Source organism: Pieris napi, chromosome 1 (genome assembly GCF_905475465.1).
Source record: "Pieris napi chromosome 1, ilPieNapi1.2, whole genome shotgun sequence".
NCBI classification, from domain to species: domain Eukaryota; kingdom Metazoa; phylum Arthropoda; class Insecta; order Lepidoptera; family Pieridae; genus Pieris; species Pieris napi.
Genome location: NC_062234.1, coordinates 28,968 through 276,215, shown reverse-complemented (window position 1 = coordinate 276,215; position 247,248 = coordinate 28,968). Strand labels below are relative to the sequence as shown.

The following is a 247,248-nucleotide window of genomic DNA, read 5'->3' as shown; positions in this document are numbered from 1 at the left end:
GTCGCTACTTGTGCAGCAGTGTGACCAGATTTAGTAGATTTCTACTTTTTTGGTAGATTTTGAGGTACTGTCAACAGAATTTAGTATGTAAAAATTATTTGGTATATTTTAGTAGAATTCATGCTTTTCAGTTATTCTAGTACTTTTTTTGGCATATCGAATAAAAGCGAGGTATTCCTCTTTCATCGATTGGATTATAACTATTTAATGTTTATTCTTTTCATTACCATTCGTGCCGTGAGCATAGAGTGTGATATCGCAATGAATAGGAGCAAGATCCCTTATTTAAAGTTGGTTATGTAAATCTACAAAATTTTACGTTATTTTTCAAAGTGATCAGACCCTTATTCATAAAATTGAAACAGACATACAAAACATGATGAGTTCCATTTTGAGTTGCTTTTTGAAGATAAATTATATAAAAACTACTCCTCTTCAGTCAATAGATCTGACAGAAGTATGTTCAAGTTAATGGACTCAAAATTGCTTTATGACAATGTTACTCAACATAAAGACGAAAAATCTTTACTTTAAGTATCATTTTATACATTTTGTTTAATTATATTTTTATTAGGAATTTAATTTTAAAAAAAACTTGTTTTCTTTTAAATTAAATTCTTATTTTTATTATTCTATCGTTTTATCAAGAAAACATTCATGTTTTACGTTGTAACACAACAGCAAAAAAAAATATAATAGATTTTCTTGTTCCTTTCGGTAGAATTCAGTAGTTTTTAACCTCCACAAGCAGTAGATTCGTCAATTAAAATCTGGTCACACTGTTGTGCAGTGTGCACTCCAGTTTAGACTTTACTTACAAGCTGTAAGTAAGACAAAGTAGTCGTATTCTGGCTATTCTAAGAAATCTCTGCATAATAGTAGTAATAATTTGTTACAAGTAAAAAAAGAAAATAACTGAAAATGGAAGATAGTACAGCGAATTCTACTGATTATTTTAACCTTAAGAACATGAAACACATCGTTGATGCATTGTAAGTAAGAGGAATATATTATTATGTTTTTAAAATACATACCTGTAAAATAATTGTAGATTAAATTTAAATATATATTATACGTCTTCTACGGTTTAAGTGATATTTATTTGGGATAACATCAACACTTAGCACATGTTTAGTTTAAAAATAGAAAGTTTTGCCACTCTTGTAATTATAACATTTTTTTAAACATTCTCATTAATATATATATAGGGAACTACTTTTAAAAAAAATTCATACATCATATTTAATTTTTTCCTTGATATTTATCTAGGGATAGAAATCAAAAGGTATTTCCTAATATTCTACATTGTATTGGAAACACTCCTCTAGTGAAGCTTTCAAATATACCAAAAGAGGAAGGATTAGAATGTGACCTTTGTAAGTACTTTCTTAAATGTAATAATTCATGTATATTTTGAAAATTATTATTCTTGTTAATATTCATTTTTATTGTAAATATCATATCATATTCTGCATTTTAGATGTGAAGTGTGAATTTCTAAATCCTGGTGGATCTGTAAAGGATAGAATTGCCTATAGAATGGTGTTAGATGCTGAGGAAAAGGGAGTTTTAAAACCAGGGAAGTCAGTGATTATTGAACCCACTTCAGGAAATACGGGAATTGGCTTAGCACTTGCCTCTGCAGTAAGAGGTAAATAATACAAAAAGTACATTATTTTTGTTAAATATAAAATTACACAAGAATGGAAGTTTTATTTGTATATATTTTATTATATTACATTTGTATATTATGAAATATGTAGGTTTTATTTTTATGTGTGTATGTATAACAGGTTACAGATGTATAATAGTACTGCCAGAGAAGATGTCAGATGAAAAAGTGAATACTCTTATGGCCCTGGGTGCAGAAATTATTAGGACTCCTACTGAGGCACCCAGTGAATCACCGGAAAGTAACATCAATGTTGCCAAACGACTTGTTACTGAAATCCCCGATGCTGTTCTGCTTGATCAGGTAACCCATACAAGAATTATATGATTTAATTGAAAACAGTATAACCTACTAACATTTATTATATGCGTTGTTTGAATAATTCTGAGAGTTTTCTAACCAAATATCAGGGCATTAACCATAACTATTGGTCTGTACTGGCAAACCTTGTATTCATGTGATTGATTTGCGCGCTATTTTAACTCAGCCTTCACACAACTAAACATAAGTAATAATTGATTATGGTGACATATATTTTTTTAATTCATTTATTTTACAGAATCATATAATAAATTATTAAATGCTACATAAAAAAACCACCATGATTTGTATTAATGTAACCATAGTAGTATTCTTTAGGTGTCCGGCAAATACATATAAAATTTTTTTTTTTTCAATTTTTCTTGCTTAACATTGGTTATGAAATCTTTTAAGACTTAAGAATAGTATGTTAAATTGCAATATATATTTATAAACCTACCTACTATACGGCTGTCATAGCTTTTGAATGTTTTGTCTTGTGTATATGTTACTTATAAGACAATCAGTGTACACGACTGCATGAGGTTAGAATACATATAACCCATACGGTAATATATTTCCCATCTGCAGTACAACAATGTGTGCAATCCCCTGGCTCACTATGACACAACGGCAGAGGAAATCCTTTGGTCCTTGGATGACGATATTGACATGGTTGTTATAACGACAGGCACTTGCGGTACCGTGTCAGGAGTGGCACATAAAATAAAAGAAAGATGTCCTAAGTGTATCATAGTAGGAGTTGATCCTTACGGCTCTATTTTGGCCCAGCCAGAAGAACTCAATACAAGTGATGTCCAACTGTATGAGGTATGTATATTTACAGAATCTGAATTTTGCATACCCCAGATTCAAAGTTGTAGAAAGAGACTTTATAATGCACAAATCTTAAATACCACTTTAGTGGTTTTTTTTTTTCTTTATATTTAATAACTATTAAGTGTGATTAAAGGTCAATTGCCCTTTTTTTGTCTAAGACGTTTTGCGTCAATGTATAGATATTACTAGAACTAGCTTTAGGAATACATTATACAGAATGTCAAATACCTATACAAAACATAGATATAAAATCGAAAAATTGGTATTTCTTAATCTGGTGTCGAAATAAGAGCAAAGTGCAAAATATTTAAGAGAGTATATTGATTATATCTTTTAAGATTGTTTCCTGTTTGTCTGTTAGCAAATTATTATTAAATTCAACTCGTGTTGAAGTAAGCGATAAACTTCTGATAAACTATTTTGTTTAAACAACGGTTAGCGTAATAATATTATGGTTTGCGTAATTTTTCCAATATTACGTGAAATTGATATTGCTCTTATCGGAATGTGCAGATTTCAAATGTATACTTCTACAATTATATATTTGGTATTGTGAAGCTGATGAAGGTTGGTTAAACACGCTATTTCGGTCGAATGCAAAAGAAATTTGTGTCTCGGTCATATAGATAGATCGGAGCCTCAAAACGTTTTTTTTGATTAAACGGGTAAATTTATTTATTACCACGAGCTTCCGAGAGAAGAATGATAAAGGCAAAGTTGTGTCCCTTTGAAAGCCGTAGAAATAGGCTGCGACAGAATATATCTAAGGTAGACTCACCTTATTTACAGTAATCAACTTTCATCAAAAGCATAATTTTCGAGAGTATTTCTATAAACACGGTATGAAATGCTTCAACATTATCCTTGACATCATTTGGTTTTGATTAATATCGAAAGAGATATCAAAGCTTTAAAATAACAATCGAACAAAATAAGAATCGAGGTCCCGCCTTGATCGCTATCGCGTTGGGCTCTATGAATCAAAGTATTCAGACAATTTTTGAATGCAATACGATTTAGACAATAGTGTGAATTCTTTTTAACGACCAAATTAACGCGGGTGAAACCGCAGGACTACTTTATATCTACCTAACCTAACCTTGACCATAATCTCAAATTGCAATACATTTTCAATATTGACGTTGAAATATGTATGTAATAAAACTCTTGTCTGCTAAAATGTCTAAACGATTTAGTGGTAATTTTTAGGTGGAAGGTATCGGTTATGATTTCCTACCGCGTGTTCTGGACCGCTCGGTAGTGGACAGATGGGTCAAAACTGACGACTCAGGGTCCCTGCCAATGGCCCGAAAACTTATTCAAAAGGAGGGGCTTCTGTGTGGTATGTGTTTATTTATCATATCAGTTCTTACTCACTTTTATCCAAAGTTCACCTGTTACATAAAATTTACCTCTCAGTTCACCTATAGTCGGCATGGATGGCCTTTAGCTACAATAGATGACTAAATTACGTTAAATACGAATGAATTTTAAAGTACTTTTCAACGATAATTAATAATGATAATGGTTTTTACTCATTATGAAACATTCTCTATTAATTTCTTATCGTGTTCATTAAGACTATATTCTCAGTTCTCACAGTGATAAATGTTATTTAACTAGCACATTAAACCTTATCTAAATAGTAAGCTTTGTTATCCACGATAAAGTATTATTACATTTTTTCACACGATTTATTAGAGTCTATGGAGATTCATATTCACAAAAATGTTTTAATTATTACGATCATTACTGTCCAAATAACAGTGTTGTCAACATAACACACGGTTCTCTTTCCGCATGGCCTATAGACTGTAATACAATAGACGAGAAGAAAGATTTAGCAGTACTTTAAAAAAATAAAGCTACTTTTTCAATTTTTTTTTTAGATTTCCGTACCTTTTTCATGTTTTATTTGGCTTTTCAAATAGTGGGCATTTAGTTAAGATATTTATTGAGTCTGCAATTGAAGACGTATTTTATATTATTTCTATTGAATAACCGATGACTGATATATTATTAAGCATCGACCACTCCTACCAAGGAGAGAGTAGTTTACGAGGATCCCAGTTGTACATATTACGTACAATTTTAGAAAACTTGTTAATGATAATTGCGTCTCTTTCGCCATTAAAGGTGGATAAATTACCAAATGTATTTAGGTGGCAGTAGCGGTGCCGCCGTATCCGGTGCCGTGCAGGCAGCTAAAACCCTAGGGAGAGGTCAACGTTGTGTAGTCCTGTTGCCCGACAGCATTCGCAATTACATGACCAAGTTCATCTCCGACCAGTGGATGGAGGCCCGCGGTTTTCAAGCCACGCCTAGGAAAGAACATTTGTGGTGAGCCAACGACGACATTCCGACTTGAACGGTCTATCTTGGATCGTAAGACAGATATAACAATAAGTAGACCGTGCCCAAATAGGTATGGGGAAATGAACTTTTGTTTTTTTTCTTTTGTTGACTATTAGGTGGTGGGACAAGCCTATAAATGCTGAAATACTTCAAGAGCCAACATCGATATCAATCACCACTACGCCCAGCGAAGCTCTTGCGACCTTACGAACGACCGGCAAGGCGCTACTGACCGTCGTAGACGATAAAGGGTAATTTTTTAATTGACAAGTATTGTTTTTTCGTTATCCTAAACTGCCCCAATCTTATTCTGTTCTCCAATTCATTGTCTCTCATACACGTACTTAAATCCCGGGTAACAATTTAATGAGTTCCCACTCTATTATTAAAAACAATGTGGAAAAGTATATCGTCGTTTGCAGATTTATGGGGACGTAAACAAGAAAACAAAACTTGTAGTAGATAAAAATATACTAGTACAGACTAACAACAAAAAAAACTCGTAAAAATAGTTGGAAATGTTTATAAGTCTCCGGTCACTTCCGTCTGACATAACTAGCACGTTAATCAAAAGTATACAATTCACGAGTGATATAATTTTGACTTCAAAAATGGACTATCAACTGTCATCGTGATAATTTAAAGCCAAAAATGAATACCTAAATCCGTTTGAAATATTATGAATTCCGTCCGCTAATGATTTTCCTGCTCATCGTTCTATTAATTTACATATACGTCGTAATAGAATTCGTCCTTCATTACATGTGATGCGATGACAATCTCCGGAGGATGCGTTCAACACATTTCCAATACTTATTCGTACGCTTTAGTCGATGGCTTTTCTAATATACTTTATTATCTCATTTTGTAAAATATTAAAACGATACGTGCACTGTGCCATCTAAAAGTTCTCGCGACGTTACAGGTCGATACGAGGCGTTTTCACCGCAGACGATGCTCGACGAAGACTGGCCAATTTCGCAGGTTCCCCTGCAGAAGAACTGGCAAAGTTTATCGTGAAGAAGTATTATAAAGTCAACTTGAGTGACGAGCCGTCGCTGGGCTCCATCTCGAGACTCCTCGACATTTCTCCGTATGTCGTTGTCGTGAAGACAGGTAGGTGATGTAGTTTTGCACTCGGCGATCCGTCAACTTTCGTATCGATAAATGTTGATATTCGTTTCAGAGTCGAGAGATACTCTGACCGTAGTCGGGCTCGTTTCGATTCAGTCTGTTTATTTAAAATTGAATGCTCATAGTAACGTACGCAAAGTCGTAACGTACGAATAGCCACCGAGACAAAATCGACATTTGCCAACGGAACCTCAGACTTGTAAATTTGATAATAATTTCCAAATGAGTGAATTCAAAGTCAATATCTTTAAATTCACAGAAAGTACTATTGAACGAGCGGTGGGAGTGGTGACTTCAGAGGATATCCTTCGTTTTATAGCAATTGATGGGAAGCAGATTATAATGGAAACTAGAACATGACAAAATTATTATATTTTAACAACAGATGGATGACCTGAAAATAATAAATAACTAATTACTGAAAATTAATATGCTTCATTACTGAAAGGTCAACAGTAGACTTCTACCGATCACTACCTCTTTATACAAAGGTAGATGTTATAAACCAGTGTAGTAAAACATTATATGAAGAAACTGTTATTTCCTGTATAATGTTGCATTTAATGACAATATTGAATTTCATTATTTAAAAAAAAATTATTTTATTTTATGAAATAAATATATCTGACTATTTTTTTTATTTTACACTCCCCAGTGTATAGTTTATCTTTACATCACACCACTAGGAACTTAAGCTAGGTATTAACTTAGTAAATAGATAAAAATGATAGAATAGGACTTGATGTATATAATAAAGCTATTATTTTGGGGTGCAAGGATGGCTCCAATGTCGAAGGTCGAAAAGTTGTATATTATATACTCGCATATCCTAATAGATAGGCTAATAGCGGGGAATCCTTTGCGCGTATTTTGTTATCATTGTTGAGCCATCGCAGTGATTGTAGGTTTTAGCGCTAAGTGTGCCTCCAGTAGGTATGTCATCCTGTTAAAGGCAGTTATGCTATAAGCGAACCCCAGTATCAATTTGTATTGGTGTGTCCTACAAGTGCTTAAAAAAATTCGGTTTACGGACGATAATTTTACGATGTCACTTTTTCGAATTTAATTGAATTATCACTAAATTATCATTATTTAGCATAATACAAAGACGGAGTTAATTGAAAATTACATTTTTTTTCGATAAATTAACATATATTTGCGTTAAATGAAACATTTTTTTGCTCAAAAGATTAATTACTAGTAACAATGTGCGATTAACAACTCAAGGTAAATGCGTCACAAGCTGGCTCGGGCGGGGCGGTAGCTCCCCAGTAGAAGCTCCTTGAATATATCACATACATAATATGATGATCCTGCTCTTCATTCGGCTTGATCCATCGGCTTTGCGTGGAGGTTTTGGTTCCCACTGCATCGTTTACCGAATATATCATGGGGAGTCAAATTTCTGAAGAATTATTAGGCCTGCGGCTGAATTCCATAAAAAGTAAAATATCATTTATTCATGTAGGTAACACACACTTATGAACGTCAAAAAAGAAATATACATTAAATGCTTCCAACTTTACATTTACTGCCAGTTCTCAAATCAAGGGCGTAGAACGGAAGAGAGAACAGCCTTGCGATTCTGTAACTCACAGTTCGAAAAGTGAGACAGAATCGCAAGGCTGGCATTTTTTTTTTATAGAACGGGGGACAAACGGGCAGGAAGCTCACCTGATGTTAAGTGATACCGCCGCCCATGGACACTTTCAATGCCAGAGGGCTCGCGAGTGCGTTGCCGGCCTTTTAAGAATTAATTACCTCTCCGCCACTCTTTTTTTTTACCAAGTTTTTTGTTTTACACGACGTTTGTAAGGAGCTGCAGCCATTACACCATGTTCCACATGACATCTAAAGCCCCATCCACACGCTTGCCAAACAATGGCAAACAGCAAACACGGACGTGTGGATGGGTGTTTGTCGTTGTTTGCCTGTTTGTGTTTGTGTTGGGCAGTGTTCGGCATCGGTGTCGGTTTATCTTGCCAGATCAAAGGATGTTTGGCAAACAGTTTGCTACGTATCCACACGTTTGGCTGCGATCAGTATGCGCGCGAGCTTGCGGGAGGCGGACGTATTTACTTGATACACTTTTTCGTAGGCGCGCAAAGCGTAAAAAATGTCTGATTGGTCAGCACCTACGATTTTGACATTTTGGAGGCTTATCAAAATGAGCTCATTAAATTTTTCTTCTATAAATTGTCTGAAACGAATAAAAACTTTTAAGTAAAATTAAAATAGGTCTAAAGCAGTACCTTGTACGATTTCTATGTATTTTAATCATCAACCATCGTCTTTACTTTCTTCTTTTTTTCCTTTTTTCTTTCTCTTGCTTTAATTTATAATAAAAATATGTCAACCCGAAAGTAATAGCTGCCACAAGCTCGTCGTCCGCCATGTTTGCCGATTCGGAATGTTATGAACGTTCGCCAAGCATGTGGATGGCTGTTTGTGTTGGGTGATTGTGGTTGGTGTTTGGTACTTCGTTTGCTGTTTGCGGTGTTTGTGACAAACAGCCAGCGTGTGGATGCCCCATTAAGTAATAAATAATAATAGAATAAATTAAAAACAAAGATTTGTCCTCTATCAGCAGGAGGCATGGTGAAATAGGAGCACGCACTTACATTCTCGTGAGAACAACACGCAAATACATAGTCAAAACAACTAACATCACCGCATACACCACACCACATCACTGATCACACATTCAAGTACGACCAGTCACTACAAGTAGCCGTTCACGAGTATGACGCATGGCCACCCATCGGTCCCCTCGCCATATTTTAGGGAGAGAGACAACCCGACGCATGGTCGCCGCCACAAGCAATGACATTTAAGCGTCAATCAACGAAAAAGACAGAATGTAAAATTCTATCCTTTTCACCTCGATGCCTGTCGTGCCATATCATAGCAGTTTTTAAGGTCCTTTCTGCTGCGCACCACATCTTTGTGGATCCAGCTGCCAGTAGTGGTTTTTCTGAACCCCTTCGACTTAGGCCTTCAAGAAAAGAGCGTACCTTTCCCTCAGAGATTGGCCACATATCCCGGCGTAGTAGTCCTGCTCGCTTGCCTCCTGTGCCATATAAAGTTCTTTAAGCGAATTAAGTTCGGTGGCGGTTGTTAGGTATATGAATATGTTCAAATCAAATACTTTGTTTGAAGCTCGGTAACAACTAATTGTTTAAAACATGAGCTTATAACTAAGATAACATTAGGGGTAGTGGGGTTGCGAGGCTAACAAAAACTAACTTGACTTATTGAAGAGTTCGTAAATCTAAGTGACACTTATGTTATTGGACATTATCGGAAACGAGAATGTTAAATTACAATTTATGAGTGTGGTAAAAACTAAAGGGTTCATCTTGGCTTCAAGTGTGAGATGATTGTTTACGCTTTTAAATATTAATATTTTATATATATATCGGCTTAATTAGGCGTTCAATTAACAGCCTAGCCGTTTAACTAGCGGCCTGAAAGATGTACAGCCAGTTGATAAGACAGCTAGGCAAATGACTTGGATCGATCACGTTTCATTACTTGCATAGCCTGTTGTCTGTTAATTTAAATTTAATTCCACTTTCTCAAACTTGAAACGAAACCTTTCAAACTGTCAATATGGCGTCGGCAAACCATAACTTTAATGGTGTTTTCCTAAATTTAATGAAAAACAACAAGTACAACGGAAAACAATAATAATAATGTGAATTTGACTCAAGCAATTTCATTCTAAAAGAATATATTTTCTATGTCATAAGTATGTTTATCTTGTATTTCTGCCAAATAATGACTCTATCGTACCAATGGCCTAAGCATTATCCAGCCAGTTTATGAAATGTTGTAACAAACGCTACGGCTGAATATCTTTCAGGCCGTTAGTTAAACGGCGCCGTTTAGTTAAAATTAAAGGCTGTTAATTAGTAGAATGTATATACACCTATATGATACTTAACTAATGTTAGGTTACATAACTAGCTCTAGCGACTAGCGTATTCAATAATTTGATAAATAAATCGATATAAAATTACTTTTTAATATATATAAAATGGTTAGTAGGTTAATGGTTTTAATTAATAAAAACATTCATGTCGTTTGAAATGCAAATTTAATCAGAATAAATAAAAATTATAAGACGTGACCGTTGGACGGCGGTATGCGACTGGAAGGTTAACGCATGTATCGAATTAAGTAAATTTTGTTACTATACTAAAATTGTTACAACATTTATTAAATATGGTATTAAATTTTTTTAAATATTGGCTAATGAAACTATGTATAGGTGAAATTAGTAGATTATATTATTCATATACTGGCTGTTCCACGTATTTTACTCGCATTCATTTGGTTGATCATTATTTTACTGCGGCATTATTTGATATTGATAATACTCGTTGAAACCAAAGATTTCAAGGTCGAGTTAGTACTAAATTAAATCCTTTTTTAATATAATTAGCATATTTATTTGGACAATGATTAATACCATGTTAAAAACCCTAAGACACCCACGATTGTTTATATTAAGCTGGGTATCCACTAGGTATGTTCGCAAACCTCTTGCGCTCCGCGCTCCTGCAACCACTCTGATGGAGATGGTACGCGTTCAGAATTCTCATTTATTCTTTTCATATTTGCCCCAATATGTCCAATATCTCTTCCGATTTCCACCCAGGCGTCTTCTTTTAATTTTTTTTATTTTTGAAATTCTCGTCCTGGGATCCCACAGCACAGTATAATTTCGGTACAACTCGATTAGAGTCAAACCTTTTTCTTCGGACCACTCCGTAATAACCGAGCACGGAGCGTGATATACGATACGTACGCACTTGACGTGATATCTTGCTCGCGTGCACGAACATGCTGCTCCCCTTTGTGTTCGCCCAAAAACCGTCAGCGTGCGGAGCGCGAAGGTATCTACTATGTGGAGCCGTTGCAGGAGCGCAAGAGGTTCGCGAACATAGTGGATAACCAGCTTTATGATTGTAGGTACAGCAAACGGACATGTTTTGGGTTACACGAGGAGGTGTAACACCCTTCCTATGTTCCATACTCGGAGAAACTTGTAAGCCCTGCCAATATCAAAATAAATTATAAAAAAGCCTGAATATAAAAATGATGTCCAAGAAATGACATTCATTCTCTGAAGTTATAATGATATTTTACCAAAAGATTTGGGCGATTAAAGCCAGGTACAAGGCGAAAAGCTTCGCAAGATACAAAAGAGATGGAAAGAAGGCCAAAAGGCCGTTGGTGTGATGAAATAAAATGTCTCAAAGAAAAATTGATATAAATCTTAGAAAAGCATTACAAAAACGTGTTTTTTAATTTTATAGAATTTTCGAATTGCCCCAGGAACTTCGGTATTGTGTCCATATGTGGTAGTTATAGATACTTATTGATACAGTTTCACAGCCACTACAGGTAACGTAAAGCAAATTCGTCACCTTATATATCAGCAAGTTGTCTGTGGAATAGGCCTACTAGGAATAACAATAAGTAAAATTGTAGGAATAAAAAAAAAATTATTTAGAAAATTTGTTTAAAATAAACGAGAGATCTTAAAAGTAAGGTAAAACTGCTGTTTTGATCGGCTTGTCATGAGCATTGACGCACCTAGTCAACTTTAGAAATAGGAAATATGTTCACTTTTTTACTTATAACTTTTTGAATTTTGGATTTATGATAAAAAGTTACATAGACATAATTGTAGGCACAGCGATTTGCTACAAAATGTGTCTTTACAAGTTTTATGTACGATGGATAGTTTAGAAGATATAGCCAAAAACGTGGTTTTTGGACCCCTTTTTCCAAGATGGCGGCCGGGGGACAAGCACGCCAACCCCACAAACTTGAGGTTAAGCTTGTATTGACCCCCCCCTACAGGTCCCATAAATAAAATTGCGTCCTCTAACAAATGTTAAGTTTGGCCCTCAAATTGTAACATTTCAATGGACTAATAGGCAAGTAGGTGATCAGCCTCCAGTGCCTGACACGTCACGCCATCGACTTTTTGGGTCTAAGATGTGTCGGTTTCCTCACGATGTTTTCCTTCACCGTTCGAGCAAATGTTAAATGCGCACATAGAAAGAACGTCCATTGGTGCGCAGCCGTGGATCGAACCTACGACCTCAGGTATGAGAGTCGCACGCTGAAGCCACTAGGCCAACACTGCTCGTGTATTATAAACAGGTATAAATAAGTTTCCACATACGTTATTCATCACAAGTATTTGTATAGTTCAATGAAATAAGAATATTTTGGAGGATGTTGAGAGAGAGGAGGATTCAATCAAGTACGCATTTCGCTTTGCAACACAAGCCACAAATTAAAGTGAGTGAATACGCTGTGACTACCACAGCTTGTTGTATGTATATGAAATTTGGTTAACTAATTAATTTTATCACTATCATAATTATGAGGTTGAAATATTAATTTTTATCATTCTTTTAATAAATTTGTGTTAATTAATTTGAAAATGTGTCATTATTTTCAAAATATGTAATTATTCTAATAATAAGCTACTAACTATTTTATTTTTTTATTTTTCTCACAAAAACTTAAACTTAGAACATAGGCAAGTGACAGTTATATTCTCACTTCTGTTAATGGAAAAAGCAAGTCTGTGTGAGACTGATGCCTGACAAAGGTAAGAACTAAGAGTACCTGTGTTACAGGTCATCAGGCCTCCACTACTTCGGATTGACAGAAGATACAATACAATACATTACAATATATGCTATATAGAGGAAACCAGATGGGGTATGTGTGTATGTGTAAATTATGTGTATGTGTGTGTGTCTGTGTATGTTTTATATTTTATTACTTAAGTGTTAGTCTATTAAAGCTAAAACTATTATACTAAAAATCAACTCTAAACTCAACTATTTAATTATTGTCAGCATTTTTTCTGTTTCCTCATAGTTGAGGTCCAATAGCCACAGTGCAACCGTCCTCTTGCACTCATGTTTAGTTAGGGGATATGTGGAAACGGAACGGAACTAACTACTCGGTAAAGAGTAATGAGTTGCTCAAAGAACAACAAAAACCTTGCTGTAATAACTTAACACATTCATTTGAAACAATTTGCTAATTCATCAAGATTTATAACTTGATGAAAGACTTTTACCAATTTTAGCAGTTTCATTGTACTCTCCTGGATGCTGAAAAACATGTACAAAGAAACTGTTACTATTAATTTCTCTATACTGTATGTTGCATTTAATAACAATATTAAATTCTGCATACTTTGTGGCTATAAGATATTAATAAGAAAGATTGTTTTTTTTGTAAATAAAATATATCAATGACTTCTTGTTTTATTTTACATTGTGCAAACATAAAAATTTATATTTTTAGTTATTAAGTGTAGGTAACCACAACTACATACATTATATATTAACAGTTTATGAAATTTAAATTCTTTAATTGTAAGTTGGGGAAGGTAAACTTTTTTGAGCATTTGCAGCAAGTATAGCACCAGGTGCTGGATAGGGCCTCATTTGATATAAGCAACCAGAAGCTGTGGTGTCGACTCCGGTCTTAGCATGAGCATCCAATCCAGCAGTCCAGTTTCCACGGGGGATGTCAGAGTAAGCCGCAGGATCCATTGGATCCAAATCGTTATCTTTAACTCTATGTTTTTTCTTATCTCTATGATGAACAATATTGCGCTCCTGTTCTTTTCTATTAATCTTTCTTTCCTTTTTGAGTTTTTGGGGCACTTCTTGATCTGACGTGTCACTGCTGTCGTCACTTTCATCACCTTCTTTCAACAATCTTTCTTCTCTTAAATGGGCTGCACTCTCACTAGGAAAAGCTCGAGGATGAGAAGGTGGTAACCATGACACCAAATTATTATGTAAATTCCAGAAATAGTAATATCCTGTTCCTTCATCATAAATTTCCTCCCATCCTACTGGCAGAGGCCACAGTTCTAAGAGTTTACGCTTGTTTTCTAAATAATTTTCACTTGGCGTAACTTTACCTTGTTTCCAGGTTTTAACACAGAACTTTGAACATTCATGGTAAATATTACTCTTATTGGGACAACCTTTGTGCCCTTTAATTGGATCAACGTTAACTCCTTCAATGCCTTCCCAGTAGTTTTCTTTTAGCGTTGACTCTTCCGGTCTGTTATCATAATCTTCGGCTATGATCTCTTCACTAGCATGTATTGTGTGTTGATCAGTCTTATTTGCACTTAAAATTCCACGCTTAGCGAGACGAGCTGCTAAAGCGGGTGGCAACGGCATTTTGATTAACCGTTTAAAGTCTAAACACAGGTTTTCTAAATCACCAGGTGTTTTATTATTGTTCAGTATTTCTAACTTATTCGTGTGACCCACTAACGTGAACAATTAGAATTTGTAAACGTGAAGAATTTGTAATTTCAATTTGTACGTTTTGTAAGAGTATGGGAATTAGGAATCGAGCAGGGATGAGGGAATGCACATTGCACAGTTGCCAGTGTGACCAGATTTTAATTGACGAATCTACTGCTTGTGGAGGTTAAAAACTACTGAATTCTACCGAAAGGAATGAGTAAATCTATTATACTTTTTTGCTGTTGTGTTACAACGTAAAACATGAATGTTTTCTTGATAAAACGATAGAATAATAAAAATAAGAATTTAATTTAAAAGAAACCAAGTTTTTTTTTTTTAATTAAATTCTTAATAAAAATATAATTAAACAAAAATGTATAAAATGATACTTAAAGTAAAGATTTTTCGTCTTTATGTTGGGTAACATTGTCATAAAGCAATTTTGAGTCCATTAACTTGAACATACTTCTGTCAGATCTATTGACTGCAGCGGAGTAGTTTTTATATAATTTATCTTCATAAAGCAACTCAAAATGGAACTCATCATATTTTGTATGTCAGTTTCAATTTTATGAATAAGGGTCTGATCACTTTGAAAAATAACGTAAAATTTTGTAGATTTACATAACCAACTTTAAATAAGGGATCTTGCTACTATTCATTGCGATATCCTTGTGTATAGGTATTTATGTTTCATTTTAAACTCGATTATTTAAATTCTCAATAAAGGAATTCCCACATCACACTCTATGCTCACGGCACGAATGGTAACGAAAAGAATGAACATTAAATAGTTATAATCCAATCGATGAAAGAGGAATACCTCGCTTTTATTCGATATACCAAAAAAAAGTACTAGAATAACTGAAAAGCGTGAATTCTACTCAAATATACCAAATAATTTTTACATACTAAATTCTGTTGACAGTACCTCAAAATCTACCAAAAAAGTAGAAATCTACTAAATCTGGTCACACTGACAGTTGCACACATTGTTTGACTAATTAACATTTATGATTTTACTGCCAACTGCCAAGTGTCAATTGCGCCAACTGCCGTCTGCCACCAAGCATAGAATAAAAAAAAAAAGAAAAAAAAAGAATGCATTATATAATATAGGATAAAGATTCAAGACTCGACAATGTAGAGCACTAGCGCTACCTGGATATCGTTGTACTAACTAATATACTACCAAAACGTATACGATCGCCCTTTTTCGTGTTTAGATTGTTAGATTTATACATTAAGTAATAAGTATAACATATTTTTTTCTTAGTATATGAATATGCAGAAATATAATAATGGAAGTAAATGAAATTAATACAATACTATTTATTACTTTTTATTGTTTTTAGGGTCATGCATATTTGACTAAAATTAGTCTAAATTAGTTTTTGCACATGAGGTTTGACATCAACAATTTTGATATGAGGGTTTTAGGCTAAAACCCTAAACCCTAAAACTAAAACAGCTAAAACTTTTAGCTGACACAATTTAACTCCAAATTGTAATTGGGAGCGGCCTCTATTCCTAGGTCTACCCTTGCAATGGTGGGAAAATTATAACTACCTAAGATCAAGAACAAACTAAGTTAAATCACTTGATGTGTGTGAATGAGACAGCTCACAAAGAACACGTTTAACGATTTTTCTTGAGATATATTATTATAATTACTATTGCTATAGCACATATTTAAAAACCGCAGTCATAACTTTGTCATTAATAAAAACAATGAAAAACGTAGTCATTTTTTGCTAACGAAAAATATTTACTGGTTAGGTAGGGGTAATGTCTCAACATAAATACTTAACCTATGTTTGCTACCGGAACCCTTCATTTATTTATTTATTAACAGCTCAATGGCCAAACTTAGACTAAAAACAATAAAATACAATTAAGATTTACAAAATTTACAGTACAGGGTAGCATTACCCTCTTATCCCCTCCAGGTACACTCTGAAAGCACAGTATACCACCCCCATAAGCTTCCCAAACAGGTCGCTCTCCGGTGAAGAGTCGAGAAACCCATTAAGCAGTGAGAGTAACCGGGGAATGGGCGCTTTTTGTCGCTGGACAGTGCGAGCCGAACACACAGCGAAAAGGTTATGTTTCCGGCAGCGGCAATATTTGTCCGGAACGTATAGCCTCATGATCTCTCCCAGCAAGTATGCGCTTTCCGTTTCATTCTTAATTACACTCAAACCAAACCTGACCACCGAAAAATCCCTACGAAGCTCTAATGAATTATACCCTAACACCCCCATCAAGAACTTAGTAGGGTAGAGGAAAGGAAAGAAATTGTATCTTCTTTTATACAGATTTCTCAGGAACTTCTTTTGAACTCGTTCAATCATATCCCCATAATACCTTTCATAAGGGGACCATATGACGCAGCTGGTTTCAAGAATGGGCCTTACTAATGATGAATATAGCACCCTAGTGGCAGTGTCCGTCAGACCAACCGAATTTCGCAGGACAAACCCTAATCTCCTAAAAGCAGCATCCGTAATCGTCCGAATATGCTCCGCAAATGAAAGATCGGGTACAAACAGGACACCCAAGTCGCGGACTCTGTCTACGCGCCTAATAACTTTCGATCCTATGCTATAGTCGCAGAGTATTTTATTCGGAGAGGCACTAAAGGTCATCACTTCACATTTGTCATAGTTGAATTGGAGTTTATTTAATTCACTCCAATGCAGCAGTTCATCCAAATCAAGTTGCATACACAGACGATCATTGTCAGTCTCAACTATTTTAAAGACCTTAACGTCGTCAGCAAATAATAGTATTTTGGAATATTTGATAACGCTTGGAAGGTCGTTAATCATTATTAAAAATAGCAACGGTCCCAGGTTTGAACCCTGGCTAATACCAGAAATTGTTGGATAAGGCTGCGAGATATATTGTCCATATTTAACATATTGGTTACGATTTGATAGGTAACTAGAGAAAAACTTAAGCAGAACAGGTCCACACCCAATTGCGGCCAACTTTTGGAGAAGAATGTCGTTGTCTACTCGATCAAACGCTTTGTGAAAATCCAAATATACTACATCCACCTGACACCGCCTATCAATTTCACGCGATACCATGTCAGCCAAAGTCAATAGATTAGAATTAACTGATCTGCGTGGAAGAAAAGCGTGCTGGCAAGGAGTGATGTGGGGAATGCATTTAGGCAACATTAGCGAGTGTAAGGACATTTCAAACACCTTCGCCAGCGTACACAGAATCGCGATAGGCCTGTAGTTTTCAGCTCTGCTTCTACAATCAGCTTTAGGAACTGGGGTCACGCGGGATGTCTTCCATAACGTTGGGTAGACCCCTGAATATAAAATAATATTGAAAATGTGCGATATAGGCAATATTAAATATTCTGCCAGTCCTTTAATTATATAAGCCGGAATCATATCTGGACCCGGAGGTGTATTAGATTTTAGTTTATTTACACTACGCATAATAATTTCTGTTTCGAAATTTTTGATATCAAAATGATAAGAGTAGGTATGCTTTTGGGTTACGATTGGCAGTTTCTGGAATAAGTTTCGGGTGATCTGCCAGAAATACAGATTTAAAGTGACTAGCAAATGCCTCTGCCGCGTCACAACCATAATATTCAACATCATTATAAGAAATTGCAGACTCTTTAGCTTTTGGGTTTCTAAGAGAACGAATATATTGCCAAAATTGCGTAGGTTTATTAACCAAATTTAATGAGATGGTATGTAAATAGTTAATGTTAGCTTTGCGAATGTCGTTCTTAATGATTGACCTAAGACGTTTAAATTCTAAACACGCGTTATTATCATTAAGAAATTTCCACTGCCAATGGAGCTGCGCTTTAGTTCTTAATTTAGCGATGATTTCATTATTAAAATATACAGGGTAGACCCTTTGTTTAGTTAACTTTCGAAATTTTCTAGGAAAACATTGATCAAAAGAGCTATATAGAATGCTATTAAAGTGTTCCACCGCTTCATCGACATCATCAATAGCAAGTAATTCTCTCCAGTCTACGTCCTCTAGAATATAAAATAATGACAAAAAATTTCCTTTATAGAAGTTCCATTCATTTACGTTAGTAATATTCGATGGTTCACGGGTTTGCGCAGGCTGGTAAAATTTGTAATTAAGAGTTACTTTTAAGGGTGGATGATGAGCGTCAATTCGGGATAACTCATCACCTGAATCTACCCCTACCACATTCACACTGCTGTAACTCGACTATTCACCGGTAAGGACTGCATCTAATACCCTGCCGTTCTTATTCAATATTTTATTGAACTGAGTTAAGCCCATTTCAGCAAGGAAACAGTTAAAATTCACTATACAACTTTCACTACAGCTATAAAAATTGAAATCTCCTAATATTAAAATCTTATTGCTATTACTAACTACCTTTACAATATTACTTACATGATCAAACCAGTTTATATACAATTTTTCAGAAGTTGAAGGTGGTAAATAGACAACACAAACGTATACGTACTGGCCCATAAAATTAAACCTAGCCCAAATATCTTCAACATCGCTGCTTTCATATTCAGGTAAACGCGTCAATTGTAAGGGTGATTTTGACAAAATTCATGGGTAAGGGCGACTTACTTTGCCACTTTTTTTGTTATACATACATATGTGAAGCCAGATAAAGTTTTCATTCCAAAAACAAAAATGAAACACTATTAAATTATAATAATTATATAATTACATTACTTATAATTTGTCACGTACCACATCTAATTTAAAAACTCTACATAATCAGTAAAATCACAAATAATGTTTACGTGTAGGTATAGAATTAATTACTTTAATTAATAATTTAATATTTTTAAAAAATGCCGAGAGCAAATCAAATGAAATGGTGTATTGGTTGGACAAAAAATTGTCATCTTGTTGACTGACTTTAGAACGATCTCATAGCACTTATTAAATTACAGTAAAATGAACGATTAGTTTTTTCGCTTTTACATGTTTTTATCTTGAAACCTAAATCAGTTTACAGGTAGGATTCTGAAACGAGAATTTAAGAGACGGTGCTAATTTTGACTCCCGTTTGCCAACGTACTGGATATTTTGATATACGAAATTTATGATTCGCGCTAAGTAGGTATTGTTTCTGAATATCACCCTTAGTCACTTTGCTTTTATTTTATGCAACATTCAAATCAGTGCTAAGCTTTTCTTGAGAACCATATTTTTCATTTATATTTGCAACTACCGTTTCATCACTACCAGGCAGACCGTCTTCTATATTAAGCTGCCGCTCTACAGCATTCTCCAATACTTCGTTCGACATTGCTTCCTGTGCATAATCTTGAATATAAATATTCTCTATATTTCCTACATTTTCTTCATATACCGAATTTTCATCAATTTGCTGTTCAGTCCCCAAAGGAGTATCTGCTTGTTGTTGACCATAATTTTCGTAGAATTGCTGTTGTTGATAATCTACGCCTTCATTTTGGGCATAGTCTTCAGTATATTGAGTTTGTATTGGATTGTCTTGATATGTACTGAATTGTTGTTCGTAATGGGGATCGTACTGTTCTGTTGACTCTTCGTGTTCATTAACGTTTGTAACATATTGATTTGGATCTTCTTTAGTAGCCTCATAATATGAATACTGTTCATTGTTTTCGTAAATATCACCTGCGACCTGTTCTTCATTGTAAGGATAATTAACATTTTGGTCTTCAGAATAAAATAAGTCTTTTTGTTCTGTTTCAAATTCTTCTATCTGAGATTGGTCCTCTACATTTCTTTCAATAGTTTGAGGTGTCATAACTTCGATTTCAAGTGAAGGTTTAGAAATTATTCCCAATTCACCAACATCTGAAGAATGTTCCTCGATATTAATTTTTTCATGATGTATATCCTTATTTTCTTCTATTTGGTGATCAATAGGTAAATTAATGCACTCTGTGACTTCTTTTCTTTCTGGAGAGTCAATAGATGACGAGTTGTAATCTTGTGATACATTATTAATTATTGGTTGAGCTGTTACGTTTTGTGATATCAATTCATTGTTCATGGTATTGTAATCAGCTTTTGTTACATGTAATGGTATGCACTTGTTATCGCTATTATCCTTTAGAGATTCATCATATTTTTGGGTTTCACTATTTGAGTTTCTTATCTCATGGTCTTTTAGTGGTTCAACCTGAGTTTCTTGCATATCAAATTTTTCACTACAGATATTTTTTTCTAAACAATCACGCACTATTTTTTTTTCTTGTGGGACACATTTTATGTTGAATTCATTAGTATTTGTAAGCGTGTCTGTCTTACACAAACCATTTTTCTCATCCAATTTATATTGAATATCTTGTTTTGAATGAGTTTCACTAGTAGGCATCTCATTTATATTTTCATTACATAAAATTTCTTCAACTGGTTCGCTTTCCCTATTCAAATCAAATGAAAAATTCTGATTAGTAAGCAACACGTCTTTTGTTGGTAAATCATTGTAAGTATCATCTTTAGCAATATATTCTGTATAATGACTAGATTTTTGTTCTTTTTTTAATTCATCTAATATGTTATATTTACGTTTCCAATCAGAGTCATTCTCTATCGGTGAAATGGTTTTTTCTTTGTATTCGTTGCAATATTTAGATTGTTCTGGCGAAATTTTAGGTATCAATATGTACTTTTGGCTAACTGCCTTTAGTATTGCAGACTCTTCAAAGTTTTCGGCCAAAGGATGCTTGATATTTGGTGAGCATGAAATATTTTGGTTTTTTTGGTCATATTCGGGTCGCTGAAGAAGTCGTATTTGATGACAACTGGTTGCACATTCCTTTGAAAAAACAACCCTCCATTTTTAGTGGTCTAATGATACTCTAATTTTTACAAAAACTGTTACTACGTAGGCTACACAATTACAAAAAAAAAACATTATTAAAACAGAGTCTAATTACAGGGGTTCGATACTTGGAATTTTGTAATGTGCACTTCGAGGAGTTATATAACAATATCGGAAGAATTTTGGCAAAATTCATAATATCTTAAAGATTGAGTGCGTTATTTTCTACCATTTTAAAAGCCTAAGGGAAAGCCACTTGAGTAATGCCGCGAGCATTAGATATTATTTCTTTTACCTGAAATCGTACTGACGAAACTGTTGAGGATGTCTGGAATTTATCCAGCCATCCCATTATGTAATCATTACGACCTTTGCGTTTTCTATCTTCTTCGAGGAATGCATCATATTGTTTTCTTAATGCATTTATACGTTCTGATTTAGCCCTATAACACATTGTTATATTAACATTAGCATTATTATCTAATATGTATTTAAATTAACTCGTTAAAACCATACACTAACTTTTTGGATTTTCCCATTTTTAAAAACGAGGCTGACAGTCAATATTGTGAACATTAGCTGTGTGGTTGCACACGGCAATGCCGCGTTTTCAATTATTTTATGAACGAACGAATTGTACCAGTACAGACAAGAATAATAAAGTGACTGAACTAAAAAAAATATACATCGTGTTGCATATCTGTTGATTTATATTTCAATATTAATAACGTGAAAACTTCGGACCTAGATGGATACACTTTCGGTAACTAACACATTCCTGTGATCTTTCATTATTACTATGTTTTTCGTTCTTAAATGCCGTCGTGAGTCACATCAATGAGATCTATCTCTCTACTCTATATCTAGTGTGCAACCGTTAAAAAGACTAGGACTTTGGTGGTATTAGTAATGAGTAAAAAATAAATTTGCAAAACAAAATACCTAACAGGACTAATCTAATCTGTCTAAATCATATTAGTATGTACGCTGATTTTCGTACCAGATACCTATTGATACCGAATTTCACGAGCATGCATGATAAAGGTCACAGCGACCTTTGAAATTTGACCTTCCACAATGCCTTTGAGATATTATGTAGGTAGGTACCGAATAAATAACTTTTAAAGTGTACGAATATATCCAAGTACGAATATTATCGAAATTGGTATTTAGTGTTAGAATTCAGTTTTCGTTTTATACTGTGTTGTGATTTTAATGTTGGTGTATGTATATACTTACTTTGAAAGTTTAATATCCGTAAACCTTAGTGTTTTTACCGCACTTAAAAACTTTATCAACATTTTTGAGGCCGTGGACTTTTTTATATTTTCTATGTTATTTCATGAATCATATGTGACTTTTTGATTCGTTCAAGATCTTTCAAATAGGTACTCACAAAATACCAAAGATAATGCAGCGCATTGAGACAGTTTGAATATTACTAGATAAAACTAATAATGAAACAGGTCTTTAAGAAAAGTTTACAATGTTTATAAAATTTGAGTTCAGCTTTAAAATATAAATACCTCTTAATCTATACGTATATTATACGTATATAATTTATTGTGAATTTAGTTGTTTATTTGTCAGTGAAACTTATTAGGAGAAAATGTAATACTAATACCATGTCTTTTTTATGGCATATCAATCAATAAATTTTGTCTTCGCCTAACATTTACCGGATATTAATAATAAACACCTTAAAAGTTAGATTTCCATATAGCTTACAACTACCTAGAATTTTATGGATAAATTCTTGATTATTTACAGTTTACTTTTACATTACTTCTTAAAGCTTTTTAAAATCATGTTACCTATATACTAATTACTCAATAACATTTTATTTAAGGTACTTTATATATATTTTTTTAACTATAATTTATTTAAAAAATAAAAACATGGTTTTTGTTTAGGGCTTGAACTTGAAAGCGCGTGACGTCTAAAGGCCGATTTACATTATCTTAGTGTTTAGGAGAGTGCTTTAGGATAGTACTTTAGTTGAAACATGTAAACGCTACTTGCTTTAGTAAACGCTACGCTAAAGAACTTGCCTTTCAAGTTGTACTAAAGCACTCTCCTAAACACTAAGATAATGTAAATCGGCCTTAACGCTAAGGACGCGTTTGTGTATAACTGCATATTATCATTTATCATAATAATGCACAAATGCGTCACTTAAGGCCGATTTACATTATCTTAGTGTTTAGGAGAGTGCTTTAATACAACTTGAAAGGCAAGTTCTTTAGCGTAGCGTTTACTAAAGCAAGTAGCGTTTACATGTTTCAACTAAAGTACTATCCTAAAGCACTCTCCTAAACACTAAGATAATGTAAATCGGCCTTTAGTGAGGCCTTAAGTCAAGACTCGAGAGAAGTTATACTCGTTACTCTGTTATAACCTTGACTGTCAGTTTCATAATTCATAGTCTGTGGCGTACTTTCATTGACATGATTATATTATATTTATCTGACATCTGAATTGTAAAATAAACCTTGTAAGGTAATGAAAAAGAATATTTTAGGATGTTATATTTTTTTTAAATTATAATATTTTGAAATCACGATGATATCACGCAAAGGTCAGAAAACGATTAATGAAGGTGTCGTTGGTAAATATATCAAGAAGGATACTCCTCCAGACTTGCCAAGTAAGTATTTTAAATATTTGTTACTTTTAGCCAGGATTCGAGGAAATAACATATTATAATATTGTTTTAGTTATCAATGTATGGACTACTGGTAATAACTGTAGAAGACCTCGCAGTCAACCTTTTAGTACTAATGATAGCAGTCAAAGTATTGAAAATAAGTTTGGTAAAGCGCAAACTATAAGTGGCCATGCTGGGAAATATACACCCAGTGAATCATCTCCAAACTTAACACACAGGTCTGTAAAAGATTACATTGAGTTAAATTATTTAAAAAAAAAAATATGTATATTCATGACAAAATATATTGTAGTTATAGTAAAAACATTAACAATTACTTTATTAAATATATAATAATTAACACAATTACTACTACTACATTTTAGTTAATGTTAAAGTTAGTTAGTTAGTAAACATTTAAAGTTAAAATTTCTACATTTTAGTACTATAATACAGGAATTTTGAGGATACTAACAAAGCTAAATGATGTTAAATACTTTACTAGAATAAGTGCTTACAGTTTTAATTTTCATTTTTAATCTAAAAAATGCTACACCAATTTTTGTAGTTGTCAGGCAAGAAATATAAAAACTTACAATTTACCATTAGCCCTTGCTTGGCATTGTATTACCATTGCATAACATTTGACATAAGCATACATACATTGTATAAATTAGAAATATAATTTTTTGTTTGTATATCCAGTATATTATTATCAATTACTTGAGCTTTTATGAATTTTAGAAGGTCTCGTTTGCTAAGAATCCTTTTTGATCTACAACCTTTGTTTTAATCAGTTGCTCCATTTAAATGATAATGAGAAAATGATTACAAGTTATGTATTAAGATTTTTTGAAGGTACAAGGTAAAATTGAAAAAAATATAAGTATTTTTTATAAATTATAAGTAGTTAGTTGTTGGTTGATGGTTGCCCATTTTGTGACCACCTGAGATATTTTCCTCTGCAGTTTGGATTAGTTCTTCTGCAGAAAACTTTGTGGCTGCAATGTCACTTACAGATAAGGTAAATCTTAGCAATAAGAATAAAAAAAAATTATTTTTTCCAAATTTCCGAAAGTATAGTAGCTATATAGATCCCTGTAAGTACTTTGGTATTGATCCCTGTAATGTAGACATAAATATTATGACCTGATGTTTTTACCAATATTGGCAACGGTTTATTTGACTGTCCTGACTTATTGCCACTTTTAACATTTCACACCCCTTTTTCATACAATATGAGGCAAACCCAACTATTTTAAATTCCTTGGTCTAATCCAAACTATTTACGTAACTCATTCATCTATAGTATCCCTTCAGATTATAACACAAATTTAACCAGCAAATAGATATATTTAATATAACTAAAAAAATGGTTAAAAAATTATATAAAAACCTCTGATATCCTTTAGTAGACATAATAGCTTTGTTATTATAGTATAAGATCCCGCTATACAACGACCTTCACCGAGATGCTTATTTAATGAAACTTATTTTATATATAATTTAATATGTCAATAAATATAATCCATATGGGTTGCCTAGCAAATTTTAGTCCAGAGTATGTTTAATTAATATTTAAAAAAATTTTTTTTTTTATAATTTGCAAATTTTTTGAACTTTTTTCAATCAATATTTTTAATCAGGGTAGTATTATATATGTATCACTATAACCTTCTTTTATACTAAAGATGTATATATACTTTAGTGTCATATAAAAAATATACACATAAATAATTAATTGATTAAAAACAACCTAACGTTTGCATATTCTATGGGCTTCATACGTTCGTTTGGTATAGAATTTATCTAATAATCATACCGGTGAAATGTTTAAAAAAAATTTTTTTTTTTAATTAATTAAACATACTCTGGACTGAAATTTGCTAGGCAACCCATATGGATTATATTTATTGACATATTAAATTATATATAAAATAAGTTTCATTAAATAAGCATCTCGGTGAAGGTGGTTGTATAGAGGGATCTTAGACCATTATATTAAATATATTATAATGATCAATGCATCTTACAATAATTTATCTAATATATAAAATTCTCGTGTCGCGGTCTGAGAATCCACCCCTAGGGTTAGGGGGGTTAGGGTAGAAGGACTCCTTTCTCCGCAATTAGACTCGAGGTTGGTCCGTTGTGCGTACAACTCGTGTCGCGGTGTTAAACTAGTTAAACTCCTCCGAAACGGCTTGACCGATTCTCATGAAATTTTGTGTGCATATTGGGTATGTCTGAGAATCGGACAACATCTATTTTTCATCTCCCTAAACGTTAAGGGTAGTCCACCTAAATTATAATTTTTTAATTTTTAGATAAAAAAAATTTTTTTATTTTTTTATGATACAGCATTAAGAAAATACATAAAACGCCTAATTTTAACCCCTTTACGATCAACCCCTATTTTTTATTATAAATTATATACATGGCAAAACGACGTTTGCCGGATCAGCTAGTTATATATAAAATTGTTTTTTTTTTGTATAAGTAGGTAATAATTGTTAACTGTGGTTTATGTTTGAATGTCTATTCCATTTTTGGCTTTTGTGTATAATGTAATTGTTTAGATATTGTATAATAAGTAGCTGTAGGAATACTGATAAGCAAATAAAAAAATATCTCATATCTGGGCTATGCCTATTTATTTTATTAATGAATGAAGAATGTATTGCATTATTACTATTTTTTGAACGTCCCTTGTATGAGTCTCTGTTATATTTAACACAGAAATGTTACAGTTAGGGTTTTTTTTAATCACATCTCATCATATAATGTGTTTTCAGGTTTGCTAATATGTCTACAGGAAGTGAAGTTGGTAGTGTAGCCAGCAATTATAATTCCCAACTTTATTTAGATCCTACTTTGGTAATTGGTATAGAAAATATTTTTGTTAACATTATGACTCACAGATTCTAATAATTAAGAGATTGTAATGAATTCTAGGCTTCACATTCAACACTAAATGATATTGATGATTCATTTAGCCGTCAGAGCAGCTACAGATATTACAAGCAAACTCAGGAGGATCCTATATATCAGAATCAACAACAAGTAATTAATGACAAATTATTTTATCTTTGTATATAGTAAACAATCCCATGGTATCATTTCATACAAGTGCCCATGAAGGCAGGCGTGTAAAAACCAGTATATTTTACATAAGGGAATAATAAATCTTTTACATATTTTCTCTATATATATATAATATAATTACCAAGTTCATTTAAGGTAATAGATTAGAATAGAATTTTGTATCTTTGTAACTTAAATTTAATAAAATCTGGTAAAATCATTCTTATTTCAATCAGGTTCAACAACAAAAACAGCAACAGTATTCATCAAGAGAGACAAGCATGCAAAGAATATCATCAAATTTGAGTCTGGCTTCTAGACATCATCCACCGTCACCACACTCTATCCGACTTCATGCTACTGAGTGTAAGTATTCTGTGCAAAGTATTTTAGTATAATTACAAGATATTGTACCTACAATTAATAAAGCATTGTCTTTTGCTTTAAGCGTATAATGCAACAAATCAAGGATCTCCAATATATACAAACTATGTAAACCCTTTACCACTACCATATCATAACAAAAGTCATGGTGGTAATTTGATTTCATCCAGTCAAGGTTAGTAAACCATTCGACCTTATAATATATTCCATTATTCGTATTTTGCAATATCTTCTATTCTATCAATATGTTGGTTGAATAGGGAATTTTCTTTCTATGAAAAATATTTTGTGTTTAAAAATATACAAAAGTAATTTTTAATCTGTTACAACTGTGTCATCAAATTATGTTGTTGTTTTTCTCCAAAGTAGTAGACATGGAACATTTAAATGATTACATTTTAAGACCTTTCACATTTTTAAAATAAAAAAAAACAAACAAAATTTATAGACATGATGCAAGTAAGTCATTTTTAAAAAAAATCAATATTAAATTGAAAATAGATAAAATAAATTATATTTTAATTTTCTATAACCCATATGGTAGCATCGGATGAGTGTGACCTACCTTTGCCACCTGGATGGTCTGCTGACAGGACACTCCGTGGCCGACGTTATTATATGGACCACAATACTCAAACAACACATTGGACACATCCATTAGAAAGTGTGCCTCGACCCTGGCAACGTGTTTCAACACCACAACATGGAGTTTACTATTTTAAGTATGAGACTCAATGATAATTTTGAATATTTAGATATTAAATGTTAAACTTGCTCCCAATAGTAATTTGTGATTTTTTAGTGAAATCACACAGCAGACTACATACGCACATCCATGTTTAGTGGGAGGCTGCTATTTAGTAAGCCCACTAGTCCCTACTCTGGTACCACCATATCTTTTAGAAGAGATACCTCACTGGCTTGTTGTTTATTCAAAAGGTAAGAAAACAATTACTATCCTCTTTATAGAACTTGTCCCCCTCCGATTATTTTAGTATTCTTTTTCGAAAGTATATTATACTAAAATATATCTTCAACCTCTAATGTCAATTGTCTACCCTTCCCTTGCCTTAGAAATATATTTTAAATACAGTTATTGTTTACAGCTGATCAAGAGTTGGATCATAAACTGCATTGGAACATGTTTAGACTGAGTGAATTAGATTGCTATTCAGATATGTTGACACGTCTTTACAAGCAAGAATTGCAGTTGATTGTAATGAAATATGAACAGTATAGGTAAGCCAAATATTTTTTATAAAATGTTATTACTACTTTAATAAATGTTGGAAAACTAATGAAAGATATGTTATTATATATTTGGTGAATAATTTTAGTTCAATGTGTAATATAAATACAATCACTTTTCCTGCTCAGTATAATAAATACATTTACAGTATAAAAACATTTCAGGTCTGCATTGTTGCAAGAATTTGAAAGAAGAAGACGAGCTAAATCATACAGTACACATTCTAATTAAATTTTGAAATAATATTTAAACTGTGATTAAACTAAATAAACTAAACAATTTTACCTAATAGGTAAAATTTGAGATATGAAGAAAGTGCCTTAAATGCTGTCCACAAATTGGAAAAAAATTAAATAAAAATATATTTTTATACAAACCCCTTATTTTAATTGTATTATAACCGGACAATAAATTATTGCTTACAAAATTATTATATACACTGTTCTATTTTATTAATTATTGCCCTTGTTAGATCTAACTTCTTTTCCATCAACAATATCATATTCATCTACTTTTGATATTCCAGAAATTCTTATAACTTTGGCATTTTTAATACCTAGAGTATTTGCCCAAGAATGGCCTGTAAAAGAAAGCACTCATAAGATGTTTATAAAAACACTCATAATTAAAATAATGTATAGTTGCAAAACTATTGTTACTTCAATGTGAATTTTAAGAAAAGCTCTAAAGATTTTTTTTTTCATTTGTTAAATTTCATGTTAGTTTGGTTATTATTAATCAGGAATGTTTCAGGTCTATTAAGTGTCCTAGAGACTAAAAAGAATATAATTTACGTACCAGGGGACATGTTTTTATCTTCGTCAGATTTTAATCCGTAATAATGAGCCCAGTCTGATTTGCCTTGATAAATGGAATAAACTACTAAACCAAATGCATTCCAAGCAAGAAATCCGTAAACTAAACTCAGTCGTTTTTTCCATAGTACTGCAAAGTCTTCAGGAATTGGTTTTGTTCTTTTTCTTATAAATGAATGCCACCATTTATAAATCATTTCTAAACCTTCAATATAAATAAGATAATATTATGTAAGTGAGGTAAAAAATTATATCATCTAAAACTACAATTGAATGCGAAATACTTGGTAAAGCATTACTTAATCTATAAAAGCGTTTACACTTTACTATCAGTTATCACTAATATGTAGTAGTTAGTACTTAGTATACACAACACGGCAAGTATATTTCTATACTATTAATAATAATTAAATATTAATTATCTCTAATCTTTCGTGTCACAGACTACTATCAAAAAAGACAATCATTATTATGACACTTTTGACGAATATTTTCGTCAAAACTAAAGAGATGTAGAATATTATAGTCTATGATTTACGATTTAGGTTATTTTCAAATTTCATTATAAATTGAGAAAACATTGCGGATACTGCATATTAGATAGATATATCATATCATATATATATAAGCTAGGTGATTTTATAAACTCTGAAGTCTGAATTAAAAACAGTTTTAAAAGTATGTTTTATTTAATTGGACTTGGCCTAGGTAATGCTAAAGATATAACAGTTAAAGGGCTAGAAATTGTAAAAAAATGTGACAAAGTACTTTTGGAGGGATACACATCAATATTAACTGTTGGTCACAATGTTTTGGTAAGTTGTAATTCACTAGTTTCTTAATGCCCATTGCGCGATTACTTCCCTTTGTTATAAACGTAGTATGCAGAATTGTTTAAAAGTTATAAAATACAATGAAAACCAAGGCAAATATTTTTTACAACTTTGATATCAAATAACACTATGCATGTCTTAAATGATATTGAATATTTTAGTTTGCAACTTAGAAAATTATTGTTTATATTTTGGAGACCACAACTGCATTCTGTGCAGTTATATTGTATCATTTATTTATTATATATCTATAGTTGACATGTACTCAAATTAGAACATAATATTAATTACTAACTGGTTACCATTATTTACTAGTTCCTAGGGACTGAACTATAAGGGTTGCCCTGCCCTTTTTCTTTACTTTTAAATTGAGATTTTTATAGGAAGAATTTTATGGAAGACCTATCATAATTGCTGACCGTGAACTTTGTGAAAGTCACATTGACAGTTTTTTAATGGAAGCCCGAGATAATGACATAGCTCTTCTTGTGGTTGGTGATCCTTTAGGAGCCACAACGCATACAGATATGTTACTACGTGCCAAGCAGCTAGGTGTTAGAACTGAGGTAAAGTATAATTTATAAATCTATCAAATCAATTTAGTTAGTGTTGTTTGTATCTAAATATAATATTATCTCGGAAACTTCCTATAAGAAAATATTATTTTAAGGCAATACCAAATTTTTTTTATCTTATCCATTATTATTCCTTTCCTCCCCAGATTATACATAATGCATCTATAATGAATGCTGTTAGCTGTTGTGGCTTACAATTATATAATTTTGGTGAAACTATTTCAATACCTTATTGGACCGAAACATGGAAACCAGACAGCTTTTATGAAAAAATTATTGGGAATTATACAAGAAATTTGCACACTTTATGTCTATTAGGTACTTTAGAATATAATAGCAGTAGCATATAGTTACATGATTGATATATTATACCAGTAATGATGATAAAAATATAAATGATTACTTGTTTGAATATTAATTTCAGTAAACAATTTCTTTTTAGATATAAAAGTTAAGGAGCCAACTGAAGAGTCACTAACAAAAAAAGTAAGGCAATACATGAAACCAAAGTTCATGACCGTTAGTGAGGCATCAACACAACTTTTACATATAATAAGGGAGAAGCTAAACTCAGGTTAACTGAAATCTATAACATAAATCTTATTATCTACGTCCAATACTAAAATTACTATAAAAATATTCTTTTATCGAAGGTTTCTTTTAAGTGCGCTACCTATAAATGATGTATGACAGTATAGTTTAATAATATTAAAGACTATTTTATTGCAACAAAATTGACACATTTTAATATCAACAAATATCTTAGAAGATATCATGGTTTTAAAATAACTCAAAAAACAGTGAGTAGTTAGTACACGCGCTTATTTATGTACAAGACGGGTATAAACGTACTCATTAAAGGATGTCAATATTTTTCATCAGGGTTGACCGAGGATACATTAGCGGTGGGCCTGTCTAGAGTCGGTGCACCAGATCAAAGAATAACCGTGCGGAGCTTGAAGGAGATGCAAAACCATGAGTTAGGACCCCCTCTACACAGTTTAGTGATTCCAAGTCCAAATCTTCATCCACTTGAATTAGATTATTTAGCTCAGTTTCGATAATATTCACAAAGACGATTTATTTTTAAATACTTTATTACATGATATGAAAATATTTGAAGATGAATCATAATGTTAAATATTAAATTATGGCTATGTAAATAAATATTTAATAAAGAACGTCGTTTACTTTTATTATTTACATTATGAAAATTATAACCGTTGCTATTATAACGTTATACATATATCGCTACAATAGAAAAGGAGAAAATACTTTCAAATTAAAATTGGTCCACAAAGCTACCAAGAAATCTAGTAAAACGAAAGGATGATATGCCACAATAATTATACATTAAACGTTATTACGTTAAAATGTGATAACTGTATGCGTACAGCTGGTACATAATTTAAAGAATGGTCACCTACTACAGAAACGTCAATCAATAATTATTATACCTTCACCGTTTTACGCGTTCCGTTTGAACCACTATTATAAAAGGTACGTTAATTATTATTTGGTCTAAGTTGCGCGTTACATTACGAATTATTAAAAAATATACACAAACAACGGAATGTAAAATACATCCTTAAGGTGCATTAGGGCATGCCCGAAAAGAACATTTCTAGTTCTAATATTTCTAGTCATAACTGGAACATGGTGGGTCGCGATATCTATAATATTAATAATATATAAAGGCATGGCTACTATGTAATATTACAATAAACACTAAAATAATTAAATAAGACAGTCTTTAACCTTACACATAAGGAATATAAACATGAACTACATTTTAGTATAATATATTAAACGTTTTATGTCATGCTTCTACTCGAGTGAGATTACTAAAATATAAATTTTTGGAAATGGAGTATTGAGAACTTTACACGGCAGAAACTTGTTGATCGTCGTCTTCGTCATCTGGCGTGTCGTGATAGTAATCGTAAGAACGAGTGACACCTTCGTGCGAATGAGCTCGGTTCAGGCGATCGATGCGAGCCACCTGAGCGGCGAGCGTGTAAGGCATTCGCGGAGGAGGGATCGGCCGAACGCAGTTCGCCGTCGCGCACGAGCCGTGCCCGCTGTCGCTCGACGTGGCCGATCCCGTTTTTCTTAATGGCAAGTTTATCAAAGACGTCACACTGCTACTTTCCGCCGATAAATCCACGGGCAGCGGCGTGGGCGTGTCCGAGTGCGATCTCTCGTGTGCGGCGCGGGAACAACAAATTCCCGCCACGGTTCCGTCTCTTCTATGAGAGCACGGGGAAGGTCCGGGGGGTGGCGGAGGTCTCGGCTGGTGTGGACGGGTTTTGGCAGGTTCGGATAGAGCCAATAACTTTCTCACGGCTTGAGGTGAGGCTGCTCCAAATTTATTTCCTGCGAAGCCTTTTTTACTTTCGCTGGCCGACGACGCACTGCTCGTAGTAGAGAGAGATGGTGATGGATGTCGACGGCGCGGCAGGGAAGGTGCCGGACCTGAACCTTCACATTCTAAAGACAGAGCGTGAAGTCTTTCCTCGTCAGTTTCCACGTGCATGCGATTTAAGTATGCTTTCACCCGGCGAACCATTTGCGCTTCCTCAAACATCTTTTTTGGATTTGGCACATTGGAGGACTTCTTTCTTCTTTTTACAGTGACTTGGCCTTGTTGAACTCCAGTTGTTAATTGGTTCAATGCCACCATAGCATTGGAAGGAGGTTGTTTACCGGATTCCAGTAACGTCAGCAAGTCGTATGGAGCACTACACATATTAGTGAGTGTCTTTACCTCTTTGGCAATCATGCGCAATTTTTCAAAATTTACCATACCTTCCACTTTCGTGTCATTTCCGAGATGAATAAATGTCAGATCTTTCCTGACTACAGGATAAAAGGGAATGACAGGTGATCTGCCTTGTTCAGCTGTAATTAATTGCCTGTACTTGGACATATTCCTGGAGGGGTCCATAAATGATTGTAAATCAGTAAACAGTTTAATGTATTTTGTAGGTAATTTGTCCCAGGTCATTCTAAGTCTAGAAACTGCACCGTGACCTAATCCTGAAATTATAGCAAACATAGAATTGTAGTTTTTACACTCTTTGCAATGCCTTGCAACTTTTATAAATTGTTTTATGATTCTAGACCTTCTGACGAGATTTTGCTCATTGACCACTTCTGTTACGACCCAAAACATTTCTTTATTTACCAAACCTGCAAATTGTGATAGCATGGGTGTACCGTATCTACTTTTTAGTTCAAACAAATCGTCCACATACTCAGTACTCTCTATTTGTCGAAATATGTAGAAATCTTGTAATGTCAATTGGACAGCGACTTCCACAGCATTCAGTTGCAAGAAGTGTACAACACTCTCTCTGAGTAATTCCGGAGCCATTTCATCAGGTACCAAAGTTTCACTAACACCATTTGTTTTCAAATAATATCTAGAGCTTAATCCGATTCTTTCTGCAAGATTTTGTAACTGATCAGGTAGCCTATGCTGTTTAATTATTCCTCCTTGTGCAACAGAAACTTCACAGAGGGAGAAATTTGAACTTGGCTCTGTAATACCAAATTCTCGCAAGGCAAGCATTACTACTTCTCTGGCAGTAGTTTCTTTATGAGCTGGTAAATATTTACAAGTTTGATCAGCTCTATACACCTTTAGCACATGTTCAGGGTAATCAGATGACTGATAATCATCATAACAAATTGAAATAAGATCTGGATTACTGTGGGAACTGTAAAATGAAGTGCTTGTGTTTGCTTTGTTTAAAGCATCTGTATTCGAAAGTATACTGTCGTCATTGTGAAATCCATCAGTGATGGTATTTTTTGGCAGAATATTCATTTTCATTAAAGCCTTATGAAGTCTTTTTGGACCCAGTGTCATAAATCCTTTTTGTGGTTCTTTTTTAACATTTATTTCTGGTTGTGATTTCTTTATTGGAGATTGGAAAATCGGAGTCAGGGTGATGGGATCATCGCTAAGTAATTCTGCTGTTGAAAGTCTTGCTCTTGGATCCGTTTGCCATCTGACCATATTTGTACCTCCCCTCTGTCTAGGAGAATTTTCTGGCATGAGTAACATTTGTTTGAAAGCTAAGAAATTACTTTTTACTGTTATACTTAGATGTGTAGATCCTGTAATAATTTCCATGGCTTTTGCATGACTCACATGTTGAAAAGATTGACTGTTAACTTCTAGTATCTGATCACCTCTTTTCAAGCCCACTTCCTCAGCCTTAGAATGTTTTTCAACTTTTAATACAAATATACCATAACCCCTTTCATATCCACCTAGAATAGTAAAATTAAGCGGCTCATCTCTTGTGGGGCGTGACAAAGTAACACTTCTTGTTCTGGCTTTAGCTGAACAAGCTATATTTAACAGTCTCAGTTGGCTTTCCATTTTCTCATGCTCCAAAGCCAATTCAAAATTCTCAAGGAATTCCATCATATTTGGATCAGTTTCAAAATCAGTAAAATGGTTGTTCACCCAATACAGAACTACCCTTGTGACCTTATCACGTACAGATGGTTCTGAGAACCAGGCAAGTAATTGCTTGGCAACTACTAAATGATTTTCAATGAATGTTCTGTGAGTCAATAGAAAATCTTCTACATATGTAGAGTCACGTGAATTATCTTCAATAAGTTGTAACATCAAATGTTCAGGGGTTCCCCTTATTACTACATGTCCATCTTGATGACCAGATTCACCTGCAGCACCCCTGTACTCTGTTACCAATACCACAACTCCATTTTCGTTTTCATGACGTTTTATATTTTCTTCTCCCTGGTGTAAAATACGGTAGTAATCTGTTTGAGTAACACACACAAATTGGCAATCATTGCATCTAGTAGTCATAACACCCCGATGGTACAACCTTTCAAGGGTAGCCTCAGCCATCCCAAAACTGTCACCAACATTCAGATATTCAACTTCTCCATTTTGATGTTCAATACCAACATGTCCATTAATTAATACTGACCAGGAGTCATGTTCCTCTCCATCTTGCATTACAATTGTCTCTGCCTTCTCTACAACTGCAAATACCATTACAGCACATAATGCTCTTCGTACAGTAAGTGTCATATTTGTAAATGCTTTTAAATGTTGAGTAAATTCTAAAAGAATCTCTATATCTTCTTCAGTTCTTTCACTGGGATCTTTTTCGAGACATTCTCTGACTGGATCACGAACAGTGAGACTGTCCATAGTTTCTTCTAAATCTTCTTCTTCATCAGAGTCCACTATAGACTCAAGGAGACCAGACAGATCTACCTCCATATCCATGTCTAAGGAGCTATGAACAGATGTCATAGTGTCACTACCGCTATATGCTGAGCTGGTGTCACTTGCGTTGGAACACTTCAGAGTATGAGGATACAGCTCTGGACTGTGGCGGCCACCACGCCCACCTCTCAACATTGTGAAGCTTCTTCTTTTATACTTGTACACTTCCAGCCCCTAAAATACAAACAAAAGTTAATGCCTCTAAATCAATTAGATCAGTCTTCATGTAAACAGTTACCTACATATTATCTTATTTTGAAACAAACATTTTAATAACATTAGTTTGTTTAATGTAATATGGGAAATATTTTGTGATCATCTATTTTTATTAAGTACACAGCCAGTAGAATATTTTGTTTTTTATGTTCATGTACATATGTTCCTTAAATACACGAATGACGAACATAATTTTCTCTTATAAATAGTAATAAGGTGTCTTCCGTAGCGTCGCGTTGATGGACGTTTTTGACGCTATTTACACATTAATTTCTTAAATTATTAAGTTACAGTTCGGTACTACGACACTGTTATTTAAATTTATTAGATTAAGTTAATAGTAGTATTTAAACAAACCTGTACAGTACAGTATATAATTTGTATTTATTTTGCATTCATGGCGGAACTGTCAGAAATACCAAGATCCATGTTGGAAACCAGCTACAGTTAGTATCGACACAACACATAAAAAGAAAGAAATCGTAATTATGTCCACTGTATGATTACTCGGTTTTAAGAGTTTTGATTTAATTCGAAAGCAACTATGGCTACGACTTTAGAAAGCAACTTTCCCAAACCCAAACGCAGTTGGTAGTTGGTACTCGTATTTCCAAGTTTTGTATCACAGACTAGGAAGACTTTTTTGGATAGATTATAAATACTCATAGAGATTCAAACAGGTAAGAAATAAGCATGGGCCACAGAGTAGTGTAAAAGTAGATACGTATTATTTATATATTTTAGATAACTACTTACAAATATAATTTCGTATTAAAAGTATTTAAAATGAGAATTATTTTTTTTTGATATAGTTCATTAAAATAACAAGGACACTTAAATTATTTTTATAATAATTACATAAGCGCTTGTCTCAGAGACATATTTTATTATCCATCATTTTTAAAGAAATAGGGTTCTGGGATAGCGCTCTACTTTACTCTACTTAGCCCAGAATCCAGATATTAAGTGCTATCTAGCAGCCGGCAGTATCAAATTCTAAACCTTGAGTGTGGTGCAGAAAGCCAGGGGGAAGACAAAACTACGCAATGAGGTGCCGTAAAAAATATAAGACCAACATACCGATTCTTTTGCTGGCTACTTTAATACGTTTTCTATGCGTATTTTTCTAATATGAGTTTGAAACCGTGAATCGGAGTAAAAAGGTTTTACCCATAATATAAATATTATTTATTTGTTTCCTTCACATTTTCTGTAACATGAAATAAGTTTGAAGAAATAACAGCATTGACACAGTAACCGGTTTCTTGAAAATTTTCGGTCAATCTTGGAACGCATCCATATGTTGTCTCTAAACACAAATAGATTTTGTCTTCCGCCATTTCCTTTTTAAAATATTCTGTCTTACCAATCGTTTTGGTGGATTATTTGTAATCGATTGTTACGTTAAAATATAAAAATAATTTTAAATGTCAAATTTAAGTCCTATTAGTATTAATACGTGAAATTCATTAAAAAGAATCTCTATTGATTATCTGAACATTTTTATATCTCCATCTATTTTCAGAAATAGGTACTTTTGAGTGCTGGCGTTTTCGCAGCAAAACCAGTGATGATAATCTTTTAACTTGGTAGTTTTTTGTAAATTCATCGTTTTACGTTGCTCTCATAATCGAAATATAAATATTTTGTTCTTGTAGAAGTGCGATAGATCGAAATAAATTTGTGGTTGGCGATAAAATGCATCTTGTGTCACTGTCGGAATAGAAACGGATGGTGAGCGATGGCGAGAATACGGTGATAGATTTTTGGTGTTAAAAATTGCTCTGTGTCATTGCCATATAAGTTTTCCAATAGTTAAGATCAAAAAATAATAATTTATTTTTGCTTAATAGTGTTTTGTTTAGTTAATCTTGAACAAAATTGACGATTAGTGAGTGAAATTAAATTGTCATCGAGTGACCGGCTGATATTACACGAGGCTTCTATGTATACTATCTGACTTCTAGCTTTTGCTATTTGTGACACGCCTCATATTATAAATCTGTTTTTGAGACAGGACCTATTTTGATTTATATTAGTGATATTTTTGTGATAAAGACTTTCTAAAATTACGTAACTTTTGTGGAAACATAAAAAGTATCAAAAAGATGGCTTGAGTGTGATCACTCCATTACCGTCATGAGTGACGAAGGAATGTTTATTTAGGCTCAATTATTTTGGTTTGACTTAACGAGGAGTGCTCGTTCGTCTTATTGAATTGGCTGGAACATGCATCTTTTAGAATTCCGCAAAGTTTTAAATTGATCGTTCTCGGCTTGTCGTCACTACGGACTCTTTTATATTAGAAACATGTCTTCGGCACCGTTTGTTGATAGAATTGACCCTTTTGCTAAACGGTCTCTTAAGAAAAAGACCAAGAAGAGTCAAGGGTCATCCCGTTATCGTAACTCACAAGATGTAGAACTCTTGGCACTACCCTTACTGAAAGGTAAATTTAATCTAGTTTTTTTATATTATTAGGCAAATAATGTGAATTACATGTATGCATAAAATAAATGTAATGTGATCTGATGTCATTAAATTTATTAGTACATTGTGTAATAACAAATCATTAGGTTTAGAAATAAATAATTATATATTGAGGAACTTTAGCAAGTAATAAAAAAATGTTCAAAAAAAAAATAATATGACTGGTATAGCCCATGATTTCTATATAATATTAATAATAATTAGGTCAACAAATTCTTAAAGTTAACTTTTCATCTTTGGATTTAACATTTTATTATCTCTGTTTAAGTTAATATAACATAATGAATATAAGGAATATTAGTTTGATAAGAGACAATTATTTTCTAAATAATATGTAATTTAATTTACTCTAATAACCAAAATAATTAACCTTTGCAACAAGCCACTAGTATTGATTTGTTGGTTGGATTTGCTCACTCTATAATTATGTTAGATTTCTTGAACAGTTAAAAAAATTCTTAAATATATGTTTCTATTTGAAATACTTAATGAGCAGCGCTGTTGTATTTTTATTATACCTATACTATAAGAGTAAACCACTATTATTAGATCATTGCAATAAGGTTTGGCAATTTTTCTTAACTTCATATAACATAGGCACACCTATAGAAATTGCCTTTCTACTTCTGAATAATTTTCTCTTACAGATGTGCCAGCTACTGAACAAGAAGACTTGTTCATTCGTAAGCTGCGTCAGTGTTGTGTTGCATTTGACTTCATGGACCCTCTTGCTGACTTAAAAGGAAAGGAGATCAAACGTGCCACATTGAATGAACTTGTTGGGTATATTACTGTTGGACGTGATGTACTCACTGAACCGGTTTATCCAGAAATCATTAAAATGGTAAGTTAATTAGCATTAGCGTATATTGTACATATCTAGGATTTTTTAAAGTAAAAAATTCATTAACTGCATCTGCATTGTTGTCTATTGAGAAATGTGAAAATCAAATAACTATTAAAGTTGCTTTTTTATTGCTTGTTAATTTAAACCTCATAGCTAAATGTCAATGCATACTAATATTATTAACCCAAATAGTTAATTTGGTTAAACAAGTATAAACAATATCATGTTATGAACAAAAAATTTAGGCACAACATCGGGACACTGCTAGTATTTATATTATAAAAGAAATAAAAGACATAAATTCTTATTCAAACTTATTATTGTGTATAAAGTTGGCCTTTTAAAATATATATTATTAGCTTTAAAGTAATTAGCATACCATTGTTTAAAATATGTATTTTTCCCAGATTTCGTCCAACTTGTTCCGCACTCTACCACCAAGTGATAATCCTGACTATGACCCGGAGGAGGACGATCCGACTCTAGAGGCCTCTTGGCCGCATCTCCAACTAGTCTATGAGTTTTTTTTGCGCTTCCTTGAATCAGTGAACTTTCAGCCAACCATTGGCAAGAAAGTCATCGACCAGAAATTTGTATTGCAGGTAATACACAATATATGTGCATGATATCATCGAATGACTTAATTTTGTATATCCCATTACATTAATAAATACTTTTAAATTGACATTTCAACAATTTGGTAGTAGGTTTTAGAAGTTTCTTCTACTTTACATAATACAAATTTTACATATACAATACATATACAAATAAATAAATTATTTACAAATGTACAAAAACAATCTGTTTTGGGGTAAGGATGAATAATGCATTTGTCTCCAATATTTTTATTTGTATTTATAATATACCGAGTGAGAAGTTCTAAAATTTGGGCAAATATTGTGTCTAATATTTCACAATATGTCTAACATAACTCAATTAGACGTGCCTCCAAACGAACACTTCAGGTAAGGTTCGAGCGGTGTCTTTCTGTATTAATAAGTTTCAACTAACGGTAGATGAAATTAAATATTTTCTTGAAAAGCTTTTAGATCTGTTCGATTCCGAAGACCCTCGCGAGCGCGATTTTCTGAAAACGGTGCTGCATCGTATCTACGGAAAGTTTCTGGGTCTCCGAGCGTTCATACGAAAGCAGATCAACAATATATTCCTGCGATTCGTCTACGAAACCGAGCACTTCAACGGCGTCGGTGAGCTCCTGGAGATCTTGGGAAGGTATCTATTCGGTCTCGACCGGGTCATCGCTCCCCATTCACGGCCAACATTCACGGTGCCGCCGTGCGTTGCAGCATAATCAACGGGTTCGCGCTGCCGCTGAAGAGCGAGCACAAGCAGTTCCTGGTGAAGGTGCTCCTGCCGCTGCACAAGGTGAAGAGCCTGTCCATGTACCACGCGCAGCTGGCCTACTGCGTGGTGCAGTTCCTCGAGAAGGACGCCACGCTCACCGAGCCCGTCGTGCGCGGCCTGCTCAAGTTCTGGCCCAAGACCTGTTCCCAGAAGGAGGTATTGTTATCGCGCGTGGAATTAAAAGCTAAGTAAAGTGGAAAGGTAGGTAACGGAGATGTCTGTCTTTTCCCGAACAGGTGATGTTCCTGGGCGAGATCGAGGAGATCTTGGACGTCATCGAGCCGGCTCAGTTCGTCAAGATACAGGAGCCGCTGTTCAAGCAAATAGCCAAGTGCGTGTCCAGCCCCCACTTCCAGGTACGAGAACTTCCGACCCCCCACTCCGGTCGATTTCCGTCCGAGCGTTCTCAAACGCGCCCGTTCCGTCCGCAGGTGGCCGAGAGGGCGCTGTACTACTGGAACAACGAGTACATCGTGTCCCTGATCGAGGAGAACAATCAGGTGATCATGCCCATCATGTTCCCGGCGCTGTACCGCATGAGCAAGGAGCACTGGAACCAGTCCATCGTGACCTTCATCTACAACGTGCTCAAGACCTTCATGGAGATGAACTCGAAGCTGTTCGACGAGCTCACCGCCAGCTATAAGGCGGAGCGACAGAAGTGAGTGGGCGATCTTTTTCTTGTCGTTTTCCTCTCGTTTCGTGCGAGAGCATCGTCTCACGCGTCCGTCTTCCGCTTCCAGAGAGAAGAAGCGCGAGAAGGAGCGCGACGAGCTGTGGAAGCGGCTGGGCGAGCTGCAGCTCGGCGCCAAGCGCGCCAAGTGATGCGCCCGCTGCCCCGCCTCGCTTCGCCCCGCCGCGGGAGCCCTTTTATATTCGACCCTAGGATACTAGACTACTTTAGGATTTTTAATATTGTTAAATTGTTTAATTAAGTTAAAGTTGTATCGCGTCTGTGCCGATTCGTTCGATTCGTGCGATTCGTTCGATTCGTTCGATTCGTTCGATTCGTTCGATTGTACAAAAATGATAAAAATAGCGCTCTCGACCTTCGCGTCGTGTTAGATGCCGAATGCTGAATTCAAATGTAATTTCGTCGTCCTATCGTTTTGTATAGATACATAGTGTAAATAGGCATAAATAGGCATTTATTTATTATGAATCGATGGCGCGGCGAGTACAGAGGTGCGCGTGCGTCGCGTCGGAGTAGAACAATGCTACGGTAGATCCGATAATTTGTAAGGGAATAGTCATTAATTTGTATGATATCGCTGTAGCCGTTAATTTTCTATCGTCGCTCGCGTCGGCGCCTCTGTACGTCCGGCACGCGCCCGGCCGCCCGGCGAGCGACCGCGTATGTATGTATGTACACTATGGAGATGTCTGTTATGTAAAATGTATTAACATTGCAAAAATTATATGATCTTATATATAAATTACTATTATAGTACACAGTATGGAAATAAAAAAGTTGACTCACACAAATGGGATTCTTTGAGCGCGTACGCGGGCCGCGCTTCGACTCGCCTCACGCCTCCGCCGACCTCTTATTGTTTCCCTTCGCCAAATACACGAGAAATTTTCACCAAACTTAGTTTTTTATTTTTCGAAACGTTCAGCTCGAACCTAATCGGGCGGGAATGAGATATTCAGTGGACCTACGTTCGTTTACAATCGTATGTTTCGTATTACGACCTGTTCGGGGCCGAAGATCTGGTCCTTCGTCGGCCTCCGGTTCTCGACCTTCACGAGACGTCGTGTGTTGACCTAACGATCAGGAAAATCGATATCGGGGCATCGTCGTGCGAGCGGGTCACGTCGCCTAGACTACCGAAGGCAAACACCGCCCTCGCGCGTAGGCCCCGCTCGTATTTCGAGACTGGAACTGGAGTTGTTAAATGATTCCTTGTCTCTGCGTTTGTGCAAAATGAATAACCGCAGATCTCGAGTGTACGCGGCTCCCGTCCCGAAAATGCCACCCGGCCTGCTGGAATTAATGGAGGGGCTGAGCGAGGACGTTTTGAGAAATAACCCGTCCGATATTTATGAGTTTTGTGCGGACCACGTGAAGAGACTGCTGCAGATCCGCGACGACACACGTGAGTGCCGCCGTATTATAATGTTTTAAATATAATTTACTTTATGACCTTTGAAGTTACTGTATCTTTTTAGAGCGAAAAAAACCCACGTCTTTGCAACAGAAAATTTTAAAAGCTCAGAATATAATAAGGGAAAGAGCTATACGACGGCGCAAATGTTATGAAAAAAATTATCAAGCATTTCTAGAAGATAAGGAGACGCGACCCGCACATTACGATGTAAATAACGCGGAAGATGCGTCGGCTGAGAAATGCGAGATAGTTCAACATAATCTTCCCGCAGAAACGTCTCGTCTACGAGAAGAAATAACTCAAGAACTATTTGATAATAATATAACATATCCGAACATTGTCTCTGGCGAATGTCGCGAGCGCCAACTTGAAAATGGTAATTCTAAAAAAAATACAATTAATGAACTTGAAAATGAAAGTACGTCAGATGTCTCCGGAATCCAATTTACCAAAGGTGATGAGGTAGTTGAAAGCCCCACCGTTATTGAAAACCCCACGGTTATTGAAAACACAAACTTTTTCGATGAAGAATTGTGTTCACCAGACGTAAAAATTCTTCATAACTTGACGAGTCGAGATGATAGCGTGTCGTCAGTAACCATTGAAAATATTGACTTGGAACAAAAAATACCTAAAGAAGGAACGGACGACGCTGGACTCGCTAGAGATGGAAAATTCGAAAGCGTTAACTTCTCTGAGAAAGCGGAAAAGATGAGGGTATGTGATGAACAAGATTCCGTGTCTAGTGTCGGAGAAGCTCATCACCAGATGGATCTGGAAACGGCAGCTATAACGATTCAGAAAGTTTTTCGAACTTTCCTTTTTAAAAGTAAAACTACCAGCTTAGATGATGCCACAAACGTTGACATCAATCTTTTTATTGAAGAAAACGATTTGGAGGTAAAAGAAACTAGTTATTTAACGCTGACTTGTCTGTTTTTTTACATTTTGTTTTCTTAGAAAAAAGGTTTCTAAGGTTTACTTACCGCCAATGTATTAGTTTAAGGGTCTGTTTCACAATGTACAGATAAGTTCTACATAAGTTCCAAATTAGCTATTTATTACTTATTGGTAGGATAAACACTATTGTTGCGTTTCACGACTGTCAGATAGCGCTATTTGTCACATAAAGTCCATCATAAGCTATGAGTCCAATGAAGTGACAGATAGCACAATTTATCTTCCAAATAATTTATGCAACACATAGCTATTTCTTACTTTATCCATACATTGTGAAACAGACCCTAAATGTTGTATTTTACTTGCCTCTTTAAGTTTAATTAGTTAATACTGTAGTAGTATCTGTGAACCTGCAATAGGGGCTGCTCTTAATAACGTTTTTTCTGATTGAAATCTGATAAGAACTCTTTCGTGTATTGTAAATATACCTACTCTATTTTCAGAATGATATTAATATGACTAATAAAGAACGTCGGGGAATCAGCAGAATGGACACCGTACTTCAAACTGTGAACGAGGAGAAATCGTTATCATTATCCACCGATGACTCTTCTACTTTGTCAAGTGCAGCGACAATTATTCAGGCGCATATAAGGGGGTTTCTAGTAAGAAATAAACTAAACGTTAACAAAACCCCTTCTTCTACAGAATCTATGATAGATTCTAAAGAGTTTTCTTGTACATCTTTGGAGAAAAATAACGATCCCCAAAAGACGAAAACTGTTTTAAACATTCACATAGTGCCCGACAAAGATAATTTCACTGGGAGAGATGAGAGTTTGACGACTTCCATGGATTTATCTATGGACGATAGCCCGCATTTACTGTCTTCTCCCGCTAGTTACGATATCGTCGAACGCCGAAAACAATTAAAGCGTGAAGATGCCATTCAATCCGTTACCCCGCCGAGCAATACCAGTAGCAGTAAACTCAGCGAAGATATGGACTCCGTCAGGGACGTTGCCTGTGACGACACTAAAGAGCCGTCCGTGCGTAGTTCTTCAGGGGATGTCATTCAAAATCAAAGCAATGGAGAGGCTCACGAAGGTCGAACCGCAGTACAAATAGAAAATAACCCGATCCTACATTCCCTGGAAAAAGATGATGAAACTGTGAACGATCAAGGTCGTCGGAGCCCATTAAATATTGACAGCGTTCATAACATTCAACGTGAATGTACTAAAACTGCCAGTTTAAAGCATTCCAGTGAGTTTCATGAAGTGATATTACCCACAAAAGTTACCAGAAGTGACACGTCCGTCGTCCGTGGTGAGTGAAGACATCTTTTGTCAGGTGATAAATCATAACATATTATTGAGGCCATTGCATGATGCTTATTGCCAGTTCTGGTAGTTAGCATTTGGGTTATAGGCAATTAGTACTCACTTTAGTTTTAAAAACTTTTATATATTTTATACAACAAGAAAAACCGCCCAAAAAGGGCTGTTATCGCAGCCTGTGGACACCCATTTTTAGTGGGTGCGGTGCCAGTCTTTGAGGAAGGAGTACACTCTTACTTTGAACAATTTTAGGTCTCAGGGAAAACTCCCACTGGGAGTCGATTCCACAGTTCGCTAATATGCAAAAGAAAGTGTCTTGTAAATCGGACTGTGCAAGATTTCCAGTCATCAAGGTGATCCTGATTTAATTTTGAATTGATACGGCTCGTACGGTGTAGAAACGAGGCAGGAGGGATCCACCCAAACAATTCTTCAGAACGCTCACCATAGTACACTTAGAGAGAATCAAGCCGATCTGTAATACTTTGGAGATTGACAATTCGACAAACCCTTCGCTGAATTTGGTCAAAAGGAAGAAGAGCTGGTATTTGGGAGCACCGGCCTAGAGTTGTGAGCAGTATGCCATGAGGTCGTACTAGAGCCTTGTAGAGCCGCAAACGTTGTACCTCAGTGAAATATTGCTTAGCCCTACCCAAAAAACCCAGCTTTTTGGAAGCCAGTTTGGCTTTTCTTCCAGATGACTGCGGAATTGGATCCTCTTTCGATTTGTCAACCCCAAGCATACTGAGGCTGTGTGAAGTACTAAGGAGAGCGCCTTGTAATTGAGGAGACAAAAGGATTTTTCTTGGCAGAAAACGAACAAACCTTAGTCTTTGTAGAGTTTAACTTCACAAGGTTGCTTCACAGAAACTTTTCAGTATCGTTTCAATTTTGGAAACAATTTTGTTATGGCCGGAATATAATGTTTCGATAGTGCTGTCGTCTGCATAGAAATGCATGTTGTCGATGTTCAACAGGTCATTGATATGCAGAACGAACAGGGTGGGCGAGAGAACACAACCTTGCGGAACGTCTGCATTGATGGGTCTAGGATTGGAGCACGCTCCGTCAACTAGGACTGTAGTGCTACGTCCTACAAGAAAATTGCCAGCCATCGGCCAACCCGGTAGTTTCGACAGAAGTGCGCCATGAAGAACTCAATCGAAGGCTTTATCTTATCTTAATAGCTCTATCCATGCTAGCGGCCAATGCCTCTCCCTTGCTTTTCACAGCTCCGATCCACCTACGAGTCGGATAGGCAACACCACCAGCCGAGCGACCTCGACGAAAGTTTATTATATTTTAAATGTTCCATTTTTTGCGATTCTTTTACTGTATTTTTTTAGGTATCTACTGACAATCTGATTACCTACTGTAGATTTGAGATTATGAATAAAAAATATGACAATTTTAACTTGATTTAGTCAAAGCAAAGCAAATAGAAGGTTATTTGCACCGAGTAGATGCAAAAACCCTCCAGCCCCCATTTTCGTTCACAACTTCAGAATGTAAATTTCACTTATTATGGCATACCTACCTCAAAACAATATGAAAATGGTGGAAATTTAATGATATCTAAACTACACCCATATACAGACAGTTCAACCCGAGATAGTATACGAAAACCTTTTCTGGACTTAATTTATTTGAATGTTGTAGCTATTAAATAATTTGCCTTGGTAAATTTTGAGTTTGTAGTTATACAAGTATTGAATTTTGACGTTAAAAATCTTGTAAATTAATTGGTTTTTTTAAAGAAATTTCTAATTAATTCAAGAAAATCGAATTTACATATAAAAATTGTTCTTAGGGCTAGAATGAGGGACTTTTATATTTTTCGAAAAAGAATTCGAACCTGAAACTCCACAGCATTCGCCAACTCACTGCTGTTATGGGTTGCCTCCTGTGCGCCTACAAGCTAATTTCTACTTCTCATGCTATTTTACAAATTAAATCCACGAAAACCCCGAGGCTCAGTACAGTTAATTTACTCGCATTTGAGAACCTAGTGCTAACTAGGCTTCAGGTACCAGGTAAAACATATATTCATTTACGGTTTATTTTTTTTTCAGAATTTAATAATGTCTTGGCATACCTTCTTCTCTGGGATTTCACATAAATAGGAAGAGTTTGAGATTTACTTATGCACGCTGCTAAACTGTTCTTTTCATTACAAACAATTATACTATTAGCATTATCTAAGATGTTTCTTATTTTGTTCCATTTCTTTTAAGCTTAAGTAAACAGTAACCCTAATACTTAACGTTTACCAGCTTCAAGTTTTCATGCTAAAAAGAAACAAACAAAATATTTCAATAATTTATGACCTATAAAAAACCCTAATGGTTCAATAACCTCATTCAGGTAGAGTCATTTTTGCTAAAATTTCAGCTTGTTCTGGAAAAAGAGCCTCTAAAGGCTTTTTCCAATGAAACTCTTCCCAAGGCAGCCTCTCTAAACCTGTAGCCCAATGGTGGATGCGGCATCTTACATTTACTTCTTCTTTATTATTTATCTGAAATATAATAATGTATAGATAGATTTTAATAAAGAGTAAAAATCTAATTAATGTCTAATGTCATATTCAGTCAATCTCACTTTAACTGTAATGAAAAACTCCTTTTCTTGTAAAGTTAAATCTGGTCCTGTGATTTCTTTTGGAGGCATTATAATAGCCCCTTCGGGTACTATATAACCAGCTTTTCGCAATGATGTTTTAATATGCCAAGTCTCAAGTTTCCATGGTGTAGTCTTATTCATAGTTATTTGTAAAACTATTCGCGATAAACAGTTAATTGTCTGAAATAAGTTTTTATATAAAATTTGGTTTAAGCGTAAGTATTATATAACAGATGTTAAGATGAATATAAAAAAAATTACTCTTTGGACATAAGGGGAACTAAAATCAGATGATTCCCTTGATTTATTTTCAGCAGCTTTGTACTTTTGTAAGTTGTCCGGTGTTGCATATACAGCAAGACCAGGAAGTAAAAATTCTTTATATGCAACATTAGGACGCAAACTTAATATATCTCCGACATTGCCAGCACCTGAAATTATATATTTAAATAAAAATTCTAAAATGTCAAGTAATTCTCTATAAATATATATAAAACTATAGTAAATTTGGTCTAAATGTAAGCATAAAGGTAATGGGTACATATTTGGTGGTGGTACAAGTAGTACTTTGTTCATTATGACAAGTGCCCACTGCTAAAATGTAATAACACTATATGTGGCAACAGAACAGATTATATAGTTAATTGCAAAGGATCAAGGACTGGGCAGGAAGGATTTTGGTACAACAATGCAACTACATCCCCATGTAAAAGATTCTAATCAATTGATTATTTATTACAATTGTCCTCATAATTATTACTTACCGTCAACAAATTGATTTAATATTACTTTTAAGTCAGGTTTTTTATTAACATTTGTATCTTCAATTAAATCATAAACAAAATGCCTTGCTTTTAATTTTGGTACTCTTCCATTCTTTTTGTGCAGTGGTGGTGGCCATCGTCTCTTAAGGATGAACGTATTCTGTCAAATATAAGAATAAGGGTAATATGTACATTAAGATGCATCACAATTATTAAAAAAAATTTGCTTACTCTAGTTTGTTGGAAGAATGAAGCTTGTTCTATGAAGGTACTTTTATTTAGTAAAGCACGTAATCCCAACATTTTTAAAAGTTAAAACGTCCACGACGGCGAGCCCACGTTTTTTCTGTCTAAGGTCCCTAATCCCTATTTAAGTTTTAAAAACGATTGAAATTTTAGGTAAGAAATTTAATTTGTGGTTAGTTAAATAGTTATAGGCTATAGCCAATAGTGTATGCCGGACTAGGGAGTATTGAGTAGTGACTAGTGACTAGGGATGGCGATCTGAGATCGATTAATCGAAGAATCGATTTTTCGAGCAGAAAATATCGATTTTTTAAATCGATATGAAGTACTGTGTCGATTCACTGAATCGATATATCACCCTTGAAAATCGACATTCGATTTTTTCTGTTTTGGTATAAACCATACAATTATTTGCATTTAGTTGAATGTGCCTGAATTATAAGAGTGCTGCCGGTTAAAGAGTTAACTACTCATAAACTCGCGAGATGGCTGTATGTTTAGTATCCTTTACTCGCCTCTCTTTAATAAAAAAGTTACGTTTGTAGTCTTTGACTTTATGTATTTATAATCTGTGACGATTGATATTGCATTATTCATTTGTTGTTGTCGTTTAATGAATACTGTTATTAGCGTAATATAAGTATTTTCATGATTGATTTTCATCAGATTTTCATGTAGTTTTTGTTGCGAAATAATAACTAATTCAGAGTAGGTAAGTAAATAAGTAAAGCGCTTCTTATTTTTTACTTTTTTGCAATCAATAAAAACATTCAGTATATAAATACTTATTTTTTTTTTATAGTTGATCTTATAGTTTGATACGGTAATAAAAATAATTGTTATTTTTGAATTCCCTGATTTTATTGATAAGATATCGTTAATTGCAATATTAATCTTGTTTTTAGTAAAATTGATACAAATTTACATTGTAAACGCAAACTTGAAAAAAAGATCGATTTTTTAAGAATCGATTTTGTAGGCCTCGATTTTTTCGTGAATCGATTCATTAGACTACGATTCGAATCGATTTAAAAATCGATCTTTTTCGTAAAGAATCGCCATCCCTACTAGTGACTAGTGAGTAGTGACTATTATAGTGGGATCAGCAGTGTTACCAACTCGAATTTTATCGAGTAGGTAGATACATTTCAAAACTTGGTAGTTTCCAACCATCTTCAATTCGAAAAGTAGGTAGATCTACCAACTATAAAGTAATCACTAATAGTATTTAAGGTAAAAAAATGAATATTAATGTTTAATATATATAACAATATTCATAAAAAATCAAAGCATGTTATAGATTGAAGAGATCAATATAACATAATTTACTTGACAATGGGGGCCGGAAACTGAAATGCTTAATCCAACCTGCATATTATGTTTCTTTTTCCCAGAATTTTAAATATTTTTGATCGTAATGAATTTTCCTCAATTTTCGTGGAGGAGAATTTTCTTCATTTTCACTTTCATTACTAATCATTTTATTTTTTAATGTTTAGATAGACCATTTAAAGTATTTTAAAATACTTTATTTAATAACATTCAACGCTGCGATTTACATACATAGTAAGTTCATGAGAGTCTTGATTCTTGAAGTTAGTCATTAGTCGAAACTCGCAATAAATAAGCCGAGGTTTCTTATTGTCTGATGTATATCGATATATTTTAACTATCAAGAACGCAAAAGCGCGCTGTTTTTAACTTATTGTGGGCATAAAAGAAAATAAAACAATTAAATTTATAAACAAAAAGTTGGTGGATTTTCTTTATAAGGTAGTAGATTTAATAAAAATCCTAAAAGTTGGTAGATCTACCTACAAGTTGCTAGATTTACCTAAAAAGTTGATAAGAATTGGTAACACTAGGGATCAGGGATGTAGCAACTAGCAACTTATAATCAATGAATAGTGATGCCATTGCCAAATGCCAATTGCCAACTCCTACAGAAGTCAGAGTGTCCCCCTAGGACCAACTTCAAATATTCCTACATATCGACTACAAACCTTGAGATTTCAAATACGAATTAAAGATACATTTAAGTAGGGATGTGACATTCTGCATAAAAAATCGATTTTTGAAGTTATACTTCTTTAGGCGCGTTATGAAAAATTGATGACAGTGAAATTTTACGATGCGCGCGCATCTGAGACACAACATTATCAGTGTGATTATAGCCGGCGCAAACGAGATGGGAATAAGACAATCTACAAGTAAAAAGAAATAGAATATGCGTGAAGTTAGCAGCTATGCCAAGAATTTTGAATGACTATAATGACATTTACCTTATAAACAAATAAAGGAGTTTTAATTATTTTTTCAAGTTAAAAGGTTATTACCTAGTTATTTTCATTATACAAGTGCGAATTTTATATGTGCGTCTGAACTATAATCAGAAGTGATTTAAATTGAATATTTAAATCAATACTAATTAATATTAGAAAATAAATGTGAAAAAACTGTGCTCATCAACCACCTTCCTGGCTCTCACTGCTGCTCCACGCAGTGTATTTTGAGATGAGGGCACTGTTGGTAGTGAGGTAGGTTCCTCTTTTAAATCAATGGCTATATTGTGCAATACTGCCAAAGCTACAACATACATCTTAGTGTTTGGTAAGATGTTCTAAATATATAATAATACATATATACTTTTAACTTAATAGAATTTATGTTACACTTAATGTAAGAGAATAATAATAAATATTTATTTATTTAATTTTTCTAATGTAAACTGAACTTTATTGACTATATTGACTCCTTTTCCAGTCTTTGATTAATTGTAATTAATTATTTGCATGCAATCAAAAACTATTTTTAATAACGCCAAAGAAGTATAACTTCTTACGCGCGTACATAAGTACACGGACCCTTTTTTTTATTAATCGATTGTTTTCTTAGCCTGAAAAATCGATTAAAAAATAATCGATGTTTCCTAAGTTTTGAATTCATTTCAAAATAAACACGTTACATATTTTATTTATCATGGTCTTATTCATTAAAAATAAACAATAGAAATTGACACAAAGTAAAGTTTGAGATTAATCAAAATCGAAATTAACCTAATCTCGTTTTGATAGATTTTGGTGAAATTTGATAGATGAGTTTATGCCTTTATACTTTTGTTGTCTTTTTTATTGTATGTAACATTTTACTTTTAAATTATAGTGTTCAATTCAAATTTAAGTTTTTATAAAATTAACTGGTTTTATCATCCTTTCGATGTTTTATAAAAACACATCAATGCATCGAGTATATTAATATATCTTCAAAGCATCGGATCTATTCAATGTATTGTAAACATCGATGTATATCGAATATCCCTAATAGTTCGGGGTCCGGGTTATAAAAGATCAGACATAATGTCTGGAGGTGGCAGATGAAAAATCGACAATGATTCAGTTTCAATTATAAAAAGAATCGATTATTTTATAACATTAAAATCGCAAACAAAAATTGATTTTAATCCATTATTTCCATAATCGATTATTTTTTCACATCCCTAATCAATACCTCACCAAAGCATCATATCTTTTCGATGTCTCGCATAGTAAACATCGATGTATATCAAATATCCCTAATAGTTTGAGCTTATAAAGGATCAGACAATGTCGAGAGGTGGCAGATTAAAAATCGACTATGATTGATTTTCAATTATAAAAATAATCGATTAATAATATTTTTTCACATCCCTACATTTAAGTAGTATAAAATAGCTGTAGTAGTTAGGTATGTGGGTGCATTTTACACATTTACATGTATTCACCAATTGTGCTAATATGTATAATTATTATATTTCTTAACTTGTCTTTCTTTAAATTTAGTTTATCTAACTTTAAAGAAAGACAAGTTCTTTCTTTCTTTCTTCTTTTCGTTTTCTTTTCATACATTATTTTTAGAGATTTTTATACTTTTCTAACCGTTGAGCTATTATTTCGATCTTGGGGCATTAGTTATAGCCTCGCTTGGATTTTATATTTAGTTAGGTTGATTCGAGGATATAAATTGTACAGAAACGTGCGTTTTTACACGCTTTATTTTTAAGATTTTAAAAGGACCACATAAAAATCCACCTAAATAAATATACTCCTTAAAATCCCCCTAGACATTAATTTGGGGGATTAACCCTTCATCACTGTTGGCATCACTGTTCTAGTTTAGACAATTGATAAATTAGTTACATTGTACTGACTAATGACTACTGTGAACTCAGAACTGTCTACTTATAACTTAAGTCTTAAGTCTTAACTGTACTTCAAGTTGAAAGTTCATTGGCAAATCTTACGCTTACGTTACAGGCAATAAAATTCGTACATAACTCGGATTTTAAAATTAATGTTTTGCAAACATTGTATATTAATATACGATAAACGCAGTAAAATACATTGAATCTACTGTAATTACAGTGTAACATTACCACTATCCCATTTCTTGTAGAATAGACTAGTAAAGAATTGATGATATACTCTTTGACTAATGACTAGCATCTCTGCATCTTATACATATCGATGACTGATGTATATATAGTACTAGTATATGTTAAAATTGAGTTTTTTCACAGATAATTTGTCTGTTTGTCAATAAGTTATTTTGTTAAAAAATTAACAAGGTTTAAGTGTGCTGGCTTAACTATAAAATAACAAGAGAAAAGCAAAATGGAAGACGACGCAAGTTCAGAATTACAGGTGTGTACATATTATTTTGAGGTTATAGAAATTTCTATTTAAAAGCTGTTTAAGTTGAGTATTGGCATTCATGGTCATTTGTTTGCAGAACTGTTTATCAGAAAACCCCATGGAAACAGATGAAAGTCCCTTGATAAATGAGAACTCGAACGGGCTCTCACATTTGCTCACAGATGGAGAATTTAGCGGCGTTGATGCTGCCGTTGACGAGTCGTCCGTATCAAACCAGGGTTTTCTTAACGCAGTTGAATTGTCTGCCGGTAGCGTAGGCGATTATCTAGAAAGCAACGCTGAAGGTTACAACACAGATTCTTTTGATGTAGGAGATATGGCAGTAAACTTTCCTACTGATTCTATGGATGCTGATTCCCGTTTGAGTGCTGCTTTTAAACTTAATGACTACAGTGAAAGTGATTCTAAGCAAAATGATAACGAAATGTCTAATGGTGAGTATCCAGTTCATGAGAGTATGGAAATAAATGATGTTGACAACAGTGAAGATAACTCTAAAGGTTGTAATAAAACTGAAAGTAGTAATCAGAATGCAAAAACTGTGTGTAGTACTTCTGAAGATGTCATCCCGGTCACGCCAAATGATATCCCAGAGTCTTATGATACTGATGTAGATGGATCGCAAACTAAGGTATTTGTAATTTTTTCTTGCATTGTTTCCTTTATAAGTGTAGGCCTTTAGCATGACTACTTTTACTCAGACTTACTTTTTTACTTTGCCTTTTGATTCTCTTTTTTGTACATATTCTTCTGTAATCTAGTCTTACTTAAGCTAATAAACGGTTATAGTCTTATGCCTTCCCATTGTTATTACTTAATTTTAAGTCCACTTACTAAAGTACATTTAATCACTTTTCACATTCAACTTAAAGTTGTTCAAAAGGTTGCTCCTGTATCGAGTCTACACACTAGCTAGAGAAGCTGGGTGACATGTTTCCTTATTTCTTTGTTGTCGCTTTCTGTTATTAAGGATACAGACCCTTACTAATACCCAATACCCTCGTTTGGAATTCTAGTGTAATTTCAACATTACCTTTGCTAGTGCCACCCCATTGATGGATACCATTAGTCAATATTGGTAAATTATGAGGTTTTCTTAGTATTCCATTACGATTCTGCAATTTTTATGTTATTTCTTATCATATTTTAGCAAGAAGCTGAATTTCATGAAACTGGTCCTGCTAGTAAAATGTGTGAGAATAGTTCTAAAGATAAACCAAAACCAGAAAAGTCTGCACAACCAGATGATGAAGCAAAACAAAAGGAAAAAGTTAAACAAGTCAAAACAGTTGAACAAGATGAGGACGGGAGTTCTAAAGTAATTGCACAAAATTCATTAATCCTTAACTTTACAGACCCCATTACTTATTAAAATCTGTGTGCTCATTTGCTTGTTTTCAAAAATTTACATTGCAGAGCAAACGAGCAAGGGTATATATTAATTAGATTGTCATTATTATAGATTGGTGGTGCAGAGGAAACAGAAGTGGTTTCAGAAGATGAATTACCAGTCGTGCAAAAGCCGAGCGTTAAAGATGCGGAAAATGTGTCCGACGATGAACTACCAGGCCCTAAGCCAGCTGAACTTCCCGCTGACACTGAAGTGACTATATATTCTTGATTATTACTTTGATACTAAATAAATTGATACTTTCTACCACACAGTATAATCTTCTCTCATGAACACTTTTCGAAATTTCCACTAATGTAGCAACAAATCTTTTCTTTCTCCGTAATGGTAATAGCGTTCCACTTTTATTTCAGGTGGTATCTGAAGATGAATTGCCAGCATCAAAAAAAGAAACAAATCGTAAGAGAAAGCCAGACGAAGGAGCGGATTATGATCCAGAATCTCCAACATCGGAAAAGAAACAAGCGGTCGCTAAGGTTTGTACATATTTTACAGATATCAGCCTAGAAAGCTGCACGTACTCGTCGACTGTTATATCATTTATTTTTAGAACGGGGAGAGCAAACCGATTCCTGCCGAAAAGAGATCTTCAATAGACGAAAAGCCCAAGAAGAAAGCGCTGCCGGAACTGGACAAGTATTGGAAAGTAGTCAACGATGATCCCACTGATTTCACCGGTTGGACTTATCTATTGCAGTATGTCGACCAAGAGGTGAGTTGCACATCGATACCTTTGGGTTCAGTCGTCTTATAAGTCTAAAACATACTTAGGAAGAAGAACGTATCGAATTTTGTCATACGGAAGTCCTCTATCGCGTTTCCACCAAAGTAAAATGTATTATCTACATTTTATTTTTATATACATATAATATATTATATACTACTCCATGCAAATTTTAGTGGAGTTTGAGTAATGCTACTTTCATTCTGAACTGAGAAGAACGCAGTGACGATGCCGATCGGCTCCATCTTTAATAAAGAAATATTGATGTCCACGATGAATTAATATTTATTATTTAATTAAAGTGGTATACTTTAATTAAATCTACCAGTGTAAAATATATGTGCGACATAATCGCAACTTGCAAACGTAAAACTTGTCATGACGGCGGCCATCGATCGCCGTCTTTGATCAAAAACGTGTCGATCGTACATCTGAGACGTCGGTTGTGCGTAAGTTATAAAGTACTTGTTCGGGTTTACAACATCAATTTAAAATTGACTTTGAACGATACGTTAAATGCGTCTCGGCGTAACGGTCTATTTGTAATTATATATTTTTTTTAATGCCGTTCCGATAAAGTTTAAAATGATGACCATTCTTGCTAATCTCTGTGCTTCGTGAAGCTACGAGAACCGAACGTCATGTGGATAGGCAAGGGCCAGCTGACGAACGACGTAGGTCCGAGGAGGCGCCGCGCGGACGGACCGGGCGATGACGAAATCGTGTTGTTTCAGAGCGACGTGGAGGCCGCCCGCGAGGCCTACGACGCGTTTCTGTCCCATTACCCTTATTGCTACGGGTACTGGAGGAAATACGCCGATTACGAAAAGCGTAAAGGAAGTAAAAAGAAATGCCTCGAGGTGAGTACCCGCGCCTGTCTCGCGTTCGTTTTGGTAAGGACAAAAATACTTAATAGAATTGATATGACTTAACAGTTTTTGTAATAATTTGAGTCGTAACACATGTGCAATTGCTTTTTTTTCCCAACAGTGCGACGAGGCCAAAGGCTACAGTACATCTAAACAGGAAGAGTTACCTAGGCGTAGATATAGTGACCGGTGTGTCGTGGTGCTGGTGGTGCTTTGATATTGTATTTACTGGTGTTTGTACGTTTATTTAAGTCGTGTACTCGATTGAAATACTGTACCGTGTCAAATATTTAAGTTTTGAACATGAATTGAATAACTTAAGTTAAGCTAATAATTGACGGCACTAGCGCGGAGCGACAGGTCCTAGATCGGGTCCGCCGCCGGTCGGCCTCTGAGGGAGACGGCGACGGGCAGCGACGGCCAGGTGCGATCAGGTGTCTTCACAATACAAAATTATATTGTCAATACGATTGAATGCTATTGAATAATCCCTTGCTTCTCGCGCGCTCTCGGCGCTCGGCCCCCCCGCCGCGTTCTGACGCCTTCTGCGCTTTCAGGTGTTGGAAAGGGGGCTCAGAGCCATCCCTCTGTCGGTGGACCTCTGGATACACTATCTCAATCATATCAAAAGCACTAGACCCGAGGAGCACGCCCACATCCGCTCGCAGTACGAACGCGCCGTAGGTGAGTTCGCCCGGCTCCGATCGAAACGCACGATCCGTAATGTGACGTCGTGACCGTAATCGAATCGAAACTCTTCCAGAGGCCTGCGGCTTAGAGTTCCGCTCCGACAGGCTCTGGGAGTCCTACATCAAGTGGGAAGCCGAAAACGGGTCGGCCCTCAACGTCACCGAGATCTACGATCGCCTGCTCTCGACCCCGACGCTCGGATACACCTCTCATTTTGACAAGTGAGTGGGAACTCCTTTCCCGAACGGGCCCCGCCGGTCGGGAGCCCGGTCCCGGCCTAACCTTAGTCCGTCAGCTTTCAGGAGCACGTGATGTCGGAGCCCGTGGCGGGCGTGGTGAGCCGCGAGGAGCTGGTGCGTCTGCGGGCCGAGGTGCGCGAGGGGGGCGGCCGGGCGCCGGCCGTGGACCTGCCTCCGGGGGAGGACGAGCCCGTGGACCACGTCGTACGTATTTATTTCTCGTTTCTTGTTCGATTTGTCAACCGAACCTGACGAACGCACTGACGTACGACTCGTGCCCGACAGGCATCCGAAGAAGAGGCGCAGGCGATCAAGGAGCGCGTGATCGCAGCTCGGAGGAAGGTGCACAAGAGCACCGGAGAAGAAGTGGCCGCTCGATGGACCTTCGAGGAGGGGGTGAGGGGTTTCTTTTAATCTTCGATACGGTCAGAAGAAAAGGATTAACGCGCCACTTTATTACCTAATTATCACAAATGTTCAGATAAAACGTCCATACTTCCACGTGAAGCCGCTGGAGCGGTGCCAGCTGAAGAACTGGAAGGCCTATCTGGAGTGGGAGAAGCAGCACGGCTCCTTCGAGAGGGCGCTGGTGCTACACGAGCGGTGTCTCATCGCCTGCGCTCTCTACGAAGAGTTTTGGATGAGGGTAGGTGCACCTTCGTGAGAGCGGCCGAAGCGCCTTTCGATAGACACGTCTGAAGCCGATCTCTCCGTCAGTTGATCAAGTTCCTGGAAGAGAAGTCGGAGGGCGCCCCCGAACTGGTGTCGCTGGAGCGCGAGGTCCTGGAGAGGGCCTGCACCGTGCACCACCACGACAAGCCCGAGCTGCATCTGCACTGGGCGCACTTCGAGGAGGCGCACGGCCACCCCGCCCGCGCCGCCGAGATCCTCGACCGCATCGAGAAGACCTGCCCGCAACTCGTGCAAATCCAGTACAGGTAGGCCGACGGACGGGCTTCGCCCTTCCCTCTCGCCCTTCGCTCTCGCGCCGAGCTGACGCTCCTCCTTCGGCAGGCGGATCAACCTGGAGCGGCGTCGAGGCGATCTCGACAAGTGCGTCCGCCTGTACGAGGGCTACATCGCCGCCGCCAAGACCAAGTCGGTGGCCTCGGCCCTCTCCGTGAAGTACGCCCGGTTCCTGACACACGTCAAGAGGGACCCGGCGGCCGCCCGGAAGGCGTTGGACGACGCCGTGGAACGCGATCCCCTCGACGCCAGGCTGCATCTGCAGAGGCTGGATCTCGCCGTGCACTGTCCGGACACGCCTTACGAACGACTGGAAGGTGAGCGACGGATTTCAGGTTCCTTCGGTGATAGAAATTTCCCGGCTGAAAAACTGAATCTCCCCGCAGAACTGGTGAGCTCCTACGAGAAGCGAGAGGGCGCCGACCCCGAGACGAGCGCCCGCTTCGCGTGGCGCCGGCGGGAGCTGGCCGAGGAGCTGGGGGGAGCCGTCGACGCCCGGGCCGCCCATCGGCACGCCAGGGCCCTCGACCGACACCTGCGCAAGAGAGCCCGCAAGGACAAGCACGAGGCGCCTCCCGCGCAGCAGACGTCGGCCGCGGCGGACGGCAAGAAGAAGGACGGCGCCGCGGCCGCGACGAGCGCGACCGCGACGAGCGGCGCCTACTACGGCGGCGCGGGCGCGGCGGGCCAGTACGACCAGTCCTACGCGCAGCCCTACCAGCCGCCCTGGGGCTACCAGCAGCCGCCGGCCGCCTACCAGCCCCACGCCCCTTGGCCCCAGTACCCCAACTACTACTAGCGACCGAGAGAACGCTTCCCTTTAGCCCGAGATGACTGACGAACTACAATTGAACATTTCACGTCGACGAAAGAAGTGCATTGCGTTTTCATCGCTACCGCGGTCTGGTCCGGCTCGAGCGGGTGTGCTCGGAATGTTTCTTCTTTCAGCGTGACGTACTCGAGTAATTGTAGCATTCAATATGCGAAAGACCACTGATGCGGTCCGCATATCGACGACGATCCGATGTCGTCTCGCGCTATCACGTTCCGTCTTTACGGACGGCGGTGACCCCCTCGTTTTGAAGTTTTCGTGGCTTTAATTAATAGCTAAATAAGAAACGGACGTTTTAATTATACTCTGACGATAAAAAACATAGAATACGTTCGTAATTTAGGTTTACGGATTAGTATTAAGATATGGAAATAGTTCCCTAAAATTATTGTAACATTTTTCAAGTTATTTCAATAAATAGGTGACATATACTGTATTGGTTTTATTTGGTTACAGTTGGGCGACAGCGCGATTTTATAAAAGGAGACAACGGTCGTATGACCTTTACGCTGAAAAGTCATACAATATAATGATGAATATACTCGTTATGTTCGAAATTATTCAAGATAGTTTGTTACGCGGCCAAGTCTTTAAATATCAAAAACAAGTTTGAAAATAGTACCAATAAAACTAAAATGAGTTGGACGATAATTTATAGTAAAACTGGAAGAGTCGAAGATCGCATTCAAGACATCCAACAATGTATGGATAAAACTATAATCAAATCTAACGAAGAGATAGCGATTGCTTTTGTTAATTCCTTTCCTACATTCCAATTTCGACTACTAAGTCTCTTCAATCATCTCCCGCCCTCGCTGAATCGCTGCTCAAAGATAATGTAAACGAGTGCAAGGTCAGTTTTACATTCCGACCCATTGGTGCTGACGATATAGTAAGGATATTTAGAACCATAGACATTAAGAACACTACCGATCTCTGGGGTATTTCTGTAAAAGTAATTAGTAGCATAATTTATTTATTGCAATTGTGTTGAAAGTGCTGAGGTTTTCCATCATGGAACATAGTAAAGTAATTCCATTATTTATAGCAGGTAGTATATATATATATATATATATATATATGTGTGTAAGGAAAACATGTTGTTTTATAATGGTATCAATCGCTTATATGAGTACTGGGGATAAATAAGGCGCAACTGCGTTTCTCTGTGAATACAAAAGAAACAACATTTAAAGCCTATATTCTAGGTTCTGCATCAAAGTAAAAAACTACTTTGAAATAAATATTTTAACCAAGTATGCAAGCTTTCTACACAGATTTAAATTGAAACGTGTAGATTGGTTCGTTAACTTTAAAACTGCGTAGGGTCATATCCTTAAGTTTCAGTTTGTGTACTGGAAAGGACCTTAAAGGTGGAAACATACTACTAAAACGCCACGCGACGCAACGTGTCGACACCCGATGTCCATCGTGCACATTACCAACACGCGACACCACGACTTAAATCCAATTCGTAGAAATTCCACACAGTATGCATTTTCAGTAAGAAACAAATTTAAGGAATATTTAGGTGGTGAAGGCGCCGTTCCGTGGCAGCTTGATATTGTGAGGAAAGGTAGACAAAATTAAAAACTTGCAACTCATACAAAAGTCTTGTAATATAATATTTTAATAAAACTTTCCGCTTGTATTCATTTGTTCGGCTATTTCTTCCCATACATTATTTCTCACAGTATGGTCGCTGTATTGAGCTAATCTCATGTCATATAGAACAGAATATTGTTTTACCAAATCAATTAATTGTTGGTCGTTCATTTCGCCAAATAAATAAATCCAAAAATATGTAAGTATATAAATTGACATTTGTGCCAAAAACTCGAACGTTTGACGCTTGGCGTCAACAACACGACAACACGCTGATCCATATCGATTGGATGTTACCGCGTGTGATCACATGGCGTGTTGTATATGTGCACCTGACCATATTAAATATATGGGATTGATAAGTACTGACATGCGTCGGATGGCGTGGTGTAGCGTCGCGTTTTAGTAGTATGTTTCCGCCTTTAAGGTCCTTTTTTTTGAAGAAAAACAGAAATTTAAAGAAAATTGGTTTTAACAATAGACGCTTTATGCAAGGGTTGTTTTATGTTTTAATAAGATGTATTACCTCCACGTGCCCTTATTATGGATTCTAATCGGTTCTGCATAGATTTGATTAGGGTTATTAAAACATCTTGCGGAATATTGTCCCATTCTTCTGAAAGTGCTGTTCTTAGTTGTGCCACTGTCGTAGGCACAGGATTTCTCGCATATACAGCTCTTTTTAAATTATCCCAAAGATGGGATGTGGAATGGGATTGAGATCCGGGCTGCGTGCTGGCCAATTCATTGTACGTATACCAACCTCTTCGCAATATTGTCGAACTTGTGCAGCAGCGTGCGGCCGAGCATTATCCTGCATTAAAGAAAAGTTTTCGCCTATAAATCCCATGTAAGGCACCACGTGATCTTCTAAGATCTCTGTTATGTAGCGATGTGCAGTTAAACCTCCTCTACTACCGTTTTGATGGACCATGTCTATGAACACAAGTTCTTTTCGCCCGTTCATCGATATGCCACCCAGACCATGCGCGAACCGCGTCCAAAAGGAACACGCTCCTCAATGCAACTTTGAGCATATCGCTCCCCACGTCGACGATAGACTCTTCTGCGACCATCTGCACCATATAAACATGTCTTACACTCGTCTGTGAACAAAACGGAGGCCCATTGCTCATCTGTCCAATTTAGGTGATCACGCGCAAATCTTAAGCGAGCTACAGACAACTTTGGACCATTTGCTGGTCTAAAAGGGGTGATATCCGCTTCCTTTAACCTTCTTCTTATTGTTCGTGCACTAACGTTTACTCCACGCACTTCATCAGCTTCAGCTCTGTTTTGATGTTAACTGACGTGAGGAAACGATTTCGCAGGAAAGTTGTAACAATAAATCGGTCATCACGACCGGGGTTACTCGAGTTCTGCCTGTACCACGTCTCCTTTTGTAAGAACTTGTCTCCACAAACCTTCTGTATATTCTAGAAACCGTATACTGGTTTAATTTAAATTTCTACCAATGGTTTTTTGATCCAAGCCCTCCCGCCCCAATGCTACAATTTTTAAGATTAAATGCCAGTCTCTCCATAATTCTATCCCCGCCCCGCATCGTAACGTTTTACAAAAGGAAAAAATTCGTTACGTAATACTTGAACGCTCCCTAAGTCATTTTAACGTAAACAAATTATTCCATCCTTTCCTCTTTCTTGTTTATATAAATAATCTACCTTTCATGGTAGAGAAAAAATATCAGATAGTATTGTTTGCTGATGATACATGATGATTTGACGTAGTGAAAAATGCTCTCTCTTCGATTGTCCATTGGTTTAGTATAAATAACCTTCTGCTTAATGCAAAAAAAAACGGAATGCATTAAATTTTGTGCAAAAAATGCAAGGGTTATGGATACTAGACCAATTATAAATGATGAGGAATTGAATCTGGATGATACAACTGTATTTCTTGGAATTACCATGGATTCAAAACTTCAGTGGTCCCCTCATATTAACGGATTGGCGAAGAGACTTAGTTCTGGAACTTACGCGGTTAAAAAGATTCGCTCACTAACTGATGTCGATACAGCTAGACTTGCTTATGTATGGCAATAGAATATGAGCGAAATAATGAAATGTTAATTATATGGAAATTTTATTCGTTTTTACAACAAACTCCCAAGCGAAATAAGAGAATTCTCACAATAAATTCAAAGCTCTCGTTAAACGTAAATTAATCAATAAAGCTTTTTATAAATTTGGCGAATATTTAAATGATCTCAATCTAACAATTTGTATGACTCAAAACATAGCAATGATAAAAAGGTTTCCCTTAGTTCATCTACTCGTCAGACAGTAGATTCACAAGTTAAGAATTACAAATTCTTAAAAATTTTAGGCGAAAGTTTTTTAAGTGTCGAATTTGAGTTCTAAAGCCGGAATTACATTACGAAATTAGTGGGATGCATGTGAAATCAGTTTTACGAAAGTAGTTTCGATATATATGCGAAATTAATTTCGTAAAATAATTAAGGGGCGTGAAATCGACAGCATCGCAGTAACCATGGCCCCATCAGCATCAAAGCTTTATTTTTCCAAATTCAATGTAGCTAAAAAGATGCTTCTGTATAAACTTAAAATTACTATTAAGAAATAAATACGTTGGTGGATTCGAGGCTGGTTAACAAGAAAGCATTTGGGTAGAATGAAGTTAGTCTCTGAATTAGCAGATGAAGATCCTGAGAGCTATAAAAACCATTTTGGAATGAGTCAAGATAATTTTAATAAGGAGCCTCTAAAAAAAAATCTTTATTCTGTGACAGGGAAGCCTCACTCTTCTTTAAATTAACAGAATTTCAAAAATAACCAACACAATTGGTTTTAAAACGAGGGTAGGTACTATAAAAAATATATATGATGAATGTGTTATGATGATATGAATGTGTAATTTTGTATGTGTAAATATGTGTGTGTGTGTGTGAAAGACGAAACAAATCTAAGTGAAAGTGTGCATGAAAAAAATGGATTAAGGAAAAAATTATAATGAAGGATTTATTTATTTATTAAGTGCCTTTATAAATATTAATTGTGGTTGTTTGTTGTGAAAAGTGTTGTTAAAGTCAGGAACTATCTCAGTCTTACGTTAAGTTTTACAACTATCACTTTAATAACTTTTGTATCACAAATTAAGATACCGTCACATAACTGACAAGCACAGACTACTGATAAGAGACGTACAAGATTACGTATTGTTGCCATCGAAACCATAGTGCACAAGCTTGCAGGGATATACTATTTCTCTTGGTAACGTTTTCCTTATTCAACAAGCTTGATAACGGGATGAAGTGCAAAGCTTGCAACAAAATCGTGAATCCAATTGAAGACAAAGTTTGTTCTCTTTGTTTTGGGCACTATCACTACCAATGCTTGGGTACTACGACGGAGAACTTTCACAAAGAATCTAAGCAAGCAGAAGCTAATTGGAAGTGTCCCAATTGTAAAAGTTTAGAAAAAAGGTGATAGCACCCCAGTAAGGCACGAAAATCTGCTGTAGTTTGTTCACCCTCAACGCTGAGCGGTTTAAGTGATTCTTACATGGAAGAGCTTAAACTGTACATAGAGGCCAAACTCCAATAGACAACTGCCACTATTCTAGCAGAAGTTAGGCAGCAGATAATAATGGAAAATAAGTCGATTCACGAGGATTTTGAGCAGCTGAAAGAAAAAATTACCAACTTTTCATCACAATTTGAAGGTTTATATAAGAAAGTAAGCGGGAACACAAAAGTCATAGAAACGCCTCAGGCAGAGACAAGGTTTTGTGGAGTCATCTTAATTCCCTGGATCAGCGATGAAGGTCCTGTAATATAGAAATTCAATGTTTTCCTGAATTCAAATCTGAAAAACTTCTGACCATCAAACAGCTTGGAAAAGTAACATCAAGAGAGATTAAAGACACAGAGATAGTAGATTTCCACAGGTTTCAAAAGCTGGACCAACCATATAGCAAGCCCCGTTCCATCGTTGTTAAACTCATCAGCCCACGAGTGCGAGACGAGATACTGGCATCCGTAAGACGTTTTAATCAGGCTTATCCCCAAGAAAAGCAGCATTCTGGACATCTGGGTATTGCCGTAAGCACGCACTCCGTATACGTTACACAACAGCTGTCATTCGCAAATAAGTACTGCATGCCACTGCTCGAGTAGCCGCAAGCGAGAAGGGATACGAGTTTCTGTGGATTCGTAACGGAAAAATATTTGTTCGGGAGAACGTTCTAATTGATAATGTGGAAAAATTGAAAAACTTGTAAATACTTAAGAAAATAATTTTCCCTTTAATTTTCATCACCTAAGTTTGTTTGTTGATAATATACCTAATGTTGTGCTAAAGAAATGTTCCGAAAATATTTCGATTCCCTTATGCATGATTTATAACGAGTCTTTGCGTCAAGGTGTGTTTCCTACCGTATGGAAAGCTACTCGGGTAACACCTATTCAGATAGAAACGTTGTTCAAAACTATAGACCAGTTTCAATATTACCAGCACCTGGAAAAGTGTTTGAGTCTCTTATTCAGCACAGATGTTTTTGGCATGTCAAACAAAATATACACCCAGAGCAACATGGTTTCAAGGATCGCACTTAGGGACTTAGCGTATAATTTAAAATGTACGCTGATGATTTAAAATTATACCGACATTGATTTTCTGCAGGAGCAACTTAACAGAGTTAACGTATTATGGTGTGGGCAGAATAGATTGATTTTAAATGAAGGAAAGTGCTGTTGCATAAAATATTCGAAAAAAAAAGAAAACTTTACCATTAACATACTGCATAAGGGGCCAAAAACTTCAAGAGGTTAAAAGCATAAGAGATTTGGGTGTCATTATGAACAGTTCACTAGTATTATAAAAAGATCCTCAAAGCTCTCTGGTTTTATCTCCAGAGTCTTACCGATCCCAGTGTCGCAGTTACTATTTTTACCAGCCTCGTTAGAAGCATATTGGAGTCCAATAGTTGTGTCTGGTCTCCAATGTATTTAACCCATTCAGTGAGGCTGGAGACGGTGAAAAGAAAGTTTTATACCATTTATCCTATAAAAATAATAAATGTGCAATTTTAAGTAAATATGAAGATCGGATAAATTTTTATAACTTGGAATCTCTGAGCGTTCGTAGGGCAAACAACTTGCTATACCTATTTAAAGTAATTAACGGATTTGTTGATTGCCCAGAAATGTTAGAACGTTTATTCATACAAGTTCCTCGGGTCGGGAGTCGTTTATACAATCGAAGATGTTTTCACATCCCACATTGTCGAACTAACGTTGGCAGAAACTCTCCAATTAATAGGTTATGTCGCTACCATAGTGATATTGCACAGAGTTTTGACATTCTTCACGGTTCTCTGGCCCCAACTAAGAGTACAATTAGGACACAGTATCGATAATTTCTTTTCTTGGTTCAAATAGTTTAATTCTATAACTATATAATAGTTTTTAATTTTATGGTTGTTTGTATTAACACTGTTTATTGTATTTAATAAACTTTAATAAAATTTATATCATGTGTTTGTCCTATTTTTGTGGTCAAAAAAAAAACAACAATCATTCTGTTTTGTCATAGTTCAGTGTACCGAGCCAATGGTTTAAAGTTCTTTTACATTTGTGGTATGTCCTTAGATTATGCAAGCTAAGGGTTTTATTTAAACTATTGTAGAGATAGACCGAGGAGAAGACAATATTGTGCAAACGCTTTATTAAGTAAAATTCTATAACATCGAGTCATACATAATTTTAACTTAACTATATACAATCACATACCATATATAGATTTAAAATACAACATTAACTTTAGACATACGAACGATCGAAATTCCGGTCGAGTCCGGCGCCGACGCACCCGCGAACGAAGGCCGCCCTACTCCACGAACGAGGCGGGCGGAGGACGCTCCCGTCACGAGCAGGCCGCCTTGGCGGCTTTCACGGCTGGAACGGCAAACGGAAATTGGTAGAGGGCGGCGACGCGAGAGGCCGCGAAAACGATCAACTCGAGAACTCACCCTCTCTCTCTTTGCGTCTCAACTTTTTTCTCCTGCGGTCGATGGCCGCCAACTCGGCCTAGGAAAATAATAATTCATTAGTTTGCGGAACGGGGCCGCTCGCGTCGGAGAGATTCGGTTCGAACGAGGGTCTACCTTGACGGAGTGGTACGCCTTGCGGAGATCCGACATCCTCGTCGTCAGCAGCTTGATGCGCGACCGGGAGTCCCAGGCGGGGTCTGCGGGAAGGAGGAAATCTTATCGACCGTCGGACGCCCGGCCGTCGGACCGACCGAGTCGGAAGGAAACTCACCGAGATCCACGTAGAAGTTGTACTTGAGCGGGTGGTGGTCGTCCGTGTCCCTGCGGGGACGCCGGCCCCTGCCGCGTCCGCCGCTCGAGCTCTCCGACGTCAGCCGCGCCCGGCCGCTCGCTGCGGACACGTCCCGATAGATTCGATTCGTTCGCTCGGTCGCGTCGAAGCGAGGGCACTCACCGGTCGGCCCGTCTCCGTCGGGCGGCGCCCGGCCCTCCTCCTCCTCGTCTTTGCGCTCCGCGGGGCTGTCTCGCTCCGACGTGCGACGCTCTCTGCGGGAAGGAAGGGACGCGTTAACGGCGACGAAGAGCCCCACTCGGGGTAGAGCGATTGCGCGCGTCGCGAAACGGGCGATACCTGGGCGGCGACAGGTCCAGACTGCTGTCGGGCGTGGTGGGCGGAGTGTTGTCGATCAGGGCGTGCCTCCTCGGCCACGCGTCGCCTCGGTCTTCGTCTCGAGCGGCGTCGACCTCGGCCCGCCGCGCTTCTCCGGAGTCGCGCCGCCGGTCGCCCGACGCGACCCGAGCCGCCCCGGCGAAGACGCCCGGGCCGCCGGGGGCGTCCCGGTGATGGTGCTGCGGCGCGCAGGCGAAGGGCGTGTGCGGCGCGGGGGTTCGCGAGGGCGCCGGCTCGGCGTCGGGGGCCGGCGAGCCCGGGATGGTCTCCTCGCACAGCAGCAGGGACAGGCTGCCGTCGTCCTCCGGCGCCGCGCCGCGGCCGCCGCCGGCCACCACCACGTTGGCGCCTGCGACGGAGAGCGAGAGGGTGAGCGGGGCGCGGTCGAGACGGGGCGACGGGATTCGGCCGTTCCTAGAGTGCCCACCGTGCTTGCGCTGGTTCTTGCAGGCGTCCTCCAGCATGAGCAGCGTCTGGCCGGCGCTCCACTCGCCCGCCGACTTGCCGGCGTGGGGCCCGGCCCGCTCGTCGGCCGCCCTGTCGATGATCAACCTGCGCGGGAAGAGTCCTTTAATGACGGTTCGCGCCGGCCGAGCGACGGACGGAGCGAAACGACGCTACAAACCTTCTGTCGGAGTCGTCCGAATCCGAGGAGTCGCTTCCGTCGTCTTCGGCCCGGAAGGGCTGCGGGGGCGGAGCGACCGCCGACGCCGATTGGTTGATTTGACTGGATAGTTTTTGGATCGTGTCGCTCAGCACCTTGTTGTTCTTCCCCGGGCCGAGCGGCAAATCGGCCACGCTCTTCCGCCTCTCGAGCGCGCTCGGGGGATTCTGCAGCGAGGGAAGCGAGGGAAGCGAGGGCGGCGAGAGAGGCGATTCTTTGGGCTTCACCTTTTTGATATCCGCAGCTTCACGTCTCGCGTCCGACGCGTCGGCCGGCTCGCCGAATATGGAGTCTTTCGTTTCCGCGGGACTCGATCTCTTGGCGACCTCGAGTCTGGCCGGGGGCTTGAGCGTTTCGAGTTTGGGGGCGAGCGGCCTCGGCTCGACGAGAACGGGCGACTCGTCTCCGTCTAACTTTTTGACGGAGGGACCGTCCCTCTCGGGAGCGGCGGGTCGGGCCTCCGCCGGAGGCGGAGACGTGGACAGGCGCTTGGCGCTGTTGATGGCTTTGAGTAATTTCTCGGCGATTTTGGGTCCCTCGGATTGCAACAGGAATCCGGGAGGAGGTTCCGGTAGGACGTCGATCCGCGCGGGACTGTCGGGTTCCGATTTGTCTTCCTCGGTGTCGATCGGGCTCGAAGGAGCGTCGAGCTCGGCCGGCGCGGGGTCGGGGTCGAGTTTCTCTATCTTTAGCCTGGGCGGTGTTCTCGGTTCGGCTTCGGGAAGCGGAATAGACGATAGGTTTACTTCTTCCGCTGTTATTTTCTCATCTTTCGTATCTTCAGTCGGTTCGACGTCTTCGTTCGGCGAGGCTCCGGGGATTTGGATCTCGATCTGCGGGGGCGGAGTGTCGGGAGGCATCGGAATAGACTCGAGAGGCGGCAATTCCTCCAGAAGGGTGATGGCATCCTTGACCTCCTCGCTTCGCTCGAGCTCTCCCTCGACGGATTCGGCCATTTTCTTGATGACGGGCGTCGAGATCGTCGGGCCGAGCGAACACTCCTCTTCCTTGACGGTGACTTCGCGCTCGTCGTCCGACGACCGTTCGTCATCGGCCGGACTCTCCGGGGAGTCGTCTACCATTTCTCGCATTTTAGGGACTTTATTTTTCTTGGAATACGTCTCTTGGTTCTTAGCGGGAGTGAACCCTTCGAAAACGGGCCCCGAACTTCCTTCGCCGGGTAGAGAGTCGTCGTCCAGGGAGAACGAGCCGTCTTTGGAGTCACCCTCGGGGCTCCGCCGCTCCGGTGCGTCGCGAGCGGGGGCGAACTCTCCGAACGACGAAGGCGAAGGCGACCCGAACGCCGGTCTGGGTCTCGAGGGATCTTCGGATATCTCTTCGCTGAGGGATTTGGACAGCGTCGAGGCGTACTTCGTGGGCGAAATGTCGTCGAAGATTCGATGCGTTCTCTTTTTCTTCTCATCATGCAGCTCGAGTTCGAACGGCTCGGGCTCTTTAAACTCGTAGACGTCTTCGGTCTGTCCGTCCGACCGGGGCCCCTCGGCGGAGGTCGTCGGCGCCGCGGCGGGATCCGCATCCGACGGGTCTGCCGGGACGGGCTCGCCGTCGATCGCCTCCTCCGGCTCCTGTTTCACGGTCTGAAGACCTTTGAGTTCGGAACGTATCTCGTTGAGGTCGTAATCTCTGCCTTGGCGTCCCTGGCTCGAATGAGGCGCGTCGAGGCGCGACCTCTTGGGCGGGGAGGAGGCCGACGGAGTGGACACCGCTCGGCCGGGCCTCTTCCGGGGCTTACCGGAGCAGTCGCCGCCGGCCTTGGCCTCCTTCGATTGCGTCGGAGCTAAAAGAGAGAACGTAAAATATAGACGTCGAATAGAAAGGATTGCGGGCGAGGACGCCGAAGCGACACGTACTCTTGGGGCTGGTTTTGCCGTCCGGCTTCTTCGCCGGCCCCTTCGAGTCCGCGTCCGTGTCCGAGTCGCTGTCGCTGTCCGACCGCCCGGCTTCGCCCGAAACCTCCGCCGCGGGACCTTCCGGCCGCTTGCTCCTCGCTCGCCTGCCGACGCTCGTCCCCTAAAACGGAAAACGGACGCTCGATGAGTTCCAGAAGAGGAGAAGAAACGAAAGAGAACGGAGATGCGACCTTCTCGGCCTCGAGCCGCGAGACGTTGAGCGCGATGCGTTGGGGCTTGATCCACTCGTCGTAGCGCGTGTTCCAGCCCGTGTAGTGCACCCGCAGGAGCCCGCCGCGGGACACCTCGATCACCTTCGCCTCGTAGGTCACCTGGTCGGAAGCGTCGATGGGAACATTGAATAATCGCCGGACAGAGGCGGCGGCGCGAGAGCGGCTCGCGGGCGTCGGCGTTACCTTGGATTCCGACTGGGCGGGGCCGTAGTACACTTTGAGCCTGTCGCCCACTTGCGCCTTGACGTTCGAAATCCCCGATCTCCCGACCGGTTCCCTCGCGGACGGCCTGAAACGACAACCCTCCGTGAGAAGCCGAGAGCCGCGCGCGGCGGGAACCGCCGGAGAGCGGTCGACGCGCACTGACTCGGTGGACTTCCTCTTGCGCGGCCGCTTGCCGCCGTCGGAGGCCACGGTGTTGCCGCTGCTCGCCGAGTTGGCGCTCTGGCTCCGCCGACTCGGCGTCTTCTTCCCGAGCCCGCACCTGCGACAAGAGCGCGTTCGTCATCGTCGCCGCCCGACGCTCACGGAGCACTGTCGGCGGAAGACATCATCACCTGGAAGCCCGGCCGGAGCTGTCGCTGTCGGTGGAGACGTGAGGTCTTCGCGAGCCTCGAGAGATGGAGCCGCCGCCCTCGTTCACTGTGGCCGACACGAACAGAGTTTAGGGTGGTATTTCGAAAGAGTGGGGCGTGGTGATTAGCATTAATAAAATGAGACGTCACGTACGCTTCGAGGATAGAGGCCTCCTCTTGGGGAGGCGCTTCTCGTGCGACTCGCTCTTGGCGGGAGGGAGGCTCCTCGTCTTCGAGAGGGATCTAGACTTGACGGGGACTCTCTCTTCGCTCGCGGGCCAACTCTTGTCTTTCTCCTTCTCCTTTTCCTTTTCAGACCTGAGTATTTCGAAGCGAATGATTAATGAGACGGGCCGGGGCGTCTCGTTCGTGCGATCGGTGAACTAACTAACTTGGGCGTGGCGCAGCGCGGAGCCAGCGGCTGGTTGTCGGCGCTGTCGTCCTCGTCGCTCGCCCGGGACTTCTCTATCTTCTCCTCCTTCTCGCTCTTCTCCGTTTCGCTCTTGTCCGAGTCCTTGTCTCTCCCGCGCTGTAATGTTCGGACGAAGAGTCATCGAAGGCGTCGAATCGTCATACGTGACGTCGTCGACTGGTTTTACTCACGGTGGAGGCGCACGAGACGGAGGTAGGCGTGGAGGCGGCGGACGAAGCGGTGGGCGTGGGCGTGGCGGGCGCGGCGGAAGCGGAGGCGGCGGCGGGCGGCTGCTTGTCGCGGTCTCGGATGAGCGAGCGCCCGGCGGGAGGCGTTCGAGCGCCGCGAGGGTGCGCCACGAGAGTCACGCCCAGTTTGCGATAAAAATCCTCGAAGCTGTGGAGGAACCTGGGGAGTGAACGGCGGAGGCTGCTGTATTCGCGTTCTGGGCGAGCGTGCACGTCGTATGTTTCGCGCGATACTCACTTCTTATACGCTTGCTTACACAAGTTGGTGATGCTCGGGGTGACAGGGAGAAAGCCCATCTTGTCGGCTATGGTCTTCCATTGATTTTGGTTGGTGACCCGATTGTAGCCTCCCACCTTCTGCACCACCTGCGAAACGGAAATAGAGTCGCACCTTCGCCCGAGGGTACGTCGCGGGTTCAAAATGGAAACCGATGACGCACTCGAAAGAGTCGGTACAGGTCGATGTCTCTGTTGGCGATGGTGGGATTGCGGTTGAGCGGAGTCCCGCGGTCGTCCATGAACTTGTAGAGCTGCGCCACGAAGTGGTCCTTCTCCTCGCGAGGTTCGTCGTCCGAGCTCTGAAACGGGAGATCGAGAAGAGGTCACCGGAGAAGAGGAGGAGCGGTCGCCGAAGAGGAACCGGTACGTACGTCGTCGGACGAGTTCCGGCGTTCGTCGAAGAGCGAATCGCGGTCCCAATGCGGCGGCAGCACTCCGTCGTCGAGGTACTGCAGCGCCGCCTCCACGCCGCTCCACTCCGGGGGGGCGCCCCCCTTGCGGAACTCGCGCGCCTCTTTCTTCGGCACGGTGTAGCTGAGGGAATCGTTCGTCATTCGGCGCCGGGGCTAAAACGCGCGAGGGCGTAGGGAACTTACTATCTGCCGTCTTTGAAGGACCTCACGAGGTAGTCCTCCTTGACCTTGATCTGAGCGGTCGGCGCGACCACGAGCGCCGGGAAGGCCGGCTGGTGGGGCCGCCTCCGCTCGGCGCCGCTGGCCGACTCCACGAGGACCACTTTGCCGACGTGAGGCTCCCTCTCGGCGCTGTCCGCCTTCGTCCGACGCGAGCTCCCTTCGCCTTCGCTCTCGTCGGATCTTTGAAGATTTGTGAAGTTTATAATTTACTACGTCCGTGAGATGACGACCGAAAGGCTCTCTACTCACTGGGCCCTCCCTCTCCGGCCGCGTCTGCCGGCTATCACGGGCGTGGAAAAGTGCTCCGGATGCGTGAGGGGCAGTTGATCCAGGGTCTCGCTCTCGTTGAAATGCCTCCCGCTCTTGAGACACAAAGCCGATCTACGTAATGTCGTGATGTCGCCATCGTCGAATACTGTAACGGGCCACTCCTCGTTATTTAAAATTCTCAAAAATCACAGAAACATTTCTCTGAGGTGGACGGTGCATCAGTTGATTCAAATAAATAATAACAACATACCGACAGTGTACTGGCTACAATCTTGTATTTTAGTAATTACAGCTTCGATAGGATCTTTCTTCGGATCCTGCTTTATTTCGACCGTACTGCCAACTCTCAAGGTTCCTTTTATTACATCGTCATTAAAGGTAGCGATTCCTCCAGCTTTAAGAGTTACCTATAATAACAAAAAATATTAGAAATGTTAATTTGAAAACAAGTTCTTTCACCTTATACTTTTAAGGATATCGACGAATGATTTACCTAATTTTGATGTTGTCTATAGCTTATAAATAAATCAATAAATAAATAGCTAATACTTTTTGTTTCAATTAAAGATAATCAGCCCAGCATTAATAAAAGTAACGGAATAAGTATTTTAACAAACGGGTTGCACAAAGCAATTTGATTGAAAGATTTTCAACATACCCGAGAAATACCACTCTCACTGAAAACCGGCGTGAGGTTTATCTTATTGTACTCGCGTGCAGATGGTAAGTCTACCGAAGCCTATCCTTCCTACCTTCATACTGTCCTACGTTTTTCCTATGCTTTCCCCCCTCAAAGAACACAAACAAACCACGATATGTAGCCAAGTCGTCATGTTCGCTTAAATGTCATTGCTTGTGGAGGCGTCCATGCGTCGGGTTGTCTCTCTCCCTAAAATATGGCGAGGGGGCCGATGGCTGGCCATGCGTCATACTCGTGAACGGGTGGTAACTGGTCGTACTTGAATTCGTGTATGCGGTGATGTTAGTTATTTCGACTATGTGTTTGCGCGTTGTTCCCACGAGAATGTAAGTCCGTGCTCCTATTTCACCATGCCTCCTGCTGATAGGGCTGTCCCCTTTGTTTTTAATTTATGTTATTATTATTAATTACTTAAGATGTCATGTGGAACATGGTGTAATGGTTGCAGCTCCTTACAAACGTTGTGTAAAAAAAATTGTAATTAAAAAGAGTGGAGGAGAGTTTATTGCCAGTTCTTCTCTTCCGTTCTACGCCCTTGATTTAAGAACTGGCACTAAATGTAAAGATAGAAGCATTTCAAATACATTTCTTTCTTTTGACGATCATAAGTGTACAATGTGTTACCAATACGTATATGATTAAATGATTTTTGATACATGTGCAAATTAAAGACAGAATGCCCCAGGGATCCACCACCGGACTAAAGAAAGGCAATCTTGAGTCAGCGAAAGTGGCTATTCCTTTCGGAGACTGGTGATGACCGTCCTCGTTTCTACGCTTGCCTGTATAGTCCCATAGCGGAAACATTGTAATCAATTGACTCATAGACTGAATTAAATCGGCAGCAGAATTCTGATGTTGACCAACATGGATCCTGCCTGTTAGACCTGCTGCTTTTAGGCTTATCGGACTAGTGTCTGGTTCGGAGTACTGTGCCGACTACAAGCCCCGCCTTGTTTGACACTATAGGTCTGCATGCATTCTTTCGTTGCCAGGAGACAAAGAAAGTCCATGGGGGCCAATTTGTTTTGACGCTGTTGCCAACTCTATCAGTGATGATGTTATACAGGGTATGAAGCTTTTTAATTGCTGTATGTTTGTACTTCCTTTGGTGTGTATTTTTGGTATATGCAAATATCTTCTCGCCATGCAAAGCATGAGTCTTATAATGCCTGAGTGGGCTGGATGGTTTCAAATTACACTCTAGAGTGGGCTCCCTATGTAATATGTAATTTCCTACATCCTTGAAGAATTGTGGTAACACCACTATTCATAGACACTCCCCTCCTTGGTTGATTATTATCTGCTGGGCCAGGCATCGGTTCTGATCTCTATTCTCACATCTGATAGGATTCAAGCAAGCAGAAAAGAAAAATGCTGTGGTCTTTCCTCACGATAATGCTGGATGCACCACTCAGCATGAAGCTTTATTGCCAACGCTACTAGTCTCATTATTTGATCAAAATACCCAAATATTTCTACAGGGATGGAATCACTTATAAGCCATCTAACTAAATGGCACATATATACTGTAATTAAATCAAAACTAAGTTGGGAAAAAAAAACATCTTGAGTTATAACATCAAGGAACTTTTCCCCAACATGATTTCGTTTTGGTTAAAATATCCTTACATATAAGCATATAATTTTTTTTTTTTAAAGAAATTTCAAAAAGGTTAGTCGACATCACAGGAGACCGAAGAACCTTGCCTAAAGGGACTCCTTTTAATGATATATTTTAGTTTATGTTAAGTTTAGTTATTTATTTCAATGTATATTATTTTATTATTAGTTTTATGAAACTAAAAATAATTTTCACTGACTACTTTCTAAATCATTCTTTCATCTGACATTGTTTCGTATATTAGCATATAATTATATGGTATGCCATGTACAAACTTACCTTGCACTTAATGTTCCGTACCACTTTCTTTACCTTTGCTTCACAAAAGGCACCTTTATACTTAGCACTAACATCAGTTCCCACTGGAAGGTAAGGTGGATCATCACCCTGCTGAAGTACACATAATAGTGAGATATTTTTTTTATAATATAAGAGATTCAAAGACATTCATAAAGAATACTTTAATGTTTACCATTTTTCTTGATATTGAAAATAAATATAACAAGACTTGAAACCATTAGACTGATTTTAAGAAACCAGGTTGCATTTAATATTTCTTAATATATATACAATATAAACTGCACATTAACAAACATAAAACGGATTATAACACAACCAGCACTTCAATGAAATGTAATAAACGAAACAGACATAAAGTAAAATTTGATTGCGCGGCAACAAGCTTAATATACTTTTGTAAATAAGTTTTGACTGTTTTTATTTTTCATAGCAAATGAATTATAAATTAAATTTGTCGTAACATTTATTTATCCTAATAGAATGTTACGATTATATAGTATTTAGACATTGCTGCTTCGTCTTTAACTGCTAGAACTAATAACTACTACAATCTACAGGATCCATCTTGATTGTGATTTTAAAATATTTGTATTTATTTCTGAGTTGTCAACTGTCATAGTCTGAAGCTTGACTACTTTTTTGTAATACACGTCTTTCGGCCGGGCGTCTTTAGACGGAGCCGTTTCGTCTTATGTATATTTATATTTAGCTGCCCCCGCGAACTTCGTTTCGCCTTAATATGATTTTTTATAGAACATTTTACTATGCTACCCCACAGGTGTCACATAGGTACCCCATAGTAGGTAGGTATAACGTCTCTGAGACTCAGGGTGAGATCTATAGTCCGCACTTGGACTTTACTCTGACTTAACTATCGAGCTAAGACACAGTCGGTATTTATAGAGCAAACTGCGAATCCCTCCCTAGTGTTGGCTTAGCTTAATCTCAGGGTGAGATCTATAGTCCGCACTTGGACTTTGCTCAGACTTACCTTACGAAAAACTTTGCTTAGTGTACACTAAGGTTAAACTATGATTTCGTATTTATAGACATTTTAACGGTTAGATTAAGCTAAGCCCAAGCTAAGACAGCAAATGTCAAAATACAAATTGATGTTTCATTTCATGCAATACTTTGTTTATTATCCTTTAAAAAAGTAAACAATAACAAATATTTAAACATCTAAAACGGTACACATATATCTTCAATTTATTGGTATTTATGTATTTATTTATTTTATTATTGCAATAACTAGAAATTTACGAGTAACCTTTAGAAAATGTATTTAAAGATGGCAATAATTTTGTTACGTAGAACGGATCGCATTGTTTTGGCAACAGCAACAGAGAACTTGTATCAACAATTCAAAAGTTTCAACCGCTTTTTCACTTCTCTGTTTCTGTTTGTTTGAGCATATAAATATTTATTAAAACAACGACTGGCTTTGTGACTTGGACCTGTACCGATCCCGTATACCTACTTAAGACCTACGCTTTCCTGAAGGACTGTGACGTTTTGTGTTTTGGCTTTGATACGAATTTTCAATATCGAAAGTGACAATGGAGAATATAGAGAGAGTTCTAACTTCAATAGAAAACATTGAAACGTTAGGAACTGCAGCCGATATGAATCCCCGTATGCCTAAGCTATATGTTCGGAACGAATACAACCAAAATCCTTTCGAGCTGTACAGTGAGAATGAATTTAAAAGAAGGTACCGTTTTTTTAAACACACGGTACTAAATGTGATCCTGCCACTCATAATTACAAACTTACAACCTTTTAATAACAGAGAATTGCCAATTCTACCGCAATTGCAAATACTTATTGCATTAAGGTTTTATGCAACTGGATGTTTTCAGGTAATATTGTGGTCATAAATATGTATTGTTTTTCGATTTGATATAGACAGTACTTTCAGATTGTCAGTCCAGTGGGCCAGAATGCGTCCCATGCTATTTTTGCTTGTTCTAGGTCACTATCGGACAAATTGTTATTGCCAGTTCACCTTACAGACAGCTATATTGGTATCCTTTGTTTTCTGACGGATCACCTCATTTCTAATTTGATCCTTCAGAGAAATACCAAGCATAGCTCTCCCCATTGCTCGCTTAACCAGTGTCAGTGATGTTTCTTCACCATGCATCATCATTGGCAGGACACACTGGTTGAAGACATTTGTCTTCTGACTTTCAGAAGCATAACATATATGTAACTAATAATTATTCCTTGAAATTACAGATGGTGTGTGGTGATTTGAACAGCATAAGCCAATCTTCAGTGTGCTTAATTGTAAATAAAGTTTCCGCAGAGTTGAGTAAATTACTTCCTAGATTTGTGAATTTTCCAAGAAATATGACCACAGTCAAAAGGAAGTTTGAAGAATTAGGAAAATCTAATACGCACCATGGCCTAAATAATATAATCGGAGCTATTGACTGTACCCACATTAAAATTAATAGACCCAGAGGTATCACCCACTCTGAAGCATACAGGAATAGAAAAGGGTATTTTTCTGTAAATGTGCAAGCTATAATAGGGCCCGATCTCGAAATATTTGATATAGTGACTAGGTGGCCTGGAAGTTCACACGACAGCAGGATATTTAGAAACAGCCAGGTATGCAAGACTGGTAAATGGTGAACTAGAAGGAGTTTTAGTAGGTGACAGCGGCTATCCAGCACTGAACTTCATGTTAACACCACTTTTGAATCCACAAACAAGAGCTGACAATAATTATAATTATTCTCAATTGAGAACTAGGAATATTGTTGAAAGGTTTTTCGGAGTGTGGAAAAAGAAATTTCCATGTTTGCAGAGAGGACTACGATCAAAATTGACAAATACCAGCAACATAATTATAGCTTGTGCTGTATTACATAATATAGGTATACAGAGAGGGGATGTTTATGACGATGGTGATCTTACTGATCAAACACCAGAAGTCGAACAACACAGAAACAATGAAAGATCTACTACAGGTCTAGCATTCCGGCAATCTGTGATTGCACAATTTAACTAGGTTGGTTTGGTAATAAAGAAAATTAAAACAAAAATTGTTTCATTTTAATCATTTATTTTCAGATTCTTTTTTAAACTGTAAAATTTCTAGTTCTAATTTATATTTATGTCGAAGAAATTCGATTTCTAACTGATTTTTTAGTTTCATGTGTTCCACTTCTATCTCAAATTTTTTTTTGTTGTTGTCTAACTCTTGCCACAGCAATTTTTTTTTAATATCCTCAAATGAAGTTTTATTTTTTCTGATCGCTGATGGTGTAGCTGATAGCTGAGAGGGTTCACTTTTAGTGGTGACCTCAACACTGGTTTCCGTTAACCCAGCTTCATCAGTCCAGTCCTGGCTTGTTCCCGGCTGAATTACAGATTCAAGTGTGGCCTCTATACTGGACACTCTTGCCCTCTTTGGTCTCCAGCTTTCACCGTCGTTGTCATAACCAGTACCAGCTATAAAAGTAAACAGTCAAATAAGTTATCATATAGGTATGTCTTTTATTGGTTAGAATAAGATAACATGCAGGTCAACTAATATACCTGTCCAGAAGTCTGGTAGGGGTGAGAACAGAGTGTTGTCACATACTTTGGGAGAGGCCTATGTTTAGCAGTGGATGTGAGTTGGTTGAAAATGATGAGGAATTATATCTTTGGGAAATGATCTTACCTTCTACTGTAGTTAATGTGTCACAGTCTATTGGCACATCTATTGATGGCATTATTTGTGGCATGACTGCAATCACTTGAGTGTCCATTGGCCCCATTTCAGGCGGTGCTGGTCCTCCTCCTGTCCTCTTCCTTTGGGCTTCAAGGGTTTTGGCATCCCTAGCTTTTGCCTTCATATTTTGCCACATCTTTTTTAATTGTTTAGAATCAGCCTAAAATCGAAAAAAAATTGTACTGAAATATAAAAGTTCATATGACAAACATGAAAATTTTATCAAACCAAAATTTACCACCAAGGTTACATTAGCATTGCTTTGGCTTTGGCTCATTCTATCCTTGTACCTAACTATACTCTAGTTATATATCTATCTTTGTAATTATCGTACAGCATATTGATATTTATAGATAGTGTATGTTGGTGGATTACTTACAGTATGTGACACGTTAGAGTTATTAAATTCTATTGCTAATTCTTCCCAAGCCTCGTGTTTCTTTTTTTGGGAAACGGCGTCCGTCTTCCTGTTCTCTAGAATGCCAATCTTTGACTGAACCAACTGTACAAGCAGTTGCCTCTCATATTCCGAGTAAGGCTTCTGTTTTTTTTTATCCATTTTTTGTGAGCGAGTCCGGTCCGAGTGAGAATAGCCGTGGTCAGTCGTTTAAGCAGGTACAAAATCCGTTGAGCAAGCAAGGTCGTCAGGTAATAAAAGGTAGAAGATTCAGGTAATCGAAAATAACGGTCAACGGATGTGAAGCGATTAGCGAGAGACGAAGTTGGTTTGCTTATATTATGTAGTTTGAATTTTGTTGTCAACATATGTCAGTGCTGCCAGATGACAGATACGATATCACACCAGTTATTTATAAGATCTCTCAAAAATGGGGTTGAACACTTATATAAATAATGTAAATAAACAACAATAGATACCATAATAATGTGTAATTATTTTATTTCATGCATTTCATAGGTATTTATCAAGATCATTTAAAATTTCTTTGAATTCAAATTCTATTTTTCCCAAAGTCTATGGAACTCTGATACCAAATGGCAACACCGTTCATTAAAAACCGACAAAAATAAAAAGTCCAGTAAAAGATATGATGGTAGAGCAAATTTTAGGCCATTATTTTTGTTAGGCTTATAGTCAAAGTTTTTGGTAAGTCGTCGATTTCGTGGACTTGAGATTAAGCTAAGCCAACACTAGGGAGGGATTCGCAGTTTGCTCTATAAATACCGACTGTGTCTTAGCTCGATAGTTAAGTCAGAGTAAAGTCCAAGTGCGGACTATAGATCTCACCCTCAAGTCCACGAAATCGACGACTTACCAAAAACTTTGACTATAAGCCTAACAAAAATAATGGCCTAAAATTTGCTCTACCATCATATCTTTTACTGGACTTTTTATTTTTGTCGGTTTTTAATGAACGGTGTTGCCATTTGGTATCAGAGTTCCATAGACTTTGGGAAAAATAGAATTTGAATTCAAAGAAATTTTAAATGATCTTGATAAATACCTATGAAATGCATGAAATAAAATAATTATACATTATTATGGTATCTATTGTTGTTTATTTACATTATTTATATAAGTGTTCAACCCCATTTTTGAGAGATCTTATAAATAACTGGTGTGATATCGTATCTGTCACCTGGCAGCCCTGGCATATTATAGTGACAACGAAATTCAAACTATAACCTAACCGATGACTCTCGCTTCACATCTGTTATTTTCGTTTCCCTGAATCTTCTACCATTTATTACCTGACTACCCTAAAAAATTTGAGATAGGAGTGGAACATATAAAATTAAAAAATCTTTTAGAAATAGAATTTCTTCAACAAAAATATAAATTAGTATTAGAAATATGTATTACACTCAAAAAAAGAATCAGAAAATAAATGTTTAAAATGAAACAAGTTTTGTTTTGATATTCTTTATTACCGAACAAATTACCTAGTTAAATTGTGCAATCACAGATTGCCGGAATGCTAGACCTGTAGGAGATCTTTCATTGTTTCTGTGTTACTCAACTTCTGTTGTCAGCAAGATCACCATCATCATAAGCATAGGGGATGCTTATGACTCTATATACCTATATTATGCAATACAGCACAAGCTATAATTATATATAACTAGTATATTTTGTCAATTTTGACTGTAGTCCTAGCTGTAAACATGGAAATTTCCTTTTCTACACTCCGAAAACCCTTTCAACAATATGCCTAGTTCTTATTTGAGAATAATTATAATTATTGTCAGCTCTTGTCGTTGGATATAAAAGTGTTGTTAACATGAAGTTAAGTGCCGGATAACCGCTGTCACCTACTAAAACTCCTTCTAGTTCACCATTTAGCAGCCTTGCATACGCCTGGCAGTTTCTAAATATCCTGCTGTCGTGTGAACTGCCAGGCCACCTGGTCACTATATCAAATATTTCCATATCAGGCCCTATTATTGCTTGCACATTTACAGAAAATTACCCTTTTTTATTTCTGTATGCTTCAGAGTGAGCGATACCTTTGGGTCTATTAATTTTTATATGGGTGCAGTCAATAGCTCTGATTATACTGTTTAGGTCATGGTGAGTATTAGATCTTATTAATTCTTCAAACTTCCTTTTGGCTGTGTTCATATTTCTTGGAAAATTTACAAATCTAGGAAGTAATTTACTCAACTCTGCAGAGACTTTATTTATAATTAAACAGACTGTAGATTGGCTTATTCTGTTCAGATCACCACACACCATCTGTAATGTCAATGAATTATTATTAGTTACATATATGTTATGTTTCTGAAAGTCAGAAGACAAATGTCTTCAACATATAATGTATTTAAAATCATTTGAGAATACATAGGTACCTATAATATTCAAATCGAAAAACCATACATATTTATGAACACAATATTACCTGAAAACATCCAGTTGCATTTTTATGCCTTAATGCAAAAAGTATTTGCAATTGCGGTAGGTTTGGCGATCCTCTGTTGTTATAAGGTTGCAAGTTTGTAATGATCAGTGGCAGGATCACATTTAATACCGTGTGTTTCAAAATACGGTTCCTTCTTTTGAATTCATTCTCACCGTACAGGATGGAAGGATTTTGGTTGTATTCGTTCCGAACATATACAACACTTTAGGCAAAATTTTCAATTGTTGATATTTGATACAAGTGCTCTGTTGCTGTTGTCAAAACAATGCGATCCGTTCTACGTAACAAAATTATTGTCATCTTTAAATAATTAATACATTTTCTAAAGGTTACTCGTAAATTTCTAGTTATTGCAATAATAAAATAAATGAATACATAAATAACAATAAATTGAAGATATATGTGTACCGTTTTAGATGTTTAAATATTTGTTATTGTTTACTTTTTGAAAGGATAATAAACAAAGTATTGCATGAACTGAAACATCAATTTGTATTTTGACATTTGCTGTCTTAGCTTGGGCTTAGCTTAATCTCACCGTTAAAATGTCTATAAATACGAAATCATAGTTTAACCTTAGTGTACACTAAGCAAAGTTTTTCGTAAGGTAAGTCTGAGCAAAGTCCAAGTGCGGACTATAGATCTCACCCTCAGAGTTCAAAGAATACTATAAAAGACTAGACTATCTAAAGTTAGTAATTCTTTTTTGGGAAAAGGAATACTCTTCTTTAATAAAATCTCAAAGGCCCTTTTATCTCTGCCTTTTAATACATTTAAAAATGTATTAAAGACAAGCTGTGTAAAAAGGCTTACTATAAATTTAACGATTATCTACTTGATAAAAGGGCCTGGGACGAGTGTGCTAGACAGGCTACTTCTAATTAATTTGCGATATTTGTTTTAAAATAAGTGTTGTTTGATGATTTTCTATTTTAAAAGAGTACTGAGAGTTTTTTACGCCGGCTTTTTCTCTCGGCCTACACCCTTTGTCTTCTTTGCCGATGAGTAGGGATGCCTGCAGTTTCAAATTCAATGACGTGGAATAAGTGATACCTGTATTCCATAATAAACATAGGTATTTTATTTTTATTTTACTCGAAAAAAATAAATATTCATTTTTATTTATTATTTAGTAACTGCCACAAGCTCGTGGCACTTGACTACTATAGTCGTATTTTTAATTAGACGAAGCCAACTGACAGTAGCTAATGTCACTTTGTAAAATAATGTTGCCACATTTAAAGTAATAATGATGCGTTCAGTTCTTGTTCAATCAGATGAATGAACAATGAGTGTGAATAGTCAATCATTTCAAACAATATAAGAATATTATTTCTATTTCAAAATTGTATAAAAGTGCTCTGATATAAGTTAGGTACTAGTACTATGTAACCACAATCAGTTTTTTGACGTCTTATTACGAAGCGCGGCGCGGCGACTAGTGCCATCACCGATCATTAATTCAGGGGTTTTTACTTTGTCACAACACTATTTTTATTTAATTAAAAACTGACAACACCGTAAACGTCAGTTGACTTCGTCTAATTAAAAATACGACTATAGGTATAGTGCTTTCCATGAAAGAAGTCCCGCGGTGATTTTTGGAACTAAATTTGACAGGTCGGCAATGTTGTCATTCGTCGATGTTATCAAGTTCGTTTGTTGTGGTAGATTTTTGTGAATTTTTAACTAGCTGAGTGCATTTTAAAGATTGATTACAATGCCAAAAGTTGTAAAAAGTTCGGCTCGAGAAATGATATTAAAGGTTAAAGGGTTCTGTGAAGCGGAACATAAGAATCAAGGTGTTTTAATACCACTAGACAATGTTCGGAAGAGAGTTGCCGCCATAACAGGTACTTTTTAGAGTTGCCATTTAATAATTTTTTGCTGTATTGATGGGACTTTTATGATATAAATTCGTTTTTGCGACAAAATTGAATAAATACATAACGTGATGAAACTAGGTAACTGAAATTAAAACATATATTACAAATAACATAAGCATTATAAACTTAAAGTTACTATTATTTTTAATTGTTCATAATTTAATTGCAGGTGTGTCAGAGAAAACTGTAACAAGAATTACAAACGAAGGTATAACAGCGGCGTGTACTTCGAAAAAAATTGTAACCCAACAATTATGCAATAAAACTCTGAATAAAAAATTGTATTGCTTTTCTCTACCCTATTTTCTCATCTTTTCCCTGTAATTAGGTAGAACACCGCTAATATAAGTAAATAAAAATATACTTTTTTATTTACTTATATTAGCATATATATAAGAGAAATATTGTTTCATCGAAGTATGCAGAAAATAATATTATTTGATAAATTACATCTGCTAAATGTAAATAAAATAGGTAAATTGTTTACTCATAAATGGCAACATTACGTCATGCGATTGCAGCGCCGCGTCTGGGGGTTTTCTTTCATGAAAAGGACTATAAGTTGTTTCCAATTTCAATTAAACTGACGTCTGACAGTAACCCAGAACACTCTTATTAAGTCGTATGTTAAATGAAAATTCTAATTTGAAATATAATTATATCGTTTAATAATTTATTTATTTTATTTTCATAGTATTACAGTTTATATATTAAATATAATAATGATGTAATCGAAGTTTGAGATTAGTAGGAACTAGGAGCTAACTTGGTACAGGTTTCCGATTATAAAATTATTCATTTCATCTACTTGTCACAAATAAAGATTGAACACGTCAAACGGTCAACATTATTATTTTTTTGTTGAAGTTATTGATACGAAACTATGTTTTGAAAATGAATTTGTTGAAAAAAATTAGATTTGGGAGTGCCTAGAATCTTCTCAAGACTTTCTTATGAAATTTTCTGTGTTAGAATCAAATAGATGTTTTAAATGACTGTTAAAATGAAGGCCTTAGTTGCAGCTGCTATCAGTCTTGCACTAACAACTATAGTTATCGGCAATGCATACTATCAGAAGAAACAGTTTTACCCTTCCGTTGTTTATCTCACTAACTCAAATCCTAGTATGGCTGTAAGTGCATTCAGAAATTTTGAATTTCATAAATATCCGTTATATTGTTATGTTTTCCTAATATCATCCTCACTGACTTTCTATTACAGGTCATGTATTTACAAGGGTTAATTCTTGTTCTTCTTGTTGGGAAAATTATTCGGAAAATTTTCTTTGGACAGCTGCGTCCTGCTGAACTTGAGGTATTCACAAATTATGTTCATTGTTCTTTTTTTCCCTTTATTTAGTTATCTTAGCATATCACATTTATTTCATGTGTTGTTACATTGTCAATTTAATGTGATAAGACTTTGAAGTTGAAGTTAAGGGAACCACTTATATATATATGCCTTATTATAATTTAATAAACACACTAGCAACATCAAGTTGATGCATTGTTCATTAAGGATAAGGAGTAACAGTTTTAGTGCATTACCTTGAAGATGCTTGTTTTAATTAAAGTAATCTCAATGTGTTGAACATTTTAATAGCTAGAAAGAATTTTGTACGTTTCTATTAGTTGTCTGTTGTAAAGCATTGTTCGGTTCGAAGGTCGGAAGAAATCAAAGCAAAGAATTCTTACTACTTTTGTTACACTTAATACATTTTCAATTAGTATGGTATCTTTCATTAAATATATTCCAACAGTGGCTTTATATAAGATTTAGTTTTATTTAAATTAGATTATGCAAGTAGTGATATAACTTTAAGGAGTACTTTTTCATGATTAAAGAATACCTTTAAGACATTATTGAACATTATGATCTAGCCTAACTTAAGGCTAATAATCCTCCTAAAATCCTAATTTCCCAATATTTAACATATAGAGGTGTCTAATTACACTACTTACAGTCTCTATAAATGGAAGTTTTTTTTTCTCATATGAAATGAAATAGTGGAACTCTCATCATTTTACTTAATGGACAAAAAATATGTCCTTTTTAGATGGCACATAAAGTAATGGCGGACAATGTAGCCTCCTAACATACTCATCAGGCACACTGTGACTAAGGCACTGTAGTTCTCTGCAAGCGCAAAATCTTGGTGTACTCTGAGCTTGTTACACACCATACCCACCAAGAAAAATGTGCCTTAAAAATTTGTTTTGTACCCACTCTATGGTGACCTTATACTAAGTTTCTTGTCACCAGTGCATCACATGACTTTCTCTATATAAAAATAATATTCGTGAAATTCTTTGTCTCAGTACAAATACAAGCTTCTTGTAAGATTTTAGACAAATCTGTCTAATGTGTTTCTGTTATAAGCCTGTAATCCAATTTGAGATCATATTACTTAGACAATTTGTTCTATAACTATTTAGGTGTCTAATATTTATAAATAAGGCAATAAATGTTGTATATACAATATACATGTGAATTGTGGCCTGATCTGTGTGATGATTGGGCCACATATACTTTAACCTCTTATTATAATTTTTATGTCTGTATTCCAGCATTTAATGGAAAGGTCCTGGTATGCAATCACAGAAACTTGTTTAGCTTTCACTGTGTTCAGGGACGATTTTAACCCTAAGTTTATAGCACTGTTTACTGTTTTATTATTCTTGAAAGCATTCCATTGGTTGGCTGAAGATCGAGTTGATTATGTGAGTTATTAAGATTGTCTAAAAATATATAATTTCTTTTTAATGATTGTCATACAACTATAATCCAAATTATTTATTAAACTGATTTTTATGTACTATTGGTATTTATGTAGTTTTTGAAACAAGTCTCTCGGGCAAATTTAGACCTAAAAACAATAATTTTTTTTAGATGGAAAGGAGTCCTGTCATAGGTTGGTTGTTTCATGTGCGGATTTTGACATTGCTCATGCTGTTGGCCCAAGCAGATTTCTTTTTCATCCATCACGCTTACCAGTTCACACTTCTTAAAGGACCATCAGTTCAACTTGTATTTGGATTTGAATACAGCATATTACTGGTGATGATAGTTAACATTTTGATAAAGGTAATTATGTTAAAGATTATTACTTCAGTAGTTATCTTATAATGGTAATGATAAAAACTATAGTAAGAAACTCAACTATGTTTTTATCACATCGCAGTTAGTCTGATTACTTAAATTTAATAAATTATTAGCTCCTTACGTCATATGAAATTGGCGTATTTCGTTGACCCAAGACCCAAGTTGATAATGAAGTATTGAAGGCTATTGTGGAAGCTGGCGGATCCATCGCAAACCACGTCCGAGTTAGCTGCAGGCTGCGGTGTCAGTGATAAAACTGTTTTAATTCACTTGAAGCAAATTGGGTAGATTAAAATTAGCTTGAAAGATGGGTACCTCACGAATTGACTGAAGCAAACCGGCAAACGCGCGTCGACTGCTGCGTTACATTACTGAACCGGCACAATAATAAGGGTATTTTAAACCGAATCATTACCTGTGATGAAAAATGGATTATTTACGATAATCGGAAGCGCTCAGCGCAACGGCTGGATCCTGGCCAGCCAGCCAAATCCTGCCCCAAGCGAAAATTAACCCCAAAAAAGTTACTTGTAAGCGTTTGGTGGACTAGTGCCGGTATTGTTCATTGCAGTTTTCTCAAATCTGGCCAGACTATTACGGCTGATGTCTATTGTCAGCAATTGCAAACCATGATGGAAAAGCTAGCGGCTAAACACCCTAGGCTGGTCAATCGCTCCACGCCACTGCTACTTCACGACAACGCTAGACCACACACTGCACAACAGACGGCTACCAAATTAGAAGAGCTTCAATTGGAATGTCTTAGATATCCTCCGTACTCCCCGGACCTCGCTCCAACAGATTACCATTTTTTTCGAAATTTGGACAACTTCTTGCAAGGGAAAAAATTTACTCTGATGGGGCAGTCCAAATCGCCTTCACAGATTTTATTGATTCCCGTCCGACTGTTTCTTTTAGTAAAGGGTTCAATGAACTATCTATGAGATGGCAAATCATATGGCATAGAAAACAATGGTTCATACTTTGATTAATGAAATATATTATATTTAAAAATATTCGACGTTTTGTTCATCCCATACAAAACGCCAATTTCATATGTAAGGACCTAATATATAGTTAGTATAATTATAAACTGCCTTTATTAAATTTTTCAGTATATTTTGCACGCAATCGACTCGCGTTGGGAAGCTCCATGGGAAAGTAAGGCCGCGGTGCTGCTTTACACTGAATTAGCGATTAACTTCTTCAAGGTCCTACTGTACATCGGCTTCGTAGTGATCATGGTTAGGATATTCACTCTGCCGCTCTTCGCCTTCCGACCCATGTACGAGACGATGAGGTGAGTCAATATACGATGCCGTTTCAGGTGCATAATGTTTTTAATAATATATGGAAACTAGCTAATTACTCGGGCCTTATTTTAAAATAAAATTATATGACAACATATAGATACTCAATATAACAATCGAGATGTAAAACCACACATTTTGTGTAGCGTGCGATCGATAGCCCTGGTCTTTCTTTATTTATTACAGCTAACAAGAATTATATATAACAACAAACAATTACATTAAAAATATAGCCAGAGATGGAATAAATACTATTTAACCACAAAAAGGTTCAAAACTTTACAAAAGGAAACAAACAATAAAAATTATTCAATACATTTAAAACTAAGTGGTACTAATTTGGCTGTGTCGTGTGATGGTGTAAAGATTAGGGTCTGTATGTGGGGTGTGCTCGAGGTGGAGTTTGATATATTCTTAATACTCATTTTAACCATAGCGATAGCTTAAACAAGTCGAGGCTTAAATTTTGGTCGTTAAAAATGTCTCTTAACGATCTACTTTTCTCTTTCAGGAGTTTCAAGCGAGCGTACAGCGACGTGGTGCTATCGCGTCGTGCCATACGAAACATGAACACCCTGTACCCTGACGCCACGGCCGAGGAGCTCGCGGCCGCGGACAACGAGTGCATCATCTGCCGCGAGGAGATGCACGGAGGTTCGTCTGACGGACGCGGCGAACGGGGGAAATGAATATTGACGTGAAAAATAACTTTGCCATCGCCAGGTGCCAAGAAGCTGCCGTGCAACCACATCTTCCACGCGGCCTGCCTCCGCCTGTGGTTCCAGCGGCAGCAGACGTGCCCCACCTGCCGCCTCAACGTGCTGCGAGCCCCCGCGCCCGACGCCGCGCCTCACGCCCCGCACGCCGCCCCCGCCCCCCACGCCCCGAACGCACCCCGCGCGCCCCCGCCGCCCTTCCCCAACGTTCCGCCGCCGCGTGAGTACGACGCCTTCGAACGTAACGTTATCGATGTGCGGGTCCAAAGACTGACGACGAAACCCTTCGCAGCCATGATGGCCTGGGGCGTGCCCCCCGCCCCGCCGCCCCGGCCCGCCTCGCTGGCCACGCTCTCCGCCGAGGAGCTGCGGAGGATGGAGGGCACCGAGAGGAGGAACGTCGAGGCCCGGCTGCACGTGCGTCGATTTCCCTTTCTCGAACCGATAAATTAATATTTCCGTTCAAACGATGTACGCGACGGCCCCGTTCCAGTTGCTGCACGAGATCCAGGCGATGCTGGACGCGTCGGTGCTGCTGATGCAGCAGTACTCGTCGGTGGTGGCCAACCTGCCGCTCGACCGCAACGACGTCGCCACGCAGACGGACGCCAAGTGAGTCGCTTCGGGTTTACGAATGTCTCTCCTCGCTGTCGCTTTTCGTGTTTGTCTGACGTGGGTCTGTCGCGCAGTCGCCCCGAGCCGTCCCCGGCGCCGAGTCCGGCCGGAGCGAGGGCGCAGGCCGACGCCGTCCCCGGCACCTCTTTCGAGGCGACTCCGGGGCCCTCCGGCTCCTCCGACGGCTTCGAAGACTTTGCTTTTGACGATGCGGACAAATTGACGAGCGACACTCTCAGGTAGGCGGGGCCTTCGTCTCCTCATTTGATGTTATGTGAATATCTAACCGATTGAAACTTTCCAGCGAGAGCTCGGCCGCCGACGCCGAAGAGCTGAGAAGACGTCGGCTGCAGAAGTTCACGTCAGAGAATTGAATATTCTTAATACATCTTTGTATCTATTCTTACTTTTATTGTACAAAGTGTTTTGGTATGTGTCGACTTGTGTATTCTAATCGATAACTAATGTGTTTATGTTCTTGTAAATATAATGAGATATATTATACATGAATACATTTAAATTTACTTTTTCTTCACCTACACCTTCTACATCTTCGGCTACAAAAAATAGACCCATCGCGTGAACTATATTTATTTATACTATTCTCAATACTTATTTACTTAACAATTGTAAAATGCATTGATGTAACCGTACACGGCAGGATTATAGTTCTCTAAGGCCGGCATCGCCCCGAGATATCTACTGGAGTCATATAATTTGACATCGTTTTTGCAAAACCAGACATTTTTAGTCCCATCCGTCCCGTCGACGTTTAAAGTGTTAAGTTCCAATACACCGAAGTGGTAGCGCTGGCCGTCGGTTTGAATACAGTTGACGTACACCGGCTCGGGCAAATCTTTAATGTCCTCCTGGAAGCACATCAAATTATAAAAATATATCTTATTAAATCTCGAGCAATGAATATTAATACATACTCCATATAATTGCTTTGCAAATGACGATGCAATAGCAAAAGTGTGTGTCAGCGATCGTCCGAGCACTTGTAATGGTGTCACGGGTTCCTCATACAAATTCTTGACTTCTGTTGCATTGTAGTGTAACCAAGTTGTGTGTGGATGTTTCAATAACATATTTGATGGAATTGCTGAAACAATATTCAAAAGTATTTTAACAAAGAACAGTTCTGAAAAGGGGTTTTATATATTTTATACCCAAATGTTTTAAAATATTAAATATTCATTTGTATTTCACAATCATTTACAATTAATATTAAATAGCAATAACAACTGATGTCGAACATTGTCACATTTTCTGATGAAAAAGGATTTATCAGAGAGTTAGTGAATGCAGCCTGCGTTAAGTTCTTCAATATCAAGATTTTAAGAGTAATAAGTTGATAATAAGGTGTAATAAGGAAGAAAGTCCACATTATGCTAAAGAAAACATTCAGTAATATAACTAAATGAAACATATTGTTTTGATACATTTATGTTTATTTCAAGGAACACTATTTATGAAAAAGTTAAATTACTTACGGTATTTACTAACTTCATCATAAAAGTGTTGTTTTGGTAAAGTAACAGTGTGCTTTATGGGATACAAGTCTGGTATTTCAATAAATGGTATATCTCTATCTTGGATTTCATGTTTCAAAGGTTTGTTGCTAGTCACCAAAATGTTAGAGACATCTTTAAATTGAATCAATTCATTTTCTTTATCAAACACTGTACGACACTCAATATCATTCAAGATATATTTACTTTGTGTAACATCAACATCACTGCTTTTTTCAATTAACTGCATTAACTTATTTGTTAATATTTGACTAAAAAAAACACGTTATTAAGAACCAAAAATTTAAATTTGAAACAACCAAGTGAAAATTTGAAATCAACTTACTTTCTCCGTCTATCTGTTATGCCTAAAATTCTTGTAAAATTGTAAGCTGGTCTCTCTGGATCCTTAATTTTAGGTAATTTTTTTTGTTCACAATCAAATACATTGGCACTTAAAACGGCTTTCTTAACACCTTCATGAACAGCCTTTGGTGCAGGTAATTGAGCTAGCTCTTCTATTCTTGGAGGCAATTTGTCTTCCGCAATTACAGTTTTAGTAAGCACTTGAGCTTGAGATATTCCCTCTAAGAGAACATTCATATTTGTAAGAGTATAGCATGGTCTTTCCTTATAGTTTGGATGATTTTCATCTAGTGGTAGAGCTCGTTCAAATGGACCTACTATATGAACTCTACAATCAAAAGACATTTTTAATCTCATTAATTAGGTATGAGTATTTTAGTGTTTGTTACAAAAACATCCTTACCTTTCATGAACTTCCGGCTCCTCAATAAAATCTAGGGCATCTTCAACTTTGATTCCTTTATCTTTCAGATATTGTTCTACTCCTGTATCGATTGGTACACGTTTGCCTTGAATCAACCAGTGTTTTTTGAACATAAAACCAATATGTTGAGCATACAACACTCTTGAGAGTTTCATGATTTACATAAATCTTAGTTTAAGCAAATTAATTGTAAATAAAAAATACACTTTTTAGGTTAGTTTTGTAAATTAGATGACAATTGTCAAGTGTCAACAGTCTAGTGCAAGCACCACAGCTTAGAGGAAGGATAGCTTTTTGATCTTTGAAGCAACACGGGACCAGAGTCACAGAGACGTAAAGCATCATCTTTAGTTCCTACGGTGGGTAAGATAAAACTTTAACTATACTAACAGAACTAACTGACTCCCGTATCGCGAATTAAAATACCCCTGTGTCAAAATTGTATCGGATTTAATTACTAATGTTTATAGTTCGCGCCAAGTCTCGTTTTTGAATCTTACCATTAATCCAGTTTCTATCAAGTTGTACTTTGTAGAGTTGATAATTGTATCTTGTGGCAAAAGTAAGATATTTACCAAAATGATATAATAATAAAAAAAGGGTGCGTGTACTTATGTACGCGCGTAAGAAGTTATACTTCATTGGCATTATTAAAAATAGTTTTTGATTGCATGCAAATAATTAATTACAATTAAATAATCAAAGACTGGAAAAGGAATCATTAAAGTCAATAAAGTTCAGTTTACATTTGAAAAATAAATTAAATAAATATTTATTATTATTCTCTTACATTAAACAAATAAAACACTATTTATCTTTAAAACATTTTTATTTCATTATACTATTTATTTTTAAGTGACTCTAATGTCTTCATCAGAATTTTGGTTTGTAATTTTAAATTAATCATTACTTGGTTGTGCATCTACGAGGCTTCTCCAAAACTAAAACTACTACTTGCTTCTGCAACAAATAAGAGAATATTAATTTAAGCTCTGTCCATGCAAAACTTAATTTTTTTTATAATTCATATTATAAAATTTTTAACACATTTATATTAATATAATTATATAATTGTGTTAATAATATAATTTGTAGCACATGCTACATACCTGGATAGCAACTTTCTTTTATTCTATTTAGAGATAGAGATAATTTAAATATAATACCGGTGTCTTCCTTGTAGGTTTCTTTGGAGTTGTTTGGGGATTCTTGTTGTTCAATTCGACATGATTTTCTTTAACCTTTTATTAATCCTACAAAATAATGAAATTGTTAAGTTATGTTGTCACTGTTGTGCACACCTTTGTTTGGCTTTTTTAGTATTCAAGTTATGTCAAAACTGAAAAAGGAATATATATGTTAGGAATTTAATGTACATATTTAATTGTCATTAAAATATTAAGTGTCGAATAATAAATAATATTTATAATAATAAATAATAAATAAAAACGTGACGATTTGCTACAAAATTTCTCCCATACGTCGATAAAGAAGTTTGACTTCAAAAAGCAACATGGCGCGTAACCTAAAAATGTGACGCGTAACGAAAAAATGTGACGCGTAACGAACAAATGTTACACTAAATTTTTTTCCAACCCCGATAAAGAAGTTTCACTTCAATAATTTATTCCAAGTATTTTAGTTAGTAAGTACAACTTAAAGACTAATTTTAGTACCAACATCAAAAACAAATAAAATTAAATAATAAATAGACAGCCTACGCGTAGGGAAAGCCCGGGCAAGAAGCATAACTATTTTTTCCATAAATCTAAAATTGATATCGCTTTGACAGTTTTTTTAGTCGTTTTACATGCAACCGGCGCGGTGATGCCATGCCAGTTTAACTAAAACAATACGCGAGTGAATTTGTTGTTAAAAAAATAAATATCTTTGTTTTGTTACGATTTTTGTGAAGGTTTGTACATTAAGTTTTTGTAGTCATTAGTTATCTTATGAAATGTTTTATTTAGCGTATTGCACGTTTATCTAAGTATTATTTGTAATCGTTACTTTTTGTTTACCTACTAAATGGTTTCAAGTCTTCAAGTTTTTTCTAATATTACCGTGTTGGGCAAAACGGATAGGTATTATTGTATAGAAATCAGAGGTGTAGAAGTCTAATCCCGTCAAAAATGAGCAAGCATTAAAATTTCAGAAGGAAAATAATAAGAAGTGCAAAATTTCAGAGTTAGCAGGCCACAGCAAGACTAAAACTAAAAAAACCCTCAGTCAAACAACCGAACAAATGTCCGCTGACAAATACACTGATTAAAAGTTATAAGTAAATCCAAGATTGGATTCAGTGTAATCGATGCAGAAGTTGGGCGCATGAAGACTGCACTTCTTATGTAGGAGTTGGCAGCTACTTCTATGATGAATACGAAGACTGATCTTAATTAATTCAACATTATCCTTTTTGCTCTTGAGGCGTATCCGTTTGCCCAGAAATCATTAGTATGAGCCAGAGCGAATATGCCCGTATGCGATTGGACACATGTACATCCTACTTTACTTCTAATAGTAGGTATTCCAAGCCGCCAATTAAAGATTAATTATTAGGCTGACATCAAACTGCTGAAACCACTTTCTTAATTAAAAACGTACGAAACTGCATACAAAGTAATTTGAACAATTTAACTGACTTCTAATATGTACCCGCAACTAAAAAAGACAGACAGAACTTTACCTGCTGTTGAGCTAGCCTTTGCCGTAGTCCGCCGGAACTATGGAATACTTAGAAGCCTGTGGCCGACACTGCATGAGCTGGCAATAGTTTGACTGAGATGTGTAGATCTCTAATCAATTTCGTTTACTTGGTGCGATGCTAAAAATGTGACTCTCTTTAAGCCAAAATTATTCTTATATCTAATACCTAATATTACCTATATTTTCACAGTTTCAAATATTTCTTACGCCATCCTATTGAATCAAGCACAATAAGGCTACTGAAATGAAATAATTTTATTAAGATTTAGCGTTTGTGACTTCCCACTGCAGCGACACCTACAATCTACTGCCTCAAACAGGACTATCGTAACATCATATCGGTCGGTTATCGAAAGCTGGCGCGTTCACAGTACTCACACTAATGCAATTTCACTATACAGTATGTTTAAAAATATGACTTTTTTGCCAAGCTATATATTTTAGTCTACTCTGGTTTTAGTAAGGTTTGGTGGGTTCTAAATAAATAAAAATGTGTCAAATACATATAAATATTATGTGCATACGTGATACGATGGTGGATCCCAAAGTTGTAAGCCCGACCAATAACGTAAAAGAATAGTTTGTGTAAATAATTTTTCATTTTTCGACATAAGCTCCATCTAGCTCAACACACTTCACTTTTACTTCACTAACTATTCTTTCAATACTCCTCTTAGAAACCCCAGTCGCATCTGATGTCAAATTAAATATAACATTTTTTCATTAAACTGTTTTTATTAAGATGTTTTTAATTATTTTAAGCATTAAAATAATTAAAAACATTGTGCATCATTTTACGAGATTGCCCTGGTAATGTTAAAAAAAAAGATCAACAAGTACATTGTACAGTAAAGATCAACATTTTAGTTTGACATCACGTCTCGCGCTTATTCACAGACACTACACAAGCACAAAGTGTAAATGTGTTGAAGCCCTGGCGGCTTAGATAACATACCTATACCCTATATCGCACTAACGAAGTTTTTGCCACCGTTAAGAATATATAGGGCTTTCGGCCCAGTGCTTAGATTGGATCCTCCTTTTAGATTGGAGGAAGAGCGCTAGTAACGATGACAATGGTAGGAATAATTTGAAAATTCGTAATCAAAAAAGGAAAGGACCTTAAGTATACAGTGTTGGAAGATTTAGGTATCAATGTTAAGATCAGCCGTTTGGTAAAATAGATGTAGCACACAAGGACACGATGTGGCAAATTTTTTTAAGTAGATAAGATGGTGTTAATATAAAATTTACTCGTAAGTGTCAATTAAGTCAAGTTTCTATATTCTTTCACCCCTGGACCGGAGTGAGGTAAAGGATAGGTATGTACCTATCTGTTAAGCCAGAGATTTTTTTTAAGAAAGGGGAGAATTTGACATTCCGCTGCTGCTTAGCCACTCGGTCACATATCTGCATGATTGCGTGTCTGATAGGCTAGGAGGTAGGGGTCCCTGTACATTTAAAAAAAAGCCAGAGATTATGTTTACAAACAATATGTCGTGTTGACTTTTCATCATTGATCTATTTCTGGACGTAGGCCTCCTCCGTCTTCCGCCAGTACGCCCTGCACTGGCCTCTCTGCATCTATTGGGAGCCAACCTCCTTGACGATATCGTCAATTGGTTCTTGTCCATGCGCGCTATGTGGTCTCCCCACTGCCACTTAGATGTTGCGACAGCCCTTACTCACGCCGGTCTTCTCATTTCGTACGCGATCGCGAAGGGAGATGCCAAGCAGTGCACGATTCATCGCCCGCTGGGCGACCCTCAGGCCCTCGATTGTGCGTGTCTTTTGAGTGCTATAGATAATAGAGGGAAACCCCTCATATATCCCCCACTCTTCATTCGCTCCAAAAGCTGCCCATGCCTGCGAAATACGTCTCTCGACTTCAGCTGGACTTAGTGCCCATATAACGGTCGACGATATCTAGCAGTAGTTGTTGTTTTCTGGTTCCTTCGTTGTTTTTAAAAGTTTTAGACTTGGAGTTTATCTTTAGGCCAGTTGAACTTTGCTGACTCGGATTAGGTCGCTGACCATGGTAGCCATATCCCAAGCGTCATTAACGAATCTCAAGTGTGCCTTTGGCCGTCTATGTCGACGCTTTCAAGAGCCGCAGAGAAAAGTTTCGCGGAGATAGTGTCTCCCTGTCTTACTTCTGTTTCCAGCCGATAGATCGTGTAACATAACACGTGTTGGTACTCAGTGCGAAGCTGAAATTTAGCATAGACTTAGGTTCAAGATGCTGTTTACACATAGAAGCTGATTAATAGGTTTTTTGTTTATTACGAAACCTAATCCACCCATGCTTGCCTTTCTTCCTTCTCGATAGTACAGCAAGTGACCTGGCTGATGGGTCATTGTGTGTTCCATTCTCGTCTTACCTAGCACGTTGAACATAATGTTGCCCAATTCATGCTCTAATTCGTGTAATTTGTCATCGTCCTGATATTGTGTTGACCACGTACAGAGAGAGACACGAGGCCCTGTCTCGCCCGGCCACGTCCACCCGACAAGACGCTAGGGCAGCACTTTATTGGCGGTTCTTACTCGCAATGTCGTACGTGAGCTACCAGATAATTCACCGTACTGCAGGACATTTTACTATCCGCCACCTGTGCCCGGCAGGTAGCTAAGGCTCGCCCCTACCGTGTTCGCTTTTATTGATACTTAACTTGATAATATTATATACAATAAGTATATGATATCGTCAATGGGAAATATCTATTAAATACATATTATTTGATTACCTCGTTTGAAAAGAAACAACAAACATTTCGTAAATATATATATTTTTAAATTCAAATCTTCCATCAATACATACATTAACTGATCGGTAGTTAGAACGTTTCATCGGGGTTTTAACGCACAATTTACAATAAAAGGGAAGACATCGCCAGAAAAAACAGCCACCTCACACACTCAGCACCTTCACATAAAAGTAAAAACATGGATAATTACGAATAAAAGCAATCACCTTCGGTATAATATTGATGGAGGAATAATACTTTACAAAATAAACTTATCGAAATATCTTCGGTTTACGCTAGGAGCTATAAAAATTGAAAATAATACAACTAATTAATTTCATAACTAGTAAGACATTACAATCCCTTACCACGAGATCAGGACAAGTGACGTCACCCGGCGATCGATCGTACGCCAGTCGGCGGCCGAAAGATACGCGCGGTCTTTGGACTCTTCGATAAGTAATAAAATTTAGTTATGTCCATCACATATCTTATCAGTTTAACCGCACATTGCAACAATTTGCGAATCAAACGTACAACACTTATCGTCTACTATAATATAAAAGCTAATTAATTTTTATAAAGTAACAAATTTAACTTATATTTACAGTATTGTTAATCGATAGCTGAATTTCACTATTTTATCTATTTATGTATAAATTTCACATTCGATAGAGATACGAGAAACGGATTTCGGCAGAGTCGACGACGATCGCGGGTTAAGGCACGGCGGTGAACGGACTTCGCGACGCGAATCTCCACGCGACATTCACGAATGAGATCAAATCCGACTTCGTCTGGGAAGAGAAACGTTTCATTAAACGACCGATCGCCTCGATCGAGTCCAAGGAATAAATAAGAAGCGATGCTGGCTATCGATGCGGGTCGGTTGTCGAATGTCAGGCGTCAGGCGTGCGACGGAGACGGGCTCAGTCGTCGTCCTTCTTCTCCATCTTGGGCTCGTACATCGCGTGCAGCTGCTCTGGCGAAATCCTGCGAAACGAACACGTCACGTTGGTCTCCGAACTCTTAGCGGGGGTAGCGAAAGAGGAACGAAGACTCACCCGAGCAGACTCTGCAGGTCGCACACGAAGCGGTAGACGTATCGCTTTCCCGCCGTCTTGTGGATGATGTTCTTGTCGTAGTAGTAGCGAAGGCCGCGGGATAACTTCTCGTAGTTCATCTTGGGCTTGTTCTTGCGGATGCCCCATCGCCGCGCCACCTGCCACGAGTCACCACATCACTCTCGGCTCGGTTAAGATATTAGACAGTTAAGATGTCGAGCGTACGCACCTCGTCGGGATCGGTGAGCTTGAACTCCCATCCGTCTCCGGTCCACGAGATGAATCCTTGACAGCTCTTGTCCGTGAGCAGCTCGAGCAGGAACTGCCACAACTGGATGGGACCTGACCCTGCACACGTGAACCGAACTTGCTTTACGATGTACCGCACGATTGTATCCGTCCGGGCTGAGCGAGCCCCGGACTTTTATTTTTATTGAGAGACGAGCGTTATAAATATTTACGGTTAAATGGGCATTTATTAGGATTCTTTACCGGTGAAACAAGGTCCGGCCGCGGGGTAGGTCAGCTTATCTTGGGGCAGCGGATGCTGCTCGTTCGGCCATTCGCCCCACTCTGCGCACGCGCCGCCGTACTCCGGATACGCCTCGCCATACACCTCGCCGTAACGCGCGCCAGTCGCTGTAATGGGGTTATTGTAAAGTTAAAAAATTTTAAAAACACCATCAACGTTTTTGTCGGTCCTCTGCTAGAGACTCGTAGTGGCTGGTGGATGTCGCCGCAGCCGTAGCGTTGCCGAACTCTTACTCACTTCTAGGATAGGGCTTGGTGTAGGAGTGTGGCTGGTATTTGTGTTCGTGCGCTATGAGGGGCTGCGTGTGCGCATGAGCGTGGTGATAGTAGTCGTCGAGGTAGGGCTGCGCGGGGGCCGCGGGGGGCGGGTACTCCGGGGGGTAGAACTCCTCGAGGGGTGACGACGCCGTGGGCGCCGGGGGTGGGCCGCCACTCTCGCCGTAGTAGCCGCCGCCATCGCGGGGGCCGCCCGTCGTGTAGCCTCCTGGAAAAGATAACGTTTTATCAGATAGGTCTCCGGGACGTATTCGCATACGGCCGACTCAAGGGCACGCGGTGAGAGATGCGGGTGTGGATGTGTTTGTGCGTGATGGTGTGCGTGAGTTAAATAGTGACGGTGTGCGCGGGTAGCGAGCCGCGACGGTCGCGGTTCACGGCGCGCCCTTTGTTCTGCGGACTGCGGCCGCGCGCTCAACAGAGCCTGCGCTGCCAGCCACGGGCCGCTTTACCGACACACACTGCGCAATAGCGATGCATAAGGAATATTGTCTAATATAAATAAATAGTAAAAATATTATTCCCTTTAACAGTTATAGAAATTCAACGATATTCCCCTCTACTTTGCGCCTCCTACTTTGACTAGAAACACCTCAAGTGGGATGTAGATTTGTATCTAAAGAATGTATCGGGTTGAGGACCGATGACGTATTTAATGCGAGTTAAGTAACTACTTAAAGTATTGAAATCCCAAAGAGCTGGTCGTAAAGACGAAATCCATTCGTAATTCAATTCAAATCATTGCGGCGTCGCGTGAACAGCCACTGATTGGATAATTGTATCAGCTCGGCCATATATTATTATACGGGGCCGGCCGGGTCACAGCTCACTACTCAAACGATCACCGTTCATACACAATCTATTTATCATCTGCCGACTGTCACTTGTAATCTAGACCTACCCGATGAACACGAACGCTACGAAGACCCAACTCATGATTGGGGGAATTCGTTCTGTTAATGGGTGCTTCATTTTGGGACAATAGCCTTTTGGTTAATATGAATAATTTAAATAAAATAACCCTAGGTATTTTTTTAAATCAGCGTACCTACTTTATCATTATAATGACTTAGGTGTCATTCCCACGGTCTCTGTGCGTGCTTTTGTTGTTGCCCATCGCAAGACTCGGGCAGCTCTATGGTACACCACTCAACTGACACGCAAACGCTCTGTAATCTATTGTTACGACAGTAGGCGATACACATAACTGTAGGTATAGAACATGAACGCGAAAGAGTTTCATCTAAATATATACAACATTTTGACAAGAATTATTAACAACTTAACTGTTCTTGTTATTATGACATTATAATACATAATTAATATGACATTTGTATGCCTATTTTATATGGCTTCTTGTATAATTTATCAATCAGAATTTATCTACCACTTTCTTTGCGAATAAACGATTCATTATTATTATTATTAAAAAGCAAGAACAGACAAACCTTGTACATTATTATTTTTAAATTTAACCTATCATGAAAAACCGTCCAAATATTTCACGCTCCAAGTAACATTCCTAACAAAGTTAAAAACACCCAATGTTCTTTCAACGCGTCATGAAAAGAGTGATTTAACGATCCAAAGAACAAAGACACGTAAACAAATCACTTTGCGGCGTCAAATCGACGAACGCGAGTATTTTAATGAAGCAGCGGCGGCTCATTACAATTCCCTGCAGTCGTCGCAGCGGCGTCCATAAATCTGCTCCAAAACATTAAGAATAGGCGAAGCACTCTCGCGGGACTCTTCACTGACCTCTGACCTGTCGTACGTCACCGCGAGACAAGAATAATATGGAGGTACGCTCCGGCGCATGTATATTATGGTGAGCGATATCTGACGTCGAAATCGTCGTGGACGAGAGATATTAGGCGGAATATAAAATAATTATGTCATAAATGAACGTTTTATCTAATATACCAGAGAGAGCAGCGGCGGTGGGGCGTGGCGGCGGGTGGCGCGGGGCGGGGCGGCCAATGAGGCGCGGCCACGCCCCGCGCGCCAGGTCGAAAGGTCGCGAGCTCGCCGGCTATTGGCGCGGAACGAGCAGTCCGTCTTTTGCGGCCCTAAAAGCTCTCAATACTCCGACCAGATGAGTCGTGACCCTCTCTCTAAGCTCATCTCAAGCTTCATCAACTTTGGCTTCAACATTATCTGTTAGATATCATTTCTGTCATCATCATAAACTACTTTCACGAGATTTTCCTCCCGTAAATATCGTTATTTATTATATCTAGGTCTTAATTTACTGCGAACGTGTCCTATTAGATACGTATAGGAAGGTGAATTGGTGTTAACAAACATCTTAAAATCATCTGCGTTTTAATTAATGGGGTTTGCGTAATTTACTCAGAAGGAATGAGTTCACTGCGCCAATTCCTAATCTGAAACGGATGTTGAATATGACTTTTAATTTAGAGCGCCGGCGCAGGTGAGCTCCCGACGATAGCTGGATGTCATCCGTGTGCCGCTATTTTGACAGAAGCTGCTCATTAACGATTATATTTTTTAATTAAGCATACATAACTTAATTGGAAGTTGTCTAAAATAAGTTTTGAATTTTGAAAACGTTCGTGGAGTCGCATACGTTGGCGATGTGAGGCCCAATTTGAAAGTGAGACGTGGGAAAGCGTCAAAATTCAATATTAAAGGAAATTGCTGTCATCGCGAGAGTTTAAATCAAACTTAAAAACTGGAGCATCATTCGACAGGAAATGTTAAATATATAAATGTCCAGCCGGATGCCATTCTTCGCCATTTCTATCAAACGTAATTATTGTTTTTTACTCGAAATCTGTCCGAACCGTACGTACCTACTTGCTGAATTTTAATTAAGCTTTTTAAATAATTGAAAGGCTAAAAAGTACGAATATTAAATAAATAATTTTCAATCAAAAACCCGTAACCGAGCTGTGACCTCAACTTGTTTTATAAATAAAGAACTCCGGCCGATTTTCCTGGACGAGATACATCGAAATCATAACGGCAGATCTCCAATATTTATTGCTAATAAAATGTGTGTTTACGCTCCTAATAATTAAATGAATACGTCGCTGTTTTCTGTCATAAAAGAACGTGCTAAGAGCAATTTCCACTGTGCAAGTTAAATTGTTTACTTAAAGTTAAAGTTAAGCGTTACTTGGCATGTACTGGGATATTTTATAAGAAATTATTTGTACATTTAAATGTTGCATTATTTTTGTTATTACCTCTAATGCTCCAGTTAATGCTCTTAGGTATGAATTGAAACAGAATGTAAATTCTGCGATAGTGCTATATGCTACGTAGCCTGAAATCGTTAGTTTGGCAGGTGTGTTGACACCTGCGCACGAGTCGGTCGTTACAAAAACAGCGCGGGACCTGCCGGACGGGGATCGCGGCGTATGACATGGGGAACCCATAAAACTTTGCCCTCCTCGAAACATATGCTGACAACATTTAAAGCTGGCGCTGTAATATTCAGTTTTTATAACCATACGTACTTATATTACATCGCGAGCTTATTACGGCTATATATTTAAAGAAGGAACTATAATTCTTGTGTGGAGGCAGGATGTCGTGGCGCTACGACAACGGAAGTAGCCCGGACGCATCAATGGCCAGACGTGACACCGTATTGTGACGTCAATAACATTTATTGCCATTCTAAAGCCATAAAAGCCACGCGGCAGATAGACACATAGGAGTATTCGTGTTAAATTATCAGTCACCTAACTGACGCCGCAACGCTTCTTAGTCTAATGCTAATGACAAAAAGTAAGCCAGCTTTGCCGTTCGACGCTGTTTATTGCAAGTTTCTATTAGAAGACGTGTGCAGTTTCTAGGAAAAAATAGTTACTACAGCGAAGTGCACAGGAAGGCGATTCCAAAGTTAATCTCGTCGGCTGGCGGAAGTGTATGCGAATGAGCGTCACGACGTCATTTCCAGAGCTGTGACGGAAGATGTTACGACGAATGCTTTTTATGGGTCGCATTGTCTCAAAGTTATTGTACGTAAATTGAGGTTATCTGAGCAGAGGTCAAAGTCATTCCGCGGCATACAGTCGTCCGCACCAGCTGCGTTAGACAGGTGGCCAACTAAATAATTTGCGCTAACTAACATCTTTTCAATATTCCGCGGCGTAAAGTCCTATATCTAGATATCGACTCCTAGGAGTCGGTCATTTTTATTCGATAATTATTTTCGCCACAAAATACTAAGCCGCGAATGCATTGAATTCTCACCGATATTATCATCTTAAGTGAATAGGAAAAGTTGTTAAAAGCAAAAGATGACATCGATTACCATATTTCATTGATATATTTATTCTGACCGGATTTCGTCGGCAATTAATTTATAGATTCGTGAGAATCGGTGAAACCAGAATTAACTATCAACTACTGAACCGTTATTATCACCGTGGGACACGAACTATATATATGTATGTTTAAATATAAGGAAAGATATTATATGTTAATACTCAATGTAATTGCTGAATAATGCAATAATGCAGCGGAATTATGTTCAGTATCAGTCATGAAGTCACCGATCTACCATAAATTATAAATGAATGCCTCTTTATTTGCAGAAACCTAACGGATTCGAAAAAGTAATTCGCGATTTCACGCACGTAAACTGATCGATTGAGATTTGCTTCTGTAAAAGGAAGGAAGTGATTACGTTCAGGTGATCGACCTGCACCGTTAAACACCTATGTGCTGCTAGCCGATTCCAGCTGTCATCAACATGGCACTGGCGACGCAACACTCCTCTGCTTTAACACTGGGTGTAATACATTTAAACGGTCGCGTTGAGGAAACGCTAATAATAATTGATTTATCGCAGCACAAGAGAAGGAAACATAACTCTGTTATGATTCAACTCATTGTAATATCGATAATGGTATGTAGATGAAGTGTTCACATTATTTTCACGTATTTTGTGTATGCAAATGTAAGCTATGGCTACGAGACAATACTCTACGAGCTTTTTATGCGTCTCACGCGGCGGAAGTTCGGCGAGGTGCGCCCGCGCCGGATCCAACATGGCCGTCTGAGTGCTTCCGGCCACGGCTCTCGATGAAGCTCGACTCTCACCTCGACGATATCATAACAAGTTGGCTTCTGTGCCTTCGCACAAATGGACTCGTCAACTTCAATACTCGAATGGGTAAAACTAACTAAAGCTAAAGCAGTGCTCTTAACCAAACTTAATTATAGGATTATGATTAACCAATTGTCTAACTTCTTTGAGTATTGTGATCACAAATCATAAGTTATTAATTGTCTACTTACTCGCTTTGACAAGCGATTAAAGTGCAATGCTTGCAGAATGTTTTCCGCAGTCCGTCATAATGTTAATATTGAGCGGAAAAGCAAACCTGCAGGTAATATGTAGGACGGGTCAGTGCAAACGCTCTCGACGGCGGGATCAAAGGAGAGCCTGCCCTGCTCGTACTTGTTGCAATTATTCACTGGTAGTTCGTAACCTAATCTGGCCGCGTTCGACGCTTGGTCGTAGTGCAACCTGCTGTCCGTTTCACTGTTTTCATAAGGTTTCACTTTAGCACTGTAGTCTGAGAAGTGAAGTTTTGCGGCAGTGGACATGGAGAGATGGATCGGTGCCGCGCAGGGAGGCCCGGCGGCTTCTCGCGGCTCTACTAGCAGCATGGCGGATGCGCACCGCCGTAACACTACGATTGCCTCATTTGATCGCAATTTATTAAAATAAAACTTAATTGAACCCACGAGAAAAAGTTGTCACCGTTCTAAATAGTAATTACGTTGAGCAATTCACGCGCTCCGTCACCGGTCGACCGAACCGCACCGCTTTGCGCTTAATCGTCGACTGAGCTTTCCGCCTCGGGCGGATCTAGAGAGGGCGGCCGCGTATCGTGCCACCCGAAGACGGCCGAGTTCGCCCGAGCGGCTGCAAGTGTGCGTCCCGAGTGGCGACCTGTCACGCCACCTGCTACGGAGACCAACTGTTGCACGACCGTTGATTTTTTGCTAATCGAGACTCGTGAAAATTAGCATACGCTCTAATGTTGATTATAACAATCGTGTCTTAATTGTTTACAATACAATTTAACGAATGTTTCGCGAGAGAAGTGTTTTTTCCTGTGCCTTATCATTCAAGGAAAATAACTCTTAATTAATAAACGTACTCACATTATTGTCACAATTAAAAGAATTCCAGAAGGGACAAAAATAATGTTGTAGTAGACGTTCGTTTAAGTGGATACACACAGTTTTTATTTACACAGGCTCAGTAGAAATTAAAGAAAATGGCGCAATATGTCCTATTAACAATATTACATACGAACATACGATTTTTTGCTGTTCTGAGAGCTGATAAAATATTTAACAAAATTATCCAATTCTTCTATTCGGACTCATCAGAGCTAATAGATCAAATAAACTCCAAAAATCGTTAATAACTAAACTTAGTCTTCATTATCATAATAAAAAACGATGTGGCCGCACAGTAGAGAATGGCTGTTGTCCAAAAACTAAGTTAAATATAAACTTGATGGTTAATTTAAAATGTATAAATAAATGTGAATGACAAAGTAAGCTGCAATCACAGTAATGATTATGACTTTGGACGCGAATGACCTTGACTCGCCTATTGTTTGAGTGATGACCGACGATCGAGGACCGACACTTGGGAACGACTCTTGGCTTAACATCGTTATAATATTTGCAGTGCGATGAAATATTTGTTATAATATCTACATTCCACGAAATAAGTCGTTTCTGCATATAATTCACATAGGTTATAAATGTAACCCAAATTTTCTCTCCCTAAAAATAAATACATACTTCAAATTGAAGGCAGGTAAAATTCGAGAGACAGATGTAAGATCGCAAATATCAATTTCTAATATTGTCATAGAATTATCGAATCGGATGAGACTGGGAGGGTTTGGAGAGGCGGTGCTGAAACCGGGTCAAGTTACCAGGGGTGGGTCTCTAAGGTCACAAAAGCGGGGACAAGGGAGCTCGGGATAATGCCCACCTGAGCACGTGTGCTGCCGACTGCTACCGGATATGGAACGCCATTGTCTAGCGGACGAAGACGGCTACGCGACGGAAGATACACATTTCGTTTCAACAAGATTTATAATGGGAACTCAATTAGGTTTTAAATATTTTTGGTAAATCGTTTCAAACATTTTTGCGTTTTAAAGGTTTTATAATAAAATTAACATAACAGCATTAAATTGTGAGTGCAAGTTTTGCAGAGCGACGTTGGAACGAGGCCGAGATTGAATTATTGAGGGAGGCTTGCGCGGGAAATGACGAGGGAAATGAGGTTTCTATACCTCAACAAACGTACGGCGGAAACAAACATATACGGGATATTGTCTTTTGAAGGAAATGGCCTCATTTGAAATACTTTATGTATAGTAAGATTAGTTACGTTCACAGGTATTTCATTTATCTATTCGTTAGATATTTCCTTAAGAATGCAGAGTCGGCAACAAAAAAGGGTGAATTACGTATGGCATATGCGTAATATGGATCGCGAAAGGCGTAGTAATATTAGCGGCGGCCGATCGCACAAAGTCCACTCGTATTCATTCCTTTGGCGTCGAAATTTAAAAATACTATTCACTTACATATGACCTGCTTCGAATATGAAGCAGCTATCCCTTGCCAGGCGGCGCAATGCACAACTACGTATATAGGTGAGGAATTACATACCCACGACAACGCTTAAACCATTCTAGGCTAAATTTATAGTTTTTTTTAAACAAATGCTATTATCTCTGTATTACCATTTAAAACGTTGTCCTTACTTTAAGTAAATTTATGGTATTAAAGAAACAAAAAGAAAAAATGTTACTAATACTTATAGTGATATTATGTAAATGTCATATGCTAATCGTCGAGTGCCTTAATAAATGGCCAAAGTTTTTTCATGACCTTTGTTTTAATTATAAGAACGCATCCGGTCTTCAAGAACAAACTTACAAAAGTGATTGAGTTCATTTCAAATGTCCCTTAGATTGGCTTCGACAACTTTGAGACGAACACTAAACCCACTAACAGTACGGCAGTGGCCTGTATTTTAAATTGGAGCGTGCTCGGGCCTGGGACGTCATTTCCCGTACCAATTATTATTTATTCCTCTTGGCTCTGGACGAGACGCTTCTACTAATTATTTAATATGTATATTCAATATAGAGTACGAACGGGGACTTACTTTACAAGTTATCATTAAATGTGAACAATTTTTTGTAGAAATCCTTTATCAGGGTTTAGCCGTATGACAATGTAGATAACAGCAGAAACAGTAGTCGCATGTCCTAACAGAGCAATGTTGTGACAGCGATATCTCAGCCCCCATGAAGGACAACGCCCACGCCGTCCGTCCCCGGCCGATAAGATATTAACATTTATTTAGTTTTACAAAAACTGGGACTTTGGCACAGAGCGCAAAAAAGCGTGCTCTTCTTTACGTGGCTTTTCAATGCTACATGAAATGGGTGAATATCATCACAATAATAAAAATAAAGCAGGGCGTAAAGAATACGTAAATAGTTTAACAAAAAAGGATTTGTGTTTTAAAAAGACATGCTCATAACAATGTATCGTTACTGATATCTCGGTAATTAGTTAATTGTTTCTTAGAATTCAAACGTACGTTTGCTATTGTTGAGTCCCCACTTCTCGGGAATATTCTACAATAGCGAGTGAACAAAATTCGACTTTACATCATAACGAATTATTCGTTATAAGTGTAATGTGCGCAACTCAATATCGGATAATGAAGTCTCGGCAAGTATTTGTTTTTGCGAGGGATTCCTTCAATGGGCAGAGCTCTGCAAATAGCGCAATTAATTGAATTCGGCACTTCAATCGGCCCGCCGTGGGCTTTGTGCGGCTGTAACCCGACACCAATATCGAACATCGCCTACTCTAAACTCCTTCACTCCACGTAATTCCCACACTTGCCGTGTGCGAACGTATTTAGGTGCGAGCTGAAACACCTGCGTAATTCGCGAACAATGAACGTTTCTTACATTTCAACGAAAGGCAGACTTGCGAGGATTAAGGACTTTATTCACATATTATAATATTAAGCCGGCAACGCAAAGTAAGCAGCGATTAGCATTCAGAGCGATGGCTTGTTACAACTGAAAACGTTAACTGTGGCAGCGATAACTTCTTATCTGGCCGACTGTATTTATTTGCAGACTTCCACGAACCACACTGACATTCTATTGTTCTAGCTAAATAATTGCAGTACGTAAACGGGGGCTTCACGCTCAAATAATGGTCCACGTAACGATTATGGATAATCTGAACGGCCGAATAAAACTCGTAGATAACTTTTCGATTAGTTAACTTTTACGGTTCGACGGTTGTTATTAAAAGGGAATAAAATTTTATTGATCCATCAAATGTTATCGCGACTGAACGTTTAATTTCGACGAAATAATAATATACGAACGATAGGGATCTTTTTTGAATATTCAAATCCTTTGTGACTCGGCTGACCCCGCGCAGCGCTTTATTTGAATTCTTGCATTATCCACAATCACTTTACAAATCGAATCAAGGCCACCTGAAAAAGGAATCTCACTTCGAGAGGGCTCTCGTTAAGAGCTCATTGAAGGGCTCCTGCCGGTGAGCACTATCAATACACGCAGCACCCTTGCTCTTTTCGTCAGCCAACCCTCGAGTTGCCCTTCTTGCCTTCGTGCCGGCCTTGCTAACAATGTATTATGTTTTTGGGCCCTTTTTTAACAATGGACCAACATGTTCCATTTACTTCATTATTAGATCGAGATGTCTCTTTTTATATAAAAGTAGAGCCTCAAAGGCTGTCATGTTAGAGTTATAGATAAGAAAGCAAAGAGAAATTCATTAACCTGTGTATTTTCAATTTGATTTTCTGTTCTAAATCATGCATTGTGCCGATTTACGTAATTTGAAAAGGTCCGCACGTGCGCAGGAGTGTATCGGGTTGCACCGGAAGCCAGTTGAAGCACAATGGTTCCCGGATGTGGCCGCTTCGAGTGACACGTATCTTTTTATTGATATCGAAGAAAGCTCAATATTTTCCTATCGACGGCTACGATTGACGCCCGAGTGACGCGTAACTTATATTAGATCATTGATATCACGTTACGGCCGCACGCGCACGCGCTTCGCCATTGTGCCATTCACGACAAACGGTTTACATCGATCGATAAATACATCTATTTACCGACTGAAATGAGATATATTTAAATACAGCCTAAACTTTTAGTCTTTTATAAAAGAAATATTCGTAGCGTGACAGGTGGAATGAAAATCCTTTCGGTTATTACCTTATACGCGGTTTTAGTTGCTAGTTTTGTGCTAATTGAATTAATGATCTAACATTTTTTTATTCTTCGTATAAATGGGAACCTTGATTGTTTTTTTCTTTTAATTGTATGAAAAAGTCTCTTAAGGTGCATTATAATTGAACAGGCCGTGGTCTGGGCGGAGCCGAGTGATATATCGTTGGCTAAAAGGGCACAAGGCGTTTCGCATCTTGCCTAACTTCGGTCTCTCTGCTAGCGCTGTCGCGTATGCTAATGCAATTTATCTCCATTGGTCAACGAGTTTCTGACTCACAATCTCTGAACTAAATATGGAGATCGCTCGGCTCGCGAAGACTTTAAACGTATGCAGAAATGGAGATTTCAATAAAATCGCAAATGTTACAAATATTTGTAAGTATGGTATTTCCTCGGAATCTTTTATTCTGTTTAAACGGCATTTCGCTTAGCAGCGGTTGGGCAATCGGCGGCGGCGGCGCACGTCCGGCGATTAGCGCTGCTTGTGCGCAAGCCGAGGATGCGCGGCTTGCGACAGCGCGGATGGACGTTGCACGAATCCTCGTACCGAGTTGCCTAATTTGGAGATTTTTTATATTGACCTTCGTGGCGTCGGCCCGATTGCATTATTGTTTAACGCTCGAGTTCCCGCACGATGTGCACCTGAGCCGTAGCGCACCCCGATATGTTTCTATGAGATATCAATCGTCCGTCGTCACTCACCCCGCCATATCAACAGTGGATCCAGATCGTTGGAGTCCCTCTGGCGGGAGCTCGGATGCAAGAACATAATATCTCAGCCGGAATCCAACTTTGCCATATTTAACACTGATCACTGTCGTATACACGCACTGAGCCGATTCCTCGACTTCGGTTCTCTATGAAACTAATTATTAGAAAATTTGTTTTCAACGCGAAGGTAAGCTGCGGCAAATGGTAACAACGCGTCCGAACAATTGCTGAAGACTGGCCCGTGCGGCTGTAAGCGGGCGGTGAAGGTGCGTGGAAGGGGTGCGTCACCTTGAGCGTCTTTATCATTCACGCAGGCTTCAATGCCGCCGCGAAAACTGCTCAAGCGAACGTGGCCTCACTTTGGAAATCAATAAAGCGATTTGCCAAAGATTTTTACAAGAAAGAAACAATTATTTAGACAAATTAATCAGGACATAATTAACACATGATACGGACTATACATCTGAGAATTTGTCACAAACATGATCCTAATGTTTCTAAATAAATATTAAAGATCAAAGGAACTTCAGATCTCACATCACCAGAGCAATAACGAGACAATATTTCAAAATATTACGCCATTAACATATTCTTTAATCTTATCTCTTTTAATTAAGACTTTTTTATTTAAAAAGATGAGTGAACATAATATAGATATTAGTAATTAGTACGGAGAGGACAACACCGCACGTCACGATAATTGAGCTTATAATTAAGCTTTTTTAGACTTTAAAATTATAATCAAAATCTCGAAAAATAATCAATTGTATGTTCTATATAGGGGAAACACAGAATCAGCCATGTACAAGCAACCATCAGTCACGCACGTGTGGTTCACCCAGTTATGAAATATCAAGATGACACATACATAAAGAGTAGGCGAACTGAAAGAGAGCGGAAAAACCGCGCCAAGGTCGCGTTGCGCTTCTCGGGGGTGGTACAAGGTGGTGCAACATCAAGCCACCATGGAAGCGGTGTGTGAAGTGAAATTGCAAAATGAGTTTTAATTTCTTTCTATGGGTGTATTTTAGAAACCTCACGTCGGACTGATACACGTATGCAGCGTTGAGACCACCCGTGGTAGCGATGTCAAGAAAGGCCCGTCTCTTAGTTAATTTATTATTTCAGTAGCTGTTCGTTCGCGGCCGCAGTCAAAACATCCCGCAGCGATGATTTACAACGTACTAAACTCCGCTTTATATCTCGTGGAAATGAGCTTTTATACGTGACACAGCGCAGCCACCGAGCGATGTGAATTTTTATTATCTGTGTAATTTTTCTAGACGGACGAGACCGGCCGAGTCGTTGAATAAATCTGACGATTACAATTAAATATGATGTTCAGAGTTAATTGCTAACAGTTGTTTATGGTTTTATCGGGTCGTAACTATTAAATAATTGTCGGGTTATCGTCAATGGAAGTTTAATGAGAGTAACTTTACGTAGATAAGAAGCGCATATCTTTATGAGCTCTACTGATTACAATTGAGGAGTGTCTACCCAAAAGGTTATATCTACATGTTAAGTAAAATTTCAGGAAACAATAGAATAGTGAAATAAAGAACCAAGCTATAAAAGTAATCGTTTTTTTTTCTCTATGTTTGAAGGAGGGAACTAAGTTACCCGTAGTACAATTTTTTACCCTCTACACACAGAATTTTAAGAGATAAAAAAAAAAGTATCTTGTATTTATTGTCTTTTGGTCAGACACCTAATAAAATATAACCTTATGGTTGGACTCAATTGTAAATATAACCTTATGATTGGACTCATTTGTAAATATAACTTTATGATTGGACTCATTTGTAAATATAGCTTAATTTAAGCTTAATAAGTATTTATTTCTCTTATCAAACGAAATTTACTTAAACATATTATAAACTAAGCCTAATTACTACTAAGTTGGTTACTTAATAAAGCCTTCTAAATTATTTTAATAGGTACAATGTATTCTTCTACAAATGAAAAAAAGCGAATCTGTGCAGGCAGCATACTTAAATCTACACCCTCAATTGTCCTATATCTTGTTCCAAACACTGACAAGATTCATTATCGTCATCCCTATGCTCACTATTTTCATTTACTTCTCTGACATTGCTTCTACTATCATTGATAAAACGATTATACCATTCTAATTCTGGTACAGTCACACAATCATCACCAAACTGTTTAGTTAAAATATTAGAGACATCTTTTTTTTTATTAGAATTAAGTATAGAATCACCGCCATTTAGTTTTTCTAGTGCGGTAGAATGTCTTTTAGCTTTCTTACACAATGACAAAAAGTTTTCATTACTCTCAAACCTATAGTGTTCATAAGGTTTTATTTTACAATCAAGAGTTCTTCCCTGGGATCTCTTAATTTTTTTTAATTGTATGCGTTTAAGAGACTGTATACCAGTTAGTTTTTTTATAATAACTCTCTAAACCTTTGAAATCATAGAGGAACCAGTTTTCTCCCAGGATCATGTGCTTTCCATGTTTTGCAAATATTTTATAGTATTCTTCTTTGTTTATGATGATGGTTATTTCTCTGATTTCTTTTTCTAACCTTCCAAAGACCCTATAAGCTGGAAGAAAACTGTGTCCCCTAACTGGAAAAACAATGACAATATCCTTTATGTTGTTATTACTATTCATGAGCCAGTACATTAAAAGATGAATTAAATGACTATTTTTGTTCTGGCCCCCACAGCCATCACAAAATAATCTGAGTGTTCTTACATGGTCAGGTATGTCTAGCTCAATCAGAAATGAGTACAAAAAACTCAAAAAAACGACCAAGAACCGTTATATAAATATTGTTTGAATGTGTTTTAGCAATACGTTTTTTTAGACAAATGTAACCTTTTGTACGGTTTTATTTGCGAGTTTATGAATTTGTATGTAAATTAAAAGCTTTTTGGTCAAAATTTAAATCTTTTGCAAAAAAGTTAAAAAATTACAGCGTTTTGGTCAGTCATGCTGTCTTTAAGTCACATTTTATATAAAAAAGAAAGCGTTTTAGATAATTTTATTTAGTCGGGATTGTACTTTTTAATGTACTGACCCAGAATCAAGAAAAAAAAAACATATTTCTATTTTTGTAGATATAACCTTTTGCGTGGACACTCCTCAATTATGGCATGTTAAAGCAATTTGAGAATGCTAACGAACAAAGCGGATTGCCATATTCCGTTCAAGTTAAGGGGTTAAATACGTACCGGTGTTGTTATTGTTGTTGTAGTGATGGGCAGGAGGCGGCACGTAGTCGGGCAGCTCGGGCAGGCACACGTTGCTCTCGTACATGTTGGGCGGCACGTTGGCTAGCAGCGACCGCTCCTTCTCCACGTCTGACATACAGATGAAGTATTTCTTAAACGTCCCCGACATTCGATGCGATGTAATATTGTAGTAAAAAAGTTTTACCTTTTTGAAGTATTTCTAAGTGTTCCCACAGGATGTCTCCCATGAAGGCCGGCGCTCGAGCCACGAATTCCTCTCTGCCCATGGCGCAGATGTCTTTGCCCTGCGCGCGCGCAAACTGCTGCAACGCGACGCCCTCCAAGGAGAACTCTCGCGCCGCCCAACGCAGCCACGCCGCCACCGCCGCCTCGCTCCATTGGCGAGGATCTGGTGACAGTGGCGGGCAATATAATTAAAGGAATTTTATAAAAACCGAAATCATTAATTTGCATTGCAGAACAAAGGAACAAAATAATTGAAGGGCAAATGGAAAAATAATGTGTATTCAATATGAGGCAAGAGGAACGATTAGCGAGGCGGGCTCCGTTACCCAACTCCGGAACTTGCCTCACGGCGCGCAGGAAGTCCGCGACCTTCGCGGCTCCACCGCTTAAGTGATTTCTATTATTGCTGAAGATGATCAAACTGTTTACCCAATCCCGAGGCTTTCCAAATCGAGCATGGCCGAGTTAAATATCACTCGAATATTTATCGAGCAGACTCTGAGAAAAGGTGGAAAGCTAGCCGATACAAATGCAGTTAAGTGGCAGTGGTATTTTGAGATTGCGGTGTGGGTCGCAGCTTCACTTTTTCCGAGCGAAAAGCGGGACGAGAGCGGACTAATAACAAATAATTACTTTAATTACGGCTCTCGACCGTCGGCCGCCGTTTATTGCTGCTTCTGCACTGCTGATGAGGTGACTAGGCGTTTTGAAACTTTTACTAATCATTGGATAAGTATTTTGCTATTTACTAACAATTGATAAATAACCGTCAAGATTTGTTCGATTTTATTAAAGATCTAAAGAAATAATGGAATCATTTATTTGAGGTTTTACGGACATTTTTATAGTGTTACTTAATCAAATTAAATTCAAATTCAAATTCAAAAATCATTTATTCACGTAGGTAACACAATGTACACTTGTGATTCGTCATTAAAGAAATAAATATTAATGCTTCTAATTTTACATTTACTGCAAGTTCTCAAATCAAGGGCGTAGAACGGAAGAGAAGAACTGGCAATAAACTCTCCGCCACTCTTTTTAATCGCCATGTTTTTTTTTTACACAACGTTTGTAAGGAGCTGCAACCATTACACCATGTTCCACATGACATTTTAAGGGATAGACATAATGTAAATATAAATAAAAAGAATAGTTTAAGACATAAAATCTTAAATCGCAAATGCTTTGTTGTTTTGACACGTGCGTCACAAAGAGTTCCAACTATAAAAGCAGAAAAACATGCGACTTGATTCTGCTAAATATTTATTTATTTCATTGTTTCGTTAATCGTGGTTATTTCCACTGGGGAATAATTGGGGATAATGCGATGGAAACGTTCTTTTGTTAAATGTAGTAGCAATCAGAAGAAGGAGTTCTTCGCGAATGACAACATGTGTTTCGGGCTCTAGCAAACCTTGGCCTGGCGTATCGAACATACTTAAGTTGTAAAAAAATCGCCTTTAAGCTAAGGAAGGTCGGTTTCTTATTAAGGTATGCAAATTATTTTCAATTTAAAAACAAGTGATACGTAACAATACAGCAATGAAATACATAATTAACTTTTATCATTCCGTTTTAATTGTCTACAAAACCGTGCTGTTGGTAATGAGTCTACGCGAGTTTTAAATTCTTTTTTTGTTATAAATCAGTTTTAGAGTTATTGAGATGGGCGGAAGCGCGAATAAACACGGAGCAGACTAGACATGCATTTCCGCCGATCCCGTACGACGACCCTCTGACCCACCTCATCGATCTATGCTCTATGGACTATGACCCACCGCAACTGGTGGTAAACGATAAAGAGTTTCAGTTGAAATCGACTCTATTCAGGCAGAATTCAAATCTATGCTAAATAAGGTACAAATTGTCTTAGTATAATAAATTATATAATAAATGAAAACAGGACCAAAACTAAAAAATGGGATTTAGAATGTTTCCTGCGTAAAGTATAATATAATATTATTATTTTGAATCAATCTCAGAAATCAATAAATAGACCTAATCTCTAATTATTTTATGTTTTAAAGAGATCTATTGTCGTCTTTATGTGATGCAAATACATAAACATATCGTCATAGTCGTAGAATAGTGACAGATCTGACAAATAGTAAACTTTACCGAGCATTTCAAAATAATATAATTTACTTCATATTCTCTTATTATGAAAATTGGCATACAAGCAAACAAAAGGTCAAAAATCACGTTTCTATCAAATCGGTCACTTTACCGACTGATTAATTTGAAGTTTAAAACACATGGATTTTTTTTATGTAGCCGTCATATTTAGTGAATGTAGTATCCAAATATGATAATCGATTTTAGATGTTTAAATGCGACATTGTTCTACGATCATGACGAAATGTCCTTAAGGCTTCAGTGGTGGTCGTCATGCGTTCATCGCTCACGATACTATTTACCAAAGTACATACACAGACCACTTTTCATATGTAAATGAATGACACTCACTGGCTGGTGGATGTCAATTTTATTCCGTGCTATGGCGAATGCAAATACTTATTTCGCTTTCATATACATAACATGTTATAGATGAAATGAATTGGCACGCAGTTCCACTACTGACATCGGCTTTTCTCGGAGTCCTCCCAAAATATTTTCTAATAGAAGATTAATAAAGTAAATGTAAAATTATGAAGCATTTAATGTATTTTTCTTTTTTGACGTTCATAAATGTACATGAATAAATGACTTTTAATAAGTACACACCTTTGGGTACCCCGAGGCGCAGTTGCTCCTTCTCCCAGGAGGCGAAGGTAGCCTTCAGCGCCTCGGCCATCTTCTTATTGGTGCCCGGCGTCAGGGGTGGCACCTGCGACGGGATGTCTGCAACAGAAACGAGTGTTTACCAATTATTTTACTTGTATTTTTCTCTATTCGGTGAACATTGTTTATTATTACATACTTCGCTTGAAACGGAACCTAATAGGTACTCGTAGCTATCAAAGAGAAACGAAAACGATTAGTGTACATAATGAATTCGGTATCTCAAAGCCCTCTTAACACACAAATGTGTGTCGTCGCGGCGTGTGTCGTTTAATCAGACGACAAACTCATCGACCGAAATGATTATCTGACATTTAATTACTTCATCCATGGTATTTCTCAACAACAAATTAATATTTGATTTTTAATATAAATCAATGATAAAGCGGCGGTCATGTGCCGGTTGGTACTTTGGTTCATTCATAAGTGCGTCTGGTTTGCGCGCGTGTGTGCGTGGGTGTGCGGCCGTGTGCGCTTGCACACCTGCCGACCAGTTCTGAGATGTAGAGATTTGTACTCTTCGAATCCCACGGTCGGTGCCCGCTCTCATCTAGGAGGATCGTTCGTTCTGATCAATTTAAATATATTTCAAAGTATATTTTATAATCGTCCGCGTAGTAGTACAGAGAAAGGTTCCAGCATACAAACTTATCGACTGTCCGGAGGCACGCGAAAGAGATTTCATGTTCCTTAATAAAGTTCCTCTTGTTAATTTATTACAAGTTAAAGGCGTCGTTATTATTTATTGAGCTGCCAAACAGGTTGTTTAAGCCAGAACGTTTGTTTTATAGCATTCAAATGTGAATTTTAAAATAATTTATTTCATACTTTGGCGATTCCTCCATTTTTTTAAGTAAATTGTACAGTAGTCATTTCGGTTTAGATAAAACAACTACTGAGGGATGTGAAAATATTTTTGAGTGTTTAATATAAGCGAATTATAGCAATTTAAATGTTCAATTAATGATACTACTATCCAGAATAAGTCTTTAGAGATAAATGATAACTTGAATATGGAAACGCATAAGGGAAACAGAAAAATTCTAATACCTATAAAGGATGACGTACTCGTATCGTGCAGCGCACACCTGGCAGATTAATGATGTAATTAATTAGATGTAGAGGAATTATCGCTTATAATACGTAGTATATATACTGTTGTTAAGTCACGTGCGAGCAACAATTTCGTTTCACTAAATGTCTTTGTTTTGTTTTTGATGGCATATGCTTCTTTCTGTAACAGTTAATCTGAATATGTTTGGACGTAGAGAGTTGCATATATTTTCCAACACAAAGTTAAGTTGTAATTTCATAGTAAATACACAGCAGTGTTATTTTTAAAATGCAATGTTCTCGCAAAAAACGTGTCAACATTTCCGCTTCCCTAATTATTATAGTTATGTGAACGGAGCGATTTGAGTTTAATTGTCGTATTTGTGATCGGAGCCATCCTTGGTGGCTCCAGGTGACTAGAGAAATGTAGAACCGAACGCGTATATTGCAGAAAATGCTTCCTAAAGAAATCATTGTATAAAATAATAAATGTTTTCCCACTTTTCTAATGCATTCATATTTGAAGCTGTTTCTCTCTTATACTGTACAATAACATAGCTTTTAAAGTAAATCCAACTAACTTTAAAAGCTAAATTATAATGTACCTACCTACACCAAAATTAGAATTTTTTTGTCAATGCACGATGGCTGAACGTTCATTGTTTTAGCATTGAATCGAATGCTAAATTGTGGTGCCACATCTGTGGTGTGGGCCGAATTGTGAATAGCGTAGATAACGGCACAATGGCCAGGAGATGCGGCCCGCTGCCCACCAAAATAATGCCCGCAACATTTAGCCTTCAAATGTGGATTGTACCTTCCAGTAGTTAACCAATCGAAACGTCTTAGAGGAACAGTGTGTTTTAGTGTCCATGCGGCTGCAACAGGTGTTGACGGAGGGTGGGTCACTTGTTGCTACGAATTGAGGCTTGTCACGAGACACCCACAACTAATATTATTATTCTGTAATTTTAGGCTTATTCTGTCAAATAAATATCGCATTATACTACACTGTCAAATATATACTGTTTAATAAAGTAACCTTTTGAATGTTTATATTAAGATTGAGGAAAATATGAGTTCAAACCGATGGTAGGTACAAGGAGGAAAAAAAAGCTCTTGCCATTTTTACCGAGCATTGTTTTCTGTTTGAACGTTGCATGACGTAAACGGCGCGTGCTCTGTATTCAATTCTAAACTCGGTTTTGTGTAATTAACTTTGATAACTGTTCCTCACACTCGTGTTATTAAAGTATATAATGTGTAAAAGACTAGGTGTTTGTAGTTCAAGGCTAACGTATTGTAATGAACACACTTTCATGAAAGTTTTAGAAAATTATGCGCAAATAACACTATTCTTTCCGATAAACCGATAGACAAGCGTAGAACGATCATGAATGTAGGCGAGAGACCTTAGCTCAACGACAGAGGCGGCTCAGGCGCATCATCTCATTGAGCGCGCACCGGATGGACCAATCAGCGGCGTGAATGGCCGCCCCCGCACTCCTCAACTCGCGGCAGCTAAACAATACATGGCGGAGCAAATCAGCCCAAACACCAATAATACTGTTCTCGCTTTTATTAGTATCGAGTTCCAAATGAAATTCAACGACATACTAATTGAACCACAATTTACGGAAGAGGAATGATGTTATGAGCCTATTCATGGTTTGAAATGCAGGCATTTCGCTTCTCCTTCGCCCTCGTCAAAGATAAACAATAAAACAAATTGGGAAGAATAAGCAAAATGCAATAAAGCATCAGAAAATAGCCCGTTTTACGCTACGCCGCAGTGTAAGTAAACAAACTCATATAATCACGGTCGTTGGCGAGGTGTTCGCTTTCAAGATCATCAGAGCAATACATCATAATTAGAGTAATGAGAGCGGCTTGCATAAACGACCCCATTTGATAAGGAAAAAACTTTACTTCGAGGTATATATAAAAATGCTACCAATTATTCCCATATGGGAATGAATTTGGAGCGACCGCCTTTATTGTTAATACGAGATTAATAAAACTCATATAATAAAGTGATACAAAAACAATACGTTTTCTGTTTTCATATATTGCTCAGTCACGGCGGGTTAGCATCTGGGACAAGTGCAGGCGAAACCAAGAGCGTTGCGTCTGCTTGCGTCACCGAGTATAGTAAAGTATCATCACTTGGATTTTCACAACCGGCACTCGTGTGTGGCTATGTGCAATACCTATACTTACCTTCGCTCGCTATTATTTTAAGTACGTACTATACAATGCTAACGTTGTTTGTTTCACTCACCTTTCGGCTTATTGAAAGCTTTCATCATGACTTTGATTCCCATGCCTGCGATGGCCGCCGTCGCCTCGAATGGGTCTGCCGCAGGTTCTTCTATTTCGTTTGAGCACTATTCACAACGTTCTTTCAGAGTTTTAGAACTAAATAAGATCCATAAATATCACTGTTTCTACTGGAGCGACTCAAAGTCGGGGCAAACACTCTTCACTGTTTTTCATTTTGGCGAACGGTCGCTCAGGTCACGGTTGAAAAGTTCTGGCTTCGCCGACTACTGTTCATTTCGCTTAGCGCCCGAATGACAACTAGAAGTACACGTTTCGTGAATTTTGCATTCGACTCCGCTCATGACACACTTAACGTTCTATCTTTTTCGATTAGGTTCGTGAATGGTTGCTATTAAATAAAACCGGTTCGCGTCTAACGAAACAACAATAATTAAAAGATAAGCGATGCGTTAAGTTACAAGGTGACGCTCTCTACGGTATCGAGTGAGTGTATTCAAATTGCGAGCAGAATTCCCACAGGTGCGTGGTGCGATCCGGCACAGGCGCTTCCGGCCCGCTTCCCTATTTCCCCACCGCCATCCCCCAACCCTCGCCGACTCCCGCCGCACTTGCGTTCTCACACGGCCCGTCGGGCCGGAACGGACTCTTTTGCTAACTTTTGTGCCCCGAATTTGACCATTGCCTGCTCGATGCAAAGTTAACTGTGGGTCTATGGGAGGTGGACGAGAAGCCTATTAACTGAACTCTAATCTAAATCAATTTGTATGGTTATTTTTAATCGACCCATTGACAGCCTCCATTCATCGCTGCATGATGAAAACACTTTGCATATTGAAAGGGCTTAATTCGAATCGGTTAAGTGGCTCTGAACGTATTAAACACCAGTTTAAATACTAATAATGGATGTGTAATGTAACAAATTGATAGTAATGGTGCAGAAGGCCATATAAAGGGTTCAAGGGTTAACGAGTAAACAACTTCATTACATTTTAATAACTGTCGAGGGTTCAATGTGGTGCAGTGGATAGATTTATGGTTAAGGACACTTCAGAGCTTGCAGCAGCTTCTCACGACTATTCAGTGTTATTAATTTCATTGTTAAGACATTATTAGCTATATGTTAAGACTTTAAATACTTGTTTTGACTATAAAATTAATGCGCATTAAAATTCCAAATCGTCGTATTAATAACAAATTAATGTCTAAAACTACTTGCCAAATATAAGATAACATGTTTGTTTTTACTATTTTATATCATATAGATTTGAATAAATTATACCTACTTGATACGTTTTTCATTATTTTTGCGTTTAGATATTATATTTGTTATGCGGCTGTGGGGGATTTAAATGTCTAGTTCACTTGTCCTATATCGGAAAACAATAGTACAATGTTCGATGCATCACTTCATACTACACTTGCATAAAGAATATTTAATGTAAATGCATGCTAATGTATTTCAATTAAAAACATATACACGCATCCATACTCATTTCTATAACAATTAGTGGTGATACTTTTTATTAAACGATAAATTTATACACTAAGAATAAGTTATACCAATAAAGACATTAAGACAGCAAACAAAAAACGTCGGCTACCAGTTTCCTACATGTAATAGGTCACACGCAGCAGGCAGGAGCTGTTTAAATGATTGATACAATTTGTAAGAATGACTTTGATTGAGGCCCTGCGTCGACACAATACGGCCGAGATGGTCGTGTAAAGCACTCGGGGTCAGCTAACTCGATTGTCGCGCCCAATTTGTCCCCTACGACCCTAAATTGGTCTTCATTGTCTCGTATCGAATAGGATTTTAGGTAACATCGTGAAAATATGATATTTTGGGATACAAAGTTGCAATCCCGAATGAGTAGACCTAAGTTAGGACACGGGCGTTAGAGCGGGTCAGAGACGTTAATTGTCGGCCATTCGTTAAAGCAAATAGTGAGCGCTGGGTGTCAATTGCAGTGCGGGATCAACCGGGGTCACGTCTATCTCATCTCCGACCCTCTTAATAGGAAAGTGGACACCCGCATATTCACGCACACTAACAATGTTAACTCGGATTTAACGCGCGCGTATCTCGTCAGAATTCGCTTTTGAAAACAAATCGCGTTCCCGTGGCTTTGTTTTGACGGTGCGTTCGCGAGATTTGCCCGGTTTTGCGAGGTTTGCGCGTGCATCAACAAACATTGCGACAATGGATGCTTCGACGAAACGTTTGACGCGGGCGGATCATACAAATGTAGAACAATGCTTGTGTAACATTTTGGTGGCATGTTGACGCTCGAACACATTGTACGGTATTGTTTGGACGCACCCGACGGAGCTTTTGCCCAAATTATACACGCTTGTTGCTACGTTCCTGGCCCGTCGAGAGCCGTCACAGTCTAAATAATAATAGTCCTACAAGTGATTTGACCTCAGAGTGCTCAATTAAAACGTTAGAACGCTCGCACGGTGATACATGCCGCACATACAATTATAGCTAAATTAAATAATCATGCAGATATATTGTTTACTAACGTTAACATGAAATAGGACGTTGTGCTCCGATCCATCTGTATTTACAAAACTATTGTGATAATATTTAAAACGTCCGTAATGAAATTGTTGTTGATTATTAGAACGGTGTTAGAGAAAAATTTAAGAGATTCGAATTTGAGTCGAAAGTGAAGTCTCGGGCGGACATTTTGCATTCATAAAGTGTAATGGTGTCCGCATTTAGTGATTTACAGTATATTTATTATATTTGAAGTTGGGTAAACGAGATTAAAAGGCGTGTACGGCGAGGCGGAGTTGCGAGGCTGGCGAACGCCTCCCGCCGCCCACGCGCATGCGCCGCGATTACCGCGGGACAATTTACACTAAAGAAAACTTTTCACGACTTTTAATTTTGATAATCGAGGTGGGCGGCGTTTTGGCTTCCAAAACGGTCGACGGATTCGCAATATATCCTCGACAAAAGTCTGTATTATTTCTCAGTTGGCAATTTAATTTTGTAAATAATACGCTTTGCCGTCGAGGGTCAAACGGAATCTATAGGAATAATGACAATCCCCGACGAGGGCATCGTTGACAAGGTTAATTTGATATTCAAATGGATATATTTTCAGAACATTTGTATGTAAATCGGAGAAGGAAAGGTGAAGTTCAGTGTCGCAGACGTGGGTCGTAAAGGTACGCCGTCCCGTATTTTAAGTCTACAAAACAATACATACATTAAATGTGTAATTATCGATTTTAGTATGGAGTTCGATACATTTGCATTTCGGGTGGGTTTGGCCGTCTTTTTGGAAACGCGCATTGCGACTCAAATGCCAGTATTTTAATCTCGAGTGTCAGATTGCGTTGCAAAATAAAAACATCCTTATTAACGAAAATATGACAAACGATAGGTCGTTAAGAGTAGTTTATAGGGCGGAGTCCCTGTGACATCAGCGGCTATTAACTGTGTGTTAACGGGCCGCTAAAAATATTCCCTACGCGCACCTACTGCATCGCAGCAAATTTATTGACGCATTTGTGGAAAGATTGAACATGTGTTTGGCTTAATACAATATATTTTAATACAATTACAAACCAGTCATTATCATTTAAACAAGCTAAGAGAGCTTTTTGCCTTTGTATGAAAACTTAAACATTAGAACTTTGTAATACGCCCAGCTTCGCGATTTATAGTTGGTATCGGGAATAAATGAAAATATTGATTTAGTTATACATTGCCTCAGTTAATCTATTTTGAAACAGAGCACATATTTATTTCTGATTCTCGTTGCGATACTCGGTTTCCGTTAGTTTCCGTTCGCAAACAGGCACATATACACTCTCGTTAATGTAAGATATGACACGGCATCAGCAAAGAGTAGCAGCACCTGTGTCCGTCGGGCTGGAGATGTGCATATAATATATACGGTAGTCAAGTCAAATTAGGTCACGAGAAAGACAGTACGTAATAAATATTATGCAATCGCACAAAAACAACAAAAGCGTTGCTAAGTTACCACGGAGTGAAAACATAGCGAAGTCCCCCAAATGGCTCCGACGATACTCTTATCTGTTTGCTATTGTTTAACATGCTTTTTTCATTCCCACGCTCGAAGAGCGAGCTCGCCTGATAAGCCATACCTGTCTAGTACCTGACACGTCTTAAGGACCATGCATAATACGAAAGGTATTTCGACTGAAACCCGATTCACATTTATAATATAAAAAATAAGTTTACTTTTGTTTCAATTTTTGTCGGAGGCACAAATTATTTTTTACGATACGTCATACGTTGTTTTATCTCTTGCGCACGCGAGGCGCATTGTTGAATTCAAACGGCATAAAACAAAGACAGTCGGGAGTCAAGTGCAAAATTCACGGGCTTACCGCGCGCACGGGCAGCGATATAATGCAGTGGGTATATGAACCGAACCCATTATCCAATGACGAACTGCAATTACCCATTTAATGTAATTTGGGCCATTACAATGTCCATTGCGGGTTCTCGTACATTCGCGGTGTCACTCACTCGAAAGCACCGATTAGCGAAATCACAACCGGGAGACCCGCTCTCTTATCTCGGCAGGTCGGTTTCGGGATAGGTCATTTCACTCGTCCGCCGTACGTCCGGATTCACCTACTCTATTACCGCGACAGGGTGTGGGGGCGCGCGCGCGCGTCTACGGCCGGTACGCGACTACCGCTCCGGCGCCGGCGGAGGGGCGACGCGAAGCTCACTCCCAGTTCGACTTACGAAAATTACCAATTGCGATTGTTCACTAATTCCACTGTTTTTCGTTTTAAGTCAAGCGCCGGCACACCCCGAACGCGACGCGACCGACTCGAGGCAGGATTTTCGTTCCGGACACCGAGTGACTTTTTTCGAGAGGAGCTTCCGATAATAAGCTCCGGTGCGGTGTCACGCATCCGGCGGCACCTGCTCGCACTCGAGAGGAAACTGCGCGTTAGAAGGAGATGAAGTGATCGACGAGAGCGCAGACCGGATGGCGGACTCGGTTATGAATGAATGCCGCGTCCCTTTCTGGCGCGTAGGCTCGTCCCGCTCTCGCACAGGTTGTCGCCGCGCCCGCGGAGGAAGTGAAAGGGACGAGAGGCGGCGTAGTAAATATTGCACGTCGTGAGCCCGCCGGGACTATCTCTATGGCTCACTCGTTATCTCCTTTGGCGATAATCATTCATCTTTCATTGATGGGTTCGCACTGCGGACAACGCAGGTTAACACTAGTTCAGAAAGGTCCGATAGGGTCTAACGTTTACCCAATAACTGCCAATAATGAAAACACAAAGGCCACTAAAACAGAGTATGCTCGTTTAGGTGCGGCATAAGTGCGTGACGTCAGCCGCAGCTCTACGCTGGCGAAGGCGAGGGCCGCATTGTTCACGAGAGGCGCGCCAGCAGCGAAGCATAGCGTCGTGGAATACGTGGAGCAGGGCTTTGTTGTACTAACACGAGACCTCACTCGGAGCCAGCGACCCAATGCGTCTGTTGTGTTTTCCCAAACCCTCTGCTGTCGCGTGGCTCACAGCCGCGACAAGGTTGAACCTTTTGCACGCAAGAGTTACCACTCGCCGATTTGATTTGAGAACAAACTTAGAAAGTTGTAAGCTCATTACGAGTCCTGTCCGGTTTGATTGGCCAATGAGCTTAGGACTTTGTAACGCAACAATTGACTTTCACTGAGACAAACAGAGGATGTGGCCCGTATTGTCATCAGCGGTCTCGGTACACCATTGGGTCAACGCTGCATTGTCTCACATTTACAAAAATTACATGCTTAGAATAATCATGCATTTATAACAAATAGTTGGATGGTAATGAGGTAAAAGGAATTGCTAAAATCGCTACAATATTACAACAATTTGTGGAGATTAAACCATAAAGACAATGAACAAAGAGCGAATCTGTACAGTGAAAACATATGATCACAAATCAAACGGATCGGGGTGAGGCTTGCTGTGCGCCAGGTGCTACGCGGGAAGTCACTCCTCCCCCTCGCGTGCTTCCCCTCACCCAGACGACACAACATATAGAGAACTCCTTCAAATACAAATAATTCGACTTGAAAAAATAAGTTATTTTATCACCTTCCTAGAAGTTATAGATCGCTGCCATGTAATGTTTTCAAGGGGAAGGTGATTAGGATTTTAAAGTCGAGGTGCTTTTATAGCGTGAGCGAGTATTTAGACCATAAGTTTAACAATTATAAATGACTTAACTTCTTATTATGACATTATGTTAATGTTCTTATTATATGACATTGCAAAAAATGTATATGACATTTGCATGCCTTATAAATTTTTGATCGATCTAATTGTACCACTATCCTGGCAAATAAACGATTTATTTATTTATTTAAAATTAGCCGCTCCCCAGTTGGCCATTTACTGCACTTAAGGTTGGGTCCCCTTTAATAGTTGCCTGCTGACCAGTGCTCGCTAGGCGCTAGCAAAGTTTGAAATTTTGAATGGAATTTGTTGCTACAGCCGACAAACTGCAGTATTCGGTATAGGTCTCAGATAGAATATACTACACGATAATTCAATGAGAGAATTTTTGAAACTATAATAAGACATACAAGTCTCGTAAACTGTGCGATCACATAAATGCCGCTAAAAAGACAAAGTTATAGACCGCAAGATAGCCGCTGATAAGGATATACATTGCATATCTGTAGCATACGTCAAAGTATCCAAAGAATGCTTTTAAATGGTGCTCTTTACATCCATAATTGTTCATGTATACAGTCCACAAAGAAAATTATCACCAGGTAGCGAGCCTATACAATGACTCCTTCCGGTTCAATCTACATTTTGTAACACAGGAAAATAAACTCTGCGTCTTACAGAATTGGAACTGATATCGAACAGTAGATAGATGCTTGGGATGTGTAGCATCGATTCTCATATTGTCAAGACATACTGAACTTTATCTCCGCGAGATTAAAGTTATAATCTAAAGAGGAAGGTTACGTTGGGATGCAGGCTTACCTAGCATCCGGTGTACGGCAGTGTAAGGCGATACCGTGGGGAAGTGCAGACAATTTTAGGCCTGATTTACGGTTTTCGAGTGAATTAATGATTTCGTCCAATACTGTATTTAAAGGACACTATATACATTGTTAAGATTTTAATACAATTTAGTAAATAAAGTGAGATATAATTTGATTGAAATGTAATGGATATCTAATAATAGAAATAAACCTTTCATTAGCCGGGACCGCGGTGCGCATTCGGGAGTCGTTGAATGAAAAGAAGGCCTCTATTCTGAGGAGGGGTACCATTCGCAAAGCATCATTATTCCTGCCGCAGTCTAGACTTGAATTACGGACAGTAAATGTCGAACGGAACTATAAAAAGTTGAGTAAAAGGCGTCGAAAGAAGGCAGCGAATTTAAGCCAAACCAGTTTAATGAGGGTCGTATTTAAATACGAAAATAAAGTTCCCACGGCGCGCGCGGGAACCGAAGGCTCCGCGATGTCGTCGTCGCCCGAGAGACGCCTCCTTAGCGGCCTTTCACCGACGTAACCTGGTCCCAGAGCGTTCACAGATTCCTTGAGCGGTGCGAGAGCATGAATGCGATGACCGATCCATTTAAATCAGTTTGCGGAGAAGGTGATCAAACAGGTCCGTGAAATAATTCCAATGAATATCATGTTTTGCGATTCGATCGCGGACAAGTTTCGTGGTAGGCCAGTAGCGTGAGAATATTTTTAAGTTTATCGTGCTCACTTTTATTTCCCAATGCGACACTCGCATTATCAATATTAATTTGGCAAACAGATTAACGACAAAGAAACAAAACACGTTTTATACATTCACTTGGTGATTTTGAAAGTTCGTAATGTATTTTGATTTTCATTTAGCCTCGTTGGAAAAGTTTTCTTGGTGTTTATGAAATATGAAGATGTTGGTCGTTTAAGGCGAGGCGGGATCTTTTGTCGCCGCTTTCGATAATGTCAACATGACCTTGCTCAGCGGAACTTGTGACACCTCTATTTGTACACTTTTACGAAGGCATTTTAAGTAAATCACCACGTTCCATATTTGTCTCTTCTTTCCAGGATTTCAACGCGTCGCTTTAGCTTTGTTTTTAAATAGTATTTCAAATATTGAAGGAGGTTGTAACTGACCTTGTATGAATGCTTTATTTTAGATTACAATCTTTTAATTATTCCGCGACCGGAGATAATACTTATGAAACGGTCGCCTGCATCTAATCTAACACATTAATTGAAACCAAACTGATTCACAGACCGTGTAATTTGAATTAATATTATACAAAATCGGTTTCCGGTTACGCAACGGATAGTAAAGAAACACCATACCTACAAGTGTTTATTTTAACATGTAAGTTGGTTCATTAAGTGCTGGCATGAATGGTGCTGGCCGGTGCGGGGCCGGAGGGGGACTGGTTTGATGAATGAACCTGTAGGTCTGCTTTCGTCGCTACATCCAAGGAGAAATTACTAGAACCAGTTAAATGTAATTTCATTCATTACCAACTATGATTCTTGTTTAGTCATACGTCATCCTACAACGGAAGACGATTTCCACGTGAAAAATGTTAGCAATTTTCAATGAATGTACACACTGATATTAATACACTGAAACGACATACGCGAAACATTATTAAAGTTAATCTGAAAAGGCTTTTGTGCACTGAGCTATGAGATGACGATTACGTGTGCATTGATTCATGTCGGTAAACGAGTAACGCAGCAGCCAAGTGTCAAAAAGGTTTACTCACTCTGTTTGTTCAGCCAACAGAGAGGCATAAAGGGTTAGGTGATTCGACATCCCAATATGGGCTTTCCTCTTATTAGATTACAGTTTTAAATGCTCGCGAATATATTAACTTATGAAATCAAAGTACCAGGTCTTCATGAGCTTTCAGAGGCACTTTTAAATAAAATAAAAGTTAATCGCTTCTTGAACCTGAGGTCAGATCGTCGGACCGGTCTCGAAGTAGGCTGTCGTAACAGTCATAATCTCCGGCGAGTGGTAGCGCCGTCGTGAGAACAAAACAACAATTTTATAAACTCCACAATTTATTCAAGGCATAACGACTCATTAACGCTCTCCTTTCTGCTTTTATAATTTTATCTGCGGGTTTTCATCGCTTTTGACAAATATTGTATAAAAAGTGTGTTCGTAATAAATAGCTCTGCGGTTTGGCTCTCGTGAATAAATTAGTGATGGCCTTGTTTATATCAGACGTGAGAACGTTTTTTGTCTAACAGGGCGAACATTTTATAGAATCGATTTGCATTTTTCGGTAAATTTATTTTTTACTTTCGATGACAAGGATCGAATGATGGTAAGGAACAAATTGATTTAAACCGAGCTCAATGTAAGCGGTTAATGCCTGCATTATAATTAATCAGCAACGACATTCGTCAAAAAACAGTAGTTAAAGCCTGCGGCGGCATCGGGAGCTAAATTGTGCAATTTGGCAAAAGTCATACGAGCACTCAAAAGCGAATTCGAGACAAAAAGTGGAGACGTGTGAAAATGCATGGCTTCGGTAATACCCCGAGCGATGCTGGCCCATCGATCGGACCCTTTAACGGCTTGCAAAGCTTAATTATGCTTTTTTTGTCGCTCGCTCATTAACATACGTCCGAACCGACAAATACTTTTAGGCAAAAATCAATTTAATTTGTCGGCTCAATCTTTATGGAATAGTTTCCTTTTTTCATATATAAAACGTAGAAACGTTAACAATATGGGCCTCCGAGTGAATGCGAATCAGAGAAGCCGTAGGGCGAGATCGAAGCGAGGCCCGTTAAGGCAGGAAATGTCCGGCTAAAAAACCAGAAAGTCGACATCTCCATAAGACACAGGAATATCGACTTCCGCTAATTATTTACGATATATTGCGTAACGGTGAAACGACGGGATGGAACTGAGAAAAACACCACACCACGCCTTGTCTCGTTCTAGATTTGACTTTACGCTGCATTAATAAAGTTTGTTTTTGGCCAGCAGATCTACTCGGTCGCTCGTTGTTACAGCGAGTTTCAACCATCTCGATATGAACGTTCGATCGATACAATATTTTGATCGGATTTTTCGCTTTATAACTAAACACTTAGAAGCCAAATTACAGTATACGCGACAGGTTAAAGGGCCCGTGTACGCCGGTGAGTAATTATACCGAAGCAGGAACCAGGAACAGCGTCGTACTATCTCAACAGTTAGCCGGAAGTCGCTCGATCTGTGAGTTCATTCATAAATGAGTTTGTCAGAGCGACAACGCCACGTGTCTCCTTCATCTTTTAAACAAAAATGGACCCTTTCCTTCTACAAATAAAATACAAATTAGTATGATAGCGACGCAGTTATAATTACGCTTGAATTAAACGAAGCATTTAATTGAGTAGAAATGGGAATAAACATCATTTGTGTTATTATTATTATTACCAGCTAGACGAAACGAATACATTTAAGTTATTGAATAGGCATAAGAAGAAAACGAGGATACTCTTTTAATTGTGAAAGTACGTTTACGGAAACTCCTGCGTGCTCACTAGAAACAGAGAGAGAGAGAGAAAACATTTAAAAAAAATGAAAAACTTGAATTGGCTAAAATAGGAAATAGCGGAAACGGCAATGAGCGCCGGTTGTAATTAGTGCGGTCCTCGCAGACGCCGGGGCGACACGGGTCAAAGAGCGTTTCTGATTGTCCTAATCGAGTTAAGGCGAGGACAACTAAACAAAAAGAGTAGCACAATTAAAGGGTGCGTGGGCGCAGGATGCTCCAACTAGCCCACTAAGCGACCAAATTCAATTATGCACGCTCTCATTTAAACAAACAGTGTGTGGTAAACGGTTATATTTATCTAGGACCCTTTCCATATGAATGGGGTTTTGTGGGTTTTAAATGTGTTTAATTATTGATTTCATCCAAACATTATTAACGGTATTTACAACGAACAAATGGTTGAACACCGATCCGCTGAGAATAGAAAAGTAATTGTAAATATTATTCCGTAAATAGGTAGCCGTTTCACAAACAAGTCTGAAAGGAAATTAATCTATTTCAATGCCAGTGTATCTCATTAATTATTTTGGAATTATCCGTCCGCATTCACTCGTCACAATTACATTCATTTCCATGTAAATGAAGAAAAAGTTTATCAGAGCAGCGAGGCGATTGAACGTAATTCACAAACTTCGACAGTCGATAATATCTCGTCCGCGGAACGGCTCCAGGGACAGGAAGCGGCCGCCGGATGTGCGTATCTAGCCGCAGTCTCTATCTCATTCATTTACTGCTTTGTCATATTCCACTCTTTCGTTTTAACGGCCCTCCGTCCCTCTTTAACCCGTGCCACGAGATATATATCTATCCCGCTCCTCGGTACTATTCCGATAGCGATTGCGTAATGAGGTAGTCGAATTTAATTTAATATTTTCCGACCGTTATAAATTATTACGTCGTCTGAGCTTACCGCTCGCTTATTATAAAGTTGGCCGTATAACTATATTTTTTATTTATTACTTTCGCGTCGTGCGAATCGGTGAGTGCGATAAGGTGAGGCCAAAATGTTGTACTCGTTCAATTGTCGCGGAACGGCACCGCACAGAACGCGAGGCGGCTAGAAATCATCTCTGCGGCCGCATCCGGTCACTCTGCTACTAGCGTTTTAATTATTAATGAAACTGCCCGTGCGGGAAAGGCGCACCGCGCCCGGCTTAGCTTCCGCTCACGATGCTGAGCTTCATTCATAAAATCAAACACTCATTCATAAACACGCAACTCCTCAAGCTGCGTAAACGAACTTGAGTCTTGTCTCATCCCGAGAAGGTGTATTATCAATTGTCACAACGGGCTTTTATTCTTCGTTCGTTTCGTTAGCTCGAGTATGGAATTGACTCGAAATAGACATTGAAAAAAGATGTAACTAATAAAAGGCCTAGGCGAAAGTGGTCGTTCGGGCCCAAGCGGAAAGCCGCTTTCCGTCTGTGGTAGCTTCACCGGTTGTGTCCCATTGCGGTGACTATATTCTCGGTTGATTTACTCGATTCTAGTGAATGGTATGCGTTTTGTGGTTGTTGAGGTGCGAAGCACTCGTAATGAATGAGTGGCCACTATCTCCTCGCTAAGCGTCTCAAGCTAGCCACGCGTTTCGCTCCCACCGAATAAATAGTTAGTTTCACGTTTCTTTAGGAAACTTCCACGCTATCCTGTATATTACTCTATCAGTGGCCTAACAGTAGGGTGGCAAGGCTGGCAAAATGCCACTGGCCCCGACCCAAGAGGGCCCCTGCCCAAGAGATATTATGTTCTATGGATGAATGTAAAGTCCCCCATTCGCATTGGGCTAGCGTGAGGACTATACGCAGCACATACAAGAACAAATCGCATCTTAAGTAACTGACTAGGTACACTTTATAGCGTAATTTATTTCATCGTAATTAAACGCTAAGGTGACCGAAGTTACGAACGGCCTCACATGGAAGGAAACACGAGCAATTTTGGCTTTACAATTTCGTGTAGATTTTTGGCACAAACAAAAAAAGTTCGGTGCCACACTGTCTGCGGCCACAAAAGGAGCATCTTTTTACAAATCGAACCTTACAAAGCTCCAAACGTGAACCTGCTCGGAACGAAAACCACCTTTATGATAACGATGTTTCCGTCTAATTTCACCTTCAGTTATTCTGCCATAATGAGCAGTTTTTGTATTTCGTCCGACTTTTGAGTTTTACCGGATATAGTTCGATTGTCCTCGCAGGGATTTACAAAAAACACACTTTGCGATTATGCACGAGCGATTTGTTCTGTCATTTGATACCTTGAGCGTATCCTGGGCGATTATTGTATCATCTTTCAATTATGAATGTAGTCTATCGACTTTGTATTGTGTTCATTGTTAAGCCTGTTATCATATTCTATTCGGATTACCTTCGTGTAACGTGTAGCTTTCAACAACGTGTTTTCTCTAATACCCTATACAACACGGCTATCTCTCTTACTTATGTTGAAAATGAATAAACTGTGAAAACCAAATAGAGATTTGAAACAAATTGGAGAGAGAATCAGTCAAAAACACTAAAAAACTGCAAATGTGTATAGATACATATAACAACTAATTATAATTAAGGCTGTTTAATAATTACAACGTTAGAGGTGGGAAGGCTGTAATAATAATTTTGGTGAAAGAGGAAAAATATGAATGCTAAAAGATCCTAATAACAAAGATGACAAGCTTGAACGTGTCAAATGAAACGATCGCGATATCTCACTCGATGAGACCAACAAATCAACACATCATGTTTTGGAAATATTTTGGCGGGAGAGCGCCCGCTTTCGAGAAATGATCCATCATAAGGCGCGAGGTGATTTTTCACGGGTTTTGTTTTTCCAATACACTAAATAACCGAGTTAATTTTAGCCCGCGATATGACAAAAATAAACGGTGTGCTGACAGCCGGCCTCTCTTACCTGTTCTGTTGATTCTATTGCGCCGTTCGCCATTACGAATTCATGTCTGCAATTTAAATTACTTTGGCATCAATGGTTAATCTTTAATCTTAGTCGACTTTAAAAAGTATATTTTGCCAGACAAAAGAACCAAGCTATTGCAGAATGAGGCTTCATTATAATATTTATATATAATATTTTTCCCTTATACGGATAGGTTATCAAATGGCAATTAATTATTAAAACTGTTATCTCAAATTTAGACTGCACTGAACTAAAAACTCAAGTTTTTATGAGTTGTTTTTTAAATTGAAAAGGAAACGTAAATTAAATAAGCACTTTAATATTAATTTATTAAATGTTGAAATGTATCTGCACCAATGAAACAACTTCAGTGATATTAATCACACACAAAAAATAACCTCTTGGATTTCCGTTTTATTCAAACGTTAAATTCAATAATATTACTGTTCTAGTTTTTTACTATTAAAATAGCCAACGATTTATTTTAAATTTGAATTCTCTAATTTAAAATAAAATATCACTTATGGCAACACTTTCGTTGTTTCGATGTTAATATGCTTAGAAATTATGATAGTGAACTTTATATAAACATTTTTTACGTAAAAATATTCGTAAGTTACATCCTTCGTAGAACATATAATATATCTCTAAAGTGAATCATTTACCATAAGAAAACGCGTCTTCAAATAGTTGATGCAAAAGTTGAATGTGTGAGGTTTAGATGACTTGTTGGGCGAGTCCGTTATGAATGAACCAGACCGGTTTAACATTACATGAAAAACCAGAAGCCTCTTGCTAAAACTAATTTAACAATTGAGAACATCCATTCACAATACGATGATGCAGACAAATCGTATCCTCGCTTTCTATGTTGCAAATTAAAGAATAATTCCATGATTCTTGCGTAAGAGACTTTTGGGAGATGGGAGAACGCTTCGACATTGGCTAAGTTTCATATTCAAAGAGCAGAGAGAAAAAAAAAAGTGCAACTTTAGAAAGTGTCTAGTCACGTGCAAGCTGTTAGGTTCAGGTTCTGGCTGATGTCTTAAAGTTAAGAGCTCATATAAGGCGATAAGAATTTTGCTATTCTCAGGCTGCTACGGGAGGATGTAAGTCTGCTGGTACGTAACCGGAAATTACGTACGGACCACAAAACATCCTGCATTAGACATGAATAATTTGGCATTTGACTTCGGATGACGCATTAACTGGACACATTATGAATATCAATATGTTATAATAGATGGTATTAATTAAGAAAAAACTATTTTAAATAAACACTTGTTTTAATAAATATTGTATTCGCTACCAAGCATAATCTCTAAAAGACGAAGGCAAGTATTAAATAAAGGTAACTCAAAAGAAGTAGATTGGTTACCCTTTAACCGTCAATCCGTTATAGATAAGGGGAGAGAGACATGTAACTGTCTTCTTTTTTAATTCAGGAAGAGGCGTGGTCATCCGGAGTCTTTCACTGGTAATTGAAATTTGATACTGATGTCTTTCTATCAAAACTGGTTCTATGTACCTACGGAGGACGTGTTCTGACATCAGGGGATAAGCGTAAGGGTGCATAACAGTAAATAACCTCGGCGAAGCACAATTTGCATATCCTCAGAAATGTTTTGTTCATATTTAAATATTTACTGAAATCGGGTGTAATTCTTTCACTAGTTTATGATGAAGATAATTCAATTGTATATATTTTAAATTACTAGTTATTAGGTTTGCAGAGCTGGCAATAATAACGTCAATAGGCTTAGGTATATTAGTTACGAAGCCCAGTTACTCCCGAACAGCTGCACAATATTATAGTCTAGACATTTGAGTCTGCTAATTTGTTATCTTTGATCGGCTATTAATTTGGACGCAAGTTGGTAAACACTTCACACGCCTATTTGCCATCGTGACGAGTGTCAGCCGCTGAGCTTCCGACCGTTTGGAAATTAAACTGTTTCCTAATTAAAAACTATTAAAAATCGAGCGTCACCCGCTTCCGTATTTATTTGTGGTTAACCCTTCAGCGGGCGTCAAAGGAGTTTCGCTCGAAGACATTTTTCAAAGCGGAGCCGATCGCCGACGGCTCTAATGAGATGTTGCCACGGGCTATTTTCAGATGTAAATACCCGACACCCCAACGAAAAGATTAATTCCCTTTAAGAGGGGCAAGATGACAATTTCACTTGATGAGATCCGACCGAGAGATCAAATTCGAAGGGTTAATGTTTCAGGTTAACGCTTTGGATCAGCAAATGGAGCATGCGATATGGACGTTCGCTCGAAACGAGCATTTGACAGGCTCCAGTGGTCACATCGTGATCTGTGTAACAGACTGGAACCGTCAGATGAACTCAACCTATCCGTGACACGCGACACAAACATATTTTTTCCATGAATTCAATATATTATAAAATAAATTTCAATAAAATTTTCATAATTTTATAAAAATATATATTTAAGCAAGGTGACAGCGCGTCAAAAATAATTTCCCACGAGTGTCAATCGCTGACAGTCCGAACGAGACCGGTATAATTAATTAAATACAATATTATTAAACCGTCCATTAAGAAACATAACGGAAAGAATGTTTTGAAAGGTTCTCGCGCTTCGAATCTTAATTTTATTTTTTAATTTATAATGCTCAGAGTTAGCGAAGAAAAAAACGTTGCAGCTCAAGAGGACGTCCAATTACACTGCTTTTTGTGCTCCAGCTCATCTCTTATCGCCATCAATGACGAGTCGATAACCGAACACAACTCGAAGGCGAAAACGGAGCAACGAAGGCAACGTATAAATTACGACACTACGAGTAGTTAAGTGACAGTAGGGCATGCAGCGTCGGTGGTATCAAACCCTTTCAAACGCCCGATGCCGTGACGCGGCGTGACGGTGGTGAAGCGGTGGTGGTGCGGCAGGAAACTGTCACCGAAGCACTAATTTAAGTGGCCGCGAGCCGTGGGCTTATCGCGACCAGTTTCGCACACCGTGGGAATTACACCTACATTCGCAACATTATTTATAGGGTTATGCATCGAGCTCGCGGGCGCCGGTAACGTTGCACACTTTCACCTTTACTGCCATAAATCTGTGTTTCCTTTCGGCGGAAGACCTACCTCTTCGTAATAACACAATCGTTTTAAAGCTGCCACTTTCGCAATCACTTTGTTTTGTTGTATCTTTGCAAATGAAGTCAATTAGAATAATCGTGAAAAGTATCGCCTACCAGTAAATAATAATACAGACATACCTATATACAGGTAGAAACATACAGGAGAAAAAGATGTTGCTGGTAGCCCTGCGACATGTCGGTTGCAGCATCCCATTCATAGTTGAATGAGGTACCTAATACCTATGTTAAATTAATCCGGCGTATGTGTGTGTGGCACGCACACGAGCGCGTTATAAAAACTACTGACAGTCCGACATCGAAGCTACTTACGAATAAATTGCTGGTACCGATTCGAATTACTGATTAAATAATAACTCCTTTGTCTCGACGCTGTAATCGAAAAAGATCTTTCAAATGCCTCTAGTGTTTGTCTAAGTGTTTCAGGGTTTAAAAAAATATAAAGCTCCGTTAGGTGAGTCGATTGCCGAATATCAGAAATAGAGTCCTTTATGGTTGTAATAGATCTATTTTCGTATAAATTAATGGAGGAGAGACACAGTCGTAAAACTCTTTCATAAAGAAAAACAGTTTGAAGAATGTGTGTTTTCGAAAGCGACACTGTGTCTTGGTTAAACGCAAATAAATTTTGAGTGCATTACGCACGGCGAGTGATGAATAACGTCCTCCCTCAACCCTTTTAACTGCTGCATCGCTTGTGTTTAGATCCAAAAGACGACGTTTATTTGATTGCTTTATTTATTTAGCAACTTAATTGTACAGCCATCCACTTACGGAGATGGAGCTTTTAAGATTATATTTGATTTTTTTTTAAGTTTAGTTACAAAATTCGTAACATAGACGACTCTTTTAAATAATTTCAACGATATCAGCCCAATTAAATGTGGCGTTTATTCGAATACACCTACGAATACCTAACACAGTTATCGAATCGGATTCTTCGATTTAATTACACTATTAATAGCGGGATCCAAACTTTATTGAAGACGGTAGCCGAGCCAATTACACGTTTAAAGAAAGATGGCTGTATCGAATCAACAATTAATTGGTCGCAAGAGGTGATACGATAAATAAACTATATTAACATAGTAACAGGAAATAGGATCAAAAATAACGCCCTCAAGTAGGTGATGGTGAGTAGAGTAATGAAAAGTGAAAAGAAAAGGCGACCCTTGGACTTAAGGCTGATAAGCCATGTGAAGAAGTTCAACGCGCTTTGTCCCTCGGGGTGACCGGTGAGGTTGCACCTTGCGCATCGCCCGCAGTGATCTTGTAAATCTCGACCAGTGCAATGCTCTTTAAATCGTGAGACGGCGCCGGCGCAATGGGAGGAGGCTGCTTCGAAACACCTGCCGCCCAAGTACTGTGAACCAGTATCTAGTATAGACAAAACTACACATTCATATTGCTCTCTTATAGGAATTCAAACCTTCTTCCTTTATAACAGAGTCCCTTATAAGTATTTCAACGTCAGGGCAACATAATCTCAAACCTACTTGAACTCTCTGCACCTAAGGTAGGTTCAATATACTAACTGCTAAAGAGTTAATTAACTATTTATCTAAATACATACCTACATAACGAATGAGAATTACAATTGCTATATATATTCTCTGAGATAAAAAAAGAAAGTTATCTCAGCCCAATTAGAAATAATAGCACTGAAATTTGTTTATCGTTAGATTACGAGGTAACCACAGGTGTAAAGTAATAAAGCGACGTGCTCAACCCAAATACACAGAGAAAGTTCAAGCTCACATCGAATAAGAAAACAAAAAGACTGGTAGCCATCACTCGGGGCAAATAAAAAAACAAAACGAACAAATGATAGGAACGGCTCAATCAGAGGCCAACTAGCCGCGTCGTGTCGATCTCGGCTGCGATCTTAGCGAGATACCACGATTATTCTCTACGGACTTCGAATACTGTCTTATTCGAGGCGATAAGCTTACAATAATTATTTAATATGGAGGCTCATCAGAACATTATGGCGTTGATCTTAGTATAGCGAATGAGTTCGTAAACATATGATTCGTAGAAAAGCTATTTAAATGGCCGTTATCAGTTTTGTTCCGATTCTTTTCTCAGAAAAAAGAACACTTCGATTAGGTTGGCGTATCGAACCTCGGACCTCTTGTTCTACGAAGGCAACGAGTCGCGTGCGATGTGTTTGATGTGCGCCGACAAAGAGGCCGCGGCTATCTTTTCAGAGCCGAGACCGATTTTGTACCAACGATGTGACAATAATGCTCTTGCGCTCGTAAACTCTGCCTCTAACATCTACAAACCTTTAAGCAACACGAAAAGTAAACTCGTTCAATCAGATAAGCGTTTAAGCAATTATTGCAAGTACCTTTGAAAAGTATTGGCATTGGTAACTTATTTCTGTTATTGAAACATAATTAGTTCGCACGAAATATGCGTGTTTACAAGCATAATGGGTGCTCATACATAAATCGTCGTGCAAGGTCACGGTGTAGCAATTCGCCTCGTGTCCCTTTCCGCTCCAAAAACTTCGGCGGCGGTTATGCAAGCCTTCGGAGCTCGCTCATCACACGGTCGTAAGTGTTCACATTCGTTTTCATTTATAACCTTTTCTAGTCAGACCATTCAGACCCATCCGACTTCGAGAAATATGCTCGGCGTCGAAATATAACGATGTAAACGTACGTAAAAATCATAAAGCATAAAATATGACAAGTTTCCGGAAACGCTGACAGCGCGAGGTAGCCGGACGTGCGGCCGCGCAAGTGGGTCAGTTTATTTCTGTTTTGGCGGGAACCTGGCCGGAAACGGCGCCATTGTGGATGTGCCGGGAACCCCGGAAAAACACTCTCCGGATTTCTAGCTAATGAAATACAAGACTGCAGCGCCGACGGTAGCGAACCGTGTGACGCCGAAAACCGCGTCGCGTTCGCTTCTTTTCTCGGTAAGTAAAACTAGTAGGTTCCGAGCTAAATCCGGGCGTTCTCGAAACTGACGTCGTAATCGCTTTCCTCAATGTGGGCAGGATATCGCAGAAATCGATTAGAGTCTTAACGGAGCTTCGATTTTCGTGTGAAATTAAAAGCGTTGTTTACAACATGTGGGTCGAGTTTAGGGCCCCGTGGTCTCGGTCCGATGCGGGCGTTTGCAATAAAGCGTCTCGCAAACGGCTCGAAAGGACTCTCAATTAGAATTAATTAAAGACAATTCAGCAATCCCACAAAATAAATGCTCACTTGACGATAAACGAGATTTATTAATCGCTCGAGTGATTTAATTTTTATTAATTTTAATACTTTTAACTTTGACGCAACTTGAACTCTGAGGGTGAGATCTATAGTGCGCACTTGGACTTTGCTCAGACTTTACTTACGAAAAACACTAAGGTTAAACTATGATTTAGTATATTTATAGACATTTTAACGGTGAGATTAAGCTAAGCTCAAGCTAAGACAGAAATTGATGTTTCATTTCATGCAATACCTTCTTTATTATCCTTTAAAAAAGTAAAGAATGGTTGTAGTTAAGTCTGAGCAAAGTCTAAGTGCGCACTATAGATCTCACCCTGAAAGCTGCAGGTGCTTTTTGTTCCCACATTATCGCCTTCGCGAACCGGTGATAACACGAGTTTCATAGTTTTATGTTAACAACACACATACGTGACTTTGCCAAACGAGCTAAACGGTGAACATTTACATAATTATACGTCATAAGCAGATATCGCCTCTAATGGACTTCGATAGTATCCATTTATCTATACACATGCACATGGGCCTCTTTACAAAGATGTCTTGAAAATGTATCCTACTTATATTTTTCTATCTGGATCTTAAAATTGATAACGTGAATGTGCAAGCAAGCAACGAGTTGTGAATTAATAGCAATTTCGTGCTATTAGCAGTATCAACACTAACTAATTATCACTTTTCAGTGAGATGTTTGCTTGTCTACCATACGTTTACGTTTACTACATACTACCGTTGACGTTGTTGGCTTTATTATTATCTATCTTAATATATATAAACGAGTCGGGTTTGTTCGAACACTTATAACTCGAGAACGGCTGGAACAATTTTCTTGGGTTTTGATTTGTTGAATTTGTCTCCGTCCCGAATAGCAGAATAACAAAATTAAACAAAAATTGATAAAAAGAAAGGAAAAAAAATCAATACTTTTGTATTGATTTTTTTGTTCATGGGTCTCGTAACTTCCAACATTTAATATTCATCCCGTCGATTCTGCCACAAATTAAAGAACGGTTCGAATGGACAATATCAATCCACAATATTCGGATAATGGCGTATTTTTAGTTTTAAAAATGTAGAATAATGTCAGTAACGATCTACTCGTATAGGGATAATACGTAACATTATTTTGGGAGATCGCGTTTAAAGATTATGGATTGTTCCACTCCGGCTTGTTTTTTGAATAAAATGGTTTTAATTATTATTAGTCATGATTATGAAACTTTACAGATGTGTTCCTTGATCATTAAAGGACAATAATTTCAAGTTTAATAAAAACGGAAAACTAAAAAAAAATAAAAAATGAAAGTATTGAGTACCTATACCTACTTTTTTTTAATTTTTTTTTTCAAAAATTTTTTTCATTTGCAATGTTTCTAACTGGCCTGTTCTAAACATTTTAAGTGTTACCCACGTACTAAACGGTTTTTAAAACCGGTTCAAACCCGAATTACGCAATATTTGAAGTCTAATTTGTAGCAGTAAGATCGGGGGATGCCCGACAGGGTTTATTATTATCCTTTTCGTGTAAACTAAGGAAAATATATGAATCTACTTAAATATTTATCAAATCAAGGTGCATTGTAACGTTGTGTATTGAAATTCGGTCATGAGTTAATTTTGATGAATTATGATCTGTAGTAACACGACATTCATTGTTTGTAAGGCGGTACGAAGTTCGCCGGGTTTAAGCTAGTTTACAATACCAAATTGCATAAATATTATAACTGACCCATAGGAACTACCATTTTGGAAAAAAAAAATTGTATTTTTATTTTTATTGAATAATGTCGAATTCTGAAACAAAAACTAGTGAAACGAATGTTGAATAATCTTTAGTAAATTATAAGTAAGTTACTTCCGATCATTGTTAAGTGTGAAACACCTATTTATGTATATCCAAAAGCCTAATTTGAGAAGACAGCAAACCATATCATACTGTTAATAACGGTAATAATGGCGTATATTTTGGCGTAAAAACTGACGAAACTAGTACATATTGGTATATCTATCTATCTTTATAGGTAGACAAGTTGTAAGACTCCTCTCATTAAGTGTTAATCAATTTGAGTTGCAGTTAACTCCGAGCCGCGGCGCCCGAGGCTGTTTACAGCATTTTACTACTTTGAAACTTATAATTGCTAGATGTGCTATGGATTTCCTTTGAATGGACTGAAACTTTCTCATGCTAAATGCGGGCATTCGAAAGAACATTATAAAATATGTATATGGTATCCAAGAAAAATATTAGATTCTTTACTTTAACCAGAGACAATATCACGTCATATTAACCACATTTTAGTAATTATCGGTAGGCAAGCAAAGTTTGGGTCTTTTTAATAACACCGTTAATTACATTTCGAGAGGTTTTAAAAGATAAAAGGCTGTGCGTTGGTCGAGGCGAACTTTATTAATGGACATCAAAGAGAGGTCGGGAGGCAGGACGGAGGAATCTAATTTTTCTATCGACTTTTGTTGAGCCAGTCCTGGCCACTGGTAATCAAGTTACTCGTAAAATTGGCGCGTTCGTTTATACACAAGACTTTTGCAAATACTTATACATAACTAGTTAGGTATTCGACTTATTAATATGTAGTAGAAAGCTGAAGGGTTTTTTCATTTGTAACTCGAAAACTTCGGATTAAGTATTCCACTAACAAACTTTATCAATACAGTCATTAGGTATTAATTCTATAAATTGGTAAAGACCAATACCAGTTCATACATAATACAAGCGCAGGAAAAGTACAAAGAAACAGTTGGCAACGCCGCCGTCGGCTCTGCAGATCATGTCGATACTAAAGTCGCTATTACAATAATTATAATAAATGAAAGTTGGGTCTTGGGTTATTATACTTTATAGATAAAATCATGGCAATAGGGGAAAAGCGGAACTTTCTCAATAACGGATAGTTTCCTTGTGATGTGCGTGTGTGTGCGTTCAGGATCAGTGGCCGGCGCGCGCGCACCTGCCGCACGTTTCCCACGCCTCCCCCTCCCGCGACCACCTACCCCCTGTGACGTCACATCCACACAACCAACGGTCTTCAACAACTTGCTTTTATTACCCTTATGAAATTATAGAGAGGGTGTGGAATCTCTAGGTGAAAACCTAATTGACAAAAAAATATTGAATGTTGCTAAGAAGCAGCCAGTTATTTGTGTTGTAGGATTTGTTTAATACAAAAGTAACATTTTAATATTCGCTGTATTTAATTGTTAATTTGTCTGTAGTAATTTACAATTAGTCGGTATAAGACGCCAACTCATAATTTTATGTATTCAAAATGTATTAAAAAGAAATCTTACTAGTTAGATTATCGAATTATATAAAAAATATTAGTTACGGTTTACGCCATCTATGTTTATGAAGTAAAACTTAATCTCAGCTCCACCTAGCGGGCTATCAACGAACTTACTGATTTCTATACACTTAACGTCTGTACCGATTATTAAGAAATATAACTAGATGGCGCTGATCGGTTGAAACGGTGTTCGGGAATAGTTTAAAAAGCTGAATTATTATTTCTGGTTAATGTTATACAATTTTAACTATGAAACACAATATGTAAGTCTGTTTTAAAGATATAAATTAAATCAGATTTACAGACAGACGGCCAGACTTATTGCATTTGTTTTGATATGATTAACTAATGCTTATGCCAGAATGGTTATGCCAAACCAATAAATAATGTTTATGTTTTTTCATTAATTCCTTTGTCAAAGAATATTGAATTTTTAACAGTCATTGGAATTGTTCAGTTATAATATTTTCTATGAGCCCATGATTTTTACACTATTAGTATGCATGCAATACAGTGGCAGGAGCGAGAGGTGACGACGAACCCATTTGGATGCGTATACGATTGTGATGGACGCGCTGAGCATTACAAACACTCAAGCGCACGACAGAATTATAGACAAATTAATAAAAAGTTTTCTACCTGCCTATGACTGAGCTATGACCGGAATATGCAATATATCTGGGCCTACGAATGAAGCAATAGTCGCGTCTTCAATTCACGCCAACTTCACGTAGTTTTTACAATAATCGTGTCAAATGTAGAAGTGGGAAGACTTTGTTTGATCTCTCTGATCGGTTTCATGTAAATTACAACAAATTCTATTTATGAACATAAAATATAATACAAGATACCTAATTTGATTTAATTTAGATTACATATTTCATTTTTGTGCATAATTATATTATACAAAGATAAGATTAAATAACATCGTAGGTAATAAAAATAAAGCGAAAGAAGATTTGTAAATAGTTTCGATCGGGATTAATGTCTGCGCCTACGCGGGTTTGTTTATCGGTTGGAGCAATTATTGTTGCGGTCAAGTTGTGGACGTAATGAACGTTTAGATTTAAGCTTTGAAGTTGAATTAGTGTATCATTTATTCTCCGAACAATCAGATACAATAATATTATGCGATAGCGTTGTTGACATTGTCCAACATAATTTCGTTAGAAAGTATACTTCTGTACACAACTGTTTTCTTATCATGAAACGAGTAAATAGATTTTATTGTTATGAAAAGAGCGTTGGCGAGTGAGTGGTCAGTGTCGGCTGTCGACAAAATCGGGCGTCGATAGCAACATGTCCGTCAACCAGTCCGCCCGCGGTACCAGGCGACCATAACTCGGCGAGAGCTTTCGTGGTTCATTCACGAGCTTCTCGATCGGGTGAATGAAGTGTGACTGTGTGCGTTGAACACGTGTGCATTGGTAGGCCGTTCGTGAGAATTCTCTTGTGTCAACATCTGAACTTGTTCAGGAATAACTCGCTTTGTTTTTGCAAAATATACGCAGCCTCGACTCTTGACTCTCAATTGATACGGCGCGGACGTCTTTAAAACATTCAAATGCTTTTTATCTAAACCTGATTTCATTTATATTGCAAGCGGAACAATCTTAACTTTAACGTATTTTAAAAATGACATTAGACTGTAGTCTTCAATTACAGTTTATAACGCCCTCAAAGACAGTATAAGAAGAGGATGTCAGATAAATGTGGCCGCCGTGGCTTCATAATGTTCCTGCCAAACCAGATGATACTCGAGACTTTCCGCTTGATGAAGCATAAAAAAACGAAACACGCCACCGTCATAGGGTTACTTGCCACGATGGGAACGTACTTTTTAAAACTGATTATTAAGAAAAATGCTCCTAAAGTCACCTAGTTTTATTAAACACAAGACCGGAATGTTTATTTAGGTAAAGAAAACAATCAACAATGCAAATACAGCGAATTCTGTAACTTAGTAATGGCGAGTGTAAATATCGCAATAGTCGGCACGTAGTTTTGGCAACATCCTGCGTATACTTCAACAGCGAGGGGAAGTGGACACCGCAACATCCTTTACGGTGTCGGGTGAAGCCTCATACCGGTAAAAAACCGGCCATTTTATCTTGAGTTTTTCATATTTTACGGCGGCCCATTTCTTTTGGGCTTTTGAAGTTTTCGCGCATTCCAAAGAAAGATTTCTAATATGCTGATGAAGACACGAGAGCTTATTAAAAGGTCTGCGAATTCTCTTTCCAGATGTGTTATGGATAAAAATAACATTAGCTCCATAGTTTCGCAACAGCGTCACGCGGAAAGGGACGTTATCTCAAGGTGGTAAACGACAAGATTGTGTGCGTAATAGATATATTGATATAGTTAATTAATCAACATGAGTCACAGCCGAGTGTCTGACATATTATAGTACACATAACTGCATTGTTCTCCTTAGTTAGGAGCCTCGATATCTGAATACGAATAGTTTTATAGAACATTTAAGACTACAATGTGCCATATGTGATCGGTATTTACTTGCTATTACAAAAAGGCAGGCCTTGGTAGATTTGCGAAAGCGAGTAAGTGAAGATCACGTGCGTAAAAAACGGCTGTGATGTTTCAAGTCAATTTCTTACGCTAAGACTTGGTGTTAAAGTAGCAAACACATATCATTTCCCAGTTCCCACGTACACACATGTAAAACAAAGACAAGATCAACAATAGGCCCGTATTCTTGGGCCACCCCGAACGCACTCTGAGTTCAATCACCCGCGATATTGCTAACCCTGCATGAACACGCTTTCACGATCTGTTTCAGCCTTATTCCTAAACTATTATTCATCGAATAATTTCAATGATGAAGCTGTGGAAGGTAGCTGATATTGCAATGTCAAGTGTATGACGTGTAAACTGGGTTATGAAAACGGCGCACTGAAACTGCATCCTCCTAACAAGGATGCGGCGTATTATTCTATTCGGGGTTCATCTATTCGCTAATCGTACACACGTTGAGACTAACAGACATACCTACTATTAATATGTTATACATATTTACTATAGAGGAATTTATACATTAATTCCGAATGGAATTTGGTCCACAGAGCAACAATAAATGTACAAAACGGCTAAATGCACTAAATAACAATAGTTTCCATTTGTATTGCTTGGCCTTTACTAAGAATAGGAATATAAATTGTTTGTATATTTATATAAAAATCGGCGAGAGTTACATTATTAAAATGATATATCACTTAACATTCCGAAAACTATTTATTTGATTACCAAACCCTCTCTTTGAGACCTGTTCTCTGCAAATCCGAATCATTTGACGTCTTCAAACTAAATTAACGAAGATCAGAAAGACAAGAATCTTTCAGGATTTGAGTAATCGGTGAGCAGGAGATCCGTTAGCCGGATAGGGCAGATTGTGTCGCCGTTTATTGCGTCTTCTGGGCGATTGCGGCTGACACCAACCTTGCCACGCAAATTAGAGTAACACCTGAACACCTCGGCACACCGTATATATTTCGTTTTAATGGCGTTATTGTAATATGAAACGTAGCCGATAATAAATCTTAAGATTAAATATAACAAAACTGTAATGTTTAATTCTAGTGTTTTCTCCAGAATCTTATCGTCATCAAAAACTTACCCAATGACGTCTCAGGGTCGGTGAGGTCCGACAGAGAAGGCACTTTCCGCATGGTGCGAGGCTCCTCCGCTTCGGGCGGTTCGGTCTTGATGGCATCGCCGTTGCCGCCGCCCTCATCACACTGAAATATTTAAACGACTCATAAGATTCTTTATAATTAGTAGCAAATTCGCAGATACCTTCCCGGCTTTTGCCGCAATTTGAAAAAAGCTAATTCGTGACAGTTTCCAATTCGACAGGATTCTTTGTAGTAGGACGTTAGTGGATGGGGCCAAAGAGGTTCTGTTCATTATTCCATTCAGGGAGTGCTTCTTCCGCTCGCAAGATTTAAAATCGCAAAGACAATGGAAAGCCTCAGTCCTTCATATTGACTTTGATGTCAATAAAATGTATGTAAATAGATGCTTAGCATGTGTTAGACAGGTGAATCGGCCACTATTTAAAGTCAAAACGTATTTTAAGGGGATATATTATATTCGAAATGTTATGTTTTAATTTATTTTATTATTATTTATTACTTAAGATGTCATGTGGAAAATGGTGTGCAGCTCCTTATAAACGTTGTGTAAAACAAAAAATTCTAAAGAGTGGCGGAGAGTTTATTGCCAGTTCTTCTCTTCCGTTCTACGCCCTTGATTTGAGAACTGGCACTAAATGTAAAATTAGAAGCATTTCACATATATATTTTGACGTTCATAAGTGTACATAGCGTTACCTATATGAATAAATGATTTTGACTTTTGACTCTTATTAGATCTTTTATTAAGCTACAAATGAGTGAATAGGATTACTATGAAGAATGTTCGTGTGCCTAAAAGCGCCTCGTTTCAACTTCAATGTGCCTGTACGATTTTTAAGGCGTTCTAAGGTAGCATCAACGATGGCCGAGCGACGATTAACCCACAAACACCGGGGTTATTTACGGTTGAGGGAGAGGGGTCGCTCGCCCTCCCCACGTGATTTTACGAACTCACCTTCGTGATTGATAAACCATTTATATTTATCGCCCCCAGCACTGTGTCTGATTTATTGATGGATGTTCAATACTAATTGCCATTTGTCGAGAGAAAAACGAGGAAAACTATCGCTAAAGCGCTAAGAAAATAATACTAAGCCTTTTCACTGTGATTCGTGTCTGATTATATTTACGTAATTATTTATCATTGCAAGTTTAAACATTTATAGGGACGGCTTAAATAAATTTACGAAAAATATACAATGTTTTAATGAAAACGACAGCCAATTGTAATAAAATAAATAAACTGTTTATCGATCACACCACTCTGATTAAGAGATACGAGTATGTTTAAAAACATTTGTACTGACCAAATTTTTTTCTGGGAAATAACAATGTTACACAAAATAAAAAATGTGTTATTTAAGTACTAAAAATGACGGCAGATTCATAAGAAGTTTCTTAGCAGTAATTTAATATTATAAATGGAAGGACACCTGGCAGATAACAATCATCGCTATCGTTAACTTATCAGTAGCCCTCTTTTCGAAGAACTTTGAGTATCAGAATTACCTACGCTTGTAGTTTTGCCTAATTTTTCCCTAACGACCATGATATTTACAAAACAACGCTATTATTCAACGCATTTTCCACGTTTGTTTTGCTCAATTCCAAATGAAACTTCGCCTTCGCGATGGTACGTGAGTTGTAACAAGTCTAACTTTTCTACAGAATATTATACGTTGTGCAGTGAAATGTATTCAATTAATACAAAATACATAGCAATATTTTTATATCTGAGAGTAATTAATGCGCATCCATCGTAGCTCGCTAAGCGTATAACTAGATGAATCCCTTTAATTAGACACCGGATATCGCATGGCTCGCCCTAATGAGCTATGCGTCAATAAATATTACTCCACGAATAAGATCAGCCAAATTTATTTATCAATAATTATTGCCGTAGATCACAATTTACTTAGCTAAGAAATTTTTATACAATCTTGTGACTTAAGATCATTCGTAAATATCCAAAAGGTATTAGGTCGCAGTGAGCTAATGTCGAAACTCATTAGTGCAGCTTAGCGTCAGTGTCACGGACAAGTTTAAAAATAAAACAAAACAAATAAAAAGCGGGCGCTTTGAAATAGAAACTCTTTTTTCGATATACTAATTCTGGTTGATTGATGGTGGGGAGTGAACCGCGTGAGATACAAATAATGGGGATTAATCGTCTGCAACTCACAATACAATCGTTATTTACGAGGAGGCTCACACATATTAATTATAGACGGTTGATTTAGTTTGGCTTGTAGGATTAGAGGTTGATTCGGCTAAAATAAAAGTGGTGTGAAGAGGTTGAACACGCTTCGGTGGCCTGTGATCACGCTGTTCGGCAGTTTCCGGTGGTAGAGGCCTAACACGCCCGTTACGTGACCGGAGACACTAAATACGGTTCTCAAAACATAAATATCATTAAAGTAGTAGTGACACCTCACTTAAAACTTCGTCATATTATTAATCCTTTGATATTTTCATCATGATGCTTTTATAATCGTAAAGCTCTTTATCGAGCCGTATATTTTTGTCAAAACCTGTCAAATTTTTATATACAATATATGCTCATCTTATCAACCCTAACATGCTGGCAATCAGCACTTTAACCCTTGCCTACGCCGCCCTTGGTCGCCATTAACAACACAATCTTACATTTGCTAAAATAAGTAAAATGCAAGCATAACCTATGATTTGCTCTATTTAAAGAGTAGATAATTGCAATCGGCTCAAAGCAAGTAGCAATTGGTATTCCTTACTCGACAAGCAGAACTCATTCTACTTAAGTGGTATGTTAGCAATTACATGTCTTGCGAGTTATTCTAGTATCAACGAACCAGTCCCATTTAGACGGGTTTTTGTCAGGTTCTCTCTTGCTTTCTTGAATTGCCATACTCGCGTTGTACTATGCGAGTTAAAAACCTTCTTTGTCTCTTCAGCTTGTTTCGGTTTAATATTAATGATCGCCTTCAGTTTTTTCTTCTTCTTCAGAAGATTGCAAATTTAAACGATAATTCGTCAATTTGTCTCTTTAAATAGTACAATTACAGATAGCACTCGGCTACGGCATTCATGAAATTTCTAAACGTGTTATACAAGTCGGTTTGCGAGGATGTAGCTTTTCCTCACTATCGGATATCCCGTCGTCAGTCAGTCAAGATCAAGGTTTTATTTCAACGATCACGAACCGGTTAGATAACTCATACCGGTTATTTTTATAAGGCTTGTCCACAATCTAGGGGGAAGGGAAGAGAAGCGGGCACCGGGATCGGACTAAGAAATATCTGTGAATATAGAAAATAGTTCACTCAATTAGTAGTAAGCGTACCAGGTCAAGCCGCAGACTGAACGAGACGTGCTTGCGAGGCGGCGGCGCGGCCATCGCCGGTCCCTCGTAGAAAGCGGCTTCCTCCAGACCGTAGTCCTCGCCCTCCGTCCATTCCAGCTTCATCGTGCTGGGACTGCGAACAGAAATTACATAAAATGTAACGAAGAAATTACGGGTGAATTTAAATAGAAATTTATCTTAATATTTTATTATTAAATTAAATAAATTTTATAATTGATTATAATATGATAAAATATAGAGTTATAAGAGCGACTATTGTCATCTTTTAATAAATGCTGATTTCCTTCGATTTCTACTAAATAGGTTGCTTACAGCCCTTCTGTATTAAAACTGATATTGCCTTCATTTATTAGTTTTGGAGATAAACTTAAATAGACTGACAAAAATTTCAATAACATCCTTGTGTGTTTTATTGTCCACAATATTTTTTGGATAACGCAATTTCAATGGATTTTTAAAAATTCACCGTACATGTGTGTGTGTACACTAACACAAAGATACAACGTAAGTACCCGTGTTGTTATGTTGCCTACATAGCAATGTGCGTCGGTTTAATTTTATGGTCAGCGATCACGGCAGAAATACTAATAGGGTTTCGCTGACCACAGCACTGGTCACATGCGTCGATAAGTCGCTATTCTTTTCCCCTTTCTTCGATACGACAAAGGCTAGAAGCAGGCCAATTGTTTTTTAGTTGGAACGTTATAACAAACAAATAGCACATTTGATATTAGAGAAGGTAGAGTCACTCGTCGCACCCATTAATATCCCATCAAAGCGATTCAAATTAGTTAACACCGATGCAACGGGTCGTTCCGCCGGAAATGGTTCCCAAAAGCACGTGCATCTCATTCTCTCTACAAAATAGAGCGACGAATCCTTTGAAAATTTGAGTGGCCGTTTCGGGCAATAACCGAGTGATACGGTAAATATGTCGTCGGCTGAATTCGGCGCTGCTGGTCGCTCTGGGCCATTTCCGCCGGAAACGATGCTTACATTGACAACGTGGTAATAATGTCTGTAATTGAAGCAGTGTGTAGTTTGTTCGCTCACTCGGAAGGGTGATCGGGGTGTAGTCGAGAGTGATAATTAGGTGCGAGCAATTCATTATTGTCACGCAGATTCACTGCAATAAAGTATCAAATCGAAGTCAAGTTTTCCTATACTCATTGGCTTCTAAATAAATATTTGTTTTTATATCTATATAGAATATTACAGATACAATAAAAATGAAATTGCTTGTAAAAATATTCTATCACCCGAAGATATGATAACAGCATATCTAATCGCTTTAAGACGCTTAAAAGTTTGGATTTCATATTAAATATTTGCAACATTACACAATATATTGTTATTTCATATGAATGGAAACTTTGTAGCTTCGGTTTTCTTTGCATTGGTATATATAGTAATTTGTTAGCAAAGGAATCAGTTAATATAAAAATGTCGAAACTGCAAAGGATAGCCCAAATTCTCTGAATCTCCCAACTGACTGAATGCCAAGTCGTTGACATACGGTCTCCGACCTACAAATTGGTGTTTCAGGCTTCAAGTAATTTGCGCGCACGCAAGTTTGCGTGCCGATTGGCCCTTCTGCGTCGCGTGGTGGGTAATCGATTTCTTTATGCATGAATTCATTAGTCAAATATTTTCGGCCAATATGGCACGAGATTTTATGGGCGTTTAACAGTCTCGACTTCAAGATCGTCATGCATTTCGTAAGTATTAGGTAAGTTTTGAAGCTCCCAATAGTTAGTCAGGTCGTTTACATTCCTTCCAAAAAGGGCTTCTTGTAAACTTTTTCGTTAAATATAAGTATACCAAGTCATATATTTTATAGTTATTATTTATATACATACTGGTTATTACTAGATATCAAAAAGGATAAGTACTATTAACAAAAGGATTCTTTTTGCTAAAATATTTTTTCTTCTAAATATGTCAACAAATGTGACACTTATTGTCAGGTAAATTAAAAATAATGACTTGTAAAATATTTCTTAATCTGATGAACTCCTAAAGACGAGATGTCTAAAAGGTTTACGAAGCAAAGTATAAATTGGGCCCAACTTCAGAAGCTCGTGCCGCCAGATGAAAAGGGAAAATTCCTAGCATTTAAGGCAAAGGCAGATTCATATCTCCGACGGTACCGATATTCCTATTCATCATAAAAAGTATCGGACTACTGGACATAGGCTTCTCACTTAAATTTCCAGTACGTCCTATTCATACACCCTCACCAGCTCATCTGTCCACCTAGTGGGAGACCGTCCACCGCTTCGACGAATGCCTCCATTCTAAGACTTTTTGTGCCATCGGCCATCCATACTTCAGGCAATGTGCCCCGCCCTTGTCAGTTAAGCTTTTACGTCTTTTTTTCTATGTCGGTGACTTTAGTTGTTTTACGGATCTCTTCATTTCTAATTCGATCGTTTAGAGAAACACCGAGCAGAACCCTCGCCATAGCTCGTTGACCGACGCGGAGCTTGTGTTAAACATCACTGGTTTCGCTTTCTTCTTTTGTTTTAAGCACTGAGGGAGCGAAATCGCTAAAAAGACACTCAGTCTTCGGAAGGAGTTCTTCCGAAGTCGGATCTACCTAATTGTATCGAAAGGTATACTTAAGTAAATGTATTCGTGAATTGAATTTCCTAATGTTACTGGAGAGGCGCGACATGGACGTTCGACATAATTTTTGTCTTGTCCATCATTTCAAAATCTACTTATTTGAGACTATCTGAAGGGCAACGCATTCGGATGAAATCTTTCCGAAACTCTGCCATGATAACGATATCATCCGCGAATGGGTGGTGTGAAATGTACTCGCCATTGAATTTACCCATAGAATTTCTTTCCCTGTATTAATTTTTTAGAGTGAACGCGAATCCACCAGAGCTACCTAAAATAGACTGGAAAAAGTATCAGTCCCTGGTGCCAGTAGCTGGAATGGTAGAGAAGTTTCAAAAAGAGTACGAGGCTTATAAGGTGCCTTATCCTGACGATAAAGTTTCGGCTACTATTGACGAGCAATGGAAATCGCTGGAACCGCAGATCAAGGCATATTGTGACGAAAGAGAACATGATATAAAAGAGTAAGAAAAATTATCCTGAAGCTAAATTAAATTGGTTGTAAATACGGCTTTACGATATAGGCAGCCTACGCACTGGCGACCATAGACGCGGCCAGGCCGCCGCGGCCATGGTCGCCGGTGCGTAGGCAAGCGCGACATGCGGACGGCATCGCGTGGCATCAAATTAGACGCCGCGGCCAACGGTGGCCGCTGGTCGCTGGCCGCTAAGTGCGTAGGGGCTATAGCGATGGCCATATAAAGTCCAGAATTCATTGGCCGCCGCGGCCAGGTCGCGGCGACCATGGTCGCCAGTGCGTAGGCAGCCATAGACATATTGTGTTTCAGAGCAACTAAGGAATTGGATGCTATGAAGAAGTTGCCAAAGTTTGAAGAAATGACAATGGAATCACTGTACGACTTGTATCCAGAGCAAGCGCTAGATCCGGTGAAAAGGCCAACATTTTGGCCTCACGACGAAGAAAGCGAGCTCGGATATGTAAGAAAGCAAAAAGTTACGAAGTAGTGGCAATGTGTTGTAATATTATTACTTTTTAAATATTTTCTAACGCTGTATAGGTTTAATACAGTACATACGTATTTTCAATAAATATATATTTATGTTTGTATATTAAATGTATTACGCAAAAGGGGGATGTAATTTAATTACATGCCTCTTCGGATCGTAACAAGACTTTTTAGTAATTCTTTAGAAGGCAGTTAAAAGTCTGTTGAAAAGTCTACAGGATATATTTGTTTGTCTCACTCGAAATCTCTATTTTGTATAGGTAACAACTAGATAATAATTCTTGGAATAACAGTAAATGCTTCGACATCACAAGAATCCGGAGCAATCGAGTCCGAGCGAGTGAATTATCGTCTATGGGTGCATAAAAGGGCTGCACTCGTCTATATTTAGTGTTCAGGGTCGCTGTCGAGACATCAGCCAAGAAGTCGCGCGTGGCAAATTGTGACTGATGATAGGATTTAGTTACTGGATTTAAAGTTCATCATTCACTAATTAAAGAAGACGTTTCATTGACCGTTTGCCGCTAAAATTTTAGACAATAAGGAGAAGTGGAAATACCGTTTTACAAAACAAACTCATCTTTTCTTAAAATCACCGAGCCTTGTGACAAGTTTTGTAAATCTAGAATGAAAAAAACGTCTAGAATGTTCAAATGTTCGTTACGAACTCTGATGAATAACGTCTTCCATGTAACAGCAACATTAATTCATAGTTTGTTGTTATTTTATGATAAATTCAAGCTAATTCTATCTCTTACATCTGAGAATGTAGGAAGTTAGAAGTGGAACGTACAGAACATTCAAGTCGCGAGCGTTTTATTGAATCCAAATGGTGTTTCGAGAACGATAAATCCTTTTGATCTCTCTCAGTATGTTGTCAAATGCATAAAATGATTTTAATAATATTAGTAATTATGTCCTTACCATCACTATCACAATGACAACGACATTGAACATTTGATAACAAAGACGGCATAGGCCTACTGCAACAATCCGCTAAAGTTTTAATTGTCAGTACATAGTAAGTATAATAGTTGGTTAGTCTGGTCGAAAGCGTGGGTGGAAGGGTAGGACCACCTGTTGCTGAGCTATATTTAGTCACCGCCCCCGCCCCCCTCGCACTCTCCCATTCATAACTATGAGTAACGTGTGGGTTAAAAAATTCGCTGACCCCACCAACGCTTGCGCAGGCCTTCAGTCGTTCGCGTTGCTCTATATTCTACATTAACGTGATTAATACCTTTGCTAATTTTATTCAGATGTTTAATGAAACTGCTAAAATATATTAAAAGCCCATTTACGAACATAAAAAGTAGAACGCGATCAACATCTTAACATTACTCGTTCAACCAGTAGTACCAACAATACTCTCGTGAGGTGAATGTTGACGAGCAATAAATGCTAATACAAGTTTACGTGTGTGTCTTTTGAAGCCCTCCGTGCCTGCTCAGTATTCTTTAAGGTGTAAATCGCCAGATTAAAAACCGTTGACCTTCGCCAAGGAGCTCCATCTGCATAACTATTTTCAGCCCGTTATTGTGAATGATACACCGTGTAAAGTCTTTAGGCACTTTTACAATTTGCTGGTACTTCATATTATCATATAGTTTGTTGTTCGTAGACCGATGCCTGAGTGAATTACATAGACGCCTTGTGCTCTGACCTATGTATCGTGAGTGAGTACATAATACAAGTATTCTGTATACACAATAATATAGTTACGGTTGTGATATTGATACGTGTCGCTTTATTATCAAAATGTCGACGAACTCGTCTCAGGGCCGGCATAATATTATGCAAAATGCACATTATATTATTTTATTAGTTTGTATTTAAGATATTACTACTACTTACGATAAGCAGGTTCAAAGTAATAAATTCTGATGAAAGTTACGGCAGAACTAAATTGATATACGAATTCAAGGATATATTTAAAAAAAACTTCCCGATAGAGTCTAATTAAAATTTTAATAAAGCTTACGTCACACGGTTTGGATATTGACGACGCAAGTTTAGATCTGTTAGTTGTTACTAATTAATTCATAATTAAAAATTCTGTTGCGCCCGCGCAGTCCTCGACGTATCTACCAATTACCGAGAAGCATTATTCAAATCGAAATGAACACTATTTTTTAAGGCGTTGAGTTTATAATAACTTTATAAATGTGCCCTGAATGAAGGGCAAGCGACACTTGTTTTATTGTGAACTATATTTAGGACTTGGACTGAATTGTTACTGTGCCAGCGACGTTCGTGTCCGCCCCGGCGCGGAGCAAGGAGCAGCGCCATTGGAGTGATTCCTTTCCTTGCACAAGGTGAACCTAAATAGTCAAAATGTTTATGGCATTATTTCATCGATTAAGAAATTGATGTAAATTTTTTAATACAATTCGAAATTGTGTGCGTGACGCATTATATTACAAAGCGTCCCATGGCTTTCTCGAAATAACTGCTGATCCTAATTTTCAAAAATCCATTTTCGCATCATGTCAGCAGGCGATGTTTCTACCTGCTTGGGTCCCGTTGCATGCAAGGTGTAGCCCTACACGCACACCACGGCATAACCTATTAAAACATACTCACACCACCGCAGGCTGCGTGTGCGCATCTGTTACCCTAGCCCCTCTCATCCCCCGTGCCACCCCCGCACTGATACAGCACCAACCTCAGCTGTGACTTGTAAACTCTTAAAGTGAAACCGCTTTCGGCGAAACAATTCTCGTGAATATTTTAGAGTTTTGCATGCTTTGAATTATTCAAATGTTAATTTTAACAATTTATTTTGAATAAAATCTATGGTCAAATTGATGTTTCCTTTTGTATATATATATATATATATATTAATATATGTTTTAAATGCATGATAAAACCGAGAAAATTTAAAAAAAATATTAGTAGAACCTTCACGAATTATTGATAAAACGAGCAAGTTTTAATTATGGTTAAGTTTTTTCGCTTGTATCGTTATCAATTAAAAATATATTGACGAATGCTAGTGCTTGGTTATGACCTGTCTCGCTCACTCGCTTTCTTGGCTTCTTTTTCACAAGGCACGCTCTCGAACACATGAATATATTTTTTTAATTTGTCGATCACGAAGGATAATGTACATGACATTGTGTGAGATAAATAATTTAGTTCGAGTAAATGACAATCGACGAAATTTTATAAAAATAAAAATCCTACGTGTAATTTCAAATATAAGCAACAATAATTATAATTGTTTATTGCCAAAGTGAGTCTCTGTAAAGCGTTTTCCTAGAAATTTATGTCGGCAGTCGGCTATTTTATTGGACGAAAGTATCATATTTATGCTAAATACAGAAATTGAATTTGAATACATAATTTACATAAGCGTGGCCTTCAGTTATATTCAGATAACGATGTGGATTTGTGATATCGTGATAAGTTACTGCGCAACGTTTGTCGCCTCAGCTCTCTGCTTCTGCTAACCACTTGCCAACGACCGCCGGTTAATAATAGCGAATGTCTCGTATTCCACATATTTTTTGAATATATCTCTTAGCACAGTGCATAAGAGGGGCAAAGAGGGTTGGATACCGAGAATCATCAGCAGCCATTACGGGAACAAGTTTACGTTGTGCGTCCGTTATTCATACTTGTTACAAATGGTATCTTTTTAATTACAATTTTGTGTCTTCAGATGTCATTATTGTCATGTGAAAATAAGCTTTTAATAAACACTAACGTCATATTTAAGGGGGTTAGTTAATGCAATCAAGTCCAGTACGACTTGACCGATTTGAACCATCCTAAAACCATCTGCTTCCACCAGGTAAATACTAAACGCAAAGTACTGTGTCTCGTTTTATATTTATAAGAATTTCCCGTCGTCCCGGGAGTCCTGATTTGTCCGGAGGTCCACTACGTAATATAGTTTGTCTCTATGACCATCGTATAGTGGCTACGCGATCTTTGTGATGACTTCTACCACAAATTCGATTGCCGCATAGTATTTGTAAAGTAGGATACAAAGTGAACACTGATCTTTAAGTTTCATGGCGCTTAAATGAGAGTGACTATACCCATCAACTCCTGTTCACCTACATGTCCGTAGTCAGAGGAACCAAACAAGATAAACACGCAAAAATATTGGCTATTCGAAGACCAAAATATATCCGTTTACATAATTAAGGAAAGATAGACACGACGCTAAAATCACGAGGGAAGAAAGTAATGAAATGCAGTGTTAGGAAAAGCTTGACTCTACATGTACTAATAGGTACAATCTGTTCTAATTACCTTTTATTTCTTAGAAGTTCAGCTGACCGATAATTCAATACAGCCTTAGTTCGATCAAATTTAATTATCGTTATTTGACTACAATAATTACTTATCGCGTGCACTTTATACCTTCTTAAGTTCTTGGCTAGATAGTTCTTTACACCTATCTTATCTATCTTCTAACTTTGAAAATTATAATATGAAAATTTAATTTACGACAAATAGACAAGAAGTACTAAAACTACGGTACGTCAAGGTCAGATCTGTCGACAAACCCTAACACTTACTAAATTCTTCGATTACATTTGCTCGTTCTGCAGAGGAGAATAAAAAGGGGCAAGTCTTTTTGAACTAGAAAATGTAGAAAGTATGACTCCGTTTATTATCTGGGTTCTTGTTATCCACTGTTTCTGATCTACATATATACAAATAAGATTGTTACTTTATCCATCGCTATCAACAGTGATAGAAACGTTTATCAGAGATAAGTCGGGAAAATAGGTAATAAGTCATAACATTCGTTAACCCTTTGTATATATGATTAAGTACCACAAAACACACCTGGCTGGAATCAGAGTTTTCAAGGGTGCGTTTGTTAAATAATGGATATCTGTTAACTTTTTAGTCAGAGCATTTGTACAACAGATCTATTACCATTTAATTTTATAGCATACAATCTAAGCAGAAGTTAGAGGCTTAGTGGCGGCCTATAGTCTAATATCGGTCGCAGGCTCTGGTGCAATAGAATATGCGCTATTTAGGTAATTCTATATTTTGGAAACGATAACCTTTATCGTTGCAATCGAAAATTTTCTTCAAACATAACATTTAAGATCGCGGTGAAGCTGAATACTTGGTAACGTACAATTTGTGTGATAAAAACAAGAATTCTTATCTTTTTGATGGGTGATACTTTGGTCTGACGTCATTGTGTATTCTACCTTTATACCCATGTGATGAATTCCAAAGCGAGCTCCTAATTCCTACTCGGTCGGTGCAAACCGAATGTCACAAGCTCTCGACTGCAGCCATTGTTTAGCAGAACTTTATAAACTTCAATTTATAGGACAGCCCGGTATAGCTACCCATAAAGTTCCAACTTCAGAGGCATCGTTCCACGCATAATAATTAATAACCCGAATCCGATTGAGTCGAGGTCTGGTGTTATTAGCGAGAATCGATTTGCTGCAAGACGAGTGTCGAGTCAGGTAGTCCGGGATAAAAACACTTGAAACGGAGCGGACGCGGCCGGGCTCACCTAGATAACGCGCTCGACCGATTAAACCATACAACCCGACGCCGAGATTACGCACCCGTTCGTGTCGTTCCTCCGTCGACAGACCTCCGTTCCACCATAATAATAACCCTCCCGATCGCTTCCACTCCGATAATAGTATAAATGGGCCCTAGCGTCGGACGAATCGACACATAACATGTAAATTCGTCGCTCGAATCGCGACAGGCGGCGCGTAGGCGTCGACTTCGAATGAAAATAAACACACCCGACGACCCTTACCTCTCGATTTTGATTAGAGTATCCAGATTAGCAGACGATCACAACACCGAATCGAAGTTTCGAAGGCCGGTCACCGTGGACCTGCACGCGTATCACAGTAAATATCGCGGGACGACGGGCGCGAAACACCGGTGGAACGCGAGCCGGCGCGGTCGAAACTGACTACCGAGTGCTGAATAGCGACGCAGTAGGTGCGCCCGCGTCGCACGCACACACTCGCGCCCATTGAGAGATGCGGCGAGGAGGGGGCTTTATGAATGGACGTAGTGAGCTATGCCGTACAGATATCGCTGATAAGCGGTTTTGCATTGTAACAATATGATATAGAGTAGCCCGATCCTCGGAAACACGGCGAAATGTGATCGCCCGAGTTCCGACATCGCATAAAAATTGTTTCTCGTTTAAATTATTATTTTAACGGTCTAAATATCAATGTTCGTCGACATTTTTTCTAATAACGGAAAGGGAATGTATTCAATGAACAAATGTATTTATTAATTCTTTAAAGACTGGAGATACACAGTGCAACAGGACGTTCATAATAAAAATGTAAAACTAAGAGAGTCCCTTGAGGAACGTCGCCAACTTGTGGCTCTTGTAGTCGGCTCGGAGTTGAATGAAGTTGAGCAGCACCGAACGATCCAGCTCCGCCTGTGGACGAACAGAAGCCGGCTTCGATCATTACTCTTCGAGGCAGACGATCAAAGAAGATTTCGGGAAGGTATAATTACTTCACAGATAATTATAGTTAACAGACTTCAAAGTTTCCGATCTACGTAAAGTGGAGTAACTAATTGATTAAAATTAATTTTTTATAGTTTAAACTAAGGAAACCAAAGCGCAAATTGAACATGGTGACGAGCTGTATAATATATAATTAAAGGCACCTAAAATCATTATGCCCTTCTGCATTCAGTAAACTATTCAAAAACTCTTTATGACGCCATTTTATTTCAATCCTGCCTCGTGGCCATTTATAAAATAAGTAGGTTTAGTTCAACTCACAACTTTGACTAAAAGTGCACTTGTTAGACTTTCACGATCAGTTTGAATAATAAAAATCCATGTAATCTATAAAGCCTCACCAGGGTCTCTCCCTCGCACACCTGGTGCAGGTTCTCGGGCTTGACGAGCAGCAGGTTGCAGAGCGCGTGCAAGGCGTCGAAGAGAGCGGGCGCAGGGGCGGGGGCGCCGGTCCCCCCGCGCCCGCACACCGCCGACCTGTACTCCTTCACGTCGCAGATCGCGATCATCGCACCTGCGAGGGCAAGGGGTGCTCAGAACAACCATCCGTCCATACGAGATGTGCACAAAACAAATAATGCTAGAATCAATCGATAGCGTATTGAGGTAAACTACCAATAAAAGAATATCGCGAGCACGGAGCAGGTTTATCCTTCAACTAGTGCTTTTCGGAAGGAGGCCTGCAAGCAGACCTAGTCCGCACACAATTCCTTTAGTGGAAGGGAAAAATCAGTAGTGGCAACACTTGTAAAATTTGAAATGTGCTAAAATACGGAAAATAATGTCTTTTGCGCGCGGCATTTTTATTATGTACGAGGTGAAAGGTACGCTTCGCTGCTTCGAAACTCACGTAGCAGCTCCGCAAGGCATTATACAGCCATGTAAAAATTGTGTCTATATCCTCATAGGGGATAAAAAATCCAGCAATACTGGAGGGACTTTAAACGCCCGCGCCGTAACATAAACATTAAAAACTCCATACAATAATTTGCGACAAAGGCTGAAGATTCTGATCTTCATACAACTTTTTTGTACTGACTCTTCAACACATTGATGATATGCTATATTATTTGATTTTTTCTAATTTTTTTATGCTATAGTCAATATCTCTCGATGCTAAGACCGCCCAAAGTTTCTGATCAATTTTGTCCATGGCGTCGAAATTCCACATTCTATTTCATCTTTGTCTTATATTTCTGTCAGAATAAGTGTTACTTTATTTTATCTCTGTCACCATAAGTGTTTATGAATATTTACGACCAAGTCCAAAACTAAAATTTTGATACAAATTTATTTTCTCAAATTAATGTCTAGAAAGAAAAGAGTATTGTTCAGCAGTATTTCTCGATATACAGCAGGATCGCGTATGGCATAAGGGCCTCCTGTATAAGCTAAAGATAAACCTACTAAATACTGCGTACCTTCTCCTGAAGTCTTATTTGCAAAACCGTATGTTCCGGGTCAAATGTGAGGATTATCTATCATCAATCTGCCAAATAGAAGTAGGAGTGCCCCAGGGCTCAGTGCTGGGTCCATTCTTTTATACAATCTTTACAGCCGACATACCAGTTACGGACGATGTTGTGATTGCAACCTATGCGGACGACACTGCAATCCATTCCTGTAATAAAGATTCAAACGAAGCATCCACCGCAATGCCTGGACAGAAATGCGTGGAAAAATAGGATTATGGTTAAAGAAGTGGAGGATACGGGCAAGCCCAGCGAAATCAGTTCACGTGACAACGTTCACAGTAAGAAGAGAAGAGTGACTCTGGAGGGAGCTGTTTTTCCAAAACGGACTACAGCCAAATATTTGGGCATGCACCTGGACAAACGCTTGACTTGGCAAGACCATATAAAAGCCAAGAAGGAGCATGCTATCGGTAGGCTTCGTAGCATGAACTGGCTATTAGGTAGAAATGCCGCACTAAGTTTGGTTCAAATAAACTTCTCATCTACAAAACTGTAATAAAACCATATGGTTCTAAGGGATACAGCTCTGGGGGTCAGCAAGCCGCTCTTTTAATATCGAAATCCTGCAGCGGCTACAAAACTAAACACTCCGAAATATGAGCGGTGCGCCGTGGATAACACGAAATGCTGAACTCCATAAATATTTGGGAATTGCCACTATCGAGGAAGACATTAAAAGATCAACCGTGCGATACAAAATGAGACTTCAGCAACACGTCAACCTCCTAGCTTCGGGCCTCTTGGAAACGACGGACAGTGTGTATCGGCTGAAAATGGCGAAACTGCGCCAGTCTGACAGTTTCAGAATTACGGAGGGAATAAAAAATATTGGATTTGCGTTCCCTTATTGCCATAATTTATGACGACCTTTTTTTTCAACTACTGATCGGACACCCCCTCCCACCTAAACCTCACCCATATTCGGCCGTCGACAAATTTTATGGCAAACCAGACTTTCCAAATCCCGGAATCGTACTTGTCGCACTCAGACATGAGTCTGAGGGACGTGTCGTGAGGAGTGCAGAGATGTTTGTGTAAGGTAAATTGGTAAAGATCCTCCAACAGCTTTTTCCTCCCGCATCAAGTTCTTCATCACTGGTTACAGAATGCGTATGTATTTAGTGTGTCTATTATTAAAATGATCAATCACTGTTAAGCTTTTTACAATAACCCCACAATTAAACAATATTGAATGCAATCCTGATGACTTACTTCTGTCAACTTCAAACCGACAGCTTTTGCCAGCTAGCGCCATCTACTGTATAATAAAGAAACATACCAGTACTCTTACAAAAATACAAACATAAATATTTATGAGAAGAGACAAAAAGAACATTACCTGCGGAGTTAAACTGGTAGTTGTGAAGGTGATCGTAGATGACGCGGTGAAGGCGCACGGCCAGCTCGGCTGCCACCGCGGCCCGGTTGGCCCCGTCCAGGGTCCGCGCCACGCGCTCCATGAGCCCCGCAACGAACGCCACCACGCCCAGGCACGCCTGCAAGCCGAGCGAGCGAATGAGTCTCCCCGGGCGAGATCGCTCACCGACGCCTTCGCACTCGTTTGAGGAAATCTCACCGGCGAGGCCAGCGTGTCCACGTCTCCCTCGGGCTTGAAGTCGCTCTTCCTCTGCTCGGTCTGCAGGTACATCCTCACCCACCCCACGGCCGCCGAGATGGCTCTCTCGAGGCCCGCGTCGAGCTTCATCTCCAGCTGCTCGACGACGGCCTTCTTGCGCTGGACGCAGTCGGCCCGTTTTCCCGCCGAACTGAAACCGACCCACGTCACGACAGCCCGCCGACCGACCGGCCCTCGCCCTCCCCCTCCGCCCCGCCCACTCACCTCACACAAGGGAGCACGCACTCTTGGAAGCACTCCCCGAACATCTTCACTATTTGGTTTGTCTCGTGGACGATGTCGAAAAAATATATCTGAAAGAGTTCGTCTCTTCGTGACGCTGATCACAGATGTTTTGCCGAATCGGTTAGTTAAACTAAACTCGAACACTCCATATCATATCAGAAGATATCTTAAATCGCAGCCGTAAATCGGCTAGTGGATTATTCGGTCGAATTAGAAATATAGAAGGTACCGACTTGGGGTGGGGTCTTTCCCTCCGCGATGGGGATGGAGTGCACTCCCAGGTCCAAGGCGTAGTCCACGTGCTCCACCAGCAGATGCTGGATCAGCACTTCCAGGAGAGACAGCGCGCAGTTGTCCAGCTCCGCGCCGGAACACAGCTAGCACAGAGCGAAAAGTTACAAGGTCGACCTCCGAGACGTCGGTCTCTCGGTTCGACGGCTCACTCACAGTCCGACACCTGAGGAAGGAGGTCCGGGCGGAGGCCAGCACGGTCTCGGCCAGCTTCCGGCAGAGAAAGGTTTCGCCCCCGTAGTCCTCGATGTGGGCGATGGTGATGGGGGCGCGCCCTCCGAGCGCCGCCTGCAGGTCGCGCCGCAGCTCCTGGAAACTACGCCGGCGGCTCTCGTGAGCGGGGAGGGCGAGTCGGGGGTCGAGGGTCGCGGCGGAGTCTACGCTCACCCTCCGCCTTGCGGCTGCCTCTTGACGTGCCGCTTGTCGGCGTAGTAGTCGTGGAGCGCGGCGGCCAGCGCGGCCTTGAGCCGGCGGAGCTCGAGGGCGCCGTAGCCGTCCGCGCCGGCCGCCATGGCCCCGTTCACCAGCGCCTCCCGCCGCAGCTCGCCCGTCGCCTCGTCGCCCTCGGCCGACACCAGCCTGGCCGCCACCAGCTCGTCGCACACTCGCTGCGTGCTGTCGTTTAAAGCTTTGTGTTCAACGATTCGTTTCGTAGAACCCACTATTTGAGTAAATGGAAGCTAAAAAGAAGTACCTGGTGTAGACTTCGTACAGGTTCCGTAAGTACTTTTCGAGGTCATTCTTGTCGGCGAGTTTCGTCTGGATATACTTCTGCAGCTTCAAATGGAAGATGTTCAATACGAACTTGCTCATCACTTGCTCGGGATTTGGGAAAACGTTGTTTATTATGGTGTTATTCTTTTTGCAAAGGGGCAACACTGAAGAAAATATATCTTTACCCGTCAGGGTGTTCTGAAATATGACAAAATAGTGTACAATATATTATGTGACAAGTTTATAATATATTACTTAGCGATGTAAGCAGGTCTCCGACGTACCATTTGGCTGGTCTCTATGAAGGCGTCCACGCACTGAGAATAGCCCTTGAAGTTGGTCATGATGTTGGCTATTTCCTTCATTTTGGCCATGTTGCTCTGGTGTTGAGCTTTGACAAAGTCCTCGATAAGATTCCTTTCAATCTCATCGTATTTTGCTTCAATTTTCTTTCTGGCAACTTCAAATTTATCCGGTGGCAGTTCTTGGGCTATCGTATATAACTTTTGAATGACATCTGCGGCTTCATTTAACTAAAAGATTGTATCTATTGAATTATTCATTCTTTTTTTAGAAGCTTATTTGTGTCAATTTTCTTTGACTGCCTGAGGAAGCATAGTTTTGTCACGGCAATTATTATTATGATATAAAAATATATTTATTGTTGCAGCGGTGATTATGTGAAGATTTATTGATGCAGCATTAATAATTTGCTGGGAAGGGCTATTACCAGTATATCAGAAAGACTTCTGTTTTTCATTAATATTATGGTGCAACTAGGTTAAATAATGATAAGAAATATTTGAGATGATTAGAATTTACACTATTTACAAATTTACATAAATAATTACAATTTTTAATAATTATAATACTATTCAAATTAAAAAATTGTTTGACAAGGATGAATAATCTGATGCTTTACCTTGTTAGAATCACTAAACAGATCACTGAGTACTGGTCCTGGGCTAAGAAAATTGGCCAAATGTGACAACAAGTCTCGGGCTGCAGCTGCTCGAGCCCTCGGTGCCCTGGCAGCACCCAACTTCTCACCAACATCTAAAGCTCTACCTCCACACCTGGACATTCTTTCATCGAGGGCACTGAATACTGAGACACAATGCTGAAATTTTGTATTAATTGAAATATCAATTTTGCATTCCTTTAAAATCCATCTGAACTATATGATAGTAATGAATAAAAAAAAAATTCTTACTGTATGTTGATCCATGATCTCGGCTAGTTTGGCCAAATACGTTTTTTCTTCCTCTTGAACACCCTGCTCTAATCTTGCACATTTCCTTTCTTGTCTTTCTTGGAGGACCTGAAAATTTACACCTTTATTTAATGAAACAATTTTTGCTTATAAAATAAACTTAAGCATTTTACATTTTGAAAATTAAAGAAAACAATACCATTTAAAGCTGAACCAAATATATAATAAATCAATTAATAAATAATTAATCAAATGCTAGACGAGGAGTTACAATGGGGACCTCATATAACATCTCTTGCGGGGCGGGGCGGCTCAGCCGCTTATGCAGTTAGACAGACATTTAACAAATGTAGAAAATGCGCGTTTGGTCTATTTTAGCTACTTTCACTGTATAATGTCACGAGCCATTTATAACTTACGTCGTCGCGAAACTCTAAGGGAACTATTTAAAAGATTAAAATTATGACAGTACCTTGCCAATTCATTTATGAAAATATTATGTATGTAAGAAAGAATCTACATCTTTTAAATGAAATAAGTGATAGACATAATTTTAGTACTAGAAATAAAGATAAAATAGCTCAAACATCCTTCAGATTAGTCAAAGTTCATACATCATTTATGGGGTATTGTGTAAAATGTTACAATAAAATACCTTGTGACATATTAAAAGTAATGAAAGAAAATTTAAATGTTTTATTAAAAGTACACTTTGTAAACAAGCATATTACAAATTAGAAGATTATATTCAAGTTAAGAATGCTTGGAAACATGCTGGTCCTGCTCCATAGGACAATCATAGAGCCTGGACAAAATCAAATAGGTTGCTGATCTAATTTTACATATTTTTGTTATTTTTTATTTTATAATACTGCAAACTGTAATTATTTTATTTATATCTCACACACTGTTTTATTGTTTTTTTTTATTACTCTTTAATGTATACTATTCTACGGTTTCTATATTTGTAAATATGCACGGAACATGTATACTAACAATTCATTAATTGACCTACCCACTGCATTGTTTAATTTGTAAGTAATACTTTGTGCCTATTTTAGTATAGTAGTTTTATTCTTGGAGTACATTGTCTTCACATATAAATATTTAACTAATGTATTTCATATACATTAGTTAAATATTATAATTGTAAAACCTATTTTAAAAGAGTAAGTGTGGAGTTTCTTGCCTATTCTTCTCCACACGAAACTTCCTTTTGGAAGGGGCAACTAGAATCATCTTTATATTTTATTTGACATTCAAAAGTGCCATATTGGGTGGTCTAATTGAAATAAATGATTTGACTTGAATTAAGATTTTTTTTTTATACTGTGTTGTCAATAATAATAATATAATTTTCGTTGTATGACGATGTAAAATACGAAGTACTTACCTTCAAGTCTTGTATTGCTTGTGTGAAAATATCATGAATCATTACTGGATCAAATTGATCATCTTTAAGACGGCACTCTTGCATACTACGTCTAACCATTCTCTCCACAAATTCATCTGGATCAAATGGGTCCTACAGAACAAATACACAAATATCAACAACATTTTCTAGGATTGTATAATAATAAACTACTACTACCTAAATTATATTAAAAGTTTTAACTTACCGCTTCAAGTTCTTTCAAATATTGGTTCATCATCTTGAAAGTAGCTTTTTAGGACATTAAATATATTTTAAACAGTTTGTTGTTTTACTTATTTTTAGCAAGTCAAATACTCTTATAGGGAACCCATATACATGTTATTGTTTTTACACTAAACTTTCCCCTTTTCTAAACTTTTTTAAATATAGCAAATGCCAAAGATAAAAGTGGGTGAAACCAAAATGACAATGATAAATGACATAACTATGATACAGCATATCGTAGTCTGTTTTATGAATTTAAACAGACCATCCAACATACAAGGGCTTGAGACAAATCAGTTTTTGACACAGGCCTGACTCACCAACTGTAAACGAATATAATATGTATCCTATGATAATAATATATGGGTAATGGGAATGACATTAGTACACACTATGTCACGTGACCATTTTTATCTACATAAATTATCTGGCATCAAGCACTTAGGTTGGAAGAATAAGTTAGCAATTTTACATTGTCCCTCTTTTGCAGGGTTTGCTTTTTGTTTTTTATATAATAGGGGTTAAACGAATCTACGGGACGGCCAAGGGCAGTCATCGCAGCCCATGGGCACCCATTTTTAGTGGGTGCGTTGTTGTTTTTATTTCTGTTTTTGAACCCTCTAATACAATACACAGAAAGATTTAAATTTTTTATTGGTACAATTCAAACTAAAATAAATAATGTTCTTTGTTATAAGTTCCATTATCGTAGTAGTAGTAGTACAATGCACTCTAGATGAAAGATATAAGCGTACGTATTACATATTGGGTTCAAAACTAAAAAATGTGATTAATATGACCTATTGCGAAATGTAATAAATTTTATTACCCCAAATTTAATATTTAGTTAATTAATTATACATTTTAATCATTAATGTTAAGAATTAATATTTTAAAGTTAACTGACCTATTTTGCGAAGCCTTACTGAAAAATAATTTAATTTTAGAAAATAAAGAAAAAATGTACGTCAATGTAGCAAATACGTCTTTTTATAAGACTTCTTAAATAGTGAAAGCGTTTTTTTTTGTATCCAAATTCTTTGTGATGTCGTAAAATAATTTTATAAATTTTGTTGTGGTATAAACGTTTACAATTTTTTATTCTCTCTTACATGAGCAGTGAGCAAAAAATATATAACAATTATCATTGGAACAGTTTGACAGGAGTGCTGAACATTGTGCCTTTTGTATACGTGAGATGTCCAATGTATCCTAAAAGGGTTAGGATAAAGTCGTTAGAGCCCCATGGCTGAGCGTCTCAGCCCTCGAAGCTCCGAGGTCAACGCCTTGGAACAACGAGGCTACCTAATCGGCAAGAAGATAGGACAAGGATCGTATGCCACCGTTCACTTAGCGGAGTACTGTGATGCATCGAGCCCTAAACGTATGCACTTAGCGTGCAAGATATTTGACAAGGAAAAAGCGCCTAGAGATTTCTTGGAAAAGTTTTTCCCCCGAGAACTTGATATTTTAACCAAAATTGAAAATCCCCATATAATTCAAGTGCATAGTATCCTGCAAAGGGGACCGAGGGTGTTCATATTCATGAGATATGCTGACAATGGCGATTTACTAGATTTTATCAAACGTAATGGCGTCGTCCCAGAAAATCAAGCTAAACTCTGGTTCAGACAGATGGCGAGTGGCCTTCAATACCTTCACAGTAAGAACATTGCACATCGGGACCTGAAGTGTGAGAACATTTTACTGTCCAGGCGTTTTAATGTTAAGCTAGCCGATTTCGGCTTCGCAAGATTCTGCACGGACGGTGACAACAGGCGCGTCCTCAGCCAGACGTACTGCGGCTCCGCGGCGTATGCGGCTCCCGAAGTGGTCAGCGGCACACCTTACAATCCGAAGTTGGCCGATGTTTGGTCTCTCGGAATAATTTTATTTATCATGTTAAACGCTTCGATGCCGTTCGACGATTCCAACCTGCGTAAGTTGCTGAAAGACCAGATGTCGCGCAACTGGGTGTTTCGCTCGAGAATCAGAGACTCTGTATCCGCCGCAGCGAAGTCGATCGTGCGCCATATCTTGGAACCGGATATCACTTTACGTCTGACTTTGGACCGCGTCCTGTCGCACGAGTGGACTCGGCCGCGCAAAGACAAGAGCGCTAGTCTAATGGGGCGCCTCGTGCAGTCGGCCCCTTCGGCCCCGCATCCGGGAAAGCACGAGGAGGCCGGCACTTCGGCCGGACTCCGCGTCTCGGGCGACCATCGCGACACCGAGCGCGAGAGGCACGACGACATCAACTCTCGCACCCACGCCTGACCACACACACAGTGGCATTTAAAGTGAAATGTTTACACGATCTTACAGATTAGAGACAGTTTCGGCCGTACATGAATTTCAAATTTGCTTTTTACATTACTTTTATTTTTTTAAATATTTTTTACACTTGACGTCACAACGTTTTAGTCGTCAATAGTGAAAATAAAATTTCTAATAAAACGATGAGATTTATTTAACTAAAACATGTTGTGGTTTTGAACGGTATTTATACATACACATTGAAAAGCGTCATATAAGTATTTAAAAATAGATACGAATTCTCCTGTCATCTTTTCGTATGTACTAGTTGTCAACATTTGCTACCAGAAATTGCTGTATCACATCTTTATAAGCATCATACTGATTCTTCCACGGGTCTAGCGGAGAGTGCCCCTCGTCGTACAAAGATGAGAACCCGACGACGCCAAACGGAATGGGTACAAACGGAAACTGTACGTGGAAAACCAAAACAGACTCTTGATGGTCGAACTCGATTGATAGTTTCGATATCAGGCTTATATACTCTACGATGAGATGAGTTATTGTTTTGGAAAGCGGACCCTGGGACTGTAAATAAATTTGTAAGAAAAATCGACTGACTATAGAAATGTAGGTAAATCGGTAGCAAGTTAACAACTTACGGTTAATTTAACCCGATGTAAAGGCACAAACGAAGGAATAACCTCCATGTGAATAACTGACAATACGCTAGATTTCGGAGACGTACCTAAAAATTAAAACCTAATAATTATTTCCTGTATAAAAGTTTTCATGCCTGAGGAAAACAATAGTATATTGAAAAGTAACCGTATTCATAACGAGAGATTTCGAAAACAGATTTCGCACGTGCGTCACACACGACTATCAGTAGAAAAATAAGTATTTCCTTCGATTTCCACATAGCAATAACTGTAAATTTTTAGTAACAGTAATTTCTTAAATCAATAATAAATTCTACAGACATAAAGTAGGCATTTGAATCAGAAAAAAGTCGTAACTCTTCTCGAATTTAAAGTTATCGATATATATTTCTAAACGTATTAAAGGCTAGGTGTTGTACTTACAGTCGTACAGAACTAATCATTATTGTTAGTGTGACATGATTACTTTAGGTCTGTACGATCTTCTTTCTTCTTACTCTTCTAACAGGTGGCGAGATTGAATATACCTATTTCTACGTAGCTTGCATGCATTCCAGTAATGACAACAAAACAATTCGTAACCAAGTGTACCTACCATCGGTGATTAGGTCCACGTTTAAACAAGAGCAAACGGGTTATTACACTTTCAAATACATATTTTATGAAAGAAGATAATATGTCTATAGGTCTTTGATGGAAATCAAAAATAGACACACTGAAGTCCTCCTTTAAGTAATCTTTCGTGTTTACAAGCCACCGAAATCACCGAATTAGTGTCGAAACATCTATAGACATAAAAATGTTATGAAATATTAGCATGATATATAATCCGCACCAGGATAGGATTGTTTTATCTATTTTTTTTTCACAAGTATTGCAAAATTAAACTTATATGAAATGTATTCTTTGTTTTGTTTCTCATTTCTCAACCATTCATTCAATCAATGTGCCACAGCATAGCGTGGCTGGGTACAGCTAGTTATTTATATAATTATGTATTGATTATGTGTATTACTGCAAAACAGAACACGCTAATGACCTACTGCTCGAGATAGTTTTAGTCTACCTACATTAGATAAAGTCATACCGAATAGATCAGATGTAAATTTTAAATATTTCAAATATGTATTGGAATAAATATATTACTTTGAATGTTAAACAAATTTAGTTTCGTACATAACTTGTAATCAGGGAAATGGAGTACTAATCTACTATTGAGTCCGGACAGCTTTGCCGACAATAGTGTAAGTGGACAAAGTGATCTGAGTGAGGCTGAAGCGGATGTTCACTTTGTTGAGGGTGCTGTCAAAATCAACTTTCGGTGGTGAAAGTGAGTTAACTAGAACTCTGACGTAAGACAGACTCATCCTGGGTGGTACCTATAATATAACAATTACATTATTAGCTAGGAATCATAGCTTTCATACATACATACTATATTTATAAAAGAAATCCATTTAAAATTACCGGTATATATTTGTTTGTCTCGTAGATAAACGGTAGAATAATTCCGTTCGAAGTGTGTATTACTTCGCCTTGGTTAGTACCTTAAAACATAGGTGGCATTAGGCATGTATGAAAGTACAAGAATATTTCTTCACAGGCTTCCTACATGGTATGTAATTTTTCCACACAAGCCACCTGGTGACAGTATGGGCCAGCAGTCTTAGAAAGCGCTAACCCTATATCTAAACTAAAACCCCCCGTCTGAATCACATAATGGGAGACACGGGTAACAGCAAAGATTTCCTGTCATCGTCCTTTCAGACCCTTCGGAGCCAAAGTAGCGCTAACTGGAAATGGAACTGGGCCGATCATATTATTATTATTATCATACACCGAAGATTCTACGCACAACGGACCAATTACGAGTCTAATTGCGGAGAAAGGAGTCCTACTACCCTAACATACACCGAAGATGGACCGCCAAAGGTACTCGTAGGCAGAGACCTCCAGAAAAGAAAAAAGAAATAGAAATGTGGGAAAACCACAAAAGCTGACGAGATACAAAAATTAAAAAGAAATATTTCTGGGCAGAAACGGATGAAAGAAGCAAAAAAACAGATCTAAATGGAAAGTTCAGGAGACCTTTACCCAAAAGGACTGTAGTAAGTATACAAGACACGAAACAATAACTAACCTATGCTAAGTATGTAATAACAAAACTAATACCAAATAATACCAATATGGATTAAAAGGGGATTTATTACAAGTATACACATACAATATACATAATATAAAATATTATCTAGGTATATGAATATCGAAATAGAAGGTGGTACTATACGTTACCAAATTCAAACTCATATGTTCCCACTTCCCGCATATGCACCACAAATTATAAACATCATGCAAATCAAAATAATAGCCCTGTAGTTCATTTTTTTAAGGAAATATGTTATTTCCGAATTAATATTGATGATGACAGGCAGTGATCTACTTTGACAGACTGATGAACTCCTAACTAATGGGCTGGCTATGACTCAATAGCCAATTTATACTGGCATTAAGAAAATTAAAAAATGTTTAACTTTAATGTGATGTAACGGTCTGTAATTTAACATCACTGAATAACGAGCAAACAGCGAAAGAAAATAGGAATAATTAAATTCAGCAAATTCATTTATCGAGTTATCAATTTAGTAGGTAAGTATTAAATACAATATTTTAATTACGTTAAAGTTGAGGAACTTTAATACACACTTGATAAAATAGGCCATAGGTAAACATATGCCATGTTATAATAATGATACTTTTATTCGAAATCATCAGTTTCAGTGACAACTATGTCAGACTGAAGGTGAAGGTGTTTGGTATGGTTGCAGATCTGGTATGTTTTAATGACGGCGTTGCCAGGATATCGGCCGGTAGGGTCCTGTCGAATCACATGCATGTACTCGTCTCCCATCGTGAACTGCACCTGCGGAGGAGCAGCCCAGTCGCACACCACGGACACGCCCTTGTTGACCGCCGCAGGATTAATGCAGTACAGCTGCAAATAAAATACGTCGTTTCAAATATGAATATATTGACGGATTAAGTGTTTGAATAAATTTCGACCTTCTGGAAAGCTTCTTTTTGCCCTGGATGGATATAAGCTTCAGGATAATCCATTTTATAACGGGATGTAAAATCCGAATCTGAAAGTTAAAGCGATTTGTTTAGAAAAACTGCGTAAATATCGTATTTGTGGCTAATCCTATTAGGTACGTGTTTACTCACCTTTCGTGACTTGAGTACAATGCGGTGGTGAACTTAACTTTGCATCCATTCCAAAGATGCAAAACAACATTACGAACACCAAAATATATTTGACAATCATTTTAAAAACTCGCAACACTTTTTACCTTCGACACTGAAACTCATCTGAAGCAAAAACAGTTTTATCCGTAACCCGAGACGAGGAAAATAAACATGTTTTGTTGTACTATCAAAAGACACTTTGACCTCTAGGCATAAATATTGTTGTACCTGCCCTATATAATATACACAATTAATGTGATAAGTATTTTGCGATTTAAACTTAATATGGTCATTAATCAAGATAAGGTTTTTTTTCAAATGTGAAGTATATTAATGTGGGTCCTTGACATCATAATAATCTGTCTGTGTCTTAAATTACCGTGGGTGCAACCGAGTGGAACAGCTATTAATAATATTACTTAATTCGGAAGAATGGTTCAGTGGTTAGATGTTAATTAGATACCGATAAATAAGTATTTGATAAGAAAAAGTTGTGAAGGTAAATGAAATATAATCAACGAAGATCGTTTGCTCCAAACTGAGGAAAACGTGAAATTAAAATAAAATAAAGGTTTCGTCTATTAAATTTAATTATTATTATAAGTATATCTATTGTTGAGAGTTTTCTGATTTAACTATATTATCTTTTGCTTCTTTAAGTTGGTACCAAAGCAGAGCATGATGCATGGCAGCTGTTTCCACCTCCATTTCACTTCCGGTCACTGGAATTTTTTATAGCTCTTTTTTAATATATAAATTGAATACTTATTTAAGAACTTCAACTTAAAACTGGAATAAAGATATTCTAAAGTAACCCATTAAAATATACAAAAATTGTTAATCAGTGTAAGGTACCTACTTCGTATCTTTGTAATAATTGTAATATTTTTTTTTAGTCTTGTCAAGTCATTTGCAATTTCGTCTAGTAATTTATCCTGAAAGTCACTGCTATTAACATCGATATGGTTTATTGAATTTGCAGACTGCATAACGCTGAAATATCACAAGAATAACACAAGTTAATAAAAATGTAATTAAAGTTCAGACAATCTTTAAAGAAAATTAATGAAACGTGAAATTTAATTGTTAAACAAAGGCGCCAATTTCATATATATTTTTTAAAGATTATTACCATAGCAGAAGCGGACAAGTCTTTTAGTCAAAAAGTAATATAAAAAGTAGTAGAGAGAAAACGGGATTTTATTGTCTAGAACAAGCCAAAATAGCAATCGGGGAATATGTTGATCTCTTTTTGATGACACCATCATAACGATTGTAAATTTTTGGCTGCTTTTCAATTACTCAATTTCATAATAACGTTTACAATGCACGGTAAAAGGAAACTTTATAGAAATCCAACATTGAAGGTTTTAAATTATGGATAAAGAGCAGGTACTACGTTGGACTAAAATAAGAAATCAAAGGAATTTCTTTACACCTTATCACTAAGTCAAAAAGAAAAACATTAAGATTTTAAATAAAAAAAATTATTTATTGCCGCTAAAATCGGCAATAACTTGACCAAAATTGACTTCAACCACAATGATTCTGCATCTGTGTTTCTGTCATCCAATAAAAATTCCATATTGCCGCAATTTACACAAACATTTCTTATATATAATTGTATATTTTCTTTTTACAAACAAAAACAAAGTTTAGTGAATGACATGTTGCCAGTATTTTGTGACCAAATAACGTTGCCACTTTAACAAAATATGTATAGTGCTTTTCATGAAAGAAGTCCCGCGGTGATTTTTGGAACTAAATTTGACAGGTCGGCAATGTTGTCATTCGTCGATGTTATCAAGTTCGTTTGTTGTGGTAGATTTTTGTGAATTTTTAACTAGCTTAGTGCGTTTTAAAGATTGATTACAATGCCAAAAGTTGTAAAAAGTTCGGCTCGAGAAATGATATTAAAGGTGAAAGAGTTCTGTGAAGCGGAACATAAGAATCAAGGTGTTTTAATACCACTAAACAATGTTCGGCAGAAAGTTGCCGCCATAACAGGTACTTTTTAGAGTTGCCATTTAATAATTTTTTGCTGTATTGATGGGAATTTTATAATATAAATTCGTTTTTGCGACAAAATTGAATAAATACATAACGTGATGAAACTATTTAAATGAAATTAAAACATATATTACATATTATATAAGCATTATAAACTTAAAGTTACTATTATTTTTAATTGTTCTTAATTTAATTGCAGGTGTGTCAGAGAAAACTGTAACAAGAATTACAAACGAAGGTATAACAGCGGCGTGTACTTCGAAAAAATGTGTAACCCAACAATTATGCACTAAAACTCTTTTAAAATTGTATTGCTTTTCTTTACCCTATTTTCTCATCTTTTCCCTGTAAATAGGTAGAACACCGCGAATATAAGTAAATAAAAATATATTTTTTACATAACAGACATATTGTTTCATCGAAGTATGCAGAAAATAATATTATTTGATAAACTACATCTGCTAAATGTAAATAAAATAGGTAAATTTTTTACTCATAAATGGCAACATTACGTCATGCGATTGCAGCGCCGCGTCTGGGGGACTTCTTTCATGAAAAGGACTATAAATATGTATACGAACGACGCACCAAATTGTTAGTACCAAAGCTAAGTAAAAGTTTAGGACCACCAAATAAAAAAGCACCATATTGTGAATTGAGTGCCTCCACGCATACACTTCTTATGCCCGCCTTCCACTGCGTAAGTGTTGAGCGGAGTTTGAAATGATAATTTATAGTTTTTGCCTTAAACTAAGAAAGAGTATTTAAAATAATTTATTTTGCCTTCCACTAACAACGAGGTCAATTAGGCGGAGCGAGAAGCGGGAAATGAACGACTACTCCGTTAATTTTTTTGTTAATTTCACTACGTCAGATTCTTCTTGTGAAGATGATTATATTAATATGGTAAATAAAATCTTACTAATGTATCACTATGAAAAGAAGCATATCCGGCGCAAATAAAGATTTTGGATCAATAATCACATTCGAGGAAGGCCCGCAAAAGGAGATTTATTACGAATGTACAACGATTTGCAAGACGACACCGTTCAAAACTAGTTTTCAAGAGCATACGCAGCGGACTCCGCTTTACTTGCTTGCTCCGCTCTAAGTTACTCTTTTGCAGTGGAAGTAATTGTATGAAATATAATAAAACTACTTTGGCTCAACTCGCTAACCTCGCATGTGACTCTCTCAACTCGCTCAGTCCGCTCCGCTTGTTTCCGCTTTGGTTCCAACCACATGTATGAAAATCATCGTCACGAGTGTAGCGGAGTCCGTAATGGGTCCGTTCCGCTCGCAGTGGAAGGCGGGCTTTAGCGTTAACTCTTGTACTTAGGTATTTTCTCTTAGCTAGTACCGGGCTTGAGACAAAGTGAGTTTGTGGCATGCGTGAACCATTTACGATTTCTTAGGAGCTTGAGACAAAATTACTTATCTTTAATTACTTTCTTGACAGGGGTGATTCACAAACGCTAAACAAATGGGAATATAATAAGCTTACGCTTTGTCACGTCACCATTAAATGGTGAAAGACACTTTTGTGCTACTAAAGGTGCGCTTACACGGGCAACTAAAATTGCTCAATTCCAGTCAATACTCGTCAATTATGACGTCACGCGACATCAAGCAATTTACGGCAACGGCAACAAGCATCAATACTGCGCAATACAATATTGAGCGATATGGCGCAACTTCATCAACTAGGCAATACTGTCATTTCAGTTTTCGCTCGCTATGGACGACATTGTTCTTGCTGCGGCGGCTTGTAGCGCTTTTTTTATCATTAACCAAAAACAAAAAAGAAAGAAAAGGAATAGGCGCATCTGGGTGCGGTCGTTTTTGGCAAAGAGGACAAAATTTTCATTATTTAAAGAATTAGATGATTTATTATTCAAAAACTTTACTAGAATGTCACGAACAGACTTTGAATTAGTTTTAAATAAGGTAATTTAGAAATTATTATTATTTAGAACTCTCGCTCTCCCCGCGGAAGCAAGACGGCAAGCCGCAAAACAAACAAGTGCGAATGAGACATATACAAAAATTGCTATTTACTACCACTTGACCGTATTCAACGAAGAGCGGTTCGAATCGTCGACGACCAGTCACTTTCCGTGCGGCTTGATCCCTTGGCGCTGCGTAGAGATGTGGGATCTCTCTGCATCTTCTACCGCATTTACCATGGAGAGTGTTCAGAGGAGTTGTTCGGTCTAATACCTGCAGCTGAGTTTCATCATCGGACGTCAAGGCAAAATACAAAATACCATCCGTATCACCTCGACGTCCGTCGTTCCACAACAGAGCGTTTTCTAAGGCAGTTTTTGCCGCGCACCACCACTATGTGAAACCAGCTGCCCACAGAAGTATTTCCGAACCAATTCGACTTAGGGTCCTTCGAGAAAAGAGCGTACCAATTCTTGAAAGTCCGGCAACGCACTTGCGAGCCTTCTGGCGTTGTGAGTGTCCATGGACGGCGGTATCACTTAACATCAGGTGAGCCTCCTGCCCGTTTGCCCCCTATTACATAAAAAAAAAAAAAAAAAAATTGCTAGGTATTTCCAAGTCCATTGGATATTCGTCAATTCGTATCTGTGACATTGAGCGATATGAAATATCTGGAGCAATTAGAAGCAATATCGCCGAAATAATTTATTGCAATTTATTGAAATTGCTCCATTAATTGCTCCAGATCGGTCCATTCGTGTCGCCGATAATTATTGCCCTCGTGTAAGCGCACCTTAACTGTCATAAAATGAAATTAGACCCTAATATTTCTTCGACACAAAAAAAAGTGCGTTTTCCAATTACAGAGCATTTTGCGACTCAGTGCCGCACAATGCCGCATAATGCTGAAGCTTAATTGGAACGTGAATTAGTTTTAAAATGCATCAGCAGAGTGCGCTAAGTCAGTGTTGTAAAAAAAATGTTGAATTTTTATGAATTGAGTTAGCAACCTCATTAATGTATAAATAATGTGGTAAACAATAATAATTGGTTGAAAACTTTTTACGCTTATTTTAATCATCAAATTATTTCATTAACATTTTTTTTATTGAAATAATAGAAAACCTTTAAAGAATATAAGGTTTTAACAAGCTAAATTAACAGTAAAATATTTAGTTTCATGTAAGAAGTCATCATTTACGTTTTGAGTAATATTTTTTAATGATTTCTAAAAAAATTATATACTTTTTCAAAACCATTGCAATTTTTTCTAAAGTATAATCCTGTAAAATAAATTTGTTTACAGATCCGAATTTTAAAATAAAATTGTATTCATATTTTAAATGTGGAATATAAAAAAGTAACTATTTATCATCCATACTAATATTTTTTTTTTAGCAGTTTGAAATAACTTTAATTATTTTCAAAATCTACGACGAAACGAAAGCCTTACAAATTTTTCAACAATAAATAATATTTACTAACGAAAATTTCGATAAATGCCAACTTAAAGAAAAATACTGGTCAATTTTCTGTTACTGTGTTGGTATTGTTTGCGAGAAGCTCGGAAGAGCATTCGTTTTGAGAGTGCTCAATTGTGCGAAGCGTTGCTGTAGTTGGAACACTCGACGTTGAGCATTATGCCGCAAAATGCGCTCTAGTGCTGTAATTGGAAAACGCAGAAAGTGCCCTACTTTGTCATCGTAGTCTGTGGGTTACTGCAATGGCTGTCATGCGTGACTTGTCATCTGTGGTCTTTTGTGTGGTCAGGACTCAGGAGTTGTTGAGGGGCAAATTTGTTTCAAACCAATAAAAATAAACTATTATTTGCTAACAATACCTTACTAATGTTGTTATAAACTATTCCTCCATTTTATTGTAAATAATCTTAATCAATTTCTTAAAAATGATGAGCGATGACGATCGCGACATCGATATCGAAAGTGATGTATGTGTTGTTTTCATTCAAAGTGCAATATTTTATTCATTTCATGAGTTTTTATAACAATTTGATAATTTTTCAGGCTGAAAACGATTCTGATTCTCGTCCAAATCCACGCAATGGATTAAGTGGCTATTATTCTCAGGTAGGACTCTCATGTTTTGTTTTATTATATTGGTAATGTTGACATGTCACATGTGGATATTCTGATGCTTTAAAACCATGACCTTAACATAAAATGTTTTAACTGTTGATCAGACGTTTAATCTCACATTTTCTGGGAATTCTTTCCATTCTATTCATTAATTCACTTCTATTCTATTATTAAAATCAATAATATAACTCTTGAAAGAAGAAGTGCTATTAAACTTATGTGTTGAAGTTTAATTTGATGAAATGAACTTATAAAAGAGTTAGTAACCTTACTACCCAAGTAATTATCATTTATTACCAACTTCAGGCGGAAAAAAGGGCACATCATAATGCCTTGGAGCGTAAAAGAAGAGATCATATAAAAGACAGTTTTACATCATTAAGAGATTCTGTACCTGCATTGCAAGGAGAGAAAGTAGTAAGTACTCAAATTCACAATAACTTATTTGTGTTCAATATGGTTATGACATTAATAGATAAAATAACGATATTACAGGCAAGTCGAGCACAAATATTAAAGAAGGCAGCAGAATATATCCAGTTCATGAGAAGAAAAAACAATTCACATCAACAAGATATTGATGACCTCAAACGGCAAAATAATATATTAGAAACACAGAGTAAGTAAAGTCTGAGTCATGTTTAACAGGCCGAGTGGTTTACACCATTTCCATTTCCTTTATTTCTTGTTTCTGCATTATATGGTGGCAATAAAATAAGCAGATATTTTGTTGCAAAGTTTTAGTGACCTGTTTAGGCTTTAAACATAATTTATTCTTCAACTTTATACATAATTTTTAAGTTACAGGTTGTCATTGTCCTAAATTGTTTTAATTAAATTTCAGTCAGAGCATTGGAAAAGGCTCGGGCGACCGGAAACTACATGGACGCACACGAGCTCGGTCTCGGCATCAAGTCCGAGGACAGTTCCCACGACACCGACAGCTCGGACGGAGAGGGCACCACGCGGCGCGTCAAGAAGCTCAAGATCAACGGGGTCAACGTCTGAAGTGACCCGAGCGATATTCCGGCGTCGGCGACCACCCCCGACTTCACGAAAAGAAACAAATCCGCCGTCCATTGTAAAAAGTCATCACGAGTGCGGCTCTCGGAGCAGACGCGCCGATTGAGATAAGTTTTGTTAGGAAACGAATATTCTGTGAAATGTGGAGCCATTTTGGCAAACCGGAATCGTTGTCCCATCGGCGTTAGTCCGGAATTTACTGTTAGATTTTGTTTTTGCGACAGTTATATTTTTATATTTTTTTGTTAAAATCATGTTTAAGGAAACGGAACGTTATCTTTCATCGTGACGCCGATGCGGCCCTAGAACGGAGAGTTCTTAAGTTCTAGGAATTTTAAAATTATGTGTAAATACTGTTCAGTCTAAGGCAACACTGAGAATAAATACTTTTGCCGCTTTCATCGTATCGAACGCAGGATATACGTACATGTAGATATTTATATATATATATATAATATATATTATAGCGTTCGAGAGATGTCGAAGTGGAAACTGTCCTTATTCGTGATTAAAGTAAGACAACATTTTGTGCGTTTCATTCCCGAAAAGGTCCCCTTTTTAAATATGTCTACGAATATACAGACAAATGTGACCTCCTGATGGCATTAGTCTTTAGCGTGTTCTACTGCCAGTTATGAGGTCACGGGTTTGAATCCCGACCGAGGCTTTAATTATAAAATCGCTTGAACGAGAAAAGGTCCTTTCTCATCCTTTCTGACCTTAGTGACACAGCTAACGGTTCTCAGGAAGTAAAGCTATCGCGCCCTCTATGGAACTTGACACATTTTCTTTTTTTATATATGAGACTCTAGTTTGTAGTGGGTATGGTACGGTTGGGAGATTCAGTTTCCGCACTTGATGAAGCCAGCCTAGCTCCTTCCAGTGGGTTTCGGACTGAGGGTGATCGAGGGAACGTTTCTGTTTCGAAGTGGCTCAGTCTTTTAATAAAATAAATATTAAACTAATGTTAAACAACTTTATTTCTCTTTACGAAAATGTTTTTTTTTACATACCTTCACATAAGTTTAAAATTGATTAAACACTGTAATGTTTCGAATTTTAGACGGTAATTGATTGAATAATTGCACACCCTCATACTTAATAGACTTCTTCAAATAATTTGTACGCGGCTTTGGCAAGACGAGAAAACTTGTGCAGTGGTGTGTTTGATTTGTTTATATGATAGGCTACTGTACAGAGAGATATTTAAAAAAAATTAAGATACAGGTGCTATAAACAATAAACATATAGTTGTTTAATCGTCATTATTTTGGTTTCTTGGTAGATTATATTAGTGTGTAAAATTTTTGAAGTGAAACTTCTTTATCGGGGTTAGAAAAAAATTTAGTGTAACATTTTTTCGTTACGCGTCACATTTTTCCGTTACGCGCCATCTTTTGAAGTGAAACTTCTTTATCGACGTATGGGAGAAATTTTGTAGTAGGTTACGCGCCATGTTGCTTTTTGAAGTCAAACTTCTTTATCGGCGTTGGAAAAAAATTTACACACATTTGTCACATTTTTCGGTTACGCGCCATCTTTTTCTTGTCCCTACCACGGTTGATCCGAAGAGATTTGAAGCCATTAGTAACAAAAATATATAATAACGATAACCATGATAGTAATACTAATAATTCTATTACAATTAATGAAATTCTGTAATAATCTTAGTACTACATAGTAGTACAGTAATAAGTTAAAATAAAATAATTGTATTTGTATTCATGTCTTTTTGTTATCTTATTTAACTTTATTTAACCAATTTCTGTAAAGTTGCATATAGTAGATCATTTTTCGAAAAATAAGGTCATAAAGAAGTTTCACTTCTTACGTACACCTAGTACACGCACACATTTTTTTTATTAGAGGTCGTATGTTAGTAATTTTGTTATTGCATGCTGTACCCCATATTTTTCAATGTTTTTAGATAACCGCCGCGGCCGCACTGTGCGCTCGGCATGAGTGCCGCATTTATACAGTGGGGAAAGACACGACATTTACATCTTTCATCGTTTTGCAATCGGATTTGAGTTTTCTCAAATGGCCTCGTATAAGGTACATACCTAGATGCATACGACGCGAGGTGAATAGCGGGCATTATTAAGTTAATTATAGCTATTGTTTTAAACGAAGTATATCGTAAATAGCTATTATATTATACAATTTATTAGAAAGACTGTGGTACCTATCTGTACATTGGTAGCGGAGCGGATCTATATTTATTGAATGCACTTCGTTTACTTGTGTATTTGCTCACCGAATAAAATTTTTAGTTCGATCAAGTTATTTTTACGGTGTATATATGAACATGAATGTGTTTCTAATGAAATCTAGACTTTTCAACAGATATTAGTAACATTTTTTGACGAACTTACTTTTCATGACAATGGAACTCTACGAATAACATGATAGTAGATGACCCAGCACCTAATAAATATTTGGTTTTGTAAACATTACAAAACCAAATATTTATTTTATTTTTCACAAATGGACAAATATATTTTTATTATTTACCTGTTCTCTCATTAGACCTATATGCTGGCACTTTGGTTATTTGTAAATGAAACAAAATTATATTTCAAACCGTTTATTGCACAATCATTGACATGAAAAGTACACAAACACAAAACGGATATTGAAGGACATTTAATAGAAAAAAAAAAAATTGTTCCAAGTGCAAACTTTTACGAAGTAACTAATGAAGTTGGTCGACATTAGGAGTGTTGCTCAGAATTATTGCACTATCAGGTGTTATGATGTTCATAAAAAACAAAAAAAAAACAAATGCACAAGCCTCCAGCCCTCTTCAATTCTTTGGTTTAGATTAAATCGACAACTTGAATTCCAAAGTTATCTGAAAGTAAAAAATATTTCTAATAAAATAAATTATATAATAAAAAACATATATCAAGGTCTCATTGGTAATAAATAATCGAGATTTTTCGAAACGAGAAAGACAATATAAAATAATTAAATAAAGCGATAATATTGTTGTCAATAAATAAATTAATTCGAATAAGTTTCATAAACAAATAAAAAGATATATAAAAAATATTTACCTAAAGCATGTAATCAGCTATATAGTTATCAATACCCCAATCCATCTGATGACAGAAATAAAAAAAATATATATTACAATATTTTTAAAGGTAATTGTGACGTTATAATTACACAATTTAAATAAAATGACTTTATAATACATATACAGCGCCATAAGTATATATTTACGATAAATAATAAATAGGTTTTGAAATAAGCATTAAAGTTAGCAATTGAATAGTAACTGATAGTGAAATGATATAGTATACTCACTGGGTAGTCCGTGATGGCATCAAATGAAAGAGAATTCATTTGATCCTCTGCTGCAGCCTGAGTCATCGGCACCTGATCGTCCTCGACGCCTGCGGAAGATCGAAAATAATTAAGTAAAATCATTTATTTACATATATATAGATAGTAATACAACGAGTACTATACAAGGTAATAAAACTTACTGGAGTGATCGCCAATAATAGCAAAGTCGATTTGTGCAGACCTATTGGCCGGACGCAGAGCAGTTTTCGCGTTCTTCTTGTCCTTATTGGTTTTGGATTTTTTCTGGATTCCGCCGGTTTTTATTTGCCTTGTTGGTTGAGCTTCGGCGCTATTTCCAGACTCGAGCCGGTCTTCTACGTCATCGACTGAACAATGAAAAATGGTAGTTAATATCTCGAGGCGTTTACGATCTCAGTTGGAAAGAGGTCGATGGCTGTACTTACTCTGTGCCATTAACTTTGCGTTGCGTCGTTTCATAACTGCCATATCGTCGGACGGGTCTACATTTTCTTGCATCTTGCGTAGTTTGTGAATGGCTGTGGCTATGATATCCGCGTTCGATGCCTGAAATTTTTTTTGTAAATTGAAAAGATGCATATAGTCGCAACATTTACTATACATAAACACGCTAAACTAACTTTTAGTACTAACATTGGGTAGACATCCTAAAGCGGCTGCCAAGCTCGACATAGCTTCGGCCGTTTCGACGCGTCGTTCTCTTTCATATTGTGCGTTGCGCGCGCGCCTCTCTTCCTGAAAAATTCAATGTAATTTTAATATTTGCATCTAATTTATAGATAAAAAATAATAAAAGAACTCGACAACTGTAACTTTTCAGATAAGTTCACGTATAAGTATCGCCGTAAAGGTACTTACGGCTGAAAGTGGAACTCTTCCTCTTCCCACTGGCCTCCCACGTCTTCTATCAAAGCCACGTTGCTCCTCCTACAAAAATAAATTGTTTCAATTCATTTTATCTTGTTGTTAACTGCCCAAACAAATAAAGAAATTAACTATATTATATATATGTACAACAATATTTGTCGAGATGTATTAATTATAAAAAAACCTTTTAACATTTATAAATCCTCAAACTAAAAACATTTTTTCGATAAATAAATTAAACTTCACCTAAACGTAATAGTAAAAATGTCTAATAAAGAATAAATATAAACACTCACGCTATGTTCCATATTATAGTAACACTTGTACACTAAATGCACAATGTTCACTTCACGAGATCAAATATAAAATGAGCTAAATTAACCAAAATTACAATAACGCTAAATACCTGCTCTTGGGCATTTTATTTCCGGAATTGTTTACAACCCCATTCACCAAGGCTTATCATCGGCTAGTTTAGCTAACAGATGAACTTTATGACCACCGTTTCGCTACATTTTAAACAATAGCCGAGAAGACGCTTACCTTTAAACAATGTTAAGCGGCTTATTATATTGATTACAATTTCTTTTGTTATTTCCTTCTCTTTACTAGGAAATTTAATTTGGTAGCCTGCTAGAAATATTTTGTAACATATTTTTTCCGTTGTTTTCATTTCATATTCAATTATAGTTGGACAATGTTTGCGTTGTGTTTCAGATATTAGATACAGGCAGAGGAACATACCTACTTATCTAATTGGCACATCGATTCTTTCGCCTTGTGCATAAATACTATTTCTTTAGAAAAGCAAAGAAATGGTTTCTCTTAAAAAAGTACAGGAACCCGAGGTCTTAAAGTTCTTTTATGGTTGTCGGTTGATTGGGAGTTAAACTTGCGATGTGTGTAATTAAGTTGGATCATAACTCATTACATCTGTGTGGAGTAAGGTAAAAGTGTATAAGTCAACTTATACAACAAATTGAAAGAGTGTCGGTGGGTGATATTTGATTAATGCATAAATAATTCATGAAATAAAAGATACATTGCGGTATAAATTATAATATTGAAGATCTAACACACTACACGCGGGACACGGGTACAGTGTCAAATTTTACCAAATAGCCTTAGTGGTTTTGATGAGTTTCGGTACTATATCATATTTTATAATTACTAATGAACTCATATGCAACAATTAGTTCCCACTCTGAAGAGAAATTGTAAAATAATATATTGGTCCTAATCGTATTCAATATTAATTGCAGACAATTCACAAATTGGGACTTTTGTAAAAGGGCTACTGTAGTGTTTTCTTGAAAAAAAAACGGGAACAACGAGTCGCCCTCTTTGCTTATTCATTGATTCATTAAACGTATTAATCGAACGTAAGATGTTATCCTTAATATATAATCCTTAACTTGTTATTACGAGTAACAGAAATCTAATCACTTTTTCTTCGTTATTTATGTATAAATGAAGCTTAATTTTCTGTTCAGTATTGTGATAAAACTTAATCAAAAAAATATTCCTGGAGGTTTCCAGTCTCTCGGATATAAAGGCAATCGCGAAATATAAAAAGCGCAAGCAAAATGCATCGCCAGGGGCTGGCATGGATTCAAACACGGGACTCGTAAATGATAAAAGCTTCTAGTTCGGCCATCGTGTCGTGGATAAACACATTTATCTATGTACACTTGGCCGTACGTAGGCGATTCGCTACGAATTGTAGCCGATCGCTCTTCAACGAAACACGTAGATAATAATCATCGATCCATGATTCGTTTGAAGAAAATATATATTATACAACTAAAATAAGCCTGTCTATTTCCACGCAGACTAATGCGTAGTAGCTAAAAATAGCTACCGTGTACCGTTTAATTACAATATTAATTTAAACAACACCACATTTAAATTTTGGTTTAGTTAAAAATAATATTTTACAATTATTACAGCTTTAAATTGAAAATTTTGCAAAACAAATGTTTATTGCTATGCGGACCTTAATCCCTAAAACAATGGTTCTTAGACAAATCCTTTCCTGGTAAGTGATGATGAATAACGTACCTGGCCTGGCTCATAAAACCCGTTTTGACGTCTCGCGATGCCCCAGCTGATCGGGGAACGGCGTTACCTACGAGCGGGGGTAATAATCGTGTATTTCTCATATTTGAAGCGCAAATTAATTATAGAAATACGGAAAGGTGGCATTGCGTGATAATGAAACTCCTTTGCGGGTAAGGTCTATTGATTTTCTTGGAAATCCCGACGATATTTTTCTAACCAAACTTAGTAGCCAAAACCGCCCGATAATAAGTCGTATTAGTACGACCTAGAAATTTAGAAAAAGTTTAGAATATAGAAAACATCGTTATGCCAACTTAGAACTACGTATTAAGGAAAGTCCTATTATGTAGCGAGGTTGATTATTGCAATCGTGAAGATTGATGTCGTCAACAAATAGCCCAATAAGAGCGTAATACACCTTTTATACAAATAAACTAATTAACATTTATCTCAATACATATATGCATCAGTCACATTTCATTCCCTTACAAGGTCGAGGACAATCAATTCAATTACGTACTTATGTATAAAATATTATTACATGTATACTTTTTAGCGCATTTTAGGGAATTCATCGCGTGTCATCGAACAGTACCAATATGGCCGGTGGTATGTAATATGGTGCACTTCGAATAATTTTTTTTCCACGTTTCTATGGAATCTCTAAATTACACACTTTATGGAAAAGTGTCCTGCTATATTTTCTCGGTACGAGAAATGAATATAGTTATTTTAAAATTAATTAGCATTTGAGAGAAAAATTCATTGGGTGGATCGTATTTAATATACTAATTTACTGGGAGCGGGTGCTTAGCAGGTACTGAAAATTGGATTAAGCTTTGTGGAATTTGTACTTGTTATTTATACGAACACCTCATAGCACCACTATATCGGGCTCGCAGTTGCCTATGAGGGCATTCGAAGCAAAAATTAAAGCATTTTAATTCTCAATTCATGATATCTAATTCTGCGTTTTGTATGCTTTGTTAAGAAGTTTTCATGGTATTAATAAATAAAATAAAGTAAACTTCATTCATGACAGAAATAAGTTGTGAAAAAATTCATCTATCGATATTCCCCACATTAGTTGTCCTGTGTTGTGGGTAACTAGATTACAATATTTTTAAAGAAAAAGTAGCCTTAGGGTCTGTTTCACAATAAACGGATAAGTTCTACATAAGTTCCAAATTAGTAATTTACTTATTGGTAGGATAAACACTATTGTGGCGTTTCACGACTGTCAGATAGCGCTATTCGTCACATAAAGTCCGATAAATGTCAAATAGCACAATTTATCTTCCAAATAATGTATGTGTTGCATAGCTATTTGGTACTTTATCCATACATTGTGAAACAGACCCTTAGTGTTACAACTCATCAAACACAAGTCGTATAAGACATTAAGTATGCGTGAATGTGTATATGAAAAAGTGTGTTATAATTATGCGCTGGGTCTGTGACCTGTGTTAGTTTGTGGCACCAATATACGATATCCGATTCGGTTAGCGGAATTATTATGTGTTTTTTGAGTTTGTATCGGGATAGTTTGACTATTTAAGAAGCCATAGATTGGGAGATTTTATTATAGAGATAAAGAAGCATTGGCCGAACACAGTCCTTCGTTTTGGCGTCGGGAATACTGCTTTGCTTTCCCAAAAGTAAGGTGGAACTTTAAGGAACTTTCCGTGTATTCGACAACTACATTGATGTTGGTTATGGCACGTGTGGAGTTTAAAGACTGGTGGGGTCATTAGGTTGGAGCGATCTCTTATTACGATCTCGCGTACACATGTACTTATTTGGTTTTGCTAAGATTTAGGCAGATTTGAAGCCAGTTGGAAAGGCGTTTGTTAGCATATTATTAATAAAATAACCGCGAAATACGAAATTTATATTTTATATAGACTCATTAGTAAAACATATGCATAGCAAAACTCAAACTACTAAGGATTTTTGAATTTGTCTTACTTTTGTAAAAAATAGCATGATTTTAATCTGTATTACATTTTCCACTCATTATCAGTAATTGGCCTTTAACTAGCTTATAATTATTGATGCCTAACCAATTCCACATTCCCATTCTCATTTGGTGCATCGGGACTTAAAGAGATTGCATTTGACCTCAGCACTGACGTGGTACAGTTTTAAACATTTTACAAACATATACATGACACTATTGACTTAAGCAAAATATTGAAAAATTCATAAACCAATATTATATTTTTATAGTTAGTTTATAGTATATTAGTGAACCAATTGAATAATAATGATCGGTGCATCCTGTTTGACATGCGCGGGCTTAAAACGGACCGGAGTGAAGTTGACGTCGAATGACCTTGCTCGTAAGTCGTACTGTGCGACATGGCCGTTAGCCGACAACTTACGAGTTGTACCGAGCAGTGCCGAGTCGATCACGTACAGGGGTACACGCTCGCCTAGACGGCATTTTATTGACCGTTTCCATTGCGATATTCCCAGTGTAAAAGGCCGCCGTATAAAATATTTAGCTTTACTTAATCAAAACACAACAATTCGTGTAGTTGGCTTAGTGAAACGCATATTGCCCAGTGATTAATCAACGAGTGTGACGCTGCCTACGCTGTTTTACCTAGCAACGTAAATATTAAATTGTACAACGAGAGATGCGCTTTTGGACGATTCTATTTGTCAGCTGTACCTGATGTTTTGCGCTAATTAGTAATAATTGTGTTCGTGACATAGTCATCGTAACGTCGCTGTTACACAACCACTCCATTGTTTACTAAGGAAGACGGCAGTCCTTCAGTCGCGCTCCCTTTGAAGATTCTTATCCGAGAAGATGCCCACGACAGTACACGAAAATATTGCCCTTCTTAACATGATGTCCTCGGACAATCTGGATGATGATTTAAAGACTGTTCAGCTCCATTATCCATCGGAGCGCCGATTGCAAAGCGACGGCGCATGCGTAGAAGAGAGGGTTAGAACCTCGCGTGGCGACATCCTAGTGGCGGTCCGCGGGGACCGCAAGAAGCGCGCCATCATCACATACCATGACCTCGGCCTCAATTATGCCGCGAATTTTCAAGCATTTTTTAATTTTGTTGACATGAGGGCTATTTTGGACCAGTTTTGCATCTATCACGTGAACGCTCCGGGCCAAGAAGAAAGCGCCCCGACTTTGCCCGAAGATTTCGTTTATCCGACTATGGATGAGTTATCTTCTCAAATTGACTTTGTCCTCGGCCATTTCGGCATCAGGTCATTCATTGGATTCGGAGTCGGGGCCGGAGCGAATGTGCTATCCCGTTATGCAATCAACAACCCTCACAGGGTCGACGCCTTGATTTTGATCAACTGCACGTCGACACAGGCGGGTTGGACCGAATGGCTGTACCAAAAGATTAACACGAGACAGTTACGATCGAACGGAATGACCCAAGGGGCCCTGGATTACCTCATGTGGCACCACTTCGGGAGAAGCACCGACAATCGCAACCACGACTTGGTTCACGTCTACAAAGAGTGTTTCTCTCACATGAACCCTGTCAACTTATCCATGTTAATCGACTCGTACCTGCGTCGCTCTGACCTAGCGATCGCGCGGGACAGTAACACTTTTAAAGTCCCAGTGCTGAATGTAACTGGTGGGCTGTCACCACACGTCGAAGACACCGTCACATTCAACGGCCGCTTGGAGCCAGCAAAGACCTCTTGGCTGTGTATCTCGGATTGTGGAATGGTGCTCGAGGAACAGCCGAATAAGATATCGGAGGCTTTCCGATTATTCCTTCAAGGCGAGGGCTACTGCAGGTAGTTATGCTTCCCAGGGAGCATGGTTGATGCGACGTCGACGCCGCTACATGTTACATAGAAGTGCACAGGATGCTTTCACCACGCGGATTCCGTCGAGTTCGCTCTACATGCATTGGAATCGTAGGTCAAAATTGTTATGCCTTGTTTTAGATGTAATTACGAAATATATTTATTTTACGGCTTTAATAGACTTTTATTTGAATGAGACAAAGATTTGATGGTACTCAAAAATATTTATTAAGGTGCTTTGACTATCATTTTGATTTTGATGTCTTAGCAAATATTATAGGAAAGTCTATTTACTTCATTTGCCAATAGAGTTCGTTTATTCACCCTCTTTTGTAATATTGGGTTCATTTTATTGGCTTTCAATAGACACCCAAAGTTACTAGTTAACTAGTAACTGGCGAAGTCACTGTGTAGGTTCAAATTCAAAATTCAAAAGCATTTTATTGCCAACCTTAAATAACATTACTTTAGCTGTGTTAGTATTTAGTTTTCTTAATTTATTGTTAGTGTTATAATTGAAATATTAATAAGTATATTAAATAAATAATTGTTTCTTTAGTTGGGTACCCGGTTACGGGTAAGGCCTATAAGGTACACGATATAATACATAGTTAGACAATAATTTATACGAGATAACTTAGTGGTACAATGTCTTTTTTACTAACTGCATTATTGATTTTCCGAACTCAAACAAACAGCATTCGCAACATTAAAATTTACATGTTTTAATTAAAATGCATAGTTTCGCTTTGAACAGTTGATTTGCGATTTATCGGCCCCTTTTTCCTGTGCAACAAACGTGTATGGCCCCCAACTCCCCATCGGGTGGTAGAAAATGGACTTTCCGCTTGTGTCTCCACAACCCCACACCCCACACTGACCATGGGGTGTTGGGTGAGCGGGAGATTGGATATTTTCCGTGGAATACACCGAACGTTAAAAGCCGATGATTAGTTTTTGCTTACCTACACAGGTAGTTCATTGTCGGTTAGCCTGTTTAACCCTTTTTTATAATTATTATAATCAATATTATATAATAATAGTACTTACAAGTTGTAGGTTTACTTTAGTCTTCATATTTGTTACCTGTTACTGTACATTACCTACTTAATATATGCTCGACATAATATTATGTTGTATGTTTGAAGCACCGTCTTGCCTAAATAGGGCACTAGGACAAATGGAAGTCAGTCACGTAATCCTCTCGCTGACATCTTAGAAGTGGTAGCTAACACATCAATAAGGAGTATAAAGCCAGCTCCGTTTAACAGTGTCGATTTTTTTTTTTTTTTTGTGTCGATGCTTTGTAGGCAAGTCGTCGAGTGGATGAGTGGTGGGTGGCGGGGCGGCTTTAGGACGCTCAAAGAACTCTACTTCGGCCCCGACTGACGACAGATCGCTCCAGTTACGGGTTTTTAAAGTAAACACTGATCAATCGGTGGCGAGTCTAGTAAATGGTTCTACTTGTGTATGTCTTTAGGAGGTAAAGTATGCCCCCTTATAGACTTTACTCATAATTCATCATTTATTTGGCTTTCATTATCGTACATCAAGCAAACACCTGCGGTTTAACTCTGGCGTCAACTTGGCATGAAACAAACCTCCCTGGGCTCAAACCTCATGACACGAATACAATATTATGTTAGAATGTGTGTAGTACGGCAACTGTTTAAAAAAAAAAAATCTTATCCAGTTTAATTATAAAATACCTACCTCTAACGAACTGTAAATATTAACAATAGGTCGGCAAACTTGAGATATTATTCTGTGTACAGCATTCTGTCGTAGCCTGGCGCTCCTCGAATATTTGATATTGAATTCTCCCACTGTGCCCTAGGGGATGCTACATTTTTTATCTTTCGGGAGTTATAGTAAAGCTTTATATTGGACGTGAAATTTACGATTGCTTTTTTGGAAATCGATTGTTAGTCTGTGTTGTACGAGGATAAATACAATAAATAAAAACAAACCCTTTCGTTCATCAATTTATGTATATTACAATAAACAAATCACATAGTCAATATTTACATAATACAATAATATTGTCAAAAACATTGAATAAAAATTGACTAGTTGTATTACATAGTAATAATAAAAATATATTTACAGCTGTTTAAGCTCCATACAAGTAGGGAACTGTCAGTCCGACTGATATTCACACACATCCGTAACGGAGTAACATGTCCCGGTAATGGACCTACGGAAAACGTGAGATTACAATAGAAAACCATTGTCCGATATGGATTAATCGGAAATCACTATGGACACTATTATTAAGATTCATAAATGCATTTTTATTGCACCTGTTTGTGTTAAACGATATTTATTTAAAAATGAAATACGTAATTTTAGGAAGTGGGCACGACCTAATAAAATTACTTCACGTAGTGTTTAGCACGTAAGTTAATATTATAACCTCTCTTCATTTCATTTGAAATATAATGCACATTTTCTTTGTAATAATTTCAATAAACCGGTGCGCTCAACGTAATCGTAAAATATTGACAGAAATCCCTAATCTATTTCATTGTTGTATATTTGCCAGTGCGGACGTGTAACTTACACATATCATTAAGTGCGGCCTCGCGTGTGAAGTTCATTATAACCCTTTTTTTTTTTAAAGTTCAGCTTTATAAATTATGTGCTGCGAGTTCAACAACAACGTACGAAGTCTACCAGAATATTCAAAACCGGTTTCTATAAATAAATTGTAAGCACTATTTATACTTTGGTACAATTCAAAAAACTAAATTTATTAAATTTTGTAGTGTATAATAGGAGAGATTAGGTTAATTTAATGTTCGGCAGTCTGATAACAAGTGTAGAATGTTTTAATTGTGGTATCAGATTTCTTTGTAATGTTGGATATTCTTCAAACTGCGCAGGCGTTTTTGATAATACTTATAATGGCAATTGTAATCATTTCTCTCTGAAGTAAACATTACTTCTAAAAATACTTTTTCTCTTAAGTAAGGACACTGCAGTTGATAAAAATCATGCACGATGAGTACTATGCAGCCTATGAAGTTATTAATTTAAAAGGTGTAAAACGATTCAACCTTGTTTCAGTGCAAGTTTAAAAAGTATGTAAAAACAATGCTTGTTCTATTATAAGTACTCATGCATTACCTATAATAATAGTGTTCATGACTTCATCCGGTTAAAACCTTCACCGCACCCTTCTTTACCATTCCACGTTTTACCAACGTCGGGATTTATTTTTAAATCAAATAAATTCGAAATAATAACACTGCAGGTAAAATAAATAACTATTTCCTATGCGGTAGGTATAACTTCTTCAAGTCTTAATTAATTTTATGTAAAACATACGAAAAACGTTCGACAACGACAAAAAGTTCTCCATAGTATTTGCAATTTATTCGTAGCCGTCGAGATTTTCAATGCTCGCTAAATGAACCCGATGCAGACGCAAATCGTAAAATAAAATTTGTAGCCTTTCGAGTTTCCACATTGATTTGATCCCATTCATTCAATATAAGTTATTTTATATTTTTTATTTCTGAAGTATCTCCTATTTCAAACTTGAGCATCTCACTGCTATATTTATTAAATATATACGACGTTTATATCACTTATCAATTGCTAATTTCAAATCAAAGGTGGCGCCGACCGAGTGTGCGAGTTAATACGCAGCTAACGCCTCACTCCAATTAATATTAAAGTTCCTACTTTGGGAGTTACAGTTCAACATTCGTTTCTCACAGAAACTTCACTCTCCTCAATCGGAAGCCCCGACGAGAGCCGAATTCCTAATTGGGTATCAGACTAAGTAGTATTTCTCGGCATATTTTAAAACTTATAAATCAATCGTCTTAATCAAATATTTATTTAGAAATATGTGTATGTAGTCATTTCTCAGCTAGCTCTGCGTATTTCTGTGATAAAATTAGGATACATACAAAGAATTTATTAAGGATACTGACAGTTGCAGTAGGTACCTAGTAATATTGCTACCGCTGCTAACAATTTAATTCTGATTTAAGTCTCGCTTGCAAGCCTTAACATTATTTAGTCCTCGATGTGCTTCTCTGTGTCCGTTAGCTATGGTCGTGGTGAGTCCGTGGCGAGAGGGAGCCAGGGCCAGACTCGACACTCGAGTCTCCCGCGTAAACCTCCGACAACCCCCCTCCACTTCCGCCCCCACCGCCGCTTCCGCCGCCGCCTGCAACACGGGATAAGAAATACGGGTGCGTCAAAGACACCACCGGCCGCAGGGCCTGGAAATACTAACCGTGATGTCCGAGGGGCACGCAGTAGGAGGTGGCGGCGCAAGGCCGCGGCCGCACCTTCTCGTATCGACTCAGCTGCTGCAGCTCACACTCCGAATGATGCTTATCTGTTGTCACATTATAAAATGTATTGTATCTGTCTGTGTTTGAATTGGTTAGCAAATCCGATAACGACCAATGTTTTATAAAACCGTGCCGTTTCTTACCGTCGGAGCGTTGACGATGTCCGTGCTGGTGGTGGCGACAGACTCGGTGCGGAGGCGCGTCGTTGTCGCGAAGACCAAACGTGCGGAACTGTAAAGTGTGTTCGGCCGCCTCACCGCCAACCGCGAACGTCGCGTAGGGGCTGATCTCGTACACGTCTACACACATCCCATACGACATGTAGTTGTTGACTAATTAGCCAATTCTTATTTTTATACGGCTACTAAAAGCGGCTTTTTCCTAAAAATATTCTACAATCATTTCAGATCTGTATACAGTTATACTCGTATTCTTTTATTAATAGGAATTTGTAAACGTAGTCAACAAACATCTCTGTTATTGCCGTACCCAGCTGCATCCACAATTTTTTCTTTTCCTTATTCCACTCTCTTTTCTATATATGTACTACCAGACTCGGCCTAGCTTTGCTGCGGCTAAAGTTTTTGTTATATTACATAGTAGTAAACTATTCAAGGGAAACGGTAGGAGAACACTAGTCATGGGGACCCATGAGGACCATGCTTTTTTGGTGGTTATGCCATTAAATTGTAGCTTATGTGAAACGTTGGTACTTTCAACACAGCGCCATCTGTTAGAATTGTGACTGTCAAATAATAAACAAATAATTTGCAATAAATTAATATTACGGGTTTTAATGAAGATGTAAGCTATCCTATCTTTTAAGTTATTTCAAACTGCACACGGTATGCAAATTTGATTGAAACCGGTTAAGTAGTTTAGGAGTCCATAGCGGACAAACAACGTGACACGTAATTTATATATATTACGATATTCGTTCACGTATTCTATATTCTGTATTTGACATGTTATTATTATACCGATTTTTTAAAACAATTATTATGATTATTAAACAGTTAGAAAAAGTAGAAATAAATGAAATGTATTTAAATTAGGAGACAAAGATAAATTGGAGTGAATTGGTGTCTTCTGAATATGAGAATGAGCTCATGAACATTGAATTTAAATTTCAGAAGGAAAAGTATTTTTCGTCCACTCGTTAGGTGTCGCTTCAGGTCTCAATTAAAAAGAAGCCTTTTAAAACAAAGAAAATATTTCGAACAAGATAACTCTGATACATACCTGAAGCCGGAGACAACTTGTCGTGCTTGTAATCGTGCTGACAGTTGCGTAGATTCTGCTGCTCCACACAAACAGACTTATCGGTACTGGCGCCCGAGTGACTGCAGCGCCGACCTTCTTCCCGCCGCCCGCCCACGCCGCACGACCACAGCGAGCTACAACATATTCTGAGCATTAATATTATCATGTAGTTTTATATTTAGCATATGTTCGTTTACGGTTTCTTATATTATTTATATATTATTATTTTCAAATTGATCTCGAAGAAACTGATTTACCTTCGGCGAGCGAGCAGGACGAGCAGCAGTGTGGTGACAGCGAGAGCGGCGAGGGCGGCGAATGCCAGAGACACGGCGCCCAGCACGCGCTCTGTCTGCTCGCTACCCGGCGACGGCCGACCCGCGTTGCCTTCGCTGTAGAAAGACGTCGGGCGCCGCAGACGTTCTGCAGACACATTCTGTGATCTGAACCCTACGCTACACGCCCGTGATAGGTTTACGATAGTCGTACACCACATACTTATTTTCTATCCATAATAAGTTATACGAAAACAAAAACATTGAAACCTAATATTCGAGCGCTCGGAATCGATGCAATGAATCTCTAGGAGCGGGCAAGCGGGATTTAGAAGCTTAGTCCTAACTTATTTATCTAAAGGCAACATTTAAATATTATAGTTATGTGTATATTTTGTATTTTTTCAATTATATTATGCTGTAGAGTTGTTACTCGTCATTGAAATTTGAAATGTGCAATTTCTTTCTAGTATTATTTAACAATATTTAGCAAGAGTGAAGCATTTACAAACTCAGCCTGTAACTCGTATTATCTTTCTCTAAAGTGTAAACTGTATGTGATGTTGTGAGCTTGAATAGATAAAAATGTGGTATACCGCCTGAGTGAGTCGTGGTAGCGGCGTAGAGTAGAGCCTGGTGACGAGCAGTATCGGTGGTGGTCCAAAGGCGCAGCGTGTACCACGTGCTCGATGACAACTCGCCTATCACCACCTGCCTCATCAAGGGTGGTCATTCGAACATAAAATATACAATCTGAATCGTAGCCTCTGCCGTTATCCTGATTAATTATTAGTGTCTAACGATTTTCAAAATTTTAATTTAATCTGATAAGCCATTTGATCTCAAAAAAAAAAACGTATTTACTAAAAACAACAACTTGTAATGTTATGTAGTGAAAATACAATGGATATAGTTCCTATTGAAAATGTTTAGATGCGAAGTTGCATTTTGAGTTACGTTTTTGTGCGAAAAGAAGAGATGTATGTTGTATGTTGGCAAAAGACGCCGCACCGGGGGACAGGGGATGCGTAAAGTGACGATTTTTTTATATTCTGCTGCTCAAATTTTCGCGCGGTTTCTGAAAACGGGACAGTTTTGTGTCCCTCAGTTAATTTCGGAGACACCGGGACTCGTAATTGGAAAAAGGGTCAGTCCCGTTCAAAACGGGACGTCTGGTCACGTTAGGCATGCATCCTATTCATCATACCTTTTGAGTTTTTAGTGATTTGACCCCACAGTCGATTAGTCGCCTTGACCGAAATTGTATTCGTCCTTTATTTCTTTATTATGTAATTCGTCCATGCGCAGGTCGATCTTTACATATAAATCATAAGTCTTACGAATAAATAAGTTGTGATATGAAGGAACCCAATATGAATTATTAAGGTTCGTCTCTCAAAAAAGAGTATCGGAAACAGCAGTAACTTTCTTAACTAAAACCTTAAAATTATTTATTTTATTTACTAGAAAAGTGAATTTTATTTTAAAGGCGGTCAGATTTCAATAACAAAAACGCATACATCCTAAAATTATAATTTCCATACATAAAATACTCGTCACAGATACAACAAAGACTAATTTGTTTCGTATAACAAATCGTTGTGATACTTTGAACAATCCTTAGAATTCTTTGATGTCGCCGACAGCTCCATAGTAGTTGAAAACAAGTCGTGCGCCGCGCACATCTTCTTACTTTGCACTTTACTTGTGTAGATCACAAAAATCATGGTTTTTACAATTTGTTAATTAATAACGAAATATTATAACGAAACCCAATTTCGTCGTATGAAAGGTGAACCTATTTATTTCAAAAATAAATGTATAAATGTTGGTTATTTAAACCCCTAATTATATTCTTTACCTGAATAAAAGGACTTTACTTTACTATGTAATTTATTTAAGGATTGATACTGATAGGTAATACTTAGTTTTTTTTTATTAATAGATTACAACTGGGTTTCATAGGCACAAATTTTTTATAAATAGTTGATTTATTTGAATATTTATACGCCACTTCTGAACATCCAAAAAGTAAACAAATGTAACCTAATATTCTGAATTTGTTATGATTTACACGAGTGACCTCAATGATGTCTAATATTAATGTCCCGGTCGTAGACTTATTCTTCTAATCTTAACTCCCACGACAATAAGCGACTTTGCCGTTTTCGATTATGTTATGTGTTAAATTTATCGATAAATTTTACCTCAATTTGTCATGGGAAACCAAGGAATTTTGTTATTTATGTACTCTTTATACTTTTACGAAAATAATCATATTACATAACTTAATTTACGGAAGTGAATCACCAACTTTTAAGATTCCCAGGTCAGCCACGATCCGCTAAGGAACCATAATGTTATTAAGGGCCATGAGAGGACAACCATTAAAAGCATAGGAGAAAAGCTTACCTCTCGACGGTGATGCAACGCCGCGAGGTCGGCGTCGGCCCAGGGGGCGGGTGAGGCGGCGCTGGCGACGCGCCACTGTATGCGCACGAGGCGAGCCCCACAACGCACGGCCCGACGCGCATCCACGGCAATGGCGCTGCTGTTACTCCACACTGCCGCTTCCGCCCCCTCGCGGCTCTCCTCCGGGCTTCCTCCGCCCTCCCACACCAACACTGTCACATGGACACAACTTTACACCAGAAAAACGTTGCCGCAGCCCGTTTGTGACGGCTTAACGAGGGCTCGCCTGGGTTCTTCATTCGTGATGGTACCCACCCGGCGGTTTTGTCCTCACTAAGAGAGGCGCGGAGGGCGAAGAGCTGCCGGCTCGCGAGTGCGCCACGGCACGTACGGAGTATGTGGCTCCGCAGGATAGCGATCGCAGTACCACGCCACTCGCCTCTCCTCCCATCTCTATCGTTCTCTCTTCTATATCTGAACGAGACTGCTCCGACTCTATGTTATCTTCTCTCAAACGTATCCACGAAATCGTAAAACCTTTTCAGAGTAAAAGATAAAGGACGTAATTAGACTCTATTTAATTTATCTCCCGACTCGCGAGTTATGTAACCTAACATTATTTAAGTTAATTATATATATTATAGTTAATCCAGCGTCGCAACCCCACCCCCACAAATTTTACGTTAGTTTTAAGCTCATATTTTAAACGATTAAAGCCTATTGACACCCAGCTTCAAACAAAGACTTTCATTTATTAGAACACTTACACACAACTTAACTCGATGTTTTTATTTGTGTAGTGTAGTAATAATAAATAATTTATATTTAGTTTTCTTGACAGTCACTATTGTGTTCAACGTTACATAAAATAATATACATATTTAGTTCTATTCTGGAGGTTGAAGGTGATACAATATGACAATTTTAGCACGACGGCCAAATCAAATTACGCTCCAACGCGAACGGCGGGAACGGCCTTTCGCTTCTTACGCTGTTCCTCTCCCCACATTCTCATTTAAATTCTTTTTTAAAACTCTATCCCTGTTTCGATTTTATTATATCCAGGATTGCAACTTAATAAATAAGGTCTTGTAACATAGACTCCAATATGCGACTCTGCATTCGGAGTATCGAAATACTTTCTGATGACAAATGTGCTACATTACAATTCTCTGATATAATTTTATATTATATTTTGCTCTGACACAGATCTGTTAAAATTTTGGTTGATGCGGTCTAGGGCGTATTGCAATGGGACAAAAGTTTTGGTCAAAGGCTCTCATCTCGGCAGAATCGAACGTGAAGAATTAATGTAATAAAAAAGAATTAATTAATAAGGGAGTTGAATAGCGATTTAAATGTCTGTGTGATATAGTTTTATTTGCTATCACTTAAAGTAGAGGAATAAATAATTGTGTCATTTCGAACAAACCAAAAATAAATCGATTTTTACGATAGGAAAACTTAACATCTCCTTTGCTTGAACTAATCGAGTAACGTGTTTTCTGGTCACAATAGAGTAATATTAGGACTGACCGTGAGGCGGCGCCGTAGCATGGTGTGCAGTGCGCCAAGCGAGTTGCGCCTCGGTGTGGTCGGCGTGTAGAAGAGAAAGGGCGGGGGGTGCGGGGGGCGGAAGGCACTCCACGCGGTAGGTCACCTCCTCCGAGCCAAAGGTGTTGCGGGCCGAGCACGTGTAGTTGCCGCTCGTCGACGCGTCCAAGTCTGTATAAGGTAAAGGCAGCCATCGACGACCCGCTTTCAGTTTGTACAGAATATTTACAGTTGCTGAGTATAGCCAAACAAATTGATTATGGTGTATAATACGCATTTATAAAATCAAATTAGAGCGAAGATAGCTCCGTCGATTTGATTCTTAGCAGCCCTTGGGTCCTTATAGTCCTAGTTTATACCTTCATAAAAATCGTTAATAGCTTCTTTGGATAGTCTATATAAGGATTGGACTCACATTAATAATTAGTTTTCTTAGATCTCCATTGTATTTTATTATTTTTATGGTAAAAAATTAAAAATAATGATTACAAGTTTAGGTCAAAAAGAGGGAATGTGACTGAAACACGCAAACGCTGACCTTGAAAAATCGCATCGATTTCAAAGTTCCCTTAAAGGCGTCGGATAATACCTGCATTAACCTTATGAATTGCAGGTCAGTCAACAAGCCTTCAACAAGCCTTTCAGAACCGTACCCCACAAAATGAACCCAAACGATTTTTTTTTATTACAGTTCAAATACTCGCACAGCTGACACAGGCCATTCTTTATTAACAAGTGGCGTTGCGCGCTAACTCTCTTTCACTTCATCTCGAATACCTCGAGTGTTTAACAGTTCGCAACTCTAATTTGCGGCCATTTGTTCACAGGCAGCGATATACATATCATCATATTTAAAAAAAAATAGCTTTAATTTAATATAAAAAAACATGCGTATTATACGTCATGAACGTATAAATACACCAAACTATTACCTGTTTACACCTGGCTGCGAAGTAGTTGCGGCCGAGTGTGCAACGGCACCCATCGATTTTCGAATTCTTTACAAACATTGCTACTATGTGGATGGTATTTTATTTAAAAAATAAGTGAACGAATTTTTTTTTGCCAAATTAATTAGCATTAATTTAATTAAAATTACTTGCGGCCACTTATTGACTGGCACCCTGTTATCAATGTATTCTCCTAATCATAAATGTATGTAAAAATGTGAATTTGATTAACTACGCGATGAACGTAGAGATTTTGCAGCCGGATCTCGTAGGTACTATTAAAGTATCTGATTTAGTCCGGAATCACTGACCGTGTAGAGCGAGATGCCCGAGCGGCGTGAGTCGGGCACGCGGGTCGTGCGTGAGAGGGCGGTCGGCGCGCAGCCAGCGGGCCCTGGGAGGGGGGTCTCCGCGCCAGGTGCAGGCCAGTTGCAGCGCCCTACCGCATCCCACTCGAGTCCACAAGCCGAACGAAAGCACGCGCACACCCGCTGCACGTATTTCGAAGTTTAAACACATGAATAAATTGTGCAATAATAAAATATTAATTTAGAATATACCTCTAGCGGTGGTGGTGGCGGGTTGCGGAGCTGAAGGCTCGCCCTCGCCGGCGGCGGAATGCGCCGTGACCCAGGCCTCGTAAGTGGCGCCCTCGGCTAGAGGTCGCAGCTCGGCTATTCCGCCTAAACCGAGCAACGTTTCGCCGTCCTCGGCGGGCACTCTCGTCGTCTGCGGCGGTCGCTCTCTGCGGGAAACCGAAACCGTAATCGAAGCCTAATGTTGCGATGAATTCTAACGTTCGACTGTTACCTGCCCAGCTCTCTATAGAAGACGGTGTAATAGAGGAGGGGTCCAGTGGGCCTCACGGGTGGCAGCCAACTGACCGCTAAAGCTGTAGCGGACGTGGCCACTACTTTTATGGCGGCCGGTGGTCCTGGAACTGTACTCGGCGTTCAAACTATATATAATTTTCAGGGAACGTCGATTAATCGTGTGAAGACATAACACCTTTTATATCTTTAAATTCCCCGTCTATTGACGTCGTCTAAAAGGGAAACGTCCTAATACCAACAGAATGAAATTATGTCTTATCAGGTTTGACCGATTGTAGTTCGCCTGTAGTTGTAGTGAATAGTAGCTGACCGTCCTGGTGTGTGGCACAGCGCAAAGGCGGGGCGGGAGCGCCATCTCCGGCGGCGGTGTAGGCCAAGGCCTGCACGGTGTAGTTGACGTGCGGCTGCAGCGCCAGTACGAGCGTTTCCACGCCCGACACCCGCTTCACCTCTGCGCCCCAACTTCCAGCGCTCGCCCCGCTCGCACCCCGCACGTCCCACTCCATCCATTCCGCCGCTGACGACAAATAACTGACATTGTTCAGCTACAATCGCGATTTGTTACTCTAACCCTAACCTTTATTATGATAAGCTTATGAACTATAAAACAATATCAATGATCGCCAAATCGTATTCAAGTTCCGAGTACTCACTGAGTTCAGGCCGGTACAGAAGTTTATAACCCAACAGCGCTCCGTGGTGCGCGTGAGCAGGAGGCGGAGACCACTCCACTTTGAGGCTCTGCGGCGATACCGCTCTACAGCGGACCGCTCGCGGGCCCTCGGATGGCACTTTATTAGATATTTTAACTTTTATTTCTGTATTTATTAATTGAATTTGGCTTATGTTTAACTTACCACCAGGTATAGTAACATATAACAGACAAAAATAGTAAATGATTACCAAAATTAAACCCGCATTTTAATGTAAAATTACAACCTAAGTTTTAACATCTCGCTATCCTATTTAAGCAAAATGACTCCAAATAAATCATTGTTAACCCAAAAGTAGTAAATGATCGCCAAAATTAAAACAGCATTTTAATGTAAAATTATAACCAAAGTTTTTACATCTTGCTATCCTATTTAAGCAAACTGGCTCCAAAAAACTCATTGTTAGCCCAAAAATAGTTAATGAAAACCAAATTATTAACCATATTTTAATTTAAAATGAAATGCAAAAAAATAAAATCTCGTTATCCGATTAAAGTAAATTACCCTCGGCAAAAAAAATATTTTGCCAAACACAGTAAAGTAAATTTACTCCTAACCTTTTTGTCTCCAAATTGATTAACCACTACAAAAAAAAATTATCTTGAGCGTTTCGTTTACAACCAAATGCTATACCTAAAATAAAAAAAAAAAAAACTCTTACAATTTCAATAATCCCTTTTTTAATTATTGAAACAATCATTAAAAAGATAGTCCTCTTAAAACTAATAATAAACAGTTCAAAGATCTTAAAACTAAACTAATAATAAGCATTTAAAAAATCTTAAGAAGAATCAGTCTTCTGTATTAATTCACTGCACAATTAATGCTTTCTTAGCTTTGGCTGGTCGTCCTCTTTTGCGCTTCATGCCAATCGGAATAGCTCTGGCTTCTGAAGGTGGCTGGACGTGCTTAAGCCGAATCGCCAATCCAACGAGATGCTTGCAAATGTAATCTTTGAGAAACTTTGGGCAATTGCATGTGCCGTGTAACCAATTTTCCTTTTCTCGGGGCATTATAACTTCCCACTCTCTAAAATGTTGCTCTTTGTATTCGTCAAAGGTCTCCCATGGCTTTTCATAATTTTTGCAATCTAAATCCGACCCAGCTGGAATTCTGTATGAGCAAACTAGCTCAGTACTATTCTTTAATGGCACCTGCTTCGACAGTTTTGCCCATTGGTAACTTTCTGTCCACATCTTTAAAGATACTGTCGGCAGTTGAGCGAACCGTCTCTCAGTATTATTAATCACGTATTCATTAGACCAGTCCTTGACTATATCAGAAGCAATTACTAAGAACCGCGCCAAAGGATGACGCTCACGAAGCGTGCCACCATCTTTTATTGTTTTATTGAAAGATTCCAGAGCATTGTTTGTAGCAGGAGTCCCCAGAGATGCGCCCAAATACCAGAAACGATTTAGTATTAGCCATTCATTTTCAAAGTATGTAACAAAATCTTTTTCGGCTTTCCACTTGTCCAAAAATTTTTCGCTGGCTCGATCAAATATTTCCTGAGTTGAGGCACACTGTAAAGCATCAATATCTTGTAAGATCTCTTTTTGGGATTTCTTTTGCACACTTTGCTCTACTCTTGTTTGCATCTTCTTTTTCGCATGCGCCCAGCACATTCTTATGACTGTATCTGTTCCAAATGTGCACGCAAAGGCAGTTTGTATAGCCTTCGCTGCATCACAGACCAAAACTTTACAACTTAAAGTGTATGAAAATATTGAGAAAACTGCTTTTTTTAATGCGGAAAATAAAAATATGAAGTCTTCCGTTCGTTCAGCTGTTGTCACAGCTAATCCAAATGGGTGAAAATGTTTATCTCTGTCTGTAGTTCCAATCACAAGTACTGGAAACCCTTGCCAAATGAGCTTATATGTGGCATCCGCGTGAAGAACAGAACATTGGCGTGATAGACCAATTAAATATTTCGTCGTTAACATGAACCGGAAGTTCTGATCTAAATCATCTTCAGAAATTTCATACGCCAAAACAAAAACTTCGTGACCGTCATCAGGTATTTCAGAGTTTTCTTTTAACCATAATTCAAGCTGTCCCAAGCTTATTACCGATGGCCCGTATTTTTTCTTACGTATGATTTTAAGATAATTGTTTAACTGTAACTTAGTCGGCAGAACTAGTCCATTAATTTTACTTAAGTTCTTCATAATAGATTTAGGTTTCAAACGCAGTTCGAATAGTTTTTCTATTTCCTTTTTCGTTGCCTCATTTATTCCCCTAGTCGACTGACAGTCAGAATTTTCATGGTCGTGACATGTTTCAGTACGAAATAATAATATATCATCACACGATGCGTCAAATAAAAGATAAATCGCGGCAGAACACTGAATTTCAGCCCGAAGCTTCACTTTGTTACAACGATAGTAACGTTTTACTCCTTCTTCAGTCGTATGAATTTTTTGTATTGACCAGGTCTTCTCATTTTTGATAAATTCCTCAGCGCTCCGCACAGTTATAAATTTTCTTTCAAAAACCCAAACTTTATTTTGCCTTCGACGTTTTTTCGTATGCTCTGTGATTTTATATTCGTCTTCATCTGATTCCGATGAAGTACTCAACAGCGGAGCACACGAACTCGGTCCCGCTAAGTTTTCATTCGCCATTGCAAAGAAGATAGATACCAAAACACACCCAATAAAAGCAAGTGCTCGCACGCGACTAAATTGGCGATCGTGTCCGGGCGTGCGCGGCGCTTGCGGTGTGGTGGGAGAGGATCGTAAGCCGCAGACATAACTTAATATGGCATCATAATGCTTCATTTGGTAATAAGCCTACATTTTATGTCAATCATAGTGGTTTATTTAGGCAGAAATAGCGCATTAATTTGCTCGCTAAGATTTGGTGATCATTTACTACATTTGGTGTTCGAATACAATTTGAAGTGCAGTCGTGACTAAAATAGCTAGTACTATTGTAATTTTAGACGTTATTTATCTGGTGTTAAGTATATATTTTTGGTAAAAGAACTAAGGGTATCAAAGCATTTTATGGTGATCATTATATTTAACCCCATTGAATTTATATCTGGATATCATAAAAAGGCTTACCACTTTCTCTAGTTAACGTGGTCACCGGGGGAGTGGCCGGTCCGGCGCCGGCACTATTGAAAGCTCTAACGCTCACTGAATACCTGGTAAAAATAATAATTAAGTGTTCTGCGTCTCGTCCTATACAGTCGTCATTTTTTAAATGAATTAACCTTGTGTAATGTTCCAGTCCTTCAATGATGTACTTCGTGACCTTTCCCCGGACAGTGGCGAACTCCATACCGACGTTGGCTCCGCCCGACACCGCACCGTCCGCCGACACCCACCACCACACCGTGTACCCCAGGAGCTCCCCGTTCCATGACGACTGCGAAGGCGCCTGCGTCATACGCGACCGACTTTACGAGCGGTCTAAATATGGATCTCAGATCTCGGTTAGTCCGATAATCCACGCCGTTCATAGAGGGTTTAGCATATTCCGAGGGATGAGTGTTACCTGCCAGGCAAGTTCGACGGTGGCAGGCCGTGGAGCGGAAGCACGCAGACCGAGGGGTGGGCGGGAAGGTGGCTCGTGCTGCGTGAGGGCCAACACGGCACGGGTATGTGTTGACGCAAATTGTGCTGTCAGTGTGCGAGCACGCACCAAATAGGCTGTGGCTGGCTCCAGCGAATCGATAGTGGCGCTTTCCATACTAAAGGAATTTCAATCTTAGGTACTGGGATCCATTAAAATTAACACATTACCACATACGTCGTTGTAAGGAAGAAAAACACTTATCAGCGACATCTTATGACATTGCATTTCAAAAAGCCGTTACTCACTCAGAATAAGCGTCGTGGGAGGGCGAGGAGACCGACACATTATGCGCTCGTGCGTCAGACCAGCCGTCGGATGCAGGGGGAAGGTGCGTATGCGGCCGATACTGCAGCTCGTAAGAGACCACGGGTGAGTTGCCGTCGTATGGTCGCCGCCATGACACTCGCACCGATCTAGAAGTCGTCTCCACCACACGAAAGTCGCTCGGTGGCTCGGGTGGCTCTAAGAGTTTGTATTCAATTTATATTTCAGGCCTTCTGAGGTGGTTAAAGATTCAGATACGTATAACCAAATCGAGCTTTCATCACCTTGCACAGCGAGATGCAGGAAGTGGTCTGAGCGGCCATAAGGGTTCGAGCCCTGGCAGCGGTACACGCCGGAGTCCCGTCTTCCGGCGCGCTCTACAACCAGCTCGCTGCGCAGACCCTCTGCACTACGCGTCTCCGAAATACTCATCCTAGGAAAATATAAGGTCTATTGAAACGGTGTTTCCCTAAATATAAAATAACGATTAATTAAGTTTCTTTTTGGGAGTAACTCACATTACTTGTTATTAAATTGACCTTTTTAAGACCGAAGCTGAGACGGACAGAAATAACTCGATTGATTTGACTTAAAAAATAATTCATGTAACATGTCTCCACACCTGTAGTCGGAGTTAGGGAGCGGTCGGCCGGCGTGCGTCCAGGCGATGGCGAGCGGAGTGTCACCGCGAACCACGCACACCAGCCGCACAGACTCACCCTGCGCCGCTGACACGTTTGCCGACTGAGACTCGAACCGCGCCGGTTCTTAATTTTAATTTTATATTAATAAAAATGGCACAACGAAGAAATGACATATACATAGTTTTGACACGTTGAAATATAGTTGCGTGCTTCACTTATGTATAAACTGCAACAATGTTCCTGAGGTCAGTGGTATTCAAATGCTTACAAATCGCCAACTTACTTTACTAACAACGGAGTTTTACTTATGTCCCAACATTAATGTAACTCACTCGACTTTGTAATTAACATACATAATACTGTATCTGGGCTTTGGCACGTCACTATAGACACGTGCCGTGTTATAACCGAGCCAAATAACAACAAAACAAGCACTATAATAGTAATAAGGTAAATTGTCAATTTCAATTACCATTGACGTGTATCTTGAGGGTCTTGGCGAGTGGCGGCGGCACGCCGTTATCGGCACGGCAGCGGTAACGGCCGGAGTGGTCGGCACGCGCCGCCGCCAACCACAGCGACCCATTGCTCAGCACGGCCGGCTCTGATACGGCACCCAAAGCTGTCTCTGTGTTTCCTGCCCATAGACATACGGCTGTAATGCTCACTATCAATCTTAAAAGTAGTCACATATTAATAAAAGATCCGCATAATATCTCACCGGTAAGTTTGGTCCAATAGACAGTGGGAAGCGGGTGGCCTCGTGCGTCGCACGACACGGTGAGGGACCCGTTGAGCAAAACTGCGCCGTCCGCCGGCTCCGTTTGCCAATACGGCGGCACTGTATGCAGACGATTGACAATGTCGAAATAAACTTTCTAAACTCATTTAGAGGAAACGAAAATATATGCTTTAAATGTATGATTCTACTTCTCGAGATCAGCTACGTCGCACCGATGAGCTGGACCTGGCTTAAGCGATACAAATATATAGTGAGGATAGTTAAGTTAAAAGAGTGTAAACGTATAAGGAAAACATAGCTAATGCTATGTAAATATATAACTATAGTTTTCAAACAACAAAGTACTTACTACTTATGAAGCATCAAATTAGCGTAAGCTCTAAATAATAAAGTGAAAGAATTATTGTAGAGCGTGATAATAAGAAAGCTGTTAGATAAAACAGTTTTTGTTTACTCGCTTCATAAATCTCAAACTTAAAGTCATTTTTCTAAGTGGTTTAAAATCCTAACTTTTGCGCCCAGAAAGTTGCTAGTGGGGCGGAAATTTAAAGTCGTTAGAGCCATCGTGGCTCTGGCAAACTTCAATTATTCCTTATAACATGTTATGGAGGGTTAAGTCACGATACCTTTGACGGCGACCTCGGCGGAGGCGTTGGCTCGTCCGGCGGCGTTGGTGGCGACGCAAGTGTATAGGCCGCTGTGCGCCGCCGACACCCGTTTGAATACCAGCATGCTGTAGAACTCCGCGCCACGTTCTTCCACCTATTATCCGATTTAACCATTTTTCATTGACAAAATCGCTTCTTTGATGCTTGGAAATCAACTTCTTTAAGCGAATTAGTTAGTTGTGTTAGAAAGTTTAGCGGTAGTAAAATGTAACCTGTAGCGCGGTAGAGACCGGCAGACGATCTTTGAGCCAGGAGAAGTAGACGGGCATGTCGCCCGATGTCACGGTGCAGGTAAGTTGGGCGCGGTCGGCGGCACGTAGGGCGGGCGGTGGCGATAGCGATACTACCGGCGGCGATACCACCGACACTTGCACCTGACGTTGACACCGCAATCGTAATAACTCTTGTTTAAATTGGGAGTTCAATCACACGTCTCAATTGAATAATCACCTCTCTTCTAGCTAATTCTCCTCCCGGTGTCATGACTGAGCAGGTCCAGCCGCCTTGGTCTCTGCTCTTGTCCACGTTGATAATAGTCAAACGGCCATCTTGCTGTTGATATCTCGGATCGGAACCCATTCCTCCTTCCCATTTCACCGAGCTGGATGGTTTGAAAGATTAACGTCAACGTGGTACCTTGCTCTTGTCTATAGAACGACTTTAATTTTTAATAGAATCGTAAAACCTACTCGATCGGAAAGCCGTAGTACGGACACCAGACTGAAATTTCCGTCCCAGCAACGGCCTTCACTGGGTTCATTGCTCGTATGTATGGTGGACCTACAGACAGCATATATTATTTTTAAGAAATTGTTGCGTTTTGGATTTCATGGTGTAATATAATTCGTAGATTAAAAGTTCAGGCCATCATGTACCGTAAACGTTGAGACGGGCTAAGTGCGCTACAGAGCCGTGCGAGTTGACGGCGCGGCACTCGTAGCGGCCTCCGTGCTCCACTCTTGCACCCCCCAATGACAAAGTCGAGACCACGTAGTTATGGCTGCCCCCCACGCCCGAGGGACCACTCTCACGGCCCTCCGATATGGAGGCCCTGTTCAGAAGAAATCGATGTAAGGCTAGGTATTTTATCTTTTGTCATAATGTTCATTAGAGTGATTATCAGCCCTAAGGCGTTAATATTAACACAATAATAGATTTAGTGTTCAATTTGCGTCAACTTTATCTTGGAGCTCAGCTAAATAAGGAAAGTGGCCGATACGTAATAAACATCTTGGTGCACATATTGGGAGCAATAAAAATAATCTCTAGGATTAGAACACAAGAATGAAATACATACTAATAATAATAATCTAGTAATAAATAATGTAAATCCAGTGGCATGCTGGTTTCCTAGCGATGATTGATTGACTTCTTGCTGATATTTAACCTTCATGACATGAGAAAATGTTAGCGCACAAAGAAAGACAAACATGCACGCTAAAAAAGGTCTTATGTGAATCCAAATTAACTTCGAACTCTGTTTTTTTATAAGTATTATTCTTATTTACATTTCATAACACATGGTTAAATTGTTTTGTTTGATTTTTATCAGTTGAAATCAATAAGATTAAGAGTAAGCTACTTTTAAAATATTCCCGAGATATAAGAAAAATGCCGGAATGAAATGGGACAAAATTGAATATTCACTGACTCGACGGTATTATGCAGAATCGCAAAAGAACTTTTAATACCAGACAAGGACTTCAACGTTATTCAAAGATAGCTGTTAAAAGCTTAATTGTTTTCTTTATTTTCCATTATTGGTGCCTTCATGTACACTGCTTGAAGCTCTAGATTACAAATTGTCTTATCTATCACAAAATTACTATGCCTTGCCGTCTGTTCTTTTCTATGCATGATTCGAGTCTAAAAGTTACACAATATTATAGTCCCTATCTTAATTAGCAAACCAATTTACCCATGATGTGAGGGAATGGGTTGTCCATCCAGGGTCCATCGAAAGCGCGGAGGCGGATCCCCGAGAGCAGAGCACTTGAGGGCGACTGCAGCACCGGGCTGCACCGCCTGCTCTATGAACGTGTACACCAGCTCCGGAGCCGACTCTACGAACCACGTTAGACATGCTAGTGTCAATATGCCATAGTAAAAGTTCATTAAACTAATTATATTTTAATTTCAAATTATTTATCTGGCAATATTCACCGTGAGCCTCGTCCTCGTTGCCCCCTTTATTTATTGATCATAAAACCTATTTCGCTCACCTGATAGTTCACTAGCTTACGAGTACGATTCTGTGTTGGAATTCATGAGATGTCGAACATTATTTCAGAAGAAGAAGAATGAAATGTATTATAAGCACATACATGAATAAACGTTTGTTTACCTGAAGAGCGCCTCGCCCGTTTCCGTTTGTGAGCGCGATTACAACCCGTCTCTGCCGCTAATGAGCACCGCACATCTGACAATGAAGCAACGATATTTGTGTACTCACTAAATAAACCAGCTAACTACACTTTTCTACAACCTCTCTCTATATTCATATAGCTAAATAATGCGATAGTGCGAAGCGATCTTATACAATATAAAAACCTCGATATATTACAAATTTCGAAAACTGTATCACATTGCAATTATGTTAAAATATATTTTTGTTTTAATTGTTTTCATTTATGTTTACAAGAAATTCTCTGGCCTATGTCAGGGATATTTTAAAGCCTAAAATATTTGATAGTGCTGTGGGATACACGGGAAGCAGGTCGCGCGACTTATCTGACGATATTCTTTAAATATTAACAGGCAAGAGGCAGCACGGTTTCCCGTGGCTTTCGCTTCATTCTCCTTCCTAGTAATACGTTTCAAAAGCTTAAAATTTTTTTCGCAGAAAACTTCCAAGTGGGACCTGGAGGTCTTTAATACGTTTGCTAACTTCTCCAGAGTTAATTTGTATTCATTTGTTGCACATTCAATTTTTATCAAGTTTTTTGTCAAACTTGCAATTATGGCCGGACGGCACCGTTCATCCCACTCATTATTATTTATGACATCAGGATGAGACAGTTTTTAGGTTTTTAGGATATTCCTGTAAATAATATAAATGGAATTTAATATATACAATAAGAGTGCAAAGCCTCTTCGCAATGTTCCATAACGGAGATCTCGAACGGAATGTGACTCGTTGAAAAATTCATTCTTTTTCCGTTTTACTGCCCGCATTCGTTCAGAATTTACAACGCCGTAAATCGAGCGACCAAGCGAAAAATTTACAACCCAATGTGATACTTTCTCTGGATACAAAACAGAATTGCTCCTTCGGATCGTACATTGCTATTTTCAATAATTTATAAATAAAACGACAAAAGTAAGTCTGTTTCGCAATATAGAAGCGACCTTTATATTACACTAATAATTGCCATATTAACAAATAACGGAAACTGCTTAAAAACTGCAACATGAAATCATAAAATAATACCACGTTTCGCTATAAAAGAAGTATATACGATAAACTCGTTATTCGTTGGTACAATAGATGCTTCACAAAACGAGCTTTTGACATATGAAAATAAAAAATCGTTTGCCACCCCTCCCCCTCCCCCTACTCCCGGGTTCTGCCCTTCTCCCAGATGGATGTCAGGCGGGAAATTTCCGGCGAACTATTCCAATTTCAAGTTTCCTTTGGCTGAAGTAACCGCTGGAGCAGTCCCAGAATATACTCCAACATTGACCTCGCCTTCTTTGCTTTTTAAATTCAATAACCGCCGTGGTGATGATGATAATAAGGCGTTCACATTTTACCCGACATTTGTTATTGTGTAAATGGCTAATGTCCGTTTTGGGCATATCGAAAACATTAAGCCCTATTCGCCGGCCCTAACACACTTTGAATAATATTACGCGAAATGAAATTTCGTAGGGAAGGTAATTTCTCTCCTAAATTCGTTGAGATACACTACATAAAATACATAATTATAAATATAGATATACATGTTGTTCAGTGTTTCATTCATCCCTCCGTCCGCAGGTGATAAGAGAGCACTGATAGGGTTTTCTCACAACAATTTGCTCTAAGCCGAGGCCTTATTTTTCTCTCTGAGTGGGGAGGAAATTTATGAGCGACCCCAAAGCAATAAAATACCTTGCGAGAAAATGAAGGAGCAAATCGCAATATATTTGTTGCTCGGTGGCTAGAAGAAACCCATTTCGCTTTCGTACGGCAAAAAATGATTTGTAACAATGCGAGAAGGAGGGTGTCATTTATTATATTCGATATTTGGGACGCTACGCTCAGTTTAAAATGGATCATTGTGATAGGCAATTTGTGATGTTGCTTGGAAAATATAAATTGTTGCGACCGCTGTCTTATATAAACTGCTGGGTAGTATAAACTTTTTGTGCATACAAACGTGAATTAGTATCGGTAACAAGGGATCACCTCATGTTAAATCGTTTAAGTGAAGTGCCACTATCAAAAATGCAAACCTTTTCGAAACTGCAGTAACTTTCATAACTAAAACCGTACTAACGTAACGTAATTCATACAATTATTGCAAACATAATACTTTAATGTGTTTTAACATGAGCGAAACTTATAAATAAATAAAAATTCATCACAGTGTCGTCAAAAGTCATTCAGTCATTCCTATGACGAACCGATAGTTATTTGATATCGCCGAGAACCAGTAGCCAGTGAGGCACTCGCGCGCTTCGTACATAGCACGTTACTGTAGTTTATTTGACATCAATTACAATTATAACATAAATTAAATAAAAAAAGTTTTTTTATTTAATTTAGTTTGAAGTTATGTCTACCTTTTCGATTTTGATCAATTTTGATCTGAATTTGCACTTTTACACGTATACTATGGAGTAAAATAGTGAAGCGCATAATAATAAAAATACCATCCCGACCGCTCCCGACACTGTAATTCTTAACCGCGGCACTCCAGGGGCTGAGCTAAGCATTATATTTATGACCTGTCTTATTATGAGCCACAAGCTATATTTTCAGTCTGTGGAAGAGAACCTTTTAGCAGTAAAACCTATTGTTGTACAGCCTTCGCGAGACAAAGTGAGTACTATCGGGATCCTAGGATAATTTATTATTTGAAAGTTTCAATGAATAATAAAAAATAGGCTTAGGTAAATACAAAATATCTGTATAAACTCACCAAATCTGCCAGATTTCCGAAGTGATTTCTGATGACTTAATGCATCACACCCGGAGTCTGACTCCAATTCCATGCACATTGAGCTGTAGCTTTATGAATAATAAACATGTATTACTTATCAACTGAAGATACTTTTCAGTCATAATATTAGAAATTTTAATTTTCAATTAACTAATTTATGTGGTCTCTAAAGGTTTATTTAACGGTAAAACAAGACTTAGCTGATGACAAATGAGTATAAAACAAAGAAGAGAAATCGTTCTCGGAAAACTTTCTCGATTATTAGGTATATATGCAGTGTGACGTCATATGATAAACCTCTCTTGCTTCAAACCGGTTTATGAAGACGCTAAATAGTTTTTTTCTTAACTTTCTCAAACTTTTACTATCTATTTCAAACCAAGTACTATTGTAAGGAGAGACTCAAGATAATCGTCTTGGGCGAAAATAACATTCAATTTTTGTATTTCTTACGGTAGGAGAAATATTCCTCTACTTAAATTATTAAACTTTCACTGAAACGCTACAAATCAAAGGTAACGGCAGGTAAACATAACGACGCAAATAAGCTTCTAGCAGAGGGCGACGAGAAAGTATAAACATTAGCATGTCGCGGAGCTGGAAGGAGACGAGGGGCGGGCGGCCTTCGTACGGCTGGGCGGCGACGTGTCGGCTCGTGTGTACGTCATCACGCCGCATTCAAAATTCAGCCGTTACGTTTATTATTTTTAAAGCAACGTTTTGTTTTACATGCCAATTGTTTTAAATATGCAGCAGTCGGAAAAAATGCTAAAAATATATTTTATATGGATTGAAGGCGGGAACAATTATAACAATAACAATTTAATGATCACTAAAAGTATTCAAACCTGATAAAAAAGAATTAGGCCTGCAACGAGAGATCATTCGCTGATGCAGTATATAAAAGGGGTCCCCAAATGGACGTAAATACTAAACGACACCACACAATCGGATGAAAATGTTTATGGGGCCAATGTCTGGAGGGGTGAAGGGGAGAGTGAGACGAGAAATTAGTCGGAAGTGGGTCAAAGTCGCGCTAGGTCGTCGGCCCTCGTCGGAGCGTCTGAGGTAATTACGTAACCGAGATGTCACCCTCAGCGTGATATTGGCTCTTATTAACATTATTTTAAAGCATAAAATGCTATGTTAGTGTTAAGATCAAAATTGGATTTCTCGACATTGCATCTGCTATTATGAACCATTTACTCTTTTTTGTGAAGTGAAGTGAAATGTAAGAATACGAAATGAATTGAATAGAGCTTTCTTTAATAAAGCTCTCATTATAGCACGAACTTGTTTTTTGTATTCATTTAAAACAATAGTTGTTTTCATAAAACTCTAAGGCATGTAAAAAATGATAATAGAAGTTCTGTTGTGGGATTTTCATTACTTCATTTTAAATGAAGAGATACTTACTCTCTCTGTGATTGAATAAGCCCACTGTGCGGTAAAGTTCTCATATTGAATATATTTTCCTTTTTCTTCCACCTACTGAAACCTGAAAGACGGACCACATTTAGCTTAGCAAAAAAATTTAAGTAGCAAAACGTATTATATAGGATACGATCCGTATTTATTGTGCCTTATAAGTATTGCAGAGCTGGAATGACATCGATGTACTGTAACTCGTCTACAGCGACTAGTATGAAATCGGGCGCAATCATCGGCCAGGGCCACTTCATAGCCCAGTGCCCATTTATATTTTGGGGCGTGCGCAATAAAATCAATACCGTGAACTTTCCGCGAGTGCACTGACCTACTCTCATCCGAGCCGTAGCCCAACCACCACAGGCAGCACAGGCGACATTTTTTACTCGACTATAATATGTAAAGCTTCTTCCAAACCAAATCTCTATTAAATTCTTGTAGCTCACTCTACGAATAACACAGCATGTCTAGAATGTATTGCGTAGCCCGTTTCATGCATATACCTACACGAACATACTTTTAAATTTGAAAGGTTTTTGTTCCAAGTTTTCTAATTTTATATATTTTACAGTATTCTGTTAAAGCGGCGAAAGAAATATTTTTATGCTATTTTAATGAGACTGGCAGACAGTGTAGATGGTTTATAAAATATCGTGAAATGTTTCGCTCGTAGCAAAAAACTCGCAAATAGAGCGTGGCACTTGAAAAAGATAAAAATCCATTTTGAATGCGCATATTTCCCCGCGAGGACTCCCGCACTCGCACCATAGACAAAGGCCGGTGAAATTACAGTCTTCCTTTTAAATGCGAGAATGAATCGCAATGTCTCATCTCAAAGCTTTGGAACTTGTGGAACACGACACCGCGCGTCCGAATTTCAGTGCAGGTTTCTATTTGTGCGCATCTCTCCCTCGGGATTTCGGTTTGGTTAGTTTTTTCCCTCATTCTTAATTGTAAACGGCTCACTTTGGACAATGAAAGCATTTTGTCAAAGGTTCATTTGTCGTTAATTAAAAAATAAATGGTCTGAACTTCGGTAATTTGTAAAATAGCTAGTGAGTTACACTTTATATACATATATATTTGCTAGTAACACTTTAAATGCAAAAAGATCATTTAGAAAGAATATAAGGCTCGCATTGAGCTTTTCTTGATGGCGTGTTTCTGTTTGGCAAACCGTTTGCCGCGAGACAAAAGCCGCGGGAATTACTTCGTGACTCAAACGGCGAAGGTTTTACTTTTCCTTTGAACCCTAGAGCTCATAAACAGATGAAATGGAAATGTTTACCTCTGGCATGTTTGTTTTTTTGCGTCTACGATCTCAGTACAAAATAACTGAGATGTAATAGGTACATGCCTAGCTTAGCACTCACTGCGTTATAATGTATATGACTCCAATTCCAATATGTAATTTCACATAGAACTGAACATAAGACTTCATTCTGACGACAGAAACTAACGAAATTAATACTTACTATTGTATTCTTGGTGTAAATCAGTGATACGTTTTCTGAAAACAAGAAAATGCAAAACGTGTAAAAATAGGGTACATAATAAGTTGAAAAGTAAATATTAAAAGTATACCTTACTTGAATTGTTTGTTGTGTGCAGATGCAGTCCTTTGATAACACACACACAGCTTAAATTTCTTTTTAGTCTTCGCACTGTAGAGGCTACCATTGTCCGAAACTGTGGATGTTGTACAAAGTATGTAAATCCTTAGCCCTTTGAAGCCATTTTTAATACTTTTTTCGACTGAATATATGATATATACTCTATGATAACTATATGATAAATACTGAAATACGTTTTATATAGAAAATATAAATTATTTGACAAAAGTTAAACCTTACGTGGTTTGAACTTTCACTTACGTTAATATTTGGTTCAGCCTTGGTATTCTGATAATCCGTGATTTCAACTCACATTTCCCTAATAGAAGTACTTTTGTCACTCACCTCAGTTTTTCATAAAATATTTTGTAACAGTAATTACAACATTTAGCAAGAGGTCTATAAAGAAGATAAACTAGTGTTGGTACTTCAAGGAGAGGTTCAAAGATCAAACAAACTAAAATAATATTACCTATGTTTTATCTAACATTCATAAAAACTGAATAGAATTCTTTAAAATCATTTCGTATGATGGCAAATGACTGAAAATAATTATAGGTCTATAGATTTATTCAGAGCCTTAATCTAATTTTTAGGTTGTTTTACTTTCTAAGTCTATTATATTTATTAAATAAACTTTAATTTAATTATTTATTCAACAAAAAATAAACTAAAACAATCATGAAGCTTACAATTGCTGATTTTAATGCGTTACATGGGTTTTTACATATCTACACTATTTCTACATAATCAATTGCAAAGCTTATTTTAAAAATTCCGAAGCAATTGAGGTACATTTGTTACACTTAGTAACAGATTTGTTTTATTAATAATTAATGGTACTTAATTGAACCCAGGAATACCATGTGCGCATTTACTAAGCAATGTTACCACAAAGCTTAGCTTAAAATTTAAAATTAATATTTAGCTTGTTATATAGTTACTTCCAGTTTTAAGTCATATTTTACTGAGATGATCCTTATCAAATTATGTAACATTTCAGACTTTACGTTGTTTAAAGGTTTTATGTGTATATTGTACCTACGTGTTTTATTTTCAGTTCCTTAACTTTTCTATAGTTAAATATGCTCTGCAAAATATTGTTGTGGCAATACAGATGCGACCTAACTCAGCTCACTATTTTTATTTATTTCATCTATTCATCAGACACTCGGTTCATTTATATGGCAGCAAACATTCTCACTCGAGCGGCGCTTTTGTCGCGGTTATTATTTATCAGAATGCCAAATCGTAATATGATTCCTTCACGTGTGATTTGAGAGCGCTGTGTGAGTTTGTATCAAAGTGAGTATCAGAACCGCATGGCATAGCAAGAGGAGTAGAAATAAAGTTATTTAAATTAAGAATTAGAAAAGTGGCTGTAACTTAAAAAATAAGGATCGTCGTAGTGTGGCATCAAACCCTTTCGAGTTTATAGTTGATTTCCAATTAGGACTTATGCATGTACCCTCATCACCGTTGACATCTGACGGACGGTTCCAAGGACGGACATCATGACTCAATGATGCTACTTCACGGCGATCAGACTCATAGTACTTTACGACCAAATTGCGCAAATTAAATAGCAAACTTAGGTTAAATAGCACCCTATTTACCTGCAGATAGTATATTACGATACAATACAGACGTAAAATGTTTCATCATTGTGTTTTACATTTTCAGACATTTATAAAGCAAACATCGCGATGAATTCGTTGACAAAAGAGTCCAACTTGCTTCCCGTTTTAGCGAAAGATTAAGAACGCTTCAGAGTAACGTTCCTACGGACTCAATAGAGTTTATCACATAACACCGAGCCACGCTCCGAGTACTTGTACAGAAGCACAGATTAATAAAAATGAGCATTGAAACGACGAAGGATAATCTCGAACGGCTTTTATTTCATTCGCCAATTTCGATTTTCAATTAAATTTTGTGCAAATCGAATCCGTGGGATCGGAACGCTCCCAGCAGAGTGTTTGACAAATAGTAAGCTCCAATTTATTTCATCTCATTTAAATGAGATTCTGCGAATAAATCACCATTCAAAATTCCCGTCTAATTTACGGCAGCGAGTGAGTACATGTGGAAACATAATTATATCTTTATCGCGATAAATAACGAATTACTTCTCATAATATATAAATAATATTATGTCATATGTTATATTGTGCATTCAATAAAACTACTTACAAGACGAATTAATCTTGTATGTCTTACTCACCAATTATTTTATCATTGTATGTTACGAGTCCGCCCATCCGCCATCTGCGAAATAACATGAATGTACGTTGAATCAGAAATTTGTTAAAAATATAGCATTTCTTCGTTCTTCTGATGTGCTTAAATAGATAAAAAGTAGTAGCGCAAGATAATAAGGGAGAACAGTACAATAGAGCCCCGACCCGCGTAACTTATTACTACACCTTTCTTATTCACATAACAAGTTTGCTATAAATTAAAAAGCGTCGAGAGCCCTCGGAAACAATGGAGCGTCACCTTCGGCAGACAATACCGGCCGGCCTCTTCACACTGCTCCTCACCTCCACTTGATGGGGCTCTTCCGACTCCATAAAAGGACATTGTCCCGGGTTCCTTTAAATTTTCTCTTTGACACGGGGCTTTTTTGACATGTGCAAAATACCATAATTTGAACAATTTTAAATGTGTATACATATGTATCGCATACAATCCACCGGCGAAGAGCTCGGTCGATTTGACTTACACATGTATCGTGACATAATATCATTATGAACCAACTAACACTAGGAACTCGCATCAAACACAATACCACAATTTGAAGCCATATTTTGAGCCTTTTCGTACAAATAAAAAATAAGACATGTTGTATTTAAAAAGTTTTTATCTAGTATTTTAAAAATATTAATTTTCATATGAATTATAACACTAATTGATATTTTTTAACAAAAATACACTTCCTTAATTTAAGGCAAATTCCTTGTTTATTGGAATTTAATAAATTTAATCAGAATTTGAGAAATGCTTCTGAGGGTGCTCGGAGGGCACGGGGCGACGGGAGACGCCCAGCACATCCATCATACCATACGCCCTGTCGATACAGCTGACGTTCCACATAACGACTGCTACGCTTGCGTTTGCAGTTTATAAGCCGACCGTGGAATATTAAATTAATTTGTGTATTAACAATCAATGCAAATTAAGTCACATTCATTTTGAACTTAAATTTTATGATAATGATGTAAAGAGATGCCGAAAAACGCCGGCACAAACAGAATCGTAATCGCTCTATTAGAAATATTTCTCTTTGAACCGATATCGATGATGGATACGCTCATTTATTTACACGTAAGCAGCTGCGGACGGCTCTATCTTTCTTTGTACACGTTTATTATTTGGCATTGATGGATGATGCATATTCATAAATTTAACCTCCACATTCTCAATCTAGTAAAGCGGTTTTTAGCACGCTATAGTAGTCACAAAATGCATTTTGCTTGGACTTTTTAATATTTTCAGCAGAAGATGTGCACATTCGAAAAAGCCCGATCAATACATTTTTCGACAGGAGTTTAGATCTTTTGTTGTCAACTTGCGAACGGCGACCGGCGAGGGCAATATATTGCAGTGGCACGCCATTAATCTTTCAAAAGCCTGAGTCAATGCAATCCGTATGTAGGACACGCATACTAACTGGCTTCGCGAATTGTTTACGTGACTTCTATGGAAGGTCCACACGAGCCCAGATTTCGACTTTATTTGGGTACTTCTAAACTGGGGTACTGGGTTTGATACACCCATTCGCTGCATAAGTATACATATGGCGAAATAAGTAATACTGTATACTGTAGCGAGCTTACTTTTATGGCACCGTTCAACTTAATTCTAGTTGGGGCCACGGATATAATATAGATATTCTTATCTTTATGTGATTTTGTCATTTTATGTTGTCATATTAGTTTATAGGAACCATTATTTTTATATTAAAAAATGAAATCAAACAATCAACTTCGACACTAAGGTGCTTGCTAATTAGCCTGCCCTGATATCTTATCAATATATTCAATTGTTATGTGAGATAAGAGCTAAATCTCACCAGTCCATACAAATTTACTTTTCCTATACGAATGTCCTTGCCACTGAAGATACGAAACCGGTCAATTTTCGTGTATTCGTATTCGTATAGTATGGGATACATTAATTTATTTATTACTAACCTAACCTAACCCTTCAATCAACTTGCAGGTCGGCGCATAATAAATCTATTTCTTGAAGTGATAACCCTACAAAACTAAGTAAAACTGTTTTACAATTGCTAGTATTGACTTGTATCTCGGTTACTGGTGATGGCGAGAGTCGGTCGCAGCCGAGGCCAAAACGAGTATTCGTGTTTTACGGAATTGAACGTTTCATTCCAAAAATGGATTTTTATTTAAAATGAACTCGAATTTTAAAATGGCTTTGAGATTTTACGGCGTGTGAAATTGTTTTCGTGCGTGTATCTCTACTTTGAATACCGACGATGCGAATTCAGTCAGAATTATTCCATACACCAGTACGGACTTAAAAGCTTTCCCATTTGCCTTGCACATGCACGAAAGATTAACTTTCAAAATTATTACAGAGAGCGAAATTTACAGTATAACTAATTTCATAAGTAAATTGACAATGGAGTATAATATATAATGGATAATTATATCATAGTTAAACCACTGAAATACAATGTTGTACGCATAGTCGTACCGCAGACCTCTCTCAGAAACAGAACATCGCCTTCCGGGCGTTTATCTCCTGCAGAAAAGCATAAAAAAGCAAACCTATAAGGCTTTAAAGCAACAATGAAAAATACGAACCGTTTTACGTGGGTAGGGCGGGCGGTGGAGGAGGGTGGCAGCGAGCATGAACAGAGCCCCCACGCCAGCGCCGCGGCCGCTGAGGAGCAAAAAAGAAACACATCAACAACCTCTGCAATTATATCGGCGTGAAACGCAGCGGTCGCTAACACTCGTCGGTGCACGCTATACGGATCTCCCGTTAATTATGTTGTTTCGCAAGCACGTGCCATTCAAAATAAGATTCTCATAGGTATTAAAATTGTTTTCTCTTTATTACATAAAAACTCGACGAATCATTTCCTCAATCCATCCACGAGTCGACGATGCGAATAACGTATTTTTATTAAAAAATATTGTAGAAATGTGTTGTGCACAAAAACACAAGATAGCATTTTTTTATTTTAGTATACCTACTACGAGTATATAAAGTTGAATTACCACGTTTCATTCATTCATTCGTCGCCTTTTATTTCGAGGGGGTTGTTGCTTTGATGTTTTCGTATAGAGACTCCAAAATCAGGTAAGAAGAGAATTTAGAAATTTAATTAACGGCCTGCCTTAACGGCGACACCTAGCGGCATCGAATTTGTGACATTTGGTCAAGAACAGACGGAAATTTGATGGGTTGAAAGTTGTAGGCCATATTAATAAATCACATAAATCGCCGTTTGTGTACCCTTATGGTTGAAATTTTTGAAACGTCTTCTCGGGCGGATCGTTGGCGTAATAAAAATTGGTCTTCCAGTCTTCGTCTCCAAGTTTCATAATACCAAACATTCAACGAACCGCGTGAACAGTGATCAGCTACTTGGTGATAGGGGTGGCAGTGACGTGTACCATTTTAGAATTTATCGCATTTTGTCCAAAACATAAAAATTGTGAGTATCGTTTTGTTTTAAATATAATATTTAGTACCTGTCTAAATTAATTATTTGTTTAAGTAATAGATGGCGTTAGGCGTGTGTTAAAACGCGATGGCGTAACAACGTCTTGGTAGGATTTAGGGTCCGTTCACACAGACCGGCTCGGAGAGGAGAGCAGATTTTTATCACGTTGGAAACAGTGTTTTGAGTGATTGTAGTAAAGTTTATTTTTGCATTTGCACCTTTTTTGTCATTAAAAATGCCTGAACGCGCTTCGTGTGAAGTAATAAAAGGAGCCGACCGGCTCCGCTTGCGTGCTCTTTCTCGCTCGCGCAGCCGATCGGCTCTGATTGCGTGCTCTTTCTCGCTTGCGCAGCCTGTCGGCTCCGATTGCGTGCTCTTTCTCGCTCGCGCAGCCGATGGGCTCCGATTGCGTGCTCTTTCTCTATCGCGTAGCCGATCGGCTCCGATTGCGTGCCCGCTGCGGCCGCGCCGACCGCCATTTTGATAGCAACATTTGAACGTAATAGTTGTGCGTACTTGTACGAAAAGATGAATGATGAAAAATTAATAATACTCGTGTCAAAATATGAGTGTTTATTTGACATAACCAAGCCATCATATAGCGATCGGATAATGAAAGACAATGCATGGGAGGAAATTAGCAAATGTCTCGGAATAAGTGGTAAGTAAGGTTTTCATTGTTTTACACCTACCCCCAGATACTCAAACGAATTTTAAAGCAAGGGCTTCTTAAACTCGTGCGACGTGTTAGATTCAAAGTCAAAATAGGAATAACATGAGTTTAAATGCGCCCTTACTTTAAAAACTCGTTTGAGTATCTGATCGTTAGAATATACTTATGTAGTAGACAATTTTTATTAAATATAACTTAAGAAACTCGCGTAGCCACTTGATCTTGCCAATCTAAAGCACCACTTGATGAAAAATAATCCTTAAATTTATTCCTTGTGGTTAGAACTGCGTCGCTATTAGAACTGTTTTCATTATTATTGTCTGTTATTGCTGTTAATAAATTTATATTGCTGTGAAATTCATTCTCTTGTCCTGGCGTCCGATTTTCTATTAAAAAATTATGTAAACATGTAGTTGCTAATATAATTAAATCACAGTACTTCGGCTGAATTTTCATTCGTTTTTGATAAATTTCAAATCTTTGAGTTAGCATTCCAAATGCACATTCTACGACTTTTCTTGCCCTGCTTAAACGCAGATTAAATACTTTTTTTGATAATTCTGTTCTTGCTTGTTCTCTTGGATACGGCCGCAATATATTATTGCTCAAAGGAAATGCCTCGTCTCCTATAAAAACATGTGGTAAGCTTTCAGTGGTACTAGGTAGAGGTTTATTTGGGGGCAGCTTTAACTTATTGGTGTTGAGTTTTTTCCAAAATTTTGAATTCTGTAAAATTCCGCCGTCGCTATTTTTACCATATGATCCGACATCAACAATTAAAAAACTGTATTTCGCGTCGACCACAGCTAGTAACACTGTACTGAAAAAGTTTTTATAATTATAGTATAAGCTTCCACTATTATCTGGTGCCTGTATATTGACATGCTTTCCGTCTATAGCGCCCAAACAGTTAGGAAAATTCCAAATATTAAAGAAATCACGTGAAACCTTTTCCCACATTTCTTCATCTGGCATCTGCATAACTATGGGCATCAAAACATCACAAATTACTCTGATTGTCTCATGAATAATTGAATGAACTGTAGAAATTCCCATTCGAAAATTAAATGACAAGTTTTTGAAACTGCAACCAGTGATGAGGAATCTGTAAAAATAAAACAAACACACAAAATAGAAATATAAGACTGCCGTACCAAAACGAACTATAAAATAAAAAAGAGTTATGTTATTAATTTTTCATTTCTGTTCTTTCCAGTGACGCAGTGCCAGGATCGTTGGAAGAAACTGCGAGATAACTTCAGAAAAGCCTATTATAACCGAAAAGGCAAGAGTGGCGATGGTGCAACTACGTCCAAATTGATAAAATTTGAAAAAGAACTTTCTTTTATAATACCATTTTTTCGCAATCGAAACCAAATATCTAATGTAACATTATCATCGGATGATTCAGAGCCTGGCACACCAATACCACCACCATCGACATCATCTAAACGTTCTGACCATTCTGAAGTTGAATCGCTTGCAAGTACTTCTGGCTCGAAAAAGAGACCACGCTTAAGCAAAGATGTTGCTACGGTTTTCGAAGAGTATCTTGAAGAAAAAAGAAATACTACACCCCGTGACAAGGCATTACGTAATTTTTTTTTGTCTATGTCAGATACAGTGGAAACATTCCCAAAAGAAGTCCAAGCACGAATTAAAAGGCGCGTGTTTAACATTGTTAATGAAGCTGAATTAAGTCTGTATGAAAATAGTACAGATTTGAATTATTCTTTGTCTATAAATTCACCGCCATCGACTAATCAATCTACTTACCTAGTGTCAAACGAAACCTATATTCCTCAAAACTATCCAGATCAGACTACTTACGGGTACAATACCAGCACACAAAATACAAAATAATAAACAATCAAAAACAATAATAATTATAATAATAATAATTAAACACACACAAATCTGTACTATTTAATTACATTTCATTAACGTAAATAATGCTTAATAAACGGAGGGCTGTGATTTTGTGATCTATTTAGATGTTTGTGTTATTTAACATGATTAGTATAAGTAATTTACATTTCATTAACGTAAACAATGCTTAATAAATGGAGGGCTGTGATTTTGTGATCTAAATAACATGATTAGTATAAATAATTGTTTTTTATTTACCTTAAAGTTACCGTTAACCTTTCTTCGGCTGTAATGGTGCAACGATAATTTGTAGTCTTTTTTGTTATATGTACTCTTAACAAATCTGTCAATTTCAAAAATTGCCAATATTCCATACGATAATACTCATAAAATTTTAGGCTATCTCTCTTCAATTCCTCGAAAATGGTGTGAAACTCCCCATGGATTAGTCTGTTTTTCCAAATATGTTTTACCCATATTTGTTTCCGCTTGCGCTTACGTTTCCTATGTTCTATTTCAAGTAATCTTGCTAACAAATATATTTCTTCGTCGGAGCTATCTAAATCCATGTTTCGAAAAGCACACGTTAACACACCGAAAACAAAACTTAGACTGCGCGGAATACTGGCACTGCCTTTGTAGTGTATCCACCCGACTCCGAGCGCATCCGACCGGCTCCGAGCACATCCAACCGCACCCGCTTTCAGATCTCTTCCAGCCGGTCGATGTGAAATAGTTGGCGGCTCCGCTCCGGCCAATTCCAAGCGTATACGACCCGGTCTGTGTGAAAAGAAAAAAGCAGGCCGATGCTCTCCGAGCCGGTCTGTGTGAACGGACCCTTAAGGTTTATTTAATATAATGAAGTTTTCGAAGGTTATTATAGTACAAACAAAGTGTCCCTCTCACAAGTACATCGATTGTAGCAAATTTTGCAAAACGTCAAGGGCACAATCAACAAGTGCTTCTGGCGACAGCTGTCGTCAAGGCGAGGTCCAGGAGTGGAAATAGGAGTATATTGCGGGTTTTGTTAGATCAAGGCTCGCAAGCTTCGTTTATCACAGAAGCGGCTGCTCAATTGTTAAATTTAAAAAAAATTATCTGTTAATAGTAATGTTTCAGGTCTGGGAGATGGTCAAATGCATGTAAAATATTTAGTTATATTGTATTTAGAATCTCGCCATAATCCAGAATGTTTAATTCGAGTTAATGCTTACGTGTTACGGTCACTCACTGATATGCTGCCTTGTGACAGAATTGATTTACCTGATTGGAAGGAACTTTCTACGTTAGAATTAGCTGATCCAGGTTATACTATACCAGGTAAAATAGATTTATTGGTAGGAGCTGAGGTATACTCAGATATATTGTTAGATGGCCTAATAAAACAACCCAAAGGAAAACTTATCGCACAAAATACGGCCTTTGGTTGGGTTTTATCGGGAAAAATGTCTGATACTTATTCCACAGCTAACATTACGAGTTTACATTTGCAAGTCGAACAGGAAGATGATTATCTAAAACGTTTTTGGGAGATAGAGGCTGAACCAGATAGGATTCAGAAGAGACTTTCTGTTGAAGAGCAAATGTGTGAAACACTTTATGAGGCTACGACTACTAGAAATGAGAATGGAAGGTTCATTGTTACATTACCATTTAAAAATAAGGATCCAGAATGTCAGTATGGACAATCTATGGATATTGCAATGAAAAGATTGGTGTCGTTAGAAAGAAGATTATCTAATAATTTTTGGTTACGTGAAGAGTATACAAAAGTGATTGAAGAATATTTGACACTTGGCCACATGTCTCGAGTTGCAGAAGATGATGTGGATAACAGTACTGCAGTGTATCTTCCTCACCATGCAGTGGTGAGAGAAGATAAGGAAACCACTAAAGTGCGCGTGGTTTTCAATGCATCTAGTAAGGGTATGAATGATGTTTCGCTAAATGACGATCTTATGGTTGGACCGAAAATCCAGCAAGATTTAAGACATATTTTAATGAGGTGGCGAACTCATCGAATTAGTATTGTTGCTGATTTAGTTAAGATGTATAGACAAGTATTAATTGATTCTGCGCAAACTAATTTTCAGCGGATTTTATGGAGGCCACATCCAGACATGCCTGTGGAACATTATAAGTTACTTACGCTAACTTTTGGAACAGCTTGTGCTCCGTACCTAGCTGTAAAGACTTTACAACGACTGGCAGATGAAGAGAAGAGGAAGTTTCCAGTGGCAGCGTCTATTACAAATACTGATTTTTACGTTGATGATTTGATGACAGGAACTGAGACTATTGATGAAGCTAAAGAAGTATACGATGAAATGAATGCTTTAATGACATCTGGTGGCTTTCAATTGCAAAAATGGACAAGCAATAGTAAGGAGTTATTGCATTACATTGGAAAGCAAAACAATAAAGAGGAGACGTCTTTGCCAATTAAAACAGATAATATGATAAAGGTCCTTGGCGTCCAATGGAATAGAGAAACTGATAGTTTCGAATACGTTGTTGCTTTACCAGAAATAACATATCCTGTTACCAAAAGACAAGTTTTGTCTAATATTGCCCGTTTGTATGACCCTCTAGGTTGGATTTCACCAGTTGTAGTATTAGCAAAGCTTTTGATCCAGCAGATTTGGAAAGCACATCTTGATTGGGACGATCCTTTGTCAAGTGAATTTTGTGAATTGTGGTTTAATTTTAGAAATGATCTTATTCATATTCAGCAATTACAAATTCCCAGATGGTTAGGTTACACCCGCAAAAGTCGAGTTGAATTACATGCATTTTCAGATGCATCTTGTTCAGCTTACTCAGCCGCAGTATACATTCGTGTAATTAGTTCAGATGATAAAATAGAAGTTCGATTAGTATCCGCAAAAACAAAGGTAGCTCCAATTGAGAAGAAAATTTCTATTCCTCGACTAGAACTGTGCGGTGCTGTACTAGCATCAAAATTAATTAACGAAATATCTCAAATTATGAAAATACCTAAAAATGATCTGTTTGGATGGACGGATTCAACAATAGTTTTGGCATGGCTTAAAGGTGGACCAAGTAAATGGATGACTTTCGTTAGTAATCGTGTCTCAGAAATACTTTCTATTATGGAATACTCTCAGTGGGGTCATGTTTCATCTGAAGCAAACCCAGCTGATTGCGCGTCAAGAGGTCTGAGTCCGCTTGAATTACTGTCTCACACTCTATGGTGGGAAGGTCCACAATGGTTAAGAAACACGAATATTCAAATTGAAGATTTAGAAATCGGTGATACAAATGAAGAAGAAAAAATAGTTTCAATGAATATCATAGAAAGGAATGAAAATTTTGAATGGATTAAATTTTCTAATTTAGTAAAAATGTTGAGAGTAATATCATATTGTCGAAGATTTGTAATGAGAAAAGAAGATCGAAAAACCTTACCTAAATTTATAACAGTCACAGAAATCAATAAAACACTAGAAGTCTGCATAAAGCAAGTGCAACAATTTGCATTTGGCGAAGAAATAACAGTTATAGCAAATGGAAAAGAAGTACCTAAAAAGAGCGTGTTACGCACTCTTTGTCCCATTTTAGACAAAAATGGGATTTTAAGGGTAGGCGGTCGAATAAGCATGGCCAACGAAAGCTATGATGCAAGACATCCCATTATTATACCTGCTAAGTCTCACCTTACTAATTTATTAATTTCAGATGCACACGAAAAGACTTTGCATGGCGGTCCTCAAATAATGCTAAACTTTCTTCGTTCAAAGTATTGGATTGTACGAGTTCGAGATCAGGTCAAGAAGTACTATCGGAAATGTATTACCTGTTTAAGATATTCTAAAGCAGCAAGAGTACAGCTTATGGGCCAACTTCCTGATGCACGACTTAAGCCGAGTAAACCATTTTTAGCAACCGGCGTTGATTATGCAGGTCCATATCATATAAAATTTTCTCCAGGACGAGGAGCTAAGACCTACAAGAGTTATATTTGTCTCTTCGTATGTATGGTAACACGAGCTATACATATTGAATTAGTCACCGATTTGACTTCTAAGGCTTTTATTGCAGCTTTTCGAAGATTTATCGCTAGGCGTGGTTATTGTCGAGATCTGTATAGCGACAATGGCACAAATTTTGTTGGTGCCAATAAACAATTGAGAGACATGTTTGATCGGTCTAAATCAAACATACCTGATGAGATTGCAAAATTACTCACATCTGAATTAACAACGTGGCATTTTATTCCACCTCAAGCACCAAATTTTGGAGGCATTTGGGAAGCCGGAGTGCGATCTGTTAAAACACATTTGAACAAGGCAATAGGTGATAATTTAATGACATATGAAGAACTGGTTACTGTTCTATCACAGGTTGAGGCTTGCTTAAATTCAAGACCGATTTCATTGCTTAGTGACGTAGCAGATGACCCTCTCCCATTAACACCAGGTCATTTATTGATTGGTGAACCTCTTGTAAATATTGTTGATGACACATCAGTTATTAATTTTAATGAAAATCCTAAAGAAAGATGGAATGTCATGCAGAAAATTGTTGTAAAATTTTGGAAAAAATGGTCTAAAGAATATTTGTTAAGTTTAAGTCAAAGATATAAGTGGAATTCGAAACTTGAAGACCCTTGTATAAATGATATTTGTATTGTTAGGGAAGAAAACTTGCCACCGTGTAAATGGTTATTAGGTAAAATTGTAGAAAAACATACTGGTCCTGATAATATCACTAGAGTGATAACCATAAAATGTTAAGAATGGCCTTATAAAGAGACCTTTAAGTAAAATAAGTATACTTCAGAAATAGATTTTAGTTTTTTTTTGTTACATCATGGTGGGCGGCAAGTTTGATTCAATTACGAATGTTATAATAATTCTTTCTTTTCATTGTTGTAGATTTTAGATTTATTATTAACGTATTTACCTAGTATAATATTCGAATTCTTTAACTTGTTTTTTCTTGATGAACTTTATGTTATGTTTAACTGAACATGTTATTTTTTTTGTTTGTTATGAAAGTAATTCTATCAAAATTTTGTGCAACTCTAATGTTGAAAGGACTCGTCCTTGGTGGGCGGAATGTCTAAATTAATTATTTGTTTAAGTAATAGATGGCGTTAGGCGTGTGTTAAAACGCGATGGCGTAACAACGTCTTGGTAGGATTTAAGGTTTATTTAATATAATGAAGTTTTCGAAGGTTATTATAGTACAAACAAAGTGTCCCTCTCTTTAAGTAATAAATAAAAAGTGAAATTGTGTTGTGTGTGTCATTCCGTGATAGGTTATTGTTCAGTACCATATTGTGACTAACACGACAATAACTATGACTTATGGACTTATGATTGTCTGCTTAAATAAATAAATTATTATTATATTAAACTTTCATCATGTCGGGGAAGAGAATAATAATAAATATTTATTTATTTAATTTTTTACATTAAAAACAATCAACAATACATCAAAAACGTATGAAGGGTTTTTTCAACGGTTAGCACGATTTGGTTCATTTGCGAGAATTGGAGTGGTATGAAATGGTGCGAAGTTGACAGAAGAGATGTGGATCGAGTTATTTTCATCCGCATGCATCATTATATTTGGCCAGGCTGTTTGTCCGTGAGAGATGAAAATTTAAAAGAAAATCCTCACCACCTTTGTCCTCGACTCAAGAAATTTGCGGAGAGCTTCAATGCATTCACCTGAGAATGTGAAAGCCTTCACAGGTAAGGCAATTACGAAACACGGGCGATATAATTTATTTTCTAAATTCCCAGATAATATGACTTCAAATCCTTAAACCCCCTAAGGATTTGAAGTCGTTGGGTGTCTATGGGCTAAAATGGGTGTCTATGGGCTGCCCTTTTTAAGTCGTCATGTTGGCTCGTTTACCCTTTGTGCTATGAAAGAAATAAAAAGACTTGCGGGCCCCGTCCGGCCCAGGTCACCGCGCATCCTCAAATTAAAAATTTACCTTTAAACGTAAACTTTTGGACCAAGTTTTTGAAAGCAATTTAACCATTCTCACTATTGTAATTATGTAATATAGTTTTTGGTAGGGGATTTATTATATTATTTACATTCTATATTTCCGGGAAATATGGCTTAATATAATATATATATAATATTATATATATATAATAGCTTAATAACCCCCAAACGCGTGCTACATGCAGTGTGAGTGTAGCATTTCAATTTGGACAGTGAATTATCATTGCGGATATTTGAAGGGAAAACATTTCTTTTTAATTCTCTGGTAAGGTTTCAAGTTTCAAACCCTTCAAACCTCAGACCCCGCTGGCCCCGCGGCTAACCTTAACAGTACGTATTTACTAGGAGCGGAAGACATTTATTTAAGTTTTCGAAAGCATTTTTTTTACTACTAACTTTTACAGGTATTGCCATTGCAGAAGTATCTCCTTCCTTTAGTGGATGTGACCTATTGTACTGACTCATAGCCCTACACTACAACCAGCGCACCTCGCGACCCCTTGCTTTAATATAATTACGACTACAATACAAAAATACATCTTTATATTTGCAACTACAGTGACAAGTCGATTGACATCTCTAGCAGGAGAATAACTTTTAATGACGGGAAAGTGGGTATTCGGCTTAATATTAACATTAATATAGAGTTTTCCGAATTGACTGAAAGTAATGAATATGTATGACTCAATTATCGAATTCGAGAATCGTTCTGGACAGTTACTGCCGTCGTAATGGCATTCAAAAGTAAAATACCGTAATCATTAAAAACGAATACATACTTTTCAATTATTGTGGACTACCTGAACGACTGAACCGATGTGTTCTTTTGTCTTTGTCTACGAGGAGCTCCACCATTATGATTAAGGTGTTTTTTTATAGAAAAGGGGGCAAATGAGCAGGAGGCTCACCTTATGTTAAGTGACCGCCGCCCATGGACACTCAGTATTCTCCGACTATTCTCCATTGAGATGCTTCGTCCTATGCGTCGACGTCAACAGAGGGAGAGGTCCCTATAAGATGGCTCCCTATATATACGTTTATATTAATTATTTATACTTTGACTGTTATTCCCACAGTATGTCACAGTCTACTGCTGATAGTGGTTAAACTTTATTTATTTCTTTAAGAATATTATAACTAATTGTTTCAACACAAAAATTTTCAACAAAGATGAAAACATTTGTATTTACATGTCCGGATTTATCAAAGCAAAGAGCGCGTCTGAACCCTTAATTTTTTGTTAATTTAATTGTTAAAGTACTGATCAAAACAATTATGAAATGCGCAGTTATAATTACCGCATTTAGCTTATGAAAAGGCTGCTCTAGGAAAATGGAAAATCATAGTTTCCGAAGTTTTCTCGCGTTGTTTCGCCTCGAGAGTCAGAAAGGAACTCGTTTAACTCACGAAATGCTAATTAGAAGTACAGGCTCTATCGAGCTCGTTTTAAGGAAAGATTTGAAGAGTTTCAATTAACCATTCCAAGTATGTGTGAAACATTCCTGAGAGAACCTTCAAGACTCGGCGACACTGTGTTTTTCCTATTACAGTCGTTCACATTTGACGACACTTACCCAAGCAAATATAGTCCCAAGTCAAGTCTGAATTGATAGGAAGGACGAGTTACTAATTCTATGTCGTGTTTTCGTTTGCGCAGGTAGAAGGTTTCTCCTTAAAAAATAACAAAACAAACTTTTGTCGCTTTTACAATATAGTGCTAATTCCACATAAAATTACGAAATACAATTTATAACGCTTCGGTTAAACCACATGTATATTCCATATTTCTATACAGCGATTATACATCTATATATATGGTATGAAATGAAAGTGCCCATAACCGACGGACATGTATGGCGAATGTCCAGAAAGCGGATGAAGCGAGAGAGCAATGGAAGGATCGTATCAAGTGAAGATCCGTGCTCTTTGTCTCTCGGGAAAAAGGTTTGAAATACAAATACTAAACGCAGCATTCATATTTGAATAAATAATGAATAGTAGCACACGCATGAAGCACTCAACGTGACTTTCACAATTTTTTGACACTTTTCTAGTTCTGTATGAGTGTTTGTGAGTGAAGGTGCATTTACCGAATATCTTTAAGAAACGAGGGTGTTTGGTGAATGATTAAGCTCTGCACTGGACACTGAACAAGATCTTACATTTTAAGTGTAACCATTGCGCCTCATGTAAGTAAACTTATATTAAAATTTAATTATTTCTGGTAATAAAAACCTCTATAAAATCATAAAGAGTTGTATATGTATACACCGGAAGCAATTCGTGCGCGGAGGTGGGCCAGGCCCTAATGTCACCCTCATAAGTATTGAAACGCTGAGTTTGGAAAACTCATTTCCTTTATTGAATTTCCAATAAAATGTGGGTATTTTCTGGTTTTACACGTTTATCATTGGTTGTCACATTTGGTAAAAAAATAAATTAAGATGTAACAATTAAATAATTAAAGGTCAAGAATAGTCTCCTTTTTTACAGTCGGTTGGCTAACTTACGATTAGTATTTGCCGCGACAAACGGCTTTGAACTGTGACACGGTCAAAGAGGTTTACAGGGAATAAGGAAGGCATTGGAAAGAATTGAAAGGTAGAAATAAAAAATTCACAGAAACACGGAGGTCGGAGTTTTTCCTGTCACCGGGCACAAACAATGCCCTATTGTGCGAGGTTCCCCGCCCGCTCCCGCCCTACGGCTCGGAACTGCTGAGGAAACGAGCGTCTTTTGTTTCCATACCTTCCCAGACCCGTGCGGAAACGGGAACTTTGAACCCGCGGTCACCTGTGACCCCACACATGTCATCTGGACTCACAGACATATTACATTTAGACTCTTAAACGAATTGTCATGCATTGTTTTACTTTTATTTTGATCGATAAAATATTTATTCTATAAATAACATAATAGTGTACTTTGAAATAAGTAATAAATTTCACCTGAGTTCTAAGTCGGACGATAAAAGTCTTAAGTGTTCTTTTGCTAAATTCGTTAATTACATAAGGTCATTGGGACCTTTGAACAGCTATTTGCGAACTCAGTCAGCCGAACCACACACACCGACCATCAAAACACAAATTATTTTAAAATGTGTACTATTGTGTACGTGAAATATCGAAAACATCATTTTCCTCACACATTGTTGGTTAACGTAGTAAGCGATTAAACTACTGTTCCTAATAATAATGAGAATAAACGACATCGCATAGTTTTAGACACCTCAATTTCTTTGCAGCTATCTAAACAATTGTTAATTTTAATTAGTGATTAGTAATTCTCAGTTTGTCGGACAATGTTCTCGGTCAGTCAGAAAAGCTCTTTAAATAGCCACCGTGGAGTAGCGGAGCTCAGTATTTTCCTTTTGTATTTTCTCACTACACTTTTAAAATAGCGCTTTCTATGTACGATCTTATTGGTATTACATCAAAGAGGTTGAATCAAAAATATGATATTATTTTTATTGCATACACGATTGGTCGTTTAATGGGAGTTGAATGTGAGATTTACTTATTGCATGTCTAACAAAATGCATTAATTTGAGGACGTGTTCAAAAGGCCTCTGTAAAAGCATTATTCAGTCGTACAAAATGTGGCATTTCGAGACCCTCTGCGCCGCCCTTTCCTTACGAGTGTCTAAAGAGCTTCTGAATTGTTCATACAAAAGTGAAAATGGAAAATAAAATTGTAATGTGTTCGGTTGCTCTTGATGACATTAAAAAGGAACCATTTCCATTATAAAACAAATTAGTATTATTGTTTCCAGCTATTTTCACAAGTTTTATTTTATGTTATTTTATTACAACAAAGAAAATTTCAAAGCGCGATAAATGATTGTAACGTTAATAGACCTAATGCAGAGTAAGGAAGAGTAAGAGTCAGTTAGTTTAAGAGTGTGAACGACGAATCTCCATCTTGTGGGCCAGGTACGACTTGGACCGGAAATGGGTGCCCATATTTAAAAAGTGGAGCAAGATTGGCATTTCATTAGATACGACTTAGCTGAAGAAGTGGGAATTGACCACAAAACAGTTTTGACCCTTTTGAATAGAGCATGATACCCAAATGGAAGTTGAGAATATTGATCAAGTGTGGTCTTTCTTCACGTTGATGCTAGACAATATACATATAACGCTACGCCTCAAAAGAGAGGTTTGATAGAAGGTCCAGATTTCCACATGTTAGTCTCTTCACAATTCTAACAAAATCTAAAGAGATTCCCTAAAACTAATTTTCAAGGTTTTATTCAATATTTGAAATAAATAATGTCTTCAATTTTTTATATAAAAAGCGAAGTTTTCCTGACCTTCATTTTTAATTACCTTGACACAGAACTTTACCCTTATTTACGCTATTATATAAAAGAAGAAATGTATAATTATTTTTACTTGTGTTAATACTTACAGAAAAGAGTGAGGTAGTAAGCAGTTTCCATTGTTACATCTGTAAGTAAAAATAATTGTCTTAAAAAAATTGTTCACATGATCTATTTTACACTTAATAAATTGTAATAAAATGGGCAACAGAACGCGACGTGATCGTTATAATAATAATTTTCAAAGTCTTATGCAGCTTTGTCGAGGATTTCGTTTTGAATTTTTGCTATCGCTTAGTTGTAGTATCAATGATTACAAACCAAACTCCTTCTCTTTTATGTATTAATATAGATTAGAATAAAAAAATAAATGTACAAATGTTCAAAAACCGAGGTGAGCATGACGACATTTTCTTTGGTGGTACTTTAAGACCTTCTAAGCTGTTTAAATTCCTGATATTTCTACTGAAAAAAATGTTACTTGGTTTGTAAAATGTCGAAGAACAGTCGTCGTACTATAGTCGTGAGAGATTAGACAAAGATTAGAAAACAATATGAAAATGCATTGTTGATGTGGTGTTGCCATCTTTTTAATTAATGAAGTATTTGTATTTTAATATCGTAGATGTAGGATAAAGTGCACATGGTATCACTTTTACCTCGTCATGTATACTGTACTCTTAGTTGCACGCCATTCGAAAATTAATGCCAACAAATATGAATTTGACCGTAAGTAAAGTTAATAAAGTACTTAGATAAAGTAGAAGTAAAATAATGACATATTATGTTATACGTGATGATTGATTGTGGTCTACCATTTTGCATTTTCTAGCAGACGTTGTATCCTCAGTGGTTTACAATATTTTTCTCTGTTTTTTTATTAGTTTTTCAAAACTATGGTCGTAAGTTATACATTATCGATACAGAAACTACACTTCTTGACTTATTTTTGACTTTAATTAATTAAATAGAAGTTGTGCAAACTAATTATATTTTGGCTTTTTTATGATGACCCCACAGTTTACAATTTCACTTAGGAGTTGTCGGAAAAAATAACACGTCGTTTTCCCGACACTCGACACTTTACAGTTACAACTGTGGCATTTTATCCATGATTAACCTATTATTTAATGTAATCGATTTTATATAGACTTTTTATCGAATTTATATTTCCACAACAAGAAAATCGCTGGAACATCTATGACTAAAAATCTCAAATGATTTTAATTCGCTGTATAATATCGACTTATAGATCTGCTACGTAATAAAACCTCTACGCATTTGGCATTCAACTACGACCAAACGTGTGCTACGAGCTACGAGAAGGTTGCTACGACCTTATGATTGAATACATCAACATAGTATTCAAAGTTAATTAATTCTCACCCTTATACTCAAATATAAACTTTATAAGTTCATCGTATTTATTTATATGTGATTGAAGGAAGGGAGTTGTATAAATTAATTTAAAAGTTAAGTTCGACCAACTCACCGACTCTAGCGATGCTCTACAAGGAGCGCGAACATTGTAAAGTTGAGCGATAGCACTACACAGTTTATAAACACTGTCCGTTTAAGTTTCAACGCGTCAGAACACGCGAGTAGCGTCGGCGAAGTCGGAGGCCCGGAGGCTGCGGCCGAGGCGAGAGAGAAGCGTGGAGCATCGCGAGCGACTGAGCCGAATACATCCAGCCTCCCGCACTCGCCTACCTATTTTATATATCTCCTTTATATACCGATTTATATATTTACCCGCACTCATACATATTTAACTTTTTTCCATTTCACGTCGTTTTTCGCGTATGTGAGCTCGGGACGCCGTCGACGCGGCCGTGTGTGCGTTCCCGCCATTCGAACCAAACCATCTCTCCACTTCTATTTATTACGTATTTTTAGAAAGGGCAAAGCTTTTATACCTTTCTTTTCCACTGTTAGCTCTAGTTCAATTCGCTTCAACCCCGGGAATAATTATTCATGGCTGTGCATTACATTACTGAAAAATATCTTGCGTATAAATTAGTCTATTAAAAATCCGTCCCGATTGAAACAAAATGTTAATTATTAACATAACAATATATTATATCCGGGTCGAAGTTGGTTAAACAACATTTTGGCATAAGCACAAAAATGGCATAAGAGTACAAACAGCTGATTCTGCGGTTAGATAATGCAATTTATGTTTAGCAGTCGCGACCCAATAACACGTCATTTCCAATTTACGATACGACACGCGGCTGGGAATATTTAAGGTTATGAGGTATATATATATATATATATATATATATATACACACACACATGCACATATATGTTCATGCACCCACTTCAATAACTGTTTATTGCTCTCGTACAGCTGACAATTGATTGCCAATACTGTATATTTCATACATTTTATAGTGCCTTTTGCCTATTTGAACACCAAATGCTTAGGCATTGTTAGCAATAGGTTTTAATTCGGGATACCGGTTCACCCTCTTCAATAGTATGTTGCTTGACTTCAGGGCGAAGGTATTTATAGAAAAATATTTATTTAGGCAAATAAAGTGTGTGATGACAAATGGCCGCCGCCTACAAACCATTAAAGCTCCGAGTTTTGCACTCGTTTAAAGCCTTTTGTAGTTTACGTGCTTCAAATTGCGTTTTTATTCGCTGCGAAACAAAGAACGCTAAAAGCGAAGAGGAAAACAATGAAAGCTTGAGCATTTTCAATAAATATGTGGATGAAAACCTTCGTGATTGATATATTGGCGAAATAATTAATTTTCGGATCTTGTGATTGTATTTTACAGAGAGATTGGGCCGTATATTGTAGTAGGTTCTATGTAAAAGAAAGGAAAAAATATGTTTTCTTAATTTTATTTTGTATCAATGTTAAAGCTATCGAAATATATATCGATGGACATATATGTGCTCTGAAATCGCAATTACGCGGTTAGAGCTCGAAATCCATTGAGTACCGAGCCCCTGAAAACCTCTCACAGGAAATTACAATTTGTTGCTTCGCTGCTAATTCTAAATAAAGAACTCAACACGCAAAGAACTAGCCATTACTCCTCAGTTTCTTTGCATGCCTGTTTATTACACTCTGCCTGGTTTTAATTAAAAATCCGCTTCAGCTCACCGACATTTATAACATAGTATCTTTTGAAGTCGAAAAGATACTTATGCCGCTTTAGCGGCAACATAACATTTTCCCTATGTCCTAACTTGTATAAGATAAGTGCGTAAAATACACATAATTAGTGAAAACGACAGTTACACTTGCCGTAGAAGGGTCAGATGCACACAGAAAAAGCAGTGAGCTCTCGACGGGTTGTGGACTAACGAGGTGGACTATTTTTAAAACTACATCGGCTTCGCGTAACTTTGTCCGTTTGTTTTGTCCTCGACGTATGCTTGATTAAGCGAGAGCACTGTAATCGCATCCAACGGTTTGAAATCGCATCAGTTTACGCTAAATTAAACTGTATGTACTCTGGATAGAGGCCGACAAAAGTATACATTGAAAGGTGGTCGTGTTACACACGCTTTCGAGCGACTGCTGTTCCGTCAGTGTTTTATTATAAGTATTTTTGTTGGAATTGTTTCGTAAAATGAGCTTACAATGAAATTTTAACAGCAAAGGGTGGTTTTTAAATCGCATCGAAACTTAATAGTTTATAAGTTAAATAAAACTGTAAAGTTACAAAATTTTCTTGGAAACTATACGTATATTCTACATTTACTATTTTTTTGCAATATCAATATTAATTACGTTTTAGAATAGTGTAGATGAGTTCCAGCCCCGAGTTTGTAGGCTCTGTCAACTTAGAACTCAGTGATTAGTTAAGTTGTCAAACAGCAATCCGCTCTCTGCGGCTCAGGCGCACTGTGGGCAAAGTGTATGTGTTCCGGCCGTCATTTAGCAGAAACTATAGGTCGGTATGAAAAAGCGAATAAAGCTTAATTTTAAAAGACAATTTTTGTTTTCGTTGATTTTGGTAGCCTTTTGAATAGTACAGAATTTGTTATGGCAATAATAAAACGTTTAATTTGCCAGGGTTCATTATAGAGCATAGAATTCTATCCGACTACACCTTTGAAGTCGTTATTTCTGTAGAAAAGTGAAATTTTGTGCAAACGTTTGTTAATTAAAAAATGAAAAGAAAAAAGTCGTTAACAGTCGCAGCCGCCATTTTAGCTCCTCTACACCTACGTATATATACAAGCTAGTCTTCGGCATTCACGTTCCGGTTTTATTCATTTCCGCTATCTAACGGACCGTAAAAGACTTTTTGTAAATATGTGCAAAAATATATTTACGGTTTCAAATTATCCGACTATTGCAATTTGAATACAAAGCTTTTTTCTTTACTTTATCGTTATTATAATTTCTGAAGCCACTTCAATAATGAATGATGTTTGAATAGCTGAATTACCACAGAAATTTAATGATGTCAAATTTTAAAAATATAACTAGAAAAACAAAATTGTTAATTTTAACAGAACTAAAGATTTTCACGTGAGCCAACCACCGGCCGATGAGTCGGTCTACGCCGAACGGTTCCGAAGACATTGAAATCTACTCACTGTTATGAAATATATATTATTTGGTATGACTAACTTGAAAATGTATTCCTGTTGTATGTTGAACGGCGACTCCCCAATAAGGACTCAGCGAGACGGAAGAAATCACGTGGAATCGACAGCTCATAACATACTCGCAGCTTACGTGACTTTGAGAAATGAGTTTTTAAATTAAATCCGTTCGCGTGGCTCCGTCGCGTCTTAGTTCTATTCTTAACTCATTTGAAGTTACTTAAAGTCGAAATCCAGAAGTGAAGTGAAAATGAAGCAGGTTTAGCGTTTAGGAATTTGCGAGATACGGGATGAGTGCTTTTGATTATTTTCTCGGCGATGTGACGTGTAAAGTAACGTTTTGTGTCTCACTCATGTAATATTACTGTATCAATTATTTCACTACTCGTCATACTCAACAATTCGGAAACAATCCGAAATACAAACAAGAAGAATCATTTAACAGAATAATAAAAACGTTTAATATTCTCGTGGGTAAAAATATTAACTTTTAGTATATTCAGTAGCTGCCGGAGATAGCATAGCTTGGCCGCCCTCCAAAGTGAAGGCCGTATTTAAAAATATTCTGAATTGCGATACATTATTTGCATATTCGGTATGATCGCAATGTGCTCCGACATCTTTGGAATAAGGTATGAGGCTATTTTGTTGAACGACTGAGCAAAGTCGTAGTAGATAAACAAATGGAATTTAAGTCATCGTATTCACATAATGTAATTTACCCTCAGAACTTCGACAGCGGAACTACGTATTCCGAATAAATTTATACCACATTGGAAAATTGAAAATCTCAGGTGGTATATGGTGTCCAGAACCTCGAGAGCTTCTCAATTTCCTGTATCGTCGGCTCGTGGAAAGTACGGGTGGCTAAGAGAGAGTTCATTTTAGCTTGGACGCCGACACTTTCCTTTGTATTCCGCTCGAACGCTATTCTCCACCTTCTGATTTGTTGAAATCCCTAATAGAATTCCTGTACGTTTTAAAATTAATGATTGTAAAAGCAAGCTGTTCCGCATTTTGAAGCTACTAAACAAATCCACAAAAACTTAAATCGAATACAAGTAAGAAAATTATACTTGTGGTTATTCAAATCCAATTATCATTGATAATACGCGAATTTCTGAGGATACTTCCTAGAAAGCTGAAATTTGGCGATTGCTAGTGTTTAAAATATGTTCACAATGACTACTGATTTGTTCGGCTTTCTTTTTAGCGCAACCCAATAAAGATTTCGTTGTTCCAAATATTGTGTTATAGCGGTAAATGGCGAGTCGAGACAAATTCGAGGAAATAAGATTTGTAGACGCGAAGGTTGAACCTCGCGCGCTCCACATGTCAGTCTGCCACAAAACATTTTCTCGTTAGTTCATTTTCATAGTAAATACACATAGCTTATTATATACCTACGTAGTGGGATGATCGCGAAGGTTCTTTGTGTTGGCCACACTTAAACTTATTTATAAAATAATTTAAGTTGCTAAATAAAATTTTATTAACTATTTATTTATATCGTCGTATCATGTTTGTATCGACAACGAAAACACAATTTTATACTAAGTACATGATAACCTCCAACTATTCAAAATTCGAGTGTACTCCGAGTTGTAGGCTTACAATTTTCAGAAAACAAAATGAAACGGAAACTAACAAAAACTTCAATGAATTTGAAATAGGTACAACAAACTAGCTGCGCCCTGCAATTTCATCCGCATTAACGATGGAGAGACTGCTCTTCTTTATTCCCTCTTTCTCACACACATTCCTAGGACATGCATAAACAGAACAAGATTGGGAAATGATTAAGGACACAATAATAAAATAAACATACATCAGAAAATATTATAAATAGTCAGCAGTTAGTGAACAGCATAGAAACACAAAGGGGAAAAAGTTATTTTTTGGTTTGGAATGTAATATTCCTATATAAGTCAATAAACTGATAAACCATATGGTAGAGTCCATTACTAACGACATTGTTTTCGTCTTAAAGGTTATACATTGTTTACTTTTTATTGTAGTTATAAATGGGTTCCATTCTTGTTGTCAGCACTTCTTGCATTACTCTGTTGTGCTGGTTGTTGCTGATATATATATATATAAGGAGGCCTATACCCCAAACGTAATAAAAAAATGCAAGGACTTACTCGCAGAACTCAAAAAAAGATGGGATCGTGGTGAATATGTTGTCCTGAGATTAGACAGATTTATCTCAATAAGTGGACCAACCCCGACCACCACCTCAATTTGGTCTAACACATATTAAATATATATATAAAACATATAATAAAAAACAATTGAAAAAAATCTACTCTAGATACTATTGCCTCGCAATAGCAAGGGGCATTGGCGCCCCTCCAAATGCATAACGCACGCAAATGTACTAATATTAATAAACCACAACCCTCCATCACAACTAGTAATTCTAACAAATAGTCAACTCTATATAGATAGATTTAACGTCAAGTCCTTATCAAAGAACGATAAATTGAATTATTATATTACTCCTTGTGACGAATCGCTGTCGTTTCCTGGCGGTTTTCTGACGCTAGATTCAATGTTATTCATTGCTCGACTAAAAAAATAATTATTACCAAGAGAATTATCTGTAGGGTAACCAGTTTGTGGTGGGCCTCGCTTATACTTCTACCGCGGTATCCAAATATTGTCCTTGGTCTTCCACGGTCTACCACGACTCGTACCTTCCCCCTTTTGGCCGTACAGCACGACACCCTGCGATTCTGTTGGTAGTGAGGACATTTCCTCGACTTTAGCTACTCGAACTGGATTTTTTAAAGTTGTATGATTCCGGGCTGAAATGGTACTTAACCTCCTCTCATCGGTGATTGCTATTTTTTCACTTAAATTTAAAATAATTTTTTTTATTTGAAAATAAGCTTCCATTTCAGTCAGATTTAACGATAGTCAAGTCAACAAATCGACATCCATCTTTGTTGAAAAACCTGGGTTTGAAGTGAAGTACTTTCTTGGTTAATAAATGGAACTTCATATAACATGTAACACTAATAGTTCTAATAATGTTATGAGTGTGCCCTTGCCTTGGGCATCCAATATTGAATCGTACATTTCTATCGCAGAAATAATGTTTCGTGATCTCCTCATTACCGGTCTTAATATCAAAAATGACATGATTTTCGTTTCAATAGAGCTATCTTTACCTAACAAGGTACTTCAAATTCGTTATAGGATATATTTCTTCTGTAGGTACATAGTTCCACTAGCTCTTTTGGTATTTCTCCTTGTACTAATTCATAATATTCCATAAATTCGTCACACATTAATTTAACCTCAGAAAAGCTTGACTCAGTCGCCTCTCTCGTTTGCCTTAAAAAAATGTATGAACTTTAATCACTTAGTTTAAGTCATGGATTCTCGCTTCTTCGTTTCCACGCTCAGTATGGCGACGCAGGAAATTTAAATTAGCCAGAAAATGAGCCCCAATTTGCTTCTGCAACCACCGTTCATGGGCGCCTCTTGTAGACTTTTAGCGTTATATATATAGCGATTCGTGACAGTATCAAAATCATGTAGTAGTATGATTTCTCAAGATGACTAGCAATGTCCTTCATAATTACTTTTTTTGGACATTCGACTGACCCATTTTTTTAATAATGCTGTAAGTTTTAGATACTTACATCAATCAACCAATCGTGTCAAGTTACGAGTCACACGATCGCCTGGTGACGCCAAGTGACGCCGGAGTTTTTAAACAATCACCGTTTGCTTCGACACCTCGTAGATTACCGAACTTACTTATTAGTAAAAGGAATCACATATTATGTTTAACATAATTATTGCACTATAGGGATCTCTGAGACCTTTTTTAGGCGTTTAGCCGTTTTATCCAAAATTAATGCCTAACTTTATAACTTTATTAAATATCTTATACAGTGTAAACTCTTGTTAACCGTCATTCTCTATAACGAAGAAATATTTTCAAATTTAGACATCAACAACTTACTTAAGTGTAATTGTTTTTATAATCAGCTTACAAAACTAACCCTTTGAGGTGCCGAATTTCTAAGAAAGCCATAAACAGCCTTCTCGCCTTTGTTATTGTTAATTTCATTAATACGTGTGCCATTATTCTTAGATTCCATTGACTGTGGTCTCAGTTACCAAACGCACCACCGTCACCTATCGTGTATTATCAGTCGTAAACAAACTTTGAAACTGTCAAGATGGCCAGCAAAAGCGTTATGTTTTATATGTGTTTAACAATACGAACTTGCAAAAGAAGTATGGAAAGAAGCAGATGAGCACTACAAAAATTGCTGAAGGTTCATCACACCAGGATTAGTGACAAGACGAAAGCCCTCGGTCTGCATGACTTTATGACTTCATGAAATGGACCCCATTGACATGACATTTATTATTTTAAAATTAAGGAAATCAATTATCTTTCGTGACCGAATAACGAATAACTGTAAAGCTTAGGTTTCCTAGAAAAGCGGTGCCGTTAACTAACGGCCGTCATTTTACGGTTGTTAATAACGGCCGTCTTTACTTTTTAACATAATGCAAAAAAACATCATTTTCGCTCGTCCAAGTCACGTTGCATTCATTGTATTAATTAAATATGGGCACACGCGAAACGTTGAACTAATGTTTATCAACGCTATAACGGCCGTCTCGCAAATGACAGCACCGCTATTTGACGTTACGGTGATACTCAACGTTCTCTAGGAAACCTACTCCGATGTTATTTATAGACAACGTATGGGTGACGTCACCCAACGCTTCATTACGGCCGTTAGATAACGGCACCGCTTTTCTAGGAAACCTAAGCTTAAATGAAAAGGCTTTTTTATTTAAATATAAACTTTACAGCCTTCCGCAATGAACAGTTTATATACACAATATGAATCATCGATTCTTTCAGTTTTCTGTCTCATTCACTCGCTCACTTTTTATATTTTTTTCAAATTTTCCTACAAATAAAAGGTTCGACCTGACAATAACGAACACAAATGAAATGAAAATAATTACCCGATTTAGTGTAGTCGTTCGGAAGTGAAATAAAATTAATGTAAATGAGAGATTCTTGTTGAAGTATTCAAAGTAAAAAAAAGCATTTGCTGTAATGTGATTGTATAATAATAACCTTCCACAATTGACAGACAATTATACTACGCAATATCTTTGGACCGAAAAGCTCGAAGAAATTATTAACGAATAGCAATTATGCAGACGTTCTTGTATTTGACTTAAAAAATGTTATTTAATGCTTAATTGCAGTTTAGTAGCGGTTTACCACTTCGCAGCCGACCCTCGGTAAAATGACTCGGCATCATTTATGGAGTAACCGAGTCAAATTAAAATTGTGAAATTTTAATTAAATATGTAGATGACTTGTTTTAAAATCGTCTGACGCTTTCTTCTGCAGGAAAGCACCGCCAGCTATTTTTGTCAAAAGTACATTTATCATAAATATTATTTAGTAGAGGTCGAAGAGCTTGGTTCCTGGAATAGGTAGGTACTATGCATAGTGCGTAATTCCAAATTGCCTCAGAAACATTAACTACAACATTGTTACCGTTACAAAAAAATCAACAAATCTTTCCTCTACATTGTTTAGAGGAATGATTAATTTTTTATTGTATTTTGAAATGTTATTTAAACTAAACTGTTACATTCCTAAAAAGTGAGTAGCAATGACTACAAAACTCTTATATACAAATATTCGTTGAATGATTTTTCAGCGATTCAAATTGATATTATCATACATTGAATTCAAGCAAATTCTAATTAACTTGTTAATTGGCGCATTTGAATCGGTTTTATCGGTTTTACGTGAGTTCGGCTTTTCAACGAGCGTCCGATCCATCCGCATGCCTATACGCTAGTTCAAAAGAATAATAATTTTAGGGTTATTTTTTCATCGACCGGCGGCCGGTCGGCGTCCGCATTTTATTGCACACTATTCCGGCGTATAACGCTCCGAGGGAGCTTAATGGACCGGCCGGGGAGGCACCTCCACAACCTCTACCGCCGCATCGGTTGCGAATATTCTGTTTTTGCTTTGGAATTAAAGCTTTTGCTAGGCTAACGGCATATTAGTGGCCAGTGCTGTACGGCTTTTCATGCCACGGTCGTGGTTTAACGTCAATGGCGACATTGAGTATCAATTATTGCAAAAGAATACAAGCACGGTTTGTTGGGTACGGAACGGAAACAAAGTTTATATCCTAGAGCTATGGTTGAGTAAAGTTTAGTGACACCGATGAGTGGTGTAACATAACCAACCATACGTACTCTAGAAATATAGAATTCATTCTAACAGCAAAAGGTGATAGCGTTTGTTCGACTTGTAATGCTCGTAATGGATGAAGTAATTTCCGTGCTCTTAACTGGAAACTGTTGACTCTCTCTCAATTTTCGTCTATTAAAGTATGAAATTCGACAAATAAATGACTCGAGGTGAAAAAATGTGCCAAATTTTTAGAACTGAAGTAACAGAGCGATACATAAATACGTTAAATGTAGTTGGTTTACAGTCCAGTTGTTCCCTGCGATTACTACACTTAAATTCGCGCGTGATTCTTGACTATCATTTTGTTATGAATTTATTTTTAAACTATGTTCTCTCCAAAGATATTCATATATTGTAATATCTAGACAATTTTTTTAATGATGTGCGGCTCCTAAGGGGGAACCTAAAGTTTTTTAGCCTCTATAGACTATCCGACATAATAAATGCAGCAGCAGTGACGTCTACAGGCAGTGGAGCATCGAGT

The 247,248-nt window shown here is 37.9% G+C and overlaps 25 protein-coding genes, 4 long non-coding RNA genes and 1 pseudogene across 53 annotated transcripts; 16 read left to right on the top strand and 14 right to left on the bottom strand.

The window, feature by feature from the left end:
* Positions 1–770: 770 nt before the first annotated feature.
* LOC125048865 (cystathionine beta-synthase-like) lies at positions 771–6,934 on the top strand. The gene is made up of 10 exons (XM_047647819.1): positions 771–992; positions 1,270–1,376; positions 1,481–1,651; positions 1,794–1,975; positions 2,564–2,803; positions 4,022–4,154; positions 4,975–5,152; positions 5,284–5,418; positions 6,093–6,283; positions 6,561–6,934. The coding sequence occupies exons 1-10, from the start codon at positions 922–924 to the stop codon at positions 6,659–6,661; spliced, it is 1,509 nt and encodes a 502-aa protein (XP_047503775.1). The 5' UTR covers positions 771–921; the 3' UTR covers positions 6,662–6,934.
* Positions 6,935–12,814: 5,880 nt separating this feature from the next.
* On the bottom strand, positions 12,815–14,765 carry LOC125052298 (polyglutamine-binding protein 1). Its single transcript, XM_047653051.1, has one exon. It carries the CDS (start codon positions 14,542–14,544, stop codon positions 13,714–13,716), a length of 831 nt encoding a protein of 276 aa, XP_047509007.1. The 5' UTR covers positions 14,545–14,765; the 3' UTR covers positions 12,815–13,713.
* Positions 14,766–19,306: 4,541 nt separating this feature from the next.
* Positions 19,307–23,476, bottom strand: LOC125053884. 2 transcript variants are annotated; one of them, XM_047655504.1, is made up of 3 exons: positions 21,947–23,476; positions 21,720–21,867; positions 19,307–21,418 (listed from the first exon to the last, which is right to left on the bottom strand). In XM_047655504.1, exons 1-3 carry the CDS (start codon positions 21,961–21,963, stop codon positions 19,769–19,771), a joined length of 1,815 nt encoding a protein of 604 aa, XP_047511460.1. In that variant the 5' UTR covers positions 21,964–23,476; the 3' UTR covers positions 19,307–19,768. The 2 variants fall into 2 exon arrangements, with proteins under 2 accessions (XP_047511460.1, XP_047511452.1); XM_047655496.1 differs by having other exon boundaries at positions 22,664–23,476.
* Positions 23,477–23,882: 406 nt separating this feature from the next.
* LOC125053901 (protein salvador homolog 1) lies at positions 23,883–29,164 on the top strand. The gene is made up of 10 exons (XM_047655515.1): positions 23,883–24,071; positions 24,142–24,310; positions 26,867–26,948; positions 27,027–27,134; positions 27,392–27,521; positions 27,604–27,714; positions 28,084–28,261; positions 28,342–28,478; positions 28,646–28,778; positions 28,953–29,164. Exons 1-10 carry the CDS (start codon positions 23,987–23,989, stop codon positions 29,017–29,019), a joined length of 1,200 nt encoding a protein of 399 aa, XP_047511471.1. The 5' UTR covers positions 23,883–23,986; the 3' UTR covers positions 29,020–29,164.
* Positions 29,151–37,136, bottom strand: LOC125053850 (rap guanine nucleotide exchange factor 2). Of its 6 annotated transcripts, none has more exons than XM_047655484.1 (3): positions 36,866–37,124; positions 29,587–29,808; positions 29,151–29,368 (listed from the first exon to the last, which is right to left on the bottom strand). In XM_047655484.1, the coding sequence occupies exons 2-3, from the start codon at positions 29,798–29,800 to the stop codon at positions 29,241–29,243; spliced, it is 342 nt and encodes a 113-aa protein (XP_047511440.1). In that variant the 5' UTR covers positions 29,801–29,808; positions 36,866–37,124; the 3' UTR covers positions 29,151–29,240. The 6 variants fall into 6 exon arrangements, with proteins under 6 accessions (XP_047511440.1, XP_047511430.1, XP_047511409.1 ...); XM_047655474.1 differs by lacking the exon at positions 36,866–37,124 and adding an exon at positions 29,931–30,046; XM_047655453.1 differs by lacking the exon at positions 36,866–37,124 and adding an exon at positions 29,903–30,044.
* LOC125053909 (diphthine methyl ester synthase) lies at positions 30,143–32,372 on the top strand. Its single transcript, XM_047655528.1, has 5 exons — positions 30,143–30,418; positions 30,820–31,002; positions 31,158–31,329; positions 31,454–31,585; positions 31,894–32,372. The coding sequence occupies exons 1-5, from the start codon at positions 30,284–30,286 to the stop codon at positions 32,073–32,075; spliced, it is 804 nt and encodes a 267-aa protein (XP_047511484.1). The 5' UTR covers positions 30,143–30,283; the 3' UTR covers positions 32,076–32,372.
* Positions 37,137–37,948: 812 nt separating the features above from the next.
* LOC125055385 (serine/threonine-protein phosphatase 2A 56 kDa regulatory subunit epsilon isoform-like) lies at positions 37,949–42,800 on the top strand. The gene is made up of 8 exons (XM_047657832.1): positions 37,949–38,957; positions 39,646–39,842; positions 40,253–40,447; positions 40,888–41,078; positions 41,153–41,366; positions 41,447–41,566; positions 41,642–41,871; positions 41,954–42,800. Exons 1-8 carry the CDS (start codon positions 38,819–38,821, stop codon positions 42,033–42,035), a joined length of 1,368 nt encoding a protein of 455 aa, XP_047513788.1. The 5' UTR covers positions 37,949–38,818; the 3' UTR covers positions 42,036–42,800.
* A 120-nt stretch (positions 42,801–42,920) lies between these two features.
* On the top strand, positions 42,921–47,758 carry LOC125055368. 3 transcript variants are annotated; one of them, XM_047657821.1, is made up of 5 exons: positions 42,921–43,309; positions 43,383–43,697; positions 43,737–44,221; positions 44,725–45,550; positions 47,634–47,758. In XM_047657821.1, the coding sequence occupies exons 1-5, from the start codon at positions 43,138–43,140 to the stop codon at positions 47,678–47,680; spliced, it is 1,845 nt and encodes a 614-aa protein (XP_047513777.1). In that variant the 5' UTR covers positions 42,921–43,137; the 3' UTR covers positions 47,681–47,758. The 3 variants fall into 3 exon arrangements, with proteins under 3 accessions (XP_047513777.1, XP_047513761.1, XP_047513769.1); XM_047657805.1 differs by having other exon boundaries at positions 43,383–44,221; XM_047657813.1 differs by having other exon boundaries at positions 43,383–44,221; positions 44,725–45,574.
* A 110-nt stretch (positions 47,759–47,868) lies between these two features.
* On the bottom strand, positions 47,869–49,850 carry LOC125055393 (39S ribosomal protein L9, mitochondrial). Its single transcript, XM_047657845.1, has 5 exons — positions 49,176–49,850; positions 48,945–49,104; positions 48,442–48,611; positions 48,160–48,360; positions 47,869–48,076 (listed from the first exon to the last, which is right to left on the bottom strand). Exons 1-5 carry the CDS (start codon positions 49,245–49,247, stop codon positions 47,918–47,920), a joined length of 762 nt encoding a protein of 253 aa, XP_047513801.1. The 5' UTR covers positions 49,248–49,850; the 3' UTR covers positions 47,869–47,917.
* A 3,799-nt stretch (positions 49,851–53,649) lies between these two features.
* LOC125049653 (pre-mRNA-processing factor 39) lies at positions 53,650–60,043 on the top strand. Its single transcript, XM_047649051.1, has 15 exons — positions 53,650–53,869; positions 53,958–54,512; positions 55,032–55,199; positions 55,344–55,484; positions 55,646–55,768; positions 55,843–56,004; positions 56,751–56,876; positions 57,443–57,569; positions 57,649–57,796; positions 57,871–58,018; positions 58,100–58,210; positions 58,296–58,460; positions 58,532–58,752; positions 58,829–59,097; positions 59,167–60,043. Exons 1-15 carry the CDS (start codon positions 53,840–53,842, stop codon positions 59,577–59,579), a joined length of 2,907 nt encoding a protein of 968 aa, XP_047505007.1. The 5' UTR covers positions 53,650–53,839; the 3' UTR covers positions 59,580–60,043.
* Positions 60,044–66,882: 6,839 nt separating this feature from the next.
* LOC125054777 (AT-rich interactive domain-containing protein 4B) lies at positions 66,883–76,368 on the bottom strand. Of its 2 annotated transcripts, XM_047656859.1 has the most exons (23): positions 75,940–76,367; positions 75,747–75,857; positions 73,394–73,550; positions 73,123–73,288; positions 72,835–73,053; positions 72,610–72,772; positions 72,400–72,537; positions 72,198–72,325; positions 71,903–72,119; positions 71,692–71,828; positions 71,454–71,617; positions 71,282–71,366; positions 71,092–71,208; positions 70,908–71,013; positions 70,683–70,823; positions 70,453–70,612; positions 68,543–70,379; positions 68,345–68,469; positions 67,879–68,266; positions 67,519–67,793; positions 67,362–67,444; positions 67,227–67,284; positions 66,883–67,152 (listed from the first exon to the last, which is right to left on the bottom strand). In XM_047656859.1, exons 1-23 carry the CDS (start codon positions 75,940–75,942, stop codon positions 67,121–67,123), a joined length of 5,010 nt encoding a protein of 1,669 aa, XP_047512815.1. In that variant the 5' UTR covers positions 75,943–76,367; the 3' UTR covers positions 66,883–67,120. The 2 variants fall into 2 exon arrangements, with proteins under 2 accessions (XP_047512815.1, XP_047512809.1); XM_047656853.1 differs by having other exon boundaries at positions 70,908–71,208; positions 75,940–76,368.
* Positions 76,369–76,989: 621 nt separating this feature from the next.
* On the top strand, positions 76,990–78,823 carry LOC125054782 (annotated as a pseudogene).
* Positions 78,824–80,743, bottom strand: LOC125054784 (myb/SANT-like DNA-binding domain-containing protein 3). Of its 2 annotated transcripts, none has more exons than XR_007117768.1 (3): positions 79,877–80,743; positions 79,447–79,679; positions 78,824–79,232 (listed from the first exon to the last, which is right to left on the bottom strand). XR_007117768.1 is itself a non-coding variant. In XM_047656885.1 (3 exons), exons 1-3 carry the CDS (start codon positions 80,054–80,056, stop codon positions 78,838–78,840), a joined length of 786 nt encoding a protein of 261 aa, XP_047512841.1. In that variant the 5' UTR covers positions 80,057–80,743; the 3' UTR covers positions 78,824–78,837. The 2 variants fall into 2 exon arrangements, 1 of the variants encoding a protein (XP_047512841.1); XM_047656885.1 differs by having other exon boundaries at positions 79,447–79,657.
* Positions 80,744–81,363: 620 nt separating this feature from the next.
* On the bottom strand, positions 81,364–82,779 carry LOC125054771. Its single transcript, XR_007117756.1, has 2 exons — positions 82,356–82,779; positions 81,364–82,192 (listed from the first exon to the last, which is right to left on the bottom strand). It is a non-coding gene; the product is annotated as an uncharacterized LOC125054771 (long non-coding RNA).
* A 2,292-nt stretch (positions 82,780–85,071) lies between these two features.
* On the top strand, positions 85,072–90,525 carry LOC125049952 (E3 ubiquitin-protein ligase synoviolin B). 2 transcript variants are annotated; one of them, XM_047649518.1, is made up of 11 exons: positions 85,073–85,394; positions 85,484–85,576; positions 86,830–86,982; positions 87,152–87,346; positions 88,480–88,664; positions 89,186–89,328; positions 89,398–89,610; positions 89,683–89,807; positions 89,884–90,002; positions 90,080–90,244; positions 90,310–90,525. In XM_047649518.1, the coding sequence occupies exons 1-11, from the start codon at positions 85,254–85,256 to the stop codon at positions 90,377–90,379; spliced, it is 1,602 nt and encodes a 533-aa protein (XP_047505474.1). In that variant the 5' UTR covers positions 85,073–85,253; the 3' UTR covers positions 90,380–90,525. The 2 variants fall into 2 exon arrangements, with proteins under 2 accessions (XP_047505467.1, XP_047505474.1); XM_047649511.1 differs by having other exon boundaries at positions 85,072–85,394; positions 89,398–89,807.
* Positions 90,526–90,580: 55 nt separating this feature from the next.
* On the bottom strand, positions 90,581–92,555 carry LOC125049968 (39S ribosomal protein L37, mitochondrial). The gene is made up of 5 exons (XM_047649529.1): positions 92,289–92,555; positions 91,866–92,213; positions 91,502–91,791; positions 90,941–91,110; positions 90,581–90,874 (listed from the first exon to the last, which is right to left on the bottom strand). Exons 1-5 carry the CDS (start codon positions 92,462–92,464, stop codon positions 90,626–90,628), a joined length of 1,233 nt encoding a protein of 410 aa, XP_047505485.1. The 5' UTR covers positions 92,465–92,555; the 3' UTR covers positions 90,581–90,625.
* Positions 92,556–97,787: 5,232 nt separating this feature from the next.
* Positions 97,788–159,892, bottom strand: LOC125051934 (ETS-like protein pointed). Of its 8 annotated transcripts, none has more exons than XM_047652566.1 (11): positions 159,716–159,892; positions 150,338–150,470; positions 147,000–147,120; positions 116,846–116,962; positions 114,078–114,281; positions 113,873–114,001; positions 99,596–99,841; positions 99,319–99,465; positions 99,056–99,174; positions 98,827–98,984; positions 97,788–98,755 (listed from the first exon to the last, which is right to left on the bottom strand). In XM_047652566.1, the coding sequence occupies exons 2-11, from the start codon at positions 150,458–150,460 to the stop codon at positions 98,692–98,694; spliced, it is 1,428 nt and encodes a 475-aa protein (XP_047508522.1). In that variant the 5' UTR covers positions 150,461–150,470; positions 159,716–159,892; the 3' UTR covers positions 97,788–98,691. The 8 variants fall into 8 exon arrangements, with proteins under 8 accessions (XP_047508522.1, XP_047508528.1, XP_047508575.1 ...); XM_047652572.1 differs by having other exon boundaries at positions 99,056–99,168; XM_047652619.1 differs by lacking the exons at positions 147,000–147,120; positions 150,338–150,470; positions 159,716–159,892 and adding exons at positions 120,237–120,535; positions 124,878–124,944.
* LOC125051987 (ATP synthase subunit d, mitochondrial-like) lies at positions 152,290–154,055 on the top strand. The gene is made up of 3 exons (XM_047652635.1): positions 152,290–152,504; positions 153,232–153,450; positions 153,775–154,055. Exons 1-3 carry the CDS (start codon positions 152,386–152,388, stop codon positions 153,950–153,952), a joined length of 516 nt encoding a protein of 171 aa, XP_047508591.1. The 5' UTR covers positions 152,290–152,385; the 3' UTR covers positions 153,953–154,055.
* A 296-nt stretch (positions 159,893–160,188) lies between the features above and the next one.
* LOC125051917 (exocyst complex component 5) lies at positions 160,189–167,860 on the bottom strand. 2 transcript variants are annotated; one of them, XM_047652549.1, is made up of 14 exons: positions 167,633–167,860; positions 167,407–167,538; positions 166,014–166,121; positions 165,723–165,920; positions 165,085–165,333; positions 164,781–164,998; positions 164,474–164,701; positions 164,243–164,402; positions 164,029–164,172; positions 163,775–163,863; positions 163,511–163,700; positions 163,274–163,430; positions 160,801–160,973; positions 160,189–160,366 (listed from the first exon to the last, which is right to left on the bottom strand). In XM_047652549.1, exons 1-14 carry the CDS (start codon positions 167,663–167,665, stop codon positions 160,271–160,273), a joined length of 2,175 nt encoding a protein of 724 aa, XP_047508505.1. In that variant the 5' UTR covers positions 167,666–167,860; the 3' UTR covers positions 160,189–160,270. The 2 variants fall into 2 exon arrangements, with proteins under 2 accessions (XP_047508505.1, XP_047508511.1); XM_047652555.1 differs by lacking the exons at positions 160,189–160,366; positions 163,775–163,863 and having other exon boundaries at positions 160,838–160,973; positions 167,633–167,859.
* A 741-nt stretch (positions 167,861–168,601) lies between these two features.
* Positions 168,602–170,113, top strand: LOC125051979 (testis-specific serine/threonine-protein kinase 2). The gene has a single exon (XM_047652627.1). The coding sequence runs from the start codon at positions 168,898–168,900 to the stop codon at positions 169,927–169,929; it is 1,032 nt and encodes a 343-aa protein (XP_047508583.1). The 5' UTR covers positions 168,602–168,897; the 3' UTR covers positions 169,930–170,113.
* Positions 170,114–173,446: 3,333 nt separating this feature from the next.
* On the top strand, positions 173,447–174,857 carry LOC125052008. 2 transcript variants are annotated; one of them, XR_007117390.1, is made up of 2 exons: positions 173,447–174,312; positions 174,474–174,857. It is a non-coding gene; the product is annotated as an uncharacterized LOC125052008 (long non-coding RNA). The 2 variants fall into 2 exon arrangements; XR_007117391.1 differs by having other exon boundaries at positions 173,447–174,384.
* On the bottom strand, positions 174,386–177,234 carry LOC125051999. The gene is made up of 3 exons (XM_047652642.1): positions 177,002–177,234; positions 174,673–174,806; positions 174,386–174,535 (listed from the first exon to the last, which is right to left on the bottom strand). The coding sequence occupies exons 1-3, from the start codon at positions 177,211–177,213 to the stop codon at positions 174,423–174,425; spliced, it is 459 nt and encodes a 152-aa protein (XP_047508598.1). The 5' UTR covers positions 177,214–177,234; the 3' UTR covers positions 174,386–174,422.
* Positions 177,235–179,510: 2,276 nt separating this feature from the next.
* LOC125052968 (protein max) lies at positions 179,511–181,414 on the top strand. Of its 2 annotated transcripts, none has more exons than XM_047654090.1 (5): positions 179,511–179,718; positions 179,795–179,857; positions 180,173–180,283; positions 180,353–180,485; positions 180,711–181,414. In XM_047654090.1, the coding sequence occupies exons 1-5, from the start codon at positions 179,677–179,679 to the stop codon at positions 180,872–180,874; spliced, it is 513 nt and encodes a 170-aa protein (XP_047510046.1). In that variant the 5' UTR covers positions 179,511–179,676; the 3' UTR covers positions 180,875–181,414. The 2 variants fall into 2 exon arrangements, with proteins under 2 accessions (XP_047510046.1, XP_047510056.1); XM_047654100.1 differs by having other exon boundaries at positions 179,512–179,718; positions 180,362–180,485.
* A 2,046-nt stretch (positions 181,415–183,460) lies between these two features.
* LOC125052846 lies at positions 183,461–188,493 on the bottom strand. Its single transcript, XM_047653881.1, has 7 exons — positions 188,485–188,493; positions 185,081–185,149; positions 184,856–184,957; positions 184,648–184,768; positions 184,384–184,569; positions 184,202–184,290; positions 183,461–183,743 (listed from the first exon to the last, which is right to left on the bottom strand). The coding sequence occupies exons 1-7, from the start codon at positions 188,491–188,493 to the stop codon at positions 183,714–183,716; spliced, it is 606 nt and encodes a 201-aa protein (XP_047509837.1). The 3' UTR covers positions 183,461–183,713.
* Positions 188,494–189,528: 1,035 nt separating this feature from the next.
* On the top strand, positions 189,529–191,131 carry LOC125051690 (protein NDRG3-like). Its single transcript, XM_047652197.1, has one exon. The coding sequence runs from the start codon at positions 189,969–189,971 to the stop codon at positions 190,944–190,946; it is 978 nt and encodes a 325-aa protein (XP_047508153.1). The 5' UTR covers positions 189,529–189,968; the 3' UTR covers positions 190,947–191,131.
* Positions 191,132–194,946: 3,815 nt separating this feature from the next.
* LOC125061177 (Down syndrome cell adhesion molecule-like protein 1 homolog) lies at positions 194,947–237,578 on the bottom strand. 3 transcript variants are annotated; one of them, XM_047666449.1, is made up of 37 exons: positions 237,409–237,578; positions 236,006–236,044; positions 222,197–222,275; positions 219,589–219,632; positions 217,341–217,440; positions 217,227–217,261; positions 215,740–215,821; positions 214,303–214,391; positions 211,521–211,595; positions 211,095–211,239; positions 210,052–210,227; positions 209,866–209,956; positions 209,627–209,777; positions 209,389–209,550; positions 209,135–209,270; positions 208,488–208,607; positions 208,239–208,403; positions 207,745–207,889; positions 207,407–207,555; positions 207,104–207,320; positions 206,778–206,973; positions 206,494–206,660; positions 206,342–206,424; positions 203,208–203,345; positions 202,865–203,071; positions 202,532–202,661; positions 202,282–202,466; positions 202,033–202,212; positions 200,754–200,942; positions 199,533–199,754; positions 199,218–199,429; positions 197,402–197,516; positions 196,788–196,953; positions 196,510–196,676; positions 195,411–195,566; positions 195,207–195,311; positions 194,947–195,137 (listed from the first exon to the last, which is right to left on the bottom strand). In XM_047666449.1, exons 2-37 carry the CDS (start codon positions 236,034–236,036, stop codon positions 195,013–195,015), a joined length of 4,935 nt encoding a protein of 1,644 aa, XP_047522405.1. In that variant the 5' UTR covers positions 236,037–236,044; positions 237,409–237,578; the 3' UTR covers positions 194,947–195,012. The 3 variants fall into 3 exon arrangements, with proteins under 3 accessions (XP_047522405.1, XP_047522501.1, XP_047522585.1); XM_047666545.1 differs by having other exon boundaries at positions 196,510–196,664; XM_047666629.1 differs by lacking the exons at positions 214,303–214,391; positions 215,740–215,821.
* LOC125061475 lies at positions 206,306–208,621 on the top strand. The gene is made up of 5 exons (XR_007119050.1): positions 206,306–206,427; positions 206,511–206,715; positions 207,108–207,227; positions 207,351–207,570; positions 207,751–208,621. It is a non-coding gene; the product is annotated as an uncharacterized LOC125061475 (long non-coding RNA).
* LOC125061539 lies at positions 209,746–211,724 on the top strand. Of its 2 annotated transcripts, none has more exons than XR_007119061.1 (3): positions 209,746–210,246; positions 211,127–211,279; positions 211,467–211,724. It is a non-coding gene; the product is annotated as an uncharacterized LOC125061539 (long non-coding RNA). The 2 variants fall into 2 exon arrangements; XR_007119059.1 differs by having other exon boundaries at positions 209,746–210,256.
* On the top strand, positions 223,178–225,698 carry LOC125061396. The gene is made up of 2 exons (XM_047666872.1): positions 223,178–223,726; positions 224,955–225,698. The coding sequence occupies exons 1-2, from the start codon at positions 223,594–223,596 to the stop codon at positions 225,599–225,601; spliced, it is 780 nt and encodes a 259-aa protein (XP_047522828.1). The 5' UTR covers positions 223,178–223,593; the 3' UTR covers positions 225,602–225,698.
* On the bottom strand, positions 223,907–226,451 carry LOC125061324 (protein ANTAGONIST OF LIKE HETEROCHROMATIN PROTEIN 1-like). The gene is made up of 2 exons (XM_047666744.1): positions 225,866–226,451; positions 223,907–224,843 (listed from the first exon to the last, which is right to left on the bottom strand). The coding sequence occupies exons 1-2, from the start codon at positions 226,174–226,176 to the stop codon at positions 223,934–223,936; spliced, it is 1,221 nt and encodes a 406-aa protein (XP_047522700.1). The 5' UTR covers positions 226,177–226,451; the 3' UTR covers positions 223,907–223,933.
* Positions 237,579–247,248: the final 9,670 nt, after the last annotated feature.

Coding starts and splice junctions, on each gene's coding strand:
- LOC125048865 (XM_047647819.1), top strand. CDS start 922: ATGGAAGATAGTACAGCGAATTCTACTGATTATTTTAACCTTAAGAAC. Junction 2,804..4,021: donor GTGATGTCCAACTGTATGAG/GTATGTATATTT, acceptor GGTAATTTTTAG/GTGGAAGGTATCGGTTATGA. Junction 5,153..5,283: donor CCTAGGAAAGAACATTTGTG/GTGAGCCAACGA, acceptor GTTGACTATTAG/GTGGTGGGACAAGCCTATAA.
- LOC125052298 (XM_047653051.1), bottom strand. CDS start 14,544: ATGCCGTTGCCACCCGCTTTAGCAGCTCGTCTCGCTAAGCGTGGAATT.
- LOC125053884 (XM_047655496.1), bottom strand. CDS start 22,725: ATGTTGATAAAGTTTTTAAGTGCGGTAAAAACACTAAGGTTTACGGAT. Junction 21,868..22,663: donor ACGGATATTAAACTTTCAAA/GTAAGTATATAC, acceptor AATGTGTTATAG/GGCTAAATCAGAACGTATAA. Junction 21,419..21,719: donor TTTCGTCAGTACGATTTCAG/GTAAAAGAAATA, acceptor GTTTTTTCAAAG/GAATGTGCAACCAGTTGTCA.
- LOC125053901 (XM_047655515.1), top strand. CDS start 23,987: ATGATATCACGCAAAGGTCAGAAAACGATTAATGAAGGTGTCGTTGGT. Junction 27,715..28,083: donor TTTGATTTCATCCAGTCAAG/GTTAGTAAACCA, acceptor CCCATATGGTAG/CATCGGATGAGTGTGACCTA. Junction 28,479..28,645: donor GCTTGTTGTTTATTCAAAAG/GTAAGAAAACAA, acceptor TATTGTTTACAG/CTGATCAAGAGTTGGATCAT.
- LOC125053909 (XM_047655528.1), top strand. CDS start 30,284: ATGTTTTATTTAATTGGACTTGGCCTAGGTAATGCTAAAGATATAACA. Junction 30,419..30,819: donor CTGTTGGTCACAATGTTTTG/GTAAGTTGTAAT, acceptor AGATTTTTATAG/GAAGAATTTTATGGAAGACC. Junction 31,586..31,893: donor AAGGGAGAAGCTAAACTCAG/GTTAACTGAAAT, acceptor ATTTTTCATCAG/GGTTGACCGAGGATACATTA.
- LOC125053850 (XM_047655445.1), bottom strand. CDS start 36,427: ATGTTGAGAGGTGGGCGTGGTGGCCGCCACAGTCCAGAGCTGTATCCT.
- LOC125055385 (XM_047657832.1), top strand. CDS start 38,819: ATGTCTTCGGCACCGTTTGTTGATAGAATTGACCCTTTTGCTAAACGG. Junction 38,958..39,645: donor GGCACTACCCTTACTGAAAG/GTAAATTTAATC, acceptor TTTCTCTTACAG/ATGTGCCAGCTACTGAACAA. Junction 41,872..41,953: donor TATAAGGCGGAGCGACAGAA/GTGAGTGGGCGA, acceptor TTCCGCTTCCAG/AGAGAAGAAGCGCGAGAAGG.
- LOC125055368 (XM_047657805.1), top strand. CDS start 43,138: ATGAATAACCGCAGATCTCGAGTGTACGCGGCTCCCGTCCCGAAAATG. Junction 44,222..44,724: donor TTGAAGAAAACGATTTGGAG/GTAAAAGAAACT, acceptor CTCTATTTTCAG/AATGATATTAATATGACTAA. Junction 45,551..47,633: donor TGACACGTCCGTCGTCCGTG/GTGAGTGAAGAC, acceptor TTTTTTTTTCAG/AATTTAATAATGTCTTGGCA.
- LOC125055393 (XM_047657845.1), bottom strand. CDS start 49,247: ATGTTGGGATTACGTGCTTTACTAAATAAAAGTACCTTCATAGAACAA. Junction 49,105..49,175: donor CATTCTTCCAACAAACTAGA/GTAAGCAAATTT, acceptor TATATTTGACAG/AATACGTTCATCCTTAAGAG. Junction 48,612..48,944: donor ATTAAATCAATTTGTTGACG/GTAAGTAATAAT, acceptor ATATAATTTCAG/GTGCTGGCAATGTCGGAGAT.
- LOC125049653 (XM_047649051.1), top strand. CDS start 53,840: ATGGAAGACGACGCAAGTTCAGAATTACAG. Junction 55,200..55,343: donor ATGAGGACGGGAGTTCTAAA/GTAATTGCACAA, acceptor TCATTATTATAG/ATTGGTGGTGCAGAGGAAAC. Junction 59,098..59,166: donor GCCTTACGAACGACTGGAAG/GTGAGCGACGGA, acceptor ATCTCCCCGCAG/AACTGGTGAGCTCCTACGAG.
- LOC125054777 (XM_047656853.1), bottom strand. Junction 67,794..67,878: donor CTGGACCTGTCGCCGCCCAG/GTATCGCCCGTT, acceptor TCCTTCCCGCAG/AGAGCGTCGCACGTCGGAGC. Junction 67,153..67,226: donor GAGACGCAAAGAGAGAGAGG/GTGAGTTCTCGA, acceptor TTGCCGTTCCAG/CCGTGAAAGCCGCCAAGGCG.
- LOC125054784 (XM_047656885.1), bottom strand. CDS start 80,056: ATGGATAAAAAAAAACAGAAGCCTTACTCGGAATATGAGAGGCAACTG. Junction 79,658..79,876: donor ACTCTAACGTGTCACATACT/GTAAGTAATCCA, acceptor TTTCGATTTTAG/GCTGATTCTAAACAATTAAA. Junction 79,233..79,446: donor CACATTAACTACAGTAGAAG/GTAAGATCATTT, acceptor TTACTTTTATAG/CTGGTACTGGTTATGACAAC.
- LOC125049952 (XM_047649511.1), top strand. CDS start 85,254: ATGACTGTTAAAATGAAGGCCTTAGTTGCAGCTGCTATCAGTCTTGCA. Junction 89,329..89,397: donor CCGCGAGGAGATGCACGGAG/GTTCGTCTGACG, acceptor TGCCATCGCCAG/GTGCCAAGAAGCTGCCGTGC. Junction 90,003..90,079: donor GCCACGCAGACGGACGCCAA/GTGAGTCGCTTC, acceptor TCTGTCGCGCAG/TCGCCCCGAGCCGTCCCCGG.
- LOC125049968 (XM_047649529.1), bottom strand. CDS start 92,464: ATGAAACTCTCAAGAGTGTTGTATGCTCAACATATTGGTTTTATGTTC. Junction 91,111..91,501: donor TGATGAAGTTAGTAAATACC/GTAAGTAATTTA, acceptor ATATTGTTTCAG/CAATTCCATCAAATATGTTA. Junction 90,875..90,940: donor TTGCAAAGCAATTATATGGA/GTATGTATTAAT, acceptor ATGTGCTTCCAG/GAGGACATTAAAGATTTGCC.
- LOC125051934 (XM_047652566.1), bottom strand. CDS start 150,460: ATGAAGCTGGAATGGACGGAGGGCGAGGACTACGGTCTGGAGGAAGCC. Junction 114,282..116,845: donor GCGCCTCGGGGTACCCAAAG/GTGTGTACTTAT, acceptor CACTGTCACCAG/ATCCTCGCCAATGGAGCGAG. Junction 99,175..99,318: donor GGCCGGACCTTGTTTCACCG/GTAAAGAATCCT, acceptor TCACGTGTGCAG/GGTCAGGTCCCATCCAGTTG.
- LOC125051987 (XM_047652635.1), top strand. CDS start 152,386: ATGTCTAAAAGGTTTACGAAGCAAAGTATAAATTGGGCCCAACTTCAG. Junction 152,505..153,231: donor GCAGATTCATATCTCCGACG/GTACCGATATTC, acceptor TTAATTTTTTAG/AGTGAACGCGAATCCACCAG. Junction 153,451..153,774: donor AGAGAACATGATATAAAAGA/GTAAGAAAAATT, acceptor ATTGTGTTTCAG/AGCAACTAAGGAATTGGATG.
- LOC125051917 (XM_047652549.1), bottom strand. CDS start 167,665: ATGATGAACCAATATTTGAAAGAACTTGAAGCG. Junction 167,539..167,632: donor ATTTGAAAGAACTTGAAGCG/GTAAGTTAAAAC, acceptor TTTGTTCTGTAG/GACCCATTTGATCCAGATGA. Junction 163,431..163,510: donor TGGACACGCTGGCCTCGCCG/GTGAGATTTCCT, acceptor CTCGGCTTGCAG/GCGTGCCTGGGCGTGGTGGC.
- LOC125051979 (XM_047652627.1), top strand. CDS start 168,898: ATGGCTGAGCGTCTCAGCCCTCGAAGCTCCGAGGTCAACGCCTTGGAA.
- LOC125051999 (XM_047652642.1), bottom strand. CDS start 177,213: ATGCCACAAACTCACTTTGTCTCAAGCCCGGTACTAGCTAAGAGAAAA. Junction 174,807..177,001: donor TTGAGAGAGTCACATGCGAG/GTTAGCGAGTTG, acceptor GTGATATTTCAG/CGTTATGCAGTCTGCAAATT. Junction 174,536..174,672: donor AATTATTACAAAGATACGAA/GTAGGTACCTTA, acceptor AAAAAATTCCAG/TGACCGGAAGTGAAATGGAG.
- LOC125052968 (XM_047654090.1), top strand. CDS start 179,677: ATGATGAGCGATGACGATCGCGACATCGATATCGAAAGTGAT. Junction 180,284..180,352: donor CATTGCAAGGAGAGAAAGTA/GTAAGTACTCAA, acceptor GATAAAATAACG/ATATTACAGGCAAGTCGAGC. Junction 180,486..180,710: donor TAATATATTAGAAACACAGA/GTAAGTAAAGTC, acceptor ATTAAATTTCAG/TCAGAGCATTGGAAAAGGCT.
- LOC125052846 (XM_047653881.1), bottom strand. Junction 184,958..185,080: donor GAAGAGTTCCACTTTCAGCC/GTAAGTACCTTT, acceptor TGAATTTTTCAG/GAAGAGAGGCGCGCGCGCAA. Junction 184,291..184,383: donor TATTATTGGCGATCACTCCA/GTAAGTTTTATT, acceptor GATCTTCCGCAG/GCGTCGAGGACGATCAGGTG.
- LOC125051690 (XM_047652197.1), top strand. CDS start 189,969: ATGCCCACGACAGTACACGAAAATATTGCCCTTCTTAACATGATGTCC.
- LOC125061396 (XM_047666872.1), top strand. CDS start 223,594: ATGAATGATGAAAAATTAATAATACTCGTGTCAAAATATGAGTGTTTA. Junction 223,727..224,954: donor CAAATGTCTCGGAATAAGTG/GTAAGTAAGGTT, acceptor TGTTCTTTCCAG/TGACGCAGTGCCAGGATCGT.
- LOC125061324 (XM_047666744.1), bottom strand. CDS start 226,176: ATGGATTTAGATAGCTCCGACGAAGAAATATATTTGTTAGCAAGATTA. Junction 224,844..225,865: donor AGGTTAACGGTAACTTTAAG/GTAAATAAAAAA, acceptor TTATTTTTACAG/ATTCCTCATCACTGGTTGCA.
- LOC125061177 (XM_047666449.1), bottom strand. CDS start 236,036: ATGGAAACTGCTTACTACCTCACTCTTTTCT. Junction 208,608..209,134: donor CGCCGAGGTCGCCGTCAAAG/GTATCGTGACTT, acceptor GTCTGCATACAG/TGCCGCCGTATTGGCAAACG. Junction 203,072..203,207: donor TCTGTACCGGCCTGAACTCA/GTGAGTACTCGG, acceptor ATTTGTCGTCAG/CGGCGGAATGGATGGAGTGG.